The sequence below is a fragment of the Dendropsophus ebraccatus genome, chromosome 3 (assembly GCF_027789765.1).
Source record: "Dendropsophus ebraccatus isolate aDenEbr1 chromosome 3, aDenEbr1.pat, whole genome shotgun sequence".
NCBI classification, from domain to species: Eukaryota; Metazoa; Chordata; class Amphibia; order Anura; family Hylidae; genus Dendropsophus; species Dendropsophus ebraccatus.
In genome coordinates this window covers 174447094-174735451 of record NC_091456.1, presented here as the reverse complement: position 1 = coordinate 174735451, position 288358 = coordinate 174447094, and the positions used below count along the sequence as shown (strand labels likewise).

At 43.2% G+C, this 288358-nt stretch overlaps 3 protein-coding genes across 8 annotated transcripts in view; 2 read left to right on the top strand and 1 right to left on the bottom strand.

Moving 5' to 3' along the window:
* ONECUT2 (one cut homeobox 2) overlaps window positions 1–23227 on the top strand; it is a 39199-nt gene extending 15972 nt beyond the window's left edge. The window contains exons 2-3 of one of the 2 annotated variants that reach the window (XM_069964799.1): window positions 19368–19397; window positions 22131–23227. In XM_069964799.1, the coding sequence (XP_069820900.1) occupies window positions 19368–19397; window positions 22131–22417 (317 nt within the window). In that variant the 3' untranslated portion in view covers window positions 22418–23227. The remainder of the gene's footprint in view (window positions 1–19367; window positions 19398–22130) is intronic. The other variant, XM_069964800.1, reaches the window with a different exon arrangement.
* A 63058-nt stretch (window positions 23228–86285) lies between these two features.
* On the bottom strand, window positions 86286–104334 carry FECH (ferrochelatase). Of its 2 annotated transcripts, none has more exons than XM_069963167.1 (11): window positions 104031–104334; window positions 99150–99264; window positions 98231–98350; window positions 96649–96797; window positions 95307–95441; window positions 93487–93593; window positions 93308–93406; window positions 91496–91603; window positions 90255–90419; window positions 88336–88395; window positions 86286–87896 (listed from the first exon to the last, which is right to left on the bottom strand). In XM_069963167.1, exons 1-11 carry the CDS (start codon window positions 104095–104097, stop codon window positions 87762–87764), a joined length of 1260 nt encoding a protein of 419 aa, XP_069819268.1. In that variant the 5' UTR covers window positions 104098–104334; the 3' UTR covers window positions 86286–87761. The 2 variants fall into 2 exon arrangements, with proteins under 2 accessions (XP_069819268.1, XP_069819267.1); XM_069963166.1 differs by having other exon boundaries at window positions 104217–104334.
* Window positions 104335–120303: 15969 nt separating this feature from the next.
* RAB27B (RAB27B, member RAS oncogene family) lies at window positions 120304–276972 on the top strand. 4 transcript variants are annotated; one of them, XM_069963169.1, is made up of 8 exons: window positions 120304–120511; window positions 187216–187267; window positions 203764–203859; window positions 266899–267070; window positions 269538–269623; window positions 270495–270598; window positions 272079–272202; window positions 274536–276972. In XM_069963169.1, exons 4-8 carry the CDS (start codon window positions 266918–266920, stop codon window positions 274723–274725), a joined length of 657 nt encoding a protein of 218 aa, XP_069819270.1. In that variant the 5' UTR covers window positions 120304–120511; window positions 187216–187267; window positions 203764–203859; window positions 266899–266917; the 3' UTR covers window positions 274726–276972. The 4 variants fall into 4 exon arrangements, with proteins under 4 accessions (XP_069819270.1, XP_069819271.1, XP_069819272.1 ...); XM_069963170.1 differs by lacking the exon at window positions 120304–120511 and adding an exon at window positions 161072–161110; XM_069963171.1 differs by lacking the exon at window positions 120304–120511 and adding an exon at window positions 165718–165736.
* The last annotated feature ends 11386 nt before the right edge of the window (window positions 276973–288358 follow it).

Genomic DNA, 288358 nt, shown 5'->3' with positions numbered 1-288358 from the left:
GTCTCCCATTATGCAGGGGATAGCTTTTGGTTTTGGGATAACGCCTATAATGTGATAAACTCTGGTTTCTTAGCATGGCCACATCAAGGCTTCCCTCTAACTCCAGTGGAGATGTGGAGGATTGAGGTGAGCGGCTAATAGAGATGTAATATAATGTTCCTTTCCATAAAGCAATGTAGAGAATGCAACTGGGCCCTGTATCTATCTATCTATCTATCTATCTATCTATCTATCTCCTATCTATCTATCTCCTATCTATCAATCTATCTATCATCTATCTATCTATCTCCTATCTATCTATCTATCTATCTATCTATCTATCTCCTATCTATCTATCTATCTATCTATCTATCTATCTATCTTCTATCTATCTATCTATCTATCTATCTATCTATCTATCTATCTATCTCCTATCTATCTATCTATCTATCTATCTATCTATTTATCTATCTATCTATCTTCTATCTATCTATCTATCTATCTCCTATCTATCTATCTATCTAATCTATCTATCTATCTATCTCCTATCTATCTATCTATCTATCTATCTATCTATCTTCTATCTCCTATCTATCTATCTATCTATCTATCTATCTCTCTATCTATCTCCTATCTATCTATCTATCTATCTATCTATCTATTTATCTATCTATCTATGTATCTATCTATCTATCTATCTTCTATCTATCTATCTATCTATCTATCTATCTATCTCCTATCTATCTATCTATCTATCTATCTATCTATCTATCTATCTCCTATCTATCTATCTATCTCCTATCTATCTATCTATCTATCTATCTATCTATCTATCTAATCAAGAAGTCGCAGCACATCCAAATCGTGCAAAATTCAGTGTATTTATTTCATGGTAACAAAATTAGCCAGTGCACTGGCTAATTTTGTTACCATGAAATAAATACACTGAATTTTGCACGATTTGGATGTGCTGCGACTTCTTGATTATATTGAAGAGGAGACATTTATCCACTCTCCGTTGCTGGCACTCCTGCACCAGGTCTTAGAGTGCACTCCAGACAGAAGTATCTATCTATCTATCTATCTATCTATCTATCTCATATCTCTCTATTATCTATCTATCTATCTATCTATCTATCTATCTGTCTGTCTGTCTGTCTGTCTATCTATCTATCTATCTATCTATCTATCTATCTATCTATCTATCTCCTATCTATCTCCTATCTATCTATCTATCTATCTATCTATCTCATATCTATCTATCTCCTATCTATCTGTCTGTCTGTCTATCTATCTATCTATCTATCTCCTATCTATCTATCTATCTATCTATCTATCTATCTATCTAGTCATCTTTTATCTATCTATTCATCTATCTATCTCTCAAGTCATGGGTGACCACCACCACCACCAGCATGGTCTTCAGTCCCCCGGCTGCTCCAGCAGGGGATGACACTCCACCGCTCACACTTTGTGCTGTGTCCACTGAAAACATTGCATCAATTATTTATATTTCCACATTGCTGAATCACAGGGGGAGGAGGGGCAGGATTAGCAAAAGCAACACAATCACTGCCAGTGCATGCAACTGAGTACGCACCGCTTAGTATGGAACAGATAGATATAGAGTATAATGGCGCACATCACACACCGCTGTCTGCAGACATGGCTGCTACTTTGCTGGCACTAAAGCCTGAGTGCATGTGAGGAAACAACAAGCTGTGCCAGAGCAGTGTCCCCTCAGCTCCTCCAGCACAAAGCCTCCAAATACACAGCCTGATGCTAACCGCAGGCTGGTCAACAGCTCCACCTATGGGCACTATGTGGCATTACCAGTACTTCTTTTCACTGTTTTTGTATTCGGTCTATAAGCCCTGATATTACATGATATAACTGCAGAAACACAAATGGTTAAAGGGGTAGTGCGGCGGTAAAGAATTATTCACAGAATAACACACATTACAAAGTTATACAACTTTGTAATGTATGTAATGTCTGTGAATCGCCCCCTTCCCGTGTCCCACCACCCCCGCCCGTGTACCCAGAAGTGTGTGGTGCATTATACATTACCTGATCCGTGTCGAGGGCCGTCCGCCATTTTGTGCCAAACGTCATCTTCGGAAGGACGGCCGAATCCCTGCCGCCACCCCCCCTCCGCCGCGTCACAACTGTGCTCAGCTGCGATTGGCTGAGCACAGTTATGCTCAGCCAATCGCGGCTGAGCATCGGATGACGCTGCAGAGGGCGGCCGGCATTCGGAGTCAGTTGGAGCTGTTCGCCGGCCGGCCGAAGAAGACGTCACTGACTGAAGATCGGAGACGGGTGTCGGCACGTGACAGGTAATGTATAGCGCACAACACTTCCGGGTACACTGGTGGGGGTGGTGGGACATGGGGAAGGGGCCATTCACAGACATAACATACATTACAAAGTTGTATAACTTTGTAATGTGTGTTATTCTGTGAATAATTCTTTACCGCTGCACTACCCCTGATTACATCACAATATGTTATCTGTAGTTTTACATAGGACTGCAGGTTGACCTAGTACAGATGTAGCAGATCTCATTTATTATTTTTATTTATTTATTTGCAATTACCTCTTCACTCTTTGATACCTCACCATTACTTACTGTCAGCGAACAAGAACACTAGTGTGTTCAGAAGCTATAAACATGTACATAGCTAGTCCTGCTCCCAGCTGAGAAGTGATACAATTGTATCCAGTCTAGCCAATGCTCTGTGAGATCTACAGCCTGGACTCCAGACTGATACATTGTACATAGCTAGTCCTGCTCCCAGCTGAGAAGTGATACAATTGTATCCAGTGTAGACAATGCTCTGTGAGCTCTACAGCCTGGACTCCAGACTGATACATTGTACATAGCTAGTCCTGCTCTCAGCTGAGAGGTGATACAATTGTATCCACTGTAGACAATGCTCTGTGAGCTAAACAGCCTGGACCTCAGACTGATTTTAGGCTTTTGGCTATTAGTTCATGATGAGAGTTGTAGTTTTGCAGTAGCCGGAGAGCTGCAGCTATGGGAGCACTAGTATAGAGCAGACATGAGGAGGTTGCAGCTGATATCCTGTAGCTGTGGCGTTCAGCACCATGGACAGCAGCTGTATAGTCTGGACATCAGATCATTAGATTTGCAAATGCAGCATCAGCCCAGGATTTACCATAGGAAGCAATATAAGATGTCATCTCTTGGATATGTATCCTGGGTTATCTTGGAGAAATCTTTCAGACTTTGGCAGATCATCTGGACATGTCTGGGGATTAAGATAAAGTCAAAACATGACGCTTACAGCTCTGTAACACCAAGTACAACCCATGGACAGAAGTGGCATAGTAATATTTAGTACAACCCATGGACAGAAGTGGCATAGTAATATTTAGTACAACCCATGGACAGAAGTGGCATTGTAATATTTATTACAACCCATGGACAGGAGTGGCTCTGTAATACCAAGTACAACCCATGGACAGAAGTGGCATAGTAATATTTAGTACAACCCATGGACAGAAGTGGCATTGTAATATTTATTACAACCCATGGACAGAAGTGGCATTGTAATACTAAGTACAACCCATGGACAGGAGTGGCTCTGTAATACTAAGTACAACCCATGGACAGGAGTGGCTCTGTAATACCAAGTACAACCCATGGAATGAAGTGGCATTGTAATACTAAGTACAACCCATGGACAGGGGGACTCTGTAATACTAAGTACAACCCATGGACAGAAGTGGCATTGTAATACTAAGTACAACCCATGGATAGGAGGGGCATTGTAATACTGAGTACAACCCATGACAGAAGTGGCTCTGTAATACTAAGTACAACCCATGGACAGAAGTGGCATTGTAATACTAAGTACAACCCATGGACAGAAGTGGCATTGTAATACTAAGTACAACCCATGGACAGAAGTGGCATTGTAATACTAAGTACAACCCATGGACAGGGGGACTCTGTAATACTAATTACAACCCATGGACAGAAGTGGCATTGTAATACTAAGTACAACCCATGGGCAGAAGTGGCATAGTAATATTTAGTACAACCCATGGACAAAAGTGGCATAGTAATACTAAGTACAATCCATGGGCAGGTGTGGCACTGTTTCTGGAAATAGGCAGACTTGTTTAACTTACCCTTAAAGGGGTTATCCAGCATCAGCATTTCTTCCAGAAACAACAAAAGTCTCTATTGAAGTGAATGGAGCTTAACTTCAAACCACACCTAATCTGGAGACAAGAGTGGTGCTGTCTTTGGTAGAAAGTGGCCATGTTTTTTTAACACTGAATAACCCCTTTCATTTAGGGAATGACTAATAAATAAGACATAATTTCTACTATTTTTGCAATTGTGGTATTACGTGCAAAGTTTTCACTAAAGTTTAGGGGTGACATCATTCAAGGTGTGGGGTGATATCATAGGACAAGAGGGAAGGAGGAGTCAGGAAGCAGGAGAAAATACACATTGTGTTGTTCTTTTATGTTTAGCTTCCTGTCAAGAAGTTATGTGTATTGGGGTTTTATTTAAAAATTATTTTCTGATACTGGAATACCCCTTTAAGGGCCCCATTACACGGAGCGTTAATCGGCCGAATCAGGCCGATTCAGTTGATTATCGTTCCGTGTAATACAGACAATGATCAGCTGATGACAACGATCATCGGCTGATCTTTGGTTTAGGTTTGGACCTTAAATCGTTGGGTGCTGACCGCGCATCGCTACGTGTAATAGAGATGTGCGGCTGATGGCTGACGATTGCCCAAACCCCTGATACCTTACCTCTCCCCGGTCCCGCTCAGACACTGCTGTCGCCGGCATCGGAAAGCTGCAAAGCACAGGAGAGAAGACCGGGAACGGGGAGAGGTAAGGTATCAGGTGTTTGGGCATGCAGCCATGAAGCGCTTACCTTGTGTAATAGGACCCTAAGGAAAGGGATTGCCAGCACCCAGGAAGAGAACATATACCACACTTCTAGGAAGGAAATATGGCCAGACAACCCAACTTTTCCAAGCTACCCAACAACGTATCCTTTTATATAACCCAAAGCCTACAGACAGGAAGCCAATAACAAATAAAATATTATAATTCCTCAGTTCATAAGATTCTCAGTTTTTTTCGTGTTTATTTTTTTCTCCGGTGTAAGATGCAATTATAATGCGAGGTGGTTACCATTTGAGGCCGAGGCTCCGAGTCCAGCGCGCCATTAATAATTCAGGCGCAGTACGAAGCTCTCTGCCTCTGCCAGGCCGTAATACAATAGGTTATAAATGTTGGCATGATGACCGATCGGAAATAAATTATTCAAAATACCAAAGTCCCGGCCCCTCTCAGCAGATGTAGATTTGTCATTCACTTTATCACATCATTAATTTAGTTTAGAGGGAACTGGCTGAGGAGGAGAAGTAATGAGTGACAGAGCCGGCTTCATCCCGTCTCAGCTCAGCGCTGAAGCTCATTTATGCAGCAAATGAAAGGCGATGAAGTCATTAACGGAACTGGCTCGCTGGAACATTATCGAGCTTCTGAAGGATTTTCTTTTTTCGCCGGTGCTATTTGTTCACAAATTTATTGATTGGGATAGAAGTCGGTTTGACGAACTGGTTGGGATCTGCAGCAAATTTAGGGAGTGCATGGGTAATTCTGCTAATAATAGACCATAGGCAACATTTATTAGACCAGGCCTGGGAAAACAAGCGGGGAAAGCTCCTACAGGGCGATACATGAGGAGACGGCAGAATGTGGCAAACAAAATATATTTCCTTCTGTACTTAACACGCTGTTTCCCTACCCCCCCCCCCCCCCCACACACACACACACACTTCAAAAGAAGCAGGATTTCTGTGTGCATAATGCTGTATGGAGAGGGGAGGGGTCGAGGGGGATGAGGGAGCACGGAGGGGAGAAAAGGTAGCCCTGCAAAACACTACATCTTGCAATCTTCTCTCACCAAGCTCTTAGACCAGCACTGACCTTTCTGACCTGTGAATCCAGTATTTAAGGTGCTTGGACAGTCTCCAAACAGTAGGGCTGCCTGTCTGCTCTTCCAGCCCTCCCCCCTCCTTAGGTTATAATGGACTCAGCAACCCTTTCTTCACTTTGCTTCTCTGTAATAAAGACAGCTTTGCCTGATAATAAGAAGTTAAGAAGTGAGGCTACAGAAAGAGTTTTTTTTGCCTAATTAAACCTATTAGAGTTTCTTAAAATCGCTTCCTATGCATTTCTGGGAAAAAAAAAATTAAATGACAGTTACACTTTAAGAAAAACTATTCTATCATGTGCCCAAAATACAGTGGTAGCAACGTTTCAGGTCAACCCACTAAACCTTTTTCACGTCCCGGCCAAGCCCCCTGTATTACAGTTGTTAATTGAAGTCTGTGGAATGCATGGACATTCTGGGTCCTAATAGATGATCTTTGTCAATGAGGGTACTCAATAAGTTACTCCAATTTATTAACTACTTCTTAAAGGGGTTATCCTGCATTAGAAAACCATGTTACTTTCTTCCAGAGACAGCACCACTCTCTAGGTTTTGCAACTTAGTTCTATTGAAGTGAATGGAGCTTAATTGCAAACCTCACCTGAACTGGTGACAAGAATCATGTTGTCCCTGGAAGAAAGTGGCCATGTTTTTCTAATGCTGGATAATCCCTTTTAACTCATTTATACTCTAAGATTATGTTCCCACTTTGGAAACATATAGTTGGCCGCCTCGTATTATAGAATCATAGTATCATAGAAACGATCATGAACATCATTAGCTGCCTTCTATTTAATAAGATGGACACATTAGCCCTATATGTTCCTGAAGTTTGAACATAGCCTAATAGTTCATTTTAAACCAAACAATTCCTTTACTATGGGCAGATTGTATTGTATATATGGTAAGAACCATATTATTTTTCACAGTATACACACAGCTTATATAGAAATATAAGTTCATTGATCTTATTTGTCGTGTGCACAAGGAACAGTAGTGTAAATGAGAAATTTAAAGGGGTCACAGCAGGGACTAAAGCGATGTTTGGGTCATTGAGTATTTACTGAAGCATTTAGTATAATGATCAATTATTAGGGGAGGTGGATGTCAGAGACTATGATAAAACAATAGCGTTCATTTATCATGTCAGGATCACTGGTGCTGGGTCACTGGAGTTTATACTGGTATAATACCAGTATATGTATATATATGTAAAACAAGGGGTCCCTGGAGCTTCTGTTGAGTCTCAAAACACAGAAATAGCTAGATATCCCTCCAGGGAAGGAAACCTGTTGCTAAGGGGTGCCCCAAGTGGGTTAGATCACCAAACTACCCTGATAGGTAGCCTCTTAAGTCCCACTTGGTTGTGAGTATTTGAACATAAATAGGGAAACACCAGGGTGGCCCCTTTTGTGTCAAAGTCTAACTCTGTTGTGAATATTGCGACATAACAAGATTTTACCATACCAGGCATCCATCCACAGACAGCTGTTTCGGGATATTTGCCCCTCGTCAGAGTCGAGCAGGACTTTGGCTACCAGGGGCAATGAAAAATAGACCAACAAAACAGCAATCACTGAGCTCAGGGAGATCAGTGAAAAAAAAATGTAAATATGGGAAAAAGGGTCTATGTGGCCTTAGTTGCAAGTCTCAAAACACAGGAATAGCCAGATATCCTGCTCCTCACTGACGAGGGGCAAATACCCCGAAACAGCTGTCTGTGGATGGATGCCTGGCTTGGAAAACCCTTGTCATGTCGCAATACTCGCAACAGAGTTAGATTTTGACACAAAAGGGGCCACCCTGGTGTTTCCCTATTTGTGTACCAATAATCACAATCGAGTGGGCCATAGGGACTATGTATTAGGGTGGTTTGGTGATCTTGTGGCTATTCCTGTGTTTTGAGACTCGCTGCTGAGGCTCCGCGGACCCCTTTTTTGCATATTTAAATTTATAAGGGGCAATGTATCAGTGGAGACTCATGAGTGGGTACTTCGTTGGATTTTTTTCAATGAGCTCCCTGAGCTCAGTGATTGCTGTGATATATATGTATTGCTTTTATCCTATGCCCTATGAGTTACTTAACTGAGTTGTACAGAGTAATGTAACCATAGGATACAGTGTAATTTGTATCTTGGGCACCTACCTGCTTATTTTGGACTGGCTCATTGTTGGGATCACTAAGGTTTTCACAGCCAAGATCTTCCATAAGACATCTGTCATTAACGGCTTATTATGAATAATAACATGTTGCTTAGAACAGGGTTATCCCCCGATAGAGCTGGTGTACTGTGGAAGAAGACGAGAATCTGTTTCTATGGTGCTGATTGGCTTAATATCCTTTTACATAATCTAATCTTTGAACGTCCGTGGCCATACACTGCGATCAGTGAGATCAGCAGTGTATTGTTTTTGAAGCCATTGAAATGTATTGTTATCAGCCACACAAACCCTCTTCACCCAGGGAAATGTGCAGCTGATAGGGTCCTATTAAACGAAGCGATTTTTAATGTTTAACGACCAACGATAAAAGATCGCAGACGAGATTGTTCATCATTAACCTGAAATCGTTCATTATATTACACAGAACGATGGTCGTTAGTTACGATCGCTAGTTACCATAGTTACAACGATCGTTTACTCCATCTGATCCCAGCAAATGAATGAACAATGTGTAATTACACTGAACAATTAGTGAACAAATGTGGAATTACAGCGAACAAATGTGGAATTACAGTGAACAATTAGTGAACAAATGTGGAATTACAGCGAACAAATGTGGAATTACAGTGAACAATTAGTGAGCGATTAACGATTTTGGGGTCAGATCTAAATCAACGACACACAATGACACACTAACGATATTTCAATGGTTGCCTGCAATAACACAGGACGATTATCGTTTAAGTTCGAACGATATAACGACTTTCCGCACAATAATCGTCCCGTGTAATAGGACCCACAGCAATTGATGTTATTGCCCGCACAAAGATTGGATCAATCGAGGATCAGGCGTTTTCCCGCTCCTTGGCTGATCTCTGTCACTGTACACAGGCCAATTATTAACCGATAATTTCCCCTTTAGTGTAATTCATCTGTGTCCAGCACTTCACATGGTGCTGGGACTTCCGCTGTGAGAGGGGTAGAAAGATGCTATACCCACAATGTAGACCTGTGTGTAGGACTGCTGTATAGGACTGGTTTACAATGGAAGGTGATAAAGAAATCTGAATGTGTTTATATAAATGGCTTCATTAATGATTGGCATAGGTTAAGATGCTGGGACTTCCGCTGTGAGAGGGGTAGAAAGAGCTGCTGTACCACAATGTAGATCTCTGGTTACCAGGCATTGTGAAATCCTGGAGAATTATGAAGAATTAAGAAAAGATAAAGAATGGGACTGTAAGATGCAAATATCAGTGTGTCCTGACAGTGTGAGCGGTAAGACTATCCAGCTCTCTGTGGACATAGTCAAGTTTCTGGAAACCCTGATGTCAGGAGCTATCTATATTACATTGCTAAGATCTGGGTACCTGACCCAGCCAGACATCTAGAGGGATTACAATATTTGTGTCAGGAAGGATCATATTTCTATTGACGTGAGATCAAATTGTCATTTTCTCACTATGTAGGGGTCACAGTTTTTTTGTTATTTTTTGAAGCAATATGAGAAAACAGCCCTTTATCGGAGAGTCCTACATAGTCCAAAGTGCAGATTCTAGAGGGTTTAAGGGGGTTTCCTGGGTGGAGCAGGATTGGGCTCAGGATATCCTGAAATGTCAGGAAATATGGTCCCCGTGGCTTACTCTGCCCTAGATTCAACTCCAGGGCAATATCTACTCGGTAGATAAGTCTGTATCTTCTTCCTATGTTCATACTGTATAGGCATCCTATGGATTTTCTTGGTTTCTCATGCCAATGGTTGGACCACATAGGCAGTGACACCAGTTAAAAATTTTTTTTGCAGAAATCAATAGTACAGGAAATTTTAAGAAACTTTGTAATTGGGTTTATTAGCAAAAAATAATGCATATTTATCATGAAAAAGCAGTTAAAAGTTCTCCCCCCTGTCTTCATAATTTTCTATGGAGAGGGGAGGGGTGGAGAGAGATAAGGCACCAAAACGGTTACATCACTGGGCTATCTCCTCTGAAGTCAGCACTGACCTCTCTGACCTCTGAATAGTGGCTTTCACACAGCTCCCACTGTGTTCTCTGCTGTCTGCTGCCGACTAATCTCCCTCCTCCCCCTCCCCTCTCCATAGGTTACACAGGGCCCGACTGATGTAAAAGAGTCGAGATTTCCTGATAATGAGCAGTGAAGGAGAGAGAGGAAGGGAGAGGAGATCTGGGAAAAGTCTTTTTGAATGCAGATAATGGCATATTTGCCTAATAAACCCAATTACAAAGTTTCTTAAAATCACCTGGACTATTGATTCCTGCAAAAAAAAACAAAAAAAACTAAAAAAACAAAAAGCGATGGTGACACTTTAGTGTTAGCTTCCTTCCCTTGATCTATAAACAATGAGGACCTCCAAAGAAGAACTCCCACTCTCATAATGTTAATAAAAATGGGGCAAACTACCAACATATGGTCACGCCTTGTGATGAATGATGCTACAGAAAGAGCGGACAGGAAGTGAATACAACAGGTGCTGCAGTAGACCACAGTGAAATGCGCAGCTCTGGGTGGGGTTCTGGCCGGAGTGCTGTGGGAGGGGAGTAGGCGGGGTGGGAGGACTGTGGGGAAACAATGCATTCTGGGAATCATAATCATTCTATGCAGATGGTCAACCATGAAGTCCGGAATAAGACCTTAAAACAAATGGATTTTTGGTAGTCTCAGAATTGGGGCAGACAGGTAAGCAATGCTATATGCTTCTAGAGCATATTCATTTTAGTTAACCCTTAGGATACTGAAGATGGACAAACCCCTATAGTTGGGTTGGTGTTGCATGAAATCCTACGATGGTGGTCACATGTTCTATCAACCGCGTAATTGTTTCTACCCCTCATTTTGCGGGACGGTTGCTCAATAATGTAAACGCTTGCAAGTTTTATTTTACCCCATAATAATGGTCCGGCTCAATAACCTGATGGCTCTCATGGTTCAGATCCCTTCCCCCTCCCCCAACATCACGTCTTCTGCAGCCCGGCTGAATGGCGCTGTAATTGAGCAATCAGATTAGCTTAATTACTCCTCACTTTTACACAATGGTGGGTATCTAATTGTAATTCCTGCACTGGAATCAATTCAATTAAACCTAATTTTTTGTGTGGTTGAGGCAGATCCCTGTGCAGATATTACAGACGTATCCCTGACTTGGAAAGGCAAATTGTCAGAAAATTAAAAAGGGGAAAAAAAAGGAGATTTTTTTTCTGCAGATATAAAGTCAGTTCACACTGGTGGGTTTTGTGTCAGGTTTCTGAAAATGTTGTAAAAAAATAAATAAATTAAGCTCAGGTGTATCTGTTTAGTGAGTGCAGCTCTGGAGTATAATACAGGATGTAACTCAGGATCAGTACAGGATAAGTAATGTAATGTATGTACACAGTGACCCCACCAGCAGAATAGTGAGTGCAGCTCTGGGGTATAATACAGGATGTAACCCAGGATCAGTACAGGATAAGTAATGTAATGTATGTACACAGTGACCCCACCAGCAGAATAGTGAGTGCAGCTCTGGAGTATAATACAGGATGTAACCCAGGATCAGTCCCGGATAAGTAATGTATGTACACAGTGACCCCACCAGCAGAATAGTGAGTGCAGCTCTGGAGTATAATACAGGATGTAACTCAGGATCAGTACAGGATAAGTAATGTAATGTATGTACACAGTGACCCGACCAGCAGAATAGTGAGTGCAGCTCTGGGGTATAATACAGGATGTAACTCAGGATCAGTACAGGATAAGTAATGTAATGTATGTACACAGTGACCCCAACAGCAGAATAGTGAGTGCAGCTCTGGAGTATAGTTGGTTCTCTATGTTGCCCAATGACCTGGTTGGCAGAAGTGACGCCACCTGCAGTGCTGACATTGTAGAGAATTTCTGTGCTCTATATATCATATATTTTATGCAGACATTAAACACCACTTGCTTAAGGGGACGTATTAGTTATAACATGAGGCTCTATGGGGAGGTGTAGCAGAGTGTGCCGGGCTCTGTAATATTACACATGCCATAGTCAGCCATGACAATGTGTTTATTTGTATCCTCCGTCAAATAGCTTCTTGTTACATAATGGTTTTGTACACAGTGGACTACTTAACCTGATTTATATTGATCTCAATTGCTCTCGGTTATGCATACTTAATTCAGAGAGGTAATCAAATTGATTTTAAGGCCCGGTTTTACAGATCATACCAACATACAAATCCACATGGCTTCCCTAATGAAATGATATCACGAGCACAGCGTGCCATCCATCCCCGGCCCGCCATATCCATTGCAGGGCTATGTCTTCCTCTATTGTGTAAAATCCTGCTGACCCAGCACTTTGCGGATGGGGTAAGGGGGGGAGGGAGAGTATCACGTGTTTTCTGGTACACACGCTAAGCACATTGCTATGTTATCACTCACATGAAAACCAAAGACGCGTCTCTCTTCCAGTCTATAAAGACTTGAGATGCTTTGATTAATTACCCATTACGGTAACCAGGCTAAATGCTTTACTGACGATTGTTCCAGAATTCATGCATTTACCCACCCCCTCCCCCTCCCTCCGCATAGGAAGCACATAGTCCTCAGGAAACACTTCTGGCCTCTATGTATAAGTAATATCTATGGATACATGGATATTTAAAGGCGTATAAAGTAACCAGAGTCCTGTTATCTTTGTAGAATCTAAATTCCACAGCATATCGTATATTATAGTATAGTATTACATAATATAGTATAACATAGCGTAATGTAATATAATGTAGTATAGTGGTGTACAGCATGATGTAATAGCTGGTATAGAATAGCCTAATGTAATCTAATGTTTAATAGGTTAGGATAAGATGATATGTAGAGCATAGCACCATTTATTATAATGTAGTATAGCATTTATTATGTTATGGTATAATATATCATAGCTTTATGTAATGTTATGTATGTCATGTAGTAGTAGAGCGCAGTATGTGACAATGTAATCTAGAGGTAAAAATAAAAGCATACTATAATATAGCATAATGTATTATAATGTAGACTAGTATATAGCATATGATAATGTTATATGGTATAGCATTATGTAATGTAATACAATATAACATAGCACAGTACTGTATAGTATGGGATAGCATAATGTTTTATAATGGAGCATAGCACAAGATAATGTAGTGTCACATGACACCATAGTATAACGTAATATAACACATTATGACGTAGTATAGTATAGCATAATGTAATATAATGTGATGTATTATTGCATCATATAATATAGCATAATGTATTGTAATATAGTATAATGTAATATAATGTAGTATAGCATAGCATAGTTTAGCATAATATATTGTTATATAGTATAGTCTAATATGTAATGTACTATAGCAATATATAGTATAGCATCATATAGTATTGCAAGATAGTATAGTATAATGTAATATGTAGTGTATTATAGAATCATATAGTATTGTAATATAGTATAGTATAATGTAATATAATGTAGTATAGCATAGCATAGTATAGCATAATATATTGTCATATAGTATAGTGTAATATAATGTGGAATAGCATAGTTTAGCATAATATATTGTAATATAGTCTAGTCTAATATGTAATGTACTATAGCATATATATGGTACATTATAGCATCGTATAATATAGCATAATATATTGTAATATAGTATAGTCTAATATGTAATGTACTATAGCATCATATAGTATAGAATCATATAGTATTGCAAGATAGAATAGTATAATGTAATATGTAGTGTATTATAGAAACATATAGTATTGTAATATAGTATAGTATAATGTAATATAATGTAGTATAGCATAGCATAGTGTAATGTAGTATCACATGAAACCATAGCATAATGCAGTATACTATACTATAGCATAGTACAGCCTAAGGCCATGTTCACATGGCGTAAGATACCAGCCATTCCGTGACCCGTCAAGGTCACGGAACGGCCGGTGTCAGAGAAGATCATCCTAGCCAGTACTGCAGTACCAGCCAGATGATCTTAACTTCTAATGAATTGGGATGCGGTGCATTCTGTGTGTGCCCACATCCCATCTCCCCGCTGCACACAATGGATCGTGCGGCCAGAGCCGCACGCTCCATTTTGTGCACTGACAGGTTTTCTGCGGCCACTATTTAATGAGTAATGGCAGCAGAAAACTGACATGTCAGTTGTTTGTGGCGCCGCTAGGGATCCCGGCTGGAGTGTATACTATGCCCCCGCAGCTGCGGCGCTACGGAGATTTATGTAGAGGCGGACTGCCTCTACATAAATCCCATGCGCGCCGGTGCGCACCGCCGAAAACCTACGCCAGCTGAGGACTGGAGTAGGTTTTCGGCGTATATTTGGGCGGAACGGATGGTAAATCGCGCGGACTCTGAGTCCGCGCCCTCCGTTCCGCCCACTACACGCCCCCTTTCCGCCCCCCTGGCGTACTCGGCGGAAAGTGTCGATTTGCGAATATTTTATTATTCGCAGAACGGCCATTTGCTTATAAAAAAATACGCAAATCGGCACTTTCCGCCGAAAATCATCCGTTCGCAGGATGATACATGTGGCCCTATGTGTATACACTCTGGCCGGGATTCCATAGAGGGCAGCACTCCTTCCGTAGTTATCATGGCCGTTGTTGCAAATCGCCATTAACGGCTGTGATTATTACGAAACTTACATTGTGTGAACATAGCCTTATAAAATACAGTCTAATGACAAGTCAATTCTTTGAGCGGAGAGGCTCAAAGAGCGAAGGCGCACGAGGCATCCCACTGAAACTGATAGAAGACAGGATTCCGAGTGGAGTCCGCGGGCAGGGGTTCCGCTTGGAATCTCCACCAGACTAGAGTCCTCTGCCATCTTTACATCTTCAATTATATTAATGCACCATGGTATCTGTCTCTATGGGGAGTCACATGCAAAAAAATCGAGGACCACTGGTTGCAGAATACCGATTTTCGGGACCTGACAGTGCAGTACTCAAGTGAATGCTGCCGAGCGGCAATTTTCCGATGATTGGACAAGGAGTATATAAGAATGCTCCATTAGGTTTTTGTTGTGTATACATTGTATATGCATTATTATGGGACGGATTTATTTACCTTCTGCTTTTGATGAATATTTTATGACATACCAAAGGTGACAAAATCAATGCTGAGAAATCCTTTTACTGGAGGGATGGGTGACCCGCAGGGCCCTTGTGCAGTAATGCTATGTGCACGTCCCATATGTTAGCCAACTGATGCGGTCACTTTACATTTAGCCGTGAAAGGATTACGCTTTCACAATATTTTAAAGAGATCTAATAAAGAGACCCCCGCAGCCTTGAGAGCATTTGCACCACAATGGAGCGTATAGTGATTTATTGATACTAATGCTCTTCCTGGAAGCTGCGTGCAATTATTAACGTCTTTCCATATATATGTCTGTTAGCAAACGTGGTGCAACATTCCCGCCCACTCCCAGCCCGTCATCTTATCGCTATAAATCAGTTTGGCTGAGCTCTTGCCATTAAATAAGTCAAGTAAGGTGATATATAAGGCCGAGGGACGCGGCAATGTTGGAAAATTGTCCCATCAGGAACCTTTCTTCTCCCTCTTATAATAAAAATAATCAACCTAATTCATTCACTATAACCTTGAGGAATTTATTGTCCCATGATCCAAAAAGTTGTCAATCCCCAGGATTACTGATTTATCTTCAGGTTGTGTAGTGTAGTTGGTAGAGATGATCGAACAGCAGAAATCTTAGGTTCTATAGAACTCGAACCTTGAGGAACTTTCCGCATTTGATTCCTGATGCCTTCCAGGTCCATGGGGAAGGAGGAGACAGCCCGACTACCGCCTGGAATTCCGGGATACAGCCTATTACCTAAGCTGAATCCTGGAATTCCAGGTGGTACCCGGGCTGTCTCCTTCCCCACGGACCGGGAAGGCATCGGGAATCGAATGCGGAAGGTTCAACAAGGTTTGAGTTCTATAGAACTTAAGATTTTCCGCTGTTCGATCATCTCTAGTGGTTGGGAGAGCACCATGCCTTCAGTTTGGTGGACCCAGTGTACAATTTTCTTTATGGATGACCAAAAAAAACAGGTGCTGCCGTCCCAGTGTTCAGAGTTTTGGTAGTCCAGCCAGTAATATAGCGATTGGAAGACGGCCTTGGGTCTTTTCTTGACTTTGTAGGTTCTTAAATAGTGTTGAACAAGCAAATAAAGGCTTGAGTGCTTGTTATGCGAGTTGAGCATTTTTCAATGCTAGAGTGCTCAGTTCGAGTAATGAGCCCCATTGAAATAAGTGGGAGACTCAAGCATTTAAAGGAGAAGTCCGGGCAAATTGATGTTTTTTAACAAGTGCTGGGGAGGGGAAAGATAAAAGATATAACTTTTCTTACTTCCCCGATCCAGCACTGGTAGCAATGTATGGCCACTCTGGTCCCCGGGTCCCTGGCCGCTTCCTGGTCTGAGTGGGAACCCGGGTCGTGATGTGTGCGGTCTGCTTAGCCAGTCAGCAGCCATGGCAAGACTCCACTACAGCCACTGACTGAGCGGACCACACATGTCATGACCCAGGTCCATGCTCAGACCAGGAAGTGGCCAGGGACCTGGGGACCGAAGCGGTGGTACGCGTCCACCAGTGTTGAAGAGGGGGAGGTAAGAACATGTAGTTTCTTTTATCCTCCCCTTCCCCAGCACTTGTTAAAAAAAATCTATTTGCCCGGACTTCTCCTTTAACCAGATGCCCCCTGCTCAACAGAGCAGAAGAGGCCTGGTTAACCTATTTAATTTTTTTGTTCTATTTTATGTATATTTCATCACTTAAAGGGATGTTTAACCCCCTAACGACACAGGGCGCCTGTGGTCGCCTCGGGGAGTTCAGAGGGGGGCCGTGCGGTCCCGGGTGCCGCATGTAGCCCAGGACAGCGGCTATTAGTGGGCACGGTCCAATCGCCGTGCCCGCTAATAAAGTAATCAGACGCAGCTGTCAAAATTGACAGCTGCATCTGATTACTTTTGCAGCCCGATCCCTGGTGGTCTAGTGGCGGAGATCGCCCCCCCCCCCCCCCCCCCCCCCCCCCCCCCCGGGAGCGATCTCCATGTCTGCTGCCGGCCGGGGTCTGCGCCGTAATGGCGCTGATCCCGGCTCGGCACTCGGTTGCTTCCGGCTGCTGCAGCCGAAAGCAATCGAGTACCTATCTCATTGATCTATGCTGTATTACTATATACAGCATAGATCAATGACAGATCAGAGTGCTTATACTAGAAGTTCCCTAGGGGGGCTTCTAGTATAAGTGTAAAAGAAAAAAAAAGGGTTAATATTAGTAAAAAAAAACCTCCCCTAATAAAAGTTTGAATCACCCGTCTTTTCCCATGTTATAAAAAAAAAAATAAAATAAACAAACATGTTTGCTATCGTCGCATGCGTAATCACCCGAACTATTAATTTATCACATTCCTGACCTCACACGGTAAATGGCATAAGCGCGAAAAAATCCCAAAGTGCAAATTTGCGCATTTTTTAGTCGCATCAAATCCAGAAAAATTGTAATAAAAAGCGATCAAAAGGTAATAAATGCGCAATCAAGGTACCGATAGAAAGAACACATCATGGTTAACAGTTATACATGTTACATATCATTTTAATCGTAAGGACTTGGGGAACATATATAACAAGTCAGTTTTACCCCCGGGGTGAAAGGCGCAAAAACACATACCCCCCAAATAAACAAAATGCGGGGGTTTTTTTTTTTCAATTTCACCACACATTAAATTTTTTTTTGGTTTTGCAGCGTACTTTATGACAAAATTCATCCTGTCATTGCAAAGTACAATTAGTGGCGCAAAAAAAAAGGGCTCATGTGGGTCTCTAGGTGAAAAAATGCAAGTGCTATGGCCTTTTAAGCACAACTAGGAAATAAACGGAAGTGCAAAAATGCAAGTTGGCTCTGTCCTTAAGGGGTTAAAGTAGAAGTCCGAACAAATTAATAATTACAAGGTCAGCAGGGGGTGGGGAAACATAGAAGATTATTGCCAGAAAAAGACCACCATATTTACCGGTCCTTGTTCCTTTGCAGTGCCACATCACGGAGCTCCCGGACCCTGCTGGATGTCATATTCTCTTCATGTCTTACTACGTCACGACGCGGCAGGAAAGGATGGGGGATAGCCGCTCAGGCAGTCAGTGAGTGCAGCAGTATCCTGCCCCAGTCACTGACTGGCTGAGTGGGTCCTCTATCAGTCAGGTTGTGATGTAGCAGGAGGGGAGTTATGAAGAATCCCGGTGGGGGGTTAGGAGTAGAACGTGGGGCTGCAAAGGCACGGGGACCGGTAACTATAAGTTTGTTGTTTATTATGTTCCCCCCACCCCCTGCATGTTCTGATTTTTTTTTTGCCTGGACTTAAAACAAAAAATAAAAAAATAGAACAAAAAACTGTAATAGGTTTCTGCAAGACACATTAGAACTCCAGCGTGATACTGGCAATTGCTCGATCAAGCAGTGTGCTCGACTAAGCATGCTCGATCAACTCTATTCTTAAAGCCTTTGTCAGTGCTTAAAGTGTCACTGTTAATTTAAAATTAACTTTTGATATTTCATAGAGACATGTCAAAAGTTTTGATTAGTCCGAATCTGAGTGCTCAGACGTACCGATCAGGAGAACGAGTGGGGAGAGGACTGCGCTGCAGCACGTCCTCTCCCCGCTCTGAGTTAGAAAAAACTGTGAGGCTCCATAGAGCTCAATTATAAGCTTTGGCTGTAGTATATTTTTATAACCTATTAGGAGAATTTTTTGTGATCACAATCATTCTAAAATTTGCAGTTCCAGTAGTATCCTTGGGGTTTCTCAGTGTTAAATCAGGGGGTCCCATATTGTTTTTGCCACTCACATACAGTGACCAATGGCCGACCAGTTTGTCCAACATACCGCCAATGGTCTCTGTATGTAAATGTGATTTTATCCATATGTACATTCCGCAGAGTAGGACCTTATAGTGTTTTGAGTAGACATGCCATAATGGTTTCCTCAGGGATGAAAATTTTATTACGTTTTTATGTTATTTTTTTTTCATAGGTTTTTATTACTGATCTTCACTGCACCCCACAATGAACAGATTTCCACGAGTCCTTCATCTACAATGTACATAATATGTCATCTATTCACATTAATACACGTTTTTAATGCTATTTCTTTTCTTTCCATATTGATACTTGATGTTACTACGCAGCGCCAGAATTCTCCAGTTTCATGAAATCCTGTAAGTGCTTGTTCTTATACTATTAGGCTTTTCTTTATGGTGTTTATTGTTTTGGATGGGACATGACTGACAGGCATTATTTTGCCTATGGTACAGTTGCCCGGTTCGCCAATGACTGGGCATACAATGAAGATGTCAGCTCTGAAGTAACCAGTCTCTTGTCAGATCTTAGGCCCAGGCCAGCTTGTGCCCCATTCTGGGGCCTGGCAGAAGCCATTTTTGCCTATAGACTAGCCTTGCATACATAGGGGGAGGTTTATCAAACCTTGTTCAGTGCAGCAGTTGCCCATAGCAACCAATCAGAGTGCAGCTTTCACTTTTCAGAAGCCAAAAAGCTAAAATCTGATTGGTTGCTATGGGCAACTCGACTGTTTCTTTGCATAAGATTTGATAAATCTGTCCCATAGCGGGAGTGAGTTATGAAAATTTCAGTTGTTTCCATAACAACCAATCATATATCAGCTCTTTTTCCCCCAGCAACCTAATGGTTGCTAAAGACAACCACACCTCAATCTATAATACAGCTGTATGAGATAATTGCCCCCATATATATTCTTTACCAGTCACCTTCCTATTTGGAGGCCTTCCCCTTATGTGTGTGCCATTAGGCCTATAGGTATAATGACACGAGACAGTATTATGTGGCATGACCTCAACTCTGTGTGTGTCTAAAACCACATGGCTGTAATGGCATTGTTCTCCGTAGGATATAAGTTGGGGAAGGGGGCGCAGGTTCTTTAAATGTCTGCAGCTAACGTCCTGTATCGCTGATTGTTCTTATATTGTCGTCCTTGGTTAGTAAGTGTCGGCAGCTAGAGATTCTCATTTTACTACAAAGTTTAGCTTTTAAGGACATAAAAGAGTCCATTAGTCATTGGATCTCTTTGGTCTATATATATGCCTGCTTTATATAACGTATACTCCTAGCACCAGAGATCCACTAACAGCCATAAAGAGCATTTCTAAGAGGCTGAAAGCTCTGCCTTCCCCGTATTCCAGCTGAATTACTGAAATGCCTGATAAAAATAAACCGGTTGAGTTCAGCAAAGCACTAAAGGCAGGATTCCATGTCAGAATGCTTATCTCGATGTGCGCGGTACTAAAGATATGTCAAACACACAGTTTTCTTCATCTTTTCAGACATTTTTCATTGTCCCATGGCTTCTAAAATAAAAAAAATAAAAAAGCAACATTAGCTTGATTAAAAACCTTTTATGATTTTGTGTATTTAGCTCCTATGCAGACCTATGTGTCTCCATGGTTACAGACTACAAATAAACCCTGTGTAGTCTGATCTAGCAGTGATGTCTTTTTCTGTGCCCCTATTTTCGATTAACCAATAGACAATAGAACAGATGAAAGAGAGGAACACCTGACTACATGTTTGTAGTCTGTAACCATGGAGAGACGTAGGTCAGTGTAGGAGCTGTATACAGAAAAGTAGACTAGATTTACAATATTGATAATGGGTATTCCTACAAGATAGGGCATAACAAGCTGATTGGTGGGGGTCTGACTGCTGGTAACCCCCAATCTCAAGAGACAACATTGTCCCTGGAATAAAAGGCACACATTAAGCGTGTCCAGCACTCCATTGATTTTCTGTTGAGTGCTGAACTTGGGAATGTTTGGTGGATCCATAGAGAAATAATTTAGTTCTGGCTGTGCACACAGGGTGCCCACTATTTTTTTCTCCCTATTCTCAGGACTGGTGTGGGTCATAGCGCTTAGACTATCATCAATCAGCTTGTTATCCCCTATCTTGTCAATAGAGGAAAACTTCACCAGATGGGAATATCCCTTTAAGCAGGTCTTAAAATAACATATACATGCACAGCTCCCAACTAAAAAAACAACAACAGTGTCTATAAGTCTATAAGACCCACCTTGACTTGAGCTCCAAAATACCACAAACACGTATGACCCTTCATGATCAGTAAATTTCTATTGGTCACTCTTCGATCCCTGGTTAGTCAAATGAAATGAACCAGTGGACAGATGTCCCCTTGACCCTCTTCCCTGACTCTGATGTCCAGAGTGGTTTTCATTAGTAAATCTGGTGTTTTAATGGCTTAATCACTAGCTTTTGATATTGTGCGGTTACTTTTACTTTAAGTCAGCTGGTATGAGTCGTACAAAATGTGTAATGTAATGGAAAATTATATATTGTGTGTTTTTGTATTTGATTTTTGTATATTGTTTTTTAAGATCATAGCAGGCCTGGGAGGATAGCTTTTTATGACTATGCATTGTCCTATAACCAATAACTGGTACGTTGTACGGAAACATAGAATTAGGTGGTATGACGGCACTAACGTACTTCAATATTTTTGTGTTTTTCTTTTATTTCCTCATAACACTCATTGTACTAACTGCTGCCGAAACTGTTCTGTAAAGTCTTTTACAACTTGTTCAAGATGATACTGGATTTTTGTTATTTACCTAATATTTTTATACAGTCTTTGAGATGAGATCTCTGGGATCGGTGTCCGAGATGTGAGAGCTTCATCTAGGCTTTAGTATTTAGACAGTGTAATAAAGTTATAAAAATATTGGTGCTTGTGTATATGAACCTAAGCTAAAAATAGTTCAAAATTAATAAATAAATTAGGAAATTCAAGGAAATTCTAAATTCTTTGTTCTCTGTATTTTATATTTGTGATTACAGTGCAGTTTTAGTTCTTACAAGCCTCAGTGATTAATAGTGTTATTTTGTCTTTCTCATTCTTAAAGCATGTAAACGCAAAGAGCAAGAACCGAACAAAGACAGAAACAACACACAGAAGAAATCCCGACTAGTTTTCACGGATCTCCAACGAAGAACACTTTTTGCCATCTTTAAAGAAAACAAGCGTCCGTCCAAAGAAATGCAAATCACTATTTCCCAGCAATTGGGTTTGGAACTCACTACAGTCAGTAACTTCTTCATGAACGCCAGGAGGCGGAGCCTGGAAAAATGGCAGGACGATTTAAGTACAGGGGGAAGTTCATCAAACTCCAGCACTTGTACCAAAGCATGAGGGGGATAATGGCTTCTTAGTGGGCACAACTCAACTCTAACCAAAAAAAAAACAGAGAGAAAAAAGGATATATATAATATATTTTTGTTGTTATTGGTAGGGCCATTCACTGGTGACAGTCTTTGTATTTGTGAAAAGTTCTACTGGGCTCAAGTGGAAAAAAAAAGCAAAAAGTTCCCTGCGCTGTGATTAGCAACGCTCCTCTGCCACTGGGAACCGAACCATGGAGGTGATAAAGAGAGTCCATCGGGTCAGCAAACCAATTCTGCACCATCTTCCGAGCAGTCAACAACTTGACACTTATTGGAAACCCCAAATAACACTCAAAGTCATTACAACATGTCACATGCTTGTCAGACCATGACACTGGGTTTAACATGTAAGCCAGCAAAACACGAGATGGCGTTACATCCAAGTCTATTCATAGCACAAGAGTTCTACGACCGCATCTCTTCTATTCCTCTTTTTTACACGCAGCCCATAACTGAGCACAATGTCAAAAAAAATCCAAAGACTTATCTTTTTATGTTTTCTTATTTATTTATTTAAATTTTTTTTTTTTTACTGTTTTTGATGTTTTTATTTATTACAATCCGTTCTACAGCCGTGTAATTTTCAGTCAGTTCTGAAACCACACAAGTACAATTGTATAAGTACAGTGTTAAGCACAAACGTACATTCACTTATCCGAGAATTAATTGCCGGTTCTAGTTTAGTTTCCCTACGACATAATCTTAAATAATCCTTTACATGATTGAAGGTTTTTTTTTTTAATTTAGGATACAGTAGTTACTCAGGAGACATTTTAACTGCACAGTACATTCCTAGTCAGATACTTCCTTTTTTTCTTAGTTATTCTTTTGTTCTTTATTTTGTTTTTGTTTTTTTGTTTTTACTTTTAGCAGTTCAACCATTATATTTTAGTTACTTTTACGTCTATTTTTCTTGATACTTAGATTATGTCAGGTTTGAGTACAGGACTCAATGCCACCAATGCTGTCTTTGATTTACCTCTTTTATTTTTCGTACTATCTGGAGAAGAAGGTACCGCACACACCAAAGAACCAAAAACATGACTAACCAAAGAAAAAGTAAAACAAAATGTTTTACAGCCTAAACATACTGTGATTACTTCAGAAAACCAGATAGCTTACAACCCTCCTATATATGTCTTTTATTTTCTTTTTTGAAGTTTACGCTACAGAAAACCAAAAATATTCAAAATCTCTATGGATACCTCCCCTTTCCCGCTTGACAGACCTTCTTCAGAAAACAAAATCCAATGTCAGTGTTTTGTACTGACGTTTTACCAGTGGATGGCCCTCTCCTTGAAAACTCGAGTCTGTGTTCCAAAGCAAAAAGCCAAAGGCTATAATATTCCTTTAAAGACACTTGAGACTGTTTTTTTTTATGTACTACTTAATCGAAACCAAAGAAACTTTTTTTCTGCACCTAATTCTACTAAAACAAAACAGTTCCATCAAAAGAAAGGAAGCACGTCAGGAAAAGTATCAACACACTGTGTTTGGATAGACATCTTACACACCTTAGGAAGCAGATCTCCGAAGTAGGGTTTACAAGGGTTGGAAGGATAAATGCGACCGGAAAAAAAAATCTAAAGTATGTGCTCGCTGCTTCACCTAACAACTTAGTCCTCTTAAAGTTGAAGATTGTCTTTATTTTGTGCCTATGCAGTTTTTTTCAAAGAACAAGGAATTGACCAACATGAACCTCAACAGCTGCAATACCAAAGATGAGTTCTCACAATTTTTTGTTTTTCAGTTCATTATTGTCTTCTTGCATGGCTAAATGGCTTCAAGTGCCAACAATAGGATTTGTTAGCAATACTTTTGTTTACTTAAAAAAAGAATACAAAAATGGTTTGTTCTACTGTATACAATATATATTTTCACTTGGAATAACTCATGACCATAGATTTGGGGCCTAAGATGTTGGGATAGTTGTTAAAGTGGACAATTGTTGAAAGACGACTGTTAAAGACGACTGGGAGCCATTTTGTGACTAGGCTAGTAAGGCATTCCCTATTCCCGAGGTAAAAGCCTACGGGGTCATCAGATTCTGACCATTTTGTTGGCTGAAGAATGTTTAGCTCACAAAATGGCTAACCTATGGTTTACCATAGTCAGTAATTCCCCCTATTGGGGTATCAGCTCAGTTTATAAATTGGGTATTTGCATATAACAGTAATGTAATTACAAGATCACAAATATTATTCCTTTAGTTACTGAATGGTTTGATTTTTTTTTTTTTTACAAAAAAATTTGGAGGCTTAATATTCAAAAATGCCAAAAATTTGTTTTATATTTTTACCTATAAATTATCTTTACGATTTACAAGAGCAAACACAATTTATAAGTTAAATTTTGCTTACAAAATTTTTCAGACTTTAGGCTGCGTTCACACTACGTATATTTCAGTCAGTATATTTCAGTCAGTATTGTAACCAAAACCAGGAGTGGATTAAAAACACAGAAATGATCTGTTGACACAATGTTGAAATTGAGTGGATGGCCGCCATATAACGGTAAATAACTGCCATTATTTCAATATAACAGCCGTTGTTCTAAAATAACAGCAAATATTTGCCATTAAATGGCGGCCATCCACTCAATTTCAACATTGTGTGAACAGATCCTTTCTGTGTTTTTAATCCACTCCTGGTTTTGGTTGCAATACTGACTGAAATATACTGACTGAAATATACATATACTGACTGAAATATACGTAGTGTGAATGCAGCCTCAATCTGTATAGATCAGTCTTATTAATTTCCCGTGTAGTACTGGATGACAGAAAAAAAAATGTAACAGTGTCATAAAACACAGTGTGGTTAAAAAGAGAACAATGTTTATGGAAGACTTAAGGAAAATCTGATATTTTGTGTTAGTGGAGCTCCTCAGGGGCGGGGCATTACTCAGATCTCCAAATAACATGCTTCACCCCTTCAGGTTCTGTTCCCACAGAGTCTTTTTATGTGAAATAACGGGTGTTGTTTTTTAAATAAAGGACGTTATTTTATAATGGTATCTCCAAATAATGATCATGAGCATTATAAACGGCCATCATTATAAAAAATGGCTGTTTTTTCTTCTAAAAAAGACATTGTGGGAACATAGCCTCAACCCTGAGCTGAAAATCCTCAATGGTGTTTTCTAGTATCCCAACATCTTATGCTAAGTCTGGCAGTTAATATCATGGGCACAGCCAAGATGAGTTCAACTTTCAAGAATATTGTGGGTATTCTTAAATTATCCATGACAGAACAAAGGAATGTGTTTGTTTTCATATGGTTGAATAGCTTTATTTAAACCTCTTTTTCACAAAAGCTAAATCCAAAGACCTGACAATAACTAGACTAGCAGGAAAACCCAACAAAAACCAATCAAACCTGCTTGTGTTATTAGAGACCTACAATCCTTTCTGCATTACAGACAAGGCTTTTGGGTCATCTAAAAAAAAAGATGAATTGCTTGTCACAAAAATTTTTTTTTTTTTAGGTTGTGGAAGTAATTGAATGGTTAAACTGGCTTGTGTTTATTTATTATAATCAATTAAATATCTAATTATTTATAATTTAACAAATTACCCAATATTCTAATTTAATTTTCCCCATATTCCAAAATACAATTATTGTACTTTTAATTATTTTTTTTTGTAAATTGTATTGGTGTTTGACCTGTAATTATTTTAGTTCTTTATGGGTAAAAAGATATAAAGCATCAGATGTGCTTTCACTGCGTTTTATAAAGCAATTTCTGTTACACACAGAGACAATGCAGGTTACAAAAAGAAACAATTTTTTTTTTCAAAAAATTGTATTTAATTTTACGTCTTTTTATGATCTGTAATTAAATTATTTAAGTTATTCTGCTATTTTGTTAGGAAAATGGGGAGACAAATATTTTGGCATTTCTATGTCATTGGGCGACTTATTTATTTAATTTATTATTCCGCTTCCTTGGAGAAGGTGTGTGTGTATAGTTTATATTTTTTATTTAAAGAAACAACAACTTAAGCACTAAATTATTTTTGGTTGACCAGAACAACATGAGTGACGTTCGTAGACAAGCACGGATTCATGGCTTGATAACTTGTACATTCGGGAAACAATACAAAGAACACTACTCGTTTACCAAAGATTTTTTTTTTTTTTGCTTTCAGAAACTCTATTTTTTCAGCTTCTTCTATAAGCTTGAGGGAAACAAAAAAATACAAAAAAAACATTCCAAACCAAAAACAAAAACAAAGGAGAGAGAACCCTTAAAATAGCTGCTTCCAAGAATGAACTATGTGTGTTATAAGAAAAAAAAAAATCTATTCCTAGTGAGAACCAAAAATAGGCTACCTCACTGACTTTTTTCCTTTTTGTAATTTAAAACGTGATGATGATACCAAAGATACCAAAGATTTGTTTCACTTGTGCGGTCTACTGCTAGCATCTGCTCCGTTTTCAATATTCCTGTCTCCTTTGGTGTAAGACACGAGCGTCAGGCATGGCAGAGTATTCAAAGCCATTCTTCCACCAAATGAGCTCCATTTTTTTTTTTACATATATACAGCTGTAGCTTGGATACCCCAAAGAAAATTCTGTGTGAAAGCAAAACATAAAAGAACAAAAAAATAAGCATACATGCATAAAAAATCTAATAGTTCATATATTCTCTATCAAGCAAAGTTCTTTGTGCTTAAAGTAAGCTGATACCTAAATTTTTATAATGATTTTGATTAAAAATAAATAGAAATAAACCTTAAAATAACCAAACTAAGAATAAAACCCACAAACTAAGTCCCCTTCATCCCTCTAGCTGTTGCAAAACTACAATTCCCATCATGCCTGATGGAAATTGTAGTTTTACAATTGCTGGAGGGTGGAAGGTTCCCCATCCCTTCATTAAGACAACCTAATAAATTTTACATTTTGTATAATTTCTTTTTATATTCTTTATTATTATAAATCATTTTATTATTAAATATTTTTACTAATTTTCTGTAGTTAACATTACATTTACTACTATAGTCTTGATTTAAATTGCATTCAATTTCATAAAACTACAAATAATTATTTATAAAAACAACAAATAACTAGTCCTACTTATTATGTGTGTCTGTGCTCAGTAGTCCTGGATATTTATGAGCAGCAGTAAACTCCACCCACCAGCTGCTGATTGGCAGTTATCTATCCATGCTGTGTATAGGCAGTTAACTGTTAATTAGGAGTTTGAGGGCACAAAGCACGTTCTCCTGCATATCATGAGAACGGATGAACAGAATAATATAGGTAAAACACCATTCTGTTTCACATTTCTGTCACTATTTTATGCTGTCCTCTCTTGCGGCCTAGTGACAGATTCCCTTTAATAAAAATTATATGAAAACTTTAAATAAACTAGAAATCCAGTCATAAAACGCTTTATTGCCCGTTTAAAAAAAAAAATTGTTCACCTTCCAATTTTGGCAACAGACTGTGTTGGTTTTAAAGCTTTTTGATGCATAAAAAGTGAATAAAAAAACACCACATGTAAACATAGCCTAACTTGCGTAAAAAAAACCAAAAACTCATCGCAGCCTCGCGTACAATATTTGAAGGTGGGAACTTGAGCCATAGGAGTTAATTTTTTTATTCACTATTTTTTTTCCCATAAATTACCCCAGATATAGAGATTTACACACAGAGTTTAATATAACAATGGTATGAGTGCCTTGCTTGAACCAAATAAATAATTTCTCCAGCCCTTTAATGACTATTTTGCATATTTCACCAGGATATCCGACATGGATTTAGTTCTCAAAGGAAACCATCAAAAAGCAAAAAAACAAACAAAAACAAACCAAAAAACAAATGTAATAATACCAAAGTTCCTCCTTACCCAGAATCCCCTCTTCTTGTCAATGTCTACTACTGTGTAAAGATTGTTTTACTTGATATTTTTTACGGTTTCAAAGCTTTAAAATGAAAATCGGCAGCGATGTAACGCAGGTAGGCCGCACAAAGTCCTTACCGAATTTTCTCAGATATACCTCATAGATAATAGTGTTTAGAGTAATGTTATTATAGCGTATGTAATAAATGGTTCGCTGTTTCTTTTAGTAAATGTGATTTCAAGATAAAAAAAAAAAAAAGCTTTATACGTTCTAGGTTGTGCTTTTGTAATAGTCGAGAAGGTGCGCTTAAAAAAAATGAAACGATGTATGTTTTTTTTTGTTTTTATTATTATTTATTTATTTGAAAATGGGAAGAGTTGCAGAAATAGAGCCCAAACGTTTACAGTTTTTCATATTTTGCTGAAGAAACAATCTGTATTAACCCCTTCACGGCGAGTCATGTGAGCTCGTGTTGCAGAGCAATACGTTCCAGCCTACAGTGGGTTAAGTTTTTGTCTGTTTTTTGTTTTAATTTAAAAAAAAAATACAAATAATATTTTCAACATTGGTTCTACTTCCTTTTCAGCTTATCATACATTGCTGTGTTGGATAAATATTTCTAACCAAAAGCTACCAATACAAAATGTTCCTGCCTCTTTAAAGGGAGAATTTTTTTTTTTTTTTTTTTAAGGCAAAGCAAGTATTTATAACAACACAGTTGCATGTAATAAAAGATTATTTGTGTGACCTAAATTCAATCCCCCCCCCATAAAAATTCATCCAGTATGTATATATACAGTTGTATCACCACTAACATATGTTAACCCCATCGCACATGCCCATTCTGCATTTTATTGTATTAAAGTGATTGTTCATGATCAAACATGGCTGCTTAGTTCCAGATATGGATACCTACCTATGGGTTGTTTTTGGCATTGCAACTGAATTCAAGTTCAATTGAAGTGGATAGAGCTAATCTGCAATACCATACACAACCTGAGGTGGCATCGTTTTGAAAAACAAAAAAAAAGGGTCCATGTTTTTCTAATCCTGGACAATCTCTCTTATTATTTTTACTAGATGTTTTTGAGCAAATATAATTTCCTTTTATACTGGACCATAAAGCCTTTAAAAAAATAAATAAAATAAAATAACAATTACATTCACAGTGTTCATAAAACTAAACTGATCTAAAAATTCTGCTTTCAAAAGTTCCAGATATTATTATGGGGGTCAGGGGTTTATTTTTTCTCCTCCAGAGCTCCAAAGTGCTAAAGAAAATGCAGCAAGAGATTACTACATTCAGCTTAGTAGCTTAATGCATACTGCCTGTATACAGAAGACCTTAGCTCCCTCTAGTGGCGGCTGTAGTTATCTAGAATCTTATTATTTAAAGCGCACCTTTCAATAAGAAAAACTTGTGTCGTCACAGGGACATTCCTAGATTTTGATCAATCAGAGTGTCAGTGCTGAGAACCCCACTGATTAGGAGAACAAGTGCTTCACCTCCCCGCTGTCAGTCATCTCTGTCCAACAGTCTCTTAGACTTATATGGAGCCACCTGGACAGAGATCACTGCGAGCTGGGGAGTGAAATGCGCTAGTGCTTGTTCTCCCAAACTTCTCATAGACTTATATGGACTTTTCATAGACTTATGTGGAGCCACCCGGACAGAGATCACTGCGAGCTGGGGAGTGAAATGTGCTAATGCTTGTTCTCCCAAACTTCTCATAGACTAATAGGGACTTTTCATAGACTCATATGGAGTCGCCTGGACGGAGATCACTGCGAGCTAGGGAGTGAAATGCGCTACTGCTTTTTCTCCTGGACTTCTCATAGACTTATATGGACTTCTCATAGACTTATATGGAGCCACCTGAACATAGATTGCTGCGAGCTAGGGAGTGAAATGCGCTAGTGCTTGTCTCAGAAAACCCAGAGACCCTGACCGGTCAAAATTTCTGACATGTTTTTGCGACTTGTCAATTTTTACTATGACAATGTAAGGGATTTGGAGCTTTGTAACAGAAAAAATAGAACCTCACCTTTAAGAAATTAATCAACACAAAATTGTGGACCTAAAAGGAAATGGTGTTATAGGTGGAGATTTACTTAAAAGGGGGTTCCCCAGTTGGGATAATCCCTACTTCTTCCCCTGACAATAAGCTTGATTGCTTACCCTGCCAATACCCCCAGTGATCAGTTGTAATCTATAGTGAAACTTGGCAGAAAGTGTTACATTTCCCTGCAGCGCCACCACAGGGGAAGTGAGGCATTACACAGTGTTAATTTACTTCAATGTATAATTTCTGTGATGCAGGACAGGACAGATCGCCCAAAGCATGAGACGCTCTTGTAGCCACAGTCCTCTCTGGCAAGGAAGATCCTGAACAGTGACCCCTGCCCCCTCTGTTAGCTAAGAATCCCCTAATAGGGTACAGGAATATGGCTTTCTAAACCAAAGAACCCTTTTTGAAAAGATATTTATCATATTTTGTAACCACAATACAACCGCAACCAAGCGCCTCCAAATTTTCCCGCATAGAACAAATGCACCTACTATACCCGATATATACATCATGTGCCCTGTATGTATAGTAGCAAAATACTCCATCATCCTTTTGCACTGTACCCAATTATTATAAGGGTCTTTGGATTTCCTTCTGTTACAATGTGTCAGTCCCCTTAGCAACAACTTAGCAAAATACCAAAGATTCCATTCTACCACTTATAATTCAGAGGGATTTAACTCGCCTCTGCACCGCTCTACCCATTGGTGCCATCTAAGTGTTGAGCCTGAGGCTAAGACCTCATGTAAGGACACAGCCTTATTATGAAATTATACCTATTACCAGTGTTCTCCAACATGTGCCTCTTGTGTTATAAGAAGTCTATCAGGACATATGTAGACAGGCTAGGAGACACTGCCTCGTAACATGGTTGGGTACTTGCCTTGATCAAATTAACAGACACTGAAACATCTTCCCATTCTTGAATAACAAGGTGCCCATTGCTTCATAAGAGTGCAGGTCTTCCCTTTCCGATGAGAAGTGCTCTATATGTCCTTATCGGTGATAGGATTTACAGCCAGTCATTACACAATGTACGACCACCCTAACAAAGTATCCAGGAGGTTAGAGGCTAGAATTAACACTGAAACTCTCTTCGAAGAGTTTGATCAATGGAACATCTTCCAACTCAAAGTGCCACTTGTATCATGAGGGTCGAATTGTCTTTTATATACATAGTATTTTAACCTATGTGGCTTGATACTTTACCATTTGTGGATCATGTATGGCCAGTAGTGTTGAGCAAACTTCATGAACTGTTTGGGTTTGGCAACGTTCTCCAAACATGATCGCTTGGCATTTGACTCCCGGTGGCTGAAGAAGTTTGATGTTGCCCTAGCAAGTCCCGGAAAACATGGATACAGCCATAGGCTGTATTGATACTTTCCTGGAAGCCCTAGGGTATCATCCAACTTTTCCAGGCAGTGGTCGTCAAACGCAGAGTGATCAGGATCGGAGAATGTTGCCAAACACAAACAGTTTGTCAGGTACGCTAATGGCATGCATAAGGGGTAGTTCCAGTGTAAAAAAAAACAAACACCACCAATCTAATCCGACCTCTGGATCGCTTGACTTGTTTCCATCTATTCTATAGACTTTGAGTGGAGTATCAATGCACATGCTCCACCACCGCGCCATCCAAACTCTGCCATAAAGCTTCAGGGGGCAGGGGGCTCAAATCCCAACTAATCTCAAATGCATGCCATATCCTTGGCTAGATTATATAATATATAACACCTAATAGAAAGATAACATTACTTATTAGGGTGAACTCTCAGCCTAGGAATTCTGGGTGGAGATATGCAAATTTTTCAGTATGTCTGTAACATAGTCATCCACAGTTTAGATCTCCATCTTGCATGCCATTACTGGTATACCATTCCTCTCCATTATTTTGTTGCCAATAAAGTTCACTTTTATACAGATAATTATTTTTTTTTCACTAACTGTACAATATGACTGGGGCAGTCAAATCAACAGCTAAAAATACCAAAGGTTCATGTGCTTCTTCTGTCTGATGATGAAAGTTCCTATCTAGTGTCATGTTAATATTTGTATACGTGTGTTAATATATGTCACTTTTTGCCAAAGGAGTACACACAATCATGGAAGAATACATTGTCATTTTCAGTGTTCCGGAACTTTCTTCCATAATAACCACAGTTATGTACAATGTATACAGGTATGGTCCAGAAACATGCGTTTTCTACGTTTTGCCAAAGAAAGTTGTTACTTTTGCCTCCTAAGTTAATGTTTGTGAGTGTTAAATAAAATTGTATGGATTTTTATTTTTTGGTTTAATTGTTTTCAGTATTCTGAATGTTAACCTTAATGCGAGATGGGTGTATTACAGATATTTTCTTCGCTGTTTTGCCAAAGAAACCCATTCTTTATTTATGTTTGTTTTGCCAAAAAAATAAACTTGACCGATAAAAAAAATGGGCAAATTGTATAAAATGTACAAATAAAATTCTTCCTTAATTTTTTTAAATTTAATAATTGCGAGAGCTTTACCCAAAATGTCCTTCTTTTCGTTTGACGCGACCTTTGTCATTTTTCTTTTCTCGCTTTTTAAGACTTGTACCAAAATGTGAAATTGAATTGTTTACGTAAATATATAAATTGATATGTGTCAAATCTGAGTTTTCTTTTTTTTTTCCTAATTTGCCAAATCTGGGCTGTAATTTGCATGGAATTTGAATGTTTTGAGTCATATAAAAAAAAAAAATATTCTGTTGAAGAATTCCCTTTATAATAATTGGAAGGTAACAGTATTTTTTATGATCGATCCTGATGGAGTGGAATAAGTAAAAGTAGGCAAAAACTTTACTTAAAGTACAAGTCTGGACAAAACATGAAAATTTGGATTTGGATAACCTGTAGTATTAGTTACTCAATGCTACCGTTTCAGGATTTGCAACTAGTTGTATAGGTTTCAGCTGAAGCTTGTGCAACGGCAACGTGACAACAAAGCAGCTCTGACATCGGGCACTTGTCAGGTAACATTGTTGTAGTGTTTGGTAATTGTAATATTTCCTACACTTTCCATATGTTTTAATGGCAATGTGCTCAGATGTCATATTGTCAGGGTCGGCACAGGCTTCAGTTGCAGCAAAGTATACAACAGTGGGGAAGTCTCTGGAAAGACTGCATTCATATTGGTAAAAACTTTCACTTTTTAAGCAGAATTATACTTAATAATATTCCTTTTTATATACATGGCTGCCTAGTGCCCAAACGTTACAATACAAAAAATAATATGATTTTCAGGTCCAAGGCTGAGGAAAGGAGGGAATATGTTACACATATTGTGAGCTCAGTCTAGCTGCACGTATTAGTCCCTGGGACTGGTCCACCAACGTCCTACCCTTGGGCAAAATTTGGACTGTGCTTATATTAAAGAGTTTGTGCAGTTTTGGTGCTCGTCATACTGACTCACAGTAATGAAAAATGAATGAGAGTTAGTTTGTCAACCATGAAGTATTGTTTAGTAGCCATAAAACCTTAATCGGTTACCTTAACCAATGAGGTTATAGTCATTAACACTGATCAGTCAAAAAATGTGCTGGAAATTATTTCAGAAATTTACAGTTACTATGTTTGTTTTATGTAAGAGAGAATTTTTGTTGGCCAATAAAGGTATCACTCCTAAAATACTTTGATCACAAGTATCTACCATGATTGGTGTATTCAAAAATTTTACCAACCATTATTTAATCAGATAGTACATAGCCTTATTTTGTCACCTACTATGGTCACTTCATAGTTCAAAGACTTTTTCTCACCATGCAGTTGTACTTTATTTTTTAGCTTCACTTGGCCTCTATTTTGACAAGTTATGCCCTATCCACAATATCCACAACATTAAGGATAACTAAGTAAACATGAAGAGTACAACCACTGGGGCCCCCATAATCTCAAAAAATGGGGAACCCACTAGATGGTCTTGCCTGTGCCCTGACGTTGAGTTCATTCTCTATGGGACTTCTAGAAATTGACGAATGCAGCATTTGGATATCTTCAGCAGCCTAGTGCTCTGATTTTGAGGTCTTTGTCCTTGAGATCATAGGGGCTCCAGTGGTTGGACTTCCCCCCCGGCAATCTATTAGTTATGACTATAGATAAGCAAACTTGACAAAAGTTCCAGTTTGGGTTATGGCCTATCCTATACATACTATCAATAAGGCATAACTTGTCAAGATGGGAATAGCTGGATAATGGTTATCCTTTTGTTTAATATTTTCTGCTTTTGGGCAACTTTCTTAAAATCCCAGAGAATCCCTTTAATTCTATCATCCATTTGAGCTTCATACTTTAGCCTCAAGTGTCAATAGGGATTAGTCAAGATCAGTAAACAATTGGCAAAGGTATTAGAATACACGTAGATTTTAATTGTGAAATGTCTCGAAGTGGGATTTTGAGTCCAGGGATTCTTGGTTATAAACCAATTTTACTTAACTCTGTTGTGCAGGCCACTGGTGCTTTGTAAATGCTAATACCAATAGATTATTTCTGCACCTACACCGTGACTTCTGTCCTTTTCCCCTATACCACAGGTGTCAAACTTGCGGTCCTCCATCTGTTGCAAAATTACAATTCCCATCATGACTGGACAGCCAAAGCTAAAGCTGTGGCTGTACAGGCATGATGGGAATTGTAGTTTTGCAACAGCTGGAGGGCCGAAAGTTTGACATCCCAACAGCGTTCAAACTGCTGATCCAGCATTTCAAACTGCTGATTCCAGATGTCTCTCAATAGTCTTCCAAAACTAGCATGATAGAACACATGAACAAATTAAAAAATATATATAAAATTAAATAATAAATGAAATAAAATAATTCAAACTAAATAACAGTTGTCTTCGTGAATTTGTCTTTATCATGGTTCTTCCAAATGGCTTCCTGAAAAGTTTCAGGGATTGGTGCTAAAGTTGGCCATATAGTTAAGGAGACATAACAGGTAGAATTTCTTAATATGAGTATCTTTTTTTTCCAACTAGAGATAAGCAAAAAGAGGGAAAGTAAAGACAAAGCACAACAGACACAGTAACTTGGGGGCTCGTCCGGGATGAGTATATTTATATATAGTGAATTTAAAAAAAGTTCTCTCTTATATAGAACAATCTCTATTCTGATTGGTATTATTCCATAACTAGCATCACACTAATTGAAATACTTTAATTTCTTTGCCAAAGCTTATGCCAATGGTTATGGTTTATAGTGGTAGATTGCTGTTTATATGTATTGAATCATTACAAGACATTTTATACAATTTTTTTTGTTTGTTTTAACATTTGCCTTTTATTTTGATGAATTATTAATGGGCCTATTACAACTCTTTACTTCTTTTCTGCTACTGTACTGTTGGAAGATTGATATTTGGGTAGCCAACGATACATTGGGGCACTTTAAATCTTTAGATAAACCCCAGAATACGTCTAACAATTCAGAAAAAGTGTTGAAAAAATATTTTGTATTTTGCTATTTTTTTTTAATTTATTTTATTGTATGATGCCATCATTCTTACACATGAATGTTTTGTCTGCAATGTTGCTTCAATTGGTTTCTTTGATTATTTAATTCCTATCATTAAATGGTAGTGCTGTAAATTCTGCAATTAATGTCAAATAAACAGCTTTAATTCACTTGTATGGAATGATTTGTCTTCTCTAAATGTCTTTATGAATTGCTTCATTGTTTAGACTTTTATCCGATATATACTGTACATGCCCCTTGAATTTCTCATCCGTGTTTTACCAGTTTGAGGTTTATACATTTTAACTAATATCATTTGAAACCAGCAAACTTTACTTAAGTTTTGGGTTTGTGCAAACCCGACTAATTGGTATTTGAATCCTGCTGCCTGGAGAAGTTGGATGCATCTCGAGGACTACCTGAAAAATATGGATACAGCCTATGAACTTTCTGTGAGTTCGCTTATCTCTAGGCATTATCAAATTTCTTTAAATAGTACCTACTATAACTTGTCACAGAGCCTATGAACTGGTTAACTCTGTAGACTTACATTTTGCGGTTGTCCTTATCATGTGACACAAAGCAGGGAGAGAACCCACTGAGCATGGACTTCTCCCAACTTGTTCTCCGTATCAGTCACACCCGGACGATAAAAACTTTTGACATGCCTCTGTGACATTTCAAAAGTTTTTTTTCTAATGGCAGGTATTCCTTTAACCCTTTCCCGCACGAGGACGTAACTGGACGTCCTCGCGCGGGTGGGGGCGTTAGGAGCGGGGCCGCTCGCACAGCTCTAGATAGTTAAACAAACTCCTCGCATCCACCTCCAAAGAGGAGAGACACACTCATTCATTTTGGGATCTGGTGTTGTACGGAGAATTATTTTACGCATTGCTCTTTGATCTCCTCCAGAAAACCCATACCAGCAGAACCAAATTTCCCCCAAAAGTAAGGGCCGGCCATCTGTAGACAGTTGTTTCGGGGGTCCTTGTCTCTTTTCAGTACAGAGCAGGGGGCAATGACCCTCAATGACTCTCATGACTAGTTGGTATATCAAGACTTATTTCAGGCAGTGGGGATGGCTTCTTCTACAGATGACCGGCTTCTTCTTGAAGAAGGCTCTCTTACCAATTGGTTCTTCATGCTCAGTATTTTACACACACACATATATATATATATATATATATATATATATACATGCCATAATAATATCATATCCATAATAAGGTCACCAGAGTGGGCTGTGACTGGCTGTTTCACACATAATGACACCAGATAGTGACCAAAACACAATTAGGAATTTGCAAAGGATCATACCCTCTAGCTTCAAGAAGCCTCACCTGTAGCTTACCTGCTGCCATTGGATATGAACGAGCATGCATAGTGTTGGATCAAGCATTGGGGTACCTGGTTAAATGCTCAAGTCTCCTTTTGATTTCAGTGGCGCTTGTTGACAAATTATGATGGAGGGGGAATGACAAAAGGTGATGAAGTGACAGATGAAAAGTGATGGAGCACAAACATGGGTCATGGAATGTACAGAAGTTGTGGGGCCCTCCATCATAGAATTGTAGTCCACATTGCAATACTGCTCTGTAATCATTTGCAAAGTTTCCAAATGAGACATCCACTATCATTGGCTGGGACGCCAAGCGCCACCACTTACATCTAGCAGAGACAGCCTGCTCAGCCAATCACTGGCTGCGGTGCTGTCCTGTCTGAGGAAGTAATGGCTGAGCTGGCTCTCACTGCCAGACAAGTCCATCTCGGAATTGTTCAGCTGGGGACCAGAGATGACATAGCAGGACACCGGGGGTGCACGGAAGAGTAAGAATAGCCTGTTTGTTATGTTCTGCGCTAGGACAGCAGCATATTTGTCACGTCCGTGGTGGTGTACTGTGCTCCGGGCCATCACAGCACCGCTTTACCCCGCACTCTGCTCTCAGCAGACGCCGGAGCCCATGTGCAGGGGCCCACAGCTCCTGTCACTTCAGCCTCACAGAGCGCCTTACCTCTCCACGCTCCTGCTACAGCAAGTCCATTCTGCCTTGCGGTGGGCACTGGTAAAGAGCAGCAGCCCCTTAGACTCCACTCCCTGGTGAGGCTTATGTCAACGCTAGCAGCGGTACAGCGGATCCATCACTCCAGTTCTAACAATATTAAAAGTTTGAGCAAAATAAAGAAAAAAGTAAAAAAACAAACGAAAAACAACTTTTTTTAAAAAAAAAATTCTAAAATAAAAAAGTAAACATAAAGTAAGTGGTATCACCTAGTTCATAGATGTCTGAGAATTTTAAATATTTTATAACTGATCCCACACTATTGATGGTAAATGCTGTCAGTAAAAAAAACAAAACAAATCCCAGTGCCAGAATTACTGTCTTTGATCAACACAGCTCTCAAATACATGGTTAAAAAAAGGTAAAAAATTATATTTACTGTGAAACAGTTTAAATAATATCTACAGCGCAGCCCACAAAAAACGAACCATCAAACCGCATGATGGCGATGCAAAGGCAATTTTTAAATCTTGTAATAAGTAATAAAAACTAAAACAAACTAAATAGAACAAAATATATTATATGGCATACGGAAAAGTTATGATTCTTGGAGGGTGAGGAGGAAAAGAATACAAATGCCAAAGCCAAAAGTGGCTGTAGTGTGAAGGGGTTAATAGGAACTTTATATTTGTATTAACAGATTAACCTATAATGAATGTAACACCAGAATAAAATGCCTATAAAAAAATCAATGAAATATATCTTCTATCAGAATGGCTGCCGGTGCCCTGATCAGGGCCGCGCTGTCTCCCGGTGAACTCTATGTAAACACTTGTTCTCATTAAATGAATCTACAATTAAATATTAACGCTACAAAAACATCAAAAGCCGCGAGACGAGAAGCGACTAATGAATTTATACTGTGAAGTTCTCTTGAATATTCACATCGATATCTGTTTGATTCATACTTCAAAGTCTCTACCTTGTGTTGGGTGTTTGCATGACGGAAGCAGTTTCTGGAATAGTTCTGTATATACATGATATAGATTTTCATACTTTAGGGCGCAACACAAATTGTAGACAAAATGTAATCCATAAAGATAACCTGCACCTTTTATTATTACATTTAAAAGGTATTTCTGTCAGGTGTCACACTCTGGGATGATGGGTGCCTTTCCGCACCGTCACCACTTGGTGTCTCACTCTCCCCTGTTTCTGTGCATGGCTGAAGGTCAAAAGGGTTAACTTTGTTAGTTCACTGTTTATCTGTTATTAATCAGTGGCTTAGGTGCCTCACATTTCTCTACCCATCCCACTCATACACCTCTTTCTAGCACTTTCTTCACCAAGGTTAGTCTTGATCACTCCTGTTTAAGTCTTTTAGTTCCTGGTGGGAGGGGTTTCTTTAGTGGATGGTGGAGCGAGACAGAAGATAGTTTGTTGAAGTTGTGTGAGAGAAAACTATGCAGTGCTAAACCCCTATTTAGGGTAACTGCACCTGGAAAAATCTTGCCTACACCTGGGATAACCTATTCTTTAGATACTCACGACAATCCACCTATCAAAGATTCATCCGCAGTGGAGCAAAGTGCCTAAGCCGACGAACTCCATTGATTCCTGCATGACCCACTCAGGGAACCTTGAGTTGTTAGCTACACCTAGTTGTTCAACCCTGGGACTCTTACTACCAGACCTGACACTCTGTGTGCTCTTCTGGCATAAGGTGGTCTTCTTCTTCTTTGTTCTCAGTCCTAACCGTAAGTAGAAGATTCTTCTCCACAAGTCACACATTACAAGTTGTCCTGGCAGAGTTTTGCACTACTAGGCAAGGCCCCAAGACACTACAAGCACCTGAGCCAGGCACTCTGTTTTGTCCATCAGGAGAAAGGACATTGTTCTACCTATTGTTGTGATTATCTTTTGCACACATTCATTCTTAGGCTGTATTGCACTGAAAGTGTTATCCTGGTTAAGTGCTGGACTTATCTTTGCTCTGCACCTGCACCCCCACACACCTGGTTCTACCTTTTTCAAAGCCAAGCACTAGTATACCTAGGGGTGGGCATACCTCTCCTGGCCAAGTGCCTGGTCAGTACACCCCAACACCTAGCCCACTGCTAACAATACCACCTAGCAACCAAAGGGTATGGCACATTCATTGTTGTTAAATCCTCTGTATTATTGGTGTTTGGTGCACTGGGGGTTGGGACTACATCCATGCCCCTACCACTACTTCTCTAACAGTCTTTATCCCCACCCTGCTTCCTCCACCACTCCTCCTATCAGTCTTTATCCCCACCCTGCTTCCTCCACCACTCCTCCTGTCAGTCTTTATCCCCACCCTGCTCCCTCCACCACTCCTATCAGTCTTTATCCCCACCCTGCTCCCTCCACCACTCCTCCTAGTAGTCTTTATCCCCACCCTGCTCCCTCCACCACTCCTCCTATCAGTCTTCATCCCCACCCTGCTCCCTCCACCACTCCTCCTATCAGTCTTTATCCCCACCCTGCTCCCTCCACCACTCCTCCTATCAGTCTTCATCCCCACCCTGCTCCCTCCACCACTCCTCCTATCAGTCTTCATCCCCACCCTGCTCCCTCCACCACTCCTATCAGTCTTTATCCCCACCCTGCTCCCTCCACCACTCCTCCTAGTAGTCTTTATCCCCACCCTGCTCCCTCCACCACTCCTCCTATCAGTCTTCATCCCCACCCTGCTCCCTCCACCACTCCTCCTATCAGTCTTCATCCCCACCCTGCTCCCTCCACCACTCCTCCTATCAGTCTTCATCCCCACCCTGCTCCCTCCACCACTCCTCCTATCAGTCTTCATCCCCACCCTGCTCCCTCCACCACTCCTCCTATCAGTCTTCATCCCCACCCTGCTCCCTCCACCACTCCTCCTATCAGTCTTCATCCCCACCCTGCTCCCTCCACCACTCCTCCTATCAGTCTTCATCCCCACCCTGCTCCCTCCACCACTCCTCCTATCAGTCTTCATCCCCACCCTGCTCCCTCCACCACTCCTCCTAGTAGTCTTTATCCCCACCCTGCTCCCTCCACCACTCCTCCTATCAGTCTTCATCCCCACCCTGCTCCCTCCACCAGTACTCCTATCAGTCTTCATCCCCACCCTGCTCCCTCCACCACTCCTCCTAGCAGTCTTTATCCCCACCCTGCTCCCTCCACCACTCCTTCTAGCAGTCTGTATCCCTACCTGTTACTCCTACTACTCCTTCTAACAATCTAGCTACTGCTCTGGACAGTTCCTGACATGGACAGAGGTGGCAGCAGAGATCACTGTGTCAGACTGGAGAGAATACACCACTCCCTGCAGGAAATGCAGTAGCTGATAAGTACTGAGAGACTGGAGATTTTTAAATAGAAGTAAATTACAAATCTGTATAACTTTCTGGCATAAGCTAATTTGAAAAAAATAAAATAAAATTTCACAAGAGTTCCCCTTTAAAAGTGAAAATGGGCCCTAAAGGGTTAAAAGCACTAATGGGTTAATGGTTTACAGTAAAGGAAACATTGGCTGGAACATTTTGAATGTCATTAGTAAACCAGGTAAATTTGATGACTTTTTATTTAGAGGGTTGCAATGTTTGGGATGGTACCATAGTGTAACCTACGGATCGGCCTCAGACCTTATCTAAAGTATTCCAATTATATACTCTCTTGGTAAAGCAATAATAAGAGCAATATAAATTAATACAGTAGATTGAAACAAACAAGAGCATCTAAGCCGATCAAATTACATAACACTTTCTCCTAAGCTTGAAAACAAAAGGCATATAAGGAAGTAAAAGACGTCCGTAAACCCTAATGGTCTAATCAGCTTGCAGTAAAAGTGCTTAGGGGAAAGTGGTGAAACCAGCTCAGCAGTGCTCAGGATACTGAGCTCTCCGCAGGGCATTCCTCCAGAGTATTACAGCTTAAGTGCTCGATTAAGACTTCCTCCAGAAATGCACCATGCTCACCAGAGGAACATAATATAGCCTCTGCAATGGGTGATATTCACACATTGTGCATCATACTTAAAATGACAGGAGGGGGGGGGGAGCAGAGCGGAGAGGAGTTTAATGTGTGGCGTAGCAGAGTGCACTTCCAAATATGTCAGGGAATGAAGGAAAATTCATTAGTGATGAGAGAATAAAAGGCAACACTTTAGAATGAATTAGAATGGGAACCATCAGCATCGGGGCGGGTCATGGAGGTGTAGCTGGTGGTGGCATCTTATCCTGATAAATGGACACCTATGGTGTCATGGAGGATGGAGTGGGATAGACTGTGTCACAGTCTCCCAAGGAAACAGACGTACCCTACAGAGACTGATACACTGGAGAGATTTAAGAAAACACCAGTGGGTATTACTGTGGACACCCAAAAAAGGGATGGGATGAATGAAATACCGCTCACCTTTAGTGGTCATGCTACGAGAATGGCACCACCAGTAGGGGGGGGGGGGGAATTAGTTTAGCTGTCTGCCACCCTTACAGGGAGACCGGATCACTGGTGAAGACTGGAGAGAGGATGGCGCTCAAGTGGACGTCCACTTGAGCACAAGAACCGGTGTAGCAGGCCAGATTAACCCCCGTCCAGAGTATACCCTGTTTGGCCTAGGCCATAGTATACCCGGGTATAAAATAGCCTAGGCCAGAGTATACCCTGGGGTATAAAATAGCCTAGGCCAGAGTATACAATGGGGTATAAAATAGCCAATGCCAAACTATACCCCTCCAGGCCAGAATATACCCCGGGGTATAAAATAGCCTAGGTCAGAGTATACCCTGGGGTATAAAATAGCCAACGCCAAACTATACCCCTCCAGGTCAGAATATACCCCGGGGTATAAAATAGCCTAGGTCAGAGTATACCCCAGGGTGTAACATAGCCTAGGCCAAACTATACCCCGGGGTGTAAGATAGCCTAGGCCAGAGTATACCCATCCAGGCCAGAATATATCCATCTAATGTCGAACCAGGCCACAATATACCCCAGGGGATAAGCTCTATACCTGGGGGTGTAAAACAGCCGAGGCCAGACTATATCCCTCTGGGCCATAATGTTATTACTTCACTGGTTTTCTCACCCTTGGCCCAGGCCACAGTATACCCCAGGGCATATATTTTTGTACCCAGGGATATAAAATAGCCTAGGCCATACTATAAACTTGGGTATAGTCTAGCCCAGGCCACAGTATACCCCGGGGGATAAACTCTATATTTGGGGGTGTAAAACAGTCTAGGCCAGACTATATCACTCCAAGTCCATGTCACTGTTTTTCTCAGTTCTAACCCAGACCACAGTATACCCCAGGGGATATATTCTATACCACATAATCACTTTATCTCTAATTTGTTGAAAAGTGAGCAGATCTTATCATACTCAGATACACAGCTGCTTCCTCTTGTTGGGATATACAGTACAGTGCTTACATTGAACTGACAGTAGGTGGCGCTGTCCCATTACTGCATCATCTGCACTATTATTTGAGCAGGAGGAGGTTCTTATGGGCTATCAGTAGCGGATTATAATAGGTCAGTTTCGGGCGGTAACCAGGGGCCCTGAGTTCCTGGGGGGCCCATGGCTGCCCAAACAGACTTATACTTTCAGTGGTGTATTGTCTCCTGGCTACAGTTCTGTACAGTTGGGGTCCAGTGTCTGTATTTAGGGGTCTGGTTGAGGTCTGGAGTAATGCTGTGAATTTATTTGGGAGGGAGGTAGCACATTATTTTATACTTTAACCCCTTGATGACACCATCTCCAGCCTTGCGTTATAGAATACCATTACACTCGGGCTCCAGCTTGGAGATGGATCAGGAAGCTCTGCCTCCGAATTCACAGGTACAGACAGCAGGAAGCGGAGACAATGACGACTCTGTTAAGGTATTTAGGCACAAAATTCCAAATGGAAGTAATTAAGAAAGTGAAAAGTGAGCACATTGCTGCCCGATAATCATGTTTTATAAAACTTTTCCTGTACATGGTAAATATGACATTGTCTATCCTTTACTATAAACACCACGCTAGTGCTGACATAGTGGGGTGAAGGGGGGCCCAAGCTTGGTGAACAGCTCGGGGACTGTGGTAAAGTTAATCCGCTCCTGTGGGCTGTGCAAAATTTTATGATTGTTGGCGCAAAAATCATCATTAGGCGCAAGTGCCTTGAAACATCTTGCGCAATTTATTGCACAATTGGGTTCACAATGCATTTTTTGCAGTCTGTTTTCTTCATTCTTTTTTGCAAACAAAAAAAAAATGGATTAAAAAACGGATCACAATCCCGTTTTTTGTGTACGCTACAAAAACGGATGCATTTTTAATGTGTTTTTTTTTTATTATAGAAATTAATGAAAAAAATGATCAAAACGGAGGCACACAAGCGCTTCTTTTTCATCCATTTAGCAAAAGACGGATGGGAAAAAAACGGACTGCAAAAACACAGCTTGGCTACGAAGCACATGACAAATCTTAAAGAAAACTAGTTAATAGAACCCCCCCCCCTCCTTGCAAACATTAAAAAAAAGGTGCAGGCATTGGAAACTCATGTAAAATAGCGCGAAACCCTAATTAATCTTGCACAGATATTTATGAAGTGCACAAAATCTCCTTATTATCCAAAACACAATGATAAATCTCCCCTTTGTGTTTAGATTTTTAAGATTTCCATTAGTAGCTTCTCACTTAACTTAGCAGACAAAGCCGAATAAGGCTATGTTCACACCCTGTATTAGACCAGCCGGGTCACAGAACGGCCAGTCTCTGCCCGGATCATCCCGGCCAGTACTGTAGTACCGGCCGGATGATCTTTCTGGCCGTAGTGTTCTGATGCGGGCGCATCAGAGCGCGCACGCATCAGAACTTGCCACTGCACACAATGAAGCAAGCGGCCGGAGCCGCTCGCTTCATTGTGTGAACTGACAGGGCTTCCTAAGGCGCAATTCACTGAATTGCGGCCGCAGAAAACTGACATATGTGTATCCCATTGAAGTAGAGGCAGTGTTCACAGGCGCATAAAGCACGGCCGTTGTTGCCAATGGCAACAACAGCTGTACTTTTACATAGTGTGAACATAGCCTAAATATGGTAAAAAAATTAAGTATTTCTTGTGTCTATCACTCAATGCTACTGATTTCATGGGGGTATAAAATGGCCTGAGGGGGTATGAATTGCCCTAGGCCAGTATAGTCTGGACTGGGGGTATACTCTGGCCTGTTACACTGGTTCTTCTGCTGATGTGGACCTCCACTCAAGCACCATGCCCTCTCTTAGAGGTTATATGTTTAAGGGTACACAGAGCCCTTATGGCTCTGAAGCCTCCAATATCATCCCTCTAAATGAATGTTCAACCCTTAAAGGAGAAGTCTGACAAAAAATTTTGTGTTTGTGTTTTATTGCCCCCCAAAAGTTATATAAATTACCAATACACACTTATTACGGGAAATGCACATAACATGGTGATGTCACTTGCTGGATAACATGGTGATGTCACGACCTGACTCCCAGAGCTGTGCGGGCTGTGACTGCTGGAGAGGATGATACCTATTCAGGGTAGCTTTCCTTCTGGGAGAGATTCTGGCTTGGCATATAATCCCCAGTCATGTTTTAAAGCCTTTTGAGGGTCAAACATTGATCTGAAGTGCAGCTACCTCCAGTCTCCCAAAGCTAACAAGACCCACCTATAGCCTTCCTGGAATTAGGTTCAGTATAGTTTACCCCTCTCTGGTTTCACCATGGACCATCCTTAACAGCTACCCCATGGAAATTGACAGCAATCAGTCTGCATGGGACACTGCATACCACCCTACTCCACAGCCAGATGCGCTTTGCCCTAACAGGCTTACTATCCAACCCCATGATACCAGGCCCCACTCAGTGAATAAGCCTATTTCCTTCAGATACACAAAAGAGACGTCCGTCTGTGCAGCATATCTCAGGCCTGAACCACATCTGTGGCCTCTAGCCCACTGCCAATCTCCCCATTGGGAAAACCCAGGATTCCTCTATTAAATCTCCTGATATCCTGGAAACTGCTTTTTCCAAGTTGAAGAAGCTCCGAACTTCACAAATTTACAGGCCAACAGCAGATCTAATAGGCATAGCACAAGGGCCATTTGTCCTCCTCTCCAGTCTTTCTAAAAGCTACTTTTCATAGTGTAATAGTCCAAACCTGTTTCAGGTTTGTCTGGGAGCAAAAGGCTAAACCTATGCACTACATATACTATCTAGAGTTGGCAGGAACTTGTATTGAGACCTGCCTATCTCTCTGCAGGGAGAGGAAGTTAGGGTTAGACTACAGAGGCGCTCCCTATCTCCCTCCTTCTGCTAGTGAGCTTTATACACCTCCTGTAAAGAACCTTATCCTGGAGAACTGACAAGAAGAGAGTAAAGAGTAGAAGAAAATTCAGTTTATGGGAAAAAGGTACCAATTTTCCCCATAGCATCACAACAAGGACCTTTAAGGGCTTCAAGCCGGGCCTAGGACTATTTGGCTGCCAAGTCTTCCTGGAATTTGCACCCCCACATTTGGCAATGCAGCTCAGGGTGAGTAGAGACTTTTTGGGAACAACCATCAGGTACATCGCTTTGGGTTTTTTACATTAACAGATCAGCGCTGGTCCGGGGAAGTTAGTGGCACAGTCCTTTTTCTGCACATCGCTGGTCTACTCCTGAGCACCAGCCCAGCATGAAGCATTGGGGGCAGTGTGATAAAAAAAAACCATTGATTCTAATGGAGCCTTGTCACAGAGGGGATGGGTTTCATCACACTGGGGGAGGGGCAGCAGACCCGCCCCCAGTGCTTTGTGCCGGGCCGGTGCTCGAGGAATAGACCAGCGCCGGTCTGTTAATGTAAAAAGTCCAGAGCAATGTACCTGGCAGTACATTCACTTTAAAGAGACTGTTCCTCCTAGTTATGTAGCAATTTTTTGGTCAAGTTGAGACTGTTTCACAATCTATCATTCCAGTGTTTGGCACCCCCTCTTCAACATGCAATTGGAAAACCCTATGGAACCCATGTATTAGTTTGACCAGAGCTACCTGACCATGACTGATGTACGATCAGCGGTCCCAGGCAATCCATAGACGGTCTCCTCCACAGTAACTTTTGCCCTCCCACTGTACATACAGATTATGCAGTAAGCGCCCCCTAGCTGCAGCTGCAGGTAGTGACTATGACTATATCATGGCAAGTAGGCAAAGCGTTTCAGTGCTAGGCCCCATGTCTCTGCTCCCACAACCACATACTCTACCTGGGTATTCAAGTTCTATACTATGGGATAGTATAGAATCAGTAATATAAGCTGCTTAGGCCAATCCACTGATCCGGCTGCTCTGTGGTATCGCTGTTTGTCTGCTTTTCCAGGATCCCTTTATATTTCATGTCATCTTGGTCTCGGAATGCGTGTGCTCATAAATCATACAGGTTTTCAATCATCTGCCAATGATTATTTAATGTGACAATCACTGATCATTTAGATCCAAGCGCTGATCACAGATCACAGTGATTAATTAGACTTCTGCATTTGTCGATTCTCTTGTTAGATTCGCCGCGGAGGCGTCCAAGATAATGTCACTCAAGCCTATTATTACCTTCCCGGATCGTGTAAAGGCAGGATATGGAGTTATCACTTCATTGCAGAGGCCAGATACTGACTGTCATGCCGCTCACACATGGCACCATCTGTATGCCCAATCTAATGATTGGGATGATTGGCATAATCCACTTGTCAATGGTCGTTTTAAAGGGCCAGTCTCATAAAGGCAATGTCTGCAACCTAGTCTATGATATAATGCATGGACACATTTGTTTGTCCCTTTAAAAGGACAGTAAGCAGTGATGAATACACCTGGCTGCAGTACACATTCACAGTGCTGGATACAGAACCCCCAAACCAGCAAATGTGATGAGTCTGCCCCATGTTCTGAAACCACCAAAAGCCATTAGTTCTGTATTTTTTGGTTAAGCAATTTCTATAAATCCCAGAATGCATTGCTTTCCCTCATCTCTCCCTCACAGTCCTCCCATCCTGTCTACTCCCCTCCCACAGCACTCCTACCAGTTCCCCGCCCAGAGCTGAACATTTCACTGTGGTCTACTGCACAATTAGTTAGGTTGCAGCACCTGCTGTATTCACCTCCTGTAGCATCATTCATTGCAAGGCAGCATGCTGTAATCACTCTTTACAGATGGTGATGAAGGCAAGAGGGGCTGGTCAGCGTGATGATATCATTAAGAGCTAAAGCTCAGAGACAAGATGCAGCCGAGCCTCCTGTGATATCAGAAGATGATGGGGGACATTTATTAAGACCATCATATGCTGATCAGTGCGCCCAACTCTGCGCCCGGCATACCAAATCTACACCTGCTTCCAAGGTCATTAAGGGAATGGGTGGGTTACAGAACCAAGACAGGTTATCGAGCTTCGGGTTCTTTAATTTAGAAAAAAAAACCTCTTAGGGGCGATCTGATCACAATGTACAAATATATGAATAGACAGTACAGAGATCTTTCTAGTCATTTTGTAACCATGACAAGGAGACATCCTCTACGTCTAAAGGAAAGACGGGTTTATTACCAGCACAGACGCGGATTCTTTACTGTAAGAGCAGTGAGACTGTGGAACTCTCTGCCACATGATGCTGTCATGGCTGATTCATTGAATACGTTCAAGGGAGGCCTGGAAGCTTTCCTCTATAAATATAACATTACAAGTTACAGGCACTAGATTACAAGTGATAGAGCGGTGATCCAGGGATTATTCTGATTGCCATTGGGAATTTTTCTCCCTGTGATGGGGCAGTTGGCGTCTGCCTTCGGGCCCTATTCCACAGTAAAGATAATCGGCCGAATCGGCCCCATTCGGCCCCATTCGGACGATTATCGCTCTGTGAAATAGAGAGAACGATCAGCCGATGATCGTGTCATCGGCTGATTGTTCATTTAGGGACAGACCTAAAATCATCGTTCCCCCACCGTGCATCGCTACGGTTGAATAGCGGTGCACGGCGGGCGACCAACGATTTGAGAAGCAGCAGCATACATTACCTGTCAGGTCTTCTTTTGCTCCGCTCCGTCTTCCTCCCTGGGTTCAGAATAGCCTGTCAGCTGACGGAGCGCTCAGCCAATCACAGGCCGGGACCCCCACGCTGACAGGCCATTCTGAAGCTAGAGCGCGCCGGACCAGCGGAGGAGGACGGAGCGGAGCAGAAGACCTGACAGGTAATGTATGCTGCAAGGTCTGCAAGGACATCGGTAACGATGTCCCTGCAGCCCTCGCTCAACGATCATCGGGCCGTGGAATAGGCCCAGTAAACGAGCGGCGATCTAGCAGATCGGCGCTCGTTTACATTGTTAATCGGGCCCTCCTCGGCCCGTGAAATAGTACCCTTAGAAGGGTTTTTGCCTTCCTCTGGATCAACACAGTAGGGTTTCTGTAGGTTGAACTTGATGGACTCCTGCCTTTTTTAACCTTATTAGCTATGTTACTATGAGAGAGGGAGGAGCCGGGGAGCTGGAGACAATACACATTGTGCAGTTTTTCTATTTTTAACTTTCTGTCAGGAGTGAAAACCCCACTGAAGCCACTAAATACAATTTTCTGATGTCAAAATACCCCTTTAAGAAGTTATAGTATGGTCTGCATGAACCGTGTGAGATCTTCAGTTGTGAACAAGGGCAAGAGGAAGCAGGTTAGAGCAGACCAATGTACATTGTAGCTGTTACATGACATAATATGAGGTGAAGTTACCATTGGTGCTGTTTACTACTGTGCTTCGCGATATCCAAAAACAACCAACACCGCACTTAAATAAAGATACTATGCCACACTATCCAGACTCTACTGGATCTGTACTGTCCGTATATATATATCAGAAAAAGAGTATGGCTACAGGCAATGGAAATTCCAGACATACCTTTTGTCTTCGCAGCTTTTCATTGGAGGCGTATAACTCTACATAGAGAGAACGCATACTCATTGAATTTCAAACCACACTTCGACCACTCTGGCCACCCGCCGCAACGCCGCGACGGGTGGCCAGAGTGGTCGGAGTGTGGTTTGATTACACATCAGCCTGTTAGCAGAATGTTACGAGGTGCCATCATGTAAATAAAATACAGCAATATAAAATTCAGTGAGAATGCGTTCTTTTTATATAGAGTCATACGCCTCCAATGAAAAGCTGCAAAGACAAAAGGTACGACTCGTTTGATGGAATTACCATTGCCTGTAGCCATACTCTTTTTCTGATATACACGTCTGTGCTTTTGCATTGCATATTAAGGTGAATGGTCTCTTTGCTGCCAAGAAAATGGACTGAGATTTTGTGACCACATAGTGGTGTAGGATTTGGCATTGTGATTTATAGCACCCGGAGTAAGAAGAGTAGTTGGATGTAATTCTTGGGCTAGTAGTGACTTTTCGGTCACAAGACTGGTCCTACCAATATGGTGGAAAGGGAAATCCTATGAGAACCTCATGGGCGGGGCAAGATGAGGGCAGGGTGTAGTCTCCCTGAGGAGTCACAGCAACACTGAAGAGTAGATGAGGGCTTAAAGCCATTCTGGGCAAACCCAAATCACAGTGGGTTAGTGACGTTTCACATGGTGCCCACCCCAGATGAGAGGCCATTTTAAGAGACTGATCTGAAACAATCTAGCTATAGGCACTTTAGGAATATACATCTCTGAGTATATACACTGGAGTCCTCTCAGGCAAGTACATGCCATTTACTATTACTGCTTATTTATTACCGATCGGGGGACATTTTTTTTCGACATGTTCATGTGTGGAAGTTTTGTTCCCCAAAAGGAGGAGTGGCTAGAGGGATGTGTGTTTACCCCATGTATGTAGTAAATTGCCCCCTCTGAATACACAGCTCAGAGCTTGGACAGAGCTTTACCCTGCAAGGTGCTGTAGGATGAGCGGTTATTTTATTTCACTTTACTGGAGTGACTGCGGCAAACATTAACAATGCAATGGCCGTCACCTGCAGTATGTGCATATAAACAGTCTCTATAAATCTTTCAATGCTAACAGCAGCAGGTTATAGCCCAACTTACTGGAACTGTTCAACTGCAATATATGTCTGTATTTCAGGCTATGATAGTGGCTCTATACACCAGGTGCCCTCCCTTTTTGATTTAGTGGCTGCAGCAAGGCCAACCACATGGTATTTTGTTGCCCTAGGTAGATAAGGCAAATACTGCCCCCTACTAGGTAGCTGGTGCTTCCAAACCATATATGCCCCCATAGGGAGATAAAGTTAAGCTAAAAGAATTTAAACACTACCTGTCCACCTACTTTCCGATCCCATGCTCGGCCCCCTCCTCCCTCACTGCTGATGGTAGACACACATGATAAGTGATGGTGCTCCATTGGTGCTTTGCTGCATCGGCTTTCACGTGTAAGCTGTGATTGAGCATTCTCGGTGATAGCAATTGCACCCCCTGAGGCAGGTACCTACCCTACCTACCTATTGTCCCCTATTGCTCTCTCTCTCTCTCTCTCTCTCGTAGCAGACTATCCCTTTCTATCTCTGCAGAGCAGCTCTTGTAGCAGGCTGTCTCTCTATCACTCTCTGCAGAGCAGCTCTTGTAGCAGTCTGTCTCTCTATCGCTCTCTGAAGAGCATCTTTTGTAGAAGTCTGTGTGTCTATCTCAGCAGAGCAGTTCTTATTGCAGTCTGTCTCTCTTCCTCTGCAGCAGCTCTTGTAACAGACTATCCTTCTCCCTCTCTCTGCAGAGCAGCTCTTGTAGCAGGCTGTCCTCAAACCTGAGGAGCAGTTGACTTACAGGCTGTCTCTCTATCTCTCTCTGCAGAGCAGCTCTTGGAGATGTCTGTGTGTGTATGTTTGTGTGTCTCTATCTCTTTCCCTACAGAGCAACTTTTGTAGCAGTCTGTCTCTCTTCCTCTGCAGAGCAGCTCTTGTAGCAGTCTGCTTCTCTATCTGCAGAGCAGCTCTCTTGGCAGTCTGTCTCTCTTCAAAGCAGCTCTTGTAGCAAGTTGTCCTCAAACCTGAGGAGCAGTTCACTTACAGGCTGTCTCTCTATCTCTCTCTAATGAGTAGCTCTTGTAGAAGTCTGTGTGTGTATGTGTGTGCAGGGCCGTCTTATCCATTGGGCAGGGTAGGCGGCTGCCCGGGGGCCCTTGCGTCTTAGGGGGCCCCTGCCCTCTGTGACCTGTATTTTTAGCTTTATAAGACGCACTTATAAAACTAAGTGCGTCCTATAAAGCGAAGACGGCTCCCAAGCAGTGCTGAGCACCGCAAGGAAGCCGTCCTGCCCGCCCCCTCTATTGCCGCTCACTATGCATATGCATAGTGAGCGGCCCTGAGCGATCCCCTCCGCCCGCCCAGCCCACCCCTTCTATCGCTTCTCAGCTGACAGCCGATCAGAAGCCCAGGAAAGTGCAATGAGCAGCACTTTCCTGGGCTTCTGATCGACTCAGCTAAGCGGCGATAGAAGGGGCGGGCAGTCCAGGAACTCACCCATCCAGCGGCCCCAGCAGCTCCTCTCCCGGCAGCGCGCACTCCCGACATCCTCCAGCACAGGCAGCGGGGTACAGAGACGCTGCCTGTGTCCCGGATGTGTCGTGCAGCCGGACACTTCCGGCACAGGCAGTCTCTCTGTACCCCGCTGCCTGTGCTGGAGGATGTCGGGAGTGCGCGCTGCCGGGAGAGGAGCTGCTGGGGCCGCCGGACAGGTGAGTAACTGGTTTGTTGTTTTGGGGGGCACTGGCTACTATGGGGGCACTGGCTACTATGGGGGCACTGGCTACTATGGGGAACACTGGCTACTATGGGGGCACTGGCTACTGTGGGGGGCACTGGCTACTATGGGGGCACTGGCTACTATGGGGGCACTGGCTACTATGGGGGGGCACTGACTACTATGGGGGGCACTGGCTACTGTGGGGGGCACTGGCTACTATGGGGGCACTGGCTACTATGGGGGCACTGGCTACTATCGGGGTACTGGCTACTATCGGGGGCACTGGTACTATGGGGGGCACTGGCTACTGTGGGGGGCACTGGCTACTCTGGGGGCACTGGCTACTATGGGGGGTACTGGCTACTATGGGGGGCACTGACTACTATGGGGGGCACTGGCTACTATGGGGGTACTGGCTACTATGGGGGGCACTGGCTACTATGGGGGGCACTGGCTACTATGGGGGCACTGGCTACTATGGGGGGCACTGGCTACTATGTGGGCACTGGCTACTATGGGGGGCACTATATGGGGTGATTGGCTACTATGGGGGGCACTATATGGGGGGATTGGCTACTATGGGGGGGATTGGCTACTATGGGGGGCACTATATGGGGGGCACTATATGCAAAGATGTGGGGGATTTGATGGTGGCGGTTGGGGGGGGGCAATTCGCACCTCTGCCCAGGGGCCCATAATGCTGTTAAGACGGCCCTGTGTGTGTGTCTCTCTATCTCTTTCCCTACAGAAAAAACTCTTGTAGCAGTCTGTCTGTCTTCCTCTGCAGAGCAGCTCTTGTAGCAGTCTGTCTCTCTCTCTCTCTCTGCAGAGCAGCTCTTGTAGCAGTCTGTCTCTCTCTCTGCAGAGCAGCTCTTGTAGCAGTCTGTCTCTCTTCCTCTGCAGAGCAGCTCTGGTAGCAGTCTGTCTCTCTCTCTCTCTCTCTGCAAAGCAGCTCTTGTAGCAAGCTGTCCTCAAACCTGAGGAGCAGTTCACTTACAGGCTGTCTCTCTATCTCTCTCTAATGAGCAGCTCTTGTAGAAGTTTGTGTATGTCTCTATCTTTTTCCCTACAGAGCAACTCTTGTAGCAGTCTGTCTCTTCCTCTGCAGAGCAGCTTTTGTAGCAGTCTGTCTCTCTATTTGCAGAGCAGCTCTTGTAGCAGTCTGTCTCTCTCTCTCTGCAGAGCAGCTCTTGTAGCAGTCTGACTCTCTATCTGCAGAGCAGCTCTTGTAGCAGTCTGTCTCTCTATTTGCAGAGCAGCTCTTGTAGCAGTCTCTCTCTCTCTGCAGAGCAGCTCTTGTAGCAGTCTGTCTCTCTCTCTGCAGAGCAGCTCTTGTAGCAGTCTGTCTCTTCCTCTGCAGAGCAGCTCTTGTAGCAGTCTGACTGTCTCTATCTGCAGAGGAGCTCTTGTAGCAGTCTGTCTCTCTCTCTCTATCTGCAGAGAAGCTCTTGTAGCAGGTCGTCCCCAAACTTGAGGAGCAATTCACTTATAGGCTGTCTCCCTCTCTTTAGAGCAGCAGCCTTTGCACTCAGGTAGCAGACTTGCCACTTCCCCTCTCACCCTCTGAAGCAAGGCGGCATTCCAGCATGCAGCAATTCAGGGACTTAGGAACGCTTTTTCCACCATTTGCACAAGAGAATCAAAGAACTTTCTGCCTGATTCAGCAGCTTGTATCTTGCACCCATGAGTATGATTCTGTCCGGCAGCCTATAAGGTTCTGCCTTAGAAAGAACCTAATTGGGTAATACACAGGATTTAATAGAAAAACTGAAACTTAAAAAACAAATATGCATCTATCGGTGCTGCCAGTTTCCAGATACCCATCACACAAGCATCACATACATATCTTTAGCAGTGCTCTGTGATCCGGCATTTTTGGTATAACGTTCACCTTTGTCTAATCCCTTAAATGAAATAAAGAAGGGGATGCTTTTATCGTGTACTAGTTTAAATTCAAATATATACTTAATAGTATAAAATATTATCTAAAATATATAACATATTGATTTATCAGCCCTTTATATCTATTAGTTTATGCACTGAACTGTATAATGTAAAACAGCGAAGTTTGATTGACATTTTGGGTGTAAACACCTGATGAAGGCTCTATGCCAGTGCCAAAACACGTTGGGGGAGATTTATCAAAGGGTGTAAAATTTAGACTGGTGCAAACTACCCACAGCAACCAATCACAGCTCAGCTTTAGGCAGTGCTGAAAGGAAAGCTGAGCTGTGATTGGTTGCTGTGGGCAGTTTGCACCAGTCTAAATTTTACACCCTTTGATAAATCTCCCCCGTTGTGTGAAGATCATCATTAGTGGGAAACAATCTCTGACGATCACATGATCAGTGCTTTCGAATGGTTGCATGAATTCTGTATACAACCTGTGTAGCGATGGTTTTGAAAGCTAGTCATTATGTATTTTTTATGATGTGTCACCTAAACTTTTGTTTGCTACTGATTAGAACCTGGTACTGACACATGAACTTTTTCATATATTTTTTTTTTTTTTTTAATTCTGATTGTAATTTAATTTATTTTATTTTTAGTACATCTTGTCGGAGCTTTTTAGTGATCTGCTTTATAGCAAGTTCCATAAGCACTTGAACATCTTAAGACCCTATTCTTTCAATGGGAATACAGATGAGCGCAACTAGAGCGTATTGGAGTCCAATCATTTAGCATTTGAAGACTGGTGGATGAAGAAGTTGGAGGCAGCCCTAGGGAATCTGGGAAAACGGGCATACAGTCTATGGCCTATGGCTGTATCCATGTTTTCTCTGACTCCTATGGCTGTATCCAACTTCTTCAGCCACCAGTTTTCAAAAGCCGAATAATTGGACTCCAGCATGCTTAAGGTGTGCTCATCTCTATATCCTCTGCAAACAGGAAACCTCTTCCAATTCAACCCCAGGTAACCCCTCATTGTCATGCAGCTAGAATTATACTGTGGTAATATTAATGCAGATGTATGTAATGATATGATCTATATATATATATATATATATATATATATATATATATATATGAGGATGCAGAACCCCGTGGTTGTTCCTTCAGCAGGAGAGTGGCTCAGCTTGCTGACATGATGAAATGTGAAGTAAAAGGGAAAAAGCAGAAGAGAAGCAGAAGGCGTTTCCCTCCCCCCCTACTAACAGATGTTAGGCCTCTGATATTCCTGCATTATTTTCTCGGAATCTCCATTCACAATAGTGCAGGGGGTCACCTCATCTGCCCAGCGACATTCTGTGGGTGTTAGTCACCTTTCATTTGGGCTTTAGCCCAGCATGAGCACGCATTGCAAACACTATTATAGATATAATACACACACACATATATATATATATATATATATATATATATATATATATATATATATATACATATATATATATATATAAAATGCCACATGCAGGTTTTCGTCATAAAAGTCACACAAAAAGCCCATAAATTTTCCCGGCCTTTCACAACTCAAGACGGGGGTCTAGGACCATTCAGCTACGGAGGTGTTGGGGTAATAAATTGGATTATAATCTTCTTTACTAAACTAAGACAGATGGTGGTAAAAAGTAATAAAAATTTTATATATATATATATATTATTTTTTTTTACGTTTCAATTTGAAGTCATGACATTAGAATCAGTCAGTTAGGCAAATGTATGCCTTGTAAGTAACTACTACTACTTTACTACCATTTCTTTTATTGTTTTACCTTTAAGAATGGAAGAACATCTAAAGTAATAACATCTAGAACTCCGGGTATTGTGGAATTAATCTTTATGCTCAATATATTTCTATTGGTTATCAATGTAGTTTTAGGAGGGGGGGGGGGTGTTGGGAAGTATGTGGGGTAACTCCTCACTGACCAATATTCTCCTGGGGCGCTTAGGACAGCCCTTCAATCTGCTTATTCTGGGTTGGATACAGGGTCCTTATATATTAGAAGATTTGTGTTTATTTGGTTTTTCAGTATATATATATATATATATATATATATATATATATATAATTTTTTAAAATTAATTAATTTATTTCCCCTAACATATTCTAGGGCCTTTAAGAAATAAATGATGCTGCTGAAGTTGGATAAAGCCCTAAGGCTATGTGGAAATCATGGATATAGTCATTGGCTGTATCCATGTTTTATAGACAACCTTAGAGCTGTATCCAAGTTCTGCAGCCCCAGCTAATCAAATACCGAACGTTCGGGTTCGGATCGACTCGGTTGCAATATGAGGACCACAATACTGACTGAAATATACGTAGTGTGAACCCAGCCTTAAGAAAATTCGGAAATTCCTTCAAAACTGGAGCCACAATAATATATATATATCAGATACTATTATGTGTCCATTGCTGTGCATTATCATAAACTATAATTTATTATTATTATTATTATTATTATTATTATGAAAATCTAATAATTATGGTAATGGAAATTGTAGTATAGTTAATATTATTTATTATTATTATTTATTATTATTATTATTATTATTATTATTATTATTATTATTACATCAACTAATAATGATAATGATGTTTATTAATAATAATAATAATAATAATAAAAATGTTGATTTTTATATTTTTTATCATGTAACTTTTTATTACTAGAATTTTCTCTATAATTTATTTTTATATTTCTTTTTATTTAATTTATTATTAACTATGTAATATTATTACTATTCTGATTATTATTATTATTATTTTATTGTTTAAACTAATCATCATCATCATCATCATCTCTAAATCTGGAGCTAATCCACCCATAAACATATAATCTTACTATTTAAAATCATTTCCTGAAAAAAAAAAAAAAAAGTATAAATAATATATGACAGTGTTTTTTTTCCCTTAAGAAGGGGATTAAATTGCTCATTCCTGGACACGTCTTTAAAACCTGACTAGCAGCATAAAATGCACATTTCCTTTACTTTTTTTTCTTTTTGCAAAAGGGTCAGAGGGTTTTGCATGCCTTTAATAGTGACTGCTATTTATAATGGTTCTGGTAAGATTTATTTTCAGATGATCAGCTTCCAGATGAGCTGAAGTGTTTCACTCTTCTCGCTGCAGTAAAACATTTTCTGTACCACCAGGGAGTGTAAATGTGTCTTCTTTGCATCAATAGAAGACCTTTAAGAACCTTTGTGGAGCTTGTATTTTCAATTTGGAATATTCTGAGTAATGTGTTTTACCATTGTAAACGGCGCTGCTGTGTCCTGGAAATTAATGGCAAGCAATTCCGAAGAAATGTGCATATATGTACTGTATGGATGGATGAATGGATGGATAGATAGATAATCGATAGATAGATAGATAGATAGATAGATAGATAGATAGATAGATAGATAGATAGATAGGAGATAGATAGATAGGAGATAGATAGGAGATAGATAGATAGATAGATAGATAGATAGATAGATAGATAGATAGGAGATAGATAGATAGATAGGTAGGAGATAGATAGATAGGAGATAGATAGATAGATAGATAGATAGATAGATAGATAGATAGATAGATAGATAGGAGATAGATAGATAGATAGATAGATAGATAGGAGATAGATAGATAGATAGATAGATAGATAGATAGATAGATAGATAGGAGATAGATAGATAGATAGATAGATAGGAGATAGATAGATAGATAGATAGATAGATAGATAGGAGATAGATAGATAGATAGATAGATAGATAGATAGATAGGAGATAGATAGATAGATAGATAGATAGGAGATAGATAGATAGATAGATAGGAGATAGATAGGAGATAGATAGATAGATAGATAGATAGATAGATAGAAGATAGATAGATAGATAGATAGATAGATAGATAGATAGATAGATAGATAGGAGATAGATAGATAGGAGATAGATAGATAGATAGATAGATAGATAGATAGATAGATAGATAGGAGATAGATAGATATATAGTAAATAGATAGGAGATAGATAGATAGATAGATAATAGATATATAGATAGATAGATAGATAGATAGATAGGAGATAGATAAATAGATAGATAATCAACAGATAGTCCACAGCACTCCAAGGGTTAACAGTGAAATAATCGGTGATTTATTAAAAAAAAAAAAAGTACAACACTCCATAAGATGCGAAGTTTCGGCAGCCTCACGCTACCATTTTCATAAAAGATAGATAGGAAATCGATAGATAAATAGATAGATAGATAGGAGATCGATAGATTTTTTTTTACTTAGTGTTTCTGAAATATATATATGAACTCGGATTGTTATGTGTATATATATATATATATATATATATATATATATATATATATAATTTTTTTATTTACACAGTTACATTTTACCTAACTAAATGCCTCCCATCCCCCAAAGAAAAAAAACAAACACATCAATTAATTTGCTCATCTCTTAAACCCTCTCATTGTGTGTAACCCAAAAGTCATCTCGAAAAGTCAACCCCACCACCACCCTCTTGAATAGTGATCTAACAATTACATTGATCAGCCTCTTGTTCGGGGTTGAGAAGACCTTTCATGCCCAATTAGGATTTCTAGAATACACCATTTGATCAAGGGTCCTCTTATGCCGTCTGGAGGAAATCTTTAAATTTCAACTAACCCCACCGCATCCCAAAAAACAAATCCCATTTCTATCATTTATTGTGCAGCCTTTCACTGTTGAGCTTCCGACTGATTATTGAATATGTTTGGTTTAAATAAAATTTCAAAAATTTCACACTATAGGAACCATATGGAATTTTTTGAAAATTTTCCAGTAGTGAAATGATAAAATTTTATAGTTACTTTGTTACTATGTGGTACTATATTACTATATTAACCTTACCTTATTGGTCGGAGGTAAGTCCTGCCCTGAGGGTGTTAAGTGGAAATCTTTACATCTAGCCATCCGCCCATTGTGATACTGAGCTGACAGAGAACATCACTTGGTGTATTTTAGCTGAGAATATAACTATGTTCCTTATAGGGTAAAATAGTACAATAGAACTGAAAGCTTCTCTTCTGGTTCTTTTGTAAACCTTCTTGTAAGCTATCTGTTTACCCTCAGGTGGGCCAGATATAGATTTTCCTTCATACAACAAGACCCAGAAAGCTGAACAGATGTAGAAGAGCTCGGATTGTCTTGTATGTGTCTCTTTATTGCACCTTGATAACTTACAGCACTGGCTCAAATAACGCCATACATTTAGCTGGAGTAAATGCGAAATGAAAAATTAGGCTCAGCCATATCTGTACATAGGTAATCTGCTAATCATAAAGTAATTGGCTGTATATAGGTAATCTGTTATTCATAAAGTAATTGGCTGTATATAGGTAATCTGTTATTCATAAAGTAATTGGCTGTATATAGGTAATCTGTTATTCATAAAGTCATTGGCTGTATATAGGTAATCTGTTATTCATAAAGTAATCTGCTGTATATAGGTAATCTGCAAATCATAAAGTAATCTGCTGTATATAGGTAATCTGTTATTCATAAAGTAATTGGCTGTATATAGGTAATCTGTTTTTCATAAAGTAATTGGCTGTATATAGGTAATCTGTTATTCATAAAGTAATTGGCTATATGTAGGTAATCTGCAAATCATAAAGTAATTGGCTGTATATAAGTAATCTGTTATTCATAAAGTAATTGGCTATATGTAGGTAATCTGCAAATCATAAAGTAATCTGCTGTACATAGGTAATTTGTTATTCATAAAGTAATTGGCTGTATATAGATAATCTGTCATTCATAAAGTAATTGGCTGTATATAGGTAATCTGTTATTCATAAAGTAATCTGCTGTATATAGGAAATCTGTTATTCATAAAGTAATCTGCTGTACATAGGTAATCTGCAAATCATAAAGTAATCTGCTGTACATAGGTAATCTGTTATTCATAAAGTAATCTGCTGTATATAGGTAATCTGTCATTCATAAAGTAATCGGCTGTATATAGGTAATCTGTCATTCATAAAGTTATCGGCTGTATATAGGTAATCTGTTAATCATAAATCAATCTGCTGTATATAGGTAATCTGCTGTATATAGGTAATCTGTCATTCATAAAGTAATCTGCTGTATATAGATAATCTGTCATTCATAAAGTAATCGGCTGTATATAGGTAATCTGTCATTCATAAAATAATCGGCTGTATATAGGTAATCTTTCATTCATAAAGTAATCGGCTGTATATAGGTAATCTGTCATTCATAAAGTAATCGGCTGTATATAGGTAATCTGTCATTCATAAAGTAATCGGCTGTATATAGGTAATCTGTTAATCATCAAGTAATCTGCTGTATATAGGTTATCTGTCATTCATAAAGTAATCGGCTGTATATAGATAATCTGTTATTCATAAAGTAATGTACTGTATATAGGTAATCTTTTAATCATAAATAAATCTGCTGTATATAGGTAATCTGTTATTCATAAATTAATCTGCGGTTTAAAGGTAATCTGTTATTCATAAAGTAATCTGCTGTATATAGGTAATCTGTTATTCATAAAGTAATCTGCTGTATATAGGTAATCTGTTATTCATAAAGTAATCTGCTGTATATAGGTAATCTGTTAAATATAAGGTAATCTGTTAAGTATATGTTTTACTTTGATAAATTACATCCATGTTTTTTATTATTTAGTGCTTTTTTTTTTTTGCATTTCGGAGATAGTTGTTGCATACAATAAAGTGCAGATGATCTTAGATATACTGTATGTTTATCCCAGGCATGTTTAAATTCTGTTATTATAGATTTACCAACCACATTTGCTGGAAGTTTGTTCCAAGCATCTACTACTCTTTCAGTAATACTTATATGGAAATGTTTGTCTTAGTAAACCAGACCAGCATATGGCAGAGCTGTGTTCCTGAAGCCTGTACAGCCACACACAGGGCACTTAGGCCTTTATATTACAGATCCAGAGGTTCCATACAGCATCAAACCCCTCCACAATATGGCATAGAAAGGAGCAAAAGCCATAAGATGATATTTAGTGGAGCTAAGATGATATTTAGAGGAGGCCCCATAGACTGCTATAGGTGATATACTATGCTTACGGTTTACAGAGATTTAGTGTTTTGACATATGGAACAGATATCTCCATAATATGACATCTGATAGAGTAAGGCTCCATAGACTGCTATGGGTGATGTATTATGGCTATGGTTTACAGTGCTGTAGTTAGTTGACATATCGACCTCTCCATAACATGACATCCAATAGAGCCGGCCACAATGACATTAGAAAGATAAGGTAGTAGGTAGAGAAAGCCCCATAGACTGCTATGGGTGACAAACTGTGGCGCCCGCTCCCCCACTATCAACCAGTAGTGTAAAAGGGGCAGGGATCAGGCAACGAATGAGTGGACGGTCATTCATTAAAATCATCTGCCCCCAATAATGATGAGGTTAAAGGACCGACTAAATAATCAAGTGATTGTTTGTCTGGTCCATAGCTGTGTAAAGGCCGATCACAGGGATCAGCACCTGTGATCAGGAGACCCTGGGTCAGAGTAAAAAGGTCTTAAAGTGGTTATCCAGCATTAGAAAACCATGGCCACTTTCTTCCAGAGACAGCACCACTCTTGTCTCCAGTTCAGGTGCAGTTTGCCAATAAGCTTCATTCACTTCAATGGAACTAAGTTGCAAAACCTGCACCCAAACTGGAGACAAGAGCGGTGCTGTCTCTGGAAGAACGTGGCCATGTTTTTTTTAATGCTGGATAACCCCTTTAAATCAGATCTGTATTATGCCATGTTGGCAAGGACATTGACAACAAGTCAAGTGAAAACTTATCCTATTCTGTGTGGGATGTTTTGTTTTTTTTAGGATTTCCTACTAATATTCTCTATGGATATTAACATGTTTCATAAGAAAAACCTTTTTTGTCAGGTAAATAAAAATAATATAAATATATATATATATATATATATATATATATATATATATATATATATCACTGTAAACTGATGTTTCTTTGTGCAGCTTAAGTTTAGTAAAAATCCGGTTTGGACCCATAAAAATAAATTTTAAAAAAATCTAAATAAATTATAATAAAATAATTAAATAAAAAATAATAAAAATCGATCATTTTCTATACTTTTTATATATTACAAAATTAAACATTTTCCTGATTGATACCTTTTAAATATCCAATGTATTTTCCTTATTCCTATTATTAATATAATAAAAGGTGAAATGTATCTCATAGTGGACGGTCAGTCTAGTTTCTACCCTAATTTATTCTCTTTTTTTATATAGAGTATACGTTCTATTATTTTTGTATAATGTAGTCTGCTCTATCCAAATCCTTTTCATCTTATTGATTTATTTTTGTCTAGTAGGAACTTACCATATAAATACCCGCCTGTTTTTTTGTTTTTTTTTTCTTTTCATATATTCAAAAATTCTTTCTGGAATATATATATTTTTTTATCATTCAGCCTTACATCTTGTTACATTCTCTTGACTTTATGACCTTTCCTCCCCCGTTTACTGCACACAAATAACTGTTTACAATTTACATTTGAATTTTTTTATTTTTTTTTCCTTCTAATCTTCCTTCCGCATGCAGAAGCTTTTCCTGATTATATTTGTCCGGTATAATGTAGCTAATACTATAACACAATAGCAGAAGTGACGTTTTTTTTTTATCTCTTTGGTAAACATTAGCTATTTCTTATATTCTGATGGCCGTGAAGGTTAAAAGGTTATTACAGGCAGCAGGCGAAATGTGTTTGCTGCGACCTCTGACCCATAGAGGTCAAAGGACCACAAGGCACAAATAGGGAATCCATGGAGCAATCATTGAGAGTGATAGATGCCCAATTTAGCTGTTTTACTGAAAACAAGTACAACTGGAGCAGCCACAAGCGTATTGAATGGGTCGCCCAATAAAGTATATCAGAATAACGCACAGGCGATATGAGAGCTCTATGGCGCTGGTTACAAATTCATTAGCTAGCAAATTTCATTGCGGTATAGAGAGCATGGGATAGTGGTGTAATCTCTGTAATCTGACAAAGGTTCTTATGCACAATGTACATAAAACAAAGGCAATCAATACCGCCCCAGTAACCCTTCTGCATCATGCATGTACAGATGTAGCAGAGCTGAGAGCGTCAGGGAGCATCACAGGCACCATCGTGTTCTTAGGAGGTGAACTCTACAGAGATAATATATCATGCTAATGGGTTGCACCAAATCAGCTCTGCTATATCTATATTTACATATATGCATCTACCGTATGTTTACACATGAGTCGGCAATGAAAGGTTGGGTTACCATTATTATATTTTACTATCATCAAGACTTTTTTTTTCAGAATTTTAGAAATTTATTTTACAGAAGTTTGTAAGGAGAAAAGAGACAAAGCTCCATCATAAAAAATAAAAATAAAAATAAATAAATAAATAAAAAATGTTTTATATATATATATATATATATATATATATATATATATATATATATATATATTTAGCAATAGTATATGCAGAAAAAATATTGGGTTAGAAAAAAATAATAATAAAAAATTAGGTTAATTGGCTTCCTATGAAATTGACCCTAGAGCTGGCGTGTGTGTGTGTGCATGCTGGAGATTAGATTGTAAGCCCCCTGGGACAGGGACCAATGTGAGTGCTGTGATAGACAGCTCCGCAGATATATGTCAAACTTGTAAAAAAAAAAAAAAGGAACAATGAACCAAAATGATAAAAGAAAACAAAAAAATAATAAAAAAAAATCAAGATTTAGCCCAAACTTTCTACTAACAGTATAACCATCATAAGTATTGGCTGTATGAACATCCCATACATTACTGATTCTATGGTGCGGCTGAGAACTGTATAGCAGTATATATATATATATATATATATATATATATACATATACACTATGATGATGTTCCTGTGCACGGTTATAGGTGTAATACACACACACACACACTATATATATATATATATATATATATATATATATATATATATATATATATCTACACTACGATGTTCCTGTGCACGGGTATAGGTGTAATACACAAACTATATATATATATATATATATATATATATATATATATATATATACACACACAATAAGGGTTGGCAGGATAGGAGGGATGCACAGAAGCCTCAAGAGCAGTTACATTGCTAAAGTGCGGTAATAATATATTGATCCCTGGTTCATCTATACAAGCAAGGAAATGGTTAACAAACAGTGGTGCAAAACTCTCCAGTGTTCAGAGTTATAGTTGATACACTCAAGAGAAGGGTCATATTTCTTTTTATTTGTTTTTTCCAGCATGGCAATTTAGGTCACAGGAAGGCGAGTAGAAAATACTGTGTCAAGTGTGCGCCCTCTAGTGTCACTATGTGAGAATTACAACTTTTTCTGAATGGATAAAAATTTTACAATTTTTAAATAAAAAAAACAAACCTGACAGGTTTAAAGGTGTTTAAATAATTTAGGAATTCTTTTCACAAATCTTTGAGAAATTGCAGATAATTTGGACTGGATCTCCCCTTTAAATTGACAATAGTCACTCTCTACAGCAGTGATGATCAATTATGGATCTCGAGCTGTTGCAAAACTACAAGCATAGAAGATTATCGGCCCCCTTACTCCATCTAGTCTGCCCCCTTATTATCTTAGGATAGATATATTTATACATCAGGCAGGTTTACATTCTGTTATTGTAGATTTACCAACCACCTCTGCTGGAAGGTTGTTCCGAGTATCTACTACTCTTTCAGTAAAGTAATATTTTCTCAGGTTGCTTCTGATCTTTCCCCCAACTAACCTCTCACTGTGTCCTCTTGTTCTTGCAATGCTTCATGGGAAGAAATTGTACAAATTGACTATTGTCTGTTACCCAAGAAATGGTGGGGAACCCTATGGCTCAAAGAAACCAACTTCAGGACACAATGGCCTTGTTAATTTGCTCTCTAAGGGCCTGTTCACACAGAGTAAGGGCCCTATTCCACAGTAACGATAATCGTCCGGATCGGCCCCATTTGGCCCGATTCGGCCGATTATTGTTTGGTGAAATACAGAGAACGATCAGCTGATGATCGTGTCATCGGCTGATCATTCATTTAGGGCCAGACCTAAAATCATCGTTCCCCCACCGCGCATCACTACAGTTGAATAGCGGTGCGCGGCGGGCGACTGACGATTTAACAAGCAGCATCATACATTACCTGTCCAGGCTTCTTCTCCGCGCTGTCTTCGTCCCCGGGTCCCGCGCGCTCTATCTTCAGAATGGCCGGTCAGCGCTCAGCCAATCACAGGCTGGGACCGCCGCGGCCTGTGATTGGCTGAGTGTGGCCTGTTAGCTGACTGGCCATTCTGAAGATAGAGCGTGTGGGACCTGGGGACGAAGACAGCGCGGAGAAGAAGCCTGGACAGGTAATGTATGATGCTGCAAGGGCTGCAAGGACATCGGTAACGATGCCCTTGCAGCCCTCATTCAACGATCATCGGGCCGTGGAATAGGCCCAGTAAACTAGCAGATCGCCGCTCGTTTACATTGTTGATCGGGTCCTCCTCGGCCCATGGAATAGGACCCTAAGAACGGCGGAATGCCGCCTGCCTCCGTGTCATAATGACACTCTATGGGAGGCGAGCGCCCGACATCGCTCAGGGTCTCTCCGCGCTGAAGAATGAACATGTCATTATGACACGGAGGCAGGCGGCATTCCGCCGTTCTTACTCTGTGTGAACGGGCCCTTAGAGGGAGATTTATCAAACATGGTGTAACGTAAAACTGGCCCAGTTGCCCCTGGCAACCAATCAGATTCCACCTTTCATTTTCCAAAGAGTCTGTGAGGACTGAAAGGTGGAATCTGATTGGTTGCTAGGGGTTGTGGCTCCATTTTCCCTTTATGTAGAAGTAAAGGAATTTCCACTCTATGTAAAATCCAAATTAGATGTGGTACACTTGAAGGTACCCCTAGAGGAAACTTAAAGAGGTTGTCCAACATTTATTTCTTATTGTAAATGTGAACAATTTGTAATCTGTCCCCTTCCCTTAGTGATTTTATCTCACCTTTTCCTGTGTCCCCGGGCCTCCACCTCTGTTGCTGCTTTTTGGACTTTTTGTTTACATAAAGAACTTCCAGGTCACAGGGGTCAGCAGTGACATCACAGCTCTGCAAGCCTGTAGCTCCACCCCCCCTCTGAATCTAGCTCCACCCCCTCTACCCATAGGCAGGGAAGTGTCTGTATTCCGACAAGTGTCCTTTGAGCAGCACGGTGGCTCAGTGTCTGCCAAATAGTTTTTTCACTCTTTTATCTGTTGTAGGACTACAAAGCCCAGCACACCTGTACATGATAGGAGTTGTAGTCCTGGATTACATATACACTACAGTAGCCATCCTACAGGTGGGTGGGGTTTCTGTTACCTCAGCAAGAAATAGATATAATGGTGACTGCCATGAGGTGAAGCAGCGTCTCTCCTCTCCATATTATAGAGAAAAGCAGCACTGTCCTAACACTGTACATCCTTACACTACAATAGTAACAATATAGGGGGAGATGTATCACAGCCTGTGAAGAGGAGCAGTTACCCATAGCAACCAATCAGATTGCTTCTATCTGGGCTCAGATGTTAGTTACATGTTAGGGGTGTGGCTAAATCCATGTGGAGGCATAACTCCACCCACCTGATGACTCACTGTTCCCTCACTGACAGGAACAGGAAACAGAAAGGGAACGTGACATCACAGGAAGTAAAGAAAACACAGGCAGAGTGGTCATGTGACTGAGCCTGAGAACACAATAAGCGCTCTAAATAAAAAATAGAAGTGTATGTAGAATATGCAACATCCACAGAGGTCAATGCAATGCTAGTTTATTAAAATATCCCGGACAACCCCTTTAAGTACTTGGTGGCTACAGGAGTACTCTGGTGATTTTTTTTCTTTGTTTTCAAGTCAACTGGAACCAGAAAGTTACATAAATTTATAATTGACTTCTATTTAAAAATTTACAGTCTTCCACTATTTATCAGCTTCTGTATGTCCTGCAGGAAGTGGTGTATTTTTTCCAATCTGGCCCAGTGCTCTCTGCTGCCACCTCTGTTTATGTCAGGAATTGCCCAGAGCAGGAGAGGTTTTCTATGGGGATTTGCTACTGCTCTGGACAGTTCCTGACATGGACAGAGGTGGCAGCAGAGAGCACTGTGCCAGATTGAAAAGAATACACCACTTCCTGCAAGACATACAGAAGATGATAAGTACTGGAAGGCTGGAGATTTTTAAATAGAAGTAAATTACACATTTATCTAACTTTATGAAAACAGTTGATTTCAAAGAATTTTTTAAAGGGCTCAATCACATATAATCAGAGTCACCAAAATAAAAATGCCAGATGCAAAAGGTTGGATGCGTTATGTCTGGCTTCCTCTTTGGTGCTCCAAGGGGCTAAATTGGGGGCCTGATGCAGGACCTATGGGCTCATATCAATGGTTCTCCTCTTTGGAAAAACCCAAAACGCCCCCCCAATTTCTATTAATAAAATGCTTAAGATAACAAGCTGATCCCACTACTCTGACCAGTGGGATCCCTACCGATCCCGAGAATAGGGATGCGATCACCATTCATAAATGGGACGTTCATTGCACAAGTTGAGCCCTCGGAAGTGTCAGGCAGCCCCATAGACAATGAGTGGAATTCAGGCTGTAGTGGCCGAGCGATCCATTCATTGTGTTGTAATTGCATCTCCACTCTTAGGATCTGGGAGGGTCGTGGCCTTTGACTCCCCCAGAGAATAGCTTGGTATCCCTTAAGGATAGTAGATAACAGACTGAGATGGGAGCACCCCTGCAAACATTACACAGCATCCATCTATATTAGTGGGTTGCCTGTGTAACACAGGACAGGACAAGTCCTCCAGGGCAGAGGACGCTCTTTGTATCCGCTCTCTACTCTGGCCAAGACACAGGGACCCCGTCCCCATTCTCTTTTACATTATATAAAATGGGTTTTCCAAAGTGAATAACTCCTGTAAAGAGGGTAAAGGGTACAGAATATAGGACATAGAAGGTAAATGTTGAATCCTCCATTCTGGGTGTCCTTTAGTATCTGGAGAAGATGGACGGCCCGCTTCTTTCAGTTCGGGACCAGGTTACACTTTATTCTTCTTGCCAATAAAAATTCATTGTTCAAAGCAAAAACTTTAACTTTATCAGGAGATCTCTACACGGTCAATATGGGAACCCATATACCCCCAAATTATGGGTCACGTCAAGTGTAAATGTGGTTTCCCACCAAGGGTGTTACTATAGGTTACACCCTTCGTAAAAGCCTGTACTTATTGTTAGTCAGTGGTGATGAAGGTAATGATAAAGTTTCGCCACTAGATGTTGCTGTATTTGGTATATGTACTCAGATGCTGCACGGCTGAAGTATGTAAAGGGTTATTGTTTATTTGTGTGTCACATGGATCTGTAAACCTATGGAAATCTTTTCTTCTTCTGTCCTATGACCTCTCTCTTTACTTCTTTTGTTGCACTCTTCACCCACTCACAGCACACCTTAAATATGCTGAGGAAGGAAGTCACATGGGTAGAGGAAGTGTATTAGTTTTTTGAGCTGGACATGATAGAGGAAGGTTGCAAGCTAGACAGATCTCTACAGTGGTCCCTCTGCCAGGTCCCCCTGCTCTCAAGAAGTTCAGTCTTAGTCAGGTCCCCATATGGGTAGGGAGCAAGACAAGGCACAGCTAACAGTTTCTTCTCAGCCTACTCTACACAACACAATGCAGTGTTAAAGCCCTTACTAGAGAGGACAATTCAGCGAAACCTCAACCCATGCCGTGGACTAGGAGAGTCACAGAGCCGGACAGTATCCACAAAAAGCCAAAGAAGCTAGGAACTGATCCGGATAGAGCAAAGTTGCTAAGAGCCTAGGAACTCTACCTCGCAGAGCGGTTGTCAGCAGGGAACCCTCAGCATTCCACCTATCCCAGCTAACAAGGTCTGGATCCTTGTGTCACCCTCATGGTTTCTCCTCTAAAAGATACAGCTATGGGCTTGCATATGTGTACCCAGTTCATATACTGTCTGTGCTTCCAGAACATAGAAAGATGCTTTTATTCTCCAGTGCAAAGTGTCCCGACTCCTGCAGTGCTAAGAGATTTGGAAACTGGGCTCAGCTTGCAGCCGAATGTCAATCAATCAAGGATAGGGATGGAAGGGGGAGCAAACACATGTTTCAGCTCTCAGCTCTTCACAGACTTGGGAACACCTCTGACACTTTGCACCAGAGAATAAAAACATATTTATGTGTTCGAAGCAGATGGCAGATTCACTTTAAGGGTGCCTTCACACACACCAGATCCGCAGCAAGTATCTAAGTTAACCCCCCTGTGGCCGGAGCATACATCACCTGCTCCCCGTTCCGGCTTGCTTCAGGGCTTCCTGGCTTCTGCTCATCCCGCTCAGCCAATCAGTGTGCTGCCCCACCACAGCCACTGATTGGCTGAGCGGGACGTCCAGCTGAAAACCCCCGAAGTAAGCCGGAGCAGGGAGGAGGTGATGTATGCTCCGGCCACAGGGGAGTTAACTTAGATACTGATTGACATCTCACTGCAAGTATGTATTCTCATAGGGATGCACTGACACTGGATCCGCTGCGCATCTGGTGTGTGTGAAGGCATCCTAAAGAAGTCTGTCCAGACCCATTTTTTTAGCAAGTGCTGGGCAGGGGGAGGATAAAAGAAATAAAGTGCTTTTACCTCCCCCGCTCTAGCGCTGGTGACCGCATACCGCCGTTTAAGTCCCCAGGTTCCCAGCCGCTTCCTGGTCTGAGCGGGGACCCGGGTTATGACGTGTTATGTCCACTCAGACAGTCAGTGACCGTAGTGGGGTCCTGCCTTGGCCACTGAATGTCTGAGCCAACTGCACATGCCACAATCCGGGTCACCGCTCAGACCAGGAAGAGGCCGGGGACCTGGGGACTTGAACAGTGGTATGCGGCCACCAGCACTGGAGCGGGGGTGGTAAGAGCACTTTATTTCTTTTACCCTCCCCCTTCCCAGCACTTGGTAAAAACAATGGGTCTGGCCGGACTTCTCCTTTAAGGGGTTAAGAGTAGAGATGAGTGAACCTCAAACATACTCGGGTTCGTCCAAACCCAAATGCTCAGCATTTGATTACTGGAGTCTGTAGAAGTTGGTTGCAGTCTTAAGGCTGCCTGGAAAACATGGATACAGCTATAGGCTATGTTCACACTACGTATATGTCCGGCCGCATATTTTCGCGGCCGGACATATACGTGTTAAACTCCGGCCGGGGATTTATGTAAGTTACAGCCGGCTACGTACGGTCCAGGAACTTACGCCCGCAGTCTACTTACGCTTCCCGAGCGCCCTACGTAGCGATCTGACAGCGGTCTTTTACTTGTAAATCTTAGGCTAGCCCCAGACACCCCACAGAACCTTTCGGATCGGCACAAAAAGCTGCAAAAATGAAGAAATCAACACTACGTACGGGACCGCATGTTACGCTACGGGCGTAAGTTACGGCATTTTCGTCCTCAAACAATGGTCTGGTTCATTTTTTACGGCGACGCGTACGATCCTGGCGTAAGTTCTTACGTAGTGTGAACTGTGCAGCCGTAGATCGAATACTTTCCATTGTACACAAACTACGTAAATCTCCGGCCACTTATTCACGGAACGCACTACGTCCGGAAACTTACGTAGTGTGAACATAGCCATAGGCTGTATTATTCATGTTTCCCAGACTACCTAGGGCTGCATCCAACTTCTACAGATGCCAGTAATCAATTGCTGAGCATTTAGGTTTGGACGAACCCAAGTGTGTTTGAGGTTCACTCATCTCTAGTTAAGAGTAAAGGCTATCCCTAGATAGCTAGTTGTTTGGTGGCCTCTGACCACTGGGGTACCTATCAATTACAAGAAAAGAGGTCATGTCTGCCAAGTGAATAGAGAAGCAGAGCATGATCCTGTCCGCCAGAACATTTTGCTGAGCTCTCACTTTGGCAAAGTCCCATAGGCAGTGTGCCACAACACTGGTCACTTGGCGGACAATTGACCACCTCTGTACAGGGCCGTCTTAACAGTATTATGGGCCCCTGGGCAGAGGTGCGAATTGGCCCCCCCAACCGCCACCATCAAATCCCCCACATCTTTGCATATAGTGCCCCCCATAGTAGCCAATCCCCCCATAGTAGCCAATCCCCCCATATAGTGCCCCCCATAGTAGCCAATCCCCCTATATATTGCCCCCCATAGTAGCCAGTGCCCACATAGTAGCCAGTGCCCCCCACAGTAGCCAGTGCCCCCATAGTAGCCAGTGCCCCCATAGTAGCCAGTGCCCCCCACAGTAGCCAGTGCCCCCATAGTAGCCAGTGTCCCCCATAGTAGCCAGTGCTCCCATAGTAGCCAGTACCCCCCATAGTAGCCAGTGCCCCCCATAGTAGCCAGTGCCCCCCACAGTAGCCAGTGGCCCCCACAGTAGCCAGTGCCCCCCATAGTAGCCAGTGCCCCATAGTAGCCAGTGCCCCCCATAGTAGCCAGTGCCCCCATAGTAGCCAGTGCCCCCCATAGTAGCCAGTGCCCCCATAGTAGCCAGTGCCCCCCATAGTAGCCAGTGCCCCCCATAGTAGCCAGTGCCCCCATAGTAGCCAGTGCCCCCCATAGTAGCCAGTGCCCCCATAGTAGCCAGTGCCCCCCATAGTAGCCAGTCCCCCCCATAGTAGCCAGTGCCCCCCATAGTAGCCAGTACCCCTATAGTAGCCAGTGCCCCCATAGTAGCCAGTGACCCCCATAGTAGCCAGTGACCCCCATAGTAGCCAGTGCCCCCCAAAACAACAAACCAGTTACTCACCCGTCCGCCGGCCCCAGCAGCTGATGTCTCCCGTCAGCGCGCACTTCCGACATCCTCCGGCACAGGCAGCGGGGTACGGAGAGACTGCCTGTGCCGGAAGTGTCCTGCTGCATGACACATCCAGGACACAGGCAGCGTCTCTGTACCCCGCTGCCTGTGCCGGAGGATGTCGGGAGTGCGCGCTGCCGGGAGAGGAGCTGCTGGGGCCGGCGGACGGGTGAGTTACAGGACCGCCCGCCCCTTCTATCGCCGCTTAGCTGAGTCGATCAGAAGCCCAGGAAAGTGCTGCTCATTGCACTTTCCTGGGCTTCTGATCGGCTCAGCTGAGAAGCGATAGAAGGGGCGGGCGGAGGGGGTGGCTCAGGGCCGCTCACTATGCATATGCATAGTGAGCGGCAATAGAGGGGGCGGGCGGGCCGGCTTCCTTGCGGTGCTCAGCACTGCTTGGGAGCCGTCTTTGCTTTATAAGACGCACTTAGTTTTATAAGTGCGTCTTATAAAGCTAAAAATACAGGTCACAGAGGGCAGGGGCCCCCTAGGACGCAAGGGCCCCCGGGCAGCCGCCTACCCTGCCCAATGGATAAGATGGCCCTGCCTCTGTACATGTCAGGAACTGTCCAGAGAAGTAGCAAATCCCCATAGAAAACCTCTCCTGCTCTGGACTGTTCCTGACATAGACAGAGGTGGCAGCAGAGAGCACTGCGTCAGAAAGAATTCTGGAAAGAATACACCACATACACCCTGCAGCACATACAGCAGCTGATAAGTACTGAAAGACTGGTGATTTTTAAATAGAAGTAAATTACAAATCTATATAACTTTTTGACACCATTTGATTTAAAAGAAAAAAAATGTTTGTCGAAATGCCCCAATTTCCAGTAACCCCTATGAATATTTTACATGATAGCAGATGGGCTCCATTACAGGTTTTGCAGTGGATCCAGAAGTTTTATGTTACGTGTTAAGGATACGTAATAGTCTATAAAGAAGATGAAAAGTCATCCATCTAGGAGAACATCCAGTAATAATAGAAGTTCTCGTCTAGGCAGGAAAGAACCTGGGACAATGTACTAATACTGGACCTAAGTTCATGAACAATCTCTATCAAACACTTCAGGCAAGAGAAAGCTAATACTGAGCCAAACTTTTATTAAAGTAACCGCGGGATGTAATAAAACAATTTTTCCCAGAGATCGCACTGGAAGTGCTGTGTCCCTGAGCTCATCTCTGCTCACCTCCCTGTCATATGAATCAATGGAGGAAAGGACACAACGTTATAACAAGACCCCAAACTGCTGACACATTTAAAGGGGAACACATAACGTAATGCACTTTACTAGACTCACCCCTTCTAACTATTTCAAAGGTTTATGAAAAACCCAACTCATAGCCGTATTTGCTGTTTTTTCTGTTTGGGACAGGGCTTAAAGGGAACTTATTATGCTGAAAATGCAGGCCAATCTGTAGACATCATGTAATAGAGCAGGATGAGCAGAGCAGATTGATATATAGGTTAATGGGAAAAGTTCCAAGATAACTTGTCATCTAGTTATGTAAATCTCTGCCCATTCTGGGCTAAGTAGTCAAGTGGGCGGTCCTTCTCAGTGACTGACAACTATCTAGGTAAGAGTGTGCATATAGACAGACAGCTAGATATGACTTTCATAAGAAAAGATAGATAAGTCATTGAAGTTTTAACTTTTCCTGCTAAGGTTGTTAGGATTTCAGCAATACCATTTATGTGGCTGTAGTCACTCCCCCCCCCCTTTTTTATTTTATGTTTACTGTGTTATCTCTATAAACTTTATTTATTGCTTTAGTCCCTCTAGAACAGGGTCACTGGTCTGTGACGCTGTCCGTCAATAACAAAGAAAGCTTTTAACCCTTTGAGGACCAAGCCCAAAGTGACCCACTGGACCCATTTTTGCGCTTTCGTTTTTCCCTCCTCCCCTTCTAAGAGCTCCAGCACTTTCAGTTTTCTATCTACAGGGCCATGTGGGGGCTTGTTGTTTGTTACAGGAATAGTTGCACTTTGTAATGAAGTCTTTCATTTTACCATAACATGTATGACGGAATCCCAAATATATTATTTATGAAGAGAGAAATTGGTGAAATCGTGAAAAAGAATGCAATATGGTAACGTTTGGGGGGTTCCTGTGTCTACGTAATGCACTATGTGGTAACAGCGACATGACACTATTATTCTATAGGTCAGTCCGAACACAACCATATGCAGGTTTACACAGATTTTCTAATATTTTTTTTTTATGAAATCCTTTTTTTTTTGCAATTAAGTATTAATAAAATGGGCCCATTGTGACGCCTATAACGGTTTTATTTTTTCACCTACGGGGCTGTATGGGGTGTCATTTTTTCCGCATTGATCTCTTGTTTTTATTAATACCATATTTGTGAAGATCGGACGTTTTCATCACTTTTTATAAATTAGTTTTTATATATAACATAGCAAAAAATCAGCAATCCTGCCACTTTTTCCCCTCTGTTCGCTTACACCGTTCGCGATGACAATTGTTATATTTTAATAGATCTGACGATTTCGCATGCTACGGTATATTATATGTTTATTTATTTATTTTTATATGTTTTCTTTATATAATGGGAAAGGGGGGTGATTTAAACTTTTATTGGGGGAGGGACTTTGAGGTGTTTGTAAAAACATTTTTACTTTTTTTTTTATACACATTTTGAGTCCCCTTGGGAGACTTTTACATACAATTTTTACATTACATACACTGCCATAGGCATTGCATTGATCAGTGTGATAGGTGCTCTGCTGATTAAGCCCGCCTGTGGCAGAAGTAAAGCCGATCGGACCGCACAGAGGCAGGTGAGAGACCTCCGGCAGTCTGTTAAAACGATCGGGCTGCCCCTGTCACGGTCGCGGCATTTATATGGCTAATGACACGCTGCAGCGCGATCGCTGCAGTCTGTCATTAACGGTGAGGGCCAAGCTGCTCACTGCAGCTGGCCCCCACCTGCTATGAAGCGCGCTTCATAGCTCAGGACGTACCGGTACACCCAGGTTCATCTGGAAACAGACTTCCAGGGCGTACTGGTACGTCCTTAGTCGTCTAGGGGTTAAATGTTGTGGCTGCGGCATTTAAAGAGGTTATCCAGGATTTGAAGAAAAAAAAATATGCATATCAGCGCCGTCCCTGTGTGTGGTATTACAATTTATTTCCATTCACTTCAATGGAACGGGACTACAAAACCGGCACCCAAACTAAGGACAGGAGAGGCGCTGTTTCCTAAAGAAAGTCATGTTTTTCTAAGCGTGGACAATGCTTTTAAGGGGTTAAAACTGCTTGGGTAGGACTCAATGCCAATCCACCAAGTCCTGGTTGTGTATTACAGGCAGAATGCTACCTCCTGATCGCCCTGGCACAGATCATCCATGAGCGCTTATGGCCCTGGCTCTCAGCCCGAGCAGGGCTCAGAAGAAGTTGACGAATAGGTGGTGTACACGTGTACTAGACAGTCCACCACTGCACCAAATGTATCCAACAGCTTGTAAAAATGTGGCACACTCACTATGGGCTCCATTATATGGTTGGCCGAACAGCGATCAGCCAATGAATGGGTCAAGGATCTTTCATCAGCTGTTCGGATTGTTTTGACTTGTCAAAAAACCATTGGATCTTGGCTGATTGCAGCAAACGGCTACACAATCATTCATACAGCCCCCCTCTCCCCGTATGATTGCTGAGCACTGTAATAGCCTCTGAAAATGACTGCCGATCAACCAGATCAGTGCCTGTTTACACACCTGCATGTTATGGTGCCCTTACACTGCCTTTTAGTTTTAACAAATTTCGACCACTTTGTGTTATAACTAGTGTTGAACTGTTCGGCTTCGGCAACCTTCTCCAAACCAGAACGCTCGGCATTTGGCACCCAGAGGCTGGAGAAGTTGGATGCCATAGGCTGTATCGATGTTTTCCTGGCAGCCCTAGGGCGGCATACAGTTTCTTCAGCAGCCGGGAGTCAAATGCTGAGCATTGCCGATCCCAGACGATTCGGCAAGTTCACTCAACACTAGCTATGACGGTGTGGTTAGGTGTGATGGGGTGTATCGTGGATAACGGCAAAGGCCCTTATTGAAGAATACAAAACCCTACATATAATAAATACACATAGCCAGGGCCGGCATCAGCACAAGGCATACCTGGGCAAGTGCCAGGGCCCACAGCATCTCTAGGGGCCCGGTTTTCTGATGTTCAGGCCGCTCACTGTAGTTCAGGGTGAGGGGCTGAACATCAAAAGACACAGGAGATGGAGCAGGACTTGCACAGAGAGAGAGAAGGGATAAGGACCTGATCACATGACCTAAAGGTCCTCAACCTTACAGTGTGGAGAGCAGACTGTGTAAATGAAGGGCCCGCTGAGGCTCTGTCACCCAAGGGCCCACAAAAACCTGGAGCCAGCCCTGCATGTAGCTGTGATTGCTGTTTTGCATAGATTGCTGTTTGCATATGTTCTTCTAGAGGAACTCAACAGAGAAAAAAATATATATGGTCCACCACCACCCTTTGCAAATGGAGGTCTCCAATGCACCATTGCATTATAGGAAACACAGATTGCAAAAAATAGCTAAAAAATTTCTTAAAGAAGTCACCGAATGGTCAAACACCTTTGTTGCAATTGTGACACATCCACGAGTCATGGACTCAAAACGTTAAATGGTGCGTAACAAAGACTAATGGATTGACCAAGGAACCATTTTAGTGCCGGTCTCAGAGAGAATCAATCAATCGCTGGATTTTGACCATAAAACGTAATCTGCAGAGCCGCGCTCAATGGATGGACCAGTTAATTAAAAGCCGGAGTTTGGATATAAAAGTCAGGTTGTCGGCCAGTGTTATAGACGCGGCCCCGGCATCCTCTTACCGAGACGTGAGCATTTCATGGCTCCCCTGGACCATTGTTATTTATTTTCTGGAGTAGATAATCTTTTGTAATTCATAATTGATCACCTGGAAAACAACTTCATAGATATGTCAATACTCAGCAGAATTCTCCAATGTGTATAATTGTTTAGCACAATGGATAATCCATGCAATTCATAACTTAGCTAATTAAATACAGCTGTGTACTCAATGAACGCTGCTTAGAAATTCAGACGGTAAGTCAGTCTACCAGAGGCCTCTAATTCTTTTAATGCACTGCTCTCGGCTAGACGCAGACTAATTCATTGCTGGACTGGTGAAGCCACAGGCGCGTGGTCGGCAGCAACAACCCTCCAGGGAAACCAGCAGCGCGCCTCTGACAAGTCCTGATGCCTTTTAGTGGAATCACTTGCGTTCTTGGGGAGTGGAGGTTGGTGAATGTTGGAAGGATTGGAGACCTGAAACTAAGTTTAGGCCACCATTTCCATGACACATAGCGATGGTTGGATTCAATGGAGTCATAATATAGCAAAAGGGAAATTTTAGTTTCCATTGTTTCTAAACTAAGGTTCCCTGGAACTCTTGGGTTCCTCATGCCCTGGTATGGAGTTCCCAAAAACATTTAACAGTGGGAACATATTCCCTATCCACAGAATAGAGGTTGGGTGTCTGATCGCAGGGGGTCCAATCCCTGTGGAGTCGGTACCACACCTTTTATTCCCTATACAGCCACCAGAGATAGTTGAGCTGTACCAAGCTATTTCCTGCAGAATTAATAGTGTGTGTGCCGATCCACCAATCCATTCTCAACATGTCAAGGGGTCCCAGAAACGGAACCCCCTCCCCATGCAATAAGACACAATTTTAGCTGCTAGAATACCCCTTTAAACCACACCCCTGTTTCACCCCTTTACCCATTTGACCCCTTTAGTGTTTTTTAGGACTTTAGAACTGGACACAATATGCCCGATGAGGTGTCACTAGAGCTCTATACAGAAGGATCACAATCTCCCTCTTGCTACCGGTTATACCTCTAGCTGTTCAGCCCAGTATACCATTATATACAGCCCAGCATACCATTATATATACAGCTGGGCATACAATTAGCTTTCCGTACCACCTGGCTGCACTGGTGACTCATTGTGAGATGTCAGAAATCACTACTCCTAAATCCTTCTCTTCTGAAGCCTTTGCTAACACAGAACTGCTAAAATGATACTCAGATAGAGGATTCCTTCCCCTCAAGCGCATTATTTTACAAATAGAAACTGCATAGTGTTCACCACTTACCTAGAAAAGCTAAATCATTCTCCATATTACTGACACCTCCAAGAATATCAACCCTATTGCACACTTTTGTGTCATCAGCAAACAGACAAATCTTACCTAACAAATAGAGAAGGATTGGTAGGTAGCGGTGGCTGCTGAAGTTGGATAAAGCCCTAAGGCTATGTGGAAAACATGGATATAGTCTTTGGCTGTATCCATGTTTTCCAGACAACCTTAGAGCTTTATCCAAGTTCAGCAGCCCCCGCTAATCAAATACCGAACATTCAGGTCCGGATGGACTCGAACCTGAACCCGGTTCGCTCATCTCTACTAACAAACCTTCTCCTGTCACTATCCTTACCTACCAATCCTTCTCCTATATAACTAACCTTACCTACCAAACCATCTCCTGTCACTATTCTTACCTACCAAACCTTCCCCTATGTCACTAACCTTACCTACCAATCCTTCTCCTATGTGTATAACCTTACCTACCAAGCCTTCTCCTATGTCACTATCCTTACCTACCAAGCCTTCTCCTATGTCACTATCCTTACCTACCAAACCTTCTCCTGTCACTATCCTTACCTACCAAACGTTCCCCTATGTCACTATCCTTACCTACCAACCCCTCTCCTATGTCACTATCCTTACCTACCAAACCTTCTCCTATGTCACTATCCTTACCTACCAAACCTTCTCCTATGTCACTATCCTTACCTACCAAACCTTCTCCTATAACACTATCCCTACCTACCAAACCTTCTCCTATAACACTATCCCTACCTACCAAACCTTCTCCTGTCACTATCCTTACCTACCAAACGTTCCCCTATGTCACTATCCTTACCTACCAACCCTTCTCCTATAACACTATCCTTACCTACCAAACCTTCTCCTATGTCACTAACATATTGAAAAGAATAGGATCAAGCAATTGGATTCTCCCCCAGATTACCTGGTTATACACAATACGATGGATAGGAAACATATTTTTATCTTGGGACAGCCCCTTTAACAGCTCAGTAAAGGGTGGAATATGTATTACTGCAGAGTCTCCAGAAACATATACAATGAAGAGGAGAAATCAAGGACTAAAATTTGCTGGCGAGTTTTGAGGGAAATTTGATTTTTCCCCCCTAACCTTTAGAATGGAAAGTGTGCAGGAAAATGCGCTGGTGCTTAGGTCAATAATGTAAATCCTGCACAATACAAGGCACTCTATATAAAGAACAATCAATGTATTGAAATGGGCAACACACAGCAGCCGTGCTGACCACTGGATAAGCTAATGGCTCTTTACATGGAAAGGTCTGATTGAGCGGCCAGCCACCAACAGATAGATATATAGATATATACAGAGTAAACTGGATATTTACTGTCCCATCTGCATCGCTGTGTTATATATTCTGTTTTAGGTCACAGAACGTCCGGTGTCAGTGAAGATCAACCCGGCCAGTACTGAGGTACCGGCCGTATGAACTTAATTTGTGCTGAATTGGGATGCGGGCGCATCCGTGTGTGTCCGCATCCCAATTCAACATAGCACACAACGGAGAGTGCGACCGGAGCTGCACTTCCCTTTGTGTAAACTGACAGTTCTGTGCGGCCACTATTCAATGAATGGCGGCCGCACAAAACTGACATGTCAGTTTTTCCTGCGGCCGGTAGGGATTCCGGTCAGAGTGTATACACTCTGGCCGGGATTCCATTGACTGCAGTGCAACAAAAATTTTCTATTAATCACAGCCGTTGTTGCAAATCAGCAACAACGGCCGAGATTAATAGAAAATTTACGTTGTGTGAACTTATTCTGGATTGCCTGGTCCAGGCTCCACTCCTGCTCCTAACCCCAGGGGGAATAACCCTAACCCCAGGGCGGCTTCTAGTATAAGTGTGAAAAAAAAAAAAAAAAAAAGTGTTGTTAATAAAAAGCCCCCTCCCCTAATAAAAGTTTGAATCACCCCCCTTTTCCCATGGTATAAATAAAAATAAATAAACAAACATGCTTGCTATGACCGCGTGCGTAATCGCCCAAACTATTAATTAATCACATTCCTGTTCTCGCACTGTAAATGGCGCAAGCACAAAAAATCCCAAAGTGCAAAATTGTGCATTTTTGGTCACATCAAATCCAGAAAAATTGTAATAAAAAGCGACCAAAAAGTCGCATATGCGCAATCAAGGTACCGATAGAAAGAACACATCATGGCGCAAAAAAATGACACCTCAAACAGCCCCATAGACCAAAGGATAAAAGCGCTATAAGCCTGGGAATGGAGCGATTTTAAGGAACGTATATTTGTTAACAATGGTCTGAATTTTTTACAGGCCATCAGATAACATAAAAGTTACACATGTTATATATCATAGTAATCGTAATGACTTGAGGAACATGCATAACAAGTCAGTTTTACCCCAGGGCAAACGGTGTAAAAAATACCTTCCAAATAAAAGAAATGTGTTTTGTTTTTGTTTTTTTTAATTTCACCACACATTGAATTTTTTTTCTGGTTTCGCAGTGTACTTTATGAAAAAATTCAGCCTGTTCAGCCCATTGCAAAGTACAATTCGTGGCACAAAAAATAAGGGCTCATGTGGGTTTCTAGGTGAAAAATGCAAGTGCTATGGCCTTTTAAGCACAAGGAGGAAAAAAAACAAAAATGCACAAATTGAAATTGGTCCGGTCCTCTAAGAGTTAAGTATATGACCTCTGCTGGTTTCCTGCCTCTCCAGTGCATGCCCTGGACTGTAAATGGGGTATTCTAACCTTGTAAAATGACTTCCCACATTTGGGAAAGACATCCTTAGAAGAAACATAGAAGATTGTCAGCAGAAAAAGACCACTGGGTCCATATATGTTTTTCTCAGGCAGGTTTACATTCTGTTATTGCAGATTTACCAACTACATCTGCTGGAAGTTTGTTCCAAGCATCTACTACTCTTTCAGTAAAGTAATATTTTCTGTCCAGAGCAGGAGAGGTGATTTGCTCCTGCTCTGGACAGTTCCTGACATGGACAGAGGTGGCAGCAGAGAACACTGGGTCAGACTGGAAAGAACACACTACTTCCTGCACGACATTCAGCAGCTAATATGTACTGGAAGATTTGAGATTTTTTAAATAGAAGTAAATTACAAATCTATATAACTTTCTAAAACCAGTTGAATTGAAAGATTTTCACTGGATAACCCCTTTAAGGGGTCTATAGTGAAGCTGTTGACTCTGATTATATAACTATTTTAATCAATAGGTACATTGGCTCTGAAATAAATATGAAGCATCTTAAGGTCCCGCAAGGCCTACAAAGGATAAATTCTCTATCGGGTTGCATCCAAAACATTGACGTGTGAAAAGCACTCGTGATAAAACATCACACACGTTCAATGGAGCGCTCCTCCCCCGCATTACCTGTTGGGATCCCCCAAGCTCCATTCCTCTGCCAATATTCATACAGACATTCCTTTACGGAAGGAGCAAGTCTGCTAAACAAGATTCAGCTCCTTTGCAGGTATACCTGCTTTACCTCTACCCCCAAACATTAACAAGACAAATTCAAAAAATGGCTTCAAATTCTTTAAATTCTCCAAGAAACTAAATTACATGGGGGATAAATCGCTACAGATATACTCATTCAAGGGTGGTGATATTTCTGCAAAAACATAGTGTTTTTTTCTAGTCTTGGATAACCCCTTTAACCCCTTCCCGCATCACTAAATACAGTTGCTTTCTGGTGCCAGTAAGGGGGTATAGAGAGTGGTAACAAAAAGACCCCGCTCTATACCAGGCGGTGCCTGGCTGCTATCAGTAGCTGGGGGCCGCCGCTAATAGGTAGCAAAGAGTGATAGTCTATGGCCACTTAAAGCGACTCTGTACCCACAATCTAAACCCCCCCCCCCCAAACCACTTGTACCTTCGCATAGCTGCTTTTAATCCAAGATCTGTCCTGGGGTCCGTTCGGCAGGTGATGTAGTTATTGTCCTAAAAAACAACTTTTAAACTTGCAGCCCTGTGTCCAATGGCCATGGCCTAGAGTGTCTCTACATTAGGCTGGCACACCCTCTCTGTCCCTCCTCATCATTAGGAATGCTCCAGGCAGTTTGTCTCCTATTCTTCAGCTGTGTGAACACTGCACATGGGCTGGATCGTTAAGACACCTATGCAATGTTCAGACAGGAGAAAATGTTCCAGTGGCATTCCTAATGATGAAGAGGGTGGGCACAGATATTCTAAGCCCCGGCCGTTGGGCACGGGGCTGCAAGTTTAAAAGTTTTTTTTAAGGATAATAACTGCATCACCTGCCGAAAGGACCCCAGGACAGATCTTGGATTAAAAGCAGCTATCCGAAGGTACGTGGTAAGTGGTTTTGGGGGGACAGATTGTGGGCAAAGAGTCGCTTTAAAGAGACTCTGTCAGTAGGATTATGTTGTCCTATCTAAAAGAAGCATAAACTAGTCACAGAGAAGCTAAACAGAATAATGTATGACTTACATTGCTCTGTGCAGCTGATCCAGAGATATCATCCTGACTAACATGGACAATAAGTAGTCATCTCCATTATGTGCATGTGCTCAGTAGTCCTGGGTATTCATGAGAAGCAGAAAACTCCACCCACCAGCTGCTGATTGGCAGTTATCCCGTATATAGGCAATAAGCAACTGGAGGGCGGGGGGAGGGGTGTAGCAAGAATCCTCTTCTCTTGCATATCAGGAGAACAGCTAAACAAAATAAGTAGGTAATACACTGATTTGTTCCGCATTTCTGTCACTAGTTTATGCTACCCTCTTTTAAGTCGGCATAAACCTAGTGACAGATTTCCTTTAACCATTTAGATGCAGCTGTCAAAACTGGCAGCAGCATTTAAATGGCCTGAACTACCCGTCAACGGTGGTCTGGTGGGAGGAGATCACGTCCCTGCGATCCATTCTTTGTGAGGCCCTCCATGCTGCCTGAGATCAGTGAATGCTGAAGGCAGCCTGTGGTAATCAAGTGCAGGTCCTATGGATCAATGCAGTACATATTTACTGCATTAATCCTTTAAAGCATTCATGGTATTACTCATAGTAGTGTAAAAAAAAAAAATACAATAAAAGTTATGTAGATAACTTTTTATGTATTATTGTGTCTGTGCAGTTTTGCTGCACTGGTAGTTGATTGACATCCATGCTGCCTTGTGATGCCCCAGAAGGAGCTCAGGGAGTTTATACAGCAGGTGTGGCAACCTCATTTATGTGTAGTAGTCTGCAGTGAAATTAGATGTTCTGCAAAAGCTTTGAGTGAGGAACTGGCAGGAGTCTGAGGGAGGGGGCTAAACAGGGTGGGAGGACGGTGATGAACAGCTAGGGGAAAGCAATGTATTCTGGGGAGTGTAGTACTTAAGCAACTGCTCAACCAGAAAGTACAGAATGTCTGTAATATTTATTTACCTGACGTCTGAGTACCCCTTTAATACGGATGCCCATGTGGTCTCTGTAACCAACAATGAGCAGGTTCTATATTGCTAGGCTAATAATTCTTCTTATATGAGAACAATGTTACCACTATTAAGGGTGGGTTATAGGCAGGGTGCAGTCATGGGATCAAAGAAAAGAAATTACCACTTAGTAATTTAGGAAAGACTGGATTTCTCCTCTTTTCAAATCCATTCCTGGCTTTGACTTCAAATGTTTCTGTGTAAATGGACCCTAACTGTTCTACATGTATGTTCAATTGAAACTGGGTCCCCTTCAGCCCATGATGTAGCAACTGCCCCAAAACCTACAGGTAGGTCCTTACCAGTAGGCTTAATGGTAAGAACTCTCTAATAGCTGCTTGATACATAATCTAGCTATCATCTGGGAAGAAGCTGCTGCCTTTCCTTTATTTTTTTTTTACCTTGGAACAAAATGAGCAAGTTATTTGACTATCTCCATGGTTCCATAATCTGTAAGATAGCTCTTCTGACTTCAAGGCAGTGGAAACTAGCTTCACCCTCATTAGACAGAGTCTCACAAAATGAAGAAGGACCTCTTGGGACCTAAGGAAGTCAGATACTACTTTAGGAAGGAAAGCTGGATCAGGAGACAGGAGCACTCGGTCTTGCCGGATAGACATGTAAAGGGGTTAAATGGAAAAGGCTGTGATCACCCCCATCCTCCAGGCAGATGTAATGACCAGTAACAAGGCTAGCTTTCAGGATAGACATTTAAAATGACTCTATACCCAAAATGTGACCCCCCCAAACCACTTGTATCTTCAGATAGCTGCTTTTAATCCAAGATCTGTCCTGGGATCCGTTCGGCAGGTGATGCAGTTATTGTCCTGAAAAACAACTTTTAAACTTGCAGCCCCGTGCCCAACGGCCGTGGCCTAGTGTATCTGTGCCCTAACTTTGCACCACCCCTCCGTCCCTCCTCCCCACCCTCATCATTAGGAATGCCACTGGCAGGCTTTTTCCTATTCCTCTGCCGTGAACACTGCACAGGTGCCTTAACGATCCAGCCCATGTGCCGTGCTGACACAGGTGAGGAATAGGAGACAATCTGCCTGGAGCATTCCTAATAATGAGGAGGGCGGGGAGGAGGAACAGAGAGGGTGTACCAGCCTAATGCACAGACACTGTAGGCCACGGCCGTTTGACACAGGGCTGCAAGTTTAAAAGTTGTTTGTAGGACAATAACTGCATCACCTGGACCCCAGGAAAGATCTTGGATTAAAAGCAGCTATCTGAAGGTACAAGCGGTTTGGGGGTGGGGGGGTCAGATTGTGGTTACAGAGTCTCTTTGATTTTAATATCATACAGGAGCTCAAAGGGAAGCAGAGTTAACGCCCAGAGTACTAATTTCAAATCACAGAGGTATAATCTGGACTTCAGGGTAGGATGGATTCAGATGATGGCCCTAATAAATCTTTTGACTCAGGGGTAGTCAGCAATTTTATAGTTGTAAAGAGCTCTAATGGTGCATTTACACAGACAGATTATCTGACAGATCTTTGAAGCCAAAAACCAGGAACAGACTATAAACAGGGATCAGGTCATAAAGGAAAGACTGGGATCTATCCTCTTTTCAAATCCATTCCTGGCTTTGGTTTTCAGAATCTGGCAGATAAATCTCTGTGTAAACGCACCCTTAGCGCAGAAATTTGGGGCTGTTGTGTCTTTTAAAGATCCTGTTTCCTGTCCAATGGGAGTAGGAGGTGGATCTCTCCAGGGGTGCAGTCTTAGGGCAATAAGGTAAGGTTTATAGATCTGTCATTTACTTCTATCAAAAAAAGTCTTCCTCTGTCCATGTCAGGAGTTATACAGGGCAGCAGCAAATCCCCAAAGAAAACATCACCTGCTCTGGACAGTTCCTGACATGGACAGAGGAGGCAGCAGCGAGCACTGTGCCAGACTGGAAAGAATTCACCATTTCCTGCAGGGCATACAGCAGCTGATAATTACTGGAAGACTGGAGATTTTTAGATTCAAATCAACTGGTATACAGATTTACAATTGATTTCAAAGATTTTTTTTTTTTTTTGCTGAAGTACCCTTTGAGTCTATAATAAAGGTTTTATTAATGAAACCCTAACACAATCCACAGCCCTCCAGACATATAATGAAGACAATTTTGATTATAGCACCCATTTATTGTTATTTACAGATGTCTTTTGCTCTTTGTCCTTTAATACACAGCGGAAGGCCACAACACAAAGTGTTCAGTGAACTACAACCCCCCAGTGAACTACAACCCCCAGCAAGCACAGGCAACCATGCTCCATATGAAATGCATAAGACTGCAAACATAAATATGGCTTAATCCAAAAGGGGTTCGGGCTACTGGAGCTGCGATCACTGCCGCTAAGTGAGCCACCTGATGTGCTAATTCTTCTGTATTTGTCTTAATCCGACACATTATCGGGACATGGAATAAAGATGCTGTGGCAGATAAAATACGTTCACGTTGATATAAAGAAGTTGCTATGTTTTGCTTGTTATCTACTTTAGCCTAATCTGAATACTCCTGTACATCATGATCCCTCCCATTGCTACTCTGCATATAGCAATAGTTCAGAAGACTTTGCAGAACTAACTTTGGCAGAGCTGGTACTGTCAGATGTATTTGTGGTATCACTTTCTTAAAGGGGTTACCAATGCTCAAAAAACAGATTCCCTTTAAGGCTTTATGTCTATTATACAAACTCTGACTTTGAGAGGTGTAATATGGTACCTACAAAGCTCCATGGGATTCTACTATAGGTCCAATCTTCATACAGACTGCCTGTATTATAGAGGTGTCCACACCTAGAAGCACTGCTTATATGGGAAAATGCTGGACAAAGCATTAACTGAGTAGCTATGGCTCTGCCATATTATTGTTAAAGCTGTCCGCAGACACAAGCTGAAAACCAGCTGTCAGACAGACTGGCCATCAGACAGATTTAGTATATACACATACAACTATGCATAGGGAGACACTCTTATGGGGGCTTTCTTTATAACATCCTGTAGCTACAGCCTTCTGTAACCAACTTTTAATAAAACCTGGACCTAAAAAAAAAAAAAAAAAAAAAAATATATATTATATATATATAGTTTTCCATTCACTTTATGGGTTATGGGGTCTATGACTAAACATGAAGCAGTCTCTGCACTGGTATAGTAGTTTTTCCTGCACAGCAGCGCTCCAGGTGATCCAGCTACAAGTTTGCACCAGACGGACGGAAGCACTGCAGGGTGTGGACCCTAAATACATAAGTGCCAAACTATTGTAACAATATGGCCATAATATTATCAGTGCAGACAATGCGGAGATCAGTAATAAACTAGAGAAGAGCACATCTGGAGCAGGCTCAAGTACGATCTTTCAGCATTTGAATACTGGTGGCTGAAGTCAGATGCAGCCCTAGGGAGCCTGGGAAAACATAGAAACAGCCTACGGCCTATGGCTGTATCCATGTTTTCCCGGACTCACTAGGGCTGCATCCACCTTCTTCTGCCACCAGTAATAAAATGCCGACAATTGGACTAGAGTGTGCTCCAGTTATGCTCATCTCTAGTAATTATATATGTCTATCTATCGAAACAGCCCCTCCCAGCAGACCAGACAGGCATCCTTAGTACTGAATACAGTGTGTAGATTTGGGAAAAACATAAGATTTAAAAAAATAAAATAAAAAAGTCATCTTGGCAGCATTTGCTTCCCTCTTGATCAGGCCTCACAGCTTTTGTTTTATGAAAAAATCCTTTGCCTCTCCGCAGACCGGGTTAACACACATCGGGCACCGAAGAGTTAACTGTTTTGAGCAGATCTCATTGGACTTCATATGGGAAAGAACTAAGTCGGCAAGAGCCTGAAGAGAAAAAAAAAGAAAAAAAAAAAAAAGAAATTAGAGGAAAGGCTAAATTCGACAAAAGAAAACCGATAAAATGTAAACATTGTTGCACACGTAAAACGCGTTGGCTGCAATCAAATACAGCAAAACTAAGGCAAATCTCCAACTTTTCCCTCATTGATTCCTCCGTGCTGCTTTCCCCATTCTCAATCCCAGGCACCCCTGGGAAGACATTGTATAAAAGGAAACCTTGTGACTTTTAAGCACGGGCTGTCTCTTCCAATTGTGTGTGGTGTATATAGCCTCCACGCAAGTCTGGGAGTGTTTATGCTAACTTGGCTTCTTCCCACTTAAAACGAGAATGGATTTTTGTGCATTGTACCAGCGGTAAGAAGCAAGAACCAATAATCACCGTCCGCAGTCAATAGCATTAAACCTAGTTTAACAATACTGATACCTTGGAGAACAATGGATTTCCATTAAGAGATTCGGACCGTCTGATGTTCTCAACTCCGCACTGAAAAGAGTAGAAGAGAAAGAGAGGAATGAGGCTGGCAGCCCTGGATGGTTACACAGCGGAGCACAAGGCTTAGGAGGCAGCGCAAGTTATGACCGACTTACAAACCAATTCTGTAGGGTCTAGAAAAGTTTCTGGAAAGTTTCAGAGGGATTCTATGGCCCGACCACTTCTACTAATATAGTCCTAGTGACTGTCTAGGCCAGGGATGGGGAAATTGCTGCCCTCCAGCTGTTGCAAAACTACAATCCCCATCATGCCTAGACAGCCAAAGCAAAGCCGTTTTGCAACAGCTGGAGGGCCAAAGGTTACCCATCCCTGGTCTAAGCCAAGGAACCCACCTTGTTTATAGAGACAGGTCTAACAGCCTAAACTACTGTGATAAGTTGGTCATATTCAAGAAAGTCTCGTCTAAGTTTAGACTAACTATTAGAGATGAGCACAACTCTAGCATACCCAAGTCCGGTGGCTTAGGAAGTTGGCTGCAGTCCTAAGGCTGTCTGGAAGGCATGGATACAGGATACAGATAATAGGCCATAGGCTGTATCTAGGTTTTCCCAGACTCCATAGGGTAGCAACCAGTTCAGCTACCATATGAACTGCATATGAAAAGCAGGACTATATCTATCTCCTGCAATCCTATCCAACTGTAGCAGACAGTCAGAAGTTTCCAGACAGGACGGAGTAGCGTAACCTGTGCTCTCACTCAGACCTCTCTCTAGTAAGAAACTCTGCATCCTCTCTCCGCATCTCATCACTTCCTGCTCACTCTTGCATGGGCAGTATAAGTCCCTCCTCAGGGAGAACAAGGGGACAAACAGTGAGGTTAGTTGGAGAAGAAAGATCATAAACAAGAGAAAAATGTTATTTTACTGAAAGAGTAGTAGATACTGAGAACAAACTTCCAGCAGATGTGGTAGGTAAATCCACAGTAACAGATGTTTATCCCAGGCAGGTTTACATTCTGTCTATCCTAAGAGAAGACAGGAAACACTAAAATACTAGATGAAACAAGTGGTCTTTTTCTGCCGACAATCTCCTAGGTTTGTGCAGGGCGAGTTGTAATTTTTATTGGCGATTTTTTTTTCTATGTGATTTCATAAGAAAACTGTGACTAGGTTCACACTGCATCTTTGCTGGCTGTTTAACATATACATTAAAAAGGGGAAACATGGATGCTGTTCTGTTTCCCAATTGACTTTTTTGGCCACACACACACACACAAAATTCTGCCAAAACAAAATCACAATTTTGTGTATGTTAGAGTTACACATATTGTAAATGAATAAGTGAGACAAAAAAAAAAATGCAGTGCAAACCTAGCCCCTTTTTTTACATTTACAAAATAAAACCACTTTATGGAACCGAATAGTTTTATATTTTGGGTACAGAAAGATCAATCACAGCCAGTGAGGCGGGAGGGTTGTGGGGTTGCTGCCCTGCTGAAAAAAAAAGAAACCAATTCCTGGATGGATTTGAGATTCCTTTAAAGGGAGCCTGTCACCGGGGACGCAGGCACAGAGCTCGCCCGACCCCCCCGGTGCAGCTCCCGGATACTTACCCTTTGCGATGAGTCCCGTTCCTGGAGCCGGTCCCGGGACGAAGATATCAGCGCCCGAAGCCGTGCGCGCGCTGTATGCAAATGAGCAGAGATGAGTCCGATGCCCATAGAGAATGACGGGGGGGGGGGTCGGGCGGGCTCTGTGCCCGCGTCCCCGGTGACAGGTTCTCTTTAACACGTTACACGGCTCACTGTAATAAGGGACCCAGCCCCCATATCATACCACCCACGGTTTGGGCAGCACAAGGCATATCAGATTCCTTAGAGATTAGCGCACACTTTCAGAAATGAATGTTACCTCTTTGCCCAGATGCTCAGCGTATTCTATATCCAGCTCATAGAGGGTTTCAATGTGATCGCTGGTGAAGGCAATGGGGACTAGAAGAATATTTTTCTTCCCTTTCTGACAAAGGCCTTTAATAGTTTCATCTGTAGATGGACCTAACCAGGGCATGGGTCCAACCTGAGGAGTCAGAACACAGGTATGTCAGACACAATAACAGATTACAGTGGTCGTATCTAGAGATGAGCGGGACCAGAGCATGCTTGTGTACGATTGTGGGGCATCTGAACACCGGTGGACAGGGAACAGCATGGGTGATCTTACTGGTCAGCTGCTACACAGAAAGGGGAGATATTACTTTCTATCAGACTTCTTTCTATCACACACAGTTTGCTCTACAGCAGCTGTAAAAATCGGACCTGGGCCAGCCTTTAACACTCATACATCAATGAGTCCAGTGTGCCCATGACCCTGGTTCTCCTTCCCTGTAGCACTTTTGGTAGGCACTATCCACTACATATTGGAACATTTCACAAGTTCGGCCATTCTGGGAGTGATCTGATCCAGTTGTCCAGACATGACTATTTGGCCACTGTCACAATGCTGCTTCCAACACTTTACTTTAAGAACTGAGTGGTCACTTCCAACCTGTCACATACCACCGCTTGGCAGGAGCCATTATCACCAGGTAATAAAGGATATTTACTTTAGTCAGTGGTATTAGTGCTGTGGCTGTTCAGTAAATTCGCCTTCTTTTCCACAGTAAGATGGCGCCATCTAGTGTGACTAGATCATGAGAGCTGCTGTTCTTTCAAGTATGCGGCCCCATGATCTTATTAGGTAAATTCTACTTTTAGGCCATAGACTAGGGGTGTCAAATTCACGGCCCTCCAGCTGAAGCAAAACTGCAACTCCCATCATGATTGGACAGCAAAAAACAAAGCTTTAGCTGTACAGGCATGATGGGAATTGTATATTTGCAACAGCTGGAGAGCCAGAGGTTGATACCTGTGCCGTAGGAGGACACAGAAGAAAACTATAGGGGCTACAATACATACATCATTTTTATGCCATACGTTTAAAGGAATCCTGCGGATTTACTGCATTCCTGACTTCTCAGATCTTTGCATTGCGGTGGGATTTGACAAAGCTGCTCAGCCGAATCACAAGGTAAATTCACGCCAACAAGTGCCAAACTGAGGGCCCCCTGGACTGTAAACAAGATGGGGAAAAAAAAGCAGGCACAAGTAACATACCTTGGATTGCCACACCAGCCTGTAAGGATTGGAGAAATTCAGCTTCTCCATTACTTTATGCACTGTAGCGCCAACTTCCTGCGGGTACGGATCTCCTCGATTCACCACCTGTAATGCAGGAAAGATAAATGCCAGTTTAGAACATTACATCCCCAATCCTGACAGACAGAAGCTAATAAAAAGAGAGTCTATCATAAAGTGTAAGTACATAAATAACTGCAAGGTAGAAACCACAGATGCTCCCTCCTTACGAGAGAACATTGTAGTTTTGTGCCAGCCGCCATAGGGACCCATAGACAACATTTGCCATTTCTTATCACCATGTACATACAGATCTATTCATTATTTATCATATAAACTCTTTTTTCCCCAAGATAGTCTTAACCTAACACAAGTGTTTAACTGCTCCTTATCATAGCCCCTTAGTTCCATAGAACAGGTAGTAAGTAGAGAGTAGGAAGTAGAGACTAGTGAACTTTTCAAAACTTTGGTTTGGCAGGGTTTGGGTTCAGGGATGGGGAAAGTTCACCCCTCCAGCTGTTGCAAAACTAAAATTCCCATCATGCCTGGACAGCTAAAGCTTTGGTTGTCCAGGCATGATGGGAATTGTAGTTTTGCAACAGCTGGAGGGGTGAACTTTCCCCATCCCTGATCTAATGGTGGTTTTACACAGAACGATTTATCGTTCGAATTTGCACGATCACGATCTAATTCGAACGATAATCGTACGTGTAAACACAGCAAACGATCAAGCAACGAGCGAGAAATCGTTCATTTTGATCTTTCAACATGTTCTCAAATAGCCGATCGTTCGTAAAAAATTTGCAGATTGTTCCGTGTAACATTCTTTCAACGATTTCACCTGTGTGAGATAAACTTAAGCGATCGCATACCGATTTTTCCGTACAATGTATTGTTCCGGCTAAACGCCGATTGTTATATATAAAAAAAAAAAAACATTGTTTATTCAAAATCGTTAATCGTGCGATTGGGCGAATTATCGCTCCGTGTAAAACCACCATAAAACAACAACTACAGTCATCCCCCCGCCCATCCCCACCAGTGTTCCCCTATAGCCACCTCCAGCCCACTCAGCCAATCACTGACTGTCCCATCTTCGTTTGTGATTGGCCGAGGGGGCTGGGCACACCGGAGACCCATAGGAGTACATTGGGGGAGAGTGAACAGGGGAGCATTAGAGATGAGCGAACCGGGTTCGGGTTCAAGTCCATCCGAACCCGAACGATCTGCATTTGATAAGCAGGGCTGCTGAACTTGGATAAAGCTCTAAGATTGTCTGAAAAACATGGATACAGCCAAGGACTATATCCATGATTTCCACATAGCCTTAGGGCTTTATCCAACTTCAGCAGCCACCGCTAATCAAATGCCGAAAGTTCGGGTTCGGATGGACTCAAGCATGCTCCAGGTCCGCTCATCTCTAGTGAGCATACTCTTTGTTGTTTTTTTTTTTTTTAAAGAGAAGCCCGGCGGATTATAAAATAAGATTATAAAAGTCAGCAGAGGGAAATTGATTACAAGTACTAATTTACCTATTTCCCATGCCCGCGGTGGGACCCTGACCGGGTTCCGTTCACAACCAGGCTGGTGGACTGGTCGCTCAGCCAGACAGTGACTGGGGAACGACGCTGCTCCAGTCACTGATTGGCTAAACGCTCAGCCAGGACAGGCACTCTACTACTCCACGGACCTCTGATTAACAGGGGACCGAGCAGTTTAACCCCCTCTGATTAGTTAGTTTTTGCCCATTGAGCAATTAATTAAAAAAATTTTTTTAAAAAGTATACATACCGCCATTGGCAAAGAGTGTGCAGAGAAAAGTATGACCACTTCTGCCCTTTTATCCTCTGGAAACAGTTTAAGCTCTTTTTGGATGTGATCAGCAAAACACTAAAAAAAATAAAAACTATAAGTTATAAAACTAAACATTCTATTCCACAGACATCAAATTCCCATATCTTTGTACCTACCTGGATTAGAAGAGGATGCGTCGGCCATCTGTCTATAAGACTCCACTTCATTCCAGGGTTTACGCCTTTAGATTTATAGTATCGGTAAATCGCATTCAAGCTGCTTCCTGAGCAAAATAGAAAACAAGACTAAACAAAAGAATCCTGATCCCCCCAAGGTGGCTCACCCTAGGCACTCCTAATATTGCAGGCCTCCTTTATACCCAAAAGTAAGGACTCACAAGTCAATTGGCTTTGACTGTCCATTCTTCATAGGACTTTTAGGTTTGCAACAACTGGATGGCCTGAGTTTGACACCCCTGGTCTAAGGAGTTCCCAAGGCCCTGCTTCCTTTGTAAATAAGTAAATAAATCCATACAGGGTGCATATATTTATTTCTTACTCCATTTTACACCTAATTTATCAAGGTTTAGGAAACAGGTGTAAACCAAGCAAAAAACTACATCTGCTTTGGAGCAAGTGAAGATTTTTTTGCACAGGCCCTGCAACCGGTGCAGAGCTGGACGGCTTTACTAAGACGTGTGCCTCTTAGTAAACCCGTCTGGGTAAACTGGAGACCGTTAGGAGCACTGCCCGCCCCAACAGTGCCGATCCGGCCTCATCTAATGATAATGACTTAAGCAGGCCAGCCAGATCAGCGATTTGCTGGCGGGCAGTGCTCCTGTCAGTCTTACGGGACCATAAGGCAAACTACTAACTGCACCACAACAGCACCAAGGGGGAAGGTAAAAGACATGTCTTCCTACTTAAAAAGGGGCATATCAGCAGGTTAGATTATTCTAAACTGCTGATCCCCTTTAAGGATGTGTCATATTTTGTATGCTTAGAGAAGTCATTACAATATGACACTGACCTAAATACGTAGAGACGCTGCCAGTATGTGACCCGGCCCAGCAGCATACATTACCTGCTTGTGCCACGGCTGTATGTGAGGCTCCCGGCTCCCCTCCAGCCAATCAGTGCACGGCAGCACTGATTGGCTGATGAGGAGCCAGGAGCTTCATACACAGCAGCAGCGCCAAGCAGGTAATGTATGCTCCGGGCCTGGGCTGCCATGTTACATCTGCGGCAGAATGAAAATTCCACTGTGGGTATTATACCCCATAGACCTTCACTATACCTGGATCTGCAGCGGATTTCACTGCAAACTCGCAGCGTGGAAAAAGCTGCGGATCCGGTATGTGTGAAGCTACCCTATAACTTAATTCGGAACAGTCAATATGACAGCACTGGAGGTGCATCCTCATCACGGGGACAGGGCTTTAAGACCAGCATACTAATACACCAGTCTTAATAAATCTCCCCCGTAGACACACCACTATTGGAAGTTTTTAAATCTATTAGGAAGCTGTCTCATTTGTTATATTGGGACAATAACTATTACATGAAGGGGTGACTGCAAACATGGACATGGCTGTTTTTATACTTTACATAGAAGCTCAGTAATATTCCATAGCATATGATAATCATGGAGTTCCCCAGGCTAGGATGCAATCTCTATGAGGCAGATATCTCTGTATCCTTTCCAATCCTGGCTATATATAGTTACTAGAGATGAGTGCAACTTGAACATGCTGGAGTCTGGGCATTCGACATTTGAATACCGGTTGTTTAAGATGGTTGTAGCTCTAGGCAGTCCTGGAAAGCATGGATATGGCCTATGCCTATATCCATGTTTTGCTGGACTCCCTAGGGCTGCATCCAACTTCAGCCACTGGTATTCAAATGACAGATGATCCAATTGGAGCATGCCCCAGTTGTGCTCATCTCTCATTGTTGGCCATGCACTTGAAGAGCTGCCATATCACCATGTTTCTCACCTGTGGTAGAGCAGCTATACTGAGGGTACTGTGTGAAGGCAATTGCTCTCTCTACACCGTCCTTTTCCATTTCTTCAATGGCGGCTTCAGTAAGCGGATGAACGTACCGGAAACCAATGTAATATTTATGAGGGGCTGTCAAAAGAAGAGGAGACTAAATAGCCAGTTCTTGGCATAAGCTAGGTTATAGAAGGCAGGGGATATAACAGGTACATGTACAGGACATGAAATAAGTTAAAAAGTGGTTAAATGCAGTATGACTTCATAGAGGAAATAAAATAGGGGCAAGATACAAATACAACAGTGATCTCACATATATAAACTGGGGAAGGGGAATGATACAATCATCAGATTGCTTACACTGGTCAATGCTATGCCATTACACAGCACTGATCAGTGTTATCTGCACTATACTCATGGAGCCTGTCTGAGGCAGACTCGTTAAAGTGACTGTACCACCAGGCCCAGGCTGAAGCACTGGAGGCAGCTGACCCACCCTTAGTGGGAGGAAACCCTAGCCCCTCTATGATAGGGTTCAATTGATTCTAATGTAGTCACGTCATGCAGGGGCTGGAGTTTCTTCCCACTAAGGGTGGCCTGGTGGTACAGTCACTTTAAGAAGATCACTAATCGGACCACACAAAGGTAAGTATGAGGAGGATGTTGCAGTAGTCTAAGCGGGAGATCATGAGGCATGTACAGTACCAGCAGTTTTGTTGAGAAAAGAGTGGATTCGGGAAATTTTTTTGAGTTGAAGGCGGTAGAAAGTGGTCAGACTGCAGCCTGACAGCAGACTGATTGTGATTGACAGATTAGACGGCAGGATGAAGTGGGATGGGGAAAAGAGGATTAGTTCTGTTATGTCCATATTGACTTTTAGGAAGCAGGAGGAGAAGGAAGATCTAGCCGATAGACACTCTGGAATCTTGGATAGCAGAGTTGACTTCCGGACCAGAGACATAGATATGCCCGTGAATTCTATGATGTGTCCCAGGCCAAGAGTATAGATGGAGAAGAGAAGAGGCCTGAGAACAGAGCCTTGGGGGAACACAAACAGTCAGGGGGTGAGGAGAGGAGGTGGTGAGAAAGGAGGCTAGAAGTGCAGTTGGAGAAGTAAGAGGAGACCCAGGAGACTGCCAAGCTGGTGAGACAAAGGGATGAAAGAGGAGTAGAGTAGGAGTAGAGAGGGGTCATCTGTGACAAAAGCAGAGGATAGATGAAAGAGAAGGAGCACAGAGTATTGTGTGAGACTTGCAGTTTTGCAACTTTTTTGCAAGCCTTGATAAATCCCACCCTTTGTGGTGTAAAATATACTGCTACATTGCTGCTACATAACAGTTACCTGTGGCTGGGGACAGCTCATCCAGCAGTTTCACCATGCCCTCTCCTTGATGTGCAGTCCATTTTTTAATAGGGGATCCACCACCAATTTTCTTGTATTGTTCTTGAATTTTTGGTGTTCGGCGTTTGGCAATAAAAGGTCCAAGTTTACTAAATAATTTTTAAAAAAATAAATAAAATTAGATTTTTTTTTCTCCCCCCCCCCCCTTCCCCATAAATCCCTCCACATCCATAGACCATTAGGGGGAAGCAACTATAGACCCCTCCACTACCTGAGAACAGGTAGCAGAATACATTCATCTGTCTACATTGACCTAGACCACCCAGAACAGTACCAGGAAGCAAACAAGCAAATTACGCGCTGTACGGATGGGGGAGCCCCATCATGGAACGTTTCCCCGCTCTGCGAGATGCATCAATATCAATGCCAGCAGCGAGGAAACTCTAAATCTCTGCAGCACTGCGATGCTACAGCCATGCTGCTCTGTCACTACAGTGCCGCAGAGATTCAAAGAGTTTCATTGATAGAGCTCCCCATGCGTAGGGCCTGTAATTTACAGGACATGTGAATGCAGCCTTACATAGTTGACTGAACCCTACTAACATCAATAGGAGATTGCAAGAAATTACCCCCTATCAACCAAATAGTAAGTAACAAGGGGATTGGCAGGAAGCCCACTGCTGGGACTCATCTCAAGAACAGAGAGAAAGTTGCCCTAGTAAAGAATGGAGTGCACTTTGTTATGCCCTTTTCTGTGGACAAACTCTGTGAGCACTGATACGCTGAACAGCTGATCAGGCAGGGTGTACTGATGACCTACACTCAATTTGGGGCAGAAAAAAAAAAAAAAAACAAAACAATAAACAACAACACACCTTTAAACCAATAATGTTACCATTACTGACTGATATACAAGAAACTGTGTACTAAAGGGGTTTACTGTTTTGTGTACTTGTTAGAAGGGCTCATCAATAAGTTGATCACAAAATGATAACAGACAGAAAGTGTTCAGTTTCCCTGCAGCAGCGCCACCACAGGAGAAATGAAGTATAACACAGTAGGTTGTCTGTGTACCACAGGACAGTACAGGTCCTCCAGAGTGTGAGACGCCCTTTGTTACCAATCTGCGCTCTTGTCAAAAAGAAAACTAAACAATGACAACATGGAGGAGAGGGGCCTACAGAGTGTGGGTGGGGCCAAGTGGCACTGAAGTGGCCATGAAGCCCCGCCCAGGTGGCACAATCCACTAGCAATAAAAAAAGCATTTTTCATTGGACCAAGCACCAAAAAAATCTATTATAAAGTAAGGTATGAAAACTGCAAGGCTTTACAGCTGTGTAGGGAAGTCCTCATACAGAAGGGGGTGACAGTGTCACTTTAATTTAACAGTGTGTAATCATAGCCTTTCTATGTTTTCAATCCACTCCTGGTTTTGATTTCAAAATACTGAGCGAAAATAGAAAATCTGGGTGCTTGTATGACATTATAAGTAAAAAAAATATAAATCAGCATTTAGGTATTCAGAAAGGTCATACAGAACATACAGGGCTGGAGATGCATGTTCACATATCACCATACTTACTTCTGTGCTGGAAGAGTCATGAGATCTTTGTCTAAAAATAATCTAAGAAGAAAATCATGGACGTCATCAAGTGTCTCCGGACCACCCATGTTCAGCATCAGGATCCCAGTTTTAGGTTTCCTGAATAAATAATACAGATCAGTCAGCTGGAGGACACAGTAAATATGGTGGATGTAATAGAGAGAGAATTAATTTATTTTTATTCATGCACAGAAAGTATTGATTTTGCTTGGAGAACCACTTTACCCTAATGGAAGGAAATTGTTTGAGACATTGTCTATTTAAAAGTGGTACTCTAGCTGCTGTATGTCCTGCAGGAAGTGGAGTATTCTCTCCAGTCTGACACACTGCTCTCTGCTGCCACCTCTGTCCATGTCAGGAACTGTCCAGAGCACTAGCAAATCCCCATATAAAACCGCCTACTCTTCACACTGGAAAGAATACACCACTTCCTGCAGGACATACAGCAGATGATAAGTACTGGGAAAACTTGAGGATTTAAATTTTTGTTGCTAGTGTACCCAAACATTAAATAAAATTTTGGGAAGAAAGGATATGCAAAATAGTTCTTTCAAAAGTTGTATTCCACTCCATCTAGGAGTTCTAGAACATTGACTGAGGAAATATGCCAAGCCAAAACACTTCTCCAAAAGGAAAAATGACCCATCTGCAGACAGCTGTTTCAGGGTTATTGCCTCTCTTCAGTGGAGAGCAGGGTGTTTGCTGGCTAGTGAGGGGCAGATGGGTCATTCTGGAGAGATATCTGGTTTGGCACATATCACCAGTCAATGTTCTAAGACTCCTAGATGGAGCGAAACACTGACTTGAAGGAAGTCACTTTCCCACTAAATAAGAGTCTAACACTGATGAAATCTGTCCGACCAGGCTTCCCGCCCATAACAGACGTGTGGATCCATACCTCTTATCAGGGTGAACACGAGTCCTCGCCTCTACGCCCTGAGTGGCTGCGGCAGCTGCGGCTATAGATTGCCACCGATGATTTGTTGAAGATAGGGTCGTCTCTGACTTCAGACCTAGAGAAATAGAAACATTAGTAGCAGATGAAATTATCACAATGTTATTTTCTTCTGTCTTTAAAGGAGAAGTCCGGCCTCAGGATTTAAAATTTTTTTAGGCCACGTTCACACAATCTGCAAACATCCACAGTTGTTTGACACAGCCATGTCAAACAACGGCTGATGTCTTACATGTTCACCCAGCTAATACTGCAGCATCGGCCAGATGAGCATCATTTGATGTTGTGTGCCCACACTCCAATTTACCATTGACCACAGTGTAAAGTACAGCTGGGAGCCGTACTCTAGACTATGAGCACAGACTATTTTCGGTGAACAGCGGCTGTAGAAAATAAGACTTGTCAATTATTTTGTGCGGCTACGGTAACAATAGCCGTAATGTATACATCGCGTATACACTCCGTCTGTTGTCTCATTCACTAATGTTCCTAAGTCCTGTTAGTAAAACGATGTTGTTGTTGTAGGTTGCAACATTGCTGCTAAATAAAGTGTTTCAAAATGGCCTTAAAGGGGTACTCCAGGCTAGGGGTATTTTTAACGTATGGCTGGGGAGGGGTTGGATATAGACGCAGCCATCCACTTACCTCCCCGGTCTCTGATCACGCCGCCCTGTTTTTCCGTCCCGCCTCCTGGTCTGAGCTGCGGCTTGAGACGTGATGTCTCAAGGCAGCTCGGCCATTCAGCGGTCGTAGCGGGGTGCCGCCTTGGCCACTGAATGGCTGAGCTGCTTTGAGACATCACGTCTCAAGCCGCAGCTTAGACCAGGAAGTGGGATGGGAGAACGGGGCGGCGTGATCAGAGACCCGGTACTGGAACCGGGGAGTTAAGTGGACGGCGGCATCTATATCCAACCCCTCCCTGGCCATACGGTAAAAATACCCCTAGCCCGGAGTACCCCTTTAAATGGCGAGGTACAGGGGAAATTAAACAGAACTAACTCACCCTGTGCCTCTTCAGCAGTGAATTGCTGCTCTGGGAACCCCGCCAGGCTCTGGGATCTCCTGCACAACATCACGACCAGGCTGATGGCCTGGTAGCTCAGCCAGTCAGTCAGTGACTGGGATGGGACATTGCTCCAGTCACTGATTGGTTGAGCAGGCTGTCTATCAGCAGTCATCACAACTTGGGGAAAAAATGCCTTCCAAAGGGAGTCCCCGGGCTGGTCAGATGGGGTATCGTAGGCACAGGGCGAGGTCAGAAAAGAGTCACTGTTACGAGGTTTCCTACTGCCTGTCATGTCACATCCTTGCCAGGGCCGGACTTCTCTTTTAATTCATTAATAAAGTTGCATCTTAACAGGTTTTTCCAGTTTTAGGAAGTAATAAAAGTAGAAGTAATTTATAATAAATGTCATTTCATTGGCTCACTAGGTCAGGATGCCTGCTGCCATGTATCATCCAGGAACTGAATGGACGTGTTAGCTACAACTGTATCTAGTTTGGACAATCTATGAGCTAAACAGGCTGCCACCCAGACTGATACATTGTAGCAGGATTCCTAGGACTGAACTGGATACAACAGGAGCAGATCCTCAGCCATGGGAAGGAGGATTTTTAGCAACTATATTCACCAACACCAAAGAGATCCTGAAAATGATGATGAAAGGATCCCAGTTAGAGATGAGCGAACCGGGTTCGGGTTTGAGTCGATCCGAACCCGAACGTTTGGTATTTGACTAGCTGGGGCTGCTGAACTTGGATAAAGCTCTCAGGTTGTCTGGAAAACATGGATACAGCCAATGACTATATCCATGATTTCCACATAGCCTTAGGGCTTTATCCAACTTCAGCAGCCACCGCTAATCAAATGCCGAAAGTTCGGGTCGACTCGAGCATGCTCCAGGTTCACTCATCTCTAATCCCAGTATGTACCAAGACATGGTTCTTGTGATAGCTTCTTGTCCCCAGCAGAGGTCACTGTGGCAGTGTGCTGAGGAGGACACATAAGGTGACATTCTATAACACTCCCCTCATGCCACCTGTTGAGAGGGGATGAATATATGGGCACTGAAGAGACACACAATGAAGCATGTGACTGGGATCTGTAGTACATATGTCCCTTCCTTCTTCCATCTCCTGCGGTCACAGTCCAGGGTTATGTAGACAGGCAAATCTGTACACAGTCTTCTCTATTCCCTGGCATCACTCAGTGGTGGGGCTCTGTGTCAGTAACCTGCGGCCTCTGTCAGGGCATGCTGGAAACCAGGCTGGGGGGGGGGTCCAGTTTTACAGAACGCTAGGAGGTGCAAGTAGGTGGTGGAGCTGCATGTACTACATTTATATTATATCCACGGAAGGAATGTCTGCAGTGGGCACTATGCCCTACAGACACACACACCGGGGGCAGTGGGCACTGTGCCCTACAGACACACACACACCGGGGGCAGTGGGCACTGTGCCCTACAGACACACACACACCGGGGGCAGTGGGCACTGTGCCCTATAGACACACACACACCGGGGGCAGTGGGCACTGTGCCCTATAGACACACACACACCGGGGGCAGTGGGCACTGTGCCCTACAGACACACACACACACCGGGGGCAGTGGGCACTGTGCCCTACAGACACACACACACACCGGGGGCAGTGGGCACTGTGCCCTACAGACACACACACACACACCGGGGGCAGTGGGCACTGTGCCCTACAGACACACACACACCGGGGGCAGTGGGCACTGTGCCCTACAGACACACACACACCGGGGGCAGTGGGCACTGTGCCCTACAGACACACACACACCGGGGGCAGTGGGCACTGTGCCCTACAGACACACACACACCGGGGGCAGTGGGCACTGTGCCCTACAGACACACACACACCGGGGGCAGTGGGCACTGTGCCCTACAGACACACACACACCGGGGGCAGTGGGCACTGTGCCCTACAGACACACACACACCGGGGGCAGTGGGCACTGTGCCCTACAGACACACACACACCGGGGGCAGTGGGCACTGTGCCCTACAGACACACACACACCGGGGGCAGTGGGCACTGTGCCCTACAGACACACACACACCGGGGGCAGTGGGCACTGTGCCCTACAGACACACACACACCGGGGGCAGTGGGCACTGTGCCCTACAGACACACACACACCGGGGGCAGTGGGCACTGTGCCCTACAGACACACACACACCGGGGGCAGTGGGCACTGTGCCCTATAGACACACACACCGGGGGCAGTGGGCACTGTGCCCTATAGACACACACACACCGGGGGCAGTGGGCACTGTGCCCTATAGACACACACACCGGGGGCAGTGGGCACTGTGCCCTATAGACACACACACCGGGCAGTGGCCATCTGATGGCAGCCTGTATACCGCACTATGTGTATTGACACCTGACTGCATAGTTTATACCACACTATGTAAAAGGTGTACAATATAATGCAGTATATACTGTGCACTGCAGGTAGTTGTCAGGGCACATAGTGCGGTATATAAGATGCAGTCAGGTGTTATTCACACAGCGCAGTATATACAATGCTGTACACATAGCGGTAAATACAGTGCAGTGTATAGAGGGCGGCCAGATGTCAGTGCACACAGTGCGGTATATAGGATGCAGTCAGGTGTCAGTGCACACAGTGCGGTATATAGGATGCAGTCAGGTGTCAGTGCACACAGTGCGGTATATACAGGTGTCAGTATACACAGTGTGGTGTATACAGTGCACACAGTGCGGTATATAGGGTGCAGTTAGTTGTCAGTGCGGTATATAGGATGCAGTCAGGTGTCAGTGCACACAGTGCGGTGTATAGAGTGCAGTCAGGTGTCAGTGCACACAGTGCGGTATATAGAGTGCAGGTAGGTGTCAGTGCGGTATATACATTGTAGTGCACACAGTGCGGTATATACAGTGCAGGTAGGTGTCAGTACACACAGTGCGGTATATACAGTGCAGGTAGGTGTCAGTACACACAGTACGGTATATACAGTGCAGGTAGATGTCAGTGCGGTATATACATTGTAGTGCACACAGTGCGGTATATACAGTGCAGGTAGGTGTCAGTACACACAGTGCGGTATATACAGTGCAGGTAGGTGTCAGTACACACAGTGCAGTATATAGAGTGCAGGTAGGTGTCAGTACACACAGTGCGGTATATACAGTGCAGGTAGATGTCAGTGCGGCATATACATTGAAGTGCACACAGTGCGGTATATGGAGTGCAGTCAGGTGTCAGTGCACACAGTGCGGTATATAGGGTGCAGTCAGGTGTCAGTGCAAACAGTGCGGTATATAGGGTGCAGTCAGGTGTCAGTGCACACAGTGCGGTATATAGGGTGCAGTCAGGTGTCAGTGCACACAGTGCGGTATATAGGGTGCAGTCAGTTGTGCGGTATATACAGATGCCAGTGCGGTATATAGAGTGCAGGTAAGTGTCAGTACACACAGTGCAGGTAAGTGTCAGTACACACAGTGCGGTATATACAGTGCAGGTAGGTGTCAGTGCGGTATATACATTGTAGTGCACACAGTGCGGCAGAGTGCAGGTAGGTGTCAGTACACACAGTGCAGGTAGGTGTCAGTACACACAATGCGGTATATACAGTGCAGGTAGGTGTCAGTGCGGTATATACATTGTAGTGCACACAGTGCGGTATATGGAGTGCAGGTAGGTGTCAGTACACACAGTGCGGTATATACAGTGCAGGTAGATGTCAGTGCGGTATATACATTGTAGTGCACACAGTGCGGTATATGGAGTGCAGCTCCCCGGGGTTACAGGCAGCAGTCCCCGCACTCACCCTGTAGCGGTAGCAGCAGCCGTCGCGCAGCTCTCAGCGCCGCCATGTTGGACACAAGTCCGAGCATTCCCTCAGTGTGTGAGCCGGATGGTCCGGGCCCCCGGGGAGTTATACAAGAGGCACGCCCCCCTGTGGGCAGTGCCCGCACACATAGCCGCCCATAGAGGCTGACCCGGAGCCGCCCACCTCAAACACACTGACCGAGCCCGGGGACGTGACCCCGGAGACGGAGAGTCAGGAGCCCGTACAGGCGTCTGTGTATGGTCTGTGTCCATCACCGGGGCCGCCTCACGTGAACACCGTGCCGCCCATAACAGCCAATGACAGGCGTAATCTGATTGGTTGTTACGGAAGCACGTGACCATAACGACCAATCAGGTCACTGCTTTCATATTTCACTATAACAACTATATAAGATTGATCTTTTCATTCTGAGAGGAGCTGCTCCAAAACCAGCCAATCAGAGCGCGGCTACTTGTTCTGAAAACATGAAAGCTGGGATCTGATTGGCTCCTATGTGAACCATTACTTAACTACTTACTAATTGATACTTAGAGGTGTGGGGTGCAAAGTTATAGGCCTCTTATGTAGATACCCAAATAAAGACACCTAGAGCTTCTCAATAATGAAAAGATTGGCACAAGAAGGAACAAAGCGAGTGCCCATTGCACAGCCCCCGACATGGGGAACCTTCGGCCCTCCGGCTGTTGCAAAACTACAATTCCCATTGTGCCTGGACAGCTAAAGATTGGCTATCTAGGCATGATGGGAATTGTAGTTTTACAACCAGCTGGAGAGCTGAAGATTCCCCATGCCAGGGTCTATGCAATGGGCACTCGCTTTGTCCCTTGTTTTGCCAACCTTTTCATGGGTCGGTTAAAGAAGAGGTTTATCACCGACATTGCCGAACACACTTTCTTTTATCGCGGTTATATTAACAATCTGTTTCTTTTATGGATAGGGACTGATATAGAAGCTTCATCTTTTGTGGAAAATCTAAAGAAAAATTCCCAGGGGTTACATTATACTCTGAAGTTGTTTCAACGGCCGTGATTTCCACGGAACTTACATAGTGCTGTAGGCTGAAGGGATCCCGGTCGGAGTGTATACACATAGTATACACTCCATCCGGGATCCCTAGCGGCGCCGTAGAGAACTGATATGTCAGTTTTCTGCGGCTGCTATCCAGTGAATAGCAGCGGCAGAAAACTCTGTCAGTGCACACAGTGGAGTGAGCGGCTGCGGCCGCACGCTCCATAGTGTGCAGTGGGGAGTTCTGATGCAGGCACGCATGGATGTGCCCACATCAGAACCAAGCAGCTGCAAAGATCCAGACGGGATGATCTTTTCTGAGACTGGCCGTTCCGTGACCCGGCCGGATCACGGAACGGCCGGTCTCATACGCACTCTGCACATAGCCTAAACGTGTAGATGTGAACAGCTATTTAGAATAAAACAATTGTCATTTACCAAAATAGATTAAAAAAAAAAAAGTCCTGTATGGGCAGCACCAATAGGTACAATAAAACGGAAACACTAATTTAGTTAACCAATCAAAAGGTTGAGCTAACCCAAAACTATATTAGAACACGCCTTTAACAAAACTAAAATGACGACACAACAAAAGATTATTGAGAAAATGAACGAGAACAATGAATATAGACAAATAACGAAAAAGAAGGCAAATAATTCCGGCCTTTATTACATTACTGAATATAACTGCGAGGTTAGTGAAATGAAAAACAAACACCAGTCTATTATTTGCAATCACATAAAATCCATTGTTGTAAAATATCTGGGTGTAATCTTTCAGAAAACTAAAAATCTTAAAGGGGAACTATCAGTAGGTTTGGCGAATCTAAACTGCTGAAAACCCCCTATAGTGTCGGGGGCACTGAGAAGGTAGGTATGTGTGTTACCTTATTCCTCGGCGCGAGTCCTGCTGTTAGTCGGGTTACAGTTTCTGGAGCACCGTCATGATCACTGCAACGTCATCCGACTCGCCTCCCCTACTATTGTTTATGATTAGAAGGGGCGGGCCGGATGACGCAGTAGTGCTCCTAAGGGTGCTCCGGAGTGGACTGTACCCGAACTAACAGCGTGGGACGAGCACAGAGGAGAAAGGTAAGATACACACCCTCCACCTCAGTGTCCCTGGCGCTACAAGGAGCTATCAGAAGTTTAGATTCGTCTAACCTCTTTAAAAACCATATAGCTCCTAGCCGCCTCTGAGACATATTACCTTAACGTAATGATAGCTCGACTGTACAGGGTACAACACAATGTATTAAGGGGGCGCTGGGTTCGCCTCCAGTGCATAGAGTGGCCCAACATGAAGGAACAGGGTGTCGATTTGACAAATGGGACGTGCCATCAGGATTTTGATGCCGGTGCCGAAATCTTTAAAGGGAATGTACCATCAGGCCCGGGCAGAAGCACTGGAGACGGGCCGACCCACCCCCAGTGGGAGGAAACCACGCCTCCTGTGCTTCACCGCACGGCCTAGCACCCCAAGTGCACCAATACGTCAATTCTTTGGTCGGACAGCATGCCGGTATGCTGGTATTATTCAACCTAGGAGGGGGTGGTAATATGTGGTCATGTGTGGCAGTACTGCCCCTTGCAAACTGGTATTATTGGTCTCTATATGGTGTGTTTTATTCAGTAACAGATTGCTAACATTAAGCCCCTATTACATGGAGCTATTATCGTTTAAAAATTCGCTATAACCATTGGAAATGATCAATTATCTGTCTGTGTAATAACACCCAGCAATCAAACAACGAACAAAAAGTCATCTTTGTCTTTCAACATGTTGAAAAATTATGGTTGGTAGTTCGCCAATTGTTCGCATATCTGTATCGTTGGCCGATAAAACATGCTGTGTGGGCTGTCCTGAAGAACGATTAGGGAGCATATAACGACGTAAAACGATCATACATAACAATAATTGGTGACTGTAATTATATATATATATATATATATATATATATATATATATATACATACATACACACACACACACACACACACACATACATACACATACAGTTTTCAGCATGAACCAGTTCTCTAAATATAAGAAGGAAAAAAAGGAACCTCAACCAAAATGTGGGAAGCCGTGGTGTGGTGCCCTTGTGTAAGAAAGTTATACTGGAGACACTGGGCACAGTTTACATTGTATAGCTGAGTGACTCTCATTACTTTATCTCCTAGAAGAGCCCTGTGGTGACTGATAAGAGACATCAAACCCTCTGCCCTGTAGTAGATAATATGCCGTTTACGTGATGTACATCCCCATCAGCAAACTACATGCTGAAGAAGCAGAAACCAGCGCTGCCCGCGGTGTGATGTAATCCTGCCTGTGTCACACCCAATAGTCCCAGTGCTGCAAACTGCTGGGTTGTGTAAGTAATGTCTATGAAAATCACCAGAGAGACCAAGTTACTTTTCATGTTGCACAAAAATTTAAGAAAGCTGCGATTTTTAAAATATAAGAAAAAAATTCTAGATGCTTCTCCAATCTTGTCTTAAAGGGATACTTTGGCGAAAGTTTTCTTTCTTTCTAATCAAGTGGTGTAAGGAAGATATATAGATTTGTAATTTACCCAGATTTGTAAGTTTCCCAGTACTTATTAGCTGCTGTATGTCCTGCAGGGAGTGGAGTATTCTTTTAAGTGTGACACAGTGCTCTCTGCTGCCACCTCTGTCCATGTCAGGAACTGTCCAGAGCAGGCGAGGTTTTCTGTGGAAATTTGCTGCTGCTCTGGACAGTTCCTGACATGGACAGAGGTGGCAGCAGAGAGCACTTTGTCAGACTGGAAAGAATACACCACTTCCTGCAGGACATACAGCAGCTGATACATACTAGAAGACTGGAGATTTTTAAATTACAAATCTGTATAACTTTCTGGCACCAGTTAATTTGTAGAAAAAAAAATTACCGGAGTAGCCCTTTTAGCTGGTGCAGAATGGGAGTTGTAGTTCAGCAACTAGGGAGCCACAGACTGGGAACACTACAGTACTTTTACTATTAGGCTACAAACCCACTTGGCGGGTCTGCAGCGAGTCCCCTTGCTGCGTATTTGCAGCGAGACTCGCTGCAGATCCCGGTCCTATACTTTTAATGGCAGACAAACACGCAGCAGGGATGTACATCCCTGCTGCGAGTTTGTCTGCAGCCCACCCCATTAACCCCGCCGGAGCCGATACTTCACCTGATCCCGGCTCCAGCGGTTCCCGATGTGTTCAGCAAGCCGGAGCGGGGACCAGGTGAAGTATATGCTCCAGCCAGCCGCCCGCAGCCCCGGCCTTCGATCGCCCCCCGGCAGCCCCGATCGCATGCCCCCCCGCAGCACCGATCTCTTGCACGCCCCCCCAATCGCCCCCCGGCAGCACCGATCGCCCCCCTGCGATCAGTGCTGCGGGGGGCGATTGGGGGGGCGTGCGATCGGTGCTGTGGGGGGGCCATTGGGCGGCCGGGGCTGCAGGAGGTGTTAAAGGGGCTGCGGGCGGCTGGCTGGAGCATATACTTCACCTGGTCCCCGCTCCGGCTTGCTGAAGACATCGGGAACCGCTGGAGCCGGTATCAGGTGAAGTATCAGCTCCGGCGGCCGGGGGGTTAATGGGGTGGGCTGCAGACAAACTCGCAGCAGGGATGTACATCCCTGCTGCGTGTTTGTCTGCCATTGAAAGAATAGGGGCCGGATCTGCAGCGAGTCTTGCTGCAAATACCCAGCAAGGGGACTCGCTGCAGACCCGCCAAGTGGGTTTGTAGCCTAAGGCTATGTTCACATTTGGTATGAGACTGGCTGTTCCGTGACCCGGCTTGGTCACGGAACGGCGGTCTCAGAAAAGATCATCTGGACCCGTACTGCAGTACCGGCCGGATAATCTTTTGCACTGCTGAGTTCTGATGCCGATGCATCCGTGCACGCCGACATCAGAACTCCCCACTGCACACAATAAAGCATGCGGCCGAATCAGCTCGCTCCATAGTGTGCACTGACATTCAATGAATATTGGCCGCAAAAAACTGACATGTCATTTACGACTGCGCCGCTAGGGATCCCGGCTGGAGTGTATACTATGTGTATACACTCCGGACGGGATTCCATAGACGGCAACGTAACATATATTTTTGTATTAATAATCGGCATCGGCAATCAGCAACAACGGCCGTACTTTTACAAAAATATAAGTTGTGTGAACATGGCCTTAAAATGTATTGCATATGGCACAATATGATTGTATAGTCTCTGAATACAGTGATATAGGAAATTACTCATTGTGGATTTATTAACTGCTGGCATTATTTTTTACAGCTGTACTGTATGTCTGGTCAGTTCAAGTGCAGTTTGGCTGTGAAATGGTAGAGGGCAGTATACAATCACGTGAGACATTATCCATTGAGGATTGTACCAGAAGATTGCTGAAAGACTACAAGAAAGATTATATTGCATTTCTTTGTATAATGCGAATATATTCTACAGAAGAAAATTACATTCTACAGGAGAGAGGACCCTGCCCATAAGAGCTTACACTCTACAGAAGAGACGACCCTGCCCATAAGAGCTTACACTCTACAGGAGAGAGGACCCTGCCCATAAGAGCTTACACTCTACAGGAGAGAGGACCCTGCCCATAAGAGCTTACACTCTACAGGAGAGAGCACCCTGCCCATAAGAGCTTACACTCTACAGGAGAGAGGACCCTGCCCATAAGAGCTTACACTCTACAGGAGAGAGGACCCTGCCCATAAGAGCTTACACTCTACAGGAGAGAGGACCCTGCACATAAGAGCTTACACCCTACAGGAGAGACAACCCTGCCCATAAGAGCTTACACTCTACAGGAGAGAGGGCCCTGCCCATAAGAGCTTACACTGTAGATGTAGATGTAGAGAGAGGGCCCTCACTACATCTTGCTGTTACATTTGCTTTAACATTGCTATTACTTTGTATTACTGCATTGATTTACAGTATTCTGTTATATAGTCACCTACTGTTTAACCTTTGTTAAAGGGCTTTTACAAGCAAAGATGATTTACACAAGAGGCTATCATATGCTATCAGCAGTTTGCTATGACAGAATCTATGTGGTGAACAGGGCAGGAAGCAGTTAACTTTGGTCACCACATAGTGGTCAGGTCTGGTTACTGCAACTCATCTTTCACTCAAGTGAATGAAGTTGAGCTGTAGTAACCAGGTTTGGCCACTAGGCAGGGCTGTATTTGCCATTAGGCATCTGTGATCCTGTGCCAGCAATGCTGAGGGGGAAAGGAACTAAGCAGGAGAGGTTTTCTATGGGGATTTGCTACTGCTAAGGACAGTTCCTGACATGGACAGAGGTGGCAGCAGAGAGCACTGTGTCAGACTGAAAAGAATTCACCACCTTCTGCAGGAAATACAGCATCTGGTAAGCAGGGCCGGACTGGGACTAAAAATCAGCCCTGGCATTTCCGAACACACAGGCCCACTCGCCGCGCGGTGATAAGTTATGAGACAATGTTGTGAGCGCAGCACGGCTACATGTATCATCACGGCCATGACTGGAATTACACGTAATAACACAGTAAATGGGGTCAGAAGCTTCTGTCTCTGTACTATGTAGCTGTGCTGCAGTTACAGGTCCTCACCACTACACAGTGTACAGAGACAGACTGCTTCTGGCCCCGATCACCGTGCTGAGTTTAACACCACCAGCACATACCTCCACATACTGAGTAATACCACCGCATACTGACTAATACCACCACAATGACTAATACCACCGCATACTAATGTCACCACATACTGACTAATACCACAGCATACTGACTAATGTCACCACAATGACTAATACCACCGCATACTAATGTCACCACATACTGACTAATACTACCGCATACTGACTAATACCACCACATACTGACTAACCTCACCGCTGCTACTAAATAACATCCACTGTACACAGATTACTATCACCTCATACAGTCATATAGAGGTAGACCCAGCTCCACACAGGTTCTGTACACCACATACATTACAGTGCAGTTACATCAGGTGACTCACAGGGGAGTCTTCTCTGATCGGAGTTCTTCCCTTTTCATTTTCTTCTCCATCTGCCCTGGGCCCTCCGAGCCACGAATCCACAGAATCTGCCAGACAGACATATTAGGCTCCTCACACTGGCACCATCCTCATCTCTATACTAACTGCACATCTGTATTGGCCCCTTTACACCCTCATTTAGTATGTAGGCTGACTCTATGTGACCCCGTATAGTATATGCATCCCTCTATGTAGCCCCCTAATAAATGGCCCCCTCTCCCCCTATGTTGTCCCCCCCCCTTATAGATGGCCCCCTCCCCCCTATGTTGTCCCCCCCACTTATAGATGGCCCCTTTTCCCCCCCCTTATAGATGGCCCCCTCTCTCCCCCCTTCCCTATAGATGGCACCCTCTCTCTCCCCCCTCCCTTATAGATGGCCCCCTCTCCCCCCTTATAGATTGCCCCCCTTTCCCCACCCCTTATAGATGGCCCCTTCTCCCTCCCCTCCCCTTATAGATGGCCCCTTCTCCCTCCCCTCCCCTTACAGATGATCCCCTCTCTCTTCTCCCCCCCTCCCTTATAGATGGCCCCCTCTCTCTTCTCCCCCCTCCCTTATAGATGGCCCCCTCTCTCTTCTCCCCCCTTCCTTATAGATGGCCCCCTCTCTCTTCTCCCCCTGTCACTTATAGATGGCCCCTCTCTCTTCTCCCCCTGTCCCTTATAAATGGTCCCCTCTCTCTTCTCCCCCTGTCCCTTATAAATGGTCCCCTCTCTCTTCTCCCCCTGTCCCTTATAAATGGTCCCCTCTCTCTTCTCCCCCCTTCCTTATAGATGGCCCCCTCTCTCTTCTCCCCCTGTCCCTTATAGCTGGCCCCCTCTCTCTTCTCCCCCTGTCCCTTATAGCTGGCCCCCTATCTCTTCTCCCCCTTCCCTTATAGATGACCCCCTCTCTCTTCTCCCCCTTTCCTTATAGATGGCCCCCTCTCTTCTCCCCCTCCCTTACAGATGGCCCCCTCTCTCTTCTCCCCCCTCCCTTACAGATGACCCCCTCTCTCTTCTCCCCCTTTCCTTATAGATGTCCCCCCTCTCTCTTCTCCCCCTTTCCTTATAGATGGCCCCCTCTCTCTTCTCCCCCCCCCCTCCTATATAGATGGCCCCCTCTCTCTTCTCCCCCCACCCTCCTATATAGATGGCCCCCTCTCTCTTCTCCCCCCTCCCTTATGGATGGCCCCCTCTCTCTTTTCCCCCTGTCCCTTATAGATGGCTCCCTCTCTCTTCTCCCCCTATCCCTTATAGATGGCCCCCGGTCACCGCAGCCCTTCCCGCTCCTGTCACCTCTTATCACCGGAGCTGCACGGCCCGGTCTGGTCACTGCTGCCCGCTCCTGTCACCGGAGCCCGCACAGCCCGCTCCGATTACTTGTCACTGGAGCCCGCACCGGTCACCTTTCACAGGAGCCCGCACCGGTCACTGCAGCCCGCTAATGCCCGCTCCTGTCACCGGAGCCCGCACAGCCTGCTCCAGTCACTGCAGCCCACTCCTGATGTGTTTCTCTAATCTAATCAACGTGAAGGAGCATGGGGCCGCTGCAGCCGGCTGTGGTGCACGTACAACGTGCGCTCCACGGCCGGCCGTAACGGCCTCACGCTCCTACTCCAAATTGATTGGATGAGCACATTAGGAGCGGGCTGCAGTGACCGGAGCGGGCCGTGCGGGCTGCGGTGACCTGGTCGGGCCGGGACAAGAGAGAAGGGCTGCGGCGGTGATTTTTTTTTTTTTTAATAATATTTTTTATTATTATGCAGCCCGGGCGGCCCACGGACTGGTAATCTGGCCAGCCCAGCGGGCATTTGCCCGACTCGCCAGATTACCAGTCCGGGCCTGCTGGTAAGTACTGGAAGACTTGAGAATTTTAGAAAAGCAATTTACGAACTTTCTAACACAAGTTGATCCTTGAAAAGCCTACATGGGGGATACTACCTAATGGGGACCTACCTGCACAGAGAGGCCTAACTACTATATGGATGCACACAGGGGGTCTAACTACTATATGGATGCACACAGGAGGCCTAACTACTATATGGATGAACACAGGGGGTCTAACTACTATATGGATGATCAGAGATGCTGACCTAACTACTATATGGATATACAGAAGGACCTACCTACTATACATACAGACAGGGGCCTAACTACTCTATTGATACACAGAGGGGACTTATCTACTATACAAAGGCAGAGGGGCCTAAGTACTATATGGGGCAAAAAGAGACCTAAATACTAAATGGCACTGAGGGGCTGAATTACTAAATAAAGACCCAAAGTGGCCTAATACTATATGTGCTGGTGCAAGGAACATAAAATGTTTCTATGGCAGATTCTGCAGAGAAGTGTCACAGCTTGGACCAGATGGAAAAGAAAAATTAACAACTCCAACTCCAGTGGATATGTCATAACTTGTACAGTCTGTAGAGCCTGAAGCTTTTTTGGTCACCATATAGGGGATATTGGTCTGAGTATAGTATAGGATTATATTCAGTACAGTGGTGGTAAAGGCAGTGGTCATGGTGTGGCGGTATTATTTGTCTCTTGTATACTGGTAGTATTGGTGATACTGTGCTTGGTATACTAATATACTTAAATATCATCTGTCCCTCTGGTATGGGCCCATTGTCTTCTACATTGTTCTACGGACCCTTTCTCTTCTATGGGCTCTCCTTATATGAAATCATCTTCTGCCCACCTCTATGGATACTCCCTATGCTAAAGACCCATCCTCTCCCTCCTGTATGGACTCTCCCTATGCTATAGACCCATCCTCTCCCTCTATGGACTCTCCCTATGCTATAGACCCATCCTCTCCCTCTATGGACTCTCCCTATGCTATAGACCCATCCTCTCCCTCTATGGACTCTCCCGATGCTATAGACCCATCCTCTTCCTCTTCTATGGACTCTCCCTATGCTATAGACTTGGCCTCTTCTTCTCTCTCTTCGATGGACTCTCCCTATGCTATAGACCCGGCCTCTTCTTCTCCCTCTTCCATGGACTCTCCCCATCAGTGAATAAGACCATAAACTGTGAATCCAGACATTAGTTTTATATATATATATATATATATATATATATATATATATATATATATATATATACTGCTCCAATAAAAATGAGCACATAACTTAAATTAAACCACAGATCCTGACAGCCCTGGGCCGGAACGTATTCATCTAATGTCGACACGTTTGGTTAAGTTGTTCTTATTTCTGATATTTAATCCTCTTTTATGTTCGCTCCAAGTGCTGTAAATTGGTGAAGCTTCACAAATTGAGCCAAATGTATTTTAATAAGGTTTGGACAAGATTCTTTCCTTGAAGTCGTGAGCGCTGACAACTTACTAATGACCGATCTTATTAATTCCAAGGAATTGCAGAGCTGGTGTGGTTGCTGGAGCTTCACTGGCAGCATGGAGGACATTATGGAGCAGTATACACTGCAGAGAGAGGGCTCAGTACACACTGCGTCTCACAGGGAGGGAAGCCACAATCTCAAAATTCCCTCATCATTCCTATACGGGGGGCAAATGCCCCACCTACCCCACCCCTAGCTATGCACTGGCATCCCTTGGAGGGATCAAACACAGTGATGTCACAGTACAAGGATAATACACAGTGATGCCACAGTACAGAGATAATACACAGTGATGTCACAGTACAGGGATAATACAGTGATGTCACAGTACAGGGATAATACAGTGATGTCACAGTACAGGGATAATACACACAGTGATGTCACAGTACAGAGATAATACACAGTGATGTCACAGTACAGGGATAATACACACAGTGATGTCACAGTACAGGGATAATACACACAGTGATGTCACAGTACAGGGATAATACACACACAGGGATGTCACAGTACAGGGATAATACACACAGTGATGTCACAGTACAGGGATAATACACACAGTGATGTCACAGTACAGGAATAATACACACAATGATGTCACAGTACAGGGATAATATACACAGTGATGTCACAGTACAAGGATAATACACAGTGATGTCACAGTACAGGGATAATACACACAGTGATGTCACAGTACAGGGATAATACACACAGTGATGTCACAGTACAGGGATAATACACACACAGGGATGTCACAGTACAGGGATAATGCACACAGTGATGTCACAGTACAGGGATAATACACAGTGATGTCACAGTACAGGGATAATACACAGTGATGTCACAGTATAGGGATAATACACACAGTGATGTCACAGCGCAGGGATAATACACACAGTGATGTCACAGTACAGGGATAATATACACAGTGATGTCACAGTACAGGGATAATACACACAGTGATGTCACAGTACAGGGATAATACACACAGTGATGTCACAGTGCAGGAATAATACACACAGTGATGTCACAGTACAGGGATAATACACACAGTGATGTCACAGTACAGAGATAATACACAGTGATGTCACAGTACAGGGATAATACACACAGTGATGTCACAGTACAGGGATAATACACACAGTGATGTCACAGTACAGGGATAATACACACAATGATGTCACAGTACAGGGATAATACTCAGTGATGTCACAGTACAGGGATAATACACACAGTGATGTCACAGTACAGGGATAATACACAGTGATGTCACAGTACAGGGATAATACACACAGTGATGTCACAGTACAGGGATAATACACACAGTGATGTCACAGTACAGAGATAATACACACAGTGATGTCACAGTACAGGGATAATACACACAGTGATGTCACAGTACAGGGATAATACACACAGTGATGTCACAGTACAGGGATAATACACACAGTGATGTCACAGTACAGAGATAATACACAGTGATGTCACAGTACAGGGATAATACACACAGTGATGTCACAGTACAGGGATAATACACACAGTGATGTCACAGTACAGGGATAATACACACACAGGGATGTCACAGTACAGGGATAATACACACAGTGATGTCACAGTACAGGGATAATACACACAGTGATGTCACAGTACAGGAATAATACACACAATGATGTCACAGTACAGGGATAATATACACAGTGATGTCACAGTACAAGGATAATACACAGTGATGTCACAGTACAGGGATAATACACACAGTGATGTCACAGTACAGGGATAATACACACAGTGATGTCACAGTACAGGGATAATACACACACAGGGATGTCACAGTACAGGGATAATGCACACAGTGATGTCACAGTACAGGGATAATACACACAGTGATGTCACAGTACAGGGATAATACACAGTGATGTCACAGTATAGGGATAATACACACAGTGATGTCACAGCGCAGGGATAATACACACAGTGATGTCACAGTACAGGGATAATATACACAGTGATGTCACAGTACAGGGATAATACACACAGTGATGTCACAGTACAGGGATAATACACACAGTGATGTCACAGTGCAGGAATAATACACACAGTGATGTCACAGTACAGGGATAATACACACAGTGATGTCACAGTACAGAGATAATACACAGTGATGTCACAGTACAGGGATAATACACACAGTGATGTCACAGTACAGGGATAATACACACAGTGATGTCACAGTACAGGGATAATACACACAATGATGTCACAGTACAGGGATAATACTCAGTGATGTCACAGTACAGGGATAATACACACAGTGATGTCACAGTACAGAGATAATACACACAGTGATGTCACAGTACAGGGATAATACACACAGTGATGTCACAGTACAGGGATAATACACACAGTGATGTCACAGTACAGGGATAATACACAGTGATGTCACAGTACAGGGAAAATACAAACAGTGATGTCACAGTACAGGGAAAATACAAACAGTGATGTCACAGTACAGGGATAATACACAGTGATGTCACAGTACAGGGATAATACGCACAGTGATGTCACAGTACAGGGAAAATACAAACAGTGATGTCACAGTACAGGGAAAATACAAACAGTGATGTCACAGTACAGGGAAAATACAAACAGTGATGTCACAGTACAGGGATAATACACACAGTGATGTCACAGTACAGGGAGAATACACACAGTGATGTCACAGTACATAATAATCATGTGATATTATAGTGTAAGGGACAAATGGAGAAATTGGATGTAGCCCTACTAAGGAGTCCATATATATGTTTTACTGTCAGCATCCAACTTCTCCAGCCACTGTGAGTCAAATTCCAAGTGTTTGGGTTCAGCAAGTTCCCTCATCACTGCTTACAGCCCATTCAAGTTCCGTGATCTGGCATTAACTGGCAGCAATGCTGGACATGGACACTAGAGGGCGCTCATCCTCCTTCTCAGAGACACCTCTCACTTGCTGCTAACATTCCATCTATGGCGTCACGACCAGGCTCTTCAGCATAGAGGACGGGAGCCGCCTAGTGCCCAGACCTGGTAATGCAGCCAATATTTACATGTAGCCTCTATGTTACAATAGTAATGGTTTTGGTTGTCCTAGTGCATAAAGGGATTGACCTCACTTAATATTATATATATATATATATATATATATATATATATGTCACCACTCTATGCTTCCTTGTTAAGTGTTTCGAATTCTGGCACGGATGCCCAATAGAACCCTATGGGCGCACCCAGAATTCTGGGCAGCTTCTGAATGGAATTCTAGATTTGATGCTAGCACCTGGGCAAGTGTGGTCAGGTGCTGCACCTGGCATGTATGCGCTCCTAATCAGGAGCTGTGTTTGACAGGACTAGGAGCTATTGGCTACCCGCCCTGCCAATCACACTTCTAGCTGAAAGCAGCATTATACCTTTGGCCACAAGAGGCCGCTCTCTCCCTAGCCATCGCCATAGATGGAATGTTAGCAGCAATGAGAGGTGTCTGTGTGAAGGGGGAGGAGCGCCCTCTAGTGTCCATGTCCAGCAGTGCTGCCAGCTGATGCCAGATCAGGGGACATGAATGGGTTGAAAGCAGATTTGACTCCAAGTGGCTGGAGAAGTTGGATACAGCCTTTGGACTTCCTAGGGCTGCAACCAATTTCTGCGGCCATTTTCAGTCAAACTCTATGGGGTAGATTTTAGAGATGAGCGAATTTGCCGAAGTTCAGGTTCGTATGAACCTGAACTATCGGCGTCTTATTCTCGCTATCTGCAGCCTCCGTAAACAGGGTGGATACAGCGTAAGGACTGCTTGGAAAACTGGGATACAGCCTATGCCAATGTCTGTATCCCAGTTTTCCAGGCGGTCCTTACGCTGTATCCACCCTGTTTATGGTGGCTGCAGATAGCGAGAATAAGACGCCGATAGTTCAGGTTTATACGAACCCGAACCTCGGCAAATTCGCTCATCTCTAGTAGATTTATCAAACATGGTGGAAAGTGAAACTGGCTCAGTTGCCCCTAGCAACCAATCAGATTCCACCTTTCATTTTCCATAGAGCCTGTGAGGAATGAAAAGTGGAATCTGATTGGTTGCTAGGGGCGACTGAGCCAGTTTCACTTTAAACCATGTTTAATAAATCTCCCCCTATGTGTTTGGTTTTCGAGCAGAGCGAGAAGAGAGAAAAGGAGCTGGAGAGCCGCGCAGCAGGTAAGTATGGGCTTCTCTTGTCACCAGTGTCTGTGTGGGGAACTGCAGGGTTCTTCATGCCCTGGTCCTTGCACAGTGATAGAGGTTATCCTATTGCACTCTATATTTTAATAGAGTTTAACTGGGCATTGAGGATAAGCTTCATCACTGTACAAGGACCAGGGCATGAGCAGCCCTGCAGTTCCCTACACAGACACTGAATATACAATACACTATGTGGGACACTTATCAAGCTGGTGTAAAGTAGAATTGGCTCAGTTGCCCCTAGCAACCAATCAGATTCCACCTTCCATTTTTTAAAGAGTCTGTGAGGAATGAAAGGTGGAATCTGATTGGTTGCTAGGGGCAACTAAGACAATTCTACTTAACACCAGTTTGATAAATCTCCCCCTATGACTCTGTATCGCCAGCATACCAGACCATACATATCAATGTCAGCTCCCAATACAATCATAGAAATCCAGTCACATCTCTGGTGCCCTAATAATAGTGTCTGCCAGTTTCATCTACAGATGTAGCAGAGCTGAGTTTCTTGTAGCTGATAATAGAGCTGGTTGAACTGTAGTCCAATGCAAAGTAAAGGATCGGCGTCTCACATGTACAACCAGTCAGTGTGAAAGAACACTGGGGTCCCATCCCGTGTATAAGTGGAATACCATTTTAAAGAGATTAGAAAAACATAGCTGCTTTCTTCCAGGAACAGCACCACTCATGTTCTCCGGTTGTCTGCGTTATTGCAGCCCATTTCTAGTGAGTGAGTTGTAATACCACACACAACCTGAGGACAGGTGTGGCGCTATTTTTAAGTCTTAACTGACTTTATTATTGGGTTCTGTTGATAAATCTTGATGGTTGTGCGAACAGAGGCGGGGCCACTGACGTCAGATCAGGCATGGAGAGACGCTATAGTACAGGGGTTAGGAATAGAGATGAGCCAACCTGGAGCATGCTCGAGTCCATCCGAATCCGACTGTTCGGCATTAGATTAGCGGTGGCTGCTGAAGTTGGATAAAGCCCTAAGGCTATGTGGAAAACATGGATATAGTCATTGGCTGTATCCATGTTTTCCAGACAACCTTAGAGCTTTATCCAAGTTCAGCAGCTTATCAAATACCGAACGTTCGGGTTCGGATGGACTCGAACCCGAACCCGGTTCGCTCATCTCTAGTTAGGAACCTTGGCTCTCCAGCTGTTGCAAAACTACAACTCCCATCATGCCTGGACAGCCAAAGCTTTAGCTTTGGCTGTCCATGCATGATGGGAGTTGTAGTTGTGCAACAGCTGGAGAGCCAAGGTTCCCTACCCCTGCTATAGTACATTACACCGCCCAGTGCATAGGAGCCACTTTACATCCCTGATATGAGAACATGCAGGAAGGCTTCAGAGATAGACAAACTCCTTCCTGACAAGCTCAGCTCTGCTACATCTAAGGATTGCAGCAACAGTTACCATGCTGATTTCTTCCCCCATCCTGTCACTGCTGCAGATGCTGGGGGGATCTCTATGATTCAGCAGCTGCAGCAGCAGTCACTGTGAGGGGTGGAGTGTAGGACCCAGCAGAGTGGGAGAGCTGCAGGCAGGCAGGCAGGCAGGCAGCAGTAGTGTGTCACTGGGCTGAGAGCAGGAGAGAGCTGTATCTGGGGAGAGTGGATCCCAGTGATCTGCTGTGAACCCAGCGATCCCTGCACCTGATCCCTCCCCTGCAGCCACCCCCCTTATTGACTGCACAGAGGAGATGGATGCAGCAGTGCTGGGAGCCTGGCAATGAGCTGACACCTCCACAGATCCAGAGCAGCTGAGCAGCATCCAGGGCGGAGGTAGAGATTTATTTACATTCTATCATCTCTCTCATACTTAGGATCAGTGGCAGCAGGGTTGTGCACAGCAGAGACATAGGGTTGTGCACAGCAGAGACATAGTGCAGGATGCTGGAGCCTGGGGCTGGGCACTGGGCCTGTAACTTGCAGCACTTTGTAACTTAGGGTTGTGTGTATTGTCTGTGTGTCTTTGTATTGTGCTGCTTGTAGCTCCTATGCATCCAATGACAGATGTAGCAGAGCTGAGTATATCAGGTGGCACAGCTCATTCTTATACTAAATTGCTTTTAGACTTCTTAGGATCTGGAGTTTAATGAAAGCTCTGCTACAGCTATATACTGTATACTAGTACAGTATATACCATAGCATCATGTGCCAAGTTTCTGACCATATCCAGACTAGGACTGGCAGCTTATAGGGTTTCTATGGGGCAGATGTATCTATATACTGTTATAATAATATGTATCTATATACTGTTATCATATTTATCTATATACTGTTACTACAATATGTATCTATATACTGTTATTAGAATGTGTTCATACACACATATATATATATATATATATATATATATATATATATATCTCCTCTCTGTTACTATGATACGTATCTATAAACTGTTATTAGAATGTGTCTATATACTGTTAGTATAATATGTATCTATATACTGTTATCATATTTATAAACTTATATATTGTTGTTATATTTATAAACTATATACTCTTGTTATATGTGTCTACATACTGGTATTATATACTATACTATATTATGTATCTATATACTGTCATATATATATATATACACACACTGTAATATTACAATATGTATCTATATACTGTTGTTATGTGTCTACATACTGGTATTATATACTATACTATATTATGTTTCTATATACTGTCTATATATATATATATATATATATATACATATACACACACTGGTATTACAATATCTATCTATATACTGTCATTATAATGAGGTTTAGCTGCATAAAAATAATGATTTTACTTATCAGGCCATGTTCACACTGTGTGTGTTTACCATTACTGTAGTTTTTAACTCTTTGAAAGTCAGGAGAGTTCACAATCAAAATACAACAAATACACACAGTGTGACCACAGCTCTATAATGACATCATACACACAGTGTGACCACAGCTCTATAATGACATCATACACACAGTGTGACCACAGCTCTATAATGACATCATACACACAGTGTGACCACAGCTCTATAATGACATCATACACACAGTGTGACCACAGCTCTATAATGACATCATACACACAGTGTGACCACAGCTCTATAATGACATCATACACACAGTGTGACCACAGCTCTATGACATCATACACACAGTGTGACCACAGCTCTATAATGACATCATACACACAGTGTGACCACAGCTCTATAATGACATCATACACACAGTGTGACCACAGCTCTATGACAACATCATACAGTGTGACCACAGCTCTATAATGACATCATACACAGTGTGACCACAGCTCTATAATGACATCACATATACACAATGTGACCACAGCTCTATAATGACATCATACACACAGTGTGATCACAGCTCTATAATGACATCATATACACAGTGTGACCACAGCTCTATAATGACATCATACACACAGTGTGACCACAGCTCTATAATGACATCATACACACAGTGTGACCACAGCTCTATGACAACATCATACAGTGTGACCACAGCTCTATAATGACATCATATACACAGTGTGACCACAGTTCTATAATGACATCATACACACAGTGTGACCACAGCTCTATAATGACATCATACACACAGTGTGACCACAGCTCTATAATGACATCATACACACAGTGTGACCACAGCTCTATAATGACATCATACACACAGTGTGACCACAGCTCTATAATGACATCATACACACAGTGTGACCACAGCTCTATAATGACATCATACACACAGTGTGACCACAGCTCTATAATGACATCATACACACAGTGTGATCACAGCTCTATAATGACATCATATACACAGTGTGACCACAGCTCTATAATGACATCATACACACAGTGTGACCACAGCTCTATAATGACATCATATACACAGTGTGACCACAGCTCTATAATGACATCATACACACAGTGTGACCACAGCTCTATAATGACATCATACACACAGTGTGACCACAGTTCTATAATGACATCATACACACAGTGTGACCACAGCTCTATAATGACATCATACACACAGTGTGATCACAGCTCTATAATGACATCATATACACAGTGTGACCACAGCTCTATAATGACATCATACACACAGTGTGACCACAGCTCTATAATGACATCATATACACAGTGTGACCACAGCTCTATAATGACATCATACACACAGTGTGACCACAGCTCTATAATGACATCATACACAGTGTGACCACAGCTCTATAATGACATCATACACAGTGTGACCACAGCTCTATAATGACATCATACACACAGTGTGACCACAGCTCTATGACAACATCATACACACAGTGTGATCACAGCTCTATAATGACATCATACACAGTGTGACCACAGCTCTATAATGACATCATACACAGTGTGACCACAGCTCTATAATGACATCATACACACAGTGTGACCACAGCTCTATGACAACATCATACACACAGTGTGATCACAGCTCTATAATGACATCATATACACAGTGTGACCACAGCTCTATAATGACATCATACACAGTGTGACCACAGCTCTATAATGACATCATATATACACAGTGTGACCACAGCTCTATAATGACATCATACACACAGTGTGACCACAGCTCTATAATGACATCACATACACAGTGTGACCACAGCTCTATAATGACATCATACACACAGTGTGACCACAGCTCTATAATGACATCATACACACAGTGTGACCACAGCTCTATAATGACATCATATACACAGTGTGACCACAGCTCTATAATGACATCATATACACAGTGTGACCACAGCTCTATAATGACATCATACACACAGTGTGACCACAGCTCTATAATGACATCATACACACAGTGTGACCACAGTTCTATAATGACATCATACACACAGTGTGACCACAGCTCTATAATGACATCATACACACAGTGTGACCACAGCTCTATAATGACATCATACACACAGTGTGACCACAGCTCTATAATGACATCATACACACAGTGTGACCACAGCTCTATAATGACATCATACACACAGTGTGACCACAGCTCTATAATGACATCATATACACAGTGTGACCACAGCTCTTCCAAAAACAGCGCCACCCCTGTCCTCAGGTTGTGTGTGCTACTGCAGCTCATCTCCACTTTCTTCAATGTAACTGAGCTGCAATACTATTGTATAGGGAGCAATACTAAGCATCATACTAAGCATCAGACCCATAGTTATCCAGGACTGGTAATTCATCTATATTATGCTATTTTAAAAATGGTCTCTGGTTGGTTGCATACAAGCGTGTCTAGCATCCACATAGGCATAAAAGCATAATAATGTTTTTTTTTTTTTTTGCATTTTGTGCCCCTGGCATTCCATTGGCTTTCTCTCTCTATTGAAAAATGCAAATAAGGCCCCATTGACACCTATAGGATTGGATACATGGCAGATGCACTATGGCTTTACACTTTTTTTTTTTTTTTCAAATGATGGAGAGGTGGAAAAATCTGCCTTTATAATCCCCTGTGGATTTACAGGCCAATTGTGACACAGATCACTGATTTCAATGTTCAATGGGAGAATCCGCGTAGAAACACAAAATGAGACCCCAGGTGGTCAAAATGTTTGACATGTCTCTATGAGATACCAAAAGTTTATTTTTTTTTTTTTTTTTTTTTTATGACGGCATCTATTTAACCCCTTAAGGACAGAGCCTGAAATGGCCTTAATGACAGAGACAAATTTTATGAATATGACCTGTGTCACTTTATTCATTAATAACTTCGGGATGCTTTTACCTATCCGGACGAATCTGAGATTGTTTTCTCGTGACATATTGTACTTTACATTTCTGGTAAATTGGAGTCGATACTTATAACGAATCTTTATGAAAAACACCAAAATAACGTGAAAAATTGTGAAAAAATGCATTTTTCCAACTTTAAAACTTTTCTGCTTATACAGAAAATGGTTATACCACATAAGTTATGTATTAAATAGCATTAGCAACATGTCTACTTTATGTTGGCGGCATTTATTAAACTATATTTAATTTTTTTTAGACAATAGAAGGCGTAAAACATTAGCAGCAAATTTCCAATTTTTCAGTAAAATTTCAAAATCAAGATATTTTTAGAGACCTGTTCAGGTTTAAAGTGTATTTGAGGGGACTGTATGTTAGAAAGCCCCACAAAGCACCCCATTTTAGAAACTGCACCCCCTAAACTCTGCAAAAGCATATCCAGAAAGTGTTTTAACCCTTTAGGGGAGTCACAGAAATAAAAGCTAAGTGTGTAAGAAATTAGAAAATTTAAATTTTCTGTGCAGAGATTTTATTGTAATCCAATATTTTTCATAATTATAAACCTATTACCAGAGAAATGCACCCCAATATTGATTGCCCCGTGTCTGCAGTTTATAGAAATACCCCATATGTGGCCCTATTGCGCTATTTGACGCAACCACAAGCCTCAGATATAAGGGAGCGCCTAGTGAATTTCAACGCCTCCGTTATATTTGGTCATTTCTGACTGTACCACTTCAGGTTGGCAGAGGCTCTGGGGTGCCAAAACCTAAAAACACCCCTAAAGGGACAGCATTTAGAAAACTACACCCCTCAAGGAATGTAACAAGGGGTGCGGTGAGCATCTGGACCCCACAGGTGCTTCACAGATTTTCCGAACAATATGGCGTGAAAAAAGACAAAAGTATTTTTTACACTAAAACGTTGTTCTAGCCTTCAATTTTTCATTTTCACAAAGGGATTAAAGGAAAAAAAAAACACAAAACATGTAGCGCAGTTTCTCCCGAGTACGGAAATACCCCACATGTGGACATAAAGTGCCAAGCGGGCGCAGGACGAGCGTCCAAAGGGAAGGAGCGCCAGTTGGCTTTTGGAAGCTGGATTTCACTGGAATGGATTTCAAGGGCCACGTCGCATTTACAGAGCCCTCGTGCTGCCAAAACACTGGAAACCCCCCACAAGTGACCCCATTCTGGAAACTACACCCCTCAAGGAATCTAACAAGGGGCACAGTGAGGATATGGACCCCACAAATGTGAAACAATGTGACGTGAAAGTGAAAATTTTCATTTTTTCACTTTCACGGCACAAATGTGCCTGTCATCAAGGGGTCCATATCCTCACTGCACCCCTTGTTAGATTCCTTGAGGGGTGTAGTTTCCAGAATGGGATCACTTGGTTTTCACTGTCTTGGCAGCACAAGGGCTCTGTAAATGCGACATGGTGTTCATCATCCATTCTAGCCAAATGCAACCTCCAAAATCCAAATGGCGCTCCTTCCCTTCGGAGGCTTGCCCTGCGCCCACATGGCGCTTTATGTCCACATGTGGGGTATTTACGGACTCGGGGGAAATTGCTCTACACATTTTGTGTTTTTTTTTTTCTCTTTTAACCCCTTGTGAAAATGATAAATTCAAGGCTAGACCAACATTATAGTGTAAAAAATGTAATATTTCATTTTCACGCCACATTGTTCCACATTTGTGCCCGTCACCAGTGGGGTCCATATGCTCACTACACCCCTTGTTACATTCCTTGAGGGATGTAGTTTCCATAATGGGGGTCACTTGTGGGGGGTTTCAACTGTCTTTGCAACACAGGGGCCTTTTAAATGCAACATGGCCCCTCGAAATCCATTCCAGCCAAATCCAGCCTCAAAAAACCAAATGGCGCTTCTTCCCTTTGGAGGCTTACCCTGCACCCCCATGGCGCTTTATGTCCACATGTGGGGTATTTCTGTACTCAGGGGAAATTGCTCTACACATTGTGTTTTTAATCTTTTAGCCCCTTGTGAAAATGAAAAAATCAAGACAAGATCAATGATTTAGAGTAAAAATTTTAAAAAAATTACACTAAATGTTGGTCTAGCCTTGATTTTTTTCCATTTCCACAAGGGGTTAAAAAAGAAAATGAACACAAAACGTGTAGGGTAATTTCCCCTGAGTACGAAAATACCCCACATGTGGGCATAATGTGCCATATGGGCACAGGGCAAGCCACCAAAGGGACAGAGCACCATTTAGAGGCTGAAATGAAGGATGGAGGCCATGTCGCAATTACAAAGCTCCTGTGCTGCCAGGACAGTAGAAACCCCCCACAAGTGACCCCATTCTGGAAATTACACCCCATAAGGAATCTAACAAGGGGTGCAGTGAGCATATGGACCCCACTGGTAACAGGCACATATGTAGAACATGTGCCGTAAAAATAAAAAATACCATATTTTTCATTTTCACGTCCCAAATGTAGCCGTCACCAGGGGGCCATATCCCCGCTGCCCCACTTGTTAGATTCCTTATGGGGTGTAGTTTCCAGAATGGGGTCACTTGTGGGGGGTTTCTACTGTCCTGGCCGCACAGAGGCTTTGTAATTGCATCATGGCATCCTCTTATGGGAATGGCGGCCATACCTATTTAGCTGGGGAAAAGGGACAATTCTAATTTATTTGGGGGTATTAGGCCAATTATTAGTTTATAAGGTTGGAAATGACAGGTGTCCATCAAATTCAACCTGTGCTGATCCAGAGGAAGGCAAAAAACCCTCGTAAGGCAGACGACAGTAGCCTCATCACAGGAGAAAAATTCCTTCCCGACTCCATAATGGCGATCAGAATAATCCCTGGATCAACGTGACCCCTGAAATAGGAATAAGGGACGGAATTTAGATAATGTAGAACTCCGATGATGTGTGGTGCGCCTTGAAGCGATCCTGTATGCAGAGGCCGGGGGGATCGGGACAGGTGGCACACTGGAAAATGGTGTCCTACCTGATCCCCCTGTTACACCACACTCTGCACTTCTTCTGGGATCTCCTGTTCTCCAGTGTGGGGGGCGTCACCTGGAAAATGCTGCCCTGGTGCGATGCGGGGTCCTTCATATCCAGAAGCGCTGGGTCTGCTCCATGGCTGCTAAATATTAGGGCTCTATTACGGTTTCTGATATTTTCGGATCGTGCCGCAAGCTACAGTAGCTCAGGCAGCGAGGGACCGGAAGAGGGGGTGCTGGTATAAAAGTTATCCCCGTACGGGTGGTGACCTTTATCCAGCAGTGGGAAGATCAGGTCCCAAACTATCTCCCCACTAACTCGGAGGATGGGGGGGCATCTGGGGGCTGGATTCGGGTGTCCCTTCCTTCATACACTCTAAGGGTACGTGCACACTGCGGAATGGGAAAGGATAACCCTTTGTGCATTCCGCAGCTGGCGCCCACCGGCGGACTGATGCGGGCGCGCGTCTCCGTCCGTGTCATAGACTCCATTCTATGCACGGGTGGATTCCTCTCTTCGTCCAATGTGTTCATTCTTTGGACGGACAATGGAATCCGCCCATGCATAACATGGAGTCTATGACACGGGTGGAGACGCGCGCCTGCATCAGTCTGCCGGTGGGTGCCAGCTGCGGAATGCACAAAGGGTTATCCTTCGCCATTGCGCAGTGTGCACGTACCCTAAATCTGTAAGTGTACCCAGAGGTACTCTCACAGAGTTTGTAGAATTTCATCTCTTATTGGGACGGTACTGGCGGAAAAGACGTGTCTGGGAGGCAGCGTACGCTACGCTACCCCCAGACACGTCACTAGCTGATGAGGATGAGGATGAATGGAGGAAAGAAGGACCCCCCCCATTCATCCTCACTGGCTGTTTTGGTGTCGGAGACAATAATAGCGTATGCGTCCGATACCGAAAACACCCTGGGGGCCATCTTTATATGGGGTATGTAGTGGTGTAGTGTAAAACTTTATTCAATGTAGTGTAGTGTAATGTAGTGTTTTTTACGTGTTTTTTTTTAAACATTCAGTATAAAAAAAAAAAACCTATGCCAGAAGTGGTGTTGCTGATAAATGCCACACTTATGTGCGGCACTTATCAGCAGACCATGGCAGTAGGATATAGAAAAAAACACCCTACGCCAAAAAGGATGAGTCGCTGGTTAGCAGCGCACTTACGTGCAATGCTGATCAGCACTCAGCGGCGGTAGGGTGCGGAAAAAAAAAAACCAAACATTTTCTACATGCTGAACATCCCTGTAGCTACTGATAAGTGTATAATATACACTTATCAGCCGCTAGGGGGCAGTATTCCGGAAAAGCTGGAAAAAGACGAAGTTAGACCCGAAAAAAGCCGAATGGGAGCGCCGGAAATAGCCGAAGAGGACAACGGGAGAAGAGGACGCCGCAGACCCGGAAGATGAAGATCGGGACCCCGGATCCGGTGAGTATGGCTCAAATACCTGCTCTGGACCCCTCAGCTACCTAGCTGAGGGGTCCGGAGCAGGTATTTTACACCTTGGGGGCACTTATATCGCCGTGATTGGCCGGTCGGTCCCGGCCGGCTGATCACGGCGATCGGGACCGTGGCATTGGGCCACCATTTTTTTCCGGGTCATTGGGTCACCGATGACCCGGAAAGCTGCAGATCGACGCTATTGGCTGATCTGAATTGATCAGCCAATAGTGGCGATCGTCAGCACGGGGGGGGGGGGGGGGGGGGGTTAATCACCCCCCGTGCCGACAAGCTATGGTGGTCTGCTGTTAGTAACAGCAGCCATCATTACCCGATCGCCGCGTGTTTACACGCAGCGGTCGGGAAAACATCGGGCGTAAATTTACGCCCTGGTGCGTTAAGTACCAGGCTGCGAGGGCGTAAATTTACGCCTGATGTCGTTAAGGGGTTAAAGGGGTTCTCCGGAGGAAAACAACTGGTGTCAGAAAGTTACACACATTTGTAAATTATTTCTATTTAAAAATCTCCAGCCTTTTAGTACTTATCAGCTGCTGTGTGTCCTGCAGGAAGTGGTGTATTCTCTCCAGTCTGACACAGTGCTCTCTGCTGCCACCTCTGTCCATGTCAGGAACTTGTCCAGAGCAGGAGAGGTTTTCTATGGGGATTTGCTGCTGCTCTGGACAGTTCCTGACATGGACAGAGGTGGCAGCAGAGAGCACTGTGTCAGACTAGAAAGAATACACCACTTCCTGCAGGACATACAGCAGCTGGAGAAGTACTGGAAAGCTTGAGAAATAGTTTTCTAACCTATATAACACACTGTTGACAAAAACATGTTTCTTTGTAAAGTTAAGTTGTTCATTAAAATCTGCACCATCACTGTTACTAGTAAAAACTTTTGACATGTCAGGAGTTGTAATGAGACAAGGTCAGAGTGTTCTGACCCCCACAAATCACAAGAACAATTCAGGTCCTGGCTACGTGTCATGTGACAGAGAAAGTCTCACTTACATAGGCCGAGAGCAGGGAGAGAATGGTTCTATTCCTGATCTTTCTAGTGATCCCAACCACTCGAAACCTTCAACATATCTCCACAGCATATGAAGATTATTTATTGTTATTTAACAGGTAGGGGCTGCGGATTTACTTGTCAATTTGGGACATCTTGAATTGAGAATGAGCAGATTTTAACCACATAAGGCCCCATTGCGATCCAAATGTCTGAAATTTATCGGTTTATCCACACAGTGGAAAAAAAAAGTTCCACATTATTGTGCACATATGATGGGTGACGGACTTTGCAACTTTTTTTTTTTCGCACCACAACAGTGCAGATGGCTTACAAAGTTACTAAGCTCCCCCATTTGTTCCTGCCTAGAGCTTTCTTTTTCATTTTCGTCATATATCTATCCATCTATCTATCTATCTATCTATCTATCTATCTATATATATATATATATATATATATATATATATATCTATATATATAAAATCATAAAAAAGTCCTGCATACTCACCTTTTTTTTTTTTTTTTTTAAATTGTCTTTTTATTGAATTTTCAATGTAATAAAGTAGAACAAGAGTAATAAAGGGAAAACAAAGAGATGGGCCTGATCGGCCATCAAAAAAAAAAAAACAAAAAACAAGAGTACAATTACGAGTAAGTAGTTGTAACATCAAACGGATACAGCATACTCACCTCTTACTGATCTCCCCCTGTCATGTCTTCCGGTCCCTGACACTGTCCTCTTCTTTCTCATTTCAATGATGTTTTCTGTGCTAGACAAGATCCCACAGTGCCCAGTAACTGGTTAAGTGGGTAAAATAGGTCATCAGAAGGAGGAAGAGGACCGCTGCAGGGACCGGAAGACATGATGGTGTTAGATCAGTGGAGGTGAGTACGCTTTTTTCTTTTTTGCCTGAGTTATGCTAATTCACTGTGCTGCTGGTGGCTCTCATGGCTAGACCCCTACCACTTGGTAAATTACCCCCAATGGGGGAGGTTTTTCAAACATGGTGTAAAGTGAAACTGGCTCAGTTTCCCCTAGCAACCAATCAGATTCCACCTTTCATTCCTCACAGACTCTTTGGAAAATGAAAGGTGGAATCTGATTGGTTGCTAGGGGCAACTGGGCCAGTTTCACTTTACACCATGTTTGATAAATCTCCCCCAATATATTTAAAATCTTGATCTACTGCAATGCTGCAAATTTATACACTTCACAGCATCTTTCTAACATACTGTAAAGTGACATTCTCCCGGCTGGTACAAAATGATACACTTTATACTGGATTCCACACCAGTATCCAGACCTACATTAGTTGGCATGTAGCCACATCCCAGGAAAAGACAGATAGTGCTTACATTTTTTTTTGTCATAATCAGTTTACTTCTAAATGGGTCTTTCCTGTGGATTACACCAAGACTGTGGTGAATCGGAAGACAGACGACCGTCTCTGGGTGCATTACACAAAGTGTTCACGTATCCCAGAATCCTCTCTTTTTCTATGACTGCGCACTTATAAAGTAAAAAAAAAAAAAATCTACATATGAGGTTTGACATTCCCAACTAAATGAATAGTCAAAAACTGCATTTTTGGGGGCTCCTTTATGTAGTGTGATGTCATATAGATGACCAGTGATGTCATAGCTATGCTTTTTAGTGGGGAGCAGCGCACTTTCAATGATCACCGCCTAGGCAGACCTGTAGACCTTTAGTTGAGCCATCTAGATAGAGATTTTTATTTTGTTACATTGCCCTTTTACTATTAAAAGGGTTTTTTTCTCTTTCATCTCCGCTGGTGTCAGAAAGGTATACAGATTTGTAATTTACTTCGATTTAAAAGTATCCAGTCTTCTGATACTGATCAGCTGCTGTATGTCCTGCAGGAAGTGGTGTATTCTTTTCAGTCTGACACACTGCTCTCTGCTGCCACCGCTGTCCATGTCAGGAACTGTCCAGAGCAGCAGCACATCCCCATAGAAAACCTCTCCTGCTCTGGACAGTTCCTGACATGGACAGAGGTGGCAGCAGAGAGCTCTGTGTCAGACTGGAAAGAATACACCACTTCCTGCAGGACGTACAGCAGCTGATAAGTACTGAAAGAGTTGATATTTTTAAATAGAATTTAAAAAAAAGTACCATCAGGTCTGGGCTGAAGCACTGGAGGCGGCTGACCCACCCCCAGTGGGAGGAAACCCCGCCCCTCTATGATACGGCTCCATTGATTCTAATGGAGCTGTATCATAGAGGGGCGGAAGTTTTCTCCCACCGGGGGTGGGTTAGCCCGCCTCCAGTGCTTCAGCTCAGGCCTGATGGTACATTCCCTTTAAACTACAATTCTGTATAACTTTCTGACACCAGTTGATTTGAAAATTTTTTCTTTCCTCTGGAGTACCCCTTTAATAAAGTTGTATACCCCTTTAAGTATAAAGAAACACCAGAAACCTTAACCAAGTTATACGCCCATGTTGCGCACGCTGTAGAGTTTGAATACCAGGAATGGTATAGCCTCTGATGACCTCATTTTCAAGGTATTCATTGGCTCTATGTAGGCGATTGTTGTCACCCATACAATGTCAGAGGAGGATGATCGCATACATGGTGGGTGTAAGTGAATGCAGTGTGACGTACCCACTCCTAGGTTCTCTCCAGGTGATAACAAACCATGAATCACACTGAAGACTCAACTTGGCCTATCCGTAATTGGTACGCAGCCCCACTGCTCTGCATCCAGACACCATAGTGGACTGTAGACCTCAAGATAATATAAGGTTTATAATACAATCAATCTTAAAGTGGTTGTTCACCAAACTGTTTTGTTTCTTTCAGATCATCTAGTGCCAGAAATTGCCAGAGATTTGTAATTTACTTATGTTAAAAAAAAAATCTCAAGTCTTCCAGTACTTATCAGCTGCTGTATCTCCTGGAAGAAATGGCATATTCTTTCCAGTCTGGAAAACAGGAAAGGTTTTCTATGGGGATTTACTACTTCTCTGGACAGTTCCTGTCATGGACAGAGATGGCAGCAGAGAGCAGTGTGTCAGATTGTAAAAAATACATCACTTCCTGCAGGACATACAGCAGCTGATAACTGCTGTAAGACTTGAGTTTTTTTTTTTTTTTTTATAGAAGTAAATTACAAATCTCTGTCACTTTCTGGCACCAGTTGATCTGAAGAAAAAAAGAACATAGATATAAAGTAAAGCATCTTGTAAGAAGAGCCTTCTGTAATCCAATCCTATTAACCAATCATAGAGGGAGATTTATCAAACATAGTGTAAAGTGAAACTGGCTCAGTTGCCCCTAGCAACCAATCAGATTCCACTTTTCATTCCTCACAGACTCTTTGGAAAATGAAAGGTGGAATCTGATTGGTTGCTAGGGGCAACTGAGCCAGTTTCACTTTACACCATGTTTGATAAATCTCCCCTATAGTGCATAGTTAAATTAACTAGAAATGGAAGCTTCCCTTTAAATCTCGGTCCCCGTAGGTCGCTGTGAAGCAGTCGTCGTATCGTCACCATTGGAAACCAGCGGCTTTATACGCTCTGTGACTGCCGGCAGGGTAAATACCAAGTTCTCATGACGGAATCTGCCTGATCCTATGAACCCTGTGACTGGCAGTCACTCATATAGAGTCCTCAGCGTCATTATTCCAGGGTCTGTAAATGTCACGTCTCTCATGGAGCCTGATGGTGGAGTCACTAGGGGTCATCTATTTCCTGGAAATGCAGTGACGGCGCATGAGTGTGATCTCTAGTGACACCGCACTAATATTTCACATGAGATGTTATAGGTTTGGACAGGAAAATTGTCCATTGAGAAATAAAAAAAGCTTATGTGTGCGGACGGAAGGATAATACAACACGATAAACAGAACGTACTACACAGTGCATTACCCTGTACAGGGGCAGAAGCAGCAGTGTTCTGCCCTATGAGGTTATCACATGGAAACAGATGTTTGTATTCAATCAACTGACTGGTACTCTTGTCTATAGGGGGCAGTATTATAGTAGTTATATCCGTGTCTATAGGGGGCAGTATTATAGTAGTTATATTCGTGTCTATAGGGGGCAGTATTATAGTAGTTATATTCTTGTATATAGGGGGCAGTATTATAGTAGTTATATTCTTGTATATAGGAGGCAGTATTATAGTAGGTATATTCTTGTATATAGGGGCAGTATTATAGTAGTTATATTCTTGTATATAGGAGCAGTATTATAGTAGTTATACACGAACTGGAGCAGTTCCATTCTCTCCAGTTCGTATTATAGTAGTAATATTCTTGTATATAGGGGCAGTATTATAGTAGTTATATTCTTGTATATAGGAGCAGTATTATAGTAGTTATATTCTTGTATATAGGAGCAGTATTATAGTAGTTATATTCTTGTATATAGGAGCAGTATTATAGTAGTTATATTCCTGTATATAAGAGCAGTATTATAGTAGTTATATTCTTGTATATAGGAGCAGTATTATAGTAGTTATATTCTTGTATATAGGAGCAGTATTATAGTAGTTATATTCTTGTATATAGGAGACAGTATTATAGTAGTTATATTCTTGTACATAGGTGCAGTATTATAGTAGTTAAATTCTTGTATATAGGAGCAGTATTATAGTAGTTATATTCTTGTATATAGGGAGCAGTAGTATAGTAGTTATATTCTTGTATATAGGAGCAGTATTATAGTAGTTATATTCTTGTATATAGGAGCAGTATTATAGTAGTTATATTCTTGTATATAGGAGCAGTATTATAGTAGTTATATTCTTGTATATAGGGAGCAGTATTATAGTAGTTATATTCTTGTATATAGGAGCAGTATTATAGTAGTTATATTCTTGTATATAGGGAGCAGTAGTATAGTAGTTATATTCTTGTATGTAGGAGTAGTATTATAGTAGTTATATTCTTGTACATAGGAGGCGGAATTATAGTAGTTATATTCTTGTACACAGGAGGCAGTATTATAGTAGCTTTATTCTTGTGTATAAGAGGCAGCATTATAGTAGTTATATTCATGTATATAGGGGACATGGCCCCGATAATTTAAGCTTATACCCCATTCTAGGTTCTTCTCATTCATAGACATTAAGCTAAAGCTTTCATATGTTAGTGACTTATAAAAAATTACATAAATTAAAATGTGCTGACCTGTTATCATGCAGTAATTTAGGCCATATTTCCTTAAAGCCCAGTGGAGATGTTCCTATACCTATGTGTCACAGACATTGATGACATAAGAGGTGGAAATGTAAATTCTGTGCTGAGCCGACAACTTGTACTTTTCATCTCCAGCTATGTGAGATGCGGAGTTCTGTGCTGGACGCCTCCCCTGTGTAAGTTAGAAGAGCTTTCATTTCTTAAGCATCCTGTGAATAAAAAGAAGTGAGTTTTTTTAATATTCATAAAGCTCCTTAATGTATTGCCGAGCTAATCATGATAAGAAAGTTCTCCCATCAAAGCCTGTGTGCTATTAGGAGACAAAATGCTTGAAAATTGAAGATGAGATGGAGACTCGGGTGTCAGGAAAGAAGCCGCCGTTCTGGATATTTAATACCGACTTTGTATTTCATATCACGTTCAGTTTTGTCCGTCATATCTGACGTTTTTATTAGCTTGACACAGTTCAGCTGCCGGAGCCGTAGGCTGGTGCCGTTTCATTGTGTACATGTAAGAAGCAATAGGGAGCAGACGGGTTTTGGCAACTGCTCAGAAATATTTAGACTCTTCATGAATTAGAGTTTAATGTTACTGAGAGTATGGGGGACGTCAAACATTGTAACCAAACGGATAAGGAGATACAGTAAGTGGAAGTTGCTAGGTAGACCCGTAGACCTCATCATTGTGTTATGTATACAGCAATATACTTCTGTTATTGGAATAGTGAGCTGTGTGTATTGATAATAGAGCAGGGGCAGTAGTACACCCCATCATTGCCCAGTACATAGAATAAAATAGCTGTATAAGTTATATTCTTCTAGTATTAATACGTTGCGGTTTACAATTCTGATAACAGAACTATATTGGTTATTCAGCAAATTTCTGGGAAGTGATGGGGTCTACAGCTACCCCTGCTTTAGTATCAATAGTTTCCAACTTATGATCCTGATAAAAGAGCAGAGGTAGCTGTCACCACCATTATTCACCTATATATATATATGGAAATTATGTAAATTTTATATATGTCCTATATCAGAATTATGGGCTATTTCGAAAAAAAAGTGGAGGGGTAACTGTAGGCCCCATTGTTGTTCCATTCTTTATTCTGCCTATGCTACAGTCTAGGCTATATGGTAGACTATATTGCATAGAAGGTACAAAATTTACTTTTCAGCTTCTGCCCTCTCCATATGGTTGAGGATAACAAGCTGATCACTGGTGGTCCCACTGATCCTGAGTACAGAGATTCAATCATCCTGACAGTGAATGGAGCGCTCACTGTCTATGCACTCCATTCATTCTCTATGGGGCCACTGAATGTTTCAGAGTTCAGCACAATGCATAGGGGATAACAAGCTGATATGGGAATACCCCTTTAAATTTTGGCAGAATGTTGGGGCTTGGAGGTGTGATACTAGTATTTCTGTAACAGCCACACTTGTTGGCGGCTCCTGAATTACAGAATTATTAGTATTCCAAGACTGGATGAACCATAGAAGGACATTCGACAGAAGATCACACAGTGGCAGGCCATGCATGGTTACCTGAGAGATAATTGTTGGTGGCACATTTGGTATCTCAGCTCAACAACACAGTGGATGAGAAGGACATATTTCCATAATAACCAAGTGGTGTATCTTGGGTTGACTGTGGTTCAATAAGTAAAGACGAACTATGGTGCACCTGATGACTCTGCATCATCACAAACAGCTCACATGGGCCATGGAAAGACATAAGTGGCCTTGAACACATGCATGAAGGTCTCATTTCTAGCTAAACCATACATATGGCTGAGTCTGTGTCTGGCATACACCTTGAAGCCATATCCGTTTGGTGATAACCCTATAGGGATAAGTTAGCTAACCATATGCACCCATGTCTTCAGAAGGTCTTGTCGAGGGCATTGCCATCTTTCATCTAGACAATGCCATGCACCATTGGGCTCAGATCAGTAGGGAGTTGTTGGAGCAACACAGCAGGGAGTTGTGGGAGCAACACAGCAATGAACTTTTGCAGTGGTCACCAAACTCACTAGACCTAACATACTGAAATGGACCGTGAAATTTTGCTTCCACTAAAGGAGCTTTTGCAGTGACCATGGGGCAAGTTTCATGTGGAGGATGTTTACTACCAGGAGAAACCTGATCCTGATGTATACAAGCTGTGAGCGCCCCTAAAAGGTGGATCATCCCATTATTGTGTAATTCTTCCTAATGTAGTAGTTGTAATTTTATTTTACTACTAGATATAAGGGCAAGTTCACAGCACTGAATTCCAGAAAATTCCACCTGAAAATATAGTAGAGTCAAATTTCATTGAGTTCAATGGAATTTGCGCTCTGCAGTTCACACAGTGAATTTTCTGCGGCGGGTCCACTTTCCACCCGAAGAACTGACATATCAATTTTTCCAATGGATACTGTCTAAACCAATCCACCTCCTATATTTTACAGTATATTTCAACTAAATCTACATTCTACAATGGTCTCAAGGCTGCGAAAAATAACATCAGCATAGATAATGGAATGCTTTAGAAGCAGCGGGTCCCACCACCCAACCTAACGCTTGGAGAGGTGTTGCAACCATTGCCTTTATTTATATACAAGATGGTTGAGTGCTTAGCGCCTTTCTCTTTCTCTCTCTCTGTATTAAGATTAGATCCCAATGGACTCACCCCCCCCCCATCTTCATTCAATTTTAAAAGCATTTCATTGTACAAAGAAAGAATTTATCTATACCTATTAGTCCTTGAGATTTTCAGCTTTAATGGTGGTTACTTGGCTTCTTTTAAGGATTTAGGTTTAAAAATATATATATATTTTTTAGGAATTTTATTCAAGGAGTTTCTAGAAATTAATTGAAACCATTGTAGTGATGCCAAATTGTCCTTGGCATAAGGGAACCCATGCCGCCAGTGGAAATAGATGCACGCACAGTGCGGCCTTCAGGCCACTTTTGTGTTGTATCAATTACGTTGTGCTGAAGCCAAGATTAATGAGAATATAGCCGATCAATTCTGCAGGAATTAGCGAAGCCTCTTTAGAAGGGCCTGGACGAATAATTCTGTGGTGCCACTCCGCACAGCACCGTTCTTCTAATCATACAATAGTGACTGAATTTAATTATAAAATGCTTTTCTTGCATCTTAAATGAACCTGATCAATAAATACCGGGGGGTATAAATGCATAAGAGAAATGGAATCTAAGATACAGAAAGAAGAATATCTTCTTTCAGTTAACGGTAGGAAAATATAGAAGAACTATAGAAGAACCCCTTTAAGGTATTACAGTCACGTTGGTAAAACCACCATGACGTAAGGGCTCCATATCCTAGGTTCAGTCACTCCTTCTTTATTGCAATACAGTCAACGTATTTCAAGGCAGAATTATCGTCTTCATCAGGTCCAACATTTTCTTCAACACTTTGCTAATAGGAGTCACAGTCTACTGTACTTTCCTTTTATCTCCAGTATACCTAGGGACCAATTTTATTGGAAACTGATTATCCTTTCAGTAGGTCTTTGGGACACATTCTATGGGATCTTTTAATGGGCCTGATTAGTCCCGCTCGTTCCTGACAATAGTCCTGCATAAAAGCGCCAGCGATCAGTCGATGAATGAGAAAACGGTAGTTGGCTGCATATCACCCTGTGTAAACAATGGGGGGCGATCAGCAGGTTAGATTCGTCTAACCTGCTGATAGTTCCCTTCAAAGCCAACACTGTAAGGTAACAGTGATAACCACCAAGCCATAGTGCCCTGTAACCAGTCATTGGGTTGTCCTTGGTTGTTAGGGGCAGTAAGTATGTTTTTACCTTCTATGTCTCCCTCTGACATCCCACTTGTCTCCTGTGCCGGGATTGTCCCTGGAGCCATGTGTAATGTCAGATGGAGCCCCAGGGACTTCTATGGGATTACTGTAACGGAATCCGCGGAAAGCGGATCCGCGGCGGAACATTCTGCACGTATATACCACAGTGTGAACAGCAGAGCGGAAATCCCATTGAACACAATGGGAAATTGCTCTGTACATATTTTACGGGCAGAATTTCAAGTGGAATACGCTTAAAATTAATCACGGATTCCGCTTGAAATTCCTTGACTGTCAGTGTGAACATTTCCTTACATTGGGCGATATTCTGTTGAATAAGGCTGATTTGGTAGATTATTGCTTCATGATATAAAGACAACCATCAGCCGAGAAGCCACTCATCGATTGTTGTCAGTGTAAGGAAAATAATAAAGTTTATGACAAGTTATTATTATCTATGTGAAAGCAAGGGCTTCACAGACATCGCTAACAATATATATACAGCCCTTGCTACACGATCGTCCAGCTGTTTGGTAGGCTCAGTAGGTGAGCCTTCCATTCTAGCTGATTGGCGCTTGCTTACAATGCTCAGCCGGCCGTGTAATACGGCCCTTAGAATGGAATGGCAGTCAAAACTGCCAAACATGGCTGAGGGCTGGGCTAACAATACTAAACAAGATCTCAAGATCTTTTAACCTTGTAAGACACTGGCAAGGAGGTTCGAGACACGCACTGTTACTGTAGATCAGGGGTGGGGAACCTTTTCCATGTCGAGGGCCGGTCGGGCATTAATAAAATCATTCGAGGGCCGCATACCATGCGCGGCAATTAGTAGCGTGGGTTTGCAGCACCCAGGGCAAAGTATTGTTCCCCTAGTGCCCCTGCTATTGTAGTTAATCCCTAGTGATGCCCCTGCTATTGTAGTTAACCCGCAGTGATGCCCCTTGTAGTCTAGTCTAGCCAAGTCATGTCCCTGGTAGCCTAAATAACCCCCTATCAGTCATGTCCCTGGTAGCCTAAATAACCCCCTATCAGTCATGTCCCTGGTAGCCTAAATAACCCCCTATCAGTCATGTCCCTGGTAGCCTAAATAACCCCCTATCAGTCATGTCCCTGGTGGACTAGTTAACCCCCATCAGTCATGTCCCTGGTGGACTAGTTAACCCCCATCAGTCATGTCCCTGGTGGACTAGTTAACCCCCATCAGTCATGTCCCTGGTGGACTAGTTAACCCCCATCAGTCATGTCCCTGGTGGACTAGTTAACCCCCATCAGTCATGTCCCTGGTAGCCTAAATAACCCCCATCAGTCATGTCCCTGGTGGACTAGTTAACCCCCATCAGTCATGTCCCTGGTGGACTAGTTAACCCCCATTAGTCATGTCCCTGGTGGACTAGTTAACCCCCATCATTCATGTCCCTGGTGGACTAGTTAACCACCATCAGGCATGTCCCTGGTGGACTAGTTAACCCCCATCAGTCATGTGCCTGGTGGACTAGTTAACCCCCATCATTCATGTCCCTGGTGGACTAGTTAACCACCATCAGGCATGTCCCTGGTGGACTAATTAACCCCCATCAGTCATGTCCCTGGTGGACTAGTTAACCCCCATCAGTCATGTCCCTGGTGGACTAGTTAACCCCCATCAGTCATGTCCCTGGTGGACTAGTTAACCCCCCCAGTCATGTCCCTGGTGGACTAGTTAACCACCATCAGGCATGTCCCTGGTGGACTAGTTAACCCCCATCAGTCATGTGCCTGGTGGACTAGTTAACCCCCATCATTCATGTCCCTGGTGGACTAGTTAACCCCCCCAGTCATGTCCCTGGTGGCCTAGTTAACCCCCATCAGTCATGTCCCTGGTGGACTAGTTAACCCCCATCAGTCATGTCCCTGGTAGCCTAAATAACCCCCATCAGTCATGTCCCTGGTGGACTAGTTAACCCCCATCAGGCATGTCCCTGGTGGACTAGTTAACCCCCATCAGGCATGTCCCTGGTGGACTAGTTAACCCCCATCAGGCATGTCCCTGGTGGACTAGTTAACCTCCATCAGGCATGTCCCTGGTGGACTAGTTAACCCCCATCAGGCATGTCCCTGGTGGACTAGTTAACCCCCATCAGTCATGTCCCTGGTGGACTAGTTAACCCCCATCTGTCATGTCCCTGGTAGCCTATTTAACCCCCAAATAAAAAAAATAAACATCCCACTCACCTTACCTCCGTTCCCACGCTGACCAGGTCCTCTTCTCTCCCACGTCCTCTTATGTCCCAGGTCCTCTGTGCCGGTCTTCTCCTGCAGGCGGCGCGCGATGAAATTACGTCATCGCGCACGGCCCGCAGGAGACTGAAGACGCGCGCATTACAGGGGAGCTGCGGGCCGCGGGCCGCATCGGGAGGTCTCAGGGGCCGGATGCGGCCCGCGGGCCGGAGGTTCCCCACCCCTGCTGTAGATCTTCTGGACCAAATCTGGCCACCACTACTACAAAAGTAAAAAAAATGATGCCATATAGTGCCAACATAATGTATGCAAAACAAGAGTCCGTGGAGCCTCGGTTGCGAGTCTCAAAACATCGGAATAGCCAGATATCTGGCTATTCCCGTGTTTTGAGACTCGCAACCGAGGCTCCACGGACTCTTGTTTTGCATATATAAATTTTGGGGCCCTTGTCATGTCACAATACTTGTACCTTGGAGTTGGACTTTGACACAAAAGGGGCCACCCTGTTGTTTCCCTATTTATGTTCCAATACTCGCAACCGAGTGGGACTTAAAGAGAACCTATCACCTAAATTTCACTGTCCCTATTATGAAAGTTCATCTTTCCCTAAGTCTATCTATGAAGATACAGACTGCCTTTGCAGTCTGTATCTTATACTTTACCCAATCCTGTTTTACGGTGCAGCAAGGCAGGGCGCTGCCATCTTGATGACGTCACTTTGCGTTCCACAGCTGGAACGCAAGTGCCATAATCAAGATAGCGGCGCCGGCCTTGCTGCACCACAAAAGAGGATTGAGTAAAGTATAAGACACAGACTGCCTTGGCAGTCTGTATCTTATACTTTACCTGATCCTCTTGTCCGCTGCAGCAAGGCCAGCACCGCCATCTTGATTATGTTACTTGCGTTCCACCGCTGAAACGCAAATGACGTAATCAAGATGGCGGCGCCCGGCCTTGCTGCCGCTGTGGATGACGGGAGCTTCCTGTCTTGCGCCGGCTCTTTTGAAAAGAGCCGGCGTGAGACAGTGAATTAAAAAGTGAATAAAATAAAAACGCACCCCCCAAAAAAAAGTATTTACAAATGTTAATTAAATAAATAATTACATTGAATCACAGAATAAATTTTTTTTGAAATTCCACCGTGATTGGTTCTCTTTAAGGGACTATTTATCAGGGTGGTGTGGTGCTCCCCCATCATGGAGGCACCCCGTGGCAACAGGCTAGAGATATCTGGCTATCCCGTGTTCTGAGACTCGCAACTGAGGCTCCACGGACCTTGTTTTGCATATTTAAATTTTGGGGGGCATCAGTGGAGACTCTTGATTGAGTATTTCATTGGAATTTTTTTCGCTGATCTCCTTGAGTTCAGTGATTACTGTGTTTTTATTTGTTGATTAAACATAATGTTTGTAAGAAATTGTGACAATATGTCATCACATTGATTGGCTCCTGGGCCAGTAAGTGACATGTAATCCTCCAAACCGTGGAAAAAGTAATTGTCAGGCATCTCCTGGATAGAGTATGATGCATCCTTGGATTGTTTTCTATGCACCCTACCCCCAGACTCACTACTATGGCTTTAGAGATTGGTGGGGGGGGGGATTGATGGCCCCTGGGGCAAAATCAAGATGCTGTAGTAAATAAATAATCACTATTGGCAGTTTCTGTATTGATCTATTAGAGTAAGCCAATTGTCACATATTGTGGAGCCAATTTACACTCAATAGAAGTCTTTGTGAATTTCAGATAATCATGTAATTTTTAGGTCCATGGCTGGCCACCATGATGGTCACAGGCATTGGAGGGTTGAGTCATTAAGGTCTTGGGGCCTCTTTTATTCCATCCTATACTCTGGCCCAGAATTTAGAAGGAAAAGGAATCTTGATCAACTTCTGGTTACACGTAAGTTGAAGTTGACGCTGGTGTTTCCGGCACTACTTCCATACTAGGAAAATATACTCAAATTAAGTCATTAACTCACTGTGTGGGTTCCACAAACAAAGGTCAATCACTGATGAAGGAAACAGATCAAACTAGTAGACATAAAGACCATGTTGGCCCACTGGCCACAGATGGAGAAGCCTAAAGACACCGAGTGGTACTGAGTAGTGTGGGGCAAACTTGCAAAACTGTTCAGGTTTGTCAATGTTCTCCGAACCTGAACGCTCTGCATTTGTATCCCGGCAGCTGGAGAAATTGAAAGTCATCCAAGGGCTGCCAGGAAAACAAACCGTCTATCGCTGTATCCATGATTTCCCGGCAGCTCCAGGATGGCATCCAACTTCTCCAGCAGCCGGGAGACAAATGCAGAGTGTTTGTTGCTGAACCCGAACAGTTCGGCAAGTTTGCTTAACACCAGTCATGAGTAATACGTTTGCAAAACCACAATCTGATACTGGGAATACATCTCCAAGCATAGGTTAAGGAGGCACACATTAACTCCTTACAAGATGTGTAGCCACGTGTGTCATGGATAAGGAGTCTATCATGGAGTATGATACACGGTATTGCTGTAGGGAATGGGTTAGCCATAATCTTTCTCGCAATGCACTGATTCTCTGGTTCTCCATGTCCATTTGTCCTCCATAATATGACCATTATGACCTTAGCCTATTCTCATATAGTCCTTCTAGATAAGCATCCAATCATTATGACCTGGCCTGAACACACCACCTACACCTATACCAATATCCAGTTCATAGAAGGACATGTCACGTTTCATGTCCGATCTACCCGTCATGTTTTACTCATCTGTACTCCTATAATTCCAGCGTTGGCTAAAGCTTTGGCTGTCCAGGCATGATGGGAGCCAAAGTTTCCTGTCCCTGTCCTACAGGCAATGTGTAATGTGTAAGGGCATGGCTTTCTATGCCTTACAGAGATGGATGAGGGCACCTATGGGCCATGTAATGACGGATATTAGTGTCTCTATTTTAACCTCAATTTTATCAACAAAAATCCATTTCACTTCCCTCCGATTCCACATAATATAAATTCCCTCCATGTCTCTTCTCATAGGAGACGTCTTTCCTCAGTCTCCAGACCGTATTAATGACAAGTCTGGAGGAGATCCTTGCGTGTCCTTGTCCTCATCTGTCGCCGGGGATTATATTTCACACTCTTTAGTTAGAATATGAGGTTTATTACTTCTGCTTTATTTTTTACTTTTTTAGAGGATTTTATTTCCTGTAGCTTGTTTAACAGCAACATATTCTTCCACATCAGTCCCCAAAATATACGGACCCCACCGATCAGGCATTGACCCCCTATTATAGGCCATCAATTTAAAAAAGTTCTAAAAAACTTTGTCCCTGTGTGACCTGGATCTTCGTTACATTATTTTTGCAAATGCAGAAATGTTTTGACTTTTTTTTTTTTTTTTCAATTTTTTTCAATGAAAACATTGTTTATTGATATGGAAGGTAATAAGTTTTATTCTGTTTGATGCTTGGTGCTGATGTTTCCTTCTCTTCCTCCCCTGAGGCTCATGTCGCTGTGTTATTAAAAAAACACCAACAAACTACTTTTTATTCACTTATGAGTATTGCCGTGTCCTTCCCCATTGCAGAATGAGGATTTATTTCCCTGTTGGTTGTATAGGAGTCTGAAAATACACTTTAATCGCCTGGACACCTCGCTATCACTTCTATAGGAGCTTTGTGGCCATTGCTTTTCTCACCCATATGGAATTGCTTCCACTTTGCTGGAAAGACTTTCTACAAAATTTTGGAGGTTTTTATTTTTGCTTATTAATCCAGAAGAGCATTTGGGAGGTCAGTGTCTTGGGAGAGGCAGGGGTCACCATCTCCATTCTAGTTCATCCCAGAGGTGTAGAATTCAGTTGTGGCCACTTGTTGCTCCACACTACGATGATACTAGAGATTCCTGTTTGCCCTATGTAAGTTTTTTTTTTTTAATTGATGTCTTATCCTTGAGTTTGGCCTTGCTGAACAGCACCATTTATTGTGTAGTGGCACTGGCCATCCATATATTGTGTTAAGTGCCATCAAGTTGTAGAATTATGGCCGTCTATTGGATAGCTTCCTAGTCTAAGGCTGGATGGTTGACCATGTATATCCTTATACCTAGTGTAGTTGTTATAATGTCAAACCAATGTTTGTCAGGTATCCCTATCTTGTGGTTTTACGTTGTTCAGGAAAGAGAGCATACATGGAAACTGTCTTTCTATTCTCAATATATATCCAAAATTTGAGCATGAACCTTCCGCAAATAGTCAGTGGATGGAATAAAGACCTATCCTGGGGATAGTCCATCAATCAAAGTGCCCTGAAAAACTCTTAATGTACCCTATCTCGGGAACCTAAAAACAGATGATTGGGACATTTTACAACTACCATAGGGATTAATAGCAGAGCTCTTTGCTTCGCCATTTACGCCACTCCCAATAATACAACCATAGCGTAAAACACCTTTTTTTGCTTCATGACCATCTCTGGCGGCAATAATCAGCCCTCGGATTAAGATCGGTGCTGGTCCCTGTAGATCTTGTAGATATGTCATAAATGTTGGAGATAGGAGTATTCCTTTAATGCATTGGGCTATTGTATACTTGGTTATTTCCTCTATTAGTCACAGGGTTAATAGAGTTATGATACCTTACTCCTTGGAAGATTTCCTAGGTTAAGATCCTTTTAGATGTGGCAATCTTCGTCCGTCTATGGCCACAAATGAGCAGCGATTGAACTTCCGGGATGCATGAACAATCCCTGTATCATTCGTGTGGCCATTATAATTCATTGCCATCAGATCTGCAGCCAGTAAACAAGTAATTTAAGGCACAAAAGAGATGATCAGCTGAGGAGCGACTGCTTTTCTGCTCCTCAGCTGAGCCGTGACACTTTTACGCGGGCTGATTATCAACTGAAGGAGCATTTCAAGCAATGCTTCTTGCCAATAATCAGCCTGTGTAAAAGGGCCTTTACTGTGGTAAGTGCCATGTCTATTTAAAGCACTGCTGCTTTTAATATAATATTATATTGTAATAATATAATAATAATTATTATTATAATATAATTTCAGGTTAGTGATAGTTGTCATATAATATGTTCAGTACTTGTAACCCTGGTGGTTGGCATCTGCTGACGTATGGTGTGTCCTGGCGCTGACCGCGGCCACACCATGATTGATGTTTTTCACATTGGCTGCCCTGGGCATTTCCCTCCATGGCTGCAGTTCCTAGTTTACCTCACAGGGGCCGTGACCTGGTGTCCTCTAGCAGTCTTCAGCATCCTGAAACGGGATAAAGATTGAAAACCTAGAGAATACATAACGAGTTTTAAACCCTTCTTAAAACCCCGAAGCACTGATGGGGGCCTGCCAGTCCCCAGTGTGACGATCTCCACTCCCCTCTGTAATGCGACTCCATTGATTCTAATGGAGCCGCCTCACAGAAGGGAGGACATTTTGTTACACTGGGAGTTGCGGGCCTGCTCCCAGTGCTTCATGCTGGGCCAATGCTAGGGAATTGGGGAATCGGGCACTGGTTTAAAAAAAAGGACCGTGCCACCAGCAACACTGCACCGGCACCAGTCTGTTAATGTAAAAAATCTAAAGCAATGTACCAGGTACATTCCCTTTAATAATGGCATGAATTTTCTAATTTCCAAAATGGCAGATTCCCAGGTAAACCCTGGAAAAACACTTTAACAGACAAGTGAAAAGACACTCTCTAGGCAGGATACGACTAGTTGTATCGTAGCATAAAGAAACGTGAAAGTTAGTGTTGAGCGGAGATGCAGAACTGTTCCGATTCAGCAACGTTTTCTGAACCCAAACATTCTGCATATGACTGGCTGTATCCATGTTTTTCTGGACGCCCTATGGCAGCATCCAACTTCTTCTGCCGTGGGGGGTCAAATTCTGAACTTTCAGGTTCAGAGAACGTTCTCAAACAGTTTGGCATCCCCGCTCAACACTAGTGAGAGCTCATTGACATCTATATAGATACTGTAACCAGTGACCATACTGGGTGTCATCCACATACAGAACTAAAACCCATCAAAATGCAATTTTTAACACCTTGCCAGAAAGAGAGGACGGCTCAAGGACTTTACAGCGGCTTTTCTTTTTTTTTTGTATGATGTGATGAGAGTTTGCTCTTCTGTTTATTCCTTCATGCTGCTTTTGTTCATTTGTTACCTATTGTATGAGCCGGCTGCTTTTGTCAGCTGCATTTGTACTTTGTAGCAGCATGAAAGCACTAAGAATGCATTTAATTTTTGCTTTTTCGCTGCTTTTCGGCTCGCAGTGCTAACTCTTATAAATTTACAAAAGACTTTAATACGAGCCGGGAACCTGCTGCTTATTGTAGCTCGAATTTCCTTCGCTTTGGTTTCCTTTTATTCATTAAACAAAATTTCTAGCAATACCCCCCTCTGGTATTTAGCAGACTGATGGAAAATGCAGGACTCCCCCCCCCCCCCCCCCCCCCCCCCCCCCTCATTTTTTTAACTTTTTTTTTCCTAAGCTTAACATACTTACCTTGTTGTAGTCTTTTATAAACAGCCTATTGATAAAATTCAATGTAGGGGCCCATATTACACGGCCTGATGAGCAGGGTAAGCGAGCGCCAGAGACAAGGCAGGAGGACACCGGGGGAGCGTGTACAGTAAAAAATAACATCTTTATTATTTTCTATATACTGACGCACTATTTAATTAGCATCGGTGGGCATTACCTATTACATAGAGTGATGCATGACCGTCGGCCGATGGTTTTTAAACATGTGGTAAGACAGCTAAAGACTGAATGTCTTGGCCTCGATACAGGGGACTGTTCACATTTTGTGCATTGCTAATACTTAATTAGGTTTGTCAATCAAAATCCAAGTGTCTGTAGTGTCTTCCAGTTGCTCTACCTCATTAAAGGGGAGAAGTGCGGCCATTTTTAAAATCTGGCAGGTGCATGAGGGAATTTGATAAACAGTTGACACTTACCTCTCCTCATGTCCGCGGTGAGCGGTGGGACCCGCCTCGGGAACCCCGCCGGAAAGGCATTTTCCCCTGAATTTGTGATGACGTCACGACTTGGGAGGAAAAGGCCTATCCCGGCTGATAAAACTGTCCGCTCAGCCAATCAGTGACTGCAGCAGCGTCCCACCCCAGTCGCTGAGTGGCCAGTCCATCAGCCGGGTTGTGACGTGTCAGCTCCGGAGATCCTGGAGCCTGGTGGGGGTCCTGAGGCCAGTCGCGCCATTCAGCACGGGTACGGGGAGAGGTAAGTTCCTACTGGTTTTCAATTTCTCCCCTTCTCCCCATTTAAAAATGGCCGGACTTTACCTTTAGGGTTGTGTTCACACTTTCAGGTTATTAATTGCACTTAATCCAAAGCCAGGAACAGACTATAAATAGAGGACAGGTCATAAAGGAAAGACTGAAATTTCTCCTCTTCTTAAAGGGAACCTGTCACCTCGGGCAGCCCCCCATCCCCACCCCATCCCCACCGCATCCCCATCCCCACTCCTGCGTGTCTCGCTTCCAGTGCCACGTAGATCTTGCCATCACTTCAGCTGTGCCCTCAATATGCAAATGAGCAGAGAAATATGCGATGCGATGAGCCATAGGAAATCACAGCTCCAGTGATCGGACTCCTCTCAACTCATTAGCATATGGAGCATGCGCATGAGGCGCCGGGCACATCTCCGTGGTGGGAGCTGATCACGCAGAAGCAGGTATGTATGCAGGGCCCTGTCCAAGGATGGGGTGGGTTTGGGGGGGGGGGGGGGGGGGCTGCCCGGGATGACAGGTTCCCTTTAAATCCATTTTTGGCTTTATAGTTAAAAACCTGAATGTGTGAACACACCATTAGCTCCTTGCCCCATTGATCTGGGGCTATACCAACCATGTATTCATTGATTCAATAGGCGGTGCTGGGATTTTCTGCTGTGAGAGAGGCAGAGAGAGCTGCTTCATTTCCAGGTTAGACAAAGAGCTGTTCATATAGCGGAAGCTAAGCCTGCGTTCACACATAACATTTAATGTGCATTTAATTAGGGCAATTTTGCAGCAAATTGCTAATTTCACCATTAAATATTGATATATCTATTTTAGCACCTTGCAAAGCCAGTGCATCCTGAATAGTGTAGGAATTGATGTCCATGTGAAACAGTACTTTTACCTCCAGTATATGGGGGGGGGGGGGCTGATAGAGTACTTCTTAGCATAAAGCTGATGTTCAAGCCTCCTGATTCACAGCCGTCTTGTTGACTTTCCGTGTTGCCCTCTTTTCCCCGTGCTCTTCATGCAGCGGGGTCGGAAGGGAATGACAGATCGGTGAGAGGAAAGGTGATTTTTTCAGCAAATACTGAGTGCCTGTCAGTAGAAATGATGAATGCTGAGAATTGGCGAGCCAGGCCAGCGTGTGTGTTTGTAAGCACCGCAATCTCATTACCGAGCTCCGGCTGCAGACCCTTAATTTCAGATTGCTTGCAGTAGGAGGACACTTAAAATTCCCATACATGTGATAGAAAATCAATAGAATAATACTCTCAGGATTCATTGGCCAGTAAAGTGCGTTCAACGCACACAGCCGGCTGTTCACATGTGATTTTTTTTCTTCTTTTATTTGACAAGTACAGAGTGATGTTAAGTTCATGGCTTTAATATCGCTCGGGAAGATGATTGACGCGGAACACAGGAAAATGTCTGCCCTCCGGCCTGTTCTGATCCTGTAAGTTATTACCGGGGTGAGGGTGAGCATGTAAGCCATATGGCTGGACAACTTTTGAGACATAGAACATGTTTAGAGGTCTTAAGGGAAGTAATCCGCTCACAGTCAATGTATGCTTGATGGGGGAATTGGAATATCGGCAAGAATTTTTTTTTTTAAGTAAAAATTATAGGGTCCTTCTTTACCAGTTTTGAGCTTTCTTCATCTTCCCTAGTGTGGAGTGAGCGCAGAGCCGGAATGCTGATCTTACAGTATTTCTAGCAGTGCACATTAACCCTATGCCGGTATAGGTCTTGGTGTGTGCGTTTAACTCATTTATTTGTCTGGTATCCATCTGGGACTGCTAGATGAAATCAGTTTAAAATAAAATAACAGGGCCCCCGCCGTACCTGACGGGTCAGGAAAAACAAGGTCTGTGAGGTTCCTATTAACTAAAGTGCAAGGTCAAAAATTTTAAAAAAGTTTTGGTCATTTAACCCTGTAAAAGAAAATATTCCAAACCAACTGGTATTAGAAAGTTATACAGATTTGCCATTTACTTCTATTTAAAAATCTTAAGTCTTTTAGTACTTTTCAGCTGCTGTATGTCCTGCAGGAAGTGGTGTATTCTCTCTGACACAGTGCTCTCTGCTGCCACCTCTGTTCAGGTCAGGAACTGTCCAGAGCAGGAGAGGTTTTCTATGGGGATTTGTTACTGCTCTGGACAGTTCCTGACATGGACAGAGGTGGCAGCAGAGAGCACTGTGTCAGACTGGATCGTGGTCGTGATCTCAGTTATATGATCATATTGCATGACTTTAGTGGTTTCCTGTATTTGTTATCTTGATTCAGGTTTCAAATTTTTACTTGTACCCCTTCACTTATTTTTTCAGGATTATTTCAAAATATAGGTATTGAAATGAAAATGATGAAAAAAATAAATCATAAATCACCAAAAATTCACCAAATTACCAAAAAAGCTCAGTAAAGTTTTTGGATGCCCTTTCTCCCAGCATTGGTACCACCCAATTTGGTCAGAGCCTAACTACCCCAGATGGGAATACTCATTCAAAGAGGTATTTTATCCCCAGAAAAAAGGGACTAAGGGTGATATAAGAAAGGAGGGATACTCACCTGCCCCAGTCCCCCACAACTACTGATCTGATGGCTGCTGCTCCTGCTGCTTACCTTTGCTTTCAGTGATGTAGCCCACCTCTGCCATAGGCAGCAACTGGCAGTTCCTGAAAGGTCAACATTACACTGGAACCAGGAAACAGCGCTGAGCAGCGAGGACCGGGAGCTGTCAGATTGGCAGCTGTGAGGGAGTATCACATTATAATTTTTTTTTGTGGAACTAAAATACCCCTTTAAGTCCGGCCAAGCCCACTTGTCCCTTACATAACAGTAATTTTGCCTTCAGCTTAGCTTAGTGTCACTGTCGATTTTTTTTTTTTTTTTTCCCAGAAATCAATAGTCCAGGCGATTTTAAGAAACTTTGTAATTGGGTTTATTAGGCAAATGTGCCATTATCTGCATTCAAAAAGACTTTCCCCAGCCCCCCCCCCCCTCCTCTCTCATTCACTGCTTATTATTAGGAAATCATGTTTTGTTGCATCAGACATGCCCCTGTCTGTTCTATGGAGAGGGTAGGGGGGGAGGAGGGAGATTAGTCGGCAGCAGAGAGCAGAGAACAAAGGTTTACATAGCAGGAGCTTTGTGAAAGCCTCTATTCAGAGGTCAGAGAGGTCAGTGCTGACTTAAGAGAAGATAGCCCAGTGATGTAGCTGTAAATTAACTCTTTGTTGTCCTGTTTTGGTGCCTCATCTCCCTCCACCCCTCCCCTCTCCATAGACAACCATGAAGACAGGGGGGAGAGGTTCAACCTGCTTTCTCATGATAAAAAAGCATTTTAAGCTAATAAACCCAATTACAAAGTTTCTTAAAATCGCCTGTACTATTGATTTCTATTGAGAAAAAAAAAGAAAATTAAACGACGGGTACACTTTAAGAAATCTGACTTGCATGAGGCAGCTAGTGATGTCTGACAACCCCATTGAGAAAACCACTGGCGTAACACTGTGTGTAGTCTCGCCAGGGTACTCACCAGCCCCATTCACCGCAATTCCTATGGTCATGAAAAAAAACAAAGGTCGGACCCCCAACGATCAGAAAGTAACTGGGTACCTTAGCAGTCTCTTTGGGAGAGGAATATTCCTTTAAGTCCTCTTAATTCCTTGTGGACAATGAACCCTCCCTACCTGGAGGGATAGCAGTCATGCCGCATTCAGCCGCGTTGTGTTCCTGCCAGATACTTCTAATCAAATCTAGTTCACCTGATCTTCGGTATTAATAGAGAATAAGGAAATGTTACAGAGAAGCAGACGGGAAGTCTCCGTTATATTACCAGCTGCCATCTCCTAGCAACACGCCGCTATACTGTGTGCTAAGTGATTTGGGAAATAATTGCAAAAGGCGGATAAATCCTGCCGTGTAGTAATATAGGGCAGGGGTAGGAAACTGAAGACCTTTACCACATGCTGCGACTTGTAGTTCGCTAGCAGCTGTGATGCCACAAAATTATATTCTGTATACATATAGGGATGACCTGTGCAGTGATGATATAAGGAGACATTATCATGATGAGCTTCTGTTTATGTTACTATAGATGTATATTTAATGAGGTTTAATGGCCCTATAGCATTGATGGCCTGCGCATGTATGTTTGATTGGTGCGGATCTACGGCATTTATGATCAGATCAATGAATGGGATGAGATACTGCACATATATATATATATATATATATATATATATATCTTTTTATAGTTCACATAACATAAAATCATTTTCTAATATTGGCACCAACAGTTGTTGCCTTCTCACCAGGCAGCTTGCCTGTTGTCCTGTAGCCCATCCCAGCCTTGTGCAGGTCTACAATTAAAGCTACGTTTACACGAAACAATTATCGGCCCGATCGCACGATTAACAAGATCGCAAGAACGATGTGTTTTCCATAACTATCAGCGTTTAGACGGAACGATAGATCGTATGGAAAAATCATTTCTGCGGCTGTTGTAAAATCGCTTAGCCCGGCCGCAGCCCTGCCCCCCGCCCGGCCCCGGGTCCGCCCGCAGCCTGGCCCCGCATCCTACAGCCCCCTGCGCCGGCTCGATCGCCCCCCGCCGGCTCAATTGCCACCCCGAACGCCCCCCCTGCTGATCAGCACCCCCGCTGGGCCGAACGCCCCCCCCCCCCCCCCCCCCGGCGGCCGATCAGCACCCCAGCCGAGCATACCTTACCTGATCACCGCCGCGGGTGTTCGAGATTCCCGGCTCTTCAGTGCATTGATTGGCTGAAGAGGGAAGCCGGGAATTTCAAACAGCTCCTCTTCAGCCAATCAGTGCTCCTCTTCAGCACTGATTGGCTTAAGAGGAGCTGTTTGAAATTCCCGGCTTCCCTCTTCAGCCAATCAATGCACTGAAGAGCGGAGACGGGAATCTCGAACACCCGTGGCGGCGGGGTTGCTGATCAGCCGGCGGGGGGGGGGCCTTCGTCCTGGCGGGGGTGCTGATCGGCTGGTGGGGGGCGGCAGGGGTGCTGATCGGCCGGCTGGGGGGACCTTAAGGCCGGCGGGGGGGCCATCGAGCCGGCGCAGGGGACTGTAGGATGTGGGGCCGGGCTGCGGGGATCAGGCTACGGGCGGGCCGGGGGTCGGGCTGTGGGCGGTCGGGCTGTGGGCGGGCGGGCGGGCGGACGGACGACGACCGTTTACACAAAGCGGTCGGCAAAATTTTAGTGAACGACTAACGACGATTTAAGAACATGTTCAAAGATCCAAATGAACGATTTCTCGTTCGTCATTTGATCGTTCGCTGCCTTTACACGAGCCGATTATCGTGCGAATCCGATCGTTATTGTGCGAATTCGCATGATAATCGTTCCGTGTAAACGCAGCATTAGTGTCTGGTGTCCTTAGACAGCTCTTTGGTCTTGGCCATGGTGGAGAGGTTGGAGTGTGATTGATTGAGTGTGTGGACAGGTGTTTTTTATACGTATAACAAGATCAAAGAGGTGTAATTAATCCAAGTAATGCAGAGTAGGAGGAGCTTCTTATAGAGAAACTAACAGGTCTGTGAGAGGCAGAATTCTCGCTGATTGGTCAGCGATCAAATAAAAAGTTCATGCAATAAAATGCAGATTATTAAAAATCATACAATGTGATTTTTTAGAATTTTTTTTATAGATTCTGTCTGTCTACGATAGAAATTACACACCTCTCCATTCTTTGTAGGTGGGAAAACTTTCAAAATCGACAATTTGTCAAATATTTATTTTCTTCACTATACATCCTTGTAATCTGAAAGGGCAGGACCATGGAAAGCTAGGGCCACACTATGTTTTTGCAAAAAATGTAGGAAAAACGGATGCAACTGTGTGCAATCCGTTTTGATCCGTTTCCCCATTGACTCCGATTATTAAAAAAAAAAAAAGGATTAAAACGGAATACGTTTTTATTTTTGGTGGTCAACCACGTTTTTGTGTACGCTTAAAAAAAAAACAAACAAAAAAAAACATCCGTTTTGATCGTTTTTTTTTTTTTTTTTTTTTAAAGAATGGGAGTCATTGGGAAAACGGATCAAAACGGATTGCACACAGTTGCATTCATTTTTGATACATTTTTTGCAAAAACGGATGAAAAAACTGACTGCAAAAATGTAGTGTGAACCAAACCTTATTGTAGGAGTCAACTGGGGATATTCACATGCAACCTCAAGGCAGAAACCCCTAGCAATCGTCAAGGACTGGTGATACTCAGCAGCTTCTCTCCACATAGGTAACCCTTTCTATGCACCAAAAGTGACAGTTTTCAGGGACTGTATTATGTTGTGTTGGAAGTATTTCAATTCTCTCATCTCCCTGTGTCTGGTATTAGCACCGTCACCATCTTAAGTACCCAACAATCCTTCAACTAGCCGCAGTATTGGGGTGTACCCCAAGGAACTTGTACCACCACACTAGTGCACCTCAGGGGTCCTTATGCACATGTGACCAAAGTAAGGACCACAACCAGGAGTGACCCTGGTGTTACATGTGCATCATTCTGCATTAAGGGTTGTGTCCACCACTGCTGCTCCTTGCTATCTCTTGTATCCAGTGTCTCCAGGTCTGTGCTCTAAAGAAAGGGGCCCATTGACATCAATGACCTTTTTCCAATGGCCCTGATGACATCATGGCAGTCCTTTTTGGCACTGTCTCCCCAGTTTTTTTCTGATTCTTCAGCCTTAATAAGATCTATACTTCTCTTTCTTTTGACCTTGGCTCACTTCCAGCTGTCATCCTGTGTTTGTGACCTCAATATCTACTCATCCTTGATAATAGGAGCTTCTGAATTGAAGGGCTTGTCCATGAGTAGAAGAAATAGATTTGTTTTTCTACCCTTGTCCATGAACACTTAAATAGGGGCACGCTGAAGTACCAAACCCATCCATGGAGTGGCATTGTTCTGGGGACAATAAAAACACATTACAATTGTGTAAAATGTCTTTGTGTTCAGAAGCATTAACATTTCCCTTTACTGGCAATAAGGGGCCAAACCATGAAAAACCATGGCATATAATTGTCCTTCCTCCAAATTTATTCCAGTAAAAAATGTTGGCATTTATTTAATAAATTTGTATAAGTTTGTAATATAACTTTATACATGTAAATGATGATGATTATTATTATTATTATTATTATTTTTATTTTTTTTTTACATTGAGTGGCAGCAGTAATAGGGCTACACAGCCTCTCTGCTACCACCAATGGGTGCCCGGAGAGCTGCAAGGCTGCACAAGCCCTGGTTCTGGCATAGGTAAATATCACTAGCACTGCTGCATGTAGATACTGACCCCCCCGATGTCTATATATTACATGTTACCATTAGAATAGACATTACACTGGGGAAAGCTGTCTGTGTCACTAGTGCTGCAGCCTCCCCTGATGTCTATATATTACATGTTACCATTACAATAGACATTACACTGGGGGAAGCTGTCTGTGTCACTAGTGCTGCAGCCTCCCCTGATTTCTATATATTACATGTTAACATTAGAATAGACATTACACTGGGGGAAGCTGTCTGTGTCACTAGTGCTGCAGCCTCCCCTGATTTCTATATATTACATGTTAACATTAGAATAGACATTACTCTGGGGGAGCTGTCTGTGTTATTAGTGCTGTAGCCTCCCCTGATGTCTATATATTACATGTTACCATTAGAATAGACATTATACTGGGGGAAGCTGTCTGTGTCACTAGTGCTGTAGCCTCCCCTGATGTCTATATATTACATGTTACCATTAGAATAGACATTACACAGGAGGAGCTGTCTGTGTCACTAGTGCTGTAGCCTCCCTTTATGTCTATATATTACATGTTACCATTAGAATAGACATTACACAGGGGGAGCTGTCTGTGTCACTAGTACTGTAGCCTCCCTTTATGTCTATATATTACATGTTACCATTAGAATAGACATTACATTTGGGGAGCTGTCTGTGTCACTAGTGCTGTAGCCTCCCCTGATGTCTATATATTACATGTTACCATTAGAATAGACATTACACAGGGGGAGCTGTCTGTGTCACTAGTGCTGCAGCCTAAGTACTGGAAGACTGGAGATTTTTAAATAGAAGTAAATGACAAATCTATATAACTTTCTGACACCAGTTGGTTTTGCCATCTCGCCGGAGTGCCCCTTTAATTCTGAGCTATTTGTATATATGAATAATACCGCAGGAGTGGAAAGCGATTGATTTGGCTGTGCCCGTCTCCTTCAATGAAAATGTAAATCATTCCCCTCCTCTATTTCCCAGGACTGAGAAGCAATGATTCCTCTGCTCTGTCTTATAATTCCAGACACCAATCACTGCTCCATTGTCAGATTCTTACCAGAACAAGACAGTCCCCAGAGCGGCAGACAAAACCCCAGCCGTGTTAATATGAAAAACATTGTCAGACTCGCTTCTCTGCGCTGTACATCATTGTCAAGGAAAAGCGGCAAGTTAACATTTTACACAGACGCACAGCAAAGGTTTGCGCAGAGGGGGTTGTTAAGCTCACCGTACTGCGGTTAGAGACTACAGATGTAGCAGAGCCGAACTTATTCCCTAGCAGAGATTTATCAAACATGCTGTAAAGTGAAACTGGCTCAGTTGCCCCTAGCAACCAATCAGATTCCACCTATCATTTTCCAAAGAGTCTGTGAGGAATGAAAGGTGGAATCTGATTGGTTGCTAGGGGCAACTGAGCCAGTTTCACTTTACACCATGTTTGATAAATCCCCCCCACTGCGTCTAGTTCTTTGCGGTGACGTCAGCTGACCTCTGTTATTGCATATTTGTTGTGCTGGTGTCTAAAGCCAGGGCCCATGGAGAAGCTGAGATATGGGGAGCTGTTTGATGGGGTCTTAAAGGGGTACTCTGGAGGGAAAAAAAGTTTTTAAACCAACTGGTGTCAGAAAGTTATACAGATTTGTAATTTACTTCTATTTAAAAATCTGCAGTATTTCAGTACTTATCAGCTGCTGTATGTCCTGCAGGAAGGGGTGTATTCTTTCCAGTCCGACACAGTGCTCTCTGCTGCCACCTCTGTCCGTGTCAGAAACTGTCCAAAGCAGAAGAGGTTTTCTATGGGGATTTGTTACTGCTCTGTTACTGTTCCTGACATGGGCAAAGAGCACTGTGTCAGAGTGGAAAAAATACACCACGTCCTGCAGGACATACAGCAGCTGATAAGTACTGGAAGACTGGAGATTTTTAAATAGAAGTAAATTACAAATCTGTATAACTTTCTACCACCAGTTAATTTGAAGTTTTTTTCAATGACCTAAACTTTTTTAAATTTTGGAACTTGCACTTTAGTTTAAGGGAACTTCACAGACTTTGTTTTTTCCCGACCCATCAGGTTGCGCAGCTGATAAGTACTGGAAGACAAGATTTTTAAATAGAAGTAAATTACAAATCTATATAACTTTTTGACACCAGTTGATTCTAAAAGAGAAGTCCGGCAAAAATTTTAATTAAAGTATTTTATTGCCGCCCAAAAGTTATGCAAATCCCCAATATACACTTCTTACGGGAAATGCTTATAAAGTGCTTTTTTTCCCTGCACTTACTACTGCATCAAGGCTTCACTTCCTGGATAACATGGTGATGTCACTTCCTGGATAACATGGTGATGTCACTTCCTGGATAACATGGTGATGTCACTTCCTGGATAACATAGTGATTTCACGACCCGACTCCCAGAGCTGTGTGGGCTGTAGCTTCTGGAGAGGATGATGGGAGGGGGATGCTCAGTGTCCCTCCAGTGCCCTGTGTCCCTCAGTGTCCCCCTGCCATCATCCTCTCCAGCAGCCACACCCGCACAGCTCTGGGACTCGGTCGTGACATCACCATGTTATCCAGGAAGTGACATCACCATGTTATCCAGGAAGTGACATCCCCATGTTATCTAGGAAGTGACATCACCATGTTATCCAGGAAGTGACATCACCATGTTATCCAGGAAGTGACATCCCCATGTTATCCAGAAAGTGACATCACCATGTTATGCAGGAAGTGACATCACCATGTTATCCAGGAAGTGACATCACCATGTTATCCAGGAAGTGATATCACCATGTTATCCAGGAAGTGAAGCCTTGATGCAGTAGTAAGTGCAGGGAAAAAAGCACCTTATAAGCATTTCCTGTAATAAGTGTAATATTGGGGATTTGTATAACTTTTGGGGGGCAATACAATACTTCAATAAAAAAATTCCCTGGACTTCTCCTTTAAAGAAAATAATTTTTACTGGAGTCTCCAGCTTCTCCCTCTTTCCACAGACAACGCATCATCCTCTGATGTCATAGGAGGTGCTCTGGAACTGTCCAGACCAGGAGAGTTTTTTTAAGGGGATTTGCTACTGCTCTGGACAGTTCCTGACATGGACAGAGGTGGCAACAGAGAGCACCGTGTCAGATTAGGAAGAATACACCACTTCCTGCAGGACATACAGCAGCTGATAAGTACGGAAGACTGGATACTTTTAAATCGAAGTAAATTACAAATCTGTATACCTTTCTGACACCTGTTGAGATGAAAGAGAAAAAAACCCTTTTAAATAGTAAAAGGACAATGTAACAAAATAAAAATCTCTATCTAGATGGCTCAACTAAAGGTCTACAGGTCTGCCTAGGCGGTGATCATTGAAAGTGTGCTGCTCCCCACTAAAAAGCATAGCTATGACATCACTGGTCATCTATATGACATCACACTACATAAAGGAGCCCCCAAAAATGCAGAGATTTTTAAATAGAAGTAATTCACTAATTTATGCAACTTTCTGACACCAGTTCTTTTTATTCCCCGGAGTACTCCTTTATGTTTAATTTCTATAAACCTTGAAGACGGGGACAGATCAGAATAGATGAGAACGGGAGTACGTTTACGTTGATGGGTTTTATTGCTACTCGCTTTAATTTCTTTCTGCCTCTCGTCTCCTGAAATGTGACCATGATATCCTGTCCCCTGAGTTTCTGTGGTGACAGTCATTTACTGTATTACAGTGAGGAGACTCGACATGTCCGTCATCCTGTGTCTGCTCTGTTAGGGTATGTGCACACTTTGAAAAAGAGACGTTCCAGTTGGTGACTTCATTTTTTTCTTTACTTCCTGGTTTGGGCTTTCCCATGATGCACTTTGTCTCCTGTGATGTCTAACTGACTCTGTAAAACTGTTATGACTTACACCTTGCTCAGCCAATCAGTGTCATTTGACAAAGAGAGGCTGGCCTAACAGGGTTTAGACCCGCCTCCCTCTTCATGTCACAAAATGGCTTCCACAGAGGAGCCTGGTGTCATTAGGTAAGATTGAGCTTACCTCACTTCCTGGTGGAAGGTTGAGGGGGAAAAAGATAGGGAAGGGGGGCAGATAGGTGATTAAAGCATATTACAATGTTATATACCTTGGTAATGTGTTTCAATTACTGGGAAAAAGCTTTTTACTGGAATTGTCCTTTAAGAATCTTAGGTCTTCCAATACTTATCAGCTGCTGTATGTCCTGCAGAAAGTGGGGTATTCTTTCCGGTCTGACACAGTGCTCTCTGCTGCCACCTCTGTCCATGTCAGGAACTGCCCAGAGCAGTAGCATGACCGCCGAACAGAACACCAGGCCATGCAGCTGTGATTCTTTTAGCCCTCCGCTGTTGTCCCCTACCTTCACTGTCCATTGCAGAGCAGTTGCATGCAGGGCATGAAGATTGTCACCTGCCGCCAAACCCAATGTTCCCTTCCATGGCCATCACTTGTAAATTTGCAGGAAAGACATCAAGAGGCCCATTGCCTGCCTCCATCCCTGCTGTCCCCTACTGCCAAATGTAGAGCTGCACACAGTCTGCTATTATCCCATCAGCTGCCGCCATACTGCAGAGTGTCCTTGCTGTGCTGTATGAGTGTGCTGTGGTGAGCTCCCCCTGGTGGCCAGCAGCCGCCATACTTTACGCTGTCCCTGCTGTGCTGTACGAGTGTGCTGAGGTGTGCTCCCCCTGGTGGCAGAAAGCCACCATACTGTACGCTCTATCCCTGCTGTGCATGTGACATGTGAACTCTTCTTCATGGATAAATCAGACATCCCCTGAAAATATGACCTAGAGCAAAAAAAAAATTTTTTTCGGGGGAAAAAACTATTTTTGGTACTGGAAAAAGCTGGATCCAGTTCCCCAGAACTGGATCCAGTTTTTCCCAGCACCTGGAGCGGAGGGGAGTTAGAAGCAGCTGGCTGGTTAGCGGATTTCAGAGATAATAAAGCACTTCCTTCCTTATTACTGTAAATTCACTCATCTCTATTAAAGACTTAAAGGGGTTATCCAGTGCTACAAAAACATGGCCGCTTTCTTCCAGAGACAGCTTCGCTCTTGTCTCCAGTTCAGGTGTGGTTTGCAATTAAAGGGATTATCCAGCGCTACAAAAACATGGCCACCCCCCCCCCCCCCCTTTCTCTTGTGTCCAGTTCAGGTGCGGTTTGCAATTAAGCTCCATTTACTTCAGTGGAACTAAGTTTGAAACAACACCCAATCTGGAGCCAAGAGACTGGGGAAAGTGGCCATGTTTTTGTAGCGCTGGATAATCCCCTTAAGGCCCGATTACACTGACCCATTATTTTTTATTTATTCATGATTTAGAGTAGAAACAGCAGAAGACTGACAGACCCCAGGGGACTGGCACCTCCGCAGCATTGAATCCATAATGTAAGTCTATGGGGCCGTCGTGTTCACATAGACACAGAGGGGGAAGAGATGTGGCGGTAGTTTTTATTGCTTTACAGGCAGGTTTATACTTGTGGTTCATTGCACATTCTCCCTCAAAATCTCTGATCTCACAGCGCTGACATGTACAACCTCCTAAGTATGTCACCCCCCCCCCCCCCCTTCATACACACACTATGGCGTCCATGCTCTCTCCTACCGGTAATTAATTCCTCCCGTCTCCAACGCGGTTATTTACACATTACTAATGTCAAATCCCTTTAAAAAAAAAAAAAACTCTAACATTTTAAATGTAGACGCTTAATATTTTATAAGGCGCTCGCAGAAGTGCTCATTTATCCTGCCCAAATGCAAATATAAATTATGTAGGTGCTACCAGCAAAGTGTGAGGCGCGCCGCGCTGTTTGTTCTCGCTTAACATCATTTGCTTTTCTGAAGCGCCGAGCCAAGGAGAAGGTAATCGAATCATAAAGAAAGAACGATAGAGACCGCAAGGTGGGAGCCGGTAAAAAGAAGAATAAAAAAATAAGAATAAAAAAAATGAATAAATAAATGAGCCCTTTGTTTGCTGGGCCCCCGGGGGGTGATGATATTGACGGCGTGGCGGGTAATAAACACGCCTGGGAGGTGGATAGTCTTTGAAGGTGTTATTGGCTCAGCTCTAATGGCCTGAAGCTAAACGTTCTATATGTGGTTAGTATGCGGGGACTGTGGTAAGGGAGAAGGGGCCGGGAATCACATTATACATGGAAAGAGAGCGCAAGGATAAGGTGAACTTGCTATTTAAAGGGGTTATCTCAATAAATATATGACAGATGCAGGGTCGTATTTACCACTAGGCACCTGTGGTCCGGTGCCTGGGGCAGCACCAGGGAGCAGGGTGTCCAGTCACAGTATGGCGGTATAGGTCAGGTCTGGTGTGGTGGTGTTATACAGTCACAGTATGGCGGTATAGGTCAGGTCTGGTGTGGTGGTGTTATACAGTCACAGTATGGTGGTATTGGTCAGGTCTGGTGTAGCGGTGTTATACAGTCACAGTATGGCGGTATTGGTTAGGTCTGGTATGGCGGTGTTATCCAGTCACAGTATGGCGGTATTGGTCAGGTCTGGTATGGCGGTGTTATCCAGTCACAGTATGGCGGTATTGGTCAGGTCTGGCAGTGTTATCCAGTTACAGTATGGTGGTATTGGTCAGGTCTGGTGTGGCGGTGTTATCCAGTCACAGTATGGCAGTATTGGTCAGGTCTGGTATGGTGGTGTTATCCAGTCACGGTATAGTGGTATTGGTCAGGTCTGGTATGGCGGTATTATCCAGTCACAGTATGGCGGTATTGTTCAGGTCTGGTCTGGTGGTGTTATCCAGTCAAAGTATGGCGGTATTGTTCAGGTCTGGTCTGGTCTGGTGGTGTTATACAGGCACAGTATGGTGGTGTTGGTCAGGTCTGGTATGGCGGTGTTATCCAGTCACAGTATGGTGGTATTGGTCAGGTCTGGTATGGTGGTGTTATCCAGTCACAGTATGGCTGTATTGTTCAGGTCTGGTCTGGTATGGTGCAGTTATACAGTCACAGTATGGCGGTATTGGTCAGGTCTGGTATGGCAGTGTCATCCAGTCACAGTATGGCAGTTTTAATCGGGTCTGGTATAGCGGTGTTATCCAGTCACAGTATGGCGGTATTGGTCAGGTCTGGTGTGGCGGTGTTATCCAGTCACAGTATGGCGGTTTTGCTCAGGTCTTGTGTGGCGGTGTTATCCAGTTACAGTATGGTGGTATTGGTCAGATCTGGTGTGGCAGTGTTAGCCAGTCACAGTATGGCGGTATTGTTCAGGTCTGGTATGGCGGTGGTAAATGTGACCTCTGGAGCTATTACCTACCTATCCTGTGGTGAGAATTCCCTCAGACAATATGCAGACGGCTCTAATCATTGATTCAATGTGAAAATTTGTTTATGTTTTAAGCCGTTAACAACCATGAAAAACACGATTCAGACAATGTTTCTCCATGTAGAGAAATGCATGTGGCCGAAACCAGGCTCCCATTTCTTCCCCAGTAGTCATGTGCTGTTAGGGCTCGTTCCCACTGAGCAAAAGCAGCTGAATTTCTGCGCTGAATCAGCGCTGAAATTTCAGCCGTTAAAATAGGTGCAGAGCTAATTTCCATTGTGTTGAATGGAAATTCTGCTCTGCAGTTCACACAGTGGAATTTCCGCACTGAACTAATCCGCTTTCCGCCAGTAGAATGAACATGTTCATTCTTCCGCTAGCGGAAGCCTATACAAATCAATGGGGCTCTGATTTTCTGTTTCAGCGCGGATTCAGCGCGGATTCAGCGCGGAATACAAGCGTAATACAAGCGGAAATTACTCGCTGAATCAGCGCGGAAATGGGGAAAAGGAGGGGGAGGAGGATTCTAGTATATGTTCTGGTATAGTCTAGTTTACTCACCAAATACTCGCTGAATTTCAGCGCTGAATGCATGCGGATTCAGCGCGGATTCCTCGAGTATTCCGCGCTGAATTTGTCAAGAGCTGACTACGAGCTGAACACTTTCCTAGCAGAATACGCAGGGATTCTGCTTACATTCTGCTTATATTCTGCTCGGAATTCAGCGTCAGTTGATTTCAGGCGGAAATATTTCCTTGCGTAATCCGCTCCTTTTGCTCTGTGTGAACGTAGCCTTACCAGGATTATTTGACATATACTTATTGGTTACCGAATGAGGGTCTGGCATCTGCTGCATGTGGTGACGTACAGTAAATGTGGGAACGCGGCCTAGGACTGATCAGATGGGTCGTCTTCAGGTCTAGTGCCTAGGGCGGCAGCAGTATAGATGATAACTAGCTCATTGGTGGGGGTCCAACCTCTTAGACCATCGCCGATTTATGAGAATTGAGGCCTGTTGTCCCCCTAAATGAATGTAGAGTGTATACTTGACCATGACTCTATTTATTTTCAATGGGGCTTCTAAACATTGTTAGATGATGGACGGATAAGTGCCATAAATTTAGGATAATCCTTTTAAAGGGGGTACTCTGACATCAGTAAAAAGGCAGAATCATATAGAATTGCTTAGCTGGCTTTCCCATGTTCTGAAACTACTCAAAAATCTATTTGTTTTGGGATCTAAGTTCTGTACTTCCTGATTAAGCATTTGGTCAGTACTACAATACCCAGAGTGCATTGCTTTCCCCCAGCTCTGCCACTTCCTTGGACAAAGCTGCTGCGGAATATTTAAAGGGTTTATCCAGTGCTACAAAAACATGGCCACTTTCTTTCATAGACAACACGACTCACGACTCTTGTCTAGTTCAGGTACGGTTTGCAATTAAGCTCCATTCACTTCAATGGAACTGAGCAGCAAAACCCAGCCCAAGCTGGAGACAAGAGTGGGTCTGTCTCTGGAAGAAAGTGGCCATGTTTTTGTAGCTCTGGATAACCCCTTTAATTTCAGCTCAGACTATAGCACAATCAGTTTGTGTGCAGCACCTGCTGCAGGCATTCCCTGTCTGCTCCAGCACAAAGCAGCATGCTGTAATCAAGCATCCCTCTCCTTTAAAGGGGTACTCCAGCTAAAATCGTTTTCTTTCAAATCAACTGGCTTCAGAAAGTTATATAGATTTGTAATTTACTTCTGTATAAAAATCTTAAGTCTTCCCATACTTATCAGCTGCTGTATGTCACAGTGCTCTCTACTGCCACCTCTGTCCATGTCAGGAACTGAGTGTCGCTGTTTCTGGGAAAAAAACAACCATGTTTTTGTAAAACTAGACAACCCCTTTAAGGAATTATATATATATATATATATATATATATATATATTTTTTTTACCATACATTGTCTTATCATCAGTACAATGTATGCTGTATTCTTCCCTTTAAAAAAAAAAAATGTGATCAAAGTGCAGAAACCTCTTCCCTACCCCAGACTTCTCTTAATGGACGCCGTAATACAGATAGAACGCATAATTTTTATGAAATTGTCTCAAGTTGATGAATAATAATAAAAAAAACAACAACAAGCCATTATTGGGTATGAAAGCTCCAGTGGCGTTTGATGTCGTGCCGCATAAAGCCGCAGAGCCTCTCAGCGGCCTCCATTTACTACACAGCAGGGAGGGTATTATTCACTATATAATGTACTTCCAGCCTGTGCACACACTTCATACAGTACTACCACTCACTAATGACAAACTCTGCTCTGCTGCTTTCTGTCTGTGTAAGCGATGCAGAGCGCCGGGCTTGTCATTTCTTTGGGCGTAGTTATTAGAATGTACATGAAAAGTGGTGAAGTGACAAACTCAGCTCAGCTACATGTGTGTGATTGGGCAGGATAGGGATCATCACAAGGCTTTTTCTGTTAGGCTCATGTAGATCGGTGAGCTGATTGTGCGAGCGCTTCTCAGAACATTATCATAAGTGTCCCTATCGTGGTGCCATCTCGGTTCTGGTTGGCGTCCGCCAGGCAGCTGCTGGGGGTGAGGAAATGAAGAAGATAAGGCCTCAGTGACTGTACAGCACATGGTATATATACAATATCTGCTGATAAAGTGCACATTACACCTTCATGTGTATGGAGCATAGCCTGCAGGGGCCACAGGACACTTACTAGGTAAGGACCTAGAAACACTTTAAGGGTATGTTCACACTGCAGGTGGTTATTCCCATAGAAAACAATGGATGTGTATTGTATACATTTCATACATACAGTAGATTTTGCTGTGAGAAGTCTTATATGGCGTTAGTATTTTTGTACTGTACAGTATATTACTGCTTTGGGGGTATTATATGACTGTTTTGTGTCTGTTTTATATTTCTTTTAGTTTGCTACTACATGTCCCCGGATGTATGATGTTAGTATATTTGCACTGTATATCAGTTGTATGGTTCTCTTGTAGTATGAGGGTATGGTACTATTATATAGTCACTGTATGGTGGTATTATTTTTGCTCTGTATATGAGGGTATGGTACTATTATATAGGCACTATATGGTGGTATTATTTTTGCTCTGTATATGAGGGTATGGTACTATTATATAGGCACTATATGGTGGTATTATTTTTGCTCTGCATATGAGGGTTTGGCACTATTATATAGAGGCACTGTATGGTGGTATTATTTTTGCTCTGTATATTTTTATTTTAGCACCGTATGGCCTTCTTGTGTGATCAAGGTATTGTATCCCACAGGTGATGTATGATGTTGGTATATTCGCACTGTATATCAGTTGTATGGTTCTCTTGTAGTATGAGGGTATGGTACTATTATATAGGCACTATATGGTGGTATTATTTTTGCTCTGTATATTTTTATTTTAGCACTGTTTTAATTTATGGCCCTCTTGTGTGATTATATATCATGCAGGTGATATATGATGTTATCATTTTTGCAAAGTATATTAGTATTGTAGTTATTATGGTTTTCTTGTAACATGAAGTTGTGGTACTATTATTTAGGCATGGTATGGTGTTATTTTTTCTTTTGTTCTGTTACTTTGTTCTGTTAGGGGCGGTATGATGTAAGTATCTTTTTCCTGTACATAACTATATTAAGGGGGGTATAAATAGTGATTTGTAATACAGTCATAGTATACATGGTAGCCTCATATTAAAGGGGAGGAAAATAAACTTAAAGGGGTACTCTGGTGAAAAGAAATTTCTTTCAAATCAACTGGTGTCAGAAAGTTATGTAGATTCATAATTTACTTCCATTCTTAAAAAAATCTCAGGTCTTCCAGTACTTATCAGCTGCTGTATGTCCTGCAGGAAGTGATGTATTTCCCAGCTTGACACAGTGCTCTCTGCTGCCACCTCTGTCCATGTCAGGAACTGTCCAGAGCAGGAGAGGTTTTCTATGGGGATTTGCCACTGCTCTGGACAGTTCCTGACATGGACAGAGATGGCAGCAGAGAGCACTGTGTCAGACTGGAAAGAATACATCACTTCCTGCAGGACATACAACAGATGATATGATATAGTATATAATTAATGTAACTTTTTTTTGTTAGTTTTTTTTTGTACAAAAAAGTGTGAATTCTTCTTCATGGAAAAATAAGACACCCCCTGAAAATAAGACATAGCGCATCTTTGAGAGCAAAAATTAATATAAGACACTGTCTTATTTTTGGGGAAACACAGAATATTGTTATATATTTTTGCATCTTGTACTCCATAATGGTTATGGGTATAATATGATTTTTTTTTTTATACGCAGGTCTTATCTGTGGTGCACTCTCTATGTCATTTGGGGGGTCAGTGGAGTCTTTTCTGTATTGTAAACATACCAGTCCTCAAAGCAAAATCTGATAATATGTGTCAATTTCTTGACCTTAGGTGTTTATGAGTATTTTATCCTGGACTAGACAGAAAGATACTTCAGGTTTAAGATTTTTTTTTTCTTTTTATTATATATTTATATATATTTTTATTACATTTTATTACAATAAATTGACACATATTATCAGATTTTGCTTTGAGGACTGGTATGTTTAGAATTTTTTAGTTACTGTGTACATTGGATGGTGTATTCCAGTTAACCTCAGCCAAATCAGATACAGGTGAGCTGCACCTTAGATCGTTACTGTGCTCTTTTCTGTATTGACCTGCCTTGAATTAGTATTTTAATTTCCGCCTTATTAGAACACCTTGGCCCAGTCCATTGTAGAGCGCCTCCTTTTCTACATATCATCAATTTGCAGCATAATTGACTCACGGGGCGAAAGCGTTCATCTAATCAGCAGGACCTAAATAATTAAAGCGCTACTAATCCATGAGAAATGTCAAAGATTCCCCCAGACACATAACTAGACATCCTGCCTATAATAACAACAAAAGTAATTAAAATAAAGTAGAGCGTCACCCGTCGCCCAACCGTATCCTGTCTGACTGATCAGTAGACAGCGTTGTTATTACCAAGGCTCAGGGAGAAAATTAAAGGTTCAATCCATCAAATATATTCCAGAGATCAGGAGATCCGCCATGTATAGGAGTGATTAGAATATGTCTATGTATATGAGTGACCATTGGCCACAAAATCTGGACCTGTGTGATATGTTATGGCCAGCTCCTATAGTACTGAGCTCATGTGTTAAGGCCCTATTCCATGGAACGATTATCGTTCGTATTCGGCCGATATCGGCCGCTACGGACGATAATCGCCCAGTGGAATAGAGTGCAACGATCAGCCGACATCGTTCATGTCGGCTGATCGTTGCAGTCGCTTGCTTTTCAACATGTTTCAACTCCGTTGAATAGAAGCATCGGCAGCAGACGCTGCTATATCCTATGGGCTGCCCGGACGATCAGCGATCCCCCGGGCAGCCCCCCCGCAGCTCCCCGCCGCCCCCTCCCACACTCACCCGCTCGCTGCTGCCGCGTTGAATAGCGAGCGGTGAACGAGGAGCAAACAAGCGCTGAGAGCGCTCGTTTGCTCCTCTAAACGACCTGTGGAATAGGGGCATTAGGCAGTGGGGAGGAACTTAATGGGGTAATCGGGTCAGGTAAAACACATACTGAATCAACCCCCCCTTGAGACTAACAATTACTTCCATACTTGTCATTATTAATTCAGTCTCCTTCCCCTAGTTCTAAACAGCTAAAGACACAGAAAACTGTGTGTGAGCTGTTCTCTTCTTACTTTTCCCCCTCCCTTCCGAGATGGCTCATCTACACAGCATCCCTGGCCGTCTGTCTCTGCACTTTGTGATGCCGGGAGGGTTAATCTGAGGTCACCAGCAACTTGACCTCAGATTAACCCTCCCAGCATTACAGAGAGCAGAAACAGCTGGCCAGAAAAACTGTGTACATGAGCCGCCATGGAAGGGAGAGAGGAGGAGGGGGAGACAGGGTGAACAGCTCACACACAATTTTCTGTGTCTTTAGCAGAAAGCAGCAGCCCAGAACTGGGGAAAGGAGACTGAATAGATAGTAACAAGTATGGAAGGAATTGTTAGTCTCCAGGGGGGGGGATGATTCAATATGCATCTTACCTGAGCGGAATAACCCTTTAAAGTGTTGCTGCCGTTATAACTTTCAAAATCTAAATCAGCAGTAGTTGTGATATAAAGCAAGTTTGCAAATTACATTCTTTACATTACATTTTTTTTTGTTATCATGGAGAACACGGCACTTCCTGTTTTCTGACTGTTTTTTTTCTCAAAAAACAGGAAACAGTCAGAAAACAGGAAGTCCTGTGTATCCCAGGCCATCTGAGCGCTCACAGAGAGAAGGCAGTCATGTGATTGACGGACACATTGAGCCATGACTCTCTGTACTGGCCGGAATTCCTGTGTTTAGTCTGTTTTTTTCCACCAGCACAAGTCAGAAAATCTGCCTTCAGGAGACTGGACCTGGATTTCTGGTAAGTTCAGCTTTGTTTTACAGCATGAGAACTAAAAAACAATAATGAATGTATATTACAAACTTGCTTTATATCATATCCACTGCTGATTTAGATTTTGAAAGTTATAACGACAGGGACACTTTAACAGTAGTCTATTTCCAAAGATACCAACCCTGTTACCCCCCCCCCCCCCCCACCAATCATCAGTGTAGTGTAGCAGCTGTTCCAGGTACTTTTATATGACATGTGTATGATCCCTGTGCATGGATAAACAATAAGGGAAAAATCTTCTAGTCTGGGGTGGTCCTAGGGGCTGAAATCCAACCAGTCACACATTGGTTAGGCCATATTTTGCCTGTAATAAGAAGCTCATTGGCCATTGATGATTATGAAACTCCTTTGTGGAAAAATTCTTTCAACGGATTGCTTAAAGTGTATTTGTTGTCATAAAAGACCCTTCACACCCAATCTGAAGCAAGAAAGTGGGTGACAACCCCTTTAATCAGCTGAAAAACCTTTGGGGAGATTTATCAAACATGGTGTAAAGTGAAACTGGCTCAGTTGCCCCTAGCAACCAATCAGATTCCACCTTTCATTCCTCACAGACTCTTTGGAAAATGAAAGGTGGAATCTGATTGGTTGCTAGGGGCAACTGGGCCAGTTTCACTTTACACCATGTTTGATAAATCTCCCCCCTTGTATCTAATAGTTTAAATACAATATATAAAGATTTCCTTCTTTCTCTAACTTCCAAATGCAATTTTTTTTAAGTATTTGAAAAACTCTGATGATGAATGACTTCCTTCCACTTATAACCCAGGCGGCGTGCGATAACGCAGCGGCGGATACGCTGGGAAACGACCATTTAATGTGAAGTTAATTACCCCGTGAATTACAGTACATTGCACTTTATGGAAATGATCTCGTTGGTTCTGGATGATGGAATTTTTCAGAAACTCTTATTTTAAGTGGTTTTCACTCTTTTATAGAAAGTTGACATAGCTGCCATTATTAATTCATACGCAGATGACATTGATTTCAGTCACTTTTAGGGGCTGGTTACATTGGAGGATCTGTGAGCTCTCTGTGCATCTGTGTTCCTCTCTGAGGCTGGGTTCACACTACATTTTTAGCATACTTTTAACGTTTTGATCCTTTTTTTAAAATGGAAGTCAATGGAAAAACGGATCAAAATGGATGCACACAAATGCATCCGTTTTTGCAATCTGTTTTTCAAAACGGATTTAAAAAAACGCAGTGTGAACCCAGCCTTACTTCTGAAAATGTGTAAAAATATTAAAAACCTGTCCTTATAGGGCGTGTCCCTACACTGTCCAATCAGAGCTGACCTTGTAGGGACACACCCCTTTAGTAATTCAGTTGTGAACTTAGATTTCCAGGAGGAACAGAAGAGGGGACAGCAGTATTTTGGGGGGGATCAAAGTATTAACCCTTTCAGGACCAAGGGCGTAACTGTACGACCTTTTTTGCGGCGCATTGCCGCTCAAGGACGTACAGTTACGTCCTGGGATGAAACAGGTGCAGGAGCTGCGCCCATGCCATCCCGCGGTGGGTCCTGGCTGTCAGTGATAGCCGGGCACCTGCCTTATCTGCCACAACTCACGCTGATCACTGCAGTTAACACTATAAGTGCTGTGTTCAGGCCGATAGAATCTTCCCTCTATTCCCATCAAGGGCCGTGCAGAAGCGATTGCACGGCCCCGATGGTTGCTATGGCACCAGGAGACTTTGCTAAAGCCTCCTGTGTCATAGCTACGATGGCTGGACAGGCTCAGCTAGTAAAAATAGTAATCAGATAGCAATGTCCCTACCGTAAAGCAAAAAAGTAAATAAAAAGCCAAAAAATAAAGTACAAAACACATAAAAATCCCATAGCCCCAATGCAATAATAAATGTAAAAAAATTAAAATAAAGTACACATATTTAGTTTTGCTGCGTGCGTAATGATGCTGGCAATAAAACGATCCCATAACTAAACCCGCAGGCAAAAAAAAATGAAAATCACTAATTTTGTCATTTTATCATGAAATGTGGGAATTTTTAACACCCAAATTGTACGGATAACGGCCAAATTTTACCACTAATCTAAAGTACAATATGTCACGAGAATTGCTACGATAAGTTATAATATCACGGAGGTATAACCACATAAAGTGAGACTGGTCAGATTTCAAAAATGGGCTCTGGTCCTCAAGGCGCTATCTGGATCGGTCCTGAAGGGGTTAACATAGTCAGTAATCAACATGGTGACAAAAACCAAGAGGTCTGGGTGATCAGGAGGTGACAACCTTCTGAAATGTCTATATTCCCTTATATCAGGTGTGGGGAACCTGTCGTCCTCCAGCTGTTGTAAAACTATCATCTCAATCATTATAACTCTTTGGCTGTCCAGGGATGATGGGAATTGTAGTTTTTCAACAGCTGAGGGGCCAGAGGTTCCCCATCCCTCCCTTATAAGATGCCTCTGCATTCCACCTGATTCTCTTTTTATTTTTTTATTGAAATTTTTTTGTAAAGTAAACTTAAAGTAAACTGAAAAACTTTTGACTTGTCAAAAGTTTTTATTGGTTGGTGTCTGGGTGTCCACCTATCTTTAGATAAAGCAGGGAGAAACGCCTGGTTGGACGCTTCTCTCCCCAGATTGCTTTGATTTTGATCTCACTAAAGGGGATGGGCTTTATAGTAAGTCTATGGATCCTGTATCCTTCAGTGAGACTGAGATCTCAGGGAGAGAAGCGCTCAGCCATAGTCTTCTCCTGGCTCATAAGAACTATTGTTTAGGACATCCAGACACCAACCGATAAGTAGGGATTATTGCAAAATAAGGCATAATGGGGGTTATGGTTCTCTGTATCCCAGTAGCAGGCCTGCTCCTGAGCGGCGTATGCTTCCTGGGCTCGGCGGCAGGATAATTTGTAGTTCTGGTAGCAGGGTGATTACTGCAGCCGGATAATCTTATAGTAAGTGGGAATTACAGATTACTAATTAATGTTTTGGGGTGAAGAGAAATTGTTATAATTTGTTTCCGGAATGACAGGAATTGCATTGCCTGAATAATGCAAGGAGGAAATTGATGTGAAGAATCCGACTGTCAATATTAATTACCTGACACGGATCGTGAGAGCCGGTGATTAATTAATAATTATGGCTGAAAGCAAATGTGATTGTAAAACCATTTACTGCAATCACTGGGAGTTATACTGGTGTGTTCTGCCCGAAAGAGGGAACATTCTATCTATCTCCTATCTATCTATCTGTCTGTCTGTCTATCTATCTATCTATCTATCTCCTATCTATCTATCTATCTATCTATCTACCTCCTATCTATCTATCTATCTATCTCCTATCTATCTATATCTATCTATCTATCTATCTATCTATCTATCTATCTATCTATCTATCTATCTATCTCCTATCTATCTATCTCCTATCTATCTACCTCCTATCTATCTATCTATCTATCTATCTATCTATCTATCTCCTATCTATCTATCTATCTATCTATCTATCTATCTATCTCATATCTATCTATCTGTCTATATATCTAGTCCACAGAAATCCGCAGCACTCCAACATGTGGTAAGAAAAGTTTTATTCCATCAGCATAGGTACAAAAATGGCGACGTTTCGACCCTCTCACAGGGTCATTCTCAGGCCTGTGGACTGTATTTGGGATCCCTAGCCAAGGGACTTTCTTCGCTGGCACCCACGTCTTTACCTCCGGATGTGCGGCTTTCCTCTGTCTATATATCTATCTATCTCCTATCTATCTATCTATCTATCTACCTATCTCCTATCTATCTATCTATCTATCTATCTATCTATCTATCTATCTATCTATCTATCTCCTATCTATTATCTATCTATCTATCTATCTATCTATCTATCTATCTCCTATCTATCTATCTATCTATCTATCTATCTATCTATTATCTATCTATCTATCTATCTATCTATCTATCTATCTATCTATCTCATATCTATCTATCTATCTGTCTATCTATCTATCTATCTATCTACCTATCTATCTCCTATCTATCTATCTATCTATCTACCTATCTATCTCCTATCTATCTATCTCCTATCTATCTGTCTCCTATCTATCTATCTCCTATCTATCTATCTATCTATCTCCTATCTATCTATCTATCTATCTATCTATCTATCTATCTATCTCCTATCTCCTATCTATCTATCTATCTATCTATCTATCTATCTATCTATCTATCTATCTCCTATCTATCTATCTATCTATCTATCTATCTATCTATCTTATATCTATCTATCTATCTATCTATCTATCTATCTCCTATCTATCTATCTATCTACCTATCTATCTACCTATCTATCTCCTATCTATCTATCTATCTATCTATCTATCTATCTAGTCCAAGAATCCCGCGGCACAACCAAAAGTAGTGAAAAAATCCAATAGTGTTTATTCCATATCAGGTAGAAAAATACATGCAACGTTTCAATCTCATCACGAGATCTTTCTCAAGCATGAAAGATCTCGTGATGAGATTGAAACGTTACATGTGTTTTTCTACCTGATATGGAATAAACACTTTTGGATTTTTTCACTACTTTTGGTTGTGCCGCGGGATTCTTGGACTGTGTAAAGGGGAGACGTGGATTCGGTCTCCAGCCGCTGGCACCCAGTACACTTTGATAAAGCGGAGTGCTCTCCATTGTGGAAGTTTATCTATCTATCTATCTATCTATCTATCTATCTATCTATCTATCTATCAATCATCTATCTATCTCCTATCTATTATCCATCTATCTATCTTCTATCTATCTATCTACAGTTCAGAAAATACTCCACCGCAACTCCAATGCGTGTCAAACGTGATTCAAATTTATTCCATCTTGTAGTATATCAACATAATAGTGCAGCACAGGAAATCAGTATGCGACGTTTCAACAGTCTCTTACTGTCTTTTTAAAGCATGACTTTTTCAAGACAGTGAGAGACTGTCGAAACGTTGCATACTGATTTGCTGTGCTGCACTATTATGTTGCTATACTACAAGATGGAATAAATTTGAATCACGTTTGACACGCATTGGAGTTGCGGTGGAGTATTTTCTGAACTGTATTAGTTTGATCTGTGGTCGGGACCTGTCTACTGGCACCCATACACAATGGAAAGTAGTGCCGCTTTGAGATAAAGTGAAGCTATCTATCTATCTATCTCCTATGTATCTATCTATCTATCTATCTATCTATCTATCTATCTATCTCCTATCTATCTATCTATCTATCTCCTATCTATCTATCTATCTATCTTCTATCTATCTATCTATCTATCTATATATCTCCCATCTATCTCCTATCTATCTATCTATCTATCTATCTATCTATCTATCTATCTATCTCCGATCTATCTGTTTTTTTCTACTGTAGCATTGTGTATTCATGCTAAAAGGTTTCAAATCTGTTGAAAACCAAGGTGGTCTCTGGGAAACTTGAGAAGGACCACCATATTTTTGGGACTGCAATGGCTATCGGATAGACCTCGATCCCTGTTCAATGTTTTGGTAAAGGTAGACACATAATCAGAGGTTTTTGCAGTAGTCTTTTTTAAAGACCTTTTTCTGGGTTCTCACCTCTTTCTGGATTGCTCATTGCACTGGAATCAACTGGTATCAAAAAGTTAAACCGATTTTTAAATTACTTCTGTTTTAACATCTCCAGTATTCCAGTACTTATCAGCTGTTGTATATATTGCAGGAAGTGGTGTATTCTTTCCAGTCTGACACAGTGCTCTCTGCTGCCACCCCTGTCCATGTCAGGAACTGTCCAGAGCAGCAGCAAATCCCCATAGAAAACCTCTCCTGGTCTGGACAGTTCCTAACATGGACAGAGGTGGCAGCAGAGAGCTCTGTGTCAGACTGGAAAGAATACACCACTGCATGACATACAGCAGCTGATAATTATGTGAAGACTAGAGATTTTTAAATAGAAGTAAATTACAAATCTGTAGAACTTTCTGAAACCAGTTGATTTGAAAGAAAAAGATTTTTGCTGGATAATCCCTTTTAGGGTACAAACACACACAGCAGATACGCAGCAGATACGCAGCAGATTTGATGCTGTGTTCAGTTATTTAGATCTAATCTGCTGCGTATCTGCTGCGTATCGCAGCAGTAAATACGCAGCGTATAAGCCGTGTGTGTTTGTAACCTTAGACACAACACAATACACCAGAAGTGTGAAAATTAATGTGGAAACTAATAGTTAATCTAAACTTGGACCAGTCTGAGAAAGCAATGAGTTAAACCATTTAAAGCATTACTGACATATCAAAATTTTTGTTCAATTGGGCTCTGAGTGCTGGGGTCCCCATATATATATATATATATATATATATATATATATATATCTTCCACAATGGAGAGCACTCTGCTTCAATGGTGCAGAGGGTGCCAGCGGCTGGGGACCGAATCCACGTCTCCCCTTTAAATAGTCCAAGAATTCCGCAGCATGACCAAGTATAGTGAAAAAAATCAAAAGTGTCTTTATTCCATATTCAGTGGAGAATTCACATGCAAAGTTTCAATCTCATCACGAGATCTTTCTCAAGCATAGTCTCAGTGAGTATCACATCCATTTTATACACACGTGTGTTACAACCCAATAAATCATCAATTAGTGAAAAAGTGTAATCATCTGATTACACTTTCCCCTTACCGCAGTGTGTAAACACAGTGGTATGGGCGTCAGGCCGGATAATCCTAAATTCATAGGATGTAGTTCCTGGTAATAGTAGTCCTTTGATATACGTCAGCATTCCCTGTCGACACGGTAGATACAGAGACTTAAAAATAGCGCTTGTTCACAAATTTGTTCACAAATACATTAAGGGTAGCTTCACACGTACCGTATCGCTGCGTATTCATCGCTGCGTTTTTAACGCTGCGTGTTTGGTGCGATTTTTACATGTGAGTTTTGATTTTCACATGAAAATCATATGAAAGTCAAAACTCGCATGTAAAAATCGCACAAAAAACACAGCGATAAATATGCAGCGATACGGTCCGTGTGAAGCTACCCTAAAGGAGAGAGTGGTCTTTATAGCAGGGGTAGGGAACCTTGGCTCTCCAAAACTACAACTCCCATCATGCCTGGACAGACAAAGCCAAACCTTTGGCTGTCCAGGTAGACTTGCAATAGTTGGAGAGCCAAGGTTCGCCATCCCTGGTTTATAGAGATCCCTTTTGGGTGTGAGGCGACAGACTGGAGGAGCGCTCACTGACTGACAGGGATCTGACATGTTTCATTAATCATTAATTTTCCAATATCCACATAGTGGTGTTGGTTTCTGGATGGATGGCTGAGCTGGCAGGCAGCTGACACGGCAGGAGCTGGCACTGCTACCCTATAAATACAGAAATGAACAGCTGTGAATTACAGATTAATTAGAGCAGCTGCGGCATTGACGTTGCGATTGCATGTTTACATAGAGAATACGGGGGGGGGGGACATAAATATTTAGCAAAAAATCAAAAATGTATCTTGGTATCTTGTTGAAGTTCACTTTTCCAGCTGACGTCTCTTACCTGACCTTTCCAGTTCTCCATCATTTGTAAGATCTCTGCTGTTAGTGAATAAGAACAGTGATTATATTCAGAGCCATCTAGTCCTGTGATCCTCTAAGTAGAGACAATTGTGAGCTCTATAGCCTGGACCCAGACTGATACATTGTACATAGCTAGTCCTGCTCTCAGCTGTATCAAGTCTAGACAATGCTCTGTGAGCTCTACAGCCTGGACTCCCGACTGATACATTGTACACAGCTAGTCCTGCTCTCAGCTGTATCAAGTCTAGACAATGCTCTGTGAGCTCTATAGCCTGGACTCCAGACTGATACATTGTACATAGCTAGTCCTGCTCTCAGCTGTATCCGGTCTAGACAATGCTCTGTGAGCTCTATAGCCTGGACTCCAGACTGATACATTGTATATAGCTAGTCCTGCTCTAAGCTGAGAAATGATACAATTGTATCCAGTCTAGACAATGCTCTGTGAGCTCTACAACCTGGACTCCAGACTAATACATTGTACATAGCTAGTCCTGCTCTCAGCTGAGAAGTGATACAGTTGTATCCAGTCTAGACAATGCTCTGTGAGCTCTACAGCCTCGACACCAGCCTAATACATTGTACATAGCTAGTCCTGCTCTCAGCTGAGAAGTTATACAATTGTATCCAGTCTAGACAATGCTCTGTGAGCTCTACAGCCTGGACTCCAGACTGATACATTGTACATAGCTAGTCCTGCTCTCAGATGAGAAGTGATACAGTGGTATCCAGTCTAGACAATGCTCTGTGAGCTCTACAGCCTCGACACCAGCCTAATACATTGTACATAGCTAGTCCTGCTCTCAGCTGAGAAGTGATACAATTGTGATAAAAATCTCAAGTCTTCCAATACTTATCAGCTACTGTATATACTGCAGGAAGTGGTGTATTCTTTCCAGTCTGACACAGTGCTCTCTGCTGCCACCTCTGTTCATGTCAGGAACTGTCCAGAGTACTTCCACTCTGGACAGTTCCTGACATGAACAGAGGAGGCAGCAGAGAGCACTGTGTCAGACTGGAGAGAATACACCACTTCCTGCAGGACATACAGCAGCTGATAAGTATTAGAAGACTGGAGATTTTTAAATAGAAGTAAATTACAAATCTATATAACTTTCTGTCACCAGTTGATTTGAAACTGGTCGGCTCCCTGCTTGTGTCCATGAAAAGAGTCCGACTTATAGACTTTCATTATGAGTCTGACTCATCACATGACCCAGAGCCGGGAGAGGAACAAGCACTTATCTCCTGGCGTGTTCTGATGATCAGTCAGGGTCAGACCAATGAAGTCCATTGACCTGTCTCTGTGACATGCCATAAGTATTTTCTAATGACTGTAACACTTTATGCATGAAGCAGTATTATTTATTGAGCACTGAGTAGTAGTGTTTTTAAGCATCACGCTGTCCTGTTTATTGAGCAGTGAGCTGTAGTATGTATAGCAGTATATAGCAGAGCTGTAGTATTTAATGTGCATTGAAAAGTAGTATCTATTGAAGCTGTGATTGCATATTGATTGGTTATTGTGTGATGGTTTTTACCGTAGGAGAGCTATGATTGTATTCAATGGTAACCACTGTGTAAATACTTAGTCACATGTATTCCTATATTCAGGATCAGGCTTGTAATAAAACAGACAACATCTTCAGTTTTTAATAAAAAAACAAACAAATTAGCAATTTGATCACATGACCTCTATCTCCATTCTGCTGGAAAACATGACCCGGCCCTTATAGCAGGCCACCTTGGCATGGCCAGTGGTGCTTATAGCTTAACTGCTGCACAGGGCCCTTTATCTAGTGGTTAGAGCATTATATGGCAGTATTACTGTGGTGCTTTATACCTATTCGGCCACTATAAGGCCTGGACTGATCTTGAATATTTATATAGTAGTAAATTCCAGTATAATGAGTCTCCTATGGGAAATGATATAAAGCCTCAGTGAGTCAGCTGTCACAGTACAAGCTGTTTAGTAAGATTCATTTTCCCCCAATTCTAGAAGGGGAAAGTTTCATGAGCCATTCATTTTTATACAGATCGTCGGAGAACGGACATTAAAATTGAGAACTAGGCAATTATAATGGGGCTTTAGACAGACCGTTTCTCTTTTGCATAAATAAATGTTGTATATGATTATATAAAACATTACAATATCTTATAAGAAGAAAGTGAATTTATCCTTACCATCCAGAAACCTCTACTCACTAGCTTCGCTAGTTACTAGTTTGGAAACCTCTTTGATCCCTGAAATAGTAAAGAATGGGGTAGGAGGGAGATGAAGCTGCAGTTTGTTTCCCTTCTTTGCTGATTTCTCAGGACAGGATGTAGTCTTGTTCATGGCACATTACCTGGGGCGCCTGAGCGATCAGGGGGGTAAGTATGTGTCCTACAATGCTCTGAGAAATTTTTTATTTTCTATTAGGACTTTCTGCAGGACATACAGCAGCTGATAAGTACTAGAAGGCTGAAGATTTGTACATAGAAATAAACTACAAATCTTTATAGCTTTCTGACACCAGTTGATTTAAAAAAAAAAAAAAGTACCCCTTTAACTTCAGGAATGGTCCAGAAAGTGCCTTAAAGAGGATGTACCACCTGGTACATCCTTTTTAACCTAAACCCACTGATCGAACAGCGCCGACACGGTGAAGCCGGTGCAGCGGTCCGTTTTTCGGACCGAGGCCCCGTTCCCATGCACAGCGCCGTTCTATGCACCGGAACCGTCCGGAGCTCAGGCACTGGAGGCGGTCCGGTCCTCCCCCAGTGGGAGGGAATTCCCTCCCCTGTATGACCCGGCTCCCTTGGAATGAAGGGAGCCGCGTCATACAGGGGAGGGAATTCCCTCCCACTGGGGGCGGCCTGATCCGCCTCCAGTGCTTGAGCACCGGCCGGTTCCGGTGCATAGAACAGCGCTGTGCATGGGAACGGGGCCTCGGTCCGAAAAATGGACCGCGGCACCGGCTTCCCCGTGCCGGCGCCGTTCGATCAGTGGGTTTAGGTTAAAGAGGATGTACCAGGTGGTACATCCTCTTTAAGGACCAGAGCCCCTTTTTTTTATTCCTTTTTTTTTCTTACAATCTGACCTGCCTCACTTTATGAGGTTATAACTTTTTTTTTCCTTCCTACATTTATCATTGCCAAGGCTAACCAGAGGAAGTATTCTCCCTCTGTTCTGACCTATAGATGCTGCAATCACCCTGATCGCAGCAACTATATGGTTAACTTCCAGTATCTGAGCTTAGCTCGGGTCTCGGCAGTTGCGGCTGGTGCCCGGCTATCACTGACAGCTGGTACCTGCCATGGATAGAATGGGCTCAGAAGCTCTGCGACAATGCAGACAATGGACGTACAGTTACATCTTTGATAGTGAATGAGTTAAGTTTATTGTCACCCCTCTATAGTAGAATGATATCAGGCAACAGATCACTTTTTGTTTATATTGTGCCTTTGCCAATGGGTTTCACACATAATTCTTCTGACCAGATGGGATCTGGCTTCTGTAAATGTTTGACTATTCCGTTTCTTAGGAGACGCGTAGTTCCCGCTTTGACCGTCATGTTACCTGTAGACATCTTGTTTATTTTTGTGTTGGATTGAATGAGGCCGTTAATGCTGCTAATAGTCATCTAGCGGCTCCTGGGTGTCCATCACATGACAGGAATGGGTTGTTATTCACTGGAGGAAACCAACCCTAGTGTGTAAAAACAAGCAAGGAATGGACATAGAATGTATACAGGAAAAAACACAGCTATTTTCTTTCAAAAACAGTGCCGCCCCCATGCTCAGGCTGCCAGCTGGCGGTATATCTGACACTGCAGTTTGTGAACTGTATGGTGAAAGTGTATGGTGAGTGGACAAATGGCGCCATTGTAAGAGGTAAATGTTGGCAATGAAGGCTTCAGTATTCACAGTAGTATTAGAATTGGACTGATTAGTAAAGGGCTGTCTTTTCTCATTAGAAAAGAGTTGTCTTCTCCACTGATTGCTATAGAATTGCCTTCTCCGCTGGTTGCTAAAGAGTTGTCTTCTCCAGTATTTGGTAAAGGGTTGTCTTCTCCACTGATTGGTAAAGGGTTGTCTTCTCTACCGGTTGGTAAAGGGTTGTCTTCTCTACTAACTGGTAAAGGGTTGTCTTCTCCACTGACTGGTAAAGGGTTGTCTTCTCTACTGATTGGTAAAGGGTTGTCTTCTCTAGTAATTGGTAAAGGGTTGTCTTCTCCAGTAATTGGTAAAGGGTTGTCTTCTCCAGTTATTTGTAAAGGGTTGTCTTCTCCAGTGGTTGCTAAAGGGTTGTCTTCTCCACTGATTGGTAAAGGGTTGTCTTTTCCAGTAATTGATAAAGGGTTGTCTTCTCCAGTAATTGGTAAAGTGTTGTCTTCTCCAGTGGTTGCTAAAGGGTTGTCTTCTCCACTGATTGGTAAAGGGTTGTCTTCTCCACTGATTGGTAAAGGGTTGTTATCTCCACCGATTGGTAAAGGGTTTTCTTCTCTAGTGAATGGTAAAGGGTTGTCTTCTCTACCGATTGGTAAAGGGTTGTCTTCTCTACTGATTGGTAAAGGATTGTCTTCTCCAGTATTTGGTAAAGGGTTGTCTTCTCCAGTAATTGGTAAAGGGTTGTCTTCTCCAGTGGTTGCTAAAGGGTTGTCTCTTCCACTGATTGGTAAAGGGTTGTCTTCTCCAGTAATTAATAAAGGGTTGTCTTCTCCAGTAATTGGTTAAGGGTTGTCTTCTCCAATGGTTGGTAAAGGGTTGTCTTCTCCACTGATTGGTAAAGGGTTGTCTTCTCCAGTAATTGATAAAGGGTTGTCTTCTCCAGTAATTGGTAAAGGGTTGTCTTCTCCAGTTATTTGTAAAGGGTTGTCTTCTCCAGTGGTTGCTAAAGGGTTGTCTTCTCCACTGATTGGTAAAGGGTTGTCTTTTCCAGTAATTGATAAAGGGTTGTCTTCTCCAGTAATTGGTAAAGTGTTGTCTTCTCCAGTGGTTGCTAAAGGGTTGTCTTCTCCACTGATTGGTAAAGGGTTGTCTTCTCCACTGATTGGTAAAGGGTTGTTATCTCCACCGATTGGTAAAGGGTTTTCTTCTCTAGTGAATGGTAAAGGGTTGTCTTCTCTACCGATTGGTAAAGGGTTGTCTTCTCTACTGATTGGTAAAGGGTTGTCTTCTCTACTGATTGGTAAAGGGTTGTCTTCTCCAGTAATTGGTAAAGGGTGTCTTCTCCAGTAATTGGTAAAGGGTTGTCTTCTCCAGTGGTTGCTAAAGGGTTGTCTCTTCCACTGATTGGTAAAGGGTTGTCTTCTCCAGTAATTAATAAAGGGTTGTCTTCTCCAGTAATTGGTTAAGGGTTGTCTTCTCCAATGGTTGGTAAAGGGTTGTCTTCTCCACTGATTGGTAAAGGGTTGTCTTCTCCAGTAATTGATAAAGGGTTGTCTTCTCCAGTAATTGGTAAAGGGTTGTCTTCTCCAGTGGTTGCTAAAGGGTTGTCTTCTCCACTGATGGGTAAAGGGTTGTTATCTCCACCGATTGGTAAAGGGTTTTCTTCTCTAGTGAATGGTAAAGGGTTGTCTTCTCTACCGGTTGGTAAAGGGTTGTCTTTAGTGATTGGTAAGGGGTTGTCTTCTCCACTGATTGGTAAAAGGTTGTCTTCTCCACTGATTGGTAAAGGGTTGTCTTCTCCAGTAATTGGTAAAGGGCTGTCTTCTCCAGTAATTGGTACAGGACTTCCAGTACTACCCTTTCCCCTAATTCTCCAGACCTGAACCCAGTCTATGATCTGTGGGACCTCGATGGTGGTGTTTTCTCTATGACCCTCCGGCCAATGTGGAATGCAGTTAGCATGGCGCTTACCAGGCAGCGTCAGACTGGCCCACCAGAAGACCAGAGGATCCTCCGGCTTTAGAACCTGCCCTAACACTGACCGACATGTAATTTCTCACTGGTTCCTCATTGGTGGGCCACCAGGATCATTTTCCTTTGGTGGGCCCCAGATATGCCAGCCCAACACTGCTACCATGACATCTACCATCTACCATGACATCTTAGAGGTCCACCATCACTCCCGGCCTGTCTCGCTTCTGTCTGTGCTGCACACGGCAGCTACTCTGAATACTAGCTGCTGGTCATAATAATGTGACTCCACTGTGTCTTATTATTAAATGTAATTGGTTATATTACTCTTTTATTTCTCCTTGGTCGGTTTCTTAATAAAATGTAGGTGTCGCTCACAGCATCTGTATTCAGTCAGTGGAGAAGAACTTGGATGATGGGGTCAGTATAGAATTCTCCAGTGGGTACATGTGCTGTGCCAGTGTAGGGGGGAGGTGCTGCATACAGATTGCTTTCACCCTGACTCTTCAAACCTAGTTCTTTCCCTATGGAAAATAGAGTTTTGTGGCACACTATATGCAATACCTCAAAATACAAGTAAATTTTACCAATATATAGAACTAAGAGAATGAATAATGTACAATGGCTTCTCTACTTTTCATTACACTTTCACTTACTTTCCCCTGCTCCGACTTTCTGCTGATTCTGGAAAAATTTCTCTTGAAAGTTTAATTTATTCTAGAATAATACACGGTAAACCGTCTGCCTCCCATTTACACGTTTGGACGGTTTTGTTCTTTCCTCTTGAAGATTTTGCATAATTCTGTGTAGTTAATATACGCACGCAGCTCTGAGATATGTGAAAGAGTGAACGATGCTGAACAGAAGAAGCTTAAGGGTGCCTTCACACCTACCGTATCGCAGTAGAAAATCCGCTGCGGATCCGCAGCAGATCCAACTAAATGAATGAACACAGCATTAAATACGCACTGTCAAATCCGCTGCGGATCCGCAGCAGATTTGTAAGTGCGGATTTAGTGCTGTGTTCATTCATTTAGTTAAATCCGCTGCGGATCTGCTGCGGATCCGCAGCGGATTTTCTACTGCGATACGGTAGGTGTGAAGGCACCCTAAAGGGGTATTCCCATCTCTACTAATACAGTTATACTTGTGGGACTCGTCAAGTTAAAGAGACAGTGTCGTAAATTCCCCCTTCTCTTGATATGCTTCTCCCCCCCCCCCCCCCCGCCCCGTTGTTGACAGCTCATTGTCTGTGTTCGCCAACCACCACTCTGCTCTAAAAGCATTGGCCTCGCTGGCGTATATATAGCTATAGTATACATATTTCTATAACTTAGAGTATATATACACACAATATCACTTGTAATACATAAGATATATATCATTTCTGTATAAGTATATTTCCCTGTATGTAAATTGGTGCCATTTTATCAGTATGAAACTCGACTTTTGCAGCTGAACCCTGTAATTGTCGTCTCACGTTGGTCCGCGCCTTTTGTCAGCCTGTAATTATTAGTGACATTCCACTGAAACCCTCTCGGAATGTTCTATTGGATTTTCTGTATCCTTCAGGCTTCCTCCGCTTCCTGTCGGCATATTTGTCCACAGACATTTTAATCTCGCCCTATAATTTACAGCATATATTACGCTGTGTTCAATAATAGTGACAATATCTATTCAGCCAAGAAATAAGATGGTGAATGTGATCATGATTGTTCCTAAGCTGTTCTATTGGGCTGTATTTCACTTGTTAGAGCAGCAGTTGGTGCTCCAGAGCTGCACTTCCTACTTTGTATTGAATCTACTACTGGACCATTTGAGATTGTATAGTAAGCTAGATGTTGGCTTATGTAAGAGGCTACACATTCAGGGCTGGCGTCAGCACAGGCAATTGCCGGGCCCCCAGGGGCCTAGAGAGGAGGAGGGGCCCGGTGTTCTGATGTTCGGCCCCCTCACTGTAGTGCAGGGTGATCCGGCTGAACATCAGAATACAGAAAAAAAGAGCAGGACCTGTACAGAGAGAGAGGGATAAGGACCTGATCACATGACCCGCAGGTCCTCAATTGTACAGTGTGGAGATCAGCCAGCAGAGAGGAAGAGGGAGAAGACTGAGCTGTGTGTGTGTGTGTGTGTGTGTGTGTGTGTATGTGCGCGTGTGTCAGTCAGTAAGTATGTGTCAGTCAGTAATGTGTGTCTGTAATGTCTGTCAGTCAGTGTGTGTCAGTCAGTAATGTGTGTCTGTAATGTGTGCCAGTCAGTAATGTCTGTCAGTCAGTCAGTCCATAGTGTGTGTCAGTCAGTAAGTGTACAAATTATACATAGGACATGCACAACTCCTTGAAATAAGAATGGATGCACATCGCCAGCATATGAATACCAAAAACCAACAAGAAGAAATAGTATGCTGAGAAGGCAAATTTGCACACTAAGGCTATGTTCACACAACTTATATTTCCGTATAACTACGTCCGTTGTTGCCGATTGCAACAACGGCAGTGATTAATACGTAAATATACGTGCAGTTGCCGCCTATGGAATCCCGGCCGGAGTGTATACACATGGTAAGCAGGTGCACATAGCCTAAAAGAGTAATAAAATAAAAGCACTTTATTAGAACAGGTACAACATAGACCATGGGGATACCAGGTGCGGTAGAACCCATAACAGCACCCCTATGCCAATACAGCATCTACCCTGTATAATATAGTATAAAGTACACTCAGGCCAACACAAACAACAAGTCACTTAGAGTATATGTATAAATGTGCCAAAGAAGCTCCAACATGGGTATATATACCAGAAAATGAGTGCAAATATTAGTGCAGATAGTGATAAAAATAACAGTGAAATAACTAAAGAAATTGAGCTATGACCAAAAGTAAACAGCAAGTCACCACTATAAAACAGTGGGAAAAGTAAGTGTGTGTCAGTCAGTAATGTGTGTGTCAGTTAGTCAGTGTATGTGTCAGTAATGTGTGTGTCAGTCAGTTAGTATGTGTGTCAGTAATGTGTGTTTGTGTATGTTAGTGATGTCTCAAGTGATTGTGAATAGAGGATGAGTAGATGAGGGGCCCGCTGAGGCTCTGTCGCCCAAGGGCCCACAAAAACCTGGAGCCGGCCCTGTACACAGTATTAGGGAACCCTAGATAACAATTGTACAGTAGGACCACCACCATAAGGCTTGTTAATCGCCTTTACTGGTGTCCCAAATCACAGTAATAAGTGATACTCTTAAAACCCCTTTAGGGTGCCTTCACACATCCTTTTTGTGTGGCGTTTTTCAGGCCTCCAAAAAAAAAATGGCAGAAAAATTGCCAGTGGGGTTTTCCATGCAATTGGGTTTTTCCTGCCGTTTTTGACTTTTTATGTGAATGAACTTTTTTGTGGTTTAGGCGTATTTATGTGTTGAACATTTTTCCCCCCACTTTTCATTCCTCACAGACTCTATGAAAAATGAAAGGTGGAATCTGATTGGTTGCTAGGGGCAACTGAGCCAGTTTCACTTTACACCATGTTTGATAAATCTCCCCTTATAGCCTTTTCCTCTGTGATACATTTGTGTATTTTATTCTTCTGTGATACAATCTATGAGTACTGTGACATATCAGTTGTACTTTCTGTATTACAATCACCCGGAGTGGCTCCCATCATGTGTCAGGGTCCATTATTTTCAGCCTATTCTTATAACAGGAAAAGTAGTCAATGGCAAAAAGTAACGTCAAGGATTGATTGTGTAGTAAACGTCTTCTGAATTATGGGATGGATTGCCGCTTCCCCGTACGGTAGGTTATAATTTAGTGAACTGAGGTAAGGGAAAGCTATGGAGAGGTCAGTGCACTGCTATAACTTACACTGATGTCTATTTAAAGGGATTTTCCTGAAAAAATTCATACTTGACATGTTACCGGGGCTGTGGAGGACATGTCAGTAATGTATACTTACCTCTCCTGCTCCCTTGCCTTTGCCAGATCCTCTATGGTGGCTACGCCACTGGCTGTCTGGTTCTGTCACCTTTAATCTGAGTGTCTCAGAATAACCAATCACAGAGCTGTAAGAGGTTCCAGAATGGTAATATCATGGGAAATACTAGGATTTACTAAAGCAGACGGCTCTCTAACCTTTCTGCTGGTGTATTGGCTGTAGTGGGCATGCTTTGCTGATGTGCATTGTAGAAGGTGTAGTGTTCCTGCTCAGCATGATATAGGACTCTGATGTCTAGCAGAGTGCTGGGACTGTGTATGACCTGTTGTGTGTGATACATTTGCCTCTGTGGGTCTGATATATGTTTTTGTGTTCACAGATTTCCCGAGGCTCAGTCTGAACTGTCCTTTGCTGCCAGGTGAAATTTCAAGGTAAGTCAAGTGTTACAGATACAATTGCTTGTCGGCGTCTGATGAACATGTATACAAGACATGGGGAGAAATGGGATGACATTCAGATATGTAATATAAAGGTGTAAGCTGCCGGTTATCATCCAAAGGCAACATCTGTACCAAGTGTATTATCCATGCACTGTGACATCACTGTGTGTATTATCCTCTACTGTGACATCACTGTGTGTATTATCCCTGCACTGTGACATCACTGTGTGTATTATCCTCTACTGTGACATCACTGTGTGTATTATCCCTGTACTGTGACATCACTGTGTGTATTATCCTCTACTGTGACATCACTGTGTGTATTATCCCTGTACTGTGACATCACTGTGTGTATTATCCCTGTACTGTGACATCACTGTGTGTATTATCCTCTACTGTGACATCACTGTGTGTATTATCCCTGTACTGTGACATCACTGTGTGTATTATCCTCTACTGTGACATCACTGTGTGTATTATCCCTGTACTGTGACATCACTGTGTGTATTATCCCTGTACTGTGAGATCACTGTGTGTATTATCCCTGTACTGTGACATCACTGTGTATTATCCCCCCCTGTACTGTGACTTCACTGTGTGTATTATCCCTGTACAGTGACATCACTGTGTATTATCCCTGTACTGTGACATCACTGTGTGTATTATCCCTGTACTGTGACATCACTGTGTATTATCCCCCCCTGTACTGTGACTTCACTGTGTGTATTATCCCTGTACAGTGACATCACTGTGTATTATCCCTGTACTGTGACATCACTGTGTGTATTATCCCTGTACTGTGACATCACTGTGTATTATCCCCCCCTGTACTGTGACTTCACTGTGTGTATTATCCCTGTACAGTGACATCACTGTGTATTATCCCTGTACTGTGACATCACTGTGTGTATTATCCCTGTACTGTGACATCACTGTGTGTATTCTCCCTGTACTGTGACATCACTGTGTGTATTATCCCTGTACTGTGACATCACTGTGTGTATTATCCCTGTACTGTGACATCACTGTGTGTATTATCCCTGTACTGTGACATCACTGTGTGTATTATATCTGTACTGTGACATCACTGTGTGTATTATTCCTGTACTGTGACATCACTGTGTGTATTATCCCTGTACTGTGACATCACTGTGTGTATTCTCCCTGTACTGTGACATCACTGTGTGTATTCTCCCTGTACTGTGACATCACTGTGTGTATTCTCCCTGTATTGTGAGATCACTGTGTGTATTATCCCTGTACTGTGACATCACTGTGTGTATTATCCTCTACTGTGACATCACTGTGTTTATTATCCCTGTACTGTGAGATCACTGTGTGTATTATCCCTGTACTGTGACATCACTGTGTATTATCCCCCCCTGTACTGTGACTTCACTGTGTGTATTATCCCTGTACAGTGACATCACTGTGTATTATCCCTGTACTGTGACATCACTGTGTGTATCATCCCTGTACTGTGACATCACTGTGTGTATTCTCCCTGTACTGTGACATCACTGTGTGTATTATCCCTGTACTGTGACATCACTGTGTGTATTATCCCTGTACTGTGACATCACTGTGTGTATTATCCTCTACTGTGACATCACTGTGTGTATTATCCCTGTACTGTGACATCACTGTGTGTATTATTCCTGTACTGTGACATCACTGTGTTTATTATCCTGTACTGTGACATTACTGTGTATATTATCCCTGTACTGTGACATCACTGTGTGTATTATCTCTGTACTGTGACATCACTGTGTGTATTCTCCCTGTACTGTGACATCACTGTGTGTATTCTCCCTGTACTGTGACATCACTGTGTGTATTCTCCCTGTACTGTGACATCACTGTTTGTATTATCCCTGTACTGTGACATCACTGTGTGTATTATCCCTGTACTGTGACATCCCTGTGTGTATTATCCCTGTACTGTGACATCACTGTGTGTATTATCCCTGTACTGTGACATCCCTGTGTGTATTATCCCTGTACTGTGACATCACTGTGTGTATTATCCCCCTGTACTGTGACATCACTGTGTGTATTATCCCTGTACTGTGACATCACTGTGTGTATTATCCCTGTACTGTGACATCACTGTGTGTATTATCCCTGTACTATGACATTACTGTGTATATTATCCCTGTACTGTGACATTACTGTGTATATTATCCCTGTACTGTGACATCACTGTGTGTATTATCCCTGTACTGTGACATCACTGTGTGTATTATCCCTGTACTGTGACATCACTGTGTGTATTATCCCTGTACTGTGACATCACTGTGTGTATTATCCCTGTACTGTGACATCACTGTGTGTATTATCCCTGTACTGTGACATCACTGTGTATTATCCCTGTACTGTGACATTACTGTGTATATTATCCCTGTACTGTGACATCACTGTGTATTATCCCTGTACTGTGGCATCACTGTGTGCATTATCCCTGTACTGTGACATCACTGTGTGTATTATCCCTGTACTGTGACATCACTGTGTATTATCCGTATTATCCCTGTACTGGGACATCACTGTGTGCATTATCCCTGTACTGTGACATCACTGTGTGCATTATCCCTGTACTGTGACATCACTGTGTGCATTATCCCTGTACTGTGGCAGCCATGATATAACTTTAGGTTCCTCCGCCATCCAGCATCCTGTGTAGTGATTATTATATTACAATATTTGTTAATCCCACAATGCACCACCAGCTGTGCAGTATTAGTAGGAGCAGGCGAGGCTTTGGCCCCGATATGGCGACGTGTGGAGCGGTCAGTCTGGATGATCACAATGTGTTATGTAGGAGTTTGACGTCAGGCAGGAGCGCGGTGCGTTCAGGGTTAATGTGATTAGTCCTGTGACTGCGCACAGGCCCTCCGGATGGGAAACCTTTTAAACCTGCCAGTCTCTGGAGTACAAAGCACATGACACGCCGCGGTCTGACCGGAGGAGACGCAAGAGGCGGAAAAGTCTCTTCACATGATTCGAGCTTTTCTGTGTTATTCAGATTAAACTGTTCTCATCAAATTCCCTGTCGGCCTCAATCTATCACTTCGTGGAGTCATGATAAAACCGCGGCCTGTGCGCCGGATGGTGATAAATCCAGGGACCAACTATACAGGGAAGATGCTGGGTATGGACTAGGGAGACCCCTAATGTGACCCACCTGGAGCTGTCAGCAGAATACCAAGAAACTGACTCTGTGACTACAGCACCTTCATAAACATCAGCAAAAAAAAAAATCTATCTATATTATTAAAGGGGCTGTCCATCCAGCAAGGCATCCATATGATAACCGTAAAGCAAATATACCATTAGTACATTCGCTTTAAGTGCTGCACATGGATAGAACGGCAGCAGCTTGGGGAAGCCGGTGCCGCGGTCCTGGCCTGGTTCCCGCGTCGTTCTATTACTGATCACCAGCCCGTGTCATTCCTTCATTTGCTGGGATCAGATGGAGTAAAGGATCGTAGTAAGGACCATCTAACGACTATCGTTCTGTGGAATTTAATTTTTTTACACTTTTTATGTTGTATGGTGCTTTCTAGCATTTTTCTGCATTTTTAAAAGGTTTTTATTTGTTAAATACATGTGTTCTTGCAGGTTTTATGTCCAAAAAATGTCCATGCGCTTTGTTTTGTTTTGTTTTACCATTGCATTTTGGGTAAGGGTACTATTTCACGGGACGATAATCGGCCGAGTCGGCCTTATCCGACTGATTATCGCTCCGTGTAATAAACACAGCCGATGATCATTGTCATCAGCTGATCGTTGATATAGGATTGGCCCTATAATTGTCGGGCGCCGATGGCTGTCAATATGCAAACTTTATACTTTACCTATCCACGCTCCAGGGCTCCTCCTGCGGTCTGCTTCTCCCTGGATCCTGCACGCTGCAGCCTCAGAGCGGCCTGTCTCAGCTGACAGGCTGCTCAGCCAATCACAGGCCGGGACTGCCGCGACTACTGATTGGCTGAGCGGCCTGTCAGCTGAGAAAAGCCGCTCTGAAACTGCAGCGTGCAGGATCCAGGGAGAAGCAGACCGCAGGAGGAGCCCTGGAGCGCGGATAGGTAAAGTATAAAGTCCAAGCAAGGGCTGGAAGGACATTGGTAACGATGTACATGCAGCCCTTGTTAAATAAATATCGGCCCGTGTAATAACACCCTAAGTCAATGAGAAAACAACTATGTAAATAGAAGTCTCTAAGCCACTGTTATGTTCCCATAGAGGCAGTTTTATTAATATGCTAATTAGGTAATTTGGTGCCTTAGGGGCGGGACTACAGTTCTTGGTGCACTTATCTATCCATCCACTGATTCATCTCTCTATGTCAGGAACTGTCCAGAGCAGGAGAGGTTCTTTTATGAGAATTTGCTACTGCTCTGGACAGTTCCTGACATGGATAGAGGTGGCAGCAGAGAGCAGTGTGTCAGAGTGGAAAGAATACACCACTTCCTGCAGGACATACAGCAGCTGATAAGTCCCGGATGATTTAAGATTTTTTAGATAGAAGTCATTTACAAATTTGTATAACTTGTCATACACATATATATAGGTACAGTAGAGACCCCATACATCCCTATAGCAGCCCTGTATACAAACACACTTAGCTGGTTGGGCGTCTCTCGTTCCGTATACGGTAAGAACACTCGGCAGAGGATAGATTCCCTCACCTTTTTGGCAGCGTGTTTGTTTTTTGTGCAGCAGATAGAAGAATGAGATTTGTCAGACAGGAAGGGGTGAAGCCCACAGAGGTGACTTGTTTCCTAAGTTGCGGAGAAGCGTTTCGGAATATTTAATAGGAAACTGGCAGCTTAATTTGAATAAGTGAGAACGTGAGGATAAGGCTAGAATTCATTACATCTTCATTTCCAGGAAAATGCCTTCTCCTAGTGGGAGACTAACAGCTGTCTCTGAAGATTACCATTTGCACAGTGTCACAAATTACCTGTTTTTTTTTTCTCTCTCATTGTATTTTAAATGATATCCGAGTCTTATTATGACTTCTTCATCATTGTCGGATAGAGTTTTATTTCCTTTATGTCACAAAAAGTTTGAAGCCGTATAACTGGTTGTCTATGGGGGGAGATTCCCCAGGTGGATATAGGGCCTAGTTATAGGGATTCCTAAGGGCCCCTCTTACATATAAGACACCAATATTATTAGGTGGGGGCCCTATTATAAAGAGCTACTATAACAATTACTTTTTTGTCAGAAAGTTATACAGATCTGTAAATGACTTCTATTTAAAAAGCTCAAGTCTTCCAATACTTATCAGCTGCTGTATGTCCTGCGGGAAGAGGTGTATTCTTTGCAGTCTGACTCAGTGCTCTCTGCTGCCACTTCTGTCCATGTCAGTAAGAAATCCCCATAGAAAACCTCTCCTGTTCTGGACAGTTCCTGACATGGACAGAGGTGGCAGCAGAGAGCACTGTGTCAGACTGGAGAAAAAACACCACTTCCTTCAGGACATACAGCAGCTGGTAAGTATGGGAAGACTTGAGATTTTTAAAATAGAAGTAAATTACAAATCTATATAACTTTCTGAAGCCAGTATATTTAAAAGCTATTTTCTTTTCTCTAGAGTACCCCTTTAATTTTGCTTTAAGGCCCAAGTTATTCCTTAAATTGCGTACTGAGGTTCCAGTCCACACATGATCCTATGGTTAGTGGATCCTTCAAACACCATATGGCGCACACTGTATAGCAGTACTATTTGAAAAATGTATGACACTGGTTTTAGGACAAGGCACAACCCTATACACACTATGGGGGAGATTTATCAAACATGGTGTAAAGTGAAACTGGCTCAGTTGCCCCTAGCAACCAATCAGATTCCACCTTTAATTTTCCAAAGAGTCTGTGAGGAATGAAAGGTGGAATCTGATTGGTAGCTAGGGGCGACTGAGCCAGTTTCACTTTACACCATGTTTGATAAATCTCCCCCTATATGCCACTGTGGAGGTATTGGTTGGTGACTATATAGCTCAGCACTGTAGTGGGGTATTATTTGAGATCTGTATGGCAGTATTATTTCTATATAATACTACTACAATATGTTTTTGTGCTTGTAAAACTGGGATACAGCAATAACTTTTTTTTAAGAATCTTTATTGGGAACCAAAAATAATTCTATGACAATGTTCTATAGATATTTTATTGCTATACAAGTCTACCTATCTAATGTTTTGGGATTTTGAGTCTTTGTTTTTTTCTTCTTTCCTCCCGACAATGAAATAATAGTAGAAAAACCTTCGAATTCCCCTCAGCCCATATGGTTCATGCCACACTAGACTTGTAATGAGACGGGATGTGTCATTCCCTCCAGAGATGGCGAGTAGTCTTTAGTGACATTTATGAGTGTGGTTTATTTCTCTGGATGGTTCCTTGTAATAGTGGAATGTGGCGACATCTTTATATAACCTGGTTTGATTAACATCTTACTAGGTAAAAGGGGTAGTATTATAGTAGTTATATTCTTGTATATAGGAGCAGTATTATAGTAGTTATATTTTTGTATATAGGAGCAGTATTATAGTAGTTATATTCTTGTATATAGGAGCAGTAGTATAGTAGTTATATTCTTGTATATAGGGAGCAGTATTATAGTAGTTATATTCTTGTATATAGGAGCAGTAGTATAGTAGTTATATTCTTGTATATAGGGAGCAGTATTATAGTAGTTATATTCTTGTATATAGGAGGCAGTATTATAGTAGTTATATTCTTGTACATAGGGGACAGTATTATAGTAGTTTTATTCCTGTATATAGGGGCAGTATTATACTAGTTATATTCTTGTATATAGGAGCAGTATTACAGTAGTTATATTCTTGTATATAGGAGGCAGTATTATAGTAGTTATATTCTTGTATATAGGGGCAGTATTTTACTAGTTACATTCTTGTATATAGGAGCAGTATTACAGTAGTTATATTCTTCTATATAGGAGCAGTATTATAGTTGTTATATTCTTGTATATAGGAGGCAGTATTATAGTAGTTATATTCTTGTATATAGGAGCAGTATTATAGTAGTTATATTCTTGTATATAGGGGTAGTATTATAGCAGTTATGTTCTTGTATATAGGGGGTGGTATTATAGTAGTTATATTCTTGTACATAGGAGCAGTATTATAGTAGTTATGTTCTTGTATATAGGAGGCAGTATTATAGTAGTTATATTCTTGTATATAGGGAGCAGTATTATAGAAGTTATATTCTTGTACATAGGAGGCAGTATTATAGTAGTTATATTCTTGTATATAAGGGGCAGTATTATAGTAGTTATATTCTTGTATATAGGGAGCAGTATTATAGTAGTTATATATGCACAAGCCAAAAAGACAGAAATAGCTGCAGAAATGGCATGGGGGTCGCAGGGCCGTCCCATGGCCCCCGTTCCCTGACTGTGCACTCCTGCGGGGTTGGTGGCCACTGATTGGCACGGTGTGGACTTAGTGTAGGGACCCATGTGTATCAGATACCTGCACGATGGTACATGAGGCAGTATGGCTTGATCAATTCATACACAAAATTCTGATGTGTTTTTTATTTAGCCTAGGGGTACTAGTATCAGCCATAGGTGTGAGGTGCAGCGCTTTTTCGTCCCTGAACCGCATTATAGTAGTTATATTCTTGTATATATAAGGCAGTACAGTGGTACCTTGGTTTAAGAGTAACTTGGTTTAAGATCGTTTTGCTAGAAGAGCTCACAGTTTTTCAAAGTTATGACTTGGTTTAAGAGCATTGCTTTGGTTTAAGAGCTCCCTGTACTGGGTGGGAGGAGGAGTGGGGGAGGGGCATGGTCTGTATAGCGGGGTCTACAGCCCTGTACACTGACCCAGGAAGTCTCCCTCACCTTCCAAATCATAGCAGATCTACTTCAGGCTGGGGCTTACATCAGGGGACAGGACTGTGGAGGTAATCTCATAGCTGTACCCCCTCTCTCCCCGGACAGAGAGTGCTGCATGTATGTGCCCACATCTGCCCTGCTCATTCCCTCATGCTCCCTGCAGTCTCTGTCCGCCCTTGTGTTTCCCATCATCTCCATTACTGTACAGTAACTTATAATATCACATATTCTGCTGTCTCTGAATGTTTGTTTCATTTGTTTTGCATGTTATTCAGAATAATAAATCATTATTTTTGGGGTGTGGAACCAATTGTCTGCCTTTCAATGACTTCTTATGGGAAAATTTGCTTTGGTTTAAGAGTGGATTTGGATTACAAGCACGGCCCCGGAACGAATTATGCTCGTAATCCAAGGCACCACTGTATTATAGTAGTTATATACTTGTAAATAGGAGCAGTATTATAGTAGTTATATTCTTGTATATAGGAGGCAGTATTATAGTTATATTCTTGTAAATAGGGGCAGTATTATAGTAGTTATATACTTGTAAATAGGAGCAGTATTATAGTAGTTATATTCTTGTATATAGGGAGCAGTATTATAGTAGTTATATTCTTGTATATAGGAGGCAGTATTATAGTAGTTATATTCTTGTAAATAGGGGACATTATTATTGTATTACTGAAACAAAAGGACAAATGTTCTCACTGTAACTTTGTGGTAGGAAATGACCACCATCTACAATAAGGCTTCAATTCACCTAGAACTTTACTTTGTAAAGGGCCTATTACACTGGTCGTCAGAGGAGCAAACGAGCGCTCTCAGCGCTCGTTTGCTCCTTGTTCCCCGCTCGCTGCCGCCGCTATTCAATGCGGCTGCAGCGAGCGGGTGAGTGCGGGAGGGGCGACTGGGAGCTGCGGGGGGGGGGGGGGGCTTCCCGGGTGATCGCTACATCGTCCGGGCAGCCCATAGGATACAGCAGCGCCTGCTGCCGACACTCCTATTCAACGGAGCGCCGACAGCAGATTGCTGCTATATCAGTCGCTTGTTTTTCAACATGTTGAAAAACAAGCGACTGCAACGATCAGCCGACATGAACGATGTCAGCTGATCGTTGCACTCTATTCCACCGGACGATCATCGTCCGTAGCGGCCGAATACGGACGATAATCGTTTCGTGGAATAGGGCCTTAAGGGTTTGTGTATATCCCTAGCAAAGAGGTGCTTATATATATATCATGGTGTTTTCCTACAGTCATGAATTAAAGGGATAGTGCGGTGTTTAACTATTAGTCACTTCCCGGAAGTGTTGGTGCATTGTACTTACGTGTTCGCTGTCGACCCCGGCCGTCATCTTGTGTCGACGACGTCATCTTCGGGAGGCTGACCAGCCGTCCCTCATGCCCCCCCCCCCCCCCCCTCGGCCGCGTCACAGTTATTCTCAGCCAATCGCGACTGAGCAGCTGAGGGATGGCTGGAGCGGTTTGGCCAGCCTCCCGAAGATGACGTCGTCGACACATGATGACGGCCGGGGTAGTCAGCGAACACGTAAGTATAATGCACCAACACTTCCGGGGTGGAGGGAACACGGGGAAGGGGACCATTCACTTAAATAACACACATTACAGTTGTATAACTTTTTAATGTGTGTTATTTAGTGAATAAAAGTTAAACACCACACAACCCTTTTAACCAAATACAGTCTATGGTCATAACCACACAGTGTCTTTTCTTGGCCGTTTGATGGAGGGATTTTTTTTTATGGCTGTCATTTTGTCATTAAAACTCGTACGTTTAATAAAATTTTACAAACGGTCGCTAAACGTACAATAAAAGGCGTTGTGTGTTAGTGGTCCATATGTTTTTTGCTAACATAAATTACTGTATTTGTGGGGCAGACTATCGTAGCTTGCCGTGCTGCTCAGTCCCACAAATACAACGAATATTGTGTAGTCCCAAATCGACTATGTGCGGAATATACATCTCGTTGTGTATACGGCCAAACACCTTTGTGTTGGCTTTTCAATCTATGTGCATGTGTGTGGCACTTTACTCACTCCAAGTAAAAATTTACTAGACTCCTGACTGTTTTTAAAACTTTTTTCAGCCGATTTTGCAGGTCGCTAACTCATCCCAAGCGTCTCCATTAATTGCTTATTGATAAAATATCTGGCAGGAGCTTTCTTCTCCCACGTTCTAAAAAGGGTTCTATGGGGACGCAAGTAAGAGAGACGAGAGATGAGTGAGGCTCTTAAATAATTATCATTGATTTTCCCTTCTGAGTGTGGAGTGTGTGGAATTTATACCTGTTTATTCATCTTTGGAAGATTTTATGTGTGTAATACCTAGAAAGGGAAGGAAGGAACTTAGGGTGCCTTTACACAGTGAGATTTATCTGACAGACTTTTGAAGCCAAAGCCAGGAACAGACTATAAACTGGGACCAGGTTATAAAGGAAAGACTGAGATTTCTCCTCTTTTCAAATCCATTCCTGGCTTTGGCTTCAAAAATCTGTCCGATAAATCTGTCCGTATAAAGGCACCCTAAGAGGCGCTGATCCCTGTACATCAGCTGGCAGGTGGGGGAGGAGGCATGCTTCTGCAGCTTGACCCCGCCTCCCTGATTAACTACACCAACTATATGATAGATAGCTCAAAGTCTATAGTTCACTTGTATGATTCAGAATAACTCATTGATTTTTTATGTGCCCCTGCCCATATCGTGTCTACAGTGTGTGGCCTTCTTGTGTATCCTGGGTATATTTTGTCTATTGTCCTTGTCCATTGGGACTCTGTAATATATGCTTTGCCCAGTCCATTGGGACTCGGCGGTACTTGCTTTGCCTAGTTCATTGTGATAAGGGCCGTATTACCAGCTGCTGCTACACCTGCAGACGCCCCATCTTCACTCACCAATTAGCATCAAGATTTTTTAGTTTCTGAGCATCGTATTGATATCTGATCAGTCTTAGGCCGCGTTCCCACATTTACTGTATGTTACCACATGCAGCCAAAACCAGACCCTCATGCGGTAACCAATCTTGATAACAGCACATGACTACTGAGAAAGAAATGGGAGCGTGGAATTCTCACCACAGGATTGGTAGATTGGTTGGTAATAGCTCCAGGCGTCACATTTAACACCACCATATCAGACCTGACCAATACCACCACACATTTAACACCACCATATCAGACCTGACCAATAACGCCATACTGTGACTGGATAACACCACCATACCAGACCTGACCAATAACGCCATACTGTGACTGGATAACACCACCATACCAGACCTGACCAATACCACCATACTGTGACTGGATAACACCGCCATACCAGACCTGACCAATACCACCATACTGTGACTGGATAACACCACCATACCAGACCTGACCAATAACTCCATACTGTGACTGGATAACACCACCATACCAGACCTGACCAATACCACCATACTGTGACTGGATAACACCGCCATACCAGACCTGACCAATACCACCATACTGTGACTGGATAACACCACCATACCAGACCTGACCAATACCACCATACGGTGACTGGATAACACCGCCATACCAGACCTGACCAATACCACCATACGGTGACTGGATAACACCGCCATACCAGACCTGACCAATACCGCCATACTGTGACTGGATAACACCGCCATACCAGACCTGACCAATAATGCCTGACCGATACCACCATACTGTGACTGCATTACACCACCACAGCAGACCTGAACAATACCACCATACTATGACTGGGTAACACCGACAGACCTTCCCCCTGCTTCCTTGCTCCCTGGTGCTGTGCCCCTGCTTGGGTGCCTAGTGGTAAATACGGCCCTGTTTGTGATATATGCTTTACCCAGTCCATTGGGACTATATATATATATATATATATATATATATATATATATATATATATATATATATATATATACTTTGCCCATTAAAATTTTTCTCCTAGTCCATTGTGACTCACCAGTATGTTCCGTACCCAAGTTTTTGCGATCTAATGGTATATTCTGTATGTTGCTGACTCAATAATATAGTAAATTTCCAACATTTTGACCGAGCGCAGTACCAGTCTGTGGCTTGCCCATGAACAAAAACCCTATGGTAGATTATCAGAAGTCAGTAGTATGCACCACTAGTCATTCTTCCCCAAACATCCCGTGTTATATTGTATACATTGCTTTTCCATGAAACCTAATCATAATCTTGCGGTGAAATAAATTCTCCCACCTGTGGAAATATAAAAGTTTCAATATTTATTTCTTCATATAAAAAGAGTTAGTAGATTCCTTCCTATGGACATATAATATCTGCTGATATCTCAATCCATCACCTATGAACCAAACGTAAAAAAAAACATTTTTGTTGACCCAAATGATGTACAAATACGGTGATGGATATTATTTTTTTTATTGTTAGAAAAGGATGAAAAATATGAGCACACTTAAGGCCGGACGTGTTTCTTAAATGCTTCTAGATAGAATGGTTGTAAATAGTAAATTGCTTTGTTTTCCTCGCGTGACTCATACGCTGTAACTGTAATACAAGCAGAATTCCATAATGGGCAATAAAGAGAGATTTTTCTGTGAATTTTTTATTTTTTTTTGGTGTCGTGAACATTGAGCGCTCATGATCACTTAATGGGGGTTTATTGATCCACGGTCACGTGGTTACACCATTATACAATTCATAGTATCCGTTATTCCCAGTGATTTAGTGAAAAAATCTAGGAAGTAGATGGTGGAGGAAACCCATAGCCACTCTATAAGAAAATATACCCATTGTCTTGCATTGTATGACATTAGAAAAACATGGCTGCTTTCTTACATCACCACTTTTCCCAGACTTTCGTTTATCGAAAAAATTTTAAACGTGTTGAAACACTAGGATCAGCTGACATTTCGCATGCCGGCTGATCTTGCCTTTTAAGAGTAGGTATTACACCAAATGATTTTTGGCCGTAATCGCTAGGTGGAATACTGCCTTAAGGGACAACAGCAGTGCTGGTTCTTCCAGTCTCTTACAGCGCCTTATATAATACTGCTCCCTATGTACAAGAATATAACTACTATAATACTGCCCCTAATATACAAGAATATAACTACTATAATATTGCCCCTATATACAAGAATATAACTACTATAATACTGCCCCCTATATACAAGAATATAACTACTATAATATTGCCCCTATATACAAGAATATAACTACTATAATACTGCTCCCTATGTACAAGAATATAACTACTATAATACTGCCCCTAATATACAAGAATATAACTACTATAATATTGCCCCTATATACAAGAATATAACTACTATAATACTGCCCCCTATATACAAGAATATAACTACTATAATACTGCTCCTATATACTGCTCCTATACACAAGAATGTAACTACTATAATACTGCTCCTATATACAAGAATATAACGACTATAATACTGCTCCTATATACAAGAATATAACGACTATAATACTGCTCCTATATACAAGAATATAGCTACTATAATACTGCCCCTATATACAAGAATATAACTACTATAATACTGCTCCTATGTACAAGAATATAACTACTATAATACTGCTCCTATGTACAAGAATATAACTACTATAATACTGCCCCTATATACAAGAATATAACTACTATAATACTGCTCCTATATACAGGAATATAACTACTATAATACTGTTCCTATATACAGGAATATAACTACTATAATACTGTTCCTATATACAAGAATATAACTACTATAATACTGCTCCTATATACAAGAATATAACTACTATAACACTGCTCCTATACATAAGAATATATCTACTATAATACTGCTCCTATATACAAGAATATAACTACTATAATACTGCTCCTATACATAAGAATATATCTACTATAATACTGCCTTCTACGTACGGATGTAAAAATACGGATCTGACCATATAGCACATTAAACCTCGCCAGTATAGATATTAATGAGATTTTGCATTTCATTGTCTGTCCTGAATCTTCCGCGTTGCTCTCTAGACGGTAGAATGGGTCACGCTGAGTCCTGGTCTGGGAGGATTCTCTCTTGGTCGCAGGGTTTTCATCGCTGAATATTACACTAAATATAGCTGACTATTTCTGGATGCCTTTTGTTATATATCTTCAGAGTGTTGCCTGTGCCTCGTGTTCTCCATGTTCAGCTCCCATGCGTTTTCGTTCAATACGATCACGATTTAGACCGAGATCTGGACACGGGGGGGGGGGGGGGTGTAATAATGGGACACGTGGTCGTCTCAGCAGTCATTATCTGTTTCTATGGAAGGAAATGCTATCATTATAAGAAATAAGAGAACCTGGTGGGGTATCATCTTTTATATGTTGGTTTTGTCATTGTTCTCTTTTCTTTATTCTTTGAACGTTATTTCCGACCCAGTTTTGCGTTTCTCCAGTTTTGTCTGGGCTGAGACTTTCAATAATGTAAACCTGTCATATTTCCTCCTCTCTGGAAAGCCGACGCTCTCCGTCATTGGTTTCCATAGAGAACATGAGGCCCTAGGTGAACCTGTGCTGTTTCACAGAGGGAGCGGACTGAGGTCCATGACCCACTTAAGATTTAGATTCTAGGCTTTTTTTTTTTGGTTCCTTTTAGGGAAAGAAAGTGACATGGGTGGGGTGAAATATTTATAATAAAAGCTTAAAGGGGTTCTCAATTTAGGACAGTCCTTTAACAATAAGTTCATCATAGAGAGTCCCCCAACAGCAATAAGCTGTACTATGTGTGGAATCCTGGTAAGAAGTGTTTTGTTTCCCCACAGCACCTCCACAGGGGAAATTAAGTATTACACAATTTATATCAATAGGTTGTTTGTGTAATGTTGACTTCCAGAACAACAGATATATAAAACTAGAGCTTAGAATGCTGAACAGAAGTTTTATCCCTACCGCTAGCACCATTAAAAGGAATAGACCTTATCTGTAATACAAAGCACAAACTGTGAACAGGGGTGGCGCTGTTTTAGGTGAAAGCAGTGAGCCCCTTTAAAGCGATGTTTCCTTTAAAACATGGTAGCACTTTAGAGGTACACATAGTTCATTAGAATCATGATCCAAACTTCCTTTCTAATGTCCCTCCTGTATTAGACATCCTTTTCCTGCTGTACACTCCAGCGGGGATTTCAGTCAACTATATTTCCTTCTAACCACACCTACTCGGTTTTAACCCTGGCAACTGTACCCACATGAGGTTCCCACACAATGTGAGGGTGAGAATATTTGCTGAATTCCCAGCCACAATGTAGAGCAGGAACAGGAAATCTGTTACAGGATGTACACTGAACAGGAAGTGGGTCAATGAAGAAAACAGAGAGAACAGTTTGTGTTAGAAGCAGATGGAAACCCTGTAAAATAATTTTAAAAACTGGTTTCATTAAAGAAAAACCCCTTTAACTGTCATGATTTACTGTATTGCATTCCCCTTTAAAAAAAAATCCAAGTGTAAGATTTTTTCCCCCGCTATGTTTTCTGTGGCGTTGATAATCCTAACAGTGTTTTTTTAATATGATTGTACTCGTATCTTCTATAACACATATCTCCTTACATGTGTCTCACTGACCTATCCAATCTGCTGTATTCTCCGCACTTCTCTTGTATACCATATGCGCTGCTAATACATTCACATACGTCTTACATGCCGCGAATAGAGTTTCTCATAAACACTATGGGGGAGATTTATCAAACATGGTGTAAAGTGAAACTGGCTCAGTTGCCCCTAGCAACCAATCAGATTCCACTTTTCATTCCTCACAGACTCTTTGGAAAATAAAAAGTGGAATCTGATTGGTTGCTAGGGGCAACTGAGCCAGTTTCACTTTACACCATGTTTGATAAATCTCCCTCTATGAGTATTCAGTCATTTTTACTTCTGTCCCTTCATGGATTACTTCATGTGGTTTATTCCTTCTCAGCAATACGTTGGTTATAACAGATGAGGTATAGGGGGTATACAGCGTGTGGCTTCATTTATAGGTTGTAGAAATGAGCACAGATCGAGCATGCTCAAGTCCGATTGTTCGGCATTTGGTTAGGCCATAGGCCTGGACTCCCTAGAACTGCATCCAACTTCTTCAGCCACCAGTATTCAAATGCTGAATTATCCGACTCAAGCATGCTGGAGCTGCCCGGCAGCTATAAGGTATTAGGACCAGGTCATACTCCGTTAGGGTGGTGATTGTTTCCCTTAATTTCTATGGGTGAAGTGTAATACCTCATTTCTCCTGTGGTGGTGCTGCAGGGATAATGAACAGTTGCTGCTTTGTTCTTCCAGCTAATCCAGTGATCAATTAATCATCATAGCGATCTTCTTGTTCACAAGTGTCAAACTCAGGCCTTATACCTGTGGCAAAACTACAATTCCCATCAGCTAAGCCTTTGGCTGTTTAGGCATGATGGGAATTGTAGTTTTGCCACAGCAGGAGGGCCTGGGTTTGACACCCCTGTTAATCTTGTTGAATGATGACTTTACTTGTTAAGACCAAGAAATTCTGTTGACTTAAAAGTATTGGAAATCAGTCATTTATCACCTTTCAGTATATTTATTATCACATTTCAGATTCTGCAAACTGGACAGAGAAAAGACGACAAAAGACAGGAAGTTATCTGAGGGATGAGGAGGAGCTGGCAGTAGGCCTACTGATACATTATAAAGGTGAGAGGCCCTGCATCATAGTGTCCACTTATATGGAGACCATTAGGTTTGTATTGGTTTGAATGTGACAAAGGTGTAAGGTCCTTCTGCCCAGTATTATAAATTACATGTTGTAGTTAGGGTCCCTGTAATGGATTTTGTATTAGGGCCCAGGATCTTCTCCTCTAGGGTAATATAAAGTACCTAAGAAAGATCAATACATACTGGGATGTCAGTCAGATAGGGTTATACATTATACAGAGAAGTTCAGAGCTTGTCCATACAGCATGGCCTCCAATTCTGCTGGTAACCTAATAGAATGGATACCCATCACTACCATTACTAAGGAGGGCGTATTTAATATGCCGCACATAAATGCCATATGTTATTTTTTTACTTAATTTTTTTTTCAGACTCCACTTATTTTGTCTATATACAATATACAATATTTCTATAGAGAAAACAGAATACACGCAGATCTGTTCATCACAGCATTGTAAGAAGAAGAAACATTGAGCTCAGTGATTTACAGTTTCCTATAAATTGATTCAATAATAATAATAATGCTTTTATTTGTATAGCGCCAACTGATTCCGCAGCACTTTATACAGTTCTGTCCCCATTATTGCTCACAATCTAAGTTGACCTAACTGCATGTTTTGGGTGTAAGAGGAAACTGGAGTACCTGAAGGAAACCCACACAAACATGGAGAGAACATACAAACTCTTTGCAAATTTTGCCCTTGGTGGGATTTCAGCCCAGGACCTCAGTGCTGCAAGGTACCACTGAGCTACCGTGCTGCCCCTACTTTCCCATAAAATGACTGCCAGGACCAATAGAGAGACCCTTCGAGTCCTGCTTCCCCCTACCCACACATAGAGAAAGCCTGTAAGTCGTGCTACCCCCCCCCCCCCCGCCCACTCCTAGTGAAAGGCTGTGAGTCCAGCTTCCCCCACCACTCCTAGAGAAAGCCTGTGAGTCCTGCTCCCCACCACTCCTAGAGAAAGCCTGTGAGTCCTGCTCCCCACCACTCCTAGAGAAAGCCTGTGAGTCCTGCTCCCCACCACTCCTAGAGAAAACCTGTGAGTCCTGCTCCCCACCACTCCTAGAGAAAGCCTGTGAGTCCTGCTCCCCACCACTCCTAGAGAAAGCCTGTGAGTCCTGCTCCCCACCACTCCTAGAGAAAGCCTGTGAGTCCTGCTCCCCACCACTCCTAGAGAAAGCCTGTGAGTCCTGCTCCCCACCACTCCTAGAGAAAGCCTGTGAGTCCTACTTCTCCACCTACTCAAACATACTGTAGGCCAACACAGCACTAGAAGATGTCACGACCACAACAAAATCCCACTGCAGGTGGCACAATTATATCACTGCATGGTGCCACCTGTGCTTGGTCACTGATTTGCCGGAGAAGACCTCACTCTCTCTTTTCTGAGGAAAATAGGGAGCCCTATTACCTATAGAGAAGGCAAGCTTTTTTATTTTGTAGGCTTTTTAATACTATTTTGGGACACAATTATGGGGCTGTATCTGGAAGAAGGCAACCATGTTTTTCTAATCCTATAAAATCCTTGTAAGGGTGCCTTCACACCTACCGGATCCACAGCGGATCTCACTTCTGCGGATTCGAAGCTAGAACCGCTGCGGATCCGGTATCAATTCACCCCTATGATAGCACATATTCACAGCGGATCTCACTTCTGCGGATTCGAAGCGAGAACCGCTGCGGATCCGGTATCAATTCACCCCTATGATAGCACATATTCAGAATATGTGCTTTAACTCCCTGGTGCCCGCAGCCCCGCCGTCGCATCCCCCCCATCCCGGCCACATCCTCCTATCAGCCCACCCCCAGCCCGCATCCCGCCACCGAGAGCATACAGTACCTGCTCGGCGGCGCGGCTGCAGTGAGGCTGCCGGCTCCGTTCCCGCTCAGAGGAGCCTCACTGCAGCCGCGCCGCCGAGCAGGTAATGTATGCTCTCGGCGGCGGGCCAGAGATGGGCTGATGGGGGGATGTGGCCGGGATGGGGGGGGATGTGCCGCCGCCGGGGATGGGGGATGCGACGGCTGGGCTGCCGGCACCCGGGAGTTAAAGCACATATTCACAGCGGGATGTCAATCCCGCTGCGAATATGTGCTATCATAGGGGTGAATTGATACCGGATCCGCAGCGGTTCTCGCTTCGAATCCGCAGAAGTGAGATCCTCTGTGGATCCGGTAGGTGTGAAGGCACCCTAAAACGGGATTCCCTAGTACCATGGGACACATACATGGACATGACTGACACTAAATGATATCAACATGAACCAGGCTAGCCATAGCTTGGTCATTGCCCTATGCTGTACTGTCTATGGTTTACATTGCGGTACCCAAATAACTTTGCCCAATCAATAAACTTTTCATAGCTTTGGGCACCAAATGTGGGATTAGGGTGCGGGATAGTAATGAAGATAACTTGGATTTGCTCCATCCATAATACACACTTCCGTGCTGTGTCTCCAGCGATCCTGCAGCCGCTTCGGTGTCTGAAACGTAATGAATGATGGCCACGTACCCAGTCCTCTGTAATTGTCCTTGCTCTGTAGTGTGTGAAGACCTCTAGGTATCTGCGGGACTTTCATGTATCCTGCGAGTGTAGAACAATGAGCAGGAATAGTGAGTTATTTCTCCCGGGACCTTCTATCCGACACTATGAAGTCTGTCCAGCCGAGCAGGAAGATCTTAAGTCACGGACGTTGGAATAAGTGCGACGGACGAATTTGCATCCTTGAGCTTTTCGAGCTATATGTCTGCATTAATCTTAATGGTGAAGCTCCAGGGAGATTCCACATTCGAGAGCACAACGTAATCTACAGCCGATAAGAGGAGCACTTTCAGATCTTAGCCGCGCTTAGAAAAATCCAGATAAATTTAATTTGTAGAATTTTAATGATTTGATCAATAAGAATTTGCTCCTGGGCCACAGTGCAAAATTTGTAACTGGAACCCCCACCAACCGTGATATACATCAGTACATATAGTGTAAGAATAACATCCATTTCTAAAAACAATTTCAAACTAAACCTTTTAAAGATTTAAAGGAGAACTCTGGCCCAAATCTATTTTTAATATGTGTTTTCCCTCATTTTCCCTTAATTTAGTAGATCAGACAGGCTTCAATTTCTCTACTAAAAAAAGTGACATCACAACCCAAGTCTATACCTGAAGGGTCCAGCAGGGGGCGTAATTATGAAAAATGGACATATAGTGCTATTTCCCTCAATTTAGTAGATCAGGCAGTGACATCACGGCCCGATCTATACCTGAAGGGTCCAGCAGGGGGCTCAATATATGTATAAATTACATGTAAAAAATAACAGGACCCTCCATGTGGTTTTGTCACAAAATTCGGGTAGCGTTCACCCTGCTGCACAGGATGGGCTGGTACTTTTTTGGTGCAATTAGGCGGCCTGGGGGGATATTGCAGGTAGCTGAATTTCGTGCTAAAAGCACAGGAAGGGCCCTCCTTTTTTTACATGTAATTTCTACCTATACTGAGCCCCCTGCTGGCCCCTTCTGGTATAAATCGGGCCGTGACGTCACTGCCTGATCTACTAAATTGCGGGAAATACCACTATATGTGCATTTCTCATAATTACTGTTCATTAGGAATTTGTCTAACTTTGCTTATGAAATAACATTTAAAAAATAGATTGATTGGCTGGAGTTGTCCTTTAATTTTATTTATTTTACAGTAAATTTGATTTAAAATCACATTTCTGCAAAATGAAAATGATTATTAATATATATGTTCCGCAAACCGACCCTGAAAAGAAATTAACCAATTTAGCAAAAAATAAGGACCTTGTTCACAGAAAGTCACAGAGGTCTATATAGTTTTTGTCAAGGATCAGTAAAATATGGCTGCTTTCCTCCAGAAAACCATGTACTTACCTGCTGCACAGCTGCTCCCCTTCTCCGCTGGTGTGCCAAAGTCCTGGGCAGCGGGCCACAAGAGTAAGTGACAGGGCAGGAAGCCAATGGCTTATCGCTCTGTCAAACACGGTGCAGCATTTGCCTGTATGCGTTCCTGATTAGAAGTGCATACAGTTAAAGGGCCTGATGTATCACTTAGCGGCTCTTACCTCAGTGCTGAATCTGTTTTGGGCTGGCTAGCAAGCGTGTCCAGAATTCCGGATGCTCCCATAGGCTTCTATAGGGCATTCGTGCCAGAATTTCAGATGAAAATAAAACAAGTTCTATAATTTTCTGACCTATTTTTTTTTTTGTCACGGACAGCCTTCATCCTGAAGGGCGTCCCTGCCCAAAAGAAGTCTATAGGTCTGGAAATGTATCTGGATTTGCTGATAAGAAATCCAAATAACTTTTAGTGGATGTGTGCACGGGGCCTAAGTATTTCACTTAATTTTGACCTGTCAAAAATAATTAATGAATTGCAAAATTGCTGTAAAATAGTAAACTTTTTTACCTGATTTTGCAAAAATTGGTGCAAAAATGGTGGTATTCCACCTCATAAACTCCATGTGTAAACACAGCCTTACAGCAAAATCCAGGATTGCAAAAAGGGAAATCAATGTTAAGAGTCTCATATTAATAAAGTGCATTCAGTAAGAGATTGCAGCTTGTTGTGCAATCTAGGCAAGGATACAAAGTGGGGTCAGGGCAGGTCACGGACATGAACTATAGATGCTGGGTCAGTGATTGCTAATTAAAGGGGATGTTCATGAATATCTTTATGGCAGATAATAAAACTGTTATATACCAACTAAATTTATGCACGTTTTCCAATACCTTGTTCTGGATTCTCATGACCTTTTCTATTAGCTAAAGCAGCTACAAAGATTATCTCTCACTCTGGAGGACCCGGCATTATCCAGGTATTATAAAGAGAGTCCATCAATTTCAATCGAAAGGGTGTAATTCCTCTTTAATCCAGTGGTGGCACTGCAGGCAACTTGTAAACTTGCTTCCTGATTCCTCTTCAGCCGATCACTGGGGATTTCAACAGTTTACCAATACTTAAAAAAAAAAAAAAAGGGATGGTCCTGAGATGAGATCCCCCTTTATTGTTTATTTAGTAAAATACTTGATGAGCACTCCTGAGTCGGACATATATTCTTAAGGCCCTATTACATGAAGCGATTATTGGCCGTATTCGTCCGATACTGACTGTTACGGCCGATAATCGCTTTGTGTAACAGAGGACAACGATCAGCCGAGATGCACGATGTTGGCTGATTGTTGTCTTTCATCACTTTGAAAAGTCAACAATCACGATAGCACCGATCTGCTGCTGTAGCTCCGTGTAATAGGAGTGGCGGCAGCAGACCGCCGCTATCTTCTATGAGCTGCCCGGACAATCTAGAGATCACCCGGGCGGCCCCCCGGCTCTTACCCGCTCGCTGACGACCAATGTAACAGAGCCGTCAGCGAGTGCTGACTCGAACCTTGTCGAACCTTCTGCATTCGATTCTCAATGCCTTCTTCGACCGTGGGGAAGGAGGAGACAGCCCGATACCGCCTGCAATTCCGGGATTTGGTCTAGGTAATAGGCTTCATCCCTGTTTTCCAGGCGGTACCTGGGCTGTCTCCTCCTTCCCCAAGGATCGGGAAGGCATTGGGAATCAAATGCGGAAGGGTCGACAAGGTTCGAGTACTATAGAACCTAAGATTTTCCGATGTTTTATCATCTCTAATCAGTAGTAGATAGTGATAATTCCCATACTGTGCAGGTTTGTCAATGTTCTTCCAACCCAAACGCTCAGCATTTGACTCCCGGTGGCTGGAGAAGTTTGATGCCGCCCTAAGGAGTCCTGGAAAACGTATACACCCATAGGCCATAGGCTGTATCCATGTTTTCCTGGCAACCCTAGGGCTGCATCCAACTTCTTTAGCCACCGGGAGTCAAATGCTGAGCGTTTGGGTTGGAAGAACGTTGACAAACCTGCACAGTTCGGGAAGTTTGCTCAACACTAGTAGTAGAGGTTATTGGGGAGTCGGTCCTCACTCCCGATCTGGTGTTCTGTTCATACTGCCAGTCAGTGACTTGCTATAGACAGGATCTTGTAGATGATGATGTGAAAACCCATTACATAACCTTTGTGGCCAGTGCGGCCATAGTCGTCATTAATAAAGTCATCACTTTGGGCAGGCGGCGTCCCAAGTACATCATGTGTAAAAGCAAATTACTTTCTAAAGATGTACGATTGCTGAAACCAAACCTGGTGCTTGGGAAAACAAGGACATATGGGATCCGTAACCGAAGTACACAGCTGTGAACAATACGACAAGGCAAAACATGGCTCCTTTCCAAAGTGAGTGAGGAACGTGGGAGGCATCTAGCCTACAGTAAGCTGATTCAGACACTGCAGCCCCGGACTATGGATTACGTGCAGCCCGGGGAGACACGTGTGTGACAATACGGAGGAGATGGGGCAGGGACATATGCAGGGCTACCAGTGTCATGGCCATAAAGCTCACAGGCAGTGGATGTTGTGGTGTCACCCTAAGGAAATCAGTAAATTACCTATTGTTTCCATCCAGATTTGAATATTTGATTGAAAAAAGTATTTTTTTTTTTTAATTTATTACTTCTATTTACAAATCTCACGTCTTCCAGTACATATCAGCTGCTGTATGTCCTGAAGGAAGTGGTGTATTTCCAGTCTGACACAGTGCTCTCTACTGCCACCTCTGTCCGTGTCAGGAACTGTCCGGAGCAGTAGCAAATTTCCATAGAAAACCTCTCCTGCTCTGGACAGTTCCTGACATGGACAGAGGTGGCAGCAGAGAGCACTGTTTCAGACTGGAAAGAATACACCACTTCCTGCAGGACATACAGCAGCTGTTAAGTAATGGAAGACAGGAGATTTTTAAATAGAAGTAATTTAGGTGGATACTTTTCTGAAACCACTGATTTGAAAACATTTTTTATTCTGCCATAATATTCCTTTAAATCTGAAACCATTTGGAACAACTACTTAAAGGGGTTGTCCAAGCTTAGAAAAACATGGCCTCTTTCTTCCAGAAACAGTGTCACTCTTGTACTCAGTTTGGGTGCGATATTGCAGCCCTGTTCCCTTGAAGTGAATGAAGCTGTGGTAACACCACACACAGTCTGGGTACAGTGGTGACACTGTTCTTGCAAGAAAGTAATTGTGTTTTTTCTAATCCTGGATAATCCCTTTAAGTCCATTACTGAGTATTCTCAACTAAAATTGGATTGGAAAGTTGGATTGGGGTCCAACTGATGGGAGTGAATGAGACAATGGTTGAGCGCTCCATTCTTTGGGGTATAGTTTCCCTCTGATCCTGTGATCGGTGGATGCCACTGATCAGCTAATTTTTTCCTGTCTGGTGGATAGGCAATAACTTTTGGAATTGTGAGATACCTACATGCCCCCCCCCCGGTATGGTCCTGTCATACGCCACAAGTTATTATTACCTGACCATTTGCACTTTCTGAGAATTTTCCCGCCTCTTGGGGATCTCTGACAGATCTGCAGAGTTTTATAACAACATATTCGTTAGTTTCTTACTTCCTTGTGCACGTGAGGTGGTTAAGGTGATCATTATGGCTCGGAAGTCCCGATCTGGTACGCTGGATGCAATTTATTATCCAATATATCCTTCATTATAAGATATTATATAGGAAGGAGAAATGCTGGGGAAAATCAGGCCTAGAAATAGAAGACTCGGCTACATAACCCTTCTTGGTTGTCTTACCGGAGTGTACAGCTATACATTGTTCCTGGTGTCTGTTAACTGCAAAATCCTAAATAAAATCTTATTAAAAAAAATTATATATATATATATATCATTTTTTTTTTAATAATAAAGACCTGATTTACCCCCTAAATTAGGTGGTCTATTTTGGCATTTTTCAGCACCGATGTGGATTAAAAACTTAAAAGAGCCTAATTCGCAAGGCTCTCGCCAAAACGGGTAAACAATGTTTTTTTCTGTCCCGTATTGAAAATAAAAGACAAGTTTTTAATCCACATCGGTGCTGAAAAATTTAGTTTTTTGGATGCTGAACTTCAAAGTGATTTGTTTTTGTGGGGTACTATGGTAAAAAAAAGTTTTCAAATCAATTGGTGTCAGAAAGTTTTACAGATTTGTAATTTATTTCTATTTAAAAATCTCCAGTCTTCCAGTACTTATCAGCTGCTGTATGTTCTGCCGGAAGTGGTGTATTCTTTCCAGCCTGACAGGGTGCTCTCTGCTGCCATCTCTGTCCATGTCAGGAACTGTCCAGAGCAGGAGAGGTTTTTCATGGGGATTTGTTACTCCTCTGGACAGTTCCTGACACGGACAGAGGTGGCAGCAGAGAGCACTGTGTCAGACTGGAAAGAATACACCACTTCCTGCAGGATATACAGCAGCTAATTAGTACTGGAAGATTTTTATATAGCAGTAAATTACAAATCTGCCACCAGTATCACACCAGTTGATTAAAAAATGCCTTTAAAGGGTTATCCAGCAAAATCTGCTTCTTTCAAATCAACTGGTGTCAGATGATTATAAAGATTTGTAATTTGCTTCTACACTTCCTGCAGGACATACAGCAGCTGATAAGTATGGGAAGGCTTGAGATTTTTAAATAGAAGTTAATTACAAATCTATATAACTTTCTGAAACCAATTGATTTTAAAGTAAAAGATTTTTGCTGGAGTACCCCTTTAACAACTTTAGCATCTTAACGGCTAAATACTTATAGTCAGCAGTATCAGAGTTATGTGCTATATCGGCTGCTGGTGGGGGGGATCGCTGTATAATATATCTGGTGGCTACAAGTGATGGCGGGGATAGGTTTCCCTAGATTTCACGTATTCCAGCAGAAAATGCTGCTTCATGACGATCAGTCAGTTTAACGTCTTTTATAAAGATAAATGGAAATCGTTTTTATCGCCTCCACTATATATAGCGGCAGGAAGGTACATCATACTGCGTAGGCCGAACCCAAGAGTTTGTCATTTTTCACCCTCGTCAGGTTTTTTTGCGGAGAATATTACGATGCATTATCCTCCAATTCCTCCTGTCAATTTGCAGACTGTATTCTCTTACAGAACTTATTATCCTGAGAGACACAATCGCCGTCCCTCTTCTCTCCCGGCCCTGCTGAATACCACTTAAAAGGAGACAGAGCTGTACAAACTGAACCGGAAAAAAAAAAAGATTGTTCTGAATTGACTGAAAGACTATTGAAACATAAGATAAAAGGGTCAGGGGGAAAAAAACTAATAATGACAGCAGAAATGTAATCACGGAGAGGAAAAGTGCAGCACGAGGGAGGGCCGGACAATGGGAAGGGAAAGCCTCCTGCAAGGTAAATAGAGAAATGTGAAGGTTGCAAATTAAATCGAATGGAGATGGTTTAAGTTAAATTGTGAAGTGACCCTGAGAACGTGACCTGAGACGTACTGAACAGCCGTATTACTCAGGCGTCTCTTCTGAAGTGGAAACTGGACTGATGTCAAGATGCGTCACTTATAAATCCCATCCGGATACTATTATATTGATCATAAGTAGCAGTGTATTGTGCCTATTGTGGCCTGACCTTTAGGGGGTTGTCTCCTCCTCCTCATCCTCCTTCTGGAAATGACTCTAGCTGACCAGGATAGGTTCAGGTTCGGAAACCCCCCAAAATCAGGTGCCAATGGGGGGGGAGTGTGTCTGGTCAAACATGTTCACTACAGCGGCCACTGCTGGAGAAATTGAGTATTACAAGCCACCTTTAAAACAATATTTCCCAATAGTGATGAGCATGGATCACTCAGTATTTGAATACCAGTGACTCATCAAGTTGGATGCAGCCTTAGGGAGACGGGGAAAACATGTATACAGCCATAGGCCTATAGCTGTGTCCATGTTTTCCAGGACAGTCTGTACTACTCAGGAACATTATGCTCATCCCCTTTCCTGCAGGTAGGGGATAAGTGTTAAAGGGGAACTCCAGAGAAAAAATAAAATTCAGATCAACTGGTGTCAAAAAGTTAAACAGATTTGTAACTTCTATCCAGTATCATCTGCTGTATATCCTGCAGGAAGTGGTGTATTCTTAGCAGGAAGTGGTGTATTCTTTCCAGTCTGACACAGTGCTCTCTGCTGCCACCTCTGTCCATGTCAGGAATTGTCCAGAGCAGGAGAAATTTTCTAAGGGGATTTGCTGCTGCTCTGGACAGTTCCTGACGTGGACAGAGGTGGCCAGTCTCGGACTGGGGTACCTTGGGCCCACCAGGGAATTTAAACCTAGGGGCCCACCCTACATACTCCAGATACAACCAGCGTCAAACTTTTCACATTACTATAGCGACTTTGCACAGAGCTGTGGATGTGACCAGCGATGCTAGCTCACTGCTAGTAACTTGTCAGTCACTCTATGCAAACAGCTTACTGTGCTACTTAATTTTCTTGAAAATAGAAGTGTCATGAAACTAACAAATCTGAGGCAGCCAGGGGGGTGCAGGAACATAATAACGAAAGTATACTTACCTTTCCCCATGCCCTCATAGCGCTTCTTTAACAATATCCGACAAACGCCGACCTCCTGCAGCTCCTCCAGCTGCAACGTTACACAATCGGCCGCTGGATCACCCACATCAGCCAATCATTGAGTGGGATGGGACACCGCTGCAGTCACTGACTGGCTGAGCAGGCAATCCATCAGCCGCTCCGTGACATTGCAGCTGGAGGGGCCAGGGCTGAGATGTTCACCGAACCCTGGCGAAAATTACTTCTGGCAGCTGTGAGAGAGAACCGAGAGCAGCATTACAGGGCACGGGGACTGGTAAGTATACTTTCTTTATTATCTTCACACACACCTGCCTTCCTGTCATTTGTTAATTTCACAAGACTTCCCCTTTAGGGAATCTGTCAGCTGTAATTCATGTTTTAAACTGCTGAAACTGTTAAATGCTGTTTGGTCAAGAAGACACATGGGGGAGATTTATCAAACATGGTGTAAAGGGAAACTGGCTCAGTTGCCCCTAGCAACCAATCAGATTCCACCTTTCATTCCTCACAGGCTCTTTGGAAAATGAAAGGTGGAATCTGATTGGTTGCTAGGGGCAACTGAGACAGTTTAACTTTACACCATGTTTGATAACTCTCCACTATACACAGATAAAAAGAAATGCACATTACCAATATGCTTACATAGTACGCGCACACATGCACGATACATACATCAAATCCTTAGGGATTTTATCATTTCCCTGCAACATATATATGATGTATATTTATGGTGGCGTCCATGTTGCTATTAGTGTGACTTTGCCTCTTGAGAAAACCTTGCAGATGTAAATATGATACTTGCGATGCATGTTTTTTCTTCAAGATTTGAGTGCCTCTTTAATCCAGGGATATGCACATACATGCAGGAGTTCTTCTATCCACTGCTCCATCCTACTTCTGCGCATTGTGCAGGTGATAGATCTGTGTAGCAGGCAGATGTCCAGCTTTATGACTCTGCAATATGTGCTGGATCCCCAACTCACAAGCATAATAAGATAAACCAAAGAACGCAAAATAAAGACACAACACATTGTAATCAGGTGTCAAAGGGTGCCAATTTTATTTAAAATCACATGACACTGAAAATGGCAGACCCTCGACTTACGAAGAGTCACCCTCCAGCACTCAGGCGAGGAAAAACCCCCTGTGGGGGAAACCTCGAGGGAGCCATGGCTGGAGAATTGCCCCTCCCCTGGGCTTAGAGGGTAATACCATACTATAAATATAACAAACTGGATGTGAGAGAGATTTGGCTGCAATATCTGTCACCTTATGGCTAGGCGGCTGTATCTCCTCTTCACAGTTCCAGGTCCACTTCTTAAGAAGGTGGAGACTTGATGAAGGGGTAGTCTAAAGCAGACTACCCCTTTCCCCTGCTAGAACCTCCAAATTACATCAAGGGTAGGGGGCAGTAAAGTAGTCCAGCTCAAGGTCCTCTGGCACATCCAAGATGGCACTGATCAGGGCGCGGTGCATTGCTTTATGGAACCTTCTTTATGACATAAGCGCTTGTCATCACAGTGTGCGGTTGCCATGGTTACAGCTGGTAAACACATCTGAAGCATTAACCCATTAATGACTGGCGATGCGCCTTACTGCAGAGGTCATTAAACATACTTGTGACCAAGCAAACAGCCTATGGTTAGGCCACACTAAGGACACTAAATAATATGGTTTGATGTGACCCATAGTAACCAATCACAGCTCAGCTTTCATTTCTCAAATTACTCTGGTAAAATAAAAGCTGAACTGTGATTGGTTGCTATGCGCAACTTAGACAGTCTTACTTGCCCATAGCAACCAGCTCAGCTTTAATTTTATAAGAGCTTGTTAAGATATGAAAGGTGAGCTGTGATTGGTTGCTATGGGCAAATCAGACTGTCTCTTGTCACTTTGTCTGTACAGTTCATGATGATGATGATGACTGAAAACACAGGACATCAAGCTTCCCTATAATGCTTTGCAGTCAGCCCTTCCTCCCAGGGGCATAGCTAGGATTCACGACCCCATAGCAAAAAAACTGTAAGGAATAGGGCCTTAAGTGACAATGTTCAGAAGACAAGGAAATCTTTGCTCTACTGCTGGTGCACTGATAACCCCTGACCTCTGCACAGCAGGCACTAAGAACAGAGGTCAGGGGTTATCAAAGCAGGGAAGCAAAGTTTTTTTTTTGTCTTCTGCCTGTTAACCCTTTTTTGTGTTGCAGCATGTAAGTAAACATTGGGTAACTTACACACTGCAGTACATAAGGGGTTAAGCAGAAGGACACAGTAGGCTCTTATCTTCTCCTCCTGGACACCGTCCTGCACGGCCCTGTAGCAACTGCCTACCCTGCCTTTATGGTAGCTACGCCACTGCATGCTGACTGCCAGCAGCAGAACATAGAGCAGATAGAGGCAGCCTGAGAGGAGGAGGTGGCAGAGGGTCCCAGGGGAGAGGAGAGGGGCTGCTCCAAATCTGCACACTACATGCTGCTTGTCATCCCTGTCACTCCCTGCCTCTATATAATATGATGAAACCTCCAGGTTACTAGATAGAGGCAGTAAGTGTCCAGGTGAAAGGCATGTGCAGCAGTGTTGGATGATTATATGTCATCCTGGAGCTGCCAGACAGGGAGGCCCACTTCCTGTTTGGCGGCCCACCAAAGGGTAGGGCCCATCTGCTCCCCTGCCACCTCCAGTCCGAGCCTGGAGGTGGCAGCAGAGAGCACTGTGTCAGACTGGAAAGAATACACCACTTCCTGTAGGACATACGGCAGCTGATAAGTACAGGAAGACGTGATTTTTAAATGAAAGTAATTTAAAAATCTGTATAACTTTGACACCAGTTTAACCCCCCCCCCCCCGTCAGAAAACCCTTTAAAATGAACAAATTTTTACCTTACATTAATTATTTTTTTCCTGTTCCATAACCATCTGATAATCCGACACATATCCTGCCCCCTTGTAATATATTTAAATCTTTTTACTTACATGGTACCATGGAATGAATTCAGACCCATGCCTCCTAAAGCCATGGGATATATTCCTAGTACTCAGAGTCGGCTGTAAAACCTCTGACAATTTCCAATTAAAATCTCCGCTCATTAGTCAGGAATGTGTCGCCCGTCCGTCTCACTGATGATGGAGGAGCAAATCCCAAAGTAAAATTACATTTCATTTGTCCACTTCTCTTCTAGCTTGCCTTAATCCTCCCCACCCCCTCCCCCCGGAGAACGGAGTGCTAACCGGCCAGATAAGACATGTCAGCCGCTATTTAGACTAATGTGGAGTGACAGGTTTTCTTGGGCCTCACTAATAATGATAAAATGCACAAAATCCGCCGTTATGTACGCAGCACTTAGCAGAGCCGCGTATCAGGGCAGCATTCATTACTACTGCTCAGTGTAAAGAGCTAGTCCTGTAATGACATGAAAATTATGTATACATGATGTATGGGGTTGTAAATAGCTTCATTAGTTAAAGGGGAACCTGTCAGGTTGGAAATGTATTATAGTCTGCAGGCAACGAGTAATAGAGCAGAATAGACTGGGCAGATAGACATATAGGACATTATAGGAATACATTCATTATAACTGGTTATCTATTAATTCAAATTTTTGGTTATTCTGGGCTTAGGAGTCCAGTGGGCGGTCCTATAAGGTGACTCACACAGGTAGTTGTTAGGAAGGACCACCCACTAGACTCTTAATCAGAGGTTAAACCCCTTCAGGACTAATTTCCGTTTTTGTGGTTTCGTTTTTTCCTCCATAGCGCTTGCATTTTTTCACCTACAGACCCACATGAGCCCTTATTTTCCGCACCACTAATTGTACTTTACAATGACAGACTTAATTTTTCCATAAAGTATGCTGTGAAATCAGGAAAAAAATATATATGCGTGGTGAAATTTAAAAAAAAAAAGGATTTTGTTTTCATTTCGGAGGGTTTTGTGTTTACGCCATTCACCCTATGATAAAACTGACATGTTATATATGTTCCTGACTACAACGATATGTAACTTAAATGACTTTTCTTTTATCTGACAGCTTTTGAAAAATTAAAACCTTTTTTTTTAAAAAAACATAATGTGTTTAAAATTGCTCTATTCCCAGCCTTATAACACTTTTATCCTATGGTCTATGGGGCTATGTGAATTGTAATTTTTTGCACCATGATCTGTACTTTCTATCGGTACCTTGCTTGTTTATATGCAACTTTTTGATCACTTTTAATTACAATTTTAATTACAAAATGTTCAATTTTGCACTTTGGTGGGTTTTTGCGCTTACACCATTTACCGTGCGAGATCAGGAATGTGATAACTTAATAGTTTGGGAGATTATGCACGCAGCAATACCAAATATGTATGTTTGTTTATTTTTATTTATAAGATGGGAAAGGGGGGGGGGATTTAATAAAAACACTTTTTTTTTACTGTACACTTTTTACTTTTAGTCCCACTGGGGGACTTTTATTATCACTTCAGTGATCTCCCATAGGGATCACTTCAGTATACTTTATACAGCAATGATCGATTAGATCATTGCTGTATTACTCTGATCTGCAGCAGACCAGATAGATGGATTGCCGAGCCGGGATCAGCGTCAGTGCGACACTGAGCCCTGGTTTGGTAAGCAGAAGGGATCTCCCCTTTGCAATCGCATCGCGGAGGGGAGATCCCCCCACTAGACACCAGGGAAAGGGAAAAACAATACATTTAAATGCAGCTGTCAGTTTTGACAGCTGCATTTAAATGTATAATTTGTGGGCGTGGTGATCGAACTGCGCCTACTTATAGTTGCGGTCACGGGCTGCACATAGCACCTGGAATCGCAGCGGTTCAGAGCGCGGTCGCCGTGCGTCTTCTCTCTGAACACCCCAGCCTGCATCAGGACGTACAGTTTTATGTACTGATGCGGGACGGGGTTAAATGAAAAAAATCCTGTATTAATGCTACTGAATCTTTAAACTGTATATTAATCTGATCAGCTCCTCCTAATCCTGATCATGTTGATGATTTAGGGTGCGGAATTGAGATGAGGTTCGGTTCAGCAGGGTCCATCGAACTGTGAAGCAAGGTTCAGGTTAATCAGAACCGAACCTAAAACGAACCGTACAAAAACAGCTAAACGATTGCAGATGATTGGCTGTTTTAGTGCGGTCCACAAAGTTTGCTCACCAGTACTTGCCTGTCTGCACTCCCCTGGGGTTCTTCTCCAGTATCCGGTTTCCCCCGCAGCCCACTCCACCCTGCTCAGCCAATCACCGGTTTAGGGCCCTATTACCCGGGAAAATTATCATACAAAAAATCATTACATCATTCAGATTTGAAGGATAATCGTTACGTGTAAAAGCGGGCAACGATTAAATGACCAATGAGAAATCGTTGATTGTTTGATAGAATCTGGACCTATTTTTATCGTTAATCGTTCGTACATCGTTCAGTGTAATAGCGCGTCGTTCGCTCTTTCCCTAGTCTGTCAGCCAGGAAAGGACGAGCGCAAGAACGCCCATAAGTAACAATCATCGTCCTGTGTAATAGGGTGAACGATTAAGATCGTTCATCATAGCGGTCGTTTGAGATCGTTATTCTCCGAAAAACCCTTAGACGGGACAGTGCTGCGTGCTGTCACTCTCGAGATGCGAGTGATAGCCTGCTCAGCCAATCCCTTGAAACAGCTATGATCAGCATAAAAGTGTATAAAAGTGTGCGGCTGCCATTTTCACAAACTCATTTTGAACTTTACAAAAAGTTTGGAACAATACCTAACCGAACTTTTTGCAAAGTTTGGAACAAATCTCAGTTCGTAAGATTTTGTTTGCTCATCTCTAGTGATGAGTCCTGTCTCCACCTGTCCTGTGCAGATAAATTATGGGCAGGTGTGTTATTTGGAAACTGGAAGATGACAATCAACCAGGATAGGCATGGGAGGGGGAAAACACTGGTCTGTTCTACTATGGCGCTCCATGGCCAGCTCTGTTATGGGAGCACTCTATGGTATAGGGACACTGTAAGTACCTATGTTATAGGGAACTATGATCTTTTCTGTTATAGGAGCACTCTATGGTATAGGGCGATTGTAAGTACCTATGTCATAGGGCACCATGGTCTTCTGTTATGGGAGCTCTCAATGGTATAGTCCACTGTAAGTACCTATGTTATAGGGCACAATGGTCTGTTCTGTTATGGGAGCACTCTATGGTATAGGGGCACTGTAAGTACCTATGTTATAGAGTTTATAGGGCACAATGGTCTGTTATGGGAGCACTCTATGGTATACGGACACTGTAAGTACCTATGTTATAGGGCACCATGGTCTTCTGTTATGGGAGCACTCAATGGTATAATCCACTGTAAGTACTTATGTTATAGGGCACAATGGTCTGTTCTGTATTGGGAGCACTCTATGGTATAGGGGCACTGTACACACCTATGTTATAGGGCACTATGGTCTGTTATGGGAGCACTCTGTGGTATAGTTGCACTGTAAGTACCTATGTTATAGGGCACTATGGTCTGTTCTGTATTGGGAGCACCATAGCTATTTCGACCATGAATGCCTTGATGCATCTGAAAAAACGTCCTTGTAGTCTGTAGAGTATAGCAGTACCATTTTCTCATCTCCAGTAGTGTAACGTGTAACCAGATTTACAAGGCCGCTTCTCCCAACTTTTAACTAAATCTTGAAATATTTATTTAGTAAGTGCTTTACCCCCGACTGTGTGCCGCTGTTTCTATTAGCCTCCAGCACGCCAAGGTTAAATCTCTTCTCTCCGTAATGACAACACACGCCATTTCAGAAGAATATATTGCCGCTGCTTTAGAATATAGGAAAGTGCTAAAGTGGCAGGTCAATAACTGCAGCAGGGACGGCTCCCATGTAATATACGGCTGTATCCAGGGCAAGTGCAACAGAGAGAACACTCTATTGGAAGATGGAAGATGGCAGCGCTGTGAAAAGAGCTTATAGCCATAAGTAAGGCTTGTCCAGAGATTTGTAGGGTTCTTGACTAGAGATGAGTGAACGGGGTTCGGGGTTCAAGTCCATCCGAACCCAAACATTCGGTATTTGATTAGCTGGGGCTGCTAAACTTGGATAAAGCTCTAAGGTTGTCTGGAAAACATGGATACAGCCAATGACTATATCCATGTTTTCCACATAGCCTTAGGGCTTTATCCAACTTCAGCAGCCACCGCTAATCAAATGCCGAAAGTTCGAGTTCGGATCGACTCGAGCATGCTCCAGGCTCGCTCATCTCTATTCTTGACATTAAAGGGGAAATCCTGCTAAAATTCCATAATACAGGACAAGTGACATACAGATGTGTCCACCCTTACATTTCCACAAATTTTATTAAAGGGATAGTCCAATATATAGCATTATTTATCTATCAACAGGAAAGGGGAAATGTGATTGCATTGGGTCCAACCTCCAGGACCCCCAGCGACCTTAAAGCAACTCTGTCCCCACAATGTGACCCCCCCCCCCCCCCCCCCAAACCACTTGTACCTTCGGATAGCCTCTTTTAATCCAAGATCTGTCCTGGGGTCCGTTCGGCCGGTGATGCAGTTATTGTCCTAAAAAACAACTTTTAAACTGGCAGCCCCGTGCCCAATGGCCGGGCTTAGATTGTGTATGCATTAGGCTGGCACACCCTCTCTGTCCCTCCTCCCGCCCTCCTCATCATTAGGAATGCTCCAGGCAGATTGTCTCCTATTCCCCACCTGTGTCAGCATGGCACATGGGTTGGATCGCTAGGCCACCTGTGCAATGTTCAGCATGGAGAAAATGTTCCAGTGGCATTCCTAATGATGAAGTGGGTGGGGAGGAGGGACGGAGGGGTGGTTCAAAGTTAGGGCACAGATACTCTAAGCCACGGCCGTTGGGCACAGGGCTGCAAGTTTAAAAGTTGTTTTTTAGGACAATAACTGCATCACCTTCCGACCGGACCCCAGGACAGATCTTGGATTAAAAGCAGCTATCCGAAGGTACAAGTGGTTTGGGGGGGGACAAATTGTGAGTACAGAGTCGCTTTAAGAATTGGAACCCAGAATACTTCATTTGCAATTCACAATACCACCACTGGAGGCATCATATAAGACACATATTGCATATACCATGTTGTGTTATGAAGACGACCCCTGTTATGTATTGGAGCATATGGGCATCATACAGGGTAGTTCAAGATGCTGGAAAGCTGAGTCACCTCTATTATATTGAGTATAGGATGGTGGGAAAGCTGGGTGACCTCCATCACACTGAGTATAAGATGCTGGAAAGCTAGGTGACCACATCATACTGAGTACACCAAAACAACTTATTAGCATAACTCCTAATATCACAGAAATTGAGCAGAGGATGAAGATAAGAAACTTACCGTCAACCTCCGCTCATGTGCTCTATAGGTGCATATCAGCAGGTAAGTTAATTCTATTTTAATTTAATTAATATTGCAGTACCACTTGTTACCAACAGGCGGTGCTGTAGAAACAGACAATTAATGGACGATTCTACACATAAAAAAAGGGAATATATTTAATCTGTGTTCACACACAGTATTTTCAGACATTTTTTGCAATGTGAGTGGCTAAAATATTAACCAAAAACTGTGTGAGAGCATAACTGCATAAATCAGCTAAAAAAAAAAACAGAGAAGAAACTGAGTGTTAGTGTTGCTTGCTCTGTTTTAACTCTAAAGAACCCTTATATAGATAATAAATGTGTCCTCCTTTACCTATCCACAAAGTCCCTTAAACGGGTTGTCCCAAGAAGTTGGTAAAATCAGACATGTACCACATCAATCTATGTAAAAAAAAAAGTACAAATGTGCTGTTTTTATGTAAAATAACTTACATCCCTTTACTGTTTTACTCCCCCATGGATCTGATCACTTTCTGGTTTGCCCTCTGAACTGTTTCCCTGCTGTTACCATGCAATGGAACATTTTCCAACAACCCCCGTTACTTATATGAATAGTGAAGACCAGCTTGTCAATACTATTGGAACAGATCAGAAGACTGCAGTTGAACTGAGCATGTGCGACCACCTTACTGACTGTTGAAAACCGGGTCGTAGCCAAGGGCAACAGGTTATCAAAATACAGCAGGCACATGGGGGATAAGTAATTTTAGATCTCTCATACAGTGTTTGAAATGTTTAATTTAACATAATTCATCATGGACCTGGAAAATCTTCGTATAGACCTAGGCATCTTCAAGGGACTTAAGTTTTTAAAGGGGTTATCCAGCGCTACAAAACATGGCCACTTTTGTCACACTCTTGTCTCTAGTTGAGGTGTGGTTTGCAATTAAGCTCTATTTACTTCAATGCAACAGAGTAACAAACCCCACCCAATCTGACATTGACATAAGCGGGGCAAAAGTGGCCATGTTTTTGTAGCGCTGGATAACCCCTTTAAATGTAAATTCAGCACGTCATTATGATATGTTAGCAAAACCCTTAAAGTGCCACAAGCCACAACATTTCAATGTATATATGGCAAAACTTTTTAGCTGTTCATCTTGCGTCACATCTGTAACTCCCCTTTGTGGTGGTTGTAAGCAGCGAGAATTATGTATTTTATCAGAAAACAGAGCCCCCTAAACAGCCATATCATAAAAATTAAAGGGGTATTCTGGAGGTAAAAAATGTTATTTTATTTATTTATTTTTTTTAAAACAGCACACTAATAAAGTTGCTTTAGATGTTGCTGTCTGCTGCCACCAATGTCCATGTTGTGAACTGACAACTCATGCCCTGGTCTCCATTCCTGAACTGCACTCACCACACCAATTAGTCGCAGGTCCCCATGGGTGTGCAACCCATTTGGAATTTTTATTATGGGGCCCTATAAATTCTGTTTCCTTTTTTGCATGTAAGAATTCTCGTTGCATTCTATTTTTGTAACTTTAAAGGTTATAAACATGAAAAAAAACAAAAAAAAACTGTGTGAGCTGCCCTCCATGTTTACTCTCCCAACTCTCCATAATCTCATCTGCTGTGTGAATATCCTCCCTGCTGCTGTGTGTAACAGTTGGGAGAGGGGAAATCCTGTTGGAAACAAAATAATTTACTAATAGTGTCCAGAGAGTCCTAAAATTTGCCAGACCGACAAGAGTTGCTCATGCTGTTTAAAGGGGTATTGTGGCAAATATATATTTTTAATATCTTTAATAAAATGATATAACTTTATTTAAGGAATGTTATTTAAAATAAATAAATAAAAAAAAAAAAAAAAAAAAAAAAAAAAATATATATATATATATATATATATATATATATATATATATATATATATATATATATATATTTTTTTTTTTTGCAAGGCAGTGGGAGCATATGGCTCTCTACTGCCCCCAATGGCTGTGATGGAAACTGCAGGGCTGCAGAAGCCCATGTCCAAGTTTTGTTATATTTTGCTAGCACTGCTGCATGTGATACTGAGCCTCCCCTAATATGTGTTCTAATACAAGGGGGAAGCTGTCTGGGTCAGGAGCGCTGTGGGCAAGTGGGGTTAACTGTAAACTGCCTGCACTGTACCGCTACAACAGATATCTTTTCTAAGTGTAATGGCTATTCTAATGCTAACATATATTAGATTAGACATTAGGAGATGAATTGTATGCAACACTAGAGATATGTACCTGTATTAGCACCAGGGCTTGAGCAGCCCTGCAGTTCCTGACAGCCATTGGTGGCAGCAGAGAGGCCAGATTCCTCCTTACTGATGTCACTCAATAGAAACATTTTTAAAAAATTAGGTTAACTTTAATAAAGTTGGATTACAAATTTTAAGGTTTCACAGTGCAGGGCAGGTCTGGGAGCTTGATGAGAGAAGATTGCAGGATGTTTTGTACAGCCCTGCTTTTCTCCTCTCCATGCTTGCTCTCCCCCACGACCCCTCCCCTCTCTATAAAGCATAATAAACATAGAAATCCTGCTTCTTCTAAAGTGAGGGGGTGGGGGGGGGGGGAGGCTGGGAAACAGCATTTTGAGTACAGAAGGAAACTCTTTTACTTAATAAAACCTACTACAGAGATTCTTAAAATCGCTTGTATTATTCATACTTCTTGATGTCTGAAAAATGACATTTAAATGACAGTTACACTTTAAGCCGTGGTTTACCCTTCCCTTCCCCATGGGAACACATGAACGTTTGACCATGCCGAATTTTTACGTGTATGAGGAAGCCCAGAGGGATAACTTTCAGATGAAAAATGGTATTAGATGTATGGTGGCCTTAAAGGGGGACTCCGCAGGGAACAAAAATTGTCAGAATGTTATACAGATTTGTAACTTTTACTTAAAAATCTGAAGTCTTCCAGTACTTATCGGCTGCTGTATGTCCTGCAGGAAGTGGTGTCTTTCTAGTCTGACACAGTGCTCTCTGCTGCCACCTCTGTCCATGTCAGGAACTGTCCAGAGCAGAAGAGGTTTTCTAGTCAAATCTATTTTTATTGAAACAAATGTTTTTGTCATATAAACATAAAACACAACAGGATAGGGAAAAGAGGCCACTAGGCCCATGGCACAGGCGTAAACATTTCCAGAGTACTCAGTGAACAATGCATATACAGGCAAGATTAGGTAAAAATAAGGGTACTATTAGACGGGCCAATGGGGGCCCGATAATAAATGTAAACGAGCGCAGATCTGCTAGATCGGCGCTCGTTTACTAGGCCTATTACACGGCCCAATAATCGTTTAACAAGAGCTGCAGGGACATCGTTACCAATGTCCTTGCAGCCCTTGTTTAAACGTTATACATTACCTGTCCAGGTTGCAGGGCTCCTCTTGCGCTCTGCTTCTCCCCGGGTCCCGCGCACTCCAGCTTCAGAGCGGCCTGTGTCAGCTGACAGGCCACTCAGCCAATCACTGGCCACGGCGGTCCTGGCCAGTGATTGGCTGAGCGGCCTGTCAGCTGACAGGCTACTCTAAAGCTGGAGCGTGCGGGACCCGGGGAGAAGTACAGAGGAAGAGGAGCCCTGCAACCTGGACAGGTAATGTATATCGCCAGTCCCTGGCCGCGCACTGCTATTACACGTAGCGGTGCGCGGTCAGCGCCCGACAATTATAGGTCAGAACCTATATCAACGATCATCGGCTGATCGTTGTCTTTATTACACAGTACGATAATCGGCCGAATCGGGCCTGGTGAAGAGGAGTGGGCTTGTGATCAAACAGGCAAGGCGAAAGGGAGATGGGAGGGGAGGGGCAGGGAAAGGCGGGGGGGAGGACAAGGAGAGAGAGGGGGGGCTGGGATAGTCCGGGGTGCATGGAAAAAATGCTTTAAGGGGCAGTAGTTGGGTTAAGGTGTTCACGTAAAAGTGCTGTCCAAGGGAGCCAAAGAGTTAAGTGCTTATCATGTGAGAGGGAGTGCCAGCTACAGACCTCCTCAAGACCCCGAACATCCTCGACCTTCTCGATCCATCTAGCTACGGGGGGAAGGGTCAGTTGACCTCCAATACAGGGGGATCATCATTTTGGCAGCCGCTAGAAGGTGGGTGATCAAGTTATCCTTTCTGGGAGTAAAGTGTTTGGAGGGGTCCCATAATAGAACCAGATCAGGAGTAATCACAGGCGTGGGCCCGGGTAGTTGGGCAATCAGTGAGATGATACGATCCCAAAAGGGACGGATAAGTGGACAATGCCACCATATGTGGGATATAGTACTTCTGTCTCTAAGGCACCGCCAACATAGGTCATCAGGAGTGATGCCATGGTCAAATAATAAAGCTGGGGTCCTATACCAGTGGGAAAATAATTAGAAAGAGGATTCCTGTATACGAATACAGAGGGAAAAGCCATGGGAGTGGGTCATAATAAAATGGGACTGGGCGGCTGTAAAGGAGGTCTGCAACTCCCGCTCCCAATCCTGAAGACATCTTGGTATAAGGTCTCCTGGGGGGGGGGGGGGGGGGGTGTTAAGGCCGGCATATATCTTAGAAAGAGGCCTCTTAGGGTTTTGGGGTAATAAAACTAGCCTTTCTAGCCAGTTGATGTCTCGCAGGCCCTTCGTGGTTGAAGTATATGAAATACAAAGGTTCTGGATGTGTTGGGATTGAAAGTGCTTAGAGGGCAAAAGACTGGAGACACCAAGTGGATCATGCTGCCGAAACAGCTCCCTGAGGCGGTGTCCGGATAAGTGCTTCCATAGCGGTGGAGGGGGATTCAGGGAATTAGAAGAAAGAGCAGGCAGAAGGTAAAGAGGAGTAAGATTAGAGGGGATGGAGAAGGTGGCGGCTCGGCTGCAAAGGTTTTCTATGGGGATTTGTTACTGCTCTGGACATGGACAGAGGTGGCAGCAGAGAGCACTGTGTCAGGCTGGCAAGAATGCAGGACATACAGCAGCTGATAAGTACTGGAAGACTAAACAGAAGTAATTTACAAATCTGTATAACTTTCTGACACCATTTGATTTTTTTTCCCCGCTGGAGTACCCCTTTAAGTACTCATTTACACATCTTAGAGTGACGCTTCAGCACCATTCATCTCTGATTCTGTGACGGAATCTTGTTTCAGAAACAGCTGTGATGTAAAACCTGTCCTGATTTTATTCCAGGAGGCGTGCTCCTATTGTATATCACTCTCCCCATTATATTATACTGTACGGTGTTATTATACAGGACTCCCTGCAGATGCCCGCGCCCTTCTCTCTTACATTTTGAGAATTCCTCTCCGACCTGTTTCTCAGCTTTACACCTCAGGCTTTTTTTTTCATTTAGCTGAAGGCGAAGTAGCCGGATTTTTCTACCAGATACTTGTCGATGGGTAAATGCCAGACATTGTTTACACTGCAGAACAACATTTCTCACTTTATAGCTCTGCATGTGCTGGCGGATTTCTCCATAGTCTTGGTTCAGCAGGAATATCAGAGTATAGAGTTATAGGGAATTCAAGGTGGAGAATATTCCTCCTTCTCATTTACTCTTTGGGGTTGCTTTGTAACGGTGCGGTGTCTTTTATCATATTTTATGCTTTTGTTTAAAACACACTAAAAAAACAAGATTATATTCTTCAACACAGTACATTTTTTGTCTCCTTAAAGGGGTACTCCAGCCCTTTAAAATTCTAAAATGTTGCTGTACAGCATAATAAACAGCCTATTATTACCTCTCCACGCTCCCCAAAGGTAAATGGGCTGTTTATTATGTTGTATTTAGGCAGCAATATATATATATATATATATATATATATAAATTAGTAAAGGGGTATTCCCATCTTAAAGGGGTACTTCGACGAAAATCTTTTTCTTTCAGATCAACTAGTTTCAGAAAGTTATATACATTTGTAATTTACTTATATTTACAAATCTCCAGTCTTCCAGTACTTATCAGCTGCTGTATGTCCTGCAGGAAGTGGTGTATTCTTTCCAGCCTGACACAGTGCTCTCTGCTGCCACCTCTGTCCATGTCAGGAACTGTCCAGAGCAGTAGCAAATCCCCATAGAAAACCTCTCCTGCTCTGGACAGTTCCTGACATGGACAGAGGTGGCAGCAGAGAGCACTGTGTCAGACTGAAAAGAAAACACCACATTCTGCAGGACATACAGCAGCTGATAAGTACTGGAAGACTGGAGATTTTTAAATAGAGGTAATTTACAAATCTTTATAACTTTATGACACCAGTTGATTTAAAAAAGCTTTTTTTTTCTACGGCATACCCCTTTAAGTCATAAGTTACTATTGGAGGTCTGGCTGCTGAGACCCCATCAGTTGTTAGTAGTTAGTGATTGATCCCAGAGTATGGACACAATGACAGTCTCCATATATCTCCAATGTGTCCATGCCAAAACACAAGTGGGGAAAAAAGGCATTAGGTGGTTCTGTGTCTTTGTTTTAGTGTTTTAGTACATATATAGCTTGAGAAATAGTCTCGTATAGAGACAAAAACGTTGCATGTTTTTTTTTTGCTTGATATGAAATAAACACTTGGAATTTTTTCACATAAAAGGTCGTGCTGCGGAATTCTTTGTATGTGTATACAGTAGTACCTTGGTTTAAGAGTAACTTGGATTGAGAGCGTTTTGCAAGAAGAGCTCACAGTTTTCCAAAATTTAACTTGGTTTAAGAACATTGCTTTGGTGTAAGAGCTCCCTTTACTGGGTGGGATTGGGAGTGGGAAAGGGGCATGGTCTGCATAGTGTGGTCTACACCGCTGTACTCTGACCCAGAAAGCCAGAAAGTCTCCCTCACCTTTCAAATCATAGCAGATCCACTTCAGGCTGGGGCTTACATTAGGGGACAGGATTTATGTGCCCACATCTGCCCTGCTCATTTCTTCATGCTCCCTGCAGTCTCTTTTTAGCCCTTGTGTTTTCCATCCTCTCCATTCCTGCTATAATGTGCCTGCACTTACACTCAGCTATACACACTGCTGCTATAATGTGCCTGCACTTACACTCAGCTATACACACTGCTGCTATAATGTGCCTGCACTCACACTCAGCTATACACACTGCTGAATATAAAATTTCTGTCTCTGTCCTCCTGCACAGCTCTGTGATTCTCACTTCCTTATTGGTGCAGGCTGAACAACCCCCCTCCCTATTGCTGTCCACACAGGGACCATGTGACCACACAGACCTCTGACAGCAGCCCTGCTTCTCTAGTCTACCCTGTTGTACTACACTACTGCATTATGTGGATCTGCAGTTCCATCCTGTATCTACACACTGCTGCTGTGTTATCAGGTTTATGCCCTTACTATACATTATACCCCACATGCTGATTGCTGTACTGTACAATAACTTATAATATCACATATTCTGCTGTTTCTCATTGTTTGTTTCATCTGTTCTACATGTTATTCATAAAAAAAACACTATATTTGGGGTGTGGAACTAATTGTCTGCATATCAGTGATTTCTTATGGGAAAATTAAGAGTGGATTTGGATTACAAGCGCAGTACTGGAACGAATTATACTCGTAATCCAAGGCACCACTGTATATGCATGTATATATTTATTTAGTACTTTTTCCTAGCTGAACCCAGTATTATATTGCGCTTCACACACGTGCCTCCGGCGTCTTCACGGTTAATGTATTTTCCTGTGTAGCACTTGATATTCGGTTGCAGAGAGATATTTTTACCTCCCCGTTCGTGTGGGCACATCTCCCCATATGTCTCTTCGAGGGGCTCTCTGTAGTAAGATGCCTTCTCGCAGCACGGAGTAACCTTTCTGCGAATCCCGAGCTGTACCCTGGATAAAGGACATGGAGTCGGTGCGTAGGCTTTGAGTCACTGCGGAGTATGCACTTGGGCTGTAATGTGGTTGAGTCACAAGAAAGATTTGCCTGAGGTGAGTTCCTCATATCCGTGTGGAGATTGTGAGGCACGCCTTCTCCTCATACACACACACTGCTCACATCCAAGCCTCCACCGGGGTGCTGCAAACATAGACAGGAGAGCTGCAAGGACACCGGGCTTGGATCTGCTGTAAGTTTTTTAGCTTTTTATGCCTTTTCCGTTTTGTTACCGTTTTATGCATTTACTATATTGTAACTTGACCTGGAGCTAAAGTTAGTGTAGTGTATGAGGAGTTCAGGCCTCTGTGTATACACGCCGTCTTGTGTCAGGTAAAACATATGACATGTGTTCCCACGTCTCGCCAGCTGTTAGAACCCACCTGGATAAGTCAGCGGAGATCCCACTGTGGTCACACACTTCGAGGGAAGGTTGCCAGGCGCCTTTTAATGTTTAATCCGGCTCACCTCACACTAGATCCTACAATACTCAGTTATCATTCAGGAAGGTGCCATAGATTTTTATATTTTACGTGGTATTTTTGTGCTTTTAAAGGGACAGGACGCAATCTGCTGTTCCCTGTTATCAGCCAGGAACCTGATTATAGTATACAAAGTCTGGTGGTAACTTTGTTATTAGTAATGAGCGAATAGTGAAATATTCGAATATTCGATATTCGTTCGAATATCTCCCCGATATTCGATCCCATTAAAGTCTATGGGAACAAGAATTCGTTTATTGAAAAACATCTATTCGACCACTTGGAGGAAAAAAACGGAAGTAGGAGGATTTGAACGCTTATCAAATATTTATCGAATATTCGGCGAACTATTCGATAATATTCGATAAATCGAATACCTTACTATTCGATCGAACAGTATTCGCTCATCACTATTTGTTATAGATTTGTTATTGACGTATATAGTGGTGCAGAGGGGAGTCTGTCACAAACATGGACACCAGTGATGTAAATAGGGCTGTGCATAGCCATGACTACTGTATTGCAGGTAACCAGCAATTTTGGGAATAGACCCCCCCCCCTTCCCCCGACAAGGATTTGACCCCATAGCTCCTCCCAGGAGCATACATAACTATGTGTGAGGTAAACCACTCTATTATTATAGCAGCATCAGGAAGTGTCTTTTATATAGTTGCTTATAGATATATAGCTTCTATTATGTGTGATGTGGAAACCATCAACAAGCAGGATGTCGACTGCTATTCCAAATAGTTAAAAAGCCCTCCCAAGATCATGAAGAACTATATGTTAGCCGTTCTCCTGTCTTGTCATATAAGCCGTGGACTTTAGGAAGTACTCCGCATGTCTTTCAGATACAGCTTTTCAGGTTATATTGCTATTATTCTGTATAAGTTTTTTTTTACCCCTGGGTGACTCCTTTCCACATTCCTAGCAGAAGTTTGGTAGAGGCGGGTGAAGCAGTCTACAATTCTTGCCCAGAGCTATATTCTGTTGGAGATAAGTTTACAGTCTTAGGTCTTGCTGCCAAGAACTGACGACCCCCTGCAAACAGTCACGGAGGAGCCCCGCATAAAGCCCCCAGCGGCCTCGTACCTAAATTGATTACATTTTTTTTTATATACATTGTGTGTTGAAGGGGTACCCAAGTACAAATCCTTTTCTTTCAAATCAATTAGTTTTGTAATATACTTCTATTTAAAATTCTCAAGTCTCCCAGTACTTATCAGCTTCTGTATGTCCTGCAGGAAGGGGTGTATTCTTTCCAGTCTGACACAGTGCTCTCTGCTGCCACCTCTGTCCATGTCAGGAACTGTCCAGAGCAGTAGCAAATCTCCATAGAAAATGTGTGTGCTGTGGACAATTCCTGATATGGACAGAGGTGGCAACATAGAGTACTGTGTCAGACTGGAAAGAATACACCACATCCTGCAGGACATACAGCAGCTGATAAGTACTGGAAGGCTTGGGAATTTTAAATAGAAGTAAATTACAAATCTATATAACTTTCTAACACCAGTTGATTTGAGTAATAAGTCATCAATAATCACATCCACAGTCCAATCACAACAAGAATGAATTAAACTCTCATATCCATTAACAGCAGCTTTCTGATGGTTTCCAGATAGCAAAATTATTGAAAGCTAATATAGCCATTAAAGATGGTGTGTGTGTGTGTGTGTGTATATATATATATATATATATATATATATATATATATATATATATATATATATATTTTTTTTTTTTTTTTTTTATTGCTTAAAAAATAAACCCCAAATTCTAACATTCAGATATTTTGTAAAGTACAAATTTAGAAATTCTTCCCAAACTGGCCTTAGGGTATGTTCACAGTCAGCAAATGGGGAGGAATTCTGCAGCAGAGCCCTCCACCGCGGAATCCCGCCTGCCTCCATGTGACACTGTTTTTCTGTGGGAGGGCCCCGCTGCGGAATTCGGCCACATTTGCTCACTGTGAACGTACCCTTAGGCAGAGAGGCTTGATGTTGGTGTTTCTCCACCTCCAGCGCTGTGTGCCATTCATTCTCAGCCCATCCCCAGCTACACTTCAGTCCATAGTATCCAGATTACATGTGATTGCAGGCCTTCTTTTACTATCCCTGGGTTTTCTGAAAGGGGTATTCCGACAATAAGCATCTATTAATAATGCACCAGCAAGGCGCTGTAATTGGTGTACTGAGCTGGTGCCCTCTGTTTCTCCTCCTGCTGGGTAAGCGCAGTTCCCGTGCCTACCAGAAGCTACATGTGGTGCAGGTAAAGCTGGGTATAATTCTTGGCAATTAATGGCTCTATTGGCGTGCCCCCCGTTAAAAGGGTTATATAGAATTAGTATAAAACAAAACTGCTTTCTTGCAAAAGCAGCGCCACCCCTGTCCTCAGGCCGTGTGTGGTATTACAATTTAGCTCCACTTACTTCAGTTGAACGTTGCAGTACCGCACCCAAACTGAGGACAGGAGGGGTGCTGTTTCTGGAGGAAAGCGGCCATATTTTTCTTAACCTTGATAACCTCTTTAACAGCTTCAAGGTGTGCCCATTAACATCTTCATTGGTGTGCCCCACATTAATGTCTTTATCGGGTTACTCTCCATTACCGGCACCATTACAGTGATTGGAACTATTAGAGTGCCCATCACTAAAGACTTCATTGAAGTGCCCCTATCAACATCTGCATTGGTTATCTCCCATTACCAGCTCCTTTGGATGCCCCCCCCCCTATTACTAGCAGCATTGGAATGGTCCTTATTAATGATTACTGGTGACCCCCCCCCCCATTACTGGCACCATTAGAATGCCCCCGTTAATGTCTGTATTTGACTGCCTCCCTTTTCTGTCTCCCACTATTGGTACTATTGGAGTGCTCTTCACTAACAACTACCTTGGAGTGCCGCAGATTATTGGCTGCTTTTGGAGTGCCCCTATCAACAGCTCCAGTGGTTATCCCCATTACCAGCTCCATTGGATTGCCCCCTTCATTGCTTGCACCATTGGAATGGCCCTTATTAATGGTTACATTGGAGAGCCCCCCCATTGGGTGCTTCTATTAGAATGAAATTTATCTGCGCAATTAGAGCGCCCATTAGCACCACTACAGAAATGCCCCGGTCAGGGGCATAGCTAGGATTCATGGGGCCCCATAGCAAAAAACTGTACAGGGCCCCATGAATCCTGTACGCTCCCCTACCCCCCCCCCCCCCCCCGCCAAACACAGACAATGACGCACATATACACACACAGAGGCACCATTAACATATATACAGATACGCCACTGACATACACACATATATACGCTGTAATGTGATTACACTAGTGCTGATGTATACACCATGAGTAGACTGTACACAGGGAAATCATCTCAGTGTTATAAGAAATACTCAACCAGAAATAAAAGAAAATGCAGCAGATATTAATGGTGGGTTCTTTTATTAGAGCCCAAAATTAATAGAAGCTGCTGCAGAACATCTTTGGGAGCAAACCTGTCAATCACTTGAGACACAACTGACATACACAAACACACACATATACACCAGTGCTACAGACATTGCTGACATACACACACATATAGCCCCAGATACATACACATACTGACATATAGCTATATACACAGATACATTTACACACACTGACATATACATATACCCAAAGATACATATATACACTCACTGACACACATACACAGCACTTTCAGCTCCCAGGCTTCCCCCTCCTCCTCCTGTAGTCCGGGCCGATCTTCACATAGAAGTAGTGAGGACCTTTGAGTCATGTGACCATAAGGTCCTTCATCCCTCTCCTGTGCCATGCAGGACCTGGCAGGTCCTGCTCCTCTGTTCAGCCTGCTCACCCGGCACTACAGTGAGGGGGCTGAACAGTGCAGTGGGGGTCCCTCTTCCTCTCTGGACCCCTGGGGGTACAATGGTCCGATGTCAGTACCTACCATGAAGGCAGAGCAGGCTTCCTCGGGCCCCCTTTCTGCAGGGGCCCCATAGCAGTCGCCTTCCCTGCCTTCATGGTAGCTACGCCAATGGCCCCGGTAATGCTGCCATTGGAGTGCCCCCATTAAGACCATCACTAGAGTCCCTCATTAGCTGCACCATTGGTGTGCCACTGTTAGCAGTGCCATTGCAGTACCCTTCTTAACCCAACCAATGGTTTGCCAGCAACATTGCTGTGCCCCCATTTAACGGTACCATTAAAGCCCCCCCATAATTACAGTGTCCCCTTTATAATCCTGTGCAATCGGTTTTGTGATTTTTGCAATGTCCTTACATTATAAGGTCAGAAGCGTAATGATCTGCACAGTCCCACTTGCTTACAATTCCCGTTAATTGCTTTCTCCAGCACCAGCAGACAGGCTGACACATTGGTACGGTGCCCTTTGGCTGTAGTGATCAGCCGTCCCTGGCGTTTAATCACGGCAACAGAATTTTTCATTCCTAATTATTTTTCTTGTTTGTCCACTGTTATCCAGCAGCTTAAGGGCCAGTATGTGTTATGGGAATGAGCCGCGTCCATTGAAGTAGTCTGCAGTCTTAAAAACCAGACAAGCCAGTGCGGGAATTGTGATAGTCCAGGATGAGATGACCCCCCCCCCCCAACCCCAGCTGTGAACATCATACAGAGCTTAAAGGGAAACTCCATCTGTGACTCCATCCATCTGTGCAATGTAGTGTGGAGTAGTAGTAAAGTGGCTTTATAGACCATTATAGACCATAAATTCTTTCCCCTTCTATTTTTGAGCTTGGAAAAAAAAAATTCGAGCTAATAATTTTGCCATATAGTGCTAAATAACTATGCCATATAAGTGCCTACATAATGGTGCTACATTGTCCCCACACAGCGCCATGCAGTGAATATATGTGTTCATTACACTGCGCTATAAGAACACCATATAGCAGCGTTATGTAGCAAAATTTAAGTTCCAAAATAATATAACATCAAACATCTCTATAAACATTTAAGTTGTTGTTGTGAAGTCCTCAAAACTCATGGACGTTGTTTTGAATTAACCGCCCTTGGTGGGCATGAGGTTGTGGAGACCTCCAAATGATGGAAGCCTGGTTGAAGTTGTCGGTAGGGATGGTGGATCTGAGACCTTCAAATGATGGTAGCCATATGAAACTTGTTGATGGGCATGGTGTGATGGAGACCTTTAAATGATGGAAGCCTCATGGAAGGTGCTGGGGGGGGGGGGGGGGGGTTGAGACCACTAAATGATGGAAACCTCTTGGAAATTGTGGAAATTGTTGGGTATGGGGTGATAGAGACCACCAAATGTTAGAATTTTTACAATGTTGCTGGGTATGGGGTGGTGGAGACCACCAAATGATGAAAACCCCACAGAAATTGTTGGGTATGGGGTGGTGGAGATCACCAAATGATGGAAACTTCACAGATGTTGTTTGGGATGGGGTGGTGGAGACCATCAAATGATTGAAGTCTTACAGATGTTGTTCGAATAGGGTGGTGGAGACCACTAAATAATGGAAGCCTTATAGTTTTTGGTGGGCATAGTATGGTGGAGACCTCCTATTAAAAGTTGTTTAGAATAGACCTCCTTTGGTGGGTATAGACTGGTACAGACCAAATAAAGGAAGCCTCATAGCAGTTCTTTACAGTTGACTGCTATTGCTGGGCATGAAATAGTGGCGACCTCTCAATGATGGAAGCCTCATGGAAATTATTTGCAGTAGGCTGCCCTCAGTGGACATTGAGTAGTATAGACCTTCAATTGATGGAAGCCTCATAGGAGTTGTCTAGAGTATACTGCACTTGGTGGGCATGGACTAGTGGACACTCCCCAATAATGGAAGCCTCAGGATAGTCATCAATATTCTCAGTATTGTCCAACCTGTGTCACTCTAATTGTTGAAATACTACAACTCCCGACGTAACCTGCATCTCTCGTAACATGCAAGGAGTTCTGCCACATGAGTAGTTCTGCCACAGCTGGAGAGCCCTCTAAGTGTTCTAACTGGTGGTGTTTGCAAGCAAAGATAAATAGACTGTGTGTTCTATCAAAGAATGTTATTTTCTAGTCTCCAATCAGCAGCATTAGTAGAATTCACCTAGCAAAAAGAGATGGCCAGCTCCCACCACCACCATCACCACCACCACCACCACCACCTATAGATAGAAAGCCGAAACAGCAGAATAACTATAAATAATAGCGCCAGAGAACCCACCACATTGTTCACACAGGCCCCATAGCTAACGTATAGTTATGCCCATGTCTTTGAGATGTCTACCTGGCATGTCAGTGTCTAGGTGGAGCTTCACCTTCGCACTACTATATTTTTAGGTCTTCTGGAGCATCTTCTGGTCCTATAAGAACACACATAAAGCCGTATGATACATCAGCTTCCTAAAAAGAATTCTCTCCTAGTATTTTTATAACCATTGACCTATTTACATAGCAGAGCCTGGTAATATTGCTTCTTTTAGTCCCCGGAGAAGCGTGTAGCTCCACCCCAGATAAGTATGTTCATCTGTATGAGACGTGTGGGAATACAACTCATTACTGGAGTGATTTCCTTCTCCGTACACTGCTAGACACTACGATTTGCTGTTACAATTGGAACAAATTTGTCCCTGTGCTTCGTGGAAAAAAAACCTAATAAGCGCACGTCGATAAGGTTACATCAGGCTTGTGTTAAAGGGACAGGACTCCGCATTAGACATTGATTGGCAGGATGCCGGCCGGACTAGTTGTGTGTCTCTGGGTCCCAGTGGACCAGTTTATCTTTGTCCTCTGGGTCTGGACATGGCTATTATTAAGGTTTAGCTTCCGATCGGCCACCTGGGCCCCAGCAGTTATCCCTGTGACATGTGCAAGGGGAGAATCTCCTGGTGCTTCCTAGGTTAGAAGAATCTAGGATGATGTAGCAGGTTATTATAATGTTACGTACAAGAACAGAAAATAGCGCTGCACATCACACCTATGGCTGATACTAATGCTTCTCAGCTACATTTAAAAACCAACTCCAGGATGTTGGTATATAATTTGATCAAACCATATTGCCCCATGTACCAGCGTGCAGGTCTCCTGGCTCACATGGGTCTCTACACTAACTCATCACCGTGTCAGTCAGCCACCGCCATCCCCGCAAGGCGTGCACAACCAGGGAAGGGAGGCCATAGAACGGCCCTGCAACCCCACTGTCACAGGACCAATACCCAGAGGCACGTGGTACACGGGGCTATTATGGTTTGATCAAATTATATACCGACATCCTGACGGTTTTTAAAATAGGCCTAGCGGCACTAGTGTCAGCCCTATGTGGGATGTGCAGCCGCTCCTCCCTCTCTCCATGTCGTGTTTTACAGTTCTCCCTTTTCTGAGCAGCTGGCACTCCCCCTTAAGACCCACATGATCCAAATTGTCAGGATATACCTGTGCTCACATGCAGGGCTGTATTAACAGCTGCTGCTGCTCTAGGCACTAAACCTTAAGACGCCCCATCTATACGCACTTATTGGCGATACCAGAGCTGACCAATACACCATACCCTCCCACCCCCCTGGAAAAGACACCAGATTTACTGGCAAGTCTGAATGGGAGGAGGGAAACTAAAAAAATAAAACCAAAAAAAAATAGTTTTTTCTGTCCCCCTGCTCCCTGGTGCTGCCCCCCTGCAAGGTGCTGCCCTAGGCACCGGACCACGGGTGCCTAGTGGTAAAAACGGCCCTGCTCACATGTCAGTACCTTATGTCTTTCTCATTCTGTTTGCAGCAGCATTGGTGAGCGCAATACCACGTTTGTACTTGTGTTGTTTGGGGGCAGCCTTCCCTGCCGGTGGTGCTGGCCGAGTTTTGGGGGGGCACTTTGGGTTCGCTCCTCTCTCCTCGCTCCTCTCTCTCCATGTCGTGTATTATAATGTTACGAGGTCTTATTAGACTATGTTGGAGCAGTATATGGCTATGGTGTATTTGAAGACCATGGCGTGACACTTTGAGACTGGGTATTGCCATCATGAAGCCTATCTTGGCATTATAAGGTTATTTCGCAGCAAAATAAGACTATTGTAGACCTGGGACCATGTCTAATGTCTCCATGTATAAGTTTTTTTTTTTTTAATTCAAAAAACTTTTTATTGTCACATCCATAAATACAAAAAAGTTTTACACACAAACAAGTTATCCAGTTTTCCCCCTTTTCCAATACCCCCCTCCTCCCTTATCCCTTCCCCTCCCCCCCCCCCTTCCCCAGGTGGACCTCCAATACTCAAACCCGACCAGACCAGTGTTTCTATTTTCACTCCTACTTTCTTCTTCACTACTCTCTTCCTCTTTCCCATACCTTTTCATACTTAACATACTGTTTTACCAAATTATTCCAAGTCTCTGCTCGTAATATTTCATTTGTATTCCAACTCCGTACAATCATAAGTCTTGCCACAAACAATCTCCTACCCAACACTTCCTTTTTTTTCCTATCCATTCCCGCCATTTGTGAATCATCTCCCAATATTATCAATGCTGGATACGGTACTATTCTATATTCCAGTTCTTCTTCTACTGCCTTTATTATTTCCCGCCAGAATTTTCCCAGGGCCGTACATGTCCAAAAGATGTGCAGCCAATCTTCTACCTCTTCCCCACATCTTGCACAGTCGGCCGTGGATCTTTTGCCTATTTTTACCAGAAAAGAGGGAGTGTAGTACAAACGGTGCAGAACATGAAGCTGCACCATCTGGTGATTTTGGTTTACCGACACTTTCTTAACATTTTTTAATATACTCTCCCATTGCCCCTCCGACATTTTACCTAATTCCTTCTCCCATTTCCCCCTACATCCCATTTCCATCTTCCCCTGATTTTCATCCATTAATTTCCCATATATTCGTGATACTCCGTTTTTAATACCCATACCTCTACTTAGGAGTGATATTATTTCCGGAGTAGTTCCCACTATAAGCAACTCTCCATTCTCAGTATCCCCAACGGCATGCTTCAGCTGTTCGTATTCGTACCATTCTTTCCCCTCCAGACCAAACTCATCCCTCAAATGCTGCCAAGTTTTCAATTTCCCATCTCGGAAGGCGTCTTTTACTTTACTAATCCCTGCTCTTTTAAGATTTTTAAGTATTCCTAATTTACATATTTCCCTCAATCTGTTGTTATTCCATAAGGGTGTAATATCTATCGCATTTTTGACCCCCAATAGCTTTTTAAGATTCCTCCATACCTTAACTAGCATAGATACCGCGGGATACTTACTCCATTCTAACTCTTCTAAAACTCCCACTTCTAACATCCCCATCATACCGTCGTGAACCCTACCTAACCTTCCCTCTAAATATTTATACAATTCCACTCCCCTCCTATTCCCTAAATAATTTAATTGCGCAGCTAGGAAGTACAGCCTCATGTCCGGCAACCCCACTCCCCCCTCTCCTTTCGGCAGGCAAAGAAATTTTTGTCGCAATCTTACTCTCTTCCTCCCCCAAATAAGTTTATTTAACATTGCTTCTATTTTTTTAAAGATATTCTCCTCTATCCATACTGGAGTAGCACAGAATATATACAGTAGCTTGGGCAGGATTATTGTTTGGGCAAGCATGACTCTATCCGCTTTGGAGTGTATAAGGTTTATCCATATATCTACTTTATCATTTATAGTTCTTAATACCTTATATGTGTTGTTTCCATGAAATTCGCTGATCTTTCCTGACATCTCTATTCCCAAATACATGGGCTCAGCAGACTGTGGTTGCATCCATAGACTTACTTAAAATATCTGACAGTGCCCTCCTTTATGTCTGTATCTATTAGTGCCCCCTTTGTACCCCTTCAAAATAATAGCACTTTATTACCTCCCCTACATGCCTCCAGAGTAACAGTGCCTGCACACAAAACAAGGGAATTTTCTTGGGATCACCTTGTTCCATCCTTTACCGTGATTAGGCTGTGTCCGACACCACAGACACAACTGTCCCAACCATGTCACTGGCGCAACCATCCTAGCTACACTGCAGTTGCAACTGTACCAGCCACACTGCAGATGCAGCCATCCTAAACACACCGCAGATGCAATCCTCCTAGCCACACCGCAGACGCAACTGTCCTACCCACATCGCAGATGCAAACCTCTCAGCCACACTGCAGATGCATCTGACCCAGCCACACCGCAGATGCAACCCTCACAGCCACACTGCAGACGCAACCATCCCAGCCACACCGCAGACGCAACTGTCCTACCCACATCGCAAATGCAACCCTCTCAGCCACACTGCAGATGCATCTGACCCAGCCACACCGCAGATGCAACCCTCTCAGCCACACTGCAGATGCATCTGACCCAGCCACACCGCAGATGCAACCCTCACAGCCACACTGCAGACACAACTGCCCCAGCCACACCCCAGACGCAACTGCCCCAGCCACACCGCAGATGCAACCCTCTCAGCCACACTGCTGATGCAACCGTCCTAACCACACCGCAGACTAGTCCCTCCAAACATTAATAGTGTTCCCTTAGTCCCTCTCCTCACAGTATTAGTACCAATAAAGTTATTAGTGCTCCCAATTGCCCATAAACAGCTATAGTTCCTCCCTTATAGTTAGTGTCTCCTAATTGTCTCTCTTCACATAGCGTCCCTTTACTGTCTCTACCAAATTATAGTGCCCCCTCTTGCCCCTACACGTGGATAGTTACCCCCACATAGTGGATGTCTCCATACAGTAAAAAAACAAAAGCAAACTAAAAACAAACCTTGAAGAGCAGGACAGTTGAGACCATTGGCTTCTTCTGTAATGTCATGGTATAAAGGGATTATTTTATGAAAGTACATTGGGTTTTGGGGCATAATCAAAGTACCAGAATACTGTATATATGGGCTAATAATACATAGGTGACGTGTTACTTATATGTGGTGGGTTTCTTTCTACGACAGTGGGGCAAATCGTCAAATTTTTCATTGCATGCGGTGGGGGTTGTACATGCACAGGATAGGATGGAAGTTATCAATGGAATCCATGCTATGCCATGATGAACTTATCCTAACCTAAAAGTTATGCTAACTGTTGTAAATGTATTCTATTATGTAGATTAAGTCCTATGTATATATATTATAATATGATGGAACAAATGTATTGTTATCATATTGTTCTTCAAATGGAATTATTTAAAGGGAAAACAAAAATTGATAAATAAAGTTCAATAAAAAAAAAAGTTATGCTAACTGTAGATTGTAGTATCTTGATGTCTTGTAGCTGTGCTGAGGGTGTGTTAGAATGCTATGAGACTACTGTATTCTGCGTCGCTATTTGGCCATGGTAGGTCATTATAAAGCGATATATGGATGGGAGCAGTACTTTATGGCCATTACGTCTCTGTTCAGACCTGCATCCTGCTACACGAAACTGCAGCTCATCTAGTGAGTACTACATTTCTACACAAGACACCCACTGGGAGGAAGCTAATGTGAACATTGTCCCTCAGGCCAGAGAAAACATTGGGAGTTGCATCGGTTAACCCTTTAATTGCCAGTCACCCCCTGTAAGTGCTTTAAAGTGTCACTGTCATCACAAAAACATTTTTTTACATGTCCGAGTGACATACAAAAATAGAAAAATGCTGCAAACTGCAAGTGTCAGGACTCACCGCTTATACTCCCTCCAGCGTACATACAATAAAAACCTGTTCTCAAGATTTTTTTTTAAATAAAAAATAAGGTTCTTAGCAATCCACTTGATCAAATAGAATGTACCAGGTCACCAGGTTAAGGCGAACCCCTGTTTAGTTGATCATGTATGCCCAGTTTTGTAGACTTATAGTTTGGGAGAGGCCATTAGGGGTCCAACTCTGGGGTTTAGCTTAATGTACAGGTACATTTTATATAATCAAATGGTTTGCTAAGAACCTATTTTTTATGATAAAAAAACTAAATAAATAAAAAAACTTTAGAACAGGTTTTTATCGTATGTACAGTGGAGGGAGTATATGTGTGATAAGACAGCTTCATAATTAAAGTCTATGCAGCACGTCTTTTTTACTGACACAGTAGTGTGGTCCTCTCCCCGCTCATTCTATTTATCTGTCCAATCTGCACAATCAGACCCTGACCCATAAAAACTTTTGTAATGACAGTGCCACTTTTAGAACTAGAAGTATAGTTTAAGAGTCTTTGCACCTCCATGGAAGTTTATTTGTTCAGTAAAGGAACTCTGCTGCACTTCACGCCAAGGGCACAACTATATCTGCTTGCATACTGTACCGGGATATGACCCAGGGAAACCTCTTTAACAGAAACACCTGTGCCATCCGTTACAGTGACCCATCTGTGGTGCACCAAGGACGCAATCCCCTTAGCCACAACTTTAACTGTCCCATCCACACCGCGGTTTTAACCCTCTCAGCCACACCACAGACGCAACCCTCTCAGCCACACCGCAGTTTTAACCCTCTCAGCCACACCGCAGTTTTAACCCTCTCAGCCACACGGCAGACGCTACCCTCTCAGCCACACGGCAGACGCTACCCTCTCAGCCACACGGCAGACGCAACCCTCTCAGCCACACCACAGACGCAACCCTCTCAGCCACACCGCAGTTTTAACCCTCTCAGCCACACCGCAGTTTTAACCCTCTCAGCCACACGGCAGACGCTACCCTCTCAGCCACACGGCAGACGCTACCCTCTCAGCCACGCGGCAGACGCTACCCTCTCAGCCACGCGGCAGACGCTACCCTCTCACCCACACGGCAGACGCAACCCTCTCAGTCACACGGCAGACGCAACCCTCTCAGCCACACCACAGACGCAACCCTCTCAGCCACACCGCAGACACAACCCTCTCAGCCACACCGCAGATGCAACCCTCTCAGCCATACCGCAGACACAACACTCTCAGCCACACCGCAGATTCAGTATAAGCACGGTATTCAGACATCATTATGTTATCATATATACCATATCAAGCTTACCCAAAGTCTTACATTAGCCGCAGGCCCAGAACACGTCCCTTGTGCCATGATGGATATTTCAGGCAACTTTTTTGACAGGTACGATTTATTTCCTGATCGCCCATCATTTGTCAGTGACAGAGTTAGAAAAGATTTAGGACCGTCAACCTCTATGAGGAAAATTAATAAAACAACATATTTTATTGAGCGTCCTCCATCAAAGACATATCAGTCGCCTTCTATCATTTGTGGCAGGTCTTACCTGCTAGGATGCCAGCTGGATTTACAATGGATGATATTCCGAGCCTTGATGTTAAGGATGTTTGGAGTCGCTTGTAGTGAATGCTGAAAAAAAAGTAAAAGGTTTTCATAAAGTTATCGGTCATGTCATATAAAGACAAGTTGTCAGACAGGCCCAGTCTGTCATGTGTATGGACAGGACGGGTGTAGTGGCACCAATTGAAGGTTATTTTACAGGAGTAAAATATCTGTTGGAGCGCTCTGTACTGCACAATATGTTAATATAACATGTTGGTATAATGGTAATGGTAGGTAACACTTTATGGCATTGTGAAGCTACTGTATATTTTGGCGGTGTAAGGCTACCGTGTGACTTTGGAAGACTATGTTGTGGCATTGTGAGACTATGTTGTGGCATTGTGAGTATTTTTTTTGTGAGGTTGCTTATCGCTTTTTGCTCTTTGTGCGGCTGTGTTGTGGCAATCTGCTGTTATAAGGCTATGTTGTGGCAGTGTGGTATTGTGAGGCTATGTTGTGCCTTTGTGAAACTATGTTGTGGCATTATAAGGCAAAGCTTCAGCGTTATTTGGCTATGTTGTGGCATTTTGAGGCTGCAGTGTGGTATTGTGAGGCTATATTGTTGCATAGTGAGGCTATGATGTGGTATTGTTGGGCTGTATTGCGGCATTGTGAGGCTATGCTCTGGTATTGTGAGGCTATGTTGTACCAATTTGAGGCTTTTATGTAGCATAGCGAGGCCTTTTTGTTTTTGTACCATTAGAGACTGTGTTCTGAGGCTATTGTGATGTTCACACCTGTTTAGACCTCATTCCATTCCTCTGCCCATAAAGTACCACCAAGACTGAGCTTTTGGCCATGATTCAGTGTGCATGTTTCCAGAACTCTGACTCCAGCCCTTGCTGTGTAGTGACTGTTAGGTTTAAGCACTCGTCTGGTTTCTTCTGCCAGGCTTCAGATGATTTAGATTGAGTAGTAATAGACAGTTGCCTTTGCGCTGGGCCACTCTGCTGAGGGTAGTAGTAGGTGGTAGTACTGGGTAGGAACCCGGGTAGCCGCTTGCCTGATGTTAGGTCACGGTTTTGGCACGAGGGATAGCAGCTAACCAGCGGGGACCTGACCATGCGGAGGCCGAGCAATTCTTCGTTGTCCCTAGTTGAGGCACCAATAACTAGACCAATGCCAGGGTTCCGAAACAACGGTAGTTGTGCGTTTATTGTAACAGTGGTAACTAATAGCAAAAGTCTCTCTGGATGCAACCAGGAATAAGGCAGACTTGGATATAACTTGAGTAATGGGTGATGCTGCAATAGGCTGTGATGATAGCGTTACTTATAGTTAGGAGACTGAATGATGGGAGTAGTAGTGCTGAAGATATGATACTGGACGGAATGGAGTTGAAATGAATGCTTGCTGTTGATGATACTGAATGATGACGAGAATAGTGACTGAAGAACAACACCCAGATCTTTGTTAGAGATGAGAATCTTGAAGAATCTTGAGAAGGAGAAAAAGGGCCGACTGGACCGGAGCACTTCTGGTCAGTACAGGGGCAAGTACCGTAGGGTTGCGGCCTTGTGACACAGGAGTAGCAGCAACACACACTCTTCTCCCCTAAAGGTGGAGAGAAGACTCAGGTAGACAGGAAGTGACATAGCATTCCCCAGCCAATGCTCGACAGCTATTGGGGTTACTATGGCAGCCGGGGAACAGTCATGTGACTCACCAAGCCATTGCATCATCACACCATTAGGCACTGATAACTGAATATACATGAGAAATAAATGAAATAGCAGACCAGAATACTGAGAGGGGTGACATAATATTCACAGTTTGCAGTTGGCCCATATTTCCAGAACAGAACTGACCACAATAAAGGTGCAGACATATAGTCACAGAAAAATACTCTGTTCTGGGACACTGCACCTTCTCACCTTATCTCCCTTCCCTGTCAGACTGTGCTCTGGGTGGTCTGGATGTCAGAGGGCTGGTCCAATCACACCCTGGACCGGGACTCTGGCATCTCATAAGAAGTCCACTTGTGCTCTGGGACCTTGCTTGTGAGTGCTGGCGTTGTTATTGGATTGTCTTGCTTCTGACCACTTTGCCTGCCTGCTGTTCTTGTACTGTTCTGCTATCTCCGGTTTGACCTGTATCTGCTGACTATTACCTATTGCAGGGGTCCTCAACTGACGGACTGCGTTCCGATTGCGGACTGCGAAAGCTAGCTGTCCGGACATCGGCTGCAGCTCAGTATACATGTATACTGAGCTGCTCTGCTCCCCTCTGCAGAGTAACTATTAGCGCTTGTAACGAGAGCTCATAGTTACCGCGCAGCAGCAGCACTGACAGAGAGGGAGCTATTGGCTCCCTCCGTGTCAGTTACTCTTGTGGCCGCAGCCGTCACAAGAGGCCGCTCTCTGTCTCTGGTGCCGGCGCTCGAGTGATGTCACTGCACCGACAAGGGGAGAGCAGCCTCTTGTGACTGCTGCACTGCGGCCACAAGAGTAAAGAGAAAAGGAGAATATAAGTGTTTTTTTTTTCTAAATGTTATATTCTATATGGGAGGGGGAGCACAGGGGGGCTATATACTACTGGGGAGCACACAGCGGGTCTCTATACAAATGGGGGAGCACACAGGGGTCTCTATACAAACAGGGGAGCACACAGGGCGTCTCTATGCAAATGGAGGGAGCACACAGGGAGTCTATACAAATGGGGGGAGCACACAGGGGGTCTTTATTCAAACGGGGGGAGCACACAGTGGGTCTATATACTACTTGTGGAGCGCACAGGGGGGCTATATACTACTGGGGGAGCGCACAGGGGGGGCTATATACTACTGGGGGAGGGCACGGGGGCTATATACTCCTGGGGGAGTGCACTGGGGGACTATATACTACTGGGGGAGTGCACAGGGGGGCTATATACTACTGGGGGAGCACACAGGGGGCTATAAACTACTGGGGGAGCGCACAGGGGGGCTATAAACTACTGGGGGAGCGCACAGGGGGACTATATACTACTGGGGGAGTGCACAGGGGGATTATATAAGGGCTGGTGATAGAGAAAAAATGCCAGTTTTCCCACTAATAAGTATCAATTCTGTATGTAAATAGTTCAACAATGTTTGTGGGACAAAGCATGTTTACTACTGATGTTCAGGACCTTCACCTGACAATAGACCCCGATAAGTGGACCTCCACTAAAAGTTGTTGAGTACCCCTGCCCTATTGTGTTTGACAGTCTTGTCTCATTCAGTGTTGTCACCGAGCACCTAGGGTCGGGCCGGCAAGTAGACAGGGACGGCTAGGTTATGGCATTGTGAGGACTACACTGTAGCACGATCAGGATGCTGAATTCTCTGTTTACGTTGCGGCATTGTAAGGCTCCATTATAACATTGTGGAACGTTATGAGGCTCAGTTGTGGTTATTTTGCAGCATTATGACGCCTTCTCTTGACATTGTGTTGCCATGGTGCTTTGGGTATAAATTTGACCTATCGCTAATACCCACCCTGTATAGAAAATGACATTTCTGTTGTTCAGCAATAATAAATGACATAATAAAATATATATATATATATATATATATATATATATATATATATATATATATATATAATTGTGAATATACACTTTGCTGTAGCATGTGTGTTCCTATTACTCATCTCATGACGTGGGTCTATTTACAGCACAAGAGCCCACACTTAATATTAGTCTCTGATCTTCCACGTATGATCCACAGCAGGTGATGTACATTACATACGTGACACGTGTCCTCTGTGACACCGCGGTGTGATAGGGCACCAAGACCCCCACACAAAGCTGAATCTTCCATATTCATTCATAAACATTATTTAGAATTCAATGAAAATCCGAACAGATGGTGAAAGTCGTAGAGTAACCACAGAAACCTTTAACACATCCTTAATTATAGTAAAGGTTTTACTGGGTGAGTTTGCTTGCGGTTTGGCCTAGATTGGTCTTAAAGGGGATCTCCTGCTTTAATGAGAATCTGTTGGATCAGCTTGAGGTGTTTATATAGCTATAATGTAGCTGTATGGCGATTATAGGTTATATATACTATATAATATACATAAATATGCATACTACAGCTATATATACAACAGCAAGACCACTGCTTTTAGAGCAGAGTGGTGGGCGGTAACCTAGACAACAAGCTGTCAACAATGGGAGGGAAAGAGCAACAGATCAGGAGGAGGAGGCAAATTTGCTAAATGATTGTATTTGTAAAAATATTTAACTTGAGGAGTCCTAAAAATATATTAGTTGAGATGGGAATATCCCTTTAAGAGATCCCAGTTGCCTCTCTGGGTATGAACATGCCCCAACAGCTGGTTCTGGTACAAGCAATAGGAAAAGAAGGTATACTTCCTCCTCCGATTCCAGTAGCTGGTCTGAACCCCAACCTGACCCAGGGGGTCCTAACAGCAGTAAGACGTCCTTGGACCTCCATGACAGCTTTGGCTTGTCTTCTCACCACCACTTTCAAGACCAGAAGCTTTGCACCCCTCTTAGTCTCCATCCTGTAATCTACTTAATAAAGGAGGCCTGGAGGACACAGGATGGAGGAAAGGCTGTATGCATAGTTTAGTTTCTGGGTGGGGGTTACTTTAAAGATCAGCCTTAATGCTGGCTGAGGGCTCTTGCACACTGAGGAAATCACACGGATAAGATCCAGCGGATTCCGTGCACGCTTCCCCTTAAACATCTGGCTTTCCCATAGATTTCATTCTCTAGTTGGGTGGATTCTGCCCAAAGAATTGACATGTCACCTGTCCCTTTGGCAATGCCAACGTCACTGTGGCAGGACTGGACCACGACGCGCAACTTGCTCTTTCTCTCTTTCAATTCCTTATTCTATCTCCTAAAATAACCTTGGGTCCCATTACCAAAGAGAGGCGTGAAATTATCGCCTCCTTCCAGGCACGGGGTCACCCAGAAGGCCTCAGGCACTCATTGTACCCAGGATTACAGCAACTAGGCCTAAATGCCTGAATATAACTCTTATGAGGAGCTAGCTGCTTCTTCTATTACTAGTACCCGGCTTAAACTAAACCTCCAATATTTCCTGCCTGTTTGGGAAAGGATCCTGGTCTGTGTATGGCCATTGATATCGGAGGGTGGGAGGACCAGGGTTGACCAGGTCACAGGCCTATGAAAAAAACTGTGGGGAGGGATGGGAGACCCCCACACATATTAGATGGCGGACCTATTCTCCTGAAATCAGGGGTCCAGGAAAGTTATCATTTTGGCTGAAAGTTCTGTACAGAGATTGAGATTTCTAATATTCATAATGATTTTTCAGAAAAGGTGTTATCCTTTCTATTATCCCCTTATATCCCTGGGATTTATACTAGGGGATGCACGATGCAACATGTTACCCGAACATTGTGTGACCCATGTTGGAAACTCTTAAAGGGAATCTGTCAGCTCCCGAACCCTACCTAAGGTGCTGACAGTGTTCTGTAGCTGGCAGTCCCCTAGTGAGCATGGTGCCTTTTGGTAATTTGTCGGTGCAGTGGACTATGCACAATCTCAGGTCTCCTACTGTAATGAAGAGTCAAAGAGGAGTTGTTTGTGCCGCACTCTGGCACACCTCACCACTCCTTCCTCCTCCCTTTTCTTCATGAATAATAAATGCTGCCCGGCCTCCTGCTTGCTTAGCTGTCAGCCAGTGTCTCTGATTGCAGATCTGGCCTCTGTAGGCAGTTTATGTCTGAAAGACAGGGTATTAATATATAGGGCTAGGGTCGTGCGCATAAGCCTTGATCTAGGTTCTCTGACCTAGAGAAGGGGCATAGAGGAATACTGCATCTTCTATAGGGGGTCCTGGGTGATCCCATTGCTTTACTCTTAAAGGGGTTATGCAGCGCTATAAAAACATGGCTACTTTTCCCCCTATCATGTCTCCAGTTCAGGTGCGGTTTGCAATTAAGCTCCATTTATTTCAATGGAACAGAGTTTCAAACCCCACCCAATCTGGAGGCAAGAGAGGGGAAAAATGTTTTTGTAGCGCTGGATAACCCCTTTAAGTGGCAGGAGCTTGTGCCAGATGCCCCTGATCTAAACCAGAAAGTATTTGGAACCCAAAAAACATGGTAAATTAAAGTGGTGATCTCATATAAATTTTTCCCATTTTAATGGGAACGGAGCTGTAGTGACCCAACATGGCCACTACACAACGTATGGTGCTGTCTACTTCTGGCTTTGTTTTCTGTTCCATGGCTGTTGCAAATAGCCGATCGTCAGGAATGTCTAAACTCCGCCAATCTAATTGACCTATGCTGAGAATAGGCCATCAGAGGCCCTCAAAATCCCTTTAAGAAACACTAGCTTCCAGCAGATTGAGTGTATGTGATGCCAGGGATTTGCTCCCCTCTAGACCTGACCTTACAGCTTCGTGTTGTTAACAACCAAGAAAGAGCTCAATGGCTTTACTAATATTAGAAAGCAGAACAAAGTCCAAGAATAACTGGATACAGGAGAGAACAAAGGAGCATTATTATATCAGCTTCTTCTCGTCCCTAAACCAGTGTGCAGGTTGGAAGGCAGGACAGAGCCCCCTTTGTGTCCTGTACTGGAGGTGACACGAGGGCACTCCAATGTGTGGATATTTGCATGATCTATAACAATATGGCAGACAAAATACAGAGTCACTGTGTGATATTACTGTGTATCACACACTGCCAGGTTCTTTGAACTTTGAAGCAGAGTTTCGGTTTGTCGGAACCTTGAACGAACGGCACTAAAACAGCTAGATGATTGCAGGCATTTAGTGGTTTTAGAGCGGTTTAGCAAGTTTACTCATCAATACTTACCTGTCCATGCTCCCTGGTGTTTATTATTCGGAATAGGTAGGTCCCCGCAGTGGGTAGAAAGGCTCCTCACTAGGTAGATAGATGCCTCTCTATCTCCTATCTATCTATCTATCTATCTACTATCGATCTATTCCCTATCTATCTATCTATCTATCTATCTATCTATCTATCTAACTACAGTATATATATACTGAGATATTGTTATTCTCCTTCCTGTATTATGTTTGGTTTAACCGCCTACATGATATTTATGGCTGGCATGATCTGACTATTAATATCTCTATTATCTTTGCTGCCAGTGCTGGGTAGACCTCACCACACAACTTATGTTCGAGTATTGGTGTCCAGGCTTTACATGCCAGCTTGTGATATTAATATTATATATAAGTCTTCAGAGCCTTTCACTCTTCTCTATTTTGTCTCCTCCTCACTGTAGGGATGGTGTGGGGCAGGTGATGGGCAGTGCCTGGTCTCCTCCTCACTGTAGGGATGGTATGGGGCAGGTGATGGGCAGTGCCTGGTTCCTCCTCACTGTAGGGATGGTATGGGGCAGGTGATGGGCAGTGCCTGGTCTCCTCCTCACTGTAGGGATGGTATGGGGCAGGTAATGAGAAGTACCTGCCCTCCTTCTCACTGTAGGGATGGTATGGGGCAGGTGATTGGCAGTGCCTGGTCTCCTCCTCACTGTAGGGATGGTGTGGGGCAGGTGATGGGCAGTGCCTGGTCTCTTCCTCACTGTAGGGATGGTATGGGGCAGGTGATGAGCAGTACCTGCCCTCCTCCTCACTGTAGGGATGGTATGGGGCAGGTGATGGGCAGTGCCTGGTCTCTTCCTCACTGTAGGGATGGTATGGGGCAGGTGATGGGCAGTGCCTGGTCTTCTCCTCACTGTAGGGATGGTGTGGGGCAGGTGATGGGCAGTGCCTGGTGTCCTCCTTACTGTAGGGATGGTATGGGGCAGGTGATGGGCAGTGCCTGGTCTCCTCCTCACTGTAGGGATGGTATGGGGCAGGTAATGAGAAGTACCTGCCCTCCTCCTCACTGTAGGGATGGTATGGGGCAGGTGATTGGCAGTGCCTGGTCTCCTCCTCACTGAAGGGATGGTATAGGGCAGGTGATGGGCAGTGCCTGGTCTCCTCCTCACTGTAGGGATGGTATGGGGCAGGTAATGAGAAGTACCTGCCCTCCTCCTCACTGTAGGGATGGTATGGGGCAGGTGATGGGCAGTGCCTGGTCTCCTCCTCACTGTAGGGATGGTATGGGGCAGGTGATGGGCAGTGCCTGGTCTCCTCCTCACTGTAGGGATGGTATGGGGCAGGTAATGAGAAGTACCTGCCCTCCTCCTCACTGTAGGGATGGTATGGGGCAGGTGATGGGCAGTGCCTGGTCTCCTCCTCACTGTAGGGATGGTATGGGGCAGGTGATGAGCAGTACCTGCCCTCCTCCTCACTGTAGGGATGGTATGGGGCAGGTGATGGGCAGTGCCTGGTCTCCTCCTCACTGTAGGGATGGTGTGGGGCAGGTGATGGGCAGTGCCTGGTCTCCTCCTCACTGTAGGGATGGTATGGGGCAGGTGATGGGCAGTGCCGGATCTCCTCACTGTAGGGATGGTATAAGGCAGGTGATCGGCAGTGCCTGGTCTCCTCCTCACTGTAGGGATGATATAGGGCAGGTGATGGGCAGTGCCTGGTCTCCTCCTCACTGTAAGGATGTTATAGGGTAGGTGATGGGCAGTGCCTGGTCTCCTCCTCACTGTAGGGGCGGTATGGGGCAGGTGATGGGCAGTGCCCGGTCTTCTCAAGACATGATGCTCAGAATTGAGGTCAAAGTTGCATCCTGGTTTCCTCAGAGCAGAGAATCTTGTGTCTCACAGTCCGAGATCCTTTAACTTAAACTCTGTTTCCAGGTTTCATGTGTCTATTACAGAGGAGCAGCTTCTTTCTGGTCAATCTGCCATAAAGCCAACATTGGTGGAGGCTGCAGTGATCAGAGTCACCAATTGGTTCTTGGTCTCCTCTCTTACCAAGGCCTTTCTCTAGAGACGATTACTTCCAAAGAGTCCTGAATGTCCTGAATGTCTCCCATGTAAGAATTATAGAGGACGCTGAGCTCTTGGGAACTCTCAGTGCATCAGAGATCTCTTTATCCTCTTCTCCAGAACGGCTCCTCCACACAATCCTGTCTCTAAGCTCTACAGGCAGTCCCTTCCTCCTCTTGGATTTGTTTTCATATACATTGTCAACTGTGAGATCCTATATAGACAGGAGTGGAGTTTCTCCAAACCGTGTCCAATGCAACATTTTAGTTTTTACTTTTTAATATCTTTGCTGAATTTTCCAAAAATTCTCTTCATGAAACATGAAACGTGAAGACTCCCAATGCATTGTATATATGTACACCCATATACTGCTGTTCTCATCCTGACCTGCAGACTCCAGTATCCTAGAATACTTGTAGAAGGCCTCCTCTCACACCGGATTTATCATAAATTACATCTGCAAGGGAGCAGAAATCATGGAAGAAATCCACACCCTCCATGCAGCAGGTGAAGGTCCGCCATACTCTTAGGTCCCTATTACATGGGACAGTTATCGTGTGAAAAATCGTTATATCGTTCGAATTTAAACGATAATCGTTCTGTGTAATTGCAGGCAACGATTGGAAAATCGTTTGTGTGTCGTTGATTTAGGCCTGAACCTAAAATCATTGTTAATCGTTCACTGTAATTCCACATTCATTCGCTTATGTTCCAAATTTGTTCACTAATCGTTAAGTGTAATTTGTTCAGTGTAATTGCACATTGTCCATTGTTTTGCTGGGATCAGAAGGAGTAAACGATTGTAGTAACGGTCGCAGTAACGATCATAGTAACGATTGTAACTAACGACCATGGTTCTGTGTAATATATTGAACGATTTTAGGTTAACTATAAACAATCCCGTTTGTGATCGTTTACCGTTAGTCGTTAATCGGTAAAAATCGCTTTGTCTAATAGGACCCATATGGTCCTTTTACACGGAGCGATAATTCACCCAATCGATCAGTTAAAGATTTTGAGGCAACGATTTTGTTTTTATAACGATCAGCGTTTAGACGGAGAGATAAATTGTTTGAAAAAAACTTAATTGCGATCGTTTTAAGATCGCTTAAGCCCATCTCACATAGGATGAATCTGTGAAAGACTGTTTAGACGAAGCGATCTGCGAATTATCAGTGAGCGACTAAAGATGATTTGAGAACATGTTGAAAGATCACGATGAACGATTTCTCGCTCGTCGCTTGATCGTTCGCTGTGTTTACACGAGCCGAGTATCACTCAAATGCAATCGTTATCGGGAATCATTTAACGATAATCGCCTTTGGGCTTTATTAAAATATCCCCCCTATGTAATTAGAGTTTCACTTTCAGCCAAATGACACACTCGACTGCATAAGAAAACTGAGTGGATTCCAAAATCGGTGATGATGTGTAGTAAGGCCCAGGGTGGCCTATCGACCCCTAACATCCTCCACTATTACTGGGCTACTCACCTATGCCAGATTCTGGGCTGGACCTCCGTGACCCGACCGCATATGGAAGCGGGACCCGGCGGGATCACGTAAGTATAGGGGGATCTAACAGGGGGTCGGGAGCCTGTCACCCCGGCACGGGGGGTGACAGGTCCTCTTTAAGTTCTGAACTCACCTATGAGGGACTGATCAGTTCGGGATAAATACATGGACAGATTGGAAGCCTCTCTGGGCAGGGCGATCTCTCCTGAGTTGTGTCAGGTGATATGGAGTAGGACGGCTACTTCTATTTGTACGAATTACAAAGAGTCTCACTACAAGTTCATGATGTGTTGGTATCACAGTACCAAACTACTTCACAAACTGAATAGCAATATCCCTCCGGTGTGTTGGAGATGCAATAGCTCTGTGGGCACCCTGCTCCATATTTTCTGGGACTGCCCCCTTATTACGTGTTATTGGTCGCAGGTGGCTACATTGCTCACTTCTGTCTTGGATATTCCGGTTCCTGTTGAGCCTCTGGCCCTGTTGTTTAACATTACACCTAAGCGGTTAGGGAAGAAGTCCACCAAACTAATGCTTCAGATACTAAGAGCTTCCAAGTCGCTCATTCCTCGAAACTGGAAGCAGACCTCCCCTTCGTCCTTTGAGGACTTGCTGGCAAGGGTGAAGGATGTTAGAGGACTAGATCGACTTAGGGTACTATTAGATGGAACGATAATCGCTCCATGTAATAAATACAATGATCAGCCTATGACAACGATCATCGGCTGATCGTTGATATAGGTTCTGACCTATTTTCGTAGGGCGCCGACTGCGCACCGCTATGTGTAATAGCGGTGCGCGGCCGGCGACTGACGATATACATTACCTATCCACTCTCCAGGGCTGCTGCTGTCTTCTTCTCCCCGGGTCCCGCTCGCTCTAGCTTCAGAGCGGCCTGTCAGCTGACAGGCCGCCTGGCCTTTCACAGACCGCGGCGGTCCCGGCCTGTGATTGGCTGAGCGGCCTGTCAGCTGACAGGCCACTCTGAAGCTAGAGGGTGTGGGACCTGTGGAGAAGCGGACCGCAGGAGCAGCCCTGGAGCGTGGATAGGTAATGTATGTAGTTTAAACAAGGGCTGCAAGGACATCGGTAACAATGTCCTTGCAGCCCTTATTAAACGATTATTGGGCCGTGTAATAGGCCCAGTAAACGAGCGACGATCTAGCAGATCGCTGCTCGTTTACAGGTATTATCGGGCCCCCATCGTCCCGTGTAATACCACCCTTACTGCCTCACTAAATAACCAGCTTCCTTTGTTTGACTTGATTTGGGCCCCCTGGAAGGCTTATTGTCTGCGCACTGGTCTACCTGTTTGACCGATTTGTGGTCTTAGATCGCTGATCTGTCCTTACTATCCCTCTCCGCACTCTACCCTCTTGTTTCTATCCTCCTATGTGTCCTTGTACTTTGTTTCCCTTCTTTTTGTTTGGGGTTGTGTTCTGCCTTACTAAACCGTTCCCATTCGCTGACACTGGCTGTTGGCACGGTGTTTACCTTAGTTATGTCTGTCATACATTTGATTGTGCTACCACTCCTGCCACCGACTGATTTTGCTACTTAATGGCGGGTTATGTTTGCTCCTTTCAAGATGCTATTTACCCCTTGTCTGTATTGTTCATATTAAAAATTGTTAATAAAAATTACATTTATATAAAAAAAAGAAAAAGAAAAGAGAACTGAGTGTTTCAGGAAACTGCCCTGCGTAAACATCACGCTGCCTTCAGCTCACAGTATTTCATTCTTTGCTGTGTATAAAGGGTAGATGGATTCTCTTTTGTAGAATCAGGCAGGCAGGGAGTCCACTTCTTCATATAACGTGAACCTATAACCAGCCCCCTCCCATCTCTCCTTACATACTCCCATCCTAGTCTGATACCTTCAGCTCTGGGTGTGTTCTCGTCCTTCCCTGATGTTAAACACAAGAAATTTCCAATAATAGTTTTGGCATTTACAGACTGGTACAAAGCTGTGCAGATATTACCCAGCACCCCCGCCCCTGCCCTGCTCATGCTCTGTGTGCTCTATAGCCTGGACTCCAGACTGATACACTGTACATAGCTAGTCCTGCTCTCAGCTGAGAAGTGATACAATTGTATCCAGTCTAGACAATGCTCTGTGAGCTGAACAGCCTGGACTACAGACTGATACATTGTACATAGCTAGTCCTGCTCTCAGCTGAGAAGTGATACAATTGTATCCAGTCTAGACAATGCTCTGTGAGCTCTACAGCCTGGACACCAGACTGATACACTGTATATATCTAGTCCTGCTCCCAGCTGTATCCAATCTAGACAATGCTCTGTGAGCTCTACAGCCTGCACTCCAGACTTATACATTGTACACAGCTAGTCCTTTTCTCAGCTGAGATGTTATATCCAGTCTAGACAATGCTCTGTGAGCATTTCGCTACTCAGGCATGATGGGAATTGTAGTTTTGCAGCGACTGGAGGGCTGGCGGTTCCCCATCCCAGAGTAACTATTATCAGCCTCCTATAGTATTGGGGGAACGTCCAGTGAACAATGCAGTAGTCAGTCTAAAATAGCTGATAACAGAGAACAATAGATTACAGTTACATAAAGTTATTTATTATCTTTTTAAAGTTATGTGACTTTTTTTTTTGTAAATCCTGACCCTGACATTACATTACCCTGTACTAGAAGAGTCATGTGAGATGTTACTGCCTCCTTGTGCACTGCTGATCCTTACTGATGTACAAAGAGGCCTCTGTGTGATGGATGAGTCCATGTTCACCCTCCGTACTGTGTGCTGCCAGGTATGCCCAGCTCAGGCCCCGTTCTCAACATTATGGGGGTCCCAGCAGATGGAGCCCTTGCAATTTGACTGCGGATGAGTATCTTTACTTGGTATACAACCTATGGTTCTCACAACTACAACTAACAGCATGCCCTGACAGCTGAGAGGGCAGAAAATGTCACTTCTGTACAATAAACTAAGGAGGTGGGGTGCTACTGAAAAGTCAAAGATGTCCAAGCTGCAAATTTAAAGGGGTACTCCGGTGAAAATCTTTTTCTTTCGAATCAGCTGGTTTTATGCTGCGTTTACACGGAACGATTATCGTGCGAATTTGCGCGATAACGATCGAATTCAAATGACAATCGTACGTGTAAACGCAGTGAACGATCGAACGATGAGTGACAAATTGTTCATTTTGATCTTACATGTTCTAAAATCAATCGTCATTCGCAAAAAAATTGCAGATCGTTCCGTGTAAACAGTCGTTCACCGATTTTTCCTATGTGCGAGATAGGCTTAAGCGATTGCAAAACGAACGCTAAACAAATTTACCGTACGATATATCGTTCCATCTAAACGCTGACCGTATTAAAAAAAAATCGTTACTTTGAAAATGTTAATCGTACGATCGGTGGAATTAATGCTCCGTGTAAACGCAGCATTAGAAAGTTATATAAATTTGTAATTTACTTCTATTTAAAAATCTCATGTGTTCCCATACTTATCAGCTGCTGTATGTCATGCAGGAAGTTGTGTATTCTTTCCATTCTGACACAGTGCTCTCTGCTGCCACCTCTGTCCGAGACAAGAACTTTCCAGAGCAGTAGCAAATCCCCATTGAAAACCTCTCCTGCTCTGGACAGTTCTTGACATGGACAGAGGTGGCAGCAGAGAGCACTGTGTCAGACTGGAAATAATACACCACTTCCTGCAGCACATACAGCAGCTGATAAGTATGGGAAGACTTAAGATTTTTGAATAGAAGTAAATTACAAATCTATATCACTTTCTGCACCAGTCGATTGGAAAGAAAAAAATCTTCCCCGGAGTACCCCTTTAACCTAGACGAGTTATGTTCAGGAGAAGTCCTCTTGGCCAGATGGAGATAAAAGGAAAGTAAATGGCTCTGACCAGAGACCATGTCACGTGGATTTACCTATAGAGCTAGAGTCTAGCACTATATGGAGGTAACTGTATGGTGGTTCTATTTAGTCACTGTGCCATAGTAAAATGTGGTCATGGTGTGGTGGTATTACACATATTAGGGTACGTTCACACTTACTGGATCCGCAGCTGATTTTCTGCAGCAGATCCACAGCAGATTTAATTTAAATAACTGAACACAGCATCAAATCTGCACCATCAATTCTGCTGCGGATCCTGTAGGTGTGAACGCACCCTTATTATGACCAGCAGTGCATAGTTTGGCCACTAGGTGTCACTGTTACCATTACAGCCTATAGAGAGCTCTTGACCTCCAGTAACAGACCCCACAGTACTACACATTGCTATACTGACACTACTGGTTGTTGGAGACTGTGCACAGTGCACACATGTAATACTGTTAGTACATAGAAGGAATACAATGCACAATAAATGGGCTAAATCATTTGCATTGGAAATTTAAATATGTTAGAAGGAAATCCTGTTGCTCTAAACCTATTAGGGTGAGATATGGAGGGAGTTCTGCTTGCTGCCTGTCTTCTTGCTTCCTCCAGGCTATTTGGCACCGCAGACACCATCACAGTACAATACAATAATAAGATACGGCATGAAATACAATGTGTTACATATGACTCATTTGTACATATTCACACAATAGCATAGTAACATTGTCAGCTGCCAGGTCAGTGCGTCAGGGGAAAGTAACCAGAAGTCTAATCTGTATGGAAAACGTATCATAGAGCTGAGCCGTATATCCTATAGGCCCCGCAAGATCACATCCCCTTTGCTCTTGGATGGGAGAACCTGTACGTCTCAGAAGGAGCTGTATTGTGGCCAACAAAAGAGAGGGAATGGATGAGTGACAGCCAGGTCCTCTTATATCAGTGACAGCCACAGTGCTCTCTATATCAGTGACAGCCACAGTGCTCTCTATATCAGTGACAGCCACAGTGCTCTCTATATCAGTGACACCCACAGTGCTCTCTATATCAGTGACACCCACAGTGCTCTCTATATCAGTGACAGCCACAGTGTTCTCTATAATATCTATAATAGTGACAGCCACGGTGCTCTCTATATCAGTGACAGCCACAGTGCTCTCTATATCAGTGACAGCCACAGTGCTCTCTATATCAGTGACAGACAGGTCCTCTTATATCAGTGACAGCCACAGTGCTCTTTATATCAGTGACAGCCACAGTGCTCTCTATATCAGTGACAGCCACAGTGCTCTCTATATCAGTGACAGCCACAGTGCTCTCTATATCAGTGACAGCCACAGTGCTCTCTATAACAGTGACAGCCACAGTGTTCTCTATAATATCTATAATAGTGACAGCCACGGTGCTCTCTATAATAGTGACAGCTACAGGGTTTTCTATACCAGTGACAGCCGCAGTGCTCTCTATAAAAGTACCAGCCACAGTGTTCTTTATAATAGTGACAGCCATGGTGCTCTCTATAATAGTGCCAGCCACCGTGCTCTCTCTAACGGTGACAGTCGCAGTGCTCTTTATACCAGTGACCGCTGCAATGCTCTCTATACCAGTGACAGCTGCAGTGCTCCCTATACCAGTGACAGGCGCAGTGCTCTCTCTACCAGTGACAGCCGCAGTGGTCTCTATACCAGTGACAGCCGCAGCCGCAGTGCTCTCTATACCAGTGACAGCCGCAGTGCTCTCCATACCAGTGACAGCCGCAGTGCTCTCTATACCAGTGACAGCCGCAGTGCTCTCCATACCAGTGACAGCCGCAGTGCTCTCTATAACAGTGACAGCCACAGTGCTCCCTATAATAGTGCCAGCCACCGTGCTCTCTCTAACGGTGACAGTCGCAGTGCTCTTTATACCAGTGACAGCTGCAGTGCTCTCTATACCAGTGACAGGCGCAGTGCTCCCTATACCAGTGACAGGCGCAGTGCTCTCTATACCAGTGACAGCCGCAGTGCTCTCTATACCATTGACAGCCGCAGTGCTCTCTATACCATTGACAGCCGCAGTGGTCTCTATACCAGTGACAGCCGCAGTGCTCTCTATACCAGTGACAGCCGCAGTGCTCTCTATACCAGTGACAGCTGCAGTGCTCCCTATACCAGTGACAGGCGCAGTGCTCTCTATACCATTGACAGCCGCAGTGCTCTCTATACCAGTGACAGCCGCAGTGCTCTCTATACCAGTGACAGCTGCAGTGCTCCCTATACCAGTGACAGGCGCAGTGCTCTCTATACCAGTGACAGCGGCAGTGCTCTCTATACCAGTGACAGCGGCAGTGCTCTCTATACCAGTGACAGCGGCAGTGCTCTCTATACCAGTGACAGTCACAGTGCTGCCATGGTCCTATGAATCCAGTGACTAACCCAGCACTGCGCTCTGTAATACGAGGAGCAGGCCTGCAGAACTGTAATGAAATGCTGTTTAATACCGCCCTGCATTGATTATAGTGATGTATAGTTGTAGTCGGTTTATTGGATTCCCTCTTCCTGCCGGCATGCTGGTGACTTATTATCCCCGAGAAGCGATCGATTATAGGAAAGTTGTGTAAGTTGATATTCCACGAAATCACTGAATACTCACATGTAACCGCAGAGAAGCTAATACGTCCTATGTGGGACAATGTGCTGGTATATCCTCTTATATAGTATACTGCCCCAGCTGCTACAGTTGTTGCTTTCCAGCTGTTGCAAAACTACAACTTCCATCATGCCTTGACAGCAATGTTGCAAAACGACAACTCCCATCATGCTCTGACAGCCGAAGGCTGTCAGGGCATGATGGGAGTTGTTGTTTTGCAACAGCTGGAAAGCGACACATTAGAGATAACATCAATGAATATATCAATGAATTGTAATGGTGGGAGATTTCAGCTGTGAAGCTTGTAGAAATATGAATGCAGCTGCTCACTATAGTAAACACCATTTGTATCCTGTTGACAGTGCTTAAAAATTGGATTTCCTAGCAACCATCAGGCCCTACATGTATATGGCGGTATTATATTGGGGAAGGGCTCAGATTGCAGTTGTATAGTATACAGTATAATGTTGCTTTATATGCTTATGTTTTGTGTGTTTTTGTCACTATACAGATGACATTCCTGTTGCTGTGGGTTCTGTTTCGGTGTCTTATATGACCACTTACATTATCTAGATCAGGTTATTCTGGATCCCGCTGAACCCGCTCGGCCTGTTCTCAGATACTTGTAATATACATTCCATGCGATTTATCCGCTGACATGTTCTCACAGCAACCAAAGCCATAGTAGTAGTGCTTATTGTATTAGGCCTCAAAGGTCGAGGGCATGGGCAGAAGTCATAGGGCTCCACAGCACATAGATTAATGGATGGGATGGATGATAGATAGGTGATAGATAGATAGATAGATAGGAGATAGATAGATAGATAGATAGATAGATAGATAGATAGATAGATAGGAGATAGATAGATAGATAGATAGATAGATAGATAGATAGATAGATAGATAGGAGATAGATAGGAGATAGGAGATAGATAGGAGATAGGAGATAGATAGGAGATAGATAGGAGATAGGAGATAGATAGATAGAAGATAGATAGATAGATAGATAGAAGATAGATAGATAGATAGATAGATAGATAGATAGATAGATAGATAGATAGATAGATAGGAGATAGGTAGATAATAGATAGATAGATAGATAGATAGGAGATAGATAGATAGATAGATAGATAGATAGATAGATAGATAGATAGATAGATAGCGATAGAGATAGATAGGAGATAGATAGATGATAGATAGATAGATAGGAGATAGATATGAGATAGATTAGATAGATAGAGGGGGGATAGATAGATAGATAGATAGATAGATAGATAGATAGATATAGATAGGAGATAGATAATAGATAGATAGAGATATAGAGAAAGATAATAGATAGGTAGGAGATAGATAGATAGGAGATAGATAGGAGGTAGATAGATAGATAGGAGATAGATAGATAGGAGATAGATAGATAGATAGATAGATAGATAGATAGATAGATAGATAGGAGGTAGATAGATAGATAGATAGGAGGTAGATAGATAGATAGATAGATAGATAGATAGGAGGTAGATAGATAGATAGATAGATAGATAGATAGATAGATAGGAGATAGATAGATAGATGGATGGATAGTTAGATAGGAGATAGATAGATAGATAGATAGATAGATAGATAGATAGATAGACAGATAGATAGATAGGAGATAGATAGATAGATGGATGGATAGTTAGATAGGAGATAGATAGATAGATAGATAGATAGATAGGAGATAGATAGATAGATGGATGGATAGTTAGATAGATAGGAGATAGATAGATAGATGGATGGATAGTTAGATAGATGCCATAACAGACATAGGAAGCAGGGAATTAGTTTAGATCTAGTACAGTGCCTGACCCCTATGCAGGACACAGTCAGAACAGGTTTCTTTTCACTGACATGAAGCATCCATACAGCGGTGATGACGCCAGACACTGAGGATGAACCCTGCTGCTGGAATTTCTCATGTGCTAATACAGACTGTAGACAAAGGGCAATCTGTGATAGTGAACGCTCCATTATCTTGCTCTATACTACATGTGATGCCCCCCACCCCCATAAAAAAAAATTTATGAGTGATATAAGCACAAGTTTATTAGTTTATTATTTATCATTAATTTATTTCCTAACATTCCAATCACTATTTGTACGGCTGGTGTATTTCCTGCTCCCATCTCTTGAAAAATGAGGACCACCTGCTTGGAGGGGTCTTATCCAGTTTAGCTGAGCAGAGCATGAAAGATTTTCTATGGGAATTTACTACTGCTCTGGACAATTCCTGACATGGACAGAGGTGGCAGCAGAGAGCCCTGTGTCAGACTGGAAAGCATACACCACTTCCTGCAGGACATACAGCAGCTGATAAATACTGGAAGATTGGAGATTTTTTACATAGAAGTATATTATAAATCTATATAGCTTTTCGACACGAGTTGATATATATATATATATATATATATATATGAAATTGAATGGATGTGCATAATACCTACTCCATAAGAATCCATATTTTGATGAATTAGCCTCATTTCCATCACATGAGAAGACGTAATTAGGATAAATATTAATTGCCGGCGTGGCTTGTTTATAGGCCTGTGAGAGCCACGCTGAGGCGGCCGGCTGTCAGATGTGCATGCGTCCTGTCTCTGCAGAGATTTATAGAATCCTCTTGTAATGAGGATAAAATTGTCTATGGAGAGCGGCAGACCTGAATAGCGTGAGTCATCCATATACCTCGTCCTTGTCCTGCAGCTGTTCTGCCGACTCCCATTCCTGCAGAAAATCATTATGGAGGGAAATAAATCATCCTCGTTTTCTGCCGTCATCATTTCACGATAACAAAACGATATTTCTCATCCAGCAATTAAAAGTTTATTTCCCTTAAAGGGGCTCTCCACCTTGGAATGTAGAAGGGTTCCTTGTTAAAAAATCCCAATGCAAGGAGTCCATGTGCACGAGAGATCAGCTATGATCTGTGGGAAAAGCTGATAGTAAGGGGAGATTTATCAAACATGGTGTAAAGTGAAACTGGCTCAGTTGCCCCTAGCAACCAATCAGATTCCACCTTTCATTTTCAAAAGAATCTGTGAGGAATAAAAGGTGGAATCTGATTGGTTGCTAGGGGCAACTGAGCCAGTTTCACTTTACACCATGTTGGATAAATCTCCCCCATAGTGTTTAGTTTCCATGCAGCGCCACCACAGGAGAAAAAAAGTATTACATGGTGCCCAAACAGTTGTCTGTGTCATATAGGACAGGACAGGTCCTCCAGAGGGAGAGGACACTCTTTGTAATCACTCTTTACTTTGGCAATGGAATAAGACTGGGTTCACACTGTGTTCTTTCAGTCCGTTTAACATATCCATATGCGTTTTCAGTATTTTTAGCCTAAACCAGGAGTGTGTATATAAAAAAAAAAAAAGATAAAAGGTGCAGATCCTTTCATTATAGTTTAGGTCATTGACTGAAATTTAGCTCCATGAACCCCTTTAATATGGTATTATAGGGAATGTCCTATCAGGACATAGCGGGTTGGCAGGACGCCAGTTTCCAGCACAGCACCATATCAGACGGTCTCTAGCTCAAGACCCCTCCGGGTCAAGAGCACCCCTCTGTGTTAATTTGGGGCACCCCACTTTTAATTCTTTTGAAAATATAATAATATAAATTATTAAAGGGAATGTGTCACCTAAATGTACCTTTACTGATCAGTCAGATACAAAACAGTTTCTTTTATTCTAATCTGTTTCTATTTTCTGACTGTAATTTTATTTTACTTTTTATACATTGTTGTTGTGTTGTGAGTTGTTTTTAACAGCATTTAGTGACATGCTTTACGGCAAGCCTCATGGACATAGACGACAATAAACAGACTTTGTCCCCTAGAGATAAATATGAAACATTACTGAGGGCGCTCTGTGACCTGTGAAGAGGTCATTCCACAGGGAGCTGCTATTGTCGTCTCTATCTACTGGTGTCACATGCTGCTGCAATGCTGATCACTTTACTGCTGCCTCCTCCTTATCATCACAGACAGAACAGAAAGTCTCAGCTTAGCCCCAGTGGTGAGAATGAAAACAAGAAAATGCAAGATATCAGGATTATTTTATAATATTGATAGAAAAATGGAAAATTTGGAAAAATGTCACCAAAAATGCTTTAAAAATATGTTTAAAAACATAAAAACAACATTAAAACAATCGGTCATTTTCTGATGATAAATTCTCTTTTAAGATCAACTCAATTGGTTCCTCTTGTTTTATACAAATAAAATTTAGTGTGCATTAAAATACAATTTTAAAACTATCAATTCCAAATAGTAACAATGGATACTTAAATGCTTAAAATCTGTGTTGCTATTACGTCCTCCTCTCTGGAATATATATCGTATAAAAAAGGAAATAATATGAGGGTGGACTAGATGGACCAGGTGATCTTTTTCTGCTGACTTTGTTAAAGAGGTTATTAGAGAAATATAGATGCTTTCTTCCAACAACAGCGCCACCCTCTTCCTCAGGTTGAGTATGGTATTACAACTCAATTCCATGCATTTTTAAAAGTGCAATACCAAGCACAAACTAAGGACAGGAGTGGCGCTGTTTCTAGACAAAAGGAACTATGTTTTTCTAATCCTGAATATCCCCTTTAATGTGAAGCATTGTATGCCAGCCTTATCCGTTTATAGTGTTATATGTAGTATATGTTTGGTGAGTTGGTCTCCACTCTTGGAGGGCCTTACCTTCAAATAATAGGTTATTGCACTTTGTTGAACTTGCAATAGTAGGACATAGGGCGAGGACAAGGACAAGCCTGTTTGTAGACTTTCCCTTTAAATACCTTGTGTTATCACAGGAGTGGAGGAGCTGCAGCCGTGCCTCACGGTCATGTACTATTCATAGACGCCTTCACTCTTAAACCTGGCTGCAGGGTATTTACTTTAAAGGCGTTGTCAGGGACCTTAAAGCGTTAACAAAACTTTTGACATGTTAAGTGTCAAGGTTTTCAGAAACCCTCTGATCATCAGATCGATTCTGGAGAAGAGATCAGCTAGGAACTTCTCTCCCCGGCTCGCTGCAGGAGATGGATTCTGTAATAAGTCTATGGAGCTCTCCCCCTCCCTCTCCTCACCACAAAAGATGGCTCCATAGACTTATTACACAGTGATCTGGGGATAGATGTGCTCAGTTGATCCATTCTCTTGGCTCGATCCTATGATTGGTGATAGTCTGAATATGTTCTAACTTTGTAAATCACAATTTAAGCTTTAAAAAACGAACCTAACAGCTGAACGTGTAAAAGAAAGAAAAAAAAATCATTAGTCACCAGTTAAAGGGGTACTCATGCTCCAGTGGGAAGAAAATATTTCAAATCTGGTGTCAGAAAGTTATATAGATTTGTAATTTACTTCTATATAAAAATCTCAAGTCTTTCACTACTTATCAGCTGCTGTATGTCCTGCAGGAAGTGGTGTATTCTTTACAGTCTGAAACAGTGCTCTCTGCTGCCACCGCTGTTCATGTCAGGAACTGTCCAGATCAGTAGCAAATCCCCAGAAAAAAATTCTCCTGCTCTGGACAGTTCCTGACATGGACAGAGGTGGCAGCAGAGAGAACTGTGTCAGACTGGAAAGTATACCCCACTTCCTGCAGGACATACAGCAGCTAATAAGTACTGGGAGACTAGAAATTTTTCACTCATACAACAACGATCCAGTGGTCTCCATAGGAAATAAATCCCGGTCATCTTCAGCTGTGAGAATTCTTACTTTCTTGTCCCTGTGTTTCAGGTTCACCGCAGTGTACACTATGACGGATGGTGACTATGATTATCTGATCAAGCTCCTGGCCCTTGGAGATTCTGGTGTTGGGAAGACCACGTTCCTGTACAGATATACAGACAACAAGTTCAACCCCAAATTCATCACCACAGTGGGAATAGACTTCCGGGAAAAGAGAGTGGTAAGTAGCACTGATTCCTGTATGAGGTGATGTTTCCACAAGGCCTTTTAATGGCAAAAGGCGGCTGTCTATAGATAATGACGGAAGCAAATAACGTTCACGATCAATGTTATTAGTAACATCCTGGGTAACAAAACACAGCAATCACTGAGCTTAAGGAGATCAGTGAAAAAATAAAGTACTCAATCAAGAGTCTCCACTGATGCCCCCCAAAATTTTAATATGCAAAACAGGAGTCCATGGAGCCTCGGTTGCGAGTCTCAAAACACGGGATAGCCAGATATCTCTAGCCTGTTGCCACGGGGTGCCTCCATGATGGGGAGAGCACCACACCACCCTGTAAGTCCCACTCGGTTGCGAGTATTGGAACATAAATAGGGAAACAACAGGGTGGCCCCTTTTTGTCAACGTCTAACTCAAGGTGCGAGTATTGCGATCATGACAAGGGCTTGCCAAGGCAGGCATCCATCCACAGACAGCTGTTTCGGGGTATTTGCCCCTCGTCAGTGTGGAGCAGGATTCTCTCTAGTTGGGGCAATGAAGAATCAACCAACAAAACACAGTAATCACTGAACTCAAGGAGATCAGTGAAAAAATTCCAATGAAGTACTCAATCAAGAGTCCCCACTGATGCCCCCCAAAATTTAAATATGCAAAAAAGGAGTCCGTGGAGCCTTGATTGCGAGTCTTAAAATGCGGGAATAGCCAGATATCCCCAGCCTGTTGCCACGGGGTGCCTCTAGATGGGGAGAGCACCACACCACCCTGATAGATAGTCCCTTAGGTCCCACTTGGTTGCGAGTATTGGAAAATAAATAGGAAAACAACAGGGTGGCCCCTTTTGTGTCAAAGTCTAACTCAAGGTGCGAATATTGTGACATAACAAGGGCTTTCCCAGGCAGGCAGTCTTCTATCCACAGACAGCTGTTTCGGGGTATGGAGAGAGCACCACACCACCCTGATAGGTAGCCCCTTAAATCCCACTCTGTTGCGAGTATTGGAACATAAATAGGGAAACGACAGGGTGGCCCCTTTTGTGTCAAAGTTTAACTCAAAGTGCGAGTATTGTGATGTGACAAGGGCTTGCCATCCATCCACAGACAGCCGTTTCGGGGTATTTGCCCCTCGTCAGTGTGGAGCAGGATTCTGGCTGGTTGGGGCAATGACAAATCAACCAACAAAACACAGCAATCACTGAGCTCAAGGAGATTAGTGAAAAAATTCTGCCTTGACAAGCCCTTGTCATGTCACAATACTCGCACCTTGAGTTAAACTTTGACACAAAAGGGGCCAGGGCCTATTTCCCTATTTATGTTCCAATACTAGCAACCGATTGGGACTTAAGGGGCTACCTATCAGGGTGGTGTGGTGCTTTCGCCATCTGGAGGCAACAGGCTAGGGATATCTGGCTATTCCCAGTGTTTTGAGACTCTCAATCTAGGCTCCACGGACTCCTTTTTTTTGCATATTTAACATCCTGGGTAGTCTAGGGTGGAGAAGGGGTTATTAGCACAGATGAGTGAATCGCCTGTCGAAGCAAAGAGCTTCATTTGATCCGCAAGCAGCTTGTCAGCCACCTACCTTTCAACTCTGTTCCACTCCCTGCCACCCCACCTTTATGGGTGCAGGGAAAAGCTGGATCCAGTCCTGGGAAACTTCTCCTAGGGTTTGTTTGGTAAAAGCCCTGGTGGTCTAGTTTGGTGAGAGTTACTGAAAACATCCCGAGGTAGTAAAACAGTTATTGGTAACATTCATGTTGGTTGCAGGTGGAGAAGAGGTTACTGTAAAATCTCTGGTGGTCAGGGGTGGTGAATGGGCTTCCAGTAAAATCTGCTGTGGTGAAAACAGCTAGAAACATATGATCAGCACCATGTGTCCCAGCAGTCAGAGAGATATAACGTCCAAGTCCATAACCAACCATTAGTCCGTCCCGATCAGGTGGTGCTCAGCCATATGGTAGATCATAGAGATATATGAGTCATCCGCATGGAATGAAACAGCGCCGCTCACCTTTAAATGGAATTCTTCCTTTATCGAATAAAAAAAGCAGCGAGCGTTGCAGTGTGGGCGACGGCCGCTTCGCATCAGGTGCGCTTTATCTCGCAAGGATTCCATTTAAAGGTGAGCGTTGTTGTTTCATTCTATGTGGATGACATCTGCTGTATAACTAGATTATCAGAAGTGTGCTGATCATGTGGCCAGGTTATTACAGACAAGCGGCATTGTAATCAACACTATAGCCAATCAGATCTCAGGAACGTTGAATCATGTGGGCGGAGACTAAACACCAATCTGATAAATTCGCACCAGAAGAAGCAGAGTGTGCCCATCCAGCATGAGCCAGTCACCTGATCACAGGATCAAAGTTTTTCTGTTATTTTTTTTTTTATTTAAATTACCCAGTAAGAACCAGTATGTACAGTATTCATGTTGGTGTGTGTAAAATGGAAAACTTTTTGATCTGCAGGTTTACAACAATGCGGGTCCAGGCGGCACACAGGGCAAGGCCTTCAAGGTGCATTTACAGCTGTGGGACACAGCCGGACAGGAGAGGTAATGGATTTTTATTAAAAAAATAAATAAATTAAAATTGGTGATACCCATTTGAAGTTGTTTTTGCTGTATGTGGCTATTCAGTGGTTGTGATGTTGGAAAGGCGCCACCTTTCTCTATAGGCTGTGTCTGGTATTGCAGCTTAGACCCAAGGCATGACAGCAAATTTATTAAGTGGGATTCTGGATACTTACTCCCCAAACTCTTACACAAAGTCCGCGCACCAAAAAGTCAAAGGAATCACATGACCAAGCTCTGATTCTGATGTTTCTAGGAATCCATTTTACTCCTTCACAATAAAAGAAAACCTTAGTTTGATTTCTTCCTAATAAAAAACTAAGCCGAACAAGGCCCATACTGTTATTACAACCCAATTCTGTCAAAAGCTGCCATGTGGCCTTGCCCTCGGGCTCCATCTAATCAATAACAGTAGTCATATGGTTTGCGTCATCATGCGACTTTGCATGCCAGTGAAAACATCTGCACACAAAAATGATCAAAGAAAATGCTAATTGTTGTGTGCATAAGTTACATATTAATAGACTGTGAAATCATAGTTGTAGTCTTCATCTTAGAGTCATCTTTTGTACCTTTCCTCTCAAAGTACACCCCATGCGTTTTTGGGGAAATGGAAATGCATATAGTTTCCCTCAGAGACAGAGGAATGACAGGGGAGCCATGTATACTTGTGTATACTATTGCCATGCAGCTTTATATAGGCCACCAGCAGTACAACAGCGCTAATGATAATGAGATTACTCTGCTTATTCTGTCCCAGGCTGTACTGCAAAGCTACAAAAACAGGAAGTGTCAGGCTACTGTCTGTTCTATGGCCAGTGCTTCTATAACATGCGTTATTTGGTGTTACCAGGTTCCGGAGCCTCACCACAGCCTTCTTCAGAGATGCCATGGGGTTCCTCCTAATGTTTGATCTCACCAGTCAACAGAGTTTCCTGAATGTTCGGAACTGGATGAGTAAGTGTACAATTTCCACCTCCGCTATATACAACAACTCAATCATATTCTGTAGTTTGTATGTATGTTTTTTTACGATAGGCTGTAAAGTGTCTTGGCCTTACACATCTTACAGCTGTGGGTTTGCTGCATTTGTATCTTGTCTCGATAATTCTCAGTTAGACCCTGTCCATGAGGGCTTACAATATACAGGGTGAGGGGAGGTGGCTGCAGGTTTATTGTAGATGGGTTCTCAAGGTCTTGGTGGTGGGTGAGAGCCGGATGTGTCGGGTAGTGAGCTCCAGAGTATGGGGAAAGCCTGGGAGGTTGGAGGTGGTTGGGGCGACAGGGGGGAGAGCACAGACAGAGATCCTGTGAGGATTGGAGATTGTGTGAGGGGCGGTATCGGGAGATCAGGACAGAGATGTATGGAGGGGGCAGGGTGTGGGCGGTAGTCAACAGGTAGTCAGTGATGGGATCATCAGAGGAGGAGAGAGGGGAGAGAGTTAGGATCCTATTTCACGAGCCGATAGGGGCCCGATCAATAATGCAAATGAGCGCCGATCTGCTAGATCGGCGCTTGTTTACTAGGATTATTACACGGCCCGATAATCGCTTAGCAAGGGCTGCAAGGACATTGTTACCATTACAGATCCTGCGTGGAACAGCAGCTTTGGTGCGGCCTGTGTGAGCTGACAGACCGCTCAGCCAATCACTGGCCGCGGCAGTCCTGGCCAGTGATTGGCTGAGCGGTCTGTCAGCTAAGACAGGCCGCTTTGAAGCTGCTGCTGCGCGCAAGAACGGGAGGAAGAAGGAGCGCAGGAGGAGCCCTGCAACATGGTTAGGTAAAGCATGGTGCTTGCTTGAAAACATCGGTCGTTGGTTTGAACCTAAATAAACGATCAGCCGATGACACGATCATCGGCTGATCGTTGTCCCTATTCCACGGAGCAATAATTGGCCAAAGTGGGCTGATTCTGCCGATTATCGCTCAGTGGAATGGGCCCCTAAAGGGCCTATTACACGGGTCGTTTAGAGGAGCAAACAAGCGCTCTCAGCGCTGATCGTCCGGGCAGCCCATAGGATATACGATGAACGATGTCGGCTGATCGTTGCACTCTATTCCACGGGACGATTATCGTCCGTAGCGGCCGATATCGGCCGAATACGGACGATAATCGTTCCGTGGAATAGGGCCTTTAGTCAGGCTGGCTTGGAGAGTAGTAAGGGCGTTAGAGAGGAGGATGTTGTGTAGTCCAGGCACGAGATGATGAGGACATATACCAGCAGTTGAGTTAAAGAAAGAGCAGATTCAAAAAATGTTTTAAGGTGGAGTCGGCAGGTGGAAGCATTGCAATTGAGTGGGGGACTCTCCGGTGTTACTCACTACTGCCACCTGTTATTTAAGTGTGACCACTGCAACCATTAGAGGGGGACCCTTAGCTTAAAAATTGACGTCACCCTCCAGTGAAATTTTTTTTAAATTTTATGTTTATTTCAGGTCAGCTTCAAGCGAATGCTTACTGTGAGAGCCCCGATATTGTATTAATCGGTAACAAAGCCGACCTGTCCGATCAGAGAGAGGTCAACGAGAGGCAAGCGAAGGAACTTGCGGATAAGTACGGGTGAGTGATCTGCTGCTGTATTGGTTACTTTTAAACTAAGGGTCAAGTTTAAATAATTTTACCCCTAATTCTCACTGCAGCTGCAAAATGTGCAACTACCACTAGGGGCACACTCAGTGGCGGATTAAATGTACCCTGGGCCCCGGGCTGTCCACCCAACCTGGGCCCCCCCCACAAGTCAATTTGCCCACATTATAATCCGCTACTGCGCCCCCCCCCCCCCCCCCCCACTGTCCCCAATAAACACTGCCTGCCTCCCCTCCCTGCTGGCCCCAATAAACATAATGTTTGGTCCCTTGCTGCTACCCCCAGTAAGCATTACCCACCCCACCTCCACTGCCCCCAATAAACATATTGCCACCTCACCTGGTCCCCTGATGTTGCCCCCCCCAAGGTCACAGCAGCACAGAGGATGTCAGGAGAGGAGGGTGCTGATCTTATAGGAGAGGTCACAGCAGCACAGAGGATATCAGGAGAGGAGGGTGCTGATTTTATAGGAGAGGTCCGAGCAGCACAGAGGATGTCAGGAGAAGAGGGTGCTGATCTATAGGGGAGGTCACAGCAGCACAGAGGATGTCAGGAGAGGAGGGTGCTGATCTATAGGAGAGGTCCGAGCAGCACAGAGGATGTCAGGAGAGGAGGGTGCTGATCTATAGGGGAGGTCCCAGCAGCACAGAGGATGTCCTTCTTTCCCCCCTTTATAGATGGTCCCCCTCTTTCCCCCTCTATAGATGGTCCCCCTCTTTCCCCCTTTATAGATGGTCCCCCTCTCCCTTTATAGATGGTCCCCCTCTTTCCCCCCTTTATAGATGGTCCCCCTCTCCCCCCTCCCTTATAGATGGCCCCCCTCTCCCCCCTTCTTTATAGATGGTCCCCCTCTTTCCCCCTTTTATAGATGGTCCCCCTCTCTTCTCCCCTTTATAGATGGTCCCCCTCTTCTCACCTTTATAGATGGTCCCCCTCTTTCCCCCTCTATAGATGGTCCCCCTCTTTCCCCCCTTTATAGATGGTCCCCCTCTCCCCCCTCCCTTATAGATGGCCCCCCTTTCCCCCCTCCCTTATAGATTGTCCCCCTCTTTCCCCCCTTTATAGATGGTCCCCCTCTTTCCCCCTCTATAGATGGTCCCCCTCTTCCCCCCTTATAGATGGTCCCCCTCTTTCCCTCCTTTATAGATGGTCCCCCTCTCCCCCTTTCCCCCCTCCCGTATAGATTGTCCCCCTCTTTCCCCCCTTTATAGATGGTCCCCCTCTTTCCCCCTCTATAGATGGTCCCCCTCTTTCCTCCCTTTATAGATGGTCCCCCTCTTTCCCCCTTTATAGATGGTCCCCCTCTTTCCTCCCTTTATAGATGGTCCCCCTCTTCTCCCCTTTATAGATGGTCCCCCCCTCTTCTCCCCTTTATAGATGCCCCCCCCCCCCAGTCAGTAAATAACACAAAAATAACAAAATACAACTCACCTACCCTGCGTTCCCCCGTCGATCCTCTCTCCTTCTGCAGTCTCCGGCTGATGCGCGGCTGCCGGGGGTGTCCCGTCCTCTCCCCGGCAGCGCGCGCATCACACAGCTCCTAGTGCCGCCTGGGCCCTGACTTCCGGTACGTGCGCTCCCAGTACCGGAAGTCAGGGCCCCAGGCGGCACTAGGAGCTGTGTGATGCGCGCGCTGCCGGGGAGAGGACGGGACACCCCCGGCAGCCGCGGATCAGCCGGAGGCAGCCGGAGACTCTTGTGACCGCAAGCGAAACAATGCTTGCGGTCACAAGAGCTTGCAGTGGCGGGGGGGAAGGGGGCCTCCCGGGCGGCATTAAAATGTGGGCGGCGTGGCATGGGCCCCCCCGGAGCCTCGGGCCCCGGGCGGCCGCCCAAACCGCCCACATTATAATCCGCCACTGGGCACATTGGTGCATGGTATGCTATCTGCAGTAAGTGGTGTATTCTTTCCAGTCTGACACAGTGCTCTCTGCTGCCACCTTTGTCCGTGTCAGGAACTGTTCAGAGCAGTAGCCAATCCCCATAGAAAACCTCTCCTGCTCTTGACAGTTCCTGACATGGACAGAGGTGGCAGCAGAGAGCACTGTCAGACTGGAAAGAATACATCTCTTCCTGCAGGACATACAGCAGCTGATAAGTACTGGAAGGTTTGTGTAATATATAAATCTTTATAACTTGCACTGGTTGATTGGATTTTTTTTTCCTCCGGGTTATCTGTTTAAAAGGATTTGAAAATAGTGTTCTTTTTTTTCCTGGAAGCAGCGCCACTCTAGTTTTGTGGCTCTGCCTGGTATTGCATATTACTAATTAGTTTAATGTAACATCTGTTCTTTCTCCCCGCCCAGCATCCCATATTTTGAGACGAGCGCAGCGACCGGACAGAACGTAGAAAAATCAGTGGACATTCTTCTAGACTTGATAATGAAACGCATGGAACAATGTGTGGACAAGACCCAAGTACCAGACGCGGTTAATGGCGGAAACTCTGGGAAATTAGACGAAGCAAAAGCAGGAGGAAAAAAGTGTGCCTGTTAGGGGGGGAATATTTAAAGTAACATCTCCGGACTGTGAACCCTCTGAGGCTAATGGCTGATGCACCAACACACTGCCCCCTAGTGGTCACTGTCAACTCAAAGCCATTCATAGCTTCATACCATTAACACAATCTTCAATAACAACAAAAAAAAACAAAACAAAAAAAGTCCCACCCCCTTTTCCTTTCATTGTTACGGTATTCGCCATCATCTCTTGTGAAGAAAGTGTTAATCTTATATATTTATATGCATTATAAAAGATACAAAAAATATGTTTCTTACGGGGGCAAAAATGTTGACTGTGGCTAAAATGGGGTATTTTACTTTGTTTAAATCATCTGGTGTAGATTTTAAGTTGGATTGGGTACGCAAGCAAGCAAGCACGGCAATCGATTTCGCCACCTGGGCTGTCCTCCCTGTGCTCCTCCCACTTCAGGATCTCCCGCCTCCCGTTGTTTATATCCGGACGACAAGAGGTTCTAGCTGTCTACCAAACCTTTGTGAATGGTTCCCGATTACCTTCTCGTCTTATGTTCTTGCTTGGAGTGTATGTGTTGCTGTCGATGAACCAAATCGTGTCCCGATCAGGGATGGTCCTTTTTGGCCCGTTTGTCAATGTTGCGAATCGGCGACATAGACTCGCTACAGGAATTGCCGTATATTTGGTTACTCTATATCTTAGTCCTTGGTTCTTATACCTCTCTGCCATGGAATAAACTAGCTCCTAAAAGGGGTGTGGCTTATCCAAATGTGGGTGGGGCTTTGATATCACATGGTCATGTCCTTTTAAGCCAAAAAGAAATCCTTTCAAGTTTTTAATATTATGAACCACATATATTTTCAATTTATACCATGCTTTAGCTTTGTCGTAAAATAATTATTTTCCATTCAGGTTAATGCTGTAATGGTGGCCATATTGGTGGTTATTCACTTTTCCCTGACAGAAGGGCTCAAGGACTTAAAGGGGTTATCCAAGTTTAAAAAAAAAAAAGAATTCCGGCCCAATTCTCTCTCAGTTTTGGTGTGGGGATTTGCAGAGCAGTGCCAATGAAGTGAATGGAGCTGAGTTGTAATACTGCACAGAGCCTTAGCACAGGGGTGGCGCTGTTTTTTTCAAGAAAGTAGCTGTGCTTTTTTTCTAATCCTGCAAAATCCCTATTCACGGAATTTGGGGGTCCGACCAGTCTTAAGAATTGGGACCATTAATAGGAATGGTGTGTGTTCTATTCTAATGGGACTGGGGGACCCCATTCTCTAGACCGTGGAAGGGGGATAGGGTAATAGAGGATAACTTCTAAAGATTGGAATACAGAATTTTTAAATTAAAAAAAAAAATGGAAAAAGAAATTAAATTGGTAAATAAATAAATAATTTGGTTGCTAGTAGCCAGTGTTTTTATGCGGACACGGACATAAACTCTTCTGGCTGGAGGAGTATAATAACTAAAATAAATTTCCATTCTGATGAAAGTATATATTATAAAGTTTCTTCGACTTAAATCTTAAAGGGGTTGTCTCATGTCAAGTCCTATTAGGACATATGGACAGGAAAGAAGAACATCCCCTGCTCCACACTGGCCTTTAAAAACGTGTCTATGTATAACATTGTTGGCCATTTAGTTGAATGAATGGCATGTAATACCACATTTACCCTGTAGTGGCCGCTGCAGGAAAACAATGCATGGCTGGCAACAGCTTTATGTGGCGATCACAAGGGATTTCTTGTTAACAACAGCTGATCGCTCACCCATTTCAGTTCAGGGACTGTGTGTGTGTATATATATATAATATATATATGTACCCTGATGGTTCTGACCAGCAGTTACCAAGGACAACACTTGAAACACTGAGATTGGGATTAAATGTATGTTGTTTTTTTATTGTTTTTATTTTTTACAATACAAATACATCTGAATAGCATGAATATTAAAAAAAAAAAAAAGGTACCAGTATCCTGTGATACCGAATTGTATTCCGGCCCTCGGCTCTTGGTTGGTTTTTAGAAATTTAGTTTTTTCCTAATTGAAAGCTTTAATACCAAACAAATGGAGATGACTGATATCTCTTCCTTCCATAGAAAAAAATAACAACAACCACAAAAAACGAACCCGCAAAATGCTGAATATGGAAATGATTCCCAGAAAATCTAAACTCAATGGAATACAATGGGCTTCTGATATTGTTATGATGTAAAGTACTTATTTTTGTGCCAATATACGATATGAATGTTATAAAGAGATTTATTCAGATCTTGTTGTCTCTCCATTATTTTCCTCTGTTCGCATGCTGGTCCAGCCTTTCGGGTGGCGCTCTGTAATGCTGTACCCTTCGTTAAAGGTTTTTTTTTCCAGTGAAAAGATTTTTCTTTCAAATCAACTGGTTTCAGAAAGTTATATAGAATTGTATTTTACTTCTATTTAAAAATCTCCGATTTTCCAGTACTTATCAGCTGATGTATGTCCTGCAGTAAGTGGTGTATTCTCTCCAATCTCACACAATGCTCTCTTCTATGTGTTTTCTATGGGAATTAGCTACTGTTCTGAACAGTTCCTGTCTTGGACAAAGGTGGCAGCAGAGAGCACTGTGTCAGACTGAAAAGAAAACATCATTTTCTGCAGGACATACAGCAGGTGATAAGTATGGGAAGACGAGATTTTTAAATAGAAGTAAATAACAAATCTATATAACTTTCTGAAACCAGCTGATTTGAAAGAAAAATATTTTTGCTGGACAACCCCTTTACTGCTATACCAAGTATGAATAAACATGTGATACTGGGACTTAAATATTGCCATAGCAGCTGCACCATATTGAAGGGAATAACAAGTTGGCAGCTTTCTGCTATGTAGCACTTTGGTATATGGCGCCATTTTTTATAACTTTATAGAAATGGTAAAAGGCTTAGTAGGGTAATGTATGAACATGGGGGAGATTTATCAAACATGGTGTAAAGTGAAACTGGCTCTGTTACCCCTAGCAACCAATCAGATTCCACCTTTCATTCCTCACAGACTCTTTGGAAAATGAAAGGTGGAATCTGATTGGTTGCTAGGGGCAACTGAGCCAGTTTCACTGACTATGGGAGGGGGACACACATCACTATTGGCATTATGGATCCTACAGATCAGTCTCAATGTTACAGGGGGATCTGGGAATCAATTGCTGACAGAGACTCTATACAGAGCCTATGGTGGCAGTATGATTAAGGCAACATTTCTAATCAATCGCATCCTTGGGGGGTACTTGGCTGGAGCATCAGCGACTCTGTACCCACAATCTGCCCCCCCCCCCCCCAAACCGCTTGTACTTTCGGATAGCGGCTTTTAATCCAATATCTGTCCTGGGGTCCGTTCGGCAGGTGATGCAGTTATTGTCCTAAAAAACAACTTTTAAACTATCAGCCCCGTGCCCAACGGGAGTATCTGTGCCCTAACTTTGCACCACCCCTCCGTCCCTCCTCCCCACCCTCTTCATCATTAGGAATGCCACTGGACATTTTTTTCCTGTCTGAACATTGCACAGGTGTCTTAACGATCCAGCCCATGTTCAGTATTTACACAGCTGATGAATAGGAGACAATCTGCCTGGAGCATTTCTAATGATGAGGAGGGTGTGGAGGAGGGACAGAGAGGGTGTGCCAGCCTAATGCATACACAATCTAAACCCCGGCCGTTGGGCATGGGGCTGTCAGTTTAAAGGAAACCTGTCACCTCCTGTGCCGGGGTGAAGGCCACCCGACCCCCCGCTAGAGCCCGGATACTTACCCCATCTCGCCAAGTCCCGTTCCTGAACCGGTCCCGGGACGGAGATATCCCCATCTGAAGCCCGATGCGCGTGCTGCTGAGATGAGTCCGATGCCCATAGAGAATGAATGGAGTTGTCATTCTCTATGGGCTTCGGACTAATCTCAGCATTGGCGAGATGGGGTAAGTATCCGGGGCTCTAGCGGGGGGTCGGCGGCCTTCACCTCGGCACAGGGGGGGGGGGGTGACATAGTCCCCTGATTGCACCCTATAAGTCCTGTACAAGGATGTGGTGCTGTAAGGGACCAGCTGGTTGCTACCTCTGGAGGTGGTCCCTTTATAGGTGGTGACCAGCCATGAAAGCAAAGATAATCACCCCACAGGCAGGACCAGGAGAAGCAGTAGGCATAGATCGCAGAACATGGAGGACAGGTAACCAGGTGGCTGACAGGCAGAGCTGTACACAGGTGGGGGGTGACCCACCGCCTTACACATTAATAACCTACATGACTGATTGTTCTAAAAAGTTGTCACGTCAAGTGATTAGTCTCTTGCGTTTGCTTTTACTTTACATTCTCTCTGCATCTTATTAGTGAAGACTTAAGAACCTTCATTTGCTGAGACCCCAAAGTAATCCAAACAAATTAGTAAGAGAAATGTTGTTTTAATGAATATATAATGGCGGGCTAATTACGCACTAATAAACGCAGTCTGGCAAGCATTCAGCGCCAGATTACATCTGATTCATTAGCGTCTATTTTATCTAATTTCTCTACCCGGAGTCTCTGTTCAGAGGATTTGATAAAACTGCGACAACTTTATACAAGTGGCTTTGATGTATGAGATATTCTAGCGTTAGATAAACTATAATGCAGGCTTCAACAAGTGAAATGTAATTTATAAAAACCATATTGCAACTTTCTATGTACCAGATGTAAAATACAATGCTAGAATACTGCTTCATATGTACTACATAAAAATAACAGCAATAATACTGCTCCTATATACAATTATAAAACTACTATTATACTGCTCTTATATACAAGAATATAACTACCATAATACTGCTCCCTATATACAAGAATATAACTACTATAATAGCAAGAAAGGAGGAGTGGATCGCACCGCCCTCGCAATCTCCGGCAGCCGGATTCACAGGAAAAAGACCAGCGAGGTGTCCCCACTATGGCCACTGGACTCAGGGTGCTCCGTATAAGCAGTAAGGTAATGTACAAATAAAGAGTCAAAGATACGTGCACTCACCGATATAGTGTGCCGCTGGGGTACTTTACTGGAGGTTACATCCAAACATGCAGGGAGGGGGGAGTGGAGGCAGGTGTATTCTCAGGTGTAGACAACAATTGTTTCACGTGTTCCCACGCTTCTTCCGGTCTACGGAATGACGCCATGCCACTAAGGAGGTGCTTAAATACATATAAGTGTAAGTGATACAAACAGATTAAAATAAAAGTTAAACAAACGGTGCAAATTCATTACGCTCGTTTAACCCTAAAGGACCGAGTGCATTTAACTTTGAGATCCATAGAGTCTCTTTGCGTAGTAGGTTGAGATGGCGATCCCCGCCTCCCGAGACTTGATTAACTCTTTCCAACCCGCAAAACTTGAGACATCTAGTATTCCCTTGATGGGCCTGGCGTACATGATCAATAAGTCTGGGTACGCCTTTGCCTGATCGTACAGAGTAGCAATGTTCTTTGTATCTGGTGGCTAGGGCTCGCTTAGTTTTCCCTATGTAAAACCGTCCGCAGTCACAAATGATGGCATAAACCACGAATGTGGTTTTACAAGTGATTAGGCTGCTAATCCGGCATTCCACCCCATTCAAGGTAATGAAAGCTACAGTCAGTAATTGGGGACAATAGGAACAATTCCCACACCTCTTGTTCCCATCAGGTATGGAGGCACTAAGCCAGGTTTCTTTCCTCTTGTTCAAGGATGGCGGCTTGAGGGCATCAGCAATGGTTCTGTTCTTGCGGTGGGATATGATGGGCTTAACCGCAGTACTTTCCTGCAGGTCCGCATCCTGTGCCAAGGTACCCCAGTGTTTATGGATAATCTGGCGTAGGGTGTCATTCATGGGAGAGTTGGTAAAAATAAAGGAGAAGCGGTCAGGTTTCTTATCTTGCTTATTTCTATTCCCCCTTAACAGATCGCACCTTCTAGTGTTGCGGGCTCTCTGGAGGGCTACTTCCACTAATTTCTCTGGATAAGCTCTTTCTAGCAGTCTACCTTTGAGTTCCTCAGCCTGTCGCTCAAAACCATTCTCGTCGCTATTAACCTTTCTGATCCTCAGCATTTGGCTGTAGGGTATAGCGTCCCTGGTATGGGCAGGGTGTGAACTGTGGTAGTGCAAGAGGGAGTTACACGAATTGGGCTTCCTATAGATGGAGGTAGAGATCACCTCATTGTGTATCTCAACCAAGACATCCAGGAATTCCAAACGTGTCCCTCCAAAAACGCTGGTAAAGGCCATATTGACACGGTTTGTAGTGTTTAAGTACTGTACAAAGTTGGAAAAATCATCTTCCGTGCCCTCCCAGATGATAAAAATATCATCCACGTACCGAAGGTACGTTCTGATGAACTTAATGAATGGGTTGGCCGCGGAGAACACCAGGTCGCTCTCAAAAAATGCCAAAAACAAATTAGCGTACGTACAAGACACTGGTGTCCCCATGGCCGTCCCGACCTTCTGAGTATACCACTGGTCCCCAAATGTGAAGCAGTTATTGGCGAGTATGAATGTGAGGGCTTCAGTGATGAAGTTAATGTATTCAGGGGGCTGCCCAGCCTGCCGGAGGAAACAACCGACAGCCTCCACACCCGCATCATGCGGGATGCGGGTGTAGAGGCTCTCGACGTCCACCGACACGAGAGAACAACCCGGGGTGAGGCAAATATCCTGGAGGGCAAGTAAAAAATCACCCGTATCTTTTAGATACGCTGGAACAACTGTCAGTAAAGGTCTGAGAGCCCAGTCAAGAAACTGGGATAGGCTCTCAGTAACTGAAGCCACAGCTGAGACGATGGGTCTACCGGGAGGGGGGTACTTATTCTTGTGCACCTTGGGTAAGCAGTACCACTTGGGGGGCCTAGGGTGGTCGGGGAGCAACTTTTCTGCGGTTTTGCTATCGATAGCCCCTGTCGACACATGTACCCGAAGCAAAGATCTTAATTTATCTTTGATTTTATTAGTAGGATCACCCCTAAGTGTACTGTAAACTGTCCCATCCGACAATTGTCTTCTCGCCTCCTCTTGGTACATGACTGTGGTCATAATCACAGCAGCTCCCCCTTTGTCCGCTTTACAAACTGTCAAGTCGGGTCTTTTCTTCAGCCATGCCACAGCCCTTTGTTCTCTATTAGTGAGGTTATTTCTGGCTTCAGGATACACCAGTGCCCTCACATCTTTCAGGACAGCTTGTGTGAATTTATCAATGGCCCCTCCAGGTGCCACGGGTGGGCAAAAGGTGGATTTCTTCCCTTTGGTGAATGGTACATCTCTCTCACAGGCAATCTCCGGGTAGTCATCCATATTAGCCAACATGCTGATGCCCTGCAAATCCTGAGCATCCAAATGTCCTGCGACATTGAATCCAAGGGGACCAATGGTACATCTGCGAGGGCCAGACTGCAGTCCAGCTTCCTGTACTTTATTGGCAAAGAACTTTTTCAAGTTGATGCGTCTAAGACCTTTATGGAAGTCCACTTCAAATTGTGAGAAGGAGAAATTCTCAGTGAGTCCGAAATTGAGGCCCTTAGACAACAACTCTGTGCATTCTTGGGGGATATCAATGCCAGAAATGTTGAGGACTTTGGGGGGGGGTGACTAGTTCTGCCAGGTCACCTGCTTCCCTCTGCCTTTTCCTCTCCATGCGCCTCTTCCTCTCCTGGCCCCCTCCCCGAATCCTCCTCCTAAAGGGGGACGACCAGGGTATGCGGCCGCTCGCTCCGGACCCATAGTCTCGTCCGAGACGCTGGTATCGGAGTCCGTAGTCAACCGTGTCAATATGGCCTTTACCAGCGTTTTTGGAGGGACACGTTTGGAATTCCTGGATGTCTTGGTTGAGATACACAATGAGGTGATCTCTACCTCCATCTATAGGAAGCCCAATTCGTGTAACTCTCTCTTGCACTACCACAGTTCACACCCTGCCCATACCAGGGACGCTATACCCTACAGCCAAATGCTGAGGATCAGAAAGGTTAATAGCGACGAGAATGGTTTTGAGCGACAGGCTGAGGAACTCAAAGGTAGACTGCTAGAAAGAGCTTATCCAGAGAAATTAGTGGAAGTAGCCCTCCAGAGAGCCCGCAACACTAGAAGGTGCGATCTGTTAAGGGGGAATAGAAATAAGCAAGATAAGAAACCTGACCGCTTCTCCTTTATTTTTACCAACTCTCCCATGAATGACACCCTACGCCAGATTATCCATAAACACTGGGGTACCTTGGCACAGGATGCGGACCTGCAGGAAAGTACTGCGGTTAAGCCCATCATATCCCACCGCAAGAACAGAACCATTGCTGATGCCGTCAAGCCGCCATCCTTGAACAAGAGGAAAGAAACCTGGCTTAGTGCCTCCATACCTGATGGGAACAAGAGGTGTGGGAATTGTTCCTATTGTCCCCAATTACTGACTGTAGCTTTCATTACCTTGAATGGCGTGGAATGCCGGATTAGCAGCCTAATCACTTGTAAAACCACATTCGTGGTTTATGCCATCATTTGTGACTGCGGACGGTTTTACATAGGGAAAACTAAGCGAGCCCTAGCCACCAGATACAAAGAACATTGCTACTCTGTACGATCAGGCAAAGGCGTACCCAGACTTATTGATCATGTACGCCAGGCCCATCAAGGGAATACTAGATGTCTCAAGTTTTGCGGGTTGGAAAGAGTTAATCAAGTCTTGGGAGGCGGGGATCGCCATCTCAACCTACTACGCAAAGAGACTCTATGGATCTCAAAGTTAAATGCACTCGGTCCTTTAGGGTTAAACGAGCGTAATGAATTTGCACCGTTTGTTTAACTTTTATTTTAATCTGTTTGTATCACTTACACTTATATGTATTTAAGCACCTCCTTAGTGGCATGGCGTCATTCCGTAGACCGGAAGAAGCGTGGGAAAACGTGAAACAATTGTTGTCTACACCTGAGAATACACCTGCCTCCACTCCCCCCTCCCTGCATGTTTGGATGTAACCTCCAGTAAAGTACCCCAGCGGCACACTATATCGGTGAGTGCACGTATCTTTGACTCTTTATTTGTACATAACTACTATAATACTGCTCCTATATGCAAGAATATAACTACTATAATACTGCTCCTATATACAGGAATATAACTACTATAATACTGCCCCCTATATACAAGAATATAACTACTATAATACTGCCTCCTATATACAAGAATATAATTACTATAATGGTAAAGGAGAAATTCCAGCACTCACCAGTCAGCGTCTTCCAAACTTTATTTCATAAAGAACAATGCAGGGAGGGGAAGGTGGATCAGTGCAGGTGCAGGCGCATCACCTGGGATAGCTATTTCGGGACTCCTCCCTTCATCTAGCCAGGCCAATAACTACTATAATACTGCTCCTATATTCAAGAATATAACTACTATAATATGCACAAGCCAAAAAGACAGAAATGGCTGCACATCGCACCCATGGCTGACACGAAAGCTTATTCAGCTACATTTAAAACCAACATCAGAAGTTAGTATATAATTTGGCCAAACCATATTGCCTCATGTACCACGTGCAGGTCTTCTGATACACATGAGTCCCTAACCAAAAAACATCACTGTGCCGGTCAGCGACCACAATCCCCGCAAAGCGTGCGCAAGCAGAGAAGGGGGGCCACGGAATGGCCCTGCAACCCCATTGTCACAGGACCAGACCCTAAAGGGCCCCCCCAGACCCCGCAGGCGCCACCGGCGGAAAAAGTGGACGCCAAGCAACACAAGTGTGAACAAGCTCTTACCTCTCTCCATTCCTCTGCAGGTAGAATGGGAGAAAACTAGGAGATCCTCCCCTTATGACCCATGTGATCCAAATTAGCAGGAAGCACCTGTCTACATAAGGGAAGGATCTCCTAGTATTCTCCCATTCTACCTGCAGAGGAATGGAGAGAGGTAAGAGCTTTTTCACACTTGTGTTGCTTGGCGTCCACTTTTTCCGCCGGTGGCGCCTGCGGGGTCTGGGGGGCCCTTTAGGGTCTGGTCCTGTGACGATGGGGTTGCAGGGCCATTCCGTGGCCCCCCTTCTCTGTTTGCGCATGCTTTGCGGGGATTGTGGTCGGTGACCGGCACAGTGATGTTTTTTGGTTAGGGACTCATGTGTATCAGAAGACCTGCACGTGGTACATGAGGCTATATGGTTTGGCCAAATTATATACTAACTTCTGATGTTGGTTTTAAATGTAGCTGAATAAGCTTTCGTGTCAGCCATGGGTGCGATGTGCAGCCATTTCTGTCTTTTTGGCTTGTGCATATTTTATGTATTCTGTCCCTTTTTTCATTGTGGCTAGCACTCGTGCTTTTTAAGACCCATGTGATCCAAATTAGCAGGAAGCACCTGTCTACATAAGGGAAGGATCTCCTAGTATTCTCCCATTCTACCTGCAGAGGAATGGAGAGAGGTAAGAGCTTTTTCACACTTGTGTTGCTTGGCGTCCACTTTTTCCGCCGGTGGCGCCTGCGGGGTCTGGGGGGGCCCTTTAGGGTCTGGTCCTGTGACGATGGGGTTGCAGGGCCATTCCGTGGCCCCCCTTCTCTGTTTGCGCATGCTTTGCGGGGATTGTGGTCGGTGACCGGCACAGTGATGTTTTTTGGTTAGGGACTCATGTGTATCAGAAGACCTGCACGTGGTACATGAGGCAATATGGTTTGGCCAAATTATATACTAACTTCTGATGTTGGTTTTAAATGTAGCTGAATAAGCTTTCGTGTCAGCCATGGGTGCGATGTGCAGCCATTTCTGTCTTTTTGGCTTGTGCATATTTTATGTATTCTGTCCCTTTTTTCATTGTGGCTAGCACTCGTGCTTTTTAAGACCCATGTGATCCAAATTAGCAGGAAGCACCTGTCTACATAAGGGAAGGATCTCCTAGTATTCTCCCATTCTACCTGCAGAGGAATGGAGAGAGGTAAGAGCTTTTTCACACTTGTGTTGCTTGGCGTCCACTTTTTCCGCCGGTGGCGCCTGCGGGGTCTGGGGGGGCCCTTTAGGGTCTGGTCCTGTGACGATGGGGTTGCAGGGCCATTCCGTGGCCCCCCTTCTCTGTTTGCGCATGCTTTGCGGGGATTGTGGTCGCTGACCGGCACAGTGATGTTTTTTGGTTAGGGACTCATGTGTATCAGAAGACCTGCACGTGGTACATGAGGCAATATGGTTTGGCCAAATTATATACTAACTTCTGATGTTGGTTTTAAATGTAGCTGAATAAGCTTTCGTGTCAGCCATGGGTGCGATGTGCAGCCATTTCTGTCTTTTTGGCTTGTGCATATAACTACTATAATACTGCTCCTTTATACAATAATATAACTACTATAATACTGCTCCTATATACTAGAATATAACTACTATAATACTGCTCCTATATACAAGAATATAACTACTATACTACTGCTCCTATATACAAGTATATAACTACTATAATACTGCTCCTATATATAAGAATATAACTACTATAATACTGCCCCTATATACAAGAATATAACTACTATAATACTGCTCCTATATACAGGGATATAACTACTATAATACTGCCTCCGATATACAAGAATATAACTACTATAATACTGCCCCCATATACAGGAATATAACTACTATAATACTGCTCCTATATACAAGAATATAACTACTATAATACTGCCCCTTACCCATTCCCCTTCAGAAGCTAGTAAATATCATAGATGCTTCTACAGAATCGTATCCCTCTTGTCTCCATAGAAATTTGATTCCTTTATTTCTGGATCTATGAGGAGACTCGGGAGGACTTGTATCTGTGAAGCTGCTAGAGAATAATTGACTCTTAATAAGCAGCTTGTGTGACACATCAGCAATTTAGGCCGATTGTAAAGTGACAATGACAGCGAGGGGTTTATGTGCCGCCTTCCAGCGTTTATGGAGAAAATTATTTGCTTTGGGCAGATTAAACTGGCAATCACATGTAATACAATAACCGCTCCTCGCTTTGTGTAGGGCCATGTAAATACAATGCGCCGAAACACACACACAGCGCTTTGGGGTTACTCACCCAGCGACTGTTTGTGGAGGATGGAAATCAGCATGTTATGTGCGTTATTAAAGGGGTAGATCAGAATCTGAAAATATTTAAATAGGAATATCACCCCATGATATATAACTTACCAATACAGTGTTATTACTACTAGTACTGGCTTCAGCAGCCTTTGTGTGGTTCACAACTAACAGGAAGTTAAAAATAAAAGAACTTCACAATGTGTATTGTCTCCAGCTCCTCCCTCTCTCTGTAGACAACACATTATCCCCCGATGTCACTGCAGTTTGTGCTGAATCTTGTTTTTGAGCTCTGGCCACACACCCTGAGTGATGTCAACACCTCTGACCGGCCCCTCCAGGCTACATCACCATCTCCCTGTCATATATACACAAATATATACATTTAGAGAGAGTTACAGCACGCGGCCTGGTGATGAATGATGCTACAGAAAGAGCAGACAGGGAATGATGTAGCAGGTGCTGTAACTGCACTGTGCAAAAGGCTACAGTGAAATGAGATGTTCTGCAATAGTGTTGAGTGGGGAACTGGCAAGAGTGGTGTGGGAAGGGAGTAGTCGAGGTGGGAGGATGAATGGTTTGATGAACGGTTGAGGGGAAACAATGCATTCTGGGAATTATAGTTCTGATAAACTGCTCATCCAGGAAGTACAGAGTGAATAGATGTTATTTCCCAGCAGCATGGTCTCCTTATTGTAGTGATTAAAGCTGACCTGCTGGGTTCAGCAGCGACATGGTTTTGTGAATGGAGGGCGTTTATAAAAAACAATCTGGACATATTGGAACATGTCTTATGAGGGTTTTCCCTTTTTTTGGATCACACAGTAGAGTTATAGATTGAACTTGACGGACTCTTTCTCTTTTTTTAACCTAAATAACCATGTAACTTTTGTTGCTTGATTTGCATAGCTACAGCGCCATCTATTGGCGACCTTTTAAACTTTTTTTTTTTTTATTTAATAAATAGTGAGTGTATCACATGAAGTGCCTACGGCACATGGAGCAAAAGTGGCAGAATTCCGCTGCGGAGAATTCTATGAATGAACATGTTCATTCTTCAGCGCGAAGAGAGATTGTGCGCGAGCCTCCCATAGAGTCATTATGACAGGGATGCTGGCGGCATCCTCCACCGTGGAATTCCGCCACTTTTGCTCTGTGTGCACAGAGCCTTAAGGCCCTATTCCACGGAACGATTATCGTTCGTATTCGGCCGATATCGGCCACTACGGACGATAATCGTCCGGTGGAATAGAGTGCAACGATCAGCCGACATCGTTCATGTCGGCTGATCGTTGCAGTCGCTTGTTTTTCAACATGTTGAAAAACAAGCGACTGATATAGCAGCGATCTGTTGCCGTCGCTCCGTTGAATAGGAGCATCGTCAGCAGACGCTGCTATATCCTATGGGCTGCCCGGACGATCAGCGATCCCCCGGGCAGCCCCCCCGCAGCTCCCCCGTTTGCTCCTCTAAACGACCTGTGGAATAGGGGCATTAGAGCAGCAGGACCCCTCCCCCCACCCCCCGAACCTCTCAGTTGGGAAGTTTCATTTTGTTAATCCCCTAACCTTAAAAATTATTGGTAGGCTCTTCTTAAAGTTT

Excerpts from the sequence above, each read along its gene's own strand:
- RAB27B (XM_069963169.1), top strand. The coding sequence starts at position 266,918 with ATGACGGATGGTGACTATGATTATCTGATCAAGCTCCTGGCCCTTGGA. Across the intron at positions 269,624-270,494 it reads GACACAGCCGGACAGGAGAG|GTTCCGGAGCCTCACCACAG; the intron begins GTAATGGATTTT and ends TGGTGTTACCAG. Across the intron at positions 272,203-274,535 it reads GAACTTGCGGATAAGTACGG|CATCCCATATTTTGAGACGA; the intron begins GTGAGTGATCTG and ends CTCCCCGCCCAG.
- FECH (XM_069963167.1), bottom strand. The coding sequence starts at position 104,097 with ATGCTCGGACTTGTGTCCAACATGGCGGCGCTGAGAGCTGCGCGACGG. Across the intron at positions 93,594-95,306 it reads GTATAGCTGCTCTACCACAG|GAAGCAGCTTGAATGCGATT; the intron begins GTGAGAAACATG and ends TATTTTGCTCAG. Across the intron at positions 90,420-91,495 it reads GGCTGGTGTGGCAATCCAAG|GTTGGACCCATGCCCTGGTT; the intron begins GTATGTTACTTG and ends CTGACTCCTCAG.